Source organism: Mustelus asterias, chromosome 15, assembly GCF_964213995.1.
Source record: "Mustelus asterias chromosome 15, sMusAst1.hap1.1, whole genome shotgun sequence".
NCBI classification, from domain to species: Eukaryota; Metazoa; Chordata; class Chondrichthyes; order Carcharhiniformes; family Triakidae; genus Mustelus; species Mustelus asterias.
The window spans coordinates 5,986,416-6,274,773 of record NC_135815.1 but is presented as its reverse complement, the minus strand read 5'-3'; the positions used below and the strand labels follow the sequence as shown (position 1 = coordinate 6,274,773).

The following is a 288,358-nucleotide window of genomic DNA, read 5'->3' as shown; positions in this document are numbered from 1 at the left end:
GGGGCTTTCATTTATTATTCGCTGTCATTTAAAGATGAAAATTATTCTGTAATGGGGTTAAAAATGTTGCTCACTTTCTGACAGTGCGGAATTCGGGGTTTCTGATGCAGCAGCTGCTGCTATTTATCTTTTCAAAAAATAGGCTGACCTTGTGCAGCAGACAAGTTTCTCACCAAGAGAGAATTTCAAAGGCTTTAAGTTATATCAATTGTAGACAAAAAAACATAGAAACTAGGAGCAGGAGGAGGCCATTCGGCCTTCGAGCCTGCTCCACCATTCATTATGATCATGGCTGATCGTCCAACTCAATAACCTAGTTCCTGTCTCCTCCCCCATATTCATTGATCTCCTTTGCCTCAAGTGCTATACTCTGAGCAGCACGGTGGCACAATGGTTGGCATGACTGCCTCACAGGCACCCGGGTTCAATTCCCGGCTTGGTTCACTGTCTGTGTGGAGTTTGCACATTCTCCCCGTGTCTGCGTGGGTTTCCTCCGGGTGCTTCCGGTTTCCTCCCACAGTCCAAAGTTGCGCGGGTTAGGTTGATTGGCCATGATGAATTGTCCCGTAATGTCAGGGGGGATTAGGAGGGTAAATGTGTGGGATTGTGGGGATAGGAGCTGGTTGGGATTGTTGTCGGTGCGGGCTCGATGCGCCAAAAATCATGTTGGTTAGGTGCATTGGCCGTGCTAAATTCTCCCTCAATGTACCTGAACAGGCGCCGAAGTGCAGCGACTAGGGGATTTTCACAGTAACTTCATTGCAGCGTTAATGTAAGCCCATTTGTGACACTAATAAATAAATTTTAAACTGGCCTCCTTCTGCACTGTAGGGATTCTGTGATCTAACTGCTTCTTGAAAACATACAAGGTATGTAGCACCTTTCACAATCTTAGGACATCCTAGAGTACTATACAATCAACAAAACCCTTCCAAAGTGTTTCTGTTGTTATAACACAGGAAAATGTGGCAGCCAATTTGTACACAGCAAGATCCCACAAACAGCACTGTGATAATGACTGTTTCGGTGATGCTGGTTGAGGAATCAATATTGCCCTGGGAAAAATTTTCTTCCAAAGTGGGACAGATACATACAACATTGTGATGAAAGAGAGCGGGTGGGATTTTATGGCCATTCCCAAAGGTGACCCCCCGCGATGGGTTCTCCGGTGGTTGGACGGGTAAGCCACGCAAAACACTGTGGACGTTGGCGGGACTGAAAGACCCTGCCGGCGGCAAATACCTCACCACTTCCAGCGGCAAGGGGAGGTCGCCGAAAATCCCACCCAGCATCCCTGACAGTGCAGGGTGCCCTCACTGCTGCATCGCAGTGTCAGGCTGGGGTTTTACTGCTCAACTCTCTGGAACCCATTGATATGAGATAGAAGTGCTCTCCACTGAGAAACGGGAATTCGCAACTGAAATGTGGTCGGTGAATTATTCAGATAGGAGCAACAAGAAAATCTTTGTCCCAATCAATCATAAGCTTCTGGTTTGGTCTTTGCATGCTTCTGGTGCCACCTAGTGGACTGATGAGCAGGAACTTTCTATTGGGGAATTGCTCAGTGATACAAACTGCTGCTGTTGGTCGGACATCGTCAGGCCAGGAGATTGGTGTCGCAAAATGTTGCCTCATCAAAGATAAATCCAATAGGAGGCAAGACTGCAATAGGTGGGTGGGGGCCCTCAGCGAGGAGTTTGGGATGGGAGGCGGGGGTTTGGGGAGGGAGGTAGGGGGAGTGGGGGTAGGGGGAGTGGGGGTAGGGGGAGTGGGGGTGAGGGGAGAGACAAAGCAACCTCAAGGGATTTTCTGAGTTACATAGATCCCTACAGTGCTGAAGGAGGCCATTCAGCCCATCGAGTCTGCACCGACCATAATCCCACCCAGGCCCTATTCCCATAACCTCACACATTTACCCTCCTAATCCCTGAACACCAGGGTTAATTTAGCATCACCAAACAACCTAACCCGCACAGCTTTGGATTGTGGGAGGAAACTGGAAAACCCGGAGGAAACCCACGCAGGCACGGGGAGAATGTGCAAACTCCACACAGACAGTAACACGAGGCCGGAATTGGACCCAGACCCCTGACGCTGTGAGGCAGCAGTGCTAACCACTGTGCCACCGTGCCACCCATCAGTGTTTGAGATGGGATGGGACAGGCGGATGTCGGATTGAGGAGCTGGAGGGTCACGCTGATGAGGACAGTTTGCCAACAATTCAGAGATTGAACATTAGCTCCAGCATGCGTCTGGGAAAAGTCAGAGAGCCTTTCAAAGTAATTTTCAGCTGTTTTCTCTTGGACGCCTGTTCATTGGTCACACGAAAAACAATTTGGCGACGGAAGTATCATCCAACTGAGAGTTTCCGCTTTCCAATTGGCTGGGGGACGTGTTGGGCGTCCAGTGGCGGGAATGTGGGGGCAGCTGGTCAGATGATGGCTGCTCCAGGGATACTGAGAGGCTCGATCTATCAGCAATGATTGAACACGCTGGGGATCTCTTCTCTACAGGGCCATGGGCCGGGTGCAGAAAGGTGGGGTTAGAAATGGCACTTGGGTATCCTTGGGCTGGCATGAGCAAGAAGAGCCGAATGGCCTGCTCTGTTGGAACTTTTCTGTGGTTAAAAGAGGAGGCTGAGTTGGGGATTAGGGATGGGAGGGTGAAGGGGGAGGAAGTGGGTGGTGGAGGAAGTGGGGGGAGGGGGAGCGCTCCGGTTTCCTCCCACAGTCCAAAGATATGCGGGCCAGGTGGATTGGCCATGCCAAATTGACACTTAGGGCGGGATTTTACAGCCTCGCTCGGGCGAGACCTGAAATTCCCGCCCAAGGTCAACGGAGGTTCCCATTGTCAGATCCTCGCCCACGTCAATTCCATGGTGGGTGAGGTGGCAGAGTTCCGGCCCTAGTGCCAGGGCAATTGGCAGGGTAAATAGTGGGGTTGCAGGCATAGGGGCGAGGTGGGATTGTTGTCAGTGCAGGCTCAATGGGCCAAATGGCCTCCTTCTGCACTATAGGGATTCTATGTTTCTATGTTTGTATGGAGGATCTTGCAGGGTCAACAAGGCTGGGTTTGCTGTTGTCTTTTCCGGTGCCAAGTCAAGGCCGGGTGATCCGCCCCGTTTCATTGCTTATTGACTTTCTACTGGTTTGATATAACTGAGTGTCTCACTTGGCCATTTCAGAAGGCAGTTAAGATCCATTGCTGTGGATCTGGAGTCACATTTAGGCCAGACCGGGTAATGACAATTGACACCGATTGCATGGTCATCATTAGAATTTTAATTGCAGACTTTTAATTGAATTCAAATTTCACCATCTGCCTTGGTGGGATTCGAACCCAGGTCCCCAGTGCATTATCCTGGGTCTCTGGATTCCAGCAGCAATACCATTACGCCACCGCCTGCACAAATCCACCACTTACTTATCAACAAAAAAAGCAACTCTTTCAATAACCTAATTATATCAATTTCTTTTACCTCCATCGACCATCTTGTCTCACTCAAGATATCTTCATTCTCCCATGTAACTGGGGATTGGGAATGTGCCGGGTAACTATGTATCATTGTATTGATTTCATTTTGATTTGATTTATTATTGTCACATGTGTTAACATACAGTGAAAAGTATTGTTTCTTGCGCACTATCCAGACAAAGCATACTATTCATAGAGAAGGAAAGGAGAGAGTGCAGAATGTAATGTTACAGTCATAGCTAGGGTGTCGAGAAAGATCAACTTAATGCTCGGTAGGTCCATTTAAAAGTCTGATGGCAGCAGGGAAGAAGCTGTTCTTGAGTCGGTTGGTAAGTGACCTCAGACTTTTGTATCTTTTTCCCGACGGAAGAAGGTGGAAGGAGAATGTCCGGGGTGCGTGGGGTCCTTAATTATGCCGAGGCAGCGGGAAATGTAGACAGAGTCAATGGATGGGAGGCTGGTTTGCGTGATGGATTGGGCTTCGTTCGCAACCCTTTGTAATTTTCTGCGGTCTTGGGCAGAGCAGGAGCCATACCAAGCTGTGATACAATGAGAAAGAATGGTTTCTATGATGCATCTGAAAAAGTTGATGAGAGTCGTAGCAGACATGCCAAATTTCCTTAGTGTATGAGGGCGTGGACCTTTTGTGGAAGACAGTTCTCTTCGATCCCATGTGGATTACCTTTCTTTCAGATGGATTTACACAGCACTGAAGCAGGCCATTCAGCCCAACTGGTCCATGCCAGCATTAAGGCTTCACAGTAGCTTGCTCCTGTATATTCCTTATACTTGGATTTGGAGCAGTTCAGAGAAGGTTGACCGGACTGATTCCTGGAATGAGGGGGGTTGTCTTTTTGAGGAAAGATTGAGGAGGTTGGGTCTTTACTCATGGAGTTCAGAAGACATGGACTTCACTGAAACATATCAGATCCTGAGGGGAGGGAGGTTTGACAGGATAGAGGCTGAGAGGATATTTCCCCTTGTGAGAGAATCGAGAAGGGGAGGCACAGATTCAAACTAAGAGCTCTTCCATTTAAGAGGAAAACATTTCTTCTCTCAAAGGCTTGCTAAGTGTTTGGAATTCTCTCCCCGCAGAGGGCATTGGAGGCTGCATCATTGAATATATTCAAGGCAGAGTTAGATATTTGATCTACAAGAGAGTCTGGGGGACGGTCAGAAAGTTGGAGTTAAAGCCACAATCAGATCAGGTATGACTCGATGGGCTGAATGGCCTGTCCTGCTTCTATTTCTTATGCTTTATGATTTTGATTTGATTTATTATTGTCACGTGTATTAATATACAGTGAAAAATATTGTTTCTTGCACGCTGTACAGACAAAGCATACCGTTCATAGAGAAGGAAAGGAGAGAGTGCGGAATGTAGTGTTATAGTCATAGCTAGGGTGTAGAGAAAGATCAACTTAATGCAAGGTAGGTCCATTCAAACGTCTGATGGCAGCAGTGAAGAAGCTGTTCTTGAGTTGGTCGGTACGCGACCTCAGAATTTTGTATCTTTTTCCCGAAGGAAGAAGGTGGAAGAGAAAATGTCCGGGGTGCGTGAGGTCCTTAATTATGCTGGCTGCTTTGCCGAGGCAGCAGGAAGTGTAGACAGAGCCAATGGGTGGGAGGCTGGTTTGAGTGAGGGACTTCATCTCAGCCTATTAGCATGAAAGCGTTCTCCTTTTCCCCCCTCATTTGTTTTTTTTCACCTTTCACCTCGACTACATCTTTTTGGGTGGGATTTTCCAACTCTTCCCACCTGCAGGATCCTCCGGTCCCACCCCCACAGCAGGTTCCTTGGCCGGGAGGGGACGAACGAGCCATGCAGACGCCCGCGGAGTGAAGGATCCCGCTCGCGGCCAATGACTCATTGCTTCATCCATGGGAATACCTGCTGTGGGAAGCTGGAAATTCTCAACCTTTCTCAGCAGGTTTCATGTTCTCACCACACTCTGAGTACAAACTTTTCTCCCAGATTCCCTGTGGGGTTTATTAACGACTCTCTTACATTTGTGGACCCTCGATTTTCTTTAAGATCTCCCATGCTAAGGGATTGGAACATCAAGCGCTGTACCTAGAGTTGCCAACTCTGGTTAGATGTTTTCCCCCCAAAATTGGCTCACAGGAACTCTCAATTCCAAATTACTCATACGAATCATGGAGTTTGACACAAAAACAGAAAGTGCTGGAAAATCTCAGCAGGTCCGACAGCATCTGTGGAGAGAGAATAGAGAACGTTTCGAGTCTGGATGACCCTTCATCAGAGCTGAAGAAAAAGAAAATGAGATGATATTTATACTGCAAGGGTTAACTACAAATATGTCACAGATAAAAGGATAAGGGGAATGTAAATGGTGGTGGTAAAGGGTGAGAATGGTGCTAATAGCGTCCAATAAGAGATGGAATGCATAAAAGGCAGAACAAAGGTGCAGAGTGTCAAAGGACAACCTGAGGCAAGTGACAATGATCCTAGTGGGGTAGGAGGAGGGGAGGGAAACAAGATGGGAAGAGTTGAGTCGAGTATTACAGCCGAGACTGAGATCCTTCGGCCCATCGTGTTCGCGCTGGCCATCGAGCACCTATCTATTCTAATCCCATTTCCAGCATTTGGTCTGTAGCCTAATATGCTGGGGTGTTTCAAGTGCTCCTCTAAATGCTTCTTTAATGTCTTGAGGGTTCCCGTCTCTCCCACCCTTTCAAGCAGTGAGTTCCAGATTCCCACCACCCTCTGGGTAAAAACATTTCTTCTCAAACACCCTCTAACTCCCCTGCCCCTTACCCTAAATAAGCTCTCTCCAAATCTTCACACAGTTTTATAATTGGTAAACAAATACCTTCAGATAAAATGGGGGCAAGAAACACACCAGCCAGGATGCCAGGCGGCCCCTCCTACCCTGCAGGATAAGACCATAAGATATTAGATGTCGGAGCAGAATTAGGCCATTCGGCCCATCGAGTCTGCTCCATATGGTCCCACTGAAGTAATTTAAAGGCAATTTAAATGGCTCACCACATGTGTCAATGGGAGACATGTCGGGGCAGGGGCTGTAAAGTCCTGGCCACTCCCACTGTTGTAATTCCCTTACACTCCTCTGGGGTTTTTGATTGCGAATGTTCTGGAGATAAATTTATGGTCCCTGCATACTCCAGGGTAATCCTGGAAGGTTGGCAAGCCCTCATCGTATCTTGGGAGCCACTTATTTGCCCTGGAGAAGCCTCCATTATTTCTAAATACCAATTTGAAACATGTGCACTCAGGCAATTGTCCATTCAACCCCGCCTGGGTGTGGAGGATCATTGGTCAACAGGGACCAGGGCAAATCTTCACTGGGAAAGTATCAGTAATGTAGCATTAAAGGGTTTCAATAGCGTGGTGGTTGCCTTTTTGTGATGATACTGTGCTATTGTGATATATTCCATGTCTAAGATGGGGCTGCTTTAAGCAACAGTGTTTTGTGCAAGAGTCAGTTTGTATGGAAAACTGGACATTTACTTATTTTAGCCACATAAGTGTTTATTTAGCAGAAGGCTTAATGGGGTGTTTTTTATTAAGACCATAAGACATAGGAGCAGAATTAGGCCACTCGGCCCATCGAGTCTGCTCCGCCATTCAATCATGGTTGATATTTTTCTCATCCCCATTCTCCTGCCTTTTTCCCATAACCCCTGACCCCCTTATTAATTAAGAACCTATCTATCTCTGTCTTAAAGACACTCAATGACCCGGCCTCCACAGCCTTCTGCGGCCAAACGTTCCACGGATTCACCACTCTCTGGCTGAAGAAATTCCTCCTCATCTCTGTTTTAAAGAGCTGTCCCTTTAGCCTGAGGTTGTGCCCTCTGGTTCTAGTCTTTCCTACTTGTGGAAACAACCTCTCCACGTCCACTCTATCTAGGCATTGCAGTATCCTCTAAGTTTCAATAAGATCCCCCTCATCCTTCTAAGTTCCAACGAGTAAAGACCTAGAGTCCTCAACCGTTCCTCATACAACAAGCTCTTCATTCCAGGGATCATTCTTGTGAACCTCCTCTAGACCCTTTCCAAGACCAGCACATCCTTCCTTAGATGTGGGGCCCACAACTGCTCACAATACTCCAAATGGGGTCTGAAACGCATATTAAAGTAAATATGCGTGTTTTTGATCAGGTTGATTAACAGGGACAGAGACAAGTGATACTAGAAATGGGAGAGGCTAGATTCTTAGGCAAAAACAGTTTCATTTTCATTTTAAAATAAAGAGCAGTTGCTGCCTGGAGCTGGTAGAAGAAAGAAGTGTCTCTCTGCCTCTCTCTCTCTCCTGAGACTTTCTGAAAGCACCAAGACTATTAATCTAAGTTAAAACAAGTAAGCCAGGGCTTTGCTAACTAACTTTTAAAAGGGGTTTGAGTCTATAAAAGAAGTATCGCTTTTTTGGAACTGATAGTGATAGGTCAGCAATTAACAATTGTATCTTGTCATGTTTAAGTATTGTTCAATGAGCTAACTCATTTGTTATAGTTAAACTATGTTGTTAAATAGTTTGTTTTGATAAAAGCTCCCTGGTTTGTCAGTTGTGTCACTCCGGGCGCGAGATTCTACTGACCTAACACTTTAAGGGCAACACAGCAGAGTGGCATTTTGGGAGCTGGCTCCAGCCTTGTGGTTGCTGTACAACTCTTATTGATAAATACCTTGTGTGTTCACTAATAAAGTCTGTGAAATTGAATCTTTACAGATTGACTAGATGGGGAGAAGTTGTTTCCATTGGCAGAAAGGTCAATAACGAAAGGGTCGGGTGTTTCATGTGAATTGGTGAAAGAGCGAGAGGAGAGTTTGTTTTCTAACTGCAGCGAGTTGGACTACGCTGCCTGATAGGGCGATGGATGCAGGTTCGGTTGTGGCTTTCAGAATGGAAGAAAGAAAGAACGAAACTTGCATTTCAACGGCACCTTTCACAACATCCCAAAACACTTCACTGCTGATTCGGTACTTTGTAAGTGCACCCACTGTTGTAATGTAGGAAACACAGCAATTCTTGCACAGCAAGATCCCACAAACAGCAATGTAACAATGGGGGGTTGGGTAATCTGTCATTTGTGATTTTGACTGAGGCTCAGTCCCAGGGAAATGCAAGTTTCGTTCTTTCTTTCTTCCGTTTTGAAAGCCACAACCGAATCTGCATCCATCGCCCTATCAGGCAGCGTAGTCCAACTCGCTGCAGTTAGAAAACAAACTCTCCTCTCGCTCTTTCACCAATTCACATGAAACCCCGACCCTTTCATTATTAACCTGCCTGTTCTTCTACTCATTGTGTTATGGGTTCTTTCATCTTGAGAAACACATCAGGGCCTTGGCTTAATATCTCATCCTAAGGACAGCATCTCCAACAGTGTAGCACTCCCTCAGCATTACCCTGCAGTGCCAGCCCAGGGAATTGGAAACATAACCCCTGCCTGTGGCTTTGGAGAGGGTACAGAAAAGGTTTACCAGGATGTTGCCTGGTATGGAGGGCATTAGCTATGAGGAGAGATTGAAAAAACTGGGATTGTTCTCCCTGGAAAGACGGAGGCTGGGGTGCGACCTGATAGAAATTGATAAAATTATGAAGTTAAAGTTTATTTATTAGTCACAAGTAGGCTTACATTAACACTGTAATGAAGTTACTGTGAAATTCCCCCAGTCGCCACACTCCAGCGCCTGTTCGGGTCAATGCACCTAAGCAGCACGGCTTTCAGAATGTGGGAGGAAACTGGAGCACCCGGAGGAAACCCATGCAGACACGGGGAGAACATGCAAACTCCACACAGACAGTGACCCAAGCCGAGAATCGAACCTGGGTCCCTGGCACTGTGAGATAGCAATGCTAACCACTGTGCCATTGTGCCGCCCAATTATGATGGGTATAAATGAGGTGAACAGTTGGAAGTTTTTTCCCATTAATTACAAGGGGGCACAAGTTCAAGGTAAAGGGGGGAAAGGTTCAGTGGAGATGTGCGGGGGAAGTTTTTTACACAGAGGGTGATGGGGGCCTGGAATGCACTGCCAAGTGAGGTGGTTGAGGCAGATACGTTAGCGACATTTGAGGCTTATCAGGATAGACACATGAACAGGCGGGGAATAGAGGGATACAGGTGGTTGGTCTAAATAGGACGGCATGATCGGTGCAGGTTTGGTGGGCCGAAGGGCCTGTTCCAGTGCTGTACTGCTCTTTGTTCTTTGTCAGTGAATCAATCGCTTGAAAAGGAGAAATTTACAGGATTACAGGGAAGGGGATGGTGGGAGAGTGGTACTAATTGGGTAGCTCTTTCCGGGAGCCAGCACGGACACAGTGGGCAGAATGGTCTTCTCCAGTGTTGTTTGAGGCCAAACCTTCAACCAAAGCAGCCGTGAAATGCTGGTGCGTGGACAGCAGGTGGTGCTGCAGCTAATAAAATGCCTCTTTCTTATGGCCAAATGTCCCAGACTCCAGATGTTCGTGCGGCTCCAGATGTGATACCTGCTTCATCCATTGTACACTCTGGAGGTGAGAATGAGATGCAGGAAACACTCACAAGTTAAAAGAAAAGGAACTGTGCCGTTATTATTGGTCCCATATTTAATTGTGCCGTGAGTGACAAGTTGACCGTATAAAGTTGTAACGCGATGGACAGAATTTAGTGGATGTGTGAAATTATTTTATTGTTTTGATTTCACGCATCTCCATTTTCCCCACTGGGGGACCCTGGGATAGGTCTTCACCTTCAACACGAAGACTTGTACTTCCCAAATCACCCGAAAAAGCAAAACGGGCCCGGATATGTGGAAAGAGAAGGAAGTGCCACTAACTGGACTGCTCCTTGAAAGGGCTAGTGCAGTCTTGATGGGCCGAATGGCCTTCTTCAGCGCTGTAATATTCTCTGATTCTGGGATTCTTTCATGACTTCAAAGTGCTTTACAGTAATGGAATAGATCAAGCCTTCCTCACGGCGCCAAGGAAAAGGGTTCCATTCCAGCCTTGGGTGACTGCCTGTGTGGTGTTTGCATGTTCCCATCATTTCTGCGTGAGTTTTCTCCGAGTACTCCAGTTTTCTCTCCAAAGATGTGCAGGCTGGGTGGATTGGCCATGAGTGTCCAAAGATGTGTAGGTTTGATGGATTGGCCATGTTAAATCACCCATTAGTGCCCCACGATGCATAGTCAGATGGATTAGCCATGGTACAAAATGTGTGGGGTTACAGGGATAGGGTGCGGGAGAGGGCCTGGGTAAGATACTCTATCAGAGAATCGGTGAAGAATCAATGGACTGAATGGCCTCCATCTGTGCTGTAGGGATTCTATGATTCTATGACATAGATTTTACAACACAGGAATAAAGAATTCAGAGCAACCCATCTACACCAACCTTCTCCCACTCTCCCTCACCTCACCCTTCACCCTAGAGCAGATTGGTGGCACAGTGGTTAGCACTGCTGTCTCACAGTGCCAAAGACCTGGGTTCGATTCCCAGCTTGGGTCACTGTCTGTGCGGAGTCTGCATATTCTCCCTGTGTGGGTTTCCTCCCACAGTCTGAAAGGCGTGCTGGTCAGGTGCATTGGCCGTGCTAAATTCTCCCTCAGTGTACCCGAACAGGCACTGGAGTGTGGCGACGAGGGGATTTTCACAGTAACTTCATTGCAATGTTAATGTAAGCCTACTTGTGACACTTAATAAATATACTTTAAAAAACTTCCATTCATTTCTTGCTCAACGACCTTGAAGTGTTGCCAATGTTGTAAAGTAGGAACCACAGCAGCCAAATCGTGCACAGCAGGCTCCCACAAACCGCGAGGTGCCTAAGGACCAGATGATCCATTTTTTCTGACGTTTGTTGAGGGATGAATGTTAGCCAAGGGAAAATCTCCCCGCTTCTCCGTGAAATATTGTCATGGGAACTGCCACAGTAGAATTGAGGGATCAGATGAGCCTCAGTTTAACATCTTACCCAAAAGGTGGCATCTCTGACAGCCTAGTGCACCCCCAACGCCCAATCAATACATCTAATTTCCTGCTTTCCATTTTAATTAGCAATTCACTGCAGATGGCAAGAAAACTCTTAGCAAAATGTAACAAGAAGACAAATAAAATAGTCAAGTGTCCAGGATTAATACTTATTGGATCTTGAAAGAGTTGTTTGGGACAGTAACACCTCTGACACAAAGTATGCACAACTGTGGATAAAATCAAGCTCATAAATGCTTCCACTGACATGTCTGATTTTGATACTGAGAATCGTAGAATCAGAATCCTACAGTGCAGAAGGAGGCCATTTGGCCCATCGAGTCTGCACCGACCACAATTCCACCCAGGCCCCATCCCCATAACCCCATGCATTTACCCTAGCTAGTCTCCCTGACACTAGGGTCAATTTAGCTTGGCCAATCAACCTAACCGGCACATCTTTGGAGTGTGGGAGGAAACCGGAGCACCTGAAGGAAACCCATGCAGGCACGGGGAGAATGTGCAAACTCCACACAGACAGTGACCCAAGGTCAGAATCGAACCCGGGTCCTGGGCACTGTGAGGCAGCAGTGCTAACCACTGTGCCACTGGGCCGTCCCAAACTGATTAGCATTAGTTATGTGGAGAATTATAGAATCCCGACAGTGCAGAAAGAGGCCATTCGGCCCATCGAGTCTGCACCGACTCTCCGACGAAGCATCCCACCAAGGCTCTTTAGTCATAACCCCACATATTTAAAATTTAAAGTTTATTTATTCGTGTCACAAGTAACAGTGTAATGAAGGTACTGTGAAAATCCCCGAGTCACCACACTCCTGTTCGGGTACACTGAGGGAGAATTTTAGCATTGGATAAAAGCAAATTACTGCAGATGCTGGAATCTGAAACCAAAAGAGGAAATGCTAGAAAATCTCAGCAGGTCTGGCAACATCTGTAAGCCATGATGTGGAGATGCCGGCATTGGACTGGGGTAAACACAGTAAGGAGTCTAACAACACCAGGTTAAAGTCCAACCGGTTTATTTGGTAGCACAAGCCACTGTGCTACCAAATAAACCTGTTGGACTTTAACCTGGTGTTGTGAGACTTCTTACAGCATTTGTGAGGACAGAAAAGAGCTGACGTTTCGAGTCCAGATGACCCTTTGACAAAGCTAAAAGGCATAGAAAGTGGGAGATATTTATACTGCAGGGGGAGGGAATGAAAGATGAGTCATAGCCACAGAAACCAGGGGAAAGGCTGCTCATGGCAGTCCACAGAGAGAATAAAGGGTATGAATGACCAAATGGCAGAGAAGCTGAAATCAGAGGGTAAACTGTGACAGATGAAGATGTGGGGGTAAGGGGGAGATGGGTGGAAGAGATGTAAAATTGAGAAAAAGGGGGAAAAGGGAAGCAATTTTAGCATGGCCAATGCATTTAACCAGCTCATCTTTCAGACTGTGGGAGGAAACTGGAGCACCCAGAGGAAACCCGCACAGACACGGGGAGAACGTGCAAATTCCACACAGACAGTGACCCAAGGCCAGAATCAAACCTGGTGCTGTGAGGCAGCAGTGCTAACCACTGTGCCACCGTGCATACAGGGACTTTTCTCCAGAGAGCAGGCCTGGTTGAGGGGTGAAAATATTGAGGCACTCCAATTCACCAGCAGATAGGGAGGAACTGTGCCAACAAGATGGTGATCCACCAGAGGACACAGATTTAAGATCATTTACAAAAACGCTAGGAGGGAGGGAATTTTTTTTTATCTCAGAGAGTGGTAATGATCTGAAATGCGCTGTCCAGAAGGCCAATGGAATCAGACTCAACAGTAACTTCCAAAAGTCAATAAAATATTTACTTAAAATGGAAAAAAACATGTGAGGCTCTGGGCAAAGAACAGAGGAGTGTTCCACTGCCTAACTGGATAGCACGATCAATAGGTACATAAGAACATAAGAACTAGGAGCAGGAGGAGGCCATCTGGCCCCTTGAGCCTGCTCTGCCATTCAATAAGACCACGGCTGATCTTTTCATGGACTCAGCTCCACTTACCCACCCGCTCACCACAACCCTTAATTCCTTTACTGTTCAAAAATTTATCTATCCTTGCCTTAAAAACATTCAATGAGGTAGCCTCAACTGGGCAGGGAATTCCACAGATTCACAACCCTTTGTGTGAAGAAGTTCCTCCTCAACTCAGTCCTAAGTCTGTTCTCCCTTATTTTGAGGCCATGCCCTCTAATGGCTCAACTGGCCTTCTTTTGCACTGTATCATTCTATGATAAATATTAGTTGAGCTATGTAAACCAGTTGTTAATCCCCAAAAGGGATTACAGCAATGAATGGGTTGTCAGAAATGACAAACACAAGGGGTCACAAGTTCAAGGTAAGGGGGGCAAGGTTCAATACAGATATGTGGGGGACGTATTTTACACAGAGGGTGGTGGGGGCCTGGAATGCACTACCAAGCAAGGTGGTTGAGGCAGACACGCTAGGATCATTTAAGACTTATCTAGATAGCCACATGAACAGACTGGGAATAGAGGGATACAAACGGATGGTCTAGTTAGGAACGCATGATCGGTGCAGGCTTGGAGGGCCGAAGGGCCTGTTCCTGTGCTGTATTGTTCTTTGTTCTTTGTGAACCACTGATCATCAATGTGTGCAGGAATAGATAGTATTTGGAAATTATCTCTGGTGTTCTCATTCCTCATCAGGTTACAGGCTACAGAGGAGGCGATGGCCTAGTGGTATTATCGCTAGACTATTAACCCAGAAACTCCGCTAATGCTCTGAGGGGCCCGGGTTCAAGTCCCGCCATGGCAGATGGTGGAATTTGAATTCAATAAAAAATACCTGGAGTTAAGAATCTACTGATGACCATAAAACCATTGTCGGAAAAACCCATCTGGTTCACTAATGTCCTTTAGGGAAGGAAATCTGTCGTCCTTACTTGGTCTGGCCTACTCCAGAGCATCTCCACATCATGACTACTCCAGAGCGACAGTAATGTGGTTGACTCTCAACTGTCCTTGGGCTACTGGGGTTGGGCAATAAATGCTGGCCAGCCAATGACGCCCACGTCCCACGAATGAATTAAAAAATAATAATTGCATTGAACAAGACATTAAAATAGTGCGATCCCAGCAAAATGGTTTGGTCTATCTGAATTAAGCTTCTTCTCTCTTACACTTCTGTCTCAATGGTATCCCACCCAATATGTTTTGTACTTAAAGGGAAGGCATAGTTCCTCTTTGCAGTTGATCAGGATTGTGTGACTAATTGTCTGATTAAGGTGTGCATTGTAATGTTCAGGATGAATCAGTTGAGCTGGTAACAAAGGTACGGTAGCCCCACTTGAACTCTCATGCTTACAGTGGAGAGCGCAGTCACAGGCACATCTGCCTCAAGACAGTTTCTATCTTCCCAAAAACCTTTGCATCTGGTTCCACTTTATGACTCATTCTTCCCATGCAGCCCATATGTGCCTTGCCGAGGCAGTCTAACTTTGTTTGGTTAAATACCAAGCTGTGTACCTGGCTTGAGGCCAAGGGAAGGTAATAAACAGGCTCCCTACAAAAACAAAGGTGAATTCCCCGCACATTTAACACTTCATTAGAAGGCCTACCACTCACAAGGGATGGGGGAGATTCTTTATGTTAGTACTGCACAGGGAGAATGGTGAGATTTAAGGCTGGATTGGGAGCAAGGGGTCATTAATTAGCCAGTGGCTCAAACATTACTCAATCAAACATTGGTCCAGCTTGCTCAGTACGATCATGTTTTAATACTTTGCACCTTTTCTGAATTACCGAGGAGCTTTGGGAGTTCATAGTTCCCCATTGTTATCTCCATGGCAATGCATGTTCCAACCAGGGTTGACTTGCCAACGTTTTTCTCCTGCATTATAACTTGTCGTGAGCCTTTGAAATTTAGCATTCTTGTATTTGTCCCAATAAGAGCAAGACGTGAGGTTTTGGCAATATGTCTCTATTTTCAATTATATTCAAATCTTAATACTTCTTTTGATTTGATTTATTATTGTCCCATGTATTGGGATACAGTGAAAAGTATTGTTTCTAGCGCGCTATACAGACAGAGTGAAGGATAGGAGATGTGCAGAATGTAATATTAGAGTCATAGCTAAGGTAAAGTAAAGTTTATTTATGAGTGTTACAAGAAGGCTTTCATTAACACTGCAGTGAAGTTACTGTGAAAATCCCCTAGTTGCCATTGCCGGGGTCTGTTCGGGGCAATGCACCTAGCCAGCATATCTTTCAGAATGTAAATCCACAGGGTTATAGGGATAGGGTAGGGGAGAGGGCCTGGGTAAGATGCTCTGTTGGAGAGTCAGTGCAGACTCAATGGGCCCAATGGCCTCTTCTGCACTGTAGGGAGCATACTGGTTTAGGAGAAGCTTTTTAAAAGTGGAAGACGGTGGGATTTAGGGAAGGAATTCTCAAGGGATTAGGGATGAGAGAACTGAAGACGTTATTGACACTCATCTTGGGAAAGAGGGAATGGGGAGGGGTATTGCAGTGGAAGGGAGGTAAATGGCTGGAAAATGTTGAAGGGGGAACAATGGAAAGGATGGACAAAAGCACAGACAGGTTTGAATGTGAGAATATTACATTTATTGCATTGAGGTGCTTGACACAAATGTAGGTGAATGGAGGGCAATGTGTGAGGAAGAATCAATGTTAGACAAGATACAGGATGCTTTTGGATAACAGTAAACTGAGAACTCATCTACCCTCTTAGGTGGATATGTAAGATCTCATAGCAGTGTTTGGAAAAAGAGCAGCAAAATATTCCCAGTGTCTTGAGAAATACTTAACCTTCAACGAATAGCACAGGTTACTGGGCCCTGCGGGAGCTAGGTGTCTACATACAGGCTGCTGTGTGTTTGCAATGACTTTAATCAGGCAATTGAGATGGGCCTGTTAGAATATGAACTCCCGGATTAAGGGCCAAATTGATGGGCCAATCAGGGAGCCTCTTGCTTTGTACTTAATCAGGCGTGTCAGTTCCTCTGGGACTCCGAGTGTAGACTGCGAACTGAAAGCTCTCTGGATGCTGTTGTCAGACTTGTAAATAAAGGGAATTTGGTGAAGGGACTTCAGCCTCTGAGGACTTATTACAGTGTTGCACATTTTATATCTCTCAGAAATATGCAAAGATGACACTGGTTTCTATGTGAGCAGCAAGTTGTATTCACAATTATTCAAAATGTCTGTTCCATGCTTCGAGCTCTGGTTTCCAGCTCTCTCTACAGGCTTGTTTGCTTTTCTCTGAGTCCCACGCCCAGGCTTAACCAGTCATGCATAGTGAGCATCAATAGTAAACAGGCTCACATAGTCAAACACAGGACAATTGAACGCTAAATTGTATCTCCTACATTATAAATAGGAATGGTGATCGCTGGTCATATTTCCACATCCCGTAGTTCTGCCCTTTCCTCTTCAGTTGCTCTGAAGAGCTTCCCACTCTCAACCCCAGTGTGGAAAGAGCAACATGACGAGGGAAAAGGTGGTTTCTTGTTGTCTTCCTCGTACCTGCTTGAAGGAAATGCAAGTCTTCTTTCTGTACTGCCCGCTATCTGTGAGCAGCGTTTGCTCCTCCAGATTCTACTAAAACTTCATTGGCTTTGATGTTGGTTGTGGCTTGCAACCCTGAATGGCACGGTGGCACAGTGGTTAGCACTGCTGCCTCACAGCGCCAGGGACCCGGGTTTGATTCCCGGCTTGGGTCGCTGTCTGTGCGGAGTCTGTACGTTCTCCCTGGGTGAAATTTTCTGGCCGCACTCGCCCCAAAACCGGAAACTCCCACCCCGAGGTCAACAGACTTTTGCATGGTCCACCCCCAGCTTGCTATGATTCCCTATAGCGGGCGGGATGGGAAAATTTCCCCCACCGTGTCTGCGTGGGTTTCCTCCGGGTGCTCCGGTTTTCTCCCACACTCCAAAAGACATGTGGGTTAGGTAGATTGGCTGTGCTAAATTGCCCCTTAGTGTCAGGGGGATTAGCAGGGTAAATACATGGGGATACGGGGATAGGGCCTGGGTGGGGTGCAGATTTGATGGGCCAAATGGCCTCCTTCTGCACTGTAGGGATTCTATTCTAACTTCACTCTTTACACGCTCTGGATGAGATTTGCCGCAAATGACAAGAAATCTTTCTCTGTACCCTGGAAGATTAGTCCAATTTTAGTATGAAGATGATGTCAAGCTGTTTGACATACACTCTGAAGGTTCTTGCTTCTTCTTCAATTATAAGCTTATCCAGCCCTGCTGCAGCACTCGGTTTATCTGCGTTAGACTATGTGGAGCCCTCTAATTGAAATTACAGGCTTTAGTCTGGCTGCCTCACTTATTACCTGTTTAATCTTTAATGTATTGTTCTGCACAATAATTCAATCAAAATCATCCTTTGATCCTTGTTTCCTCGGCTGCAAGATCTGTGAACGGATGGAGCACACAATGAAAACATAATGAGCGGCGCTTATTTATTCCATTTCTTTTCTTTCTCTTTCTGTCACTCATACTCTCACATTCACCACCGCACCTCAGGAAAGATATACAGCGCAAGTTTCTTTATTCATCTTTATTGGGTGAGAACATCGCTGGCTGGGCCAGCATTTATTGCCCGTCCCTAACTGAGGGTCAACCACATTGCTGTGGCTCTGCAGTCACATGTAGACCAGGCCGGGTAAGGACGGCAGATTTCCTTCCCTCAAGGACATCGGTGAACAAGATGGGTTTTTCTGACAATCGACAATGGCTCCATGGTCATCAGTAGATTCTTAATTCCAGATAGTTACTGAATTCAAATTTCACCATCGGCCGTGGCGGGATTTGAACCCAGGTCCCCAGATCTTGCGCTGGTTCTCTGGATTACTAGTCCAGTGACAATGCCACAATGCCCTATAGGTTCATCAGCGTGAGGACATGTTGCATAAGCGTGGTTTGTATTCAGTTTGGTACAGAGGGTTAAGGAGTGCTGTAATCGAGGAGTTTAAGGTGATTAGAGGGTTTGATTGGGCAAATGGAAAGTGTTTCCTCTCAGGAGTGAGTCCATCACTTGGTGGTACAACCTCACAATCAGAGCTAACCTTTCAGGAGAGTCATCATTGCAGATCCAACGGTCACACGAGGATGTGGCCACAAAAGAGGTCAGGTGACAGGAGTGCGGGAGCTATCCCCGAGAGTGCGGGAGCTATCACTGGGAGCGAGGGAGTTGTCCCCAAGAATGTGGCAGTTATCCCTGGGAGCGCGGGAGTTATTCCCGGGAATGTGAGAGTTAACCCCGGGAGTGTGGGAGATATCCCCGGGAGTGTGGGTGTTATTCCTGGAAATGCGGGAGTTATCCCCAAGAGTGCGGGAGTTATTCCTGGGAGTGTGGGAGTTATTCCCGGGAGTGCGGGAGTTATCCCCAAGTGTGCGGGAGTTATTCCCGGGAATGTGGGAGTTATCCCCAGGAGTGTGGGAGTTATCCCCGGGAATGTGTGAGCTATCCCCGGGAGTGTGGGAGTTTTTCCCGGGAGTGTGAGAGTTATCCCAGGGAATGTGGGAGTTTTTCCCGGGAGTGTGGGAGTTATCCATGGGAGTGTGGGAGTTATCCCTGGGAATTAAGGTGAGAGGGGAGAGATACAAAAGTGTCCAGAGGGGCAATTTTTTCACACAGAGGGAGGTGAGTGTCTGGAACGAGCTGCCAGAGGTAGTAGTCGAGGCGGGTACAATTTTATCTTTTAAAAAGCATTTAGATAGTTACATGGGTACGATGGGTATAGAGAGATATGGGCCAAATGCGGGCAATTGGGATTAGTTTAGGTGTTTAAAAAAAAAGGGCGGCATGGACAAGTTGGGCCGAAGGGCCTGTTTCCATGCTGTAAACCTCTATGACTCTATGGCTCTATGCCGGAGTTATCATCGGGAGCGTGGGAGTTATCCCCAGGAGTGCAGGAGTTATCCTTGGGGGCACGGGGTAATTCCCAGGAATGCATTTCAACGGCATCTTTCACAACATCCCAAAACACTTCACTCCTGATTAGGTACTTTGGAAATGTACCCACTGTTGTAATGTAGGAAACACAGCAATTCTTGCACAGCAAGATCCCACAAACAGCGATGTGATAATTGTTGGGTAACCTGTCATTTGTGATGTTGACTGAGGCTCAATCCCAGGGGATAAACCTGTCTCCTCTTCTACTCATTGTGCTACGGCTTCCTTTATCCTGAGAAACAGGTCAGGACCTTGGTTTAACATCTCACCCTCAGGACAGCATCTCGGGTTATTAGGGGACAGGAATCAAAGGTGAATCAATGGATCTGAGGTAAACATCAGTCCTGGTCTAATTCACTGGTGGAGCAGGCCCGAGGGGCTAAAGGCCTCCTCCTGTTCCTGTATTCCTTTGCTTTCACATTCATTCTTGACCTCATTTACATGTTGATGCAGACCCGATGGGCTGAAGGGCCTCTGCTGCACTGTGTGATTCTTGTTCCAGTACACAAGGAGGCCATTTGTCCCATCGTATCTATGCAAGCTCACTGTTTCTACAGCGACACTTTGCTTCTGCCTGTTTGAGGGCTCCTTCCTGCTGCGAGTGGAAATATATAGAAGCGATTCCTTCCAGGAACAACAAAGCAATAAAAGTCCCACTGAACCATCTGTGAGAGCCATCAATATCTTTACATTGTTTCCTTTGAATGAATTCTCCAGATATTCTTCCAGCTCTTTAGCTTGCAATTCCCGTTTTTATTAACCTGAACAAAGACCTTGATGTCCTCCGAGATTGCTGTTCCTCCTGTTCTGGCCTCTTGAGCATCCCCTGTTCTGGCCCCTTGAGCCTCTTGAGGATCCCATGGCTTCAGCTGCCAAGGTCTTAAGCACTGGAATTCCCTGCCTGAACCTCTCCACCTCATCGCCTCTGCCTCCCCATTTAATACACTCCTCATGCCGTCACTCCTCCCATCCAAGTCATTGATGTACATCGTAAAATGTTGAAAGCTCAGCACATACCCCAGCAGGACTCCACTTGCCTCATTCTGCCAATCAGAAAAAAAAATGCATACTCTCTGCTTTCTGCCAGCTAGCCTGCTATCCATGTTATTGTGTTACCCACTAAACCATGAACTTTTACTTTCCATAGATACCTTTGATGTGGCACCTTGTCAAATGCCTTCTGGAAATCCAGATACAGTACATCTACAGGCTCTCCTTTATCCACAGCACGTGTTACTCCATCAAAGAACTCCCAGAAATTGATTAAACATGATTTTCCTTTCACTAAACCATGTTGACTTTTCCTGGTTACCTTGAGTTTCTCTAAGAGGCCAACTATAACTGTGACACAAAGAACCTGACAAATATTTATCACCCAAAAAATAGCACTGAAACTAATTTTCAAGTCGAAGCCACAATGCTGCCTGTGATTTAATTTGATTAATTATTGTCACGTGTATTGGGATATAGTGAAAAGTATTGTTTCTTGCGCGTTATACAGACAAAGCATACCGTTCACAGAGAAGGAAAGGAGAGGCTGCAGAATATAGTGTTACAGTCACAGCTAGGGTGCAGAGAAAGATCAGCTTGGGAGTGGGGGAGTTTTCTGTGGGAACTTGGCTTCCGCATTTCCTACATCACACCCGTGACTATCCTTCAAATGCCACTCATTGGCTGTAAAGCGCTTTGAGATATCCTGGGAAAGGAGTTGTACATCTAATCTCTCTCTCTGCCTTCTTTCCATCTTCTCCTGTGGGTCTCAGTGGAGGGACAAACATAGAAAAACATAGAAACATAGAAGATAGGAGCAGGAGGAGGCCATTTGGCCCTTCGAGCCTGTTCCGCCATTCATTACAATCATGGCTGATCATCCAACTCAGTAGCCTAATCCTGTTTTCTCTCCATAACCTTTGATCCCATTCACCCCAAGTGCTATATCCAGCCACCTCTTGAATACATTCAATGTTTTGGCGTGGTAATGAATTCCACAGGCTCACCGCTCTCTGGATGAAGAAATGTCTCCTCATCTCCATTCTAAATGGTCTACCCCGAATCCTCAGACTGTGACCATGGACTCCCCACCATCAGGAACATCCTCCCTGCATCTACCCAGTCTAGTCCTGTTAGAATTTTATAAGTCTCAATGAGATCTGCCCCTCATTCGTCTGAACTCCAGCAAAAACAATCCTAACCTAGTCAATCTCTCCTCATACATCAGTCCCACCATCCCCAGAATCAGCCTGTTAAACCTCAACAAGGATCGGATCAGCGACGATGCACACCCGGGTCAAATAGCTGACTTTCTGGGCACACCTATGAAAAGTGGGTGCTTCATTGGGGTGAACTGGCATGCATGGGAATGTACCCAACAGGAGTCAGCACCTTCTGTGTGGAGTGCAAGTGAAGTAGTGAAAAGCGGCGGCCCATAGGGCAGCACAGGTGGCACAGTGGTTAGCACTGCTGCTTCACAGCGCCAGGGACCCAGGTTCGATTCCCGGCTCGGGTCAGTGTCTGTGTGGAGTTTGCACGTTCTCCCCGTGTCTGCGTGGGTTTCCTTCGGGTGCTCCGGTTTCCTCCCACAGTCCAAAGATGTGCGGGTTCGCTTGATTGGCCATGCTAAATTGACCCTAGTGTCAGGGGGTTAGTAGGGTGAACAAGTAGGCTTATGGGGATAGGTGGGATTGCGGTCGGTGCAGGCTCGATGGGCCAAATGGCCTCCGTCTGCACTGTAGGGATTGTATGATTCTGTGGGGATCCTATTGCAATCAGACAGCAGCAGTCCAAGGTTAAGCATGTGGTTGTCGGAGTGTGTGCAGCTGTTGGAGAATCTCTGAACACAAACAAGACATGGAAACTTTGTGAAGGCTCAGTACCTGACAAATTGACTTTGGATTCACTGGCGGTTTGGCCATCTGACCCACTTTCTGATTTTCCATTGAATTCCTCCCCAAGTTCTTGTAAAACGCTCCGACATAATTTATGCCCCAGAGCATGAATTAATTAGCCCTAAATGTCCATTAAATACTGCAGACATTAGATCTTTTCTGTTTTTATAATCGACGTTCGAGGCATTTGTTTTAAAACATTCCTCACAGCTGCACTGAGCAGAAATCGACACTAACTCGGGTGTTACTAATAGCGTGTCATCGCAAAACATAACACTGTCTGGGAGCTGAAAGGAAAATCAACGCTGCGCTAATTTTTTTAAAATGGAGATTATTTATTTTTACGGTTTGAACACTCTATGTTTCCATGACGTCGCCACACATGTGTTGCTGATTGTGAAAACAGACATGTTGTAAATGTCTTTGGCACGAGACATGGGAGTAATCGCTTGCAGGTTTTAAGTTTGAGTTTATTTATTGGTGTCACAAGTAGGCTTACATTCACACTGCAATGAAGTTACTGTGAAAATCCCCCAGTCGCCGCACTCCGGCGCCTGTTCGGGTACACTGAGGGAGAATTTAGCATGGCCAATGTACCGAACCATTACGTCTTTCGGACTGTGGGAGGAAACCGGAGCAGCACGGTAGCACAGTGGTTAGCACTGCTGCTTCACAGCTCCAGGGACCTGGGTTCGATTCCCGGCTTGGGTCACTGTCTGTGTGGAGTTTGCACATTCTCCTCGTGTCTGTGTGGGTTTCCTCCGGGTGCTCCGGTTTCCTCCCACGGTCCAAAGATGTGCGGGTTAGGTTGATTGGCCATACTAAATTGCCCCTTAATGTCCTGAGATGCGTAGATTAGAGGGATTAGCAGGTAAAATATGTAGGGATATGAGTATAGGGCTTGGGTGGGATTGTGGTCGGTGCAGACTCGATGGGTCAAATGGCCTCTTTCTGCACTGTAGGGTTTCTAACTCGGAGGAAACCCACTCAGACACAGGAAGAACGTGTAGACTCTGCACAGACAGTGACCCAAGGCCAGAATTGATGTGTGGATTAGGTTGATTGGCCATGCTAAATTGCTCCTTAGTGTTAGGGGGATTAGCAGGGTAAATACATGGGGTTGTGGGGAAAAGGCCTGGGTGGGATTGTGGTCGGTGCAGACTCGATGGGCTGAATGGCCTCTTTCAGCACTGTCAGGATTCCAAGTCTGCCCACATGTGACTCCAGACCCACAGTAATGTGGCTGCCTCTTACATGCCTTCCAAAATGTCCAGTTCAAGGGCAATTGGCAAGGGGTACAAATGTGACACCCACATCCCATGATAGAATTTTTACAAAACTCTCCCTTATGTCCTGGACAATATTTATCCCTGAAATAACAGTCCACAAAACAAATCAATAATCTGACTGTAATCATGTTGTGGTCTGTGGGATCTTGCTGTGCGCAAATTGGCTGCTGGGCTTCCGAGTGACTGGACTTCAAAAAGTAATTAACTGGCTGTATTTTGGGGTGTCCCGCAGATATGGAAGTTGCTATGTAAATGTAAAGCTTTGTTTCTGCATTTGGAGGCTGCGATTATATGCAAACTAGACCTTCAGTTTAAACAATGGGAAAAGGACATTTTCTCCTGCAGGGGAACTGTGAACAGTTCCCTGTCAGATAACGATGTTCCCAGCCTGCTTGCAGGTTGTTGGTGTTGTTGTTGCTTTGTTCTAAGAAGCAAAACGAGACAGATTTGAGGAGCTCTGTGCTCCGAACCGGGAGAAAGAACATGTTGCAGTCAAAGGATATTAAAATCCAGAAGACATTTAATCAGCATATCGGAGAGGGAGAGAGGAGAGAGGGAGAGAGAGAAAAATCTAATTATATGAGAGGAAGAGAGGAGAGTTTAACTGTTTTTTAAAAAAGTTTATCGATTAGTGTCACAAGTAGGCTTACATTAACACTGCAATGAAGTTACTGTCAAAATCCCCGAGTCACCTCACTGCTGTTCGGGTACATTGAGGGTTAATTTAGCATGGCTAATGCACCTAACCAGCACGTCTTTTGGACTGTGGGAGGAAACCGGAGCACCGGAGGAAACCCACGCAGACACGGGGAGAAGGTGCAGACTGCACAGACAGTGACCCAAGCCGGGAATTGAACCCGGGTCCCTGGCGCTGTGAGGCAGCAGTGCTAACCACTGTGCCACTGTGCTGCCGAGAGAAAGCGAGAAAATAGATATATAAAGAACAAACAAAGAACAAAGAACAATACAGCACAGGAACAGGCCCTTCGGCCCTCCAAGCCCGCGCCGCTCCCCAGTCCAGGATTGAATCCTGAATCCAGGATCCCCGCCCAATTTTCCAGCCTATCTACATCCTAATATCCTATCCATCGAGCTGTCCCTCACAGCTACGATTCTTTGTTCATCACAACATGATGAAAGGGAGAGCGAGAGAGAGAGAGAATAGATGGAGAGATATATATATGTACATATATGAGAGGGGGAGAGAGAGAGCGGATGGAGAGTATATGTAATGTATATATATATATATATGAGGGAGGGAGGAGAGAGAGAGAGTGGGAGAGAGAGGAGGAAGAGAAAGAGAGATAATTTATCAGAGGAAGGAGAGAGAGAAGAGTTTAGTGATCTTTCCTCTGAAATGAAGTCCTGGTTCTGTTGGTGCCACTAGTTTCCAACCAGCCAGTATTGGCAGACAGCCCTGGTATCTTCATCTGTTAACATACTTTTGCTCGCAAACTCACCGAGTGATGGTGCCCGGCTGTTTCTGAGCAAAGGGAAAGAGAGAGAAAGAAATGTAGTTTGGGTCGTGCAGATAGAGCGGTGAAAAGCAGAGCCAGTGCTGGGAGCCAGTCCATTCACTCTCAACACAACCAACTCACAGAGGCTGCAGCAACTGGCCAAATCAGCCTCGATGTGGAGATACCGGCGTTGGACTGGGGTTAACACAGTAAGAAGTCTCACAACACCAGGTTAAGGTCCAACAAGTTTATTTGGTAGCAAAAGCCACTAGCTTTCGGAGCGCTGCTCCTTTATCAGGTGAGTGGGAGTTGTGTTCACAAACAGGGCATATAAAGACACAAACTCAATTTACAAAATAATGGTTTGAATGCGAGTCTTTACAGGTAATCAAGTCTTAAAGGTACAGACAATGTGGCCCGATTTTACCAAAATTTCACGCCCGTAAATCGTGGTAAAGTTGGGCGTCGGGCCTAAAACGCGGTCCAGACCCGACCCAAGGCCAATCGCGCCTTTACCAACGGCCGATCCGGGCGCCGATCCGGTGCGCGCTCGAATCGGCCAGTGGGCCGATTTAAATGCATTTGCATGCATTTAAATCGACTTAATGAAGCGCGCGCCCAACTTTACCATCAATTCCCCCTTTACCAGCGTTCGGCCCAATTCACGTCCGCGCCTTTACCGACCTGATAAATAAAAGTCCAACTTGTACTTTTATTCGGCAGGGGAATCGCCGAGGCCCACCCTTCGCGGACACCCCCTCTAACCACCCCGGCAGACCCCCCCCCCCCCACCCCGGGATTGGACCCCTCTGGGAGGCTGATGCCCCCCCCACCCCCCCCCGGGATCGGACCCCTCTGGGAGGTAGCCCGCCCCCCCCCGGGATCAGACCCCTCTGGGAGGTAGCCCGCCCCCCCGGGATCAGACCCCTCTGGGAGGTAGCCCGCCCCCCCGGGATCAGACCCCTCTGGGAGGTAGCCCGCCCCCCCGGGATCAGACCCCTCTGGGAGGTAGCCCGCCCCCCCGGGATCGGACCCCTCTGGGAGGCAGGCCCCCCCGGCAGAGCACACCCCTAACCTACCTCGATCGTGGTCTTCCTCCGCCATCCTTCCCGCTCACCTTCAGTCCTTCGACAGCCTGCAGCACGTTCCTGGACACTGACCTCGAGCCACGGCTGAAGGGACCGGGATTCACACAGGTCCGCTGGCGTCTGCCGGAGGAGGGGGGGGTGGGGGCGGGCCCAGATGGAACTCTGGTGGGGGGGGGGGGGGGGATGAGGAGAGGGGGTGGGCCCACATCGCCCTCTTTGGGGGGGGGGGGGGCTGGGAGGGGAGGGGGTGTGACTTATCATCCCCTGGGCGAGGGAGGGGGTGTGACGGATCATCCCCGGGGAGGGGTGGGAGGGGAGGGGGTATGACGGATCATTCACTGGGGGGAGATGTAGAGGGGGTGTGACGGATCATTCACCGGGGGGAGAGGGGGGTGTGACAGATCATTCACTGGGGGGAGGGGGGGTGTGATGGATCATTTACTGGGGGGAAGGGGGGGTGACGGCTCATTCACTGGGGGGAGGGGGGGGGTGTGACAGATCATTCACCGGGGGGAGAGGGGGGTGTGACAGATCATTCACTGGGGGGAGCGGGGGTGTGATGGATCATTTACTGGGGGGAGGGGGGGGTGACGGCTCATTCACTGGGGGGAGGGGGGGGTGTGACAGATCATTCACTGGGGGGAGGGGGGGGTGTGACGGATCATTCACTGGTACAACTACCAGCCACAGCCATCTCCCCCGCTCTCTCACACCTGCAGGGAAGAGTAATCCCGCCCACTAGACCTGCGCCGAAAAAAGGCATATGGGGGCGCTGGAGCGTGGCTGCCGGGCGCGGGTCTGATTTACGGCCGCACCCGGCACTTAGAGCCAATTTGGTAAAATCGACCCCTGTGAGTGGAGAGAGGGATAAGCACAGGTTAAAGAGATGTGTATTGTCTCCAGCCAGGACAGTTAGTGAGATTTTGCAAGCCCAGGCAAGTCGTGGGGGTTACGGATAATGTGACATGAACCCAAGATCCCAGTTGAGGCCGTCTTCATGTGTGCGGAACTTGGCTATCAGTCTCTGCTCAGCGACTCTGCGCTGTCGTGTGTCGTGAAGGCCGCCTTGGAGAATGCTTACCCGAAGATCAGAGGCCGAATGCCAGTGACCGCTGAAGTGTTCCCCCACAGGAAGAGAACACTCTTGCCTGGTGATTGTCGAGCGGTGTTCTTTCATCCGTTGTCGCAGCGTCTGCATAGTTTCCCCAATGTACCATGCCTCGGGACATCCTTTCCTGCAGCGTATCAGGTAGACAACGTTGGCCGAGTTGCAAGTGTATGTACCGTGTACCTGGTGGATGGTGTTCTCACGTGAGATGATGGCATCCGTGTCGATGATGCGGCACGTCTTGCAGAGGTTGCTGTGGCAGGGGTGTGTGGTGTCGTGGTCACTGTTCCCCTGAAGGCTGGGTAGTTTGCTACAGAGAATGGTCTGCTTGAGGTTGTGCGGTTGTTTGAAGGCAAGAAGTGGGGGCGTGTGTATGGCCTTGGTGAGGTGTCTGTTGCAATTCACCAAATTCATCAGCCTCACTCACAAGATAGCCCCGAACATCACCCAAGCACAACGCAACGCCATCCGCACTCTCAAGACCAACCGCAACATTGTCATCAAACCAGCAGACAAAGGAGGGGCCATCGTCATACTGAACAGAACGGATTACTGCAAAGAAGTTTGTCGACAACTGAATAACGAGGAACACTACAGATAGTTACCCGCAGATCCGAACAAAGAACACACCCGTCAACTCAACAGACTGATCAAGACCTTTGATCCGGACCTTCAGAGCACCCTCCGCGCTCTCATCCCACGTACTCCCCGCATTGGACATCTCTACTGCCTCCCGAAGATACACCAGGCCAACACACCCGGCTATCCCATCGAATCGGGCAATGGGACCCTGTGCGAAAACCTCTCCGGCTACATCAAGGGCGTCCTGAAACCCATTGTACAAAGAACCCTCAGCTTTTGTCGCGACACTATGGACTTCCTACAGAAACTCAGCACACATGGAGCAGTTGAACCAGGAGCACTCCTCGTCACAATGGATGTCTCAGCACTCTACACCAGCATCCCACACGATGATGGCATTGCTGCAACTGCCTCAGTACTCAACGCCGACAACTGCCAGTCTCCAGATGCAATTTTACAACTCATCCGCTTCATCCTGGACCACAATGTCTTCACCTTCAACAACCAGTTCTTCATCCAGACACACAGAACAGCCATGGGGACCAAATTCGCACCTCAATATGCCAACATCTTCACGCACAGGTTCGAACAAGACCTTTTCACCACACAGGACCTTCAACCGATGCTATACACTAGATATGTCGATGATATTTTCTTCCTTTGGACTCATGGTGAACAATCACTGAAACAACTATATGATGACATCAACAAGTTCCATCCCACCATCAGACTCACCATGGACTACTCTCCCGAATCGGTTGCATTCTTGAACACACCCATCTCCATCAAGGACGGTCACCTCAGCACTTCACTGTACCGCAAGCCCACGGATAACCTCACGATGCTCCACTTCTCCAGCTTCTACCCTAAACACGTTAAAGAAGCCATCCCCTACGGACAAGCCCTCCGTATACACAGGATCTGCTCGGATGAGGAGGATCGCAACAGACACCTCCAGACGCTGAAAGATGCCCTCATAAGAACAAGATATGGCGCTTGACTCATCGATCGATTGTTCCGACGCGCCACAGCGAAAAACCGCACCGACCTCCTCAGAAGACGAACACGGGACACGGCGGACAGAGTACCCTTCGTCGTCCAGTACTTCCCCGGAGCGGAGAAGTTATGACATCTTCTCCAGAGCCTTCAACATGTCATTGATGAAGACGAACATCTCGTCAAGGCCATCCCCACACCCCCACTTCTTGCCTTCAAACAACCGCACAACCTCAAACAGACCATTGTCCGTAGCAAACTACCCAGCCTTCAGGAGAACAGTGACCACGACACCACACAACCCTGCCACAGCAACCTGTGCAAGACGTGCCGGATCATCGACACGGATGCCATCATCTCACGTGAGAACACCATCCACCAGGTACACAGTACATACTCTTGCAATTCGGCCAATGTTGTCTACCTGATACACTGCAGGAAAGGATGTCCCGAGGCATGGTACATTGGGGAGACCATGCAGGCGCTACGACAACGGATGAATGAACACCGCTCGACAATCGCCAGGCAAAAGTATTCTCTTCCTGTTGGGGAACACTTCAGCAGTCACGGGCATTTGGCCTCTGATCTTCGGGTAAGCGTTCTCCAAGGCGGCCTTCACGACACACGACAGCGCAGAGTCGCTCAGCAGAAACTGATAGCCAAGTTCCGCACACATGAGGACGGCCTCAACCGGGATCTTGGGTTCCTGTCACACTATCTATAACTCCCTCAGCACAGACCCTCTGACAGTGCAGTACTCCGTCAGTACTGACCCTCTGACAAAGAAAGGCTAGGTCAACCCGGTGGGCACATTGCAACTGAGCCAGACCACTCTTCATTACCTGATACAAGAGTGGGTGCCATTACACGCATTTTCTTTTTAAAAAAACTTTTCAAAAATAACTGTAATGCCAAGGTGATGTTTTGGTGGGCAGATTAATAAGAAACAGTGGGTGACTCTCACATGACAGGGCTGGTCCTGCAGGTCCAGCCGCCCTTTCACCAGGCACAGCTAAAGAGTCTTTATTGACCTCTCCATAGCCGAGTGGTACTGAGACCAACAATCTCCCATTCCACTGCCCAGCTACGACACACAAAGTTATCCAACAGCAAGTATTTGACAGGACGGGTGGCACGGTGGCACAATGGTTAGCACAGCTGCCTCACAGCGCCAGGGACCCGGGTTCGATTCCCAATGTTGGTCACTGTGCGGAGTCTGCACATTCGCCCCGTGTGTGCATGGATTTCCTCCGGGTGTTCCAGTTTCCTCCCACACTCCAAAGATGTGCGGGTTAGGTGGAATGGCCACAGTAAATTGCCGCTTTGTGTCAGGGGGAATTAGCAGGGTAAACACGTAGGGTTAAGGAGATGGGCCTGGGTGGGATTGTTGTCAGTGCAGGCTCGATGGGCCTAATGGCCTCCTTCTGCACTGTAGAGATTCTAGTCTATGATCAAGAATAACAAATGTCTGGCTATCAGTTGAAGATTAATTTGGCCGTAGGGTTTTATTTACACTCAGAAAATGAACTGAATGGTATGACTGAGTTTTAATACCTGTAGTTAGGCACTGCCAGTTATCTATTACACGTATATTCTGTGCACAGTGCTTCGAGTTCACCACACTGAGGGAAATATTCAAGCCAGTGGTTTATAATGTACTATTTATCTAAATATTGGATGTAGGTGGTGGTTCAGTGGTCAGGTATTGGAACGAGTCATTCAGAGAGTTGAGCTAATAATCCAGCACTTTGTGAGTTCAAACTAACTCCATGGATAGGCTGAGAGGATAAATTCAGTTTTATAAAGCTGGTTTCAGTCAAGGTTGACTGCGGCACCATTGAGAAGTCATCGTAAATAGCCAACTCAATGGGAGATGGGAATCTGTGACATGGAGTCCCACACAAATCTGAATTGTAAATAAAAAGTGCTGGGAATACACAACAGGTCTTCCAGCATCTGTGCAATGACTTCAATCAGGCCTTTGAGGTTGGCCAATTGGAATATGAACTGCTTGGTTCAAGATCCAATTAATGGGCCAATCAGGGAGTCTTAGCCTTGCACTAAACCAGGAGTGTCAGTTCCTCTGGCACTCCCCAAGGTAGACTGCTGACTGATAGCACTCTGTGTACTGCTGTTGGAGTTGTAAATAAAGGGATTTTGGTGAAGGGACTTCTGCCTCCGCAGACTGTAAGAGAGAGAGGAAGACAAAAGTTGATGGGTTGGATTTTCCAGCCGTTCACTGGGATTCTCCAGTCCCGCTGCAGTGAATGAAGGTTTGGCTGAGCGCCAAATTCTCCATCCTCACTCGTAGTGAATGGCCAGAACATTCCGGCTGATGTTCCGTTCCGGAATTTGACTCCTCTTCAGAACTGAAGGAAAAATGTCAGCTCAGAAGTCAAAACATTCACTTTGAATGAATTTTCCAGACCTTACCACCAGCAGGATTTTCCAGTTTCGCCCATGGTGAAACCCACCCCCTCACCCCCCACAGATGGGGTGAGCCGAGCCACACAAAACGCCACGGACATCAGTGGGACCAGGAGATGCCACCAGTGGCCAATGGTGACTGCTGTAGCACCCTAAGAGAAAGTACTGCCACCAACATCTCAGGACACGTAAGCAATGGCCAATACTGACCTTGTCCGTCACTTCAGCATACAGCTGACAAGAGAAACTGGAGCCATTCTCTTTTCAAAGAAAGATGGTTAAGGGGGAGATTCAGTAGAGGTGTTGATGGGTTTTGTACAGTAAATGAAGTGAAGGAATTTTTGCCACCAAGGAGGTTGGTAGCCAGAGGAGACAGATTTAAGATAATTGGCAAAAATCACAGAGGGACGGCACGGTGGCACAGTGGTTAGCACTGCTGCTCCACAGTGCCAGGGACCCGGGTTCAATTCCCGGCTTCTCCAGTTTTCTCTCACAGTCCAAAGATGTGCGGGTTCGGGGGATTGCCCATGCTAAATTGCCCTTTCGTGTCCAAAGATGTATAGGTTAGGTCAATTAGACATGGCAAGTGTTGGGGTTACAGGAATAGGGTGGCAGGGAGGGCCTGGGTAAGGTGCTGTTTTGGAGAGTTGGTGCAGGCGCAATGGGCCAAATGGCCTCTGTCTGCACTGTAGGGATTCTGCAGTTCATAGACATCACAGAAACCCTACAGTGCAGAAGGAGGCCATTCGGCCCATCGAGTCTGCACCGACCACAATCCCACCCAGGCCCTACCCCCACATATTTTACCCGCTAATCCCTCTAACCTACGCATCCCAGGACTCTAAGGGGCAATTTGTTTAACCTGGCCAATCAACCTAACCCGCACATCTTTGAACTGTGGGAGGAAACCGGAGCACCCGGAGGAAACCCACGCAGACACGAGGAGAATGTGCAAACTCCACACAGACAGTGAGCCGAGCCGGGAATCGAACCCGGAACCCTGGAGCTGTGAAGCAGCAGTGCTAACCACTGTGCTACCGTGCCGCCCTACTGGGTGGTGAGGGGAATTATTTTGCACAGCGAGTTGTTGGGATTTGGAATGCACATTCTGAAAGGACAGGGGCAAGCAGGTTCAAGAGTAACTTTTGAAAGGGAAATGGGGAAGAAACTAGAAAAGGGATGTAGATAGTCTTGGGAAGTGGGGTGGGGTGAGTCTAATTGATTTCAGTGACTCAGCTTGAATGGCCCTCTCCTGAGCTGTGCGATTCTATGATCCCTTTCACAAAGACTCCAACCCTTCCAGCTTCAGTGTATTTAATCCTCAGCGTGGAATCAGACTGCATGTTGAGCAGTGATGCAAAGCTGTTTTAGCTTCACACCAATACTAAACACTCACACACACGTATACACGCATGCACACACGCACACGGATACACACGCTCTCACATGCACACACACACATGCACAGACGGATGCACACACATACACATGCTCACACACACAGACATGCACACACACAGACATGCAGACATGCATGCACACACATGCTCTCACACACACATACATGCACACACACGCACGCGCTCACATGCATGCACTCACACACACACATGCACACAGACACACATGTTCACATGCATGTGTACACACACACATGTATGCACACACACACGAATGCACACACACAAGCACACACATATAAGCACGCACGCTCACACGCATACACACACAGCACCCATGTCTCTGAATCAGAAGGACATTTGTACACATTTTCCATGTGTATACTTTTGGCAAGCTGACACTTGGTTGGAGGCACCGTCCCTGACACCCTGGCTTGTTTCAGCCCTCATATACTAAGCAACTGGCTGCTTGGAGGCCCGTTCATTTCTACTGCTCTGGGAGGAAGCTGTGTGAATCCAAAGATGTGCGGGTTAGGTTGATTGGCCATGCTAAATTGCCCCTTAGTGTCAGGGGGATTAGCAGGGGAAATACGTGAGGTTGCGGGGATAGTGACTAGGTGGGATTGTGGTCAGTGCAGACTCGATGGGCCAAATGGCCTCCTTCTGCACTGTAGGGATTCTATGATTCTATGAATGCTGCCAATCTTTTACAGAGGTGGTGGGGGGTGGAGGGGGGGAGGAGGGTCACCTTATCTAAACCAGGAAGGAAATAAAAATACTTGTATTGAAATGGAATCCCAAAGCTCTGCAGTCAACACAGTCACCCTTGTAACACAGCAGCAAATTTGACCACATTGTGCAAGCGCCCACAAACAGCAGTGTAGGATAAATTTTGATGTGGAGATGCCAGTGTTGGACTGGGATTGCCACAGTGAGAAGTCCCACAACACCAGGTTAAAGTCCAACATGTTTATTTGGAATCACGAGCTTTCGGAGCGCTGCTCCATCATCAGGTGAGCCTCTCATCTGATGAAGGAGCAGTGCTCCGAAAGCTCATGCTCCCAAATAAACCTGTTGGACTTTAACCTGGGGGGAGAGACATTTCTCCCCCTTTTCTAAGTTTTACCTCTGTCCCATCTTTTACCCCCCTCCCCCAACATCTTCATCTGTCACAGTTTACAGCTTCTCTGCCATTTGGGCATTCACACCCTTTATTCTCTCTGTGGACAGCCATTAGGAGCCTTTTCCCCTGGTTTCTGTGGCTATGACTCATCTTTCATCCCCTCACCCTGCAGTATAAATATCTCCCACTTTCTCTGCCTTTTAGCTTTGACAAAGGGTCATCTGGACTCGAAACGTCAGTTCTTTTCTCTCCTTACAGAGGCTGCCAGACCTGCTGAGATTTTCCAGTGTTTTCTCTTTTGGACTTTAACCTGGTTTTGTGAGACGCCTTATGGGTGAATTTTGAACAGGGATCCGATGGAAAGTCTTCTTCTCTCCCCCAAAGTGGTACCGATCCTTCACATCCACCTGAAATGGACACATCATTTTAACAGCTCATGTGGAGGATAGCACCTTCTACAACACTCCCTCCATCCTGCAACAAAGCATCAGCCTGGGCCCAGGTACTTGAGTCTCGAGGGGGGGAGAAGGAGAGGGGGAGGAGGAGTAGGGGGGATGATTTTTATTAATGACTTCGAGGAGGGGGCTAAAGGGTGGATCAGCAAATTTGCTGATGACACCAAGATTGGTGGAGTAGTGGATGAGGTGGAGGGCTGTTGTAGGCTGCAAAGAGACATAGATAGGATGCAAAGCTGGGCTGAAAAATGGCAGATGGAGTTTAACCCTGATAAATGTGAGGTGATTCGTTTTGGTAGGACAAATTTAAATGTGGATTACAGGGTCAAAGGTAGGGTTCTGAAGACTGTGGAGGAACAGAGAGATCTTGGCGTCCATATCCACAGATCTCTAAAGGTTGCCACTCAAGTGGATAGAGCTGTGAAGAAGGCATATAGTGTGTTAGCTTTTATTAACAGGGGGTTGGAGTTTAAAAGCCGTGGAGTTATGCTGCAACTGTACAGGACCTTGGTGAGACCACATTTGGAATATTGTGTGCAGTTCTGGTCACCTCACTATAAGAAGGATGTGGAAGCACTGGAAAGAGTGCAGAGGAGATTTACCAGGATGCTGCCTGGTTTGGAGGGTAGGTCTTACAAGGAAAGGTTGAGGGAGCTAGGGCTGTTCTCTCTGGAGCGGAGGAGGTTGAGGGGAGACTTAGTAGATGTTTATAAAATGATGAATGGGATAGATAGAGTGAACGTTCAAAGACTATTTTCTCAGGTGGATGGAGCTATTACAAGGGGGCATAACTATAGGGTTCATGGTGGGAGATATAGGAAGGATGTCCGAGGTAGGTTCTTTACTCAGAGAGTGGGTGGGGTGTGGAATGGACTGCCTGCAGTGATAGTGGAGTCAGACACTTTAGGAACATTTAAGCGGTTATTGGATAGGCACATGGAGCACACCAGGATGATAGGGAGTGGGATAGCTTGATCTTGGTTTCAGATAAAGCTCGGCACAACATCGTGGGCCGAAGGGCCTGTTCTGTGCTGTACTGTTCTATGTTCTATCTAATGGGCCTTGAACTTACACCCTGCTCAGCAACAAGAACACTGCCACTGAGCTGGAGCTGATAGGGTCTTAAAGAACCATCTGCATATTTATATATCCAAATGTAACCACAACAAAGACACTCAGTCAGTTAATGATATAAAATTGAAAACAAACCCATAACATCTTGGCAGATGGTGTCATTCATCTTACAGCATTATACAGCACGGAGATTTTAGCACATCTGTGATCATCAGTTTACATTTGCTGGCATTTTTCCGCTCGCTTCCTTGGGAACTCCCAGTGGCTTCTCTTCCCAACCTCTTCCACAGAATCCAGAAGCAGGAGGAGGCCATTCGGCCCTTTGAGCCTGCTCCACCATTCATTATGATCATGGCTGATCATCGAATTTAATATCCTGATCCCCCCCCCTCCCTCCCCCACATCTCATGATCCCTTCAGCCCCAAGAGCGATATCTAATTTCTTCTTGAAATCAAACAACGTTTTGGCCTCAACTACTTTCTGTGGTCGTGAATTCCACACATTCACCACCCTCTGGGTGAAGAAATTTCTCCTCGCCTCAGTTCTAAAACGTTTACCCCTTTTCCTCAAACTGTGACCCCTAGTTCTGGGAACATTCTTTCTGGATCTACCCTGTCGTTCTGGGAACATTCTTTCTGAATCTACCCTGTTCTAACCCTGTTAGAATTTTATAAGTTTCTATGAGATCCCCTCTCACTCTTCTAAACTCCAGTGAATATAATCCTAACCAATTTAGTCTCTCCTCATGTGACAACCTACCATCCCAGGAATCAGCCTGGTAAACCTTCTCTGTACTCCCTCTGTAGCAAGGACATCCTTCCTCAGATAAGGACACCAAAACTGTACGCAATACTCCAGGTGTGGCCTCACTAACGCCCTGTACAATTGCAGCAAAACATCCCTATCCCTGTACGCAAATCCTCTCGCTGTGAAGGCCAACATATCATTTGCCTTCTTTACTGCCCGCTGTACCTGCGCGCTTACTTTCAGTGACAGATGCACAAGGATTCCAAGGTCTCGCTGAGTATTCACCTCTCTCAATTTACATCCATTCAAGTAATAATCTGTCTTCCTATTATTGTTACCAAAGTGGATGTGGAAAGGCAGCAAGGACCGGAGGAGTGTTCTTTCCTCAGTATTCCAGTTACTGGCTGCAAAAAAATTCAGGTCAAGTCTAGAAAAGAAAAAAAACTCCAGTCCACATCTGAGGAGAATGCGAGTGAGCAGATTAATGGCACAACAATCAGATTGGCAACAATGGAGCCAGTTGTTCCTCCCATGATCTCAGTACCGAATCCACAGCTGAGGTCATGATTCTCTCATCTCATCTCCAGGATTCCTATATCCACGGGATCTTACCCAAGAGAGTTTGGCTAAACAGCAGATTTGCTGCTGTGTTAACCAGTGGATTTTCATAATACACGTTTAAATTCACTTCACTCAAAAACCTCACCATGCAACAGAATCTTCCAGACCTGTGACCTCCACCATCTAGAAGGACAAGGGCAGCAGATACCCGGAAACAGCCACACCTTCAAATTCCCCTCCAAGCCACTCACCATCCTGACTTGGAACCATATCATTGTTCCTTCACTGTCGCTGGGTCAAAATCTTGGACCTCCCTCCCTCACAGCGCTGTGGGTGTACCTACACCACATGGACTGTAGCAATTCAAGAAGGTGGCTCATCACCATCTTCTCAAGTGCAATTAGGGATGGGCAATAAATGTTGGCCAGGTCAGCAACGCCCACATCCCATGAAATAATTCATAAAAAGAGAGCAGGTCTCAGCCAAATCTTCTTTCTTATTCATTCCTGAGATGTGAGAATCACTGGGATTTCTTGTCTCTGCTCCAGTTACGTGGAAGTGCTTTGATACGAATGAACATTTCAGAGGGAAATCTGAGATTCTACAACAATGGTGTGGGCGTTTAAAACAGCAATCATTCTGAGGATAGGAGTGTCCCTGGCACGGCCAGCAATTAATGCCCATCTCTAGGTGGCTGTGCGAAGGTTTTAGAGGCTGATTTTCGGGAACATCTCCAGCCGGTATGGTGAGGGTCCTCGCGATGTGTTGTTGGACAGAGAGTGCGTGGACTTTAATCCAGCGGTGATGAAGGATCAGCAACTGCTGAAGGATATCTGGGAATAGAAACTAGAAGCAGGAGGAGGCCATTCGGCCCTTCGAGCCTGCTCCACCATTCATTTTGATCATGGCTGATCATCAAATTCAATATCCTGATCCCCCCTTCCCCCCATATCCCTTGAGCCCTTTAATCCCTCGAGCTATATCTAATTTCTTCTTGAAATCACACACCATTTTGGCCTCAACTACTTTCTGTGGTGGTGAATTTCATACATTCACCACCCTCTGGGTGAAGAAATTTCTCCTCACCTCAGTTCTAAAAGGTTTACCCCTTATCCTCCAACTGTGACCCCCTAGTTCTGGAATCCCCCCACCATTGGGCACATTCTTTCTGAATCAACCCAGTCTAACCCTGTTAGAATTTTATAAGTTTCTATGAGATCCCCTCTCACTCTTCTAAACTCCAATGAATACAATCCTAACCGACTTAGTCTCTCCTCATATGACAGACCTGCTATCGCTGCACTCCCTCTATAGCAAGGACATCCTTCCTTAGATAAGGACACCAGAACTGCACTCAATATTCCAGGTGTGGCCTCACCAACGCCCTATACAATTTCAGCAAAACATCCCAATCCCTATACTCAAATCCTCTCGCTATGAAGGCCAACATGCCATTTGCCTTCTTTATTGCCTGTTGGACTGGCTGGTATACATCTGAGCAGAAGGATTTGGCGTACTAGAAGATGATGGCATTCCCATTCACCTATTGCCCCTATCCGCTGAATGATAGAGACTGTTGCCGGAATTTTACCGCCTCACCAGCCCGAGGCTCGTAGAATCCTGCCCGAGGCCAACAGAGAATGCCATTCTTCGAGCCTCGCCCGCCTCGGGCATTCTCTGTTGGCCTCGGGCAGGATTCTACGAGCCTCAGGCGGGCAAGGCAGTAAAATGCCGGCCTGTGGATTTGGAATTAATTCTCTAAACTGGAAAAGAACAGCAAGTTTCCTCCCCAATGGCCATGACTGAACCAATCTGACAGATTAATGGTCACGTTTACTGATATTAATTTTTTAAAATTTCTGAGTGGTATTTTAAACTGAAGTTGAATTCCGGAAGTGCCTTGTAATCACGGTGACTGGAAAGATGTGAAGAGTTTTATTACTGTCTGGACTTCACTTTGCAAGAACGGTTAAGCTCTCAGTGCTGATTTTGGTTGATTCTGACTGGCCCAAGTTTCCTTAGGGATTCTCAATTTTCCACCAGTCTGCTAGTGACTATTGAACCATGTTTGCATCAGTGTCGATCACATGGTCATCAGGCCAAGAGGCCAATGTCCTCCCTAACTCTCTGACTGAAGGTGGGCAGACACTTTCATAGAATCATTGAATCCTTACAGTGCAGAAGGAGGCCACTTGGTGATGGTGTCTCTCAGATTGTGGTGGCTTGAATCTTCCCAGGGTCGAAGGTCACTCACTTTGTCCAAATTTGCGGATGCAGAAAACGCCAGGAGTGGTTCCAGGGATATTCCCAAACACCCCAAAACAGTGGCCCTGAGTGCCTCACACTCTGCCACCCAGCTGCTTTGTGTTGGTGATGTCAGTGATAGAGTGCAGAGATTCATATATCCAATACATTGTCAATTAGTGTATGTTTCTGATTGGTCAGTGTGGTGGGATTCTGATTGGTCAGTGTGGTGGGATTCTGATTGGTCAGTGTGGTGGGATTCTGATTGGTCAGTGTAGCAGGTTTCTGATTGGTCAGTGTGGTGAGCTTCTGATTGGTCAGTGTGGTGAGATTCTGATTGGTCAATGTGGTAGGTTTCTGATTGGTCAGTGTGGTGGGATTTTGATTGGTCAGTGTGGTGAGATTCTGATTGGTCAATGTGGTAGGTTTCTGATTGGTCAGTGTGGTAGGTTTCTGATTGGTCAGTGTGGTGGGATTCCTCACAAGATGGTCCATTTTTTTGGCTCATAGTATACACTGAACGGGAATCACGTCCAATCATGTGGCGGGGGGAGCTGGGATTTGTCTGCCCGGCGGTGTCCTCATAGGGCTCCATATTCAAACCGAACCCGCAAACATCATTCACTCTGTGCAGCCCAGGACTGATCCTGATGGGCTGAATGGTCAGCTGCCCACTGCCCTCATGGGGGTGGGGTGCGCGGATGGGGGGGTGAGGGCTGTGTGTGATTCTGCTCAGCTGCCTCTTGAATGAATATTCATGACATTCAAATTGATGTAAATACAGTTCCTGACATGAGGTGGCGGGCTACCCGACTCAGCAGGAATATCAGGAACTGCGTGCGATCTATTCTTACCTCGGTGGGAAGTTGACTTTTGGCCATTCTCCACGCTGCCCCATTCCGCCCGCTATACTGCCCACCAGGACTGGAAAATACTGCCTGATTATTTGGCTGATCTTAAATCTGTATTCTCTGGTTACTATCCTTGTTGCCCCGGAAACGGTTTCCCTCTGTCACCTCGATCAAAGCCTCTTGTGATTTTGAACACCTCTGTTGAACCGTCCCTTAATCATTGAATCCTACTGTGCAGAAGGAGGCCATTCGGCCCATCGTGTCTGCACCGACCACATCCCATCCAGGTCCTATCCCCGTAACCCAGGCAATTGCCCGAGCTATTCCCCTTGATACTAAGGGGCAATTTAGCATGGCCAATCCATCTAACCCACACATCTTTGGACTGTGGGAGGAAACCGGAGCACCCGGAGGAAACCCACGCAGACACGGGGAGAACGTGCAGGCTCCACACAGACAGTGACCCGAGGCCGGGAATTGAACCTGGGTACCTGGCGCTGTGAGGCAGCAGTGCTAACCACTGCGCCATCCTGCCGCCCCTAATTGTCTCTGCTTCATAGGGAACAGTCGCAACTTCTCCAGTCTCTCCACGTAACTGAACCCCCTCACCCCCTGATACCATTCCAGTTTATCTCCTCTGCACCTTCCCCAAGGCCTTGGCAACCTTCCGAAATTGTGGGGCCCAGAACACTCCGGAACTGTACCCTTCATTTTATATCACGTTCTTCCGACTAAAAATGCATCATCACACACTTCCCTGCAATGATCTACATCTACGAAAGTAAAGTTTATTTATTAGTCACAAATAGGGCTTGCAACACTGCAACAAAGTTACTGTGAAATTCTCCTAGTCGCCACAGTCCGCCTGTTCCGGTCAATGCATCTAACCAGTATGTCTTTCAGAATGTGGGAGGAAACTGGAGCACCCGGAGGAAACCCACGCAGACATGGGGAGAATGTACAAACTCCACACAGAAAGTGACCCAAGCCGGGAGTCGAACCTGGTTCCCTGGCGCTATGAAGCAGCAGTGTTAACCACTGTGCCACCATACTGCCCCCTCTGCCACTTTGTCTGCACATTCCCCCCAGCCCAGCTATTTACTACAACTCAGAACTACCTGCTGTGATCAGCAAATATTAAAATTTGCCCTCCACACACACCCAGGACAATGATATACAGGTCCAGTATCCTTAATCGGAAACCTTCAGTCCAATCGTGTTTCGAAGTTCAGCTAACTTTGATTTTTGGACACTGCATACAGGCTTCGGCCTACTTACATTTACAATGGCTGAAGCCTAGGCAAGCTATATTCTAAAGTAAATAGGTGATGGCCCAGTCGTATTATCGTTAGACAATTAATCCAGAAACTCCCCTGGTCGCCACACTCAGGTACCTGTTCGGGGACACTGAGGGAGAATTCAACATGGCCAGTGCACCTAACCAGCACGTCTTTCAGACTGTGGGAGGAAACCGGAGCACCCGGAGGAAACCCATGCAGATACGAGACGAGTACGCAAACTCCACACAGACAGTGACCCCAACCAGGAATTGAACCCGGGTCCCTGGCACTGTGAGGCAGCAGTGCTAACCACCGTGCCACCCCACAGTGTCACCAGAGCTAGAGCAACATTGTCGTCTCTTAACTGCCCTCTGAAATGGCCGAGTGAGGCACTCAGTTCGGGAGAAACTCGGGACGGGCAGTAAACGCTGGCTCAGCGAACGACGCCCATGGACCACAAATGAATTTTTAAAATGGCCAGAAAAGTAGGAAGCATTATTGAATAATGAATATTTGATCTCATGCCTGCATTTCCATCCTTGGCCTGCTGCAATGTTCCAGTGAAGCCTGACACAAGCTGGAGTGGCGGCATCTCATCTTCCGATTGGGCATCTTACAGACCTTGGGACTCAATGTTGAGTTTGGCAGCTTTAATTGTGACCTTTCTCCTCCACCTTAACCCCCCCCCTTTTCTTTAATATCCCATTCAGATACCAGCCTTAATGCCAACCTGTCCCCACCTCCTCGCACACCAGGCCATCTGTCCTTTGTTCGTTAAGTTGGTGCCTTTTGGTGCAATCTCTCACAGCTACAATTTAATACCTAACGCACTCTCCCTGCCTTCAGCTCCGATGAAGAGCCTGTGGGGTGAGGTAGCCAAATGGATACAAAATTGGTTTGATGACAGAATGTGGAGATGCCGGCGTTGGACTGGGGTAAACACCGTAAGAAGTTTAACAACACCAGGTTAAAGTCCAACAGGTTTATTTGGTAGCAAAAGCCACACAAGCTTTCGGAGCTCCAAGCCCCTTCTTCAGGTGAGGAAGGGGCTTGGAGCTCCGAAAACTTGTGTGGCTGTACCAAATAAACCTGTTGGACTTTAACCTGGTGTTGATGACAGAAGCCAGAGGGTGGTTGTTGAGGGTTGTTTTTCAAACTGTGACCAGCGGTGTGCCTCAGAGATCAGTGCTGGGTCCACTGTTATTTGTCATTTATATTAATGATTTGGATGAGAATATAGGAGGCATGGTTAGTAAGTTTGCAGATGACACCAAGATTGGTGGCATAGTGGACAGTGAAGAAGGTTATCTAGGATTGCAATGGGATCTTGATCAATTGGACCAGTGGGCTGACGAACGGCAGATGGAGTTTAATTTAGATAAATGTGAGGTGATGCATTTTGATAGATTGAACCAGGGCAGGACTTACTCAGTTAATGGCAGGGTGTGGGGGAGAGTTGTAGAACAAAGAGATCGAGAGGTACAGGTTCATAGCTCCTTGACAGAGTGGTGAAGAAGACATTCGGCATGCTTGATTTCATTGGTCAGAACATTGAATACAGCAGTTGGGATGTCTTGTTGAAGTTGTACAAGACATTAGTAAGGCCACACTTGGAATACTGTGTGTAGTTCTGGTCACCCTATTATAGAAAGGATATTATTAAACTAGAAAGAGTGCAGAAAAGATTTACGAGGATATTACCAGGACTTGATGGTTTGAGTTATAAGGAGAGGCTTATTAGACTGGGACTTTTTCTCCCCGAGCGTAGGAGACTTAGGGGTGATCTTATGGAGGTCTATAAAATAATGAGGGGCACAGATCAGCTAGATAGTCAATATCTTTTCCCAAAGGTAGGGGAGTCTAAAACTAGAGCGAATAGGTTTAAGGTGAGAGGGGAAAGATAGAAGTGTCCAGAGGGGCAAATTTTTCACACAGAGAGTGGTGAGTGTCTGGAACAAGCTGCCAGAGGTAGTAGTAGAGGCAGGTACAATTTTATCTTTTAAAAAGCGTTTAGACAGTTACATGGGTAAGATGGGTATAGAGGGATATGGGCCAAATGTGGGCAATTGGGACTTGCTTAGGGGTTTAAAAAAAAAAGGGTGGCATGGACAAGTTGAGCCGAAGGGCCTGTTTCCATGTTGGAAATCTCTATGACTCCATGGGCTCGAAATGTTAAATCCGTACCCCTCCTGATAGATGCTGTCAGACCTGCTGAGTGTTTCCAGCTTCCCCAGTTCCTGTTTCAGATTCCAACATCCGCAGTATTGCGCTTGTTTTAATAAATACAGCATACCTGGCGTAAATTCCCACCCCTGGCACCATCTGTGACTGGGCTTGTCGGAGTGAGTTTGGCCTGTGGATATGCAGGCAAACAAACAGACCTCCCACTTTAAAAAATCACACGTGGTCGGTTAGTTCGCGTCAGTTCGGTTTCTGCGCTGGAGATCGATGAGGTTCCAAAAAAAAACCTCATACTTTTGGATGCGTCGGGTTTTCGGATTCACGGATAAAGGATACACGACGTGATTGGACAGAGACACGGTGGCGCAGTGATTAGATTGGCCAGCAGCAGGGTGGCACAGTGGTTAGCTCTGCTGCCTCACAGCGCAAGGGACTCGGGTTCGATTCTGGCTTCGGGTCACTGTCCGTGCGGAGTCTGCACATTCTCCCCGTGTCTGCGTGGGTTTTCTCCGGGTGCTTCGGTTTCCTCCCACCTGGGGCGGCACGGTAGCACAGTGGTTAGCACTGCTGTTTCACAGCTCCAGGGACCTGGGTTCGATTCCCGGCTTCGGGTCACTGTCTGTGTGGAGTTTGCACATTCTCCCCGTGTCTGCGTGGGTTTCCTCCGGGTGCTCCGGTTTCCTCCCACAGTCCAAAGATGTGCGGGTTAAGTTGATTGGCCATGCTAAAAAAAAATTGCCCTTAGTGTCCTGAGATGCATAGGTTCGAGGGATTAGCGGGTAAATATGTAGGGATATGGGGGTAGGGCCTGGGTGGGATTGTGGTCGGTGCAGACTCGATGGGCCGAATGGCCTCTTTCTGTACTGTAGGGTTTCTATGATTTTTATGATTTCTAAGTTATGGGGACAGGGTCAGAGGGAAAGGGCCTGGGTAAGAGAAAGTTGGCACAAACTCAATGGGCCGAATGGCCTCCTTCTGCACTGTCAGTATTCGATGATTTGTACCACTGGGCCAAACTGATTGGAACAAGTGGCTCACACCTTCCCCCTCACCCTCATTACCCCACGCTGCACAAAGCAACATTAAAGCAACACAGTGGGTAATATCACTGCACATTTTATTTGCACTAAACGTCACATACACACATTTTCCAAAGGGGTTCACAGCCCCTTGCCCCGCCCTACCCCTTATATATATATTTCTTTAAAACGACAGGTCTGTGCTTTTATCACGCTTGTTGTTCAAGTCTTTGCTGTACAGTTAAGTGTGATCACATGAAATGTGGTGACACAAGTAATTACTCAAAAAATTACACAGATAATTCACTTGAAATATACAATATGTACAGGCTTCTGGAATGTACGTTCCGATTTTGCTATTATATCAAGCACGACACACAAAAAAAATATTCACATATAAGTTTAAAATATCTTTTAAAGTGATTTTTTTTTTCTGTTTTAAACCTTCTCGAAGGCATAAAGGATGTACACCGGGCAGGTACAATTCAGTTAATGCTAAACAGTACTATAATTAAAAGTCACCAAGTAAGCACTTCATTTATAATGAATACAGCAACAGTCGGAATTAAAAATTTCATTCAAATTACTCCATCATATCCATTCTTCAGTTTTTAACCTTTTCTCTTTTTAAGTGCATAATCACAATACGTCTTTTTTTTTTTAAAAAAAATTATATATATATATATATAAAAAAAGGAGAGGGCATTACCATCTGACACACCCCGATTTTTCACAATTAAAAATGCTCCGGATAAAATGACCCTTCTTAAAAAATAAACACGTGTCATTTCCTTTTCGTTTCGTTCTGCGCCGGGGACATGAGTCGGGATTTTCCAGCCGTTCTCGCCGGTGGAATCTTCCGGACCCGTCGATGGCGAACCGCGGCCCCCCCCCCCAACCCCCACCCCCGAGTGGGGGGAGTGGAGGGGAGGGGAGGGGATGCATAGAACGGGAAACCCCTGTTGAGGGTGGCGGGACGAGAAGATCCGGCCTCCGGCCAATGCCATTGCCACCATGAGGCGGTGGGGGGGGGGGAAGCGGTGGGTGTGGAAATTCCCACCCGGGGGGGAACCACTGTTGGAATTCAGCAAGCGGGGGGGAGGGGGGGGCGGGGAACAGAGTGGGGGGAGGGGGGGGTTAAACAGCAAAGGGATCAGGTGTGCTGTGGGACGTGTGGAGAGATGGGGTTCGATTAATGCTCTGACATTCACCAGCTTAAATAACCCGACCTTCAACAACCAGAGACACTGGGGCACCAATGTTCAGGGAGTGGAGGGGCGGGATGGGGGTGGGTTGGGGATGGGGATGCAGGGGAGGTGGGTGGGAGCGAGGGGGTGGTTTAGGTCAGGTTCCAGGAGGCCTAATGCCTCGGCTCCCGTCCCGGGTTATTCTTCCAAGTTGCCTTTCTCGGCCTTGCTGCCGAGCGGGGGGGGGGGGCCTCGGAGAGGGATCCAGAGAGGGAATGGAAAGTGAGTTTTGATTTGGGATTGTCTGACGGAGAGCAGTGGACACACAGCAGCAACTGAAGGCAGCTTTGTGAATAGACCTTCCATCAATCCTTTGGGCACAGTTGATGCTTCACTGAGGCACCGGAGATGAAAAGAAGGAAGAAGGAGGGAGAGAGAGAGAGGGAGGGAGAGAGAGCTGGGAAAGGAGGAAAGAAATCACTAAGATGGTACTCATTCAATTCTTTTTTTGCAGGGAGTGGCCCAACTTCCCCACTCAACATCCACAATGTCCTCAGCACTCGCTGCTCAAACAGGAACCAAAGCGTGTTAAGGACAGTTCATACGATGGTTGGAGCTTTTGACAATACGGGGACTGGTTGCGTTGGCAGTGCCCACCCCTTGAAATCTCAGCAGCAAGAAATTTACAGCATACAAATCTTTATCCTAATGTCCTCAAAACAAACCCCATGCTGCATGTAAGAGGTGTCTATAATGAGAGGGAGACACAAAAAAAACCTCTACAAGTTATAAAACAAAACGTAATAAATATTAGTATCACAGAATTCATTACTGTACACAAGAGTAGTTCAACTGTATAAAAATACATTTTTAGTGCAACCTCACATATATAATGATATTCCGCCCCCTGCACCTCACCCATAAAAATAAACCGTTCCAATTAATTCACATCATTCAACACAAGCTCCCGTCCCACCCCCAAAATAAACCCAACAAGTGCTCTGAGGAGAAAAAAAACGGGACAAGTATTAAGCAGGTACATGAGTTCTAAAATTTGTACAAATCCTCTTCTTTTCCCGTGACGCGTACAAGAGTCCGAGCAAAAAAAACAAAAAGGCACAAAATATCTGCGACGTTTCGAAAAATGAAATAAAGTACTTGAACGGGACGACAAAGGTAAAGTCTGCGAGTTGATTTTGGTCAGGGTTTATTATTCTTATTATTTTCAAAGTTACAAATAGAAAATATCTCCATATATTTTGTATTTTAAGTCTTGACCACGATAGACGAAGGTTGCAGCAGCCGGCATGCCCCTTACCCGCCCCCCTCATTCTCTCCTACCAACCCCCCCCCCCCCCCACCAACCCCCCCCCCCCCCCCCCCCCCCCACCCCTTACCCAAACCCTTGCCTTCACTGGGAACCCAGCTGCAAGGGCATTTTGTAGTCTGTCTTATTGCCCAGGTGGTTTAGCTCATTCAACCTCTCCGTGTTGGTATCTAGGCTTCTTGCCCGGTCATCTGCCCAGTGCGGGCACCGGTCGTTACCCCTGGTGGCCGAAGCCAGGCAGCCGATGTTCCTCTGGGCGGGTGGGTTGCGGCCCGCTGAAATGCTCCGCGCCCGGCAGCTCGGGGCCACTCTGCCCGCCCGCGGTGCTGTCCGGGCGTCGCCCGCAATCGAAGGTCTTCATCGTCTCGTCCAGTCGGGACTGGGCGATCACCGCCCTGGCGGGCGCCGGGCCTGTCTCGGGGCGGGACTGCAGCGTCCGGTGTTCCTGCTGCCCCTCAAAGACCCGGGCGTACCCCTCCCCTCCCGCTGTCCGACTCCCCTCGGCTCTGGGGGCGGCCATCCCGAAAGGATCTATGGGGCTGGTTGACCGCGGAGGAGACACGGCCATTGGGGACGCCATTTGTGCGTCTTCAGACTTGGAAAAGATGTCCATCTCCTTGATGCTCTCGATGACGCAGTGTGTGGCTTCGTCAATAATGCTCTTCTCCCTTTGCCTCACTTGCAGAGGGAGCTGAGAAGCTGGGAGCAGCCCCGGGAACGCTGCTGCCCCTGAATGGACCATTTGAATTCCTCCGATTGGTATCATTTGGTACGGGGCCCGCACCTGTTGCTGCGAGTGCAAAGGAAGGTGGCTGAAGAGACAACCTTGCTGCCCCTCGGAAAGACTTGGCCGGCCTTGTTCTCCTGGGTCATTCTCACAAGCAGCATACGCTGGCCAGGGCACCATTCTGCTGTTATCGTATGAATTCAGCTGAGATTGTCTCTGTACACAAAAAAAAACAAAAATATCATTGAAATGCAATTTAAAGAGTCAGAGCCTCGTTTATTCATTTCGTACAACTTCCTGTTTCACTTTGCATCTGTTTTTCACCCATAACCCAGGAAATCATTCTCATCCCTGCATTGCGAGGTGAGTAATTCCCCTAACGAGTTATGCTTCAACTCAATAATAAATCAATCAACTTTGATCGAGTGAGATAAAGTAGGCGAGGGAGGAGGTTTGTGTGGAGCCAGGGAGATGGTGGACTATCTATCCAGGGGCCAAAGCTAATGTTCTGGGTTCAAAACACGGCAGCTGGGGAAATCTAAATTCCATTCATAAATCTAGAATTGTAAAGTTTGGTTCTTAGCGTCACAAGCAGACTTACATTAACACTGCAATGAAGTTACTGTGAAAATCCCCAAGTTGCCACGCTCCGGCACCTGTTCAGGTACACTGAGGGAGAAATTAGTCCCCTTTTTGGACTGTGGGAGGAAACCGGAGCACCCGGAGGAAACCCACGCAGACACGGGGAGAACATGCAGACTCCACACAGACAGTGACCCAAGCCGGGAATCGAACCCGGGTCCCTCCCGCTGTGAGGCAGTAATGCTAACCATTGTGCCACCGTGCCGCCGTGAAAGCTTGTCTGAGTGACGGCGACAATTAGAACCATTGTCGATTATCGTAAAAACCCATCTGATTCACTAATGTCCTTTAGGGAAGGAAATCTGACGTCCTTACCCTGTCTGACCTACATGTGACTCCAGAGCCACAGCGATGCAGTTAACTCTCAACTGCCCTCTGAAAATGGCCGAGTGAGACAGTCAGTTCAAAGAGCTATTAGGAATGGGCAACAAATGCTGGCCCCTCGCCAGTGATGCCCACATCTTATGAAAGAACAAAATAACTTGCAGACGACTTGGGCTGAATGGCCTGTTTGTGATATCCCTCAGCACACGGTGATGAGAACCGCTCAGCGGGAGGAGTCAGAGTGTGGAACGCCTGACTATTCTGGGGAGGTCAAGGCCAATGATATTGGCCATTTCAAGGGGAACTAGTTGAGCACATGGGGAAAGGAGTAAATGGCTGTGGCGATTGGGTGAGATAAAGTTGGTTGGGCGGAGGCCTGAGGGATGGGCACCAGCATTGACCAGTTGGGTCAAACGGATCTATTTAGAAACAGGGATGCAAATTTATTTACAATATTTCTTTTGTTATTGGGAAGCATGACAATCTTGTTGAGCCACCACTTATCTCAAATCATGATGTGGAGATGCCGGTGTTGGACTGGGGTGAACACAGTAAGAAGTCTGACAACACCAGGTTAAAGTCCAACAGGTTTATTTGGAGTCATGAGCTTTCGAAGGGGCAGCGCTCTGAAAGCTCGTGATTCCAAATAAACATGTTGGACTTTAATCTGGTGTTGTGAGACTTGTTACTATCTCAAACTAGGCAGAAACAGCAGATGTTGCCCATCCCTAGTTGCCCTTGAACTCAATGGCATGCTGGGCCACTGTTAAAGGCGCTTTCTGAATGCCCAGATGTGCTGTAGATCATTGCAAAGTACAATTTGCAATGTACTCTGTATGTCTCTCCCACCTTGAAAGTATGAATTTTTTTTTCCGAATTCTTCACGCCAGTATATGTACTCACCAAACTCATGTCCGTATGCTGCATGTACTGGCCCGTCATATAGCCGCTTTGGAATGACCCCCTCCTGGGTGAGGTTGCTCTCATTAATGGCATGTGCCTCCTCTCTCTGTAGTCCCTTCTCGGAGACAGTTCCCTCCTCGGGGAGAGGTCTTTCACAGGGGACAGCTGCCGTGGCGACGATATCTCTCCCCTCGGAAGGAAGTGCCTCCGGGGCGACGCGTCCCTCCTCGGAGACATCTCGCTCAGGTAGGTTTCCCTCTTTGGCGACCGGTGCCGTATCGGTGAAATCTCCCTTCGAGGAGACAGGTGTCTTCTGGGTGAAAGGTCCCTCCTTGGAGACAAGTACCTCTGTGAGGTGGGTGACGCGTCTCTCCCCGGGGAACTGTCATAGCCGGGTGACGGTTGAGTGCTCGAACCTGTGTCTCCTGAAGGGGACATTTCTCTGGAGCTGTCGTCCCTGGAAGATGCGTCGTCAGTTCGTGGTAGCCACACGTTCGTTGAAGTCGGGATGTCCAGTCTATCCTTGTACTCGACTGATTCTGCCATCCTATTCCGCACATTCCTCTGATAGTCTGTGAGCGGAGTCCCTGCGTGAGAATAACTGGGCGGCACCAACTGGGTTACTTGAATTCTGGGTAGTGTCACCAAGTAACTAATGAGGGAAGACTGATTATTTGAGTGTGAAACATCAAAGGCGGAGGGCGAGGCGATGCTAAAGGTAACGGAAGATGGTTTGGAGCTGTGTGGTAGTGGGCTGGTACTTCGCGATCTTGTGGTTGGAGTGCTATCGCCTTGTCGGTCTTCATCATCATCATCCTCATCATCATCATCTTCATCTCCCTCCTCCTCCACTCCATCTGATTCTTCAGGATCTGAGAACTGGTGCCGGACTGGGACTTCGTTCAACGCATCCTTCTCAATGTCATCAGTAATTCCTGAAAGAGAAGTGTAATGCTGAAATTAGTGCACGGGTAATGGACTCTCAGCAGGTCAGTCCTTGCGTAACGAGGGCTTCGGCATGAGGTCCCCAGCTAACCCCAACATTAATTATTGGATTCTCACACACTCTCCCAACTTTACGGATTCAGCCCAGAGTTTGTTATAAGTGTTCGAAGTGTCTCATCACGATCCCTAAACGGATAGAAGTGCTGCACTTTGTCCAGCTAAGGGAAAAGCTGGAGGAGGCCATTCATTCCCTCAAACCTATCCACTCTTCAATCAGACGATAGTTGATCAGTATCATCATCCCCCCACCTTGGTCCCATTATTCTTACACAAGCCCATCTGTATCAATACTTTTGAAATGTTCAATTGACCCCCACTCCCAGTTTTCCACAACTCTTCAGCTGGGATTTTCCGCCTCCCCTGGCAGGATTTCCCGCAGTGGGTTTGGCGAGCCATTGGCCACTGGCTGGATCTTCTGGTCCTGCCAATGTCTATGGGCTTTTGCATGGATCGCCATGGAGCCCATCCAGTAGGGATCTCTCCACCAGGGAACACTCAACCAGGGAACACGCCTGGCAATCAGAGGGCACAGATCATCCGTAAAGCAACCGGAAGTGGAAGGGGGATACAAGGAGTTGTGTGAACATAAGAACTAGGAGCAGGAGTAGGCCATCCGGCCCCTCGAGCCTGCTCCACCATTCAATAAAATCATGGCTGATCCTTTCATGGACTCAGCTCCACTTACCCACCCGCTCACCATAACCCTTAATTCCTTTACTGTTCAAAAATCTATCTATCCTTGCCTTAAAAAATTCAATGAGGTAGCCCCAACTGCTTCACTGGGCAGGGAATTCCACAGATTCACAACCCTTTGTGTGAAGAAGTTCCTCCTCAACTCAGATCTAAATCTTTGTCCCCTCATTCTGAGGCCACGCTCCCTAGTTCTAGTTTCACCCGCCAGTGGAAACAACCTCCCTGCTTCTATCTTATCTATTTCCTTCATAATCTTATATGTTTCAATATTCAAGAGACAGCAGAATATAGCACTTGGGGCGAACGGGATCAAAGGAAGAAATCAGGATTAGGCTATTGAGTTGGACGATCAGCCATGATCGTGATGAATGACGGGGCAGGCTCGAAGGGCCAAATGGCCTCCTCCTGTTCCTATCTTGTACGCTTCTGTAAGATCTCTCCTCATTCTTCTGAATTCCAATGAGTATAGCCCCAGTCTACAAAGTCATTCTCACAAGCCAACGCCTCTCAACTCCGGAATCAACCCAGTGAATCTCCTGTGACCTGGAATATGCTGAATGAAAGGGTGGTGGCTGCAGATTCAATAGTGACTATCAAAAGCAGGAGCTGTGGGGATAGGGCTGGGGCCTGTGGGCCTAATTAGCTAGCTCCCTTAAAGAGCTAGCACTGGCACGATGGGCCAAAGGGCCTCCTTATGAAGAGATGATGAAATGAGGGAGAGCTTTCTAACTTGCCTGCTTCCTCCGTGTCCGTGTTATATGTGCAGGTCACCGCAATGCCCAGCTCCAGGCATTTCTTGGTGTGAGCCTTTGACTTCATATGTTTTGTCAGGTTTCCTGGAATGAAGAGACAAAATGGCATAGGTAAGCGTCCCGAGATAATTAGCCTGCAAAAGCAGCCAAGGTCAACAATGTCTCTATTTATTCCATCCAACAGGCACACAGCATCCTACACTTCACCCTGCAACTGGCAGAGTGAATCACCCAGCTCCCGCCTCACCACAGTGAGGAACAGGAGCCTAGCAAATTAATTCTTGTTTTAAAAGACTGCCAATGTATCCATTAATTTACTAGAAGCCTGTTAATTCGGCACGGTGGCACAGTGGTTAGCACCGCTGCCTCACAGCGCCACAGACCCGGATTCAATTCCCGGCTTGGGTCACTGTCTGTGTGGAGTTTGCACGTTCTCCCCGTGTCTGTGTGGGTTTCCTCGGATGCTCCGGTTTCCTCCCACAGTCCGAAAGACGTGCTGGTTAGGGTGCATTGACCCGAACAGGCGCCGGAGTGTGGCGACTGGGGGAATTTCACAGTAACTTCATTGCAGCGTTAATGTAAGCCTTACTTGTGAAACTAATAAATAAACTTTAATCTTAACTTTAATTCACCGCAATGCAGTAATTATACTCTCATGCTTGGACCTGCTGTTGTTGGGAGTGATCTGATCAGTTTGCACAATTGAACCGCATTGAGATTGTTCAATGGGGTGGCACGGTGGCACATTGGTTAGCCCCACTGCCTCACAGCGCCAGGGACCCCGGGATGATTCCTGGCCTCGGGTCACTGTCTGTGTGGAGTTTGCACATTCTCCCCGTGTCTGCGTGGGCTTCCTCCCACGCTCCAAAGATGTGCGGGTTAGGTGGATTGGCCATGATAAATTGCCTCTCAGTGTCAGGGACACTAGCTAGGGTAAATGCATGGGGTTATGGGAATAGGGCCTGGGTGGGATTGTGACCAGTGTAGACTCGATGGGCCGAATGGCCTCCTTCTGTCCTGTAAGGACTTTATGAAACATGTCCATGGAGCGGTTATGTAAAGTAACTGACTCTGGAGAAGCTGCCACTGTCCTCGCTGTTACTGAGCAGACAATAAATAAAGCACACAGCCATTTGGCAGACAGTTTAATCCCACAAACAGTCGCTGAAGGCATGATGAGTTGACTGGCTTGTTTCTTCTTGTCCCTCTCTCGACTGTAATCCTTCGCAGCAGTAATCCTGGCCAGGCCAGTGGAAAAAAAACATTCTGCTACGGAATCTTTAATAACCATTGCAATCACCCGCGTCATGCAGTTTTTTAAATTCATTCATGGGACATGGGCGTCACTGGTTGGCCAGCATTTATTGCCCATCCCTAGTTGCCCGAGGCAGTTGAGAGTCAACCACATTGCTGTGGCTCTGGAGTCACATGTAGGCCAGACCGGGTAAGGACGGCAGATTTCCTTCCTTAAAGGACATTAGTGAACCAGATGGGTTTTTCCAACAATCGACAATGGTTTCATGGTCATCAGCAGATTCTTAATCCTAGATATTTTTTTATCGAATTCAAATTCTACCATCTGCCGTGGCGGGATTCGAACCCGGTGCCCCAGAACATTAGCTGAGTTTCTGGATTAATAGTCTAGCAATAATACCACCAGGCCATTGGAGCCTTGCTAAAAATGAGATGTTATCTCCAAAGCATTACAGAGGATATATGGCACAGAAACAGACCATTGGGCCCAGCCAATCCATGCTGATGCTTACCCTCCACACCCAGTCATCTAAACCTATCAGCCATCCTCCCTTTCCTTCTCCCTCATTAGGAGTGGTTTTGATTGGATGCTGAGGGTGTATTCCCTCTTTTGGGAAGAGCGTAACTGGATACACTCTCAGATATCAGTGTAACACAAGAAATCCGATCGGGAATTCAGCAGAACCCTCTGTACTTGGAGAGTGGTGAGATTGTGGAACTTGCCACCACGGGGAGTGGTTGAGGTGAATCACGTCGATGCTTCTAAGGAGAAGCTGGAGAGAGCAGTACGGTGGCACAGTGGTTAGCAGTGCTGCCTCACAGCGCCAGGGACCCGGGTTCGATTCCCGACCTTGGGTCAGTGTGTGTGGAGTTTGCACATTCTCCCCATGTCTACGCGGGTTTCCTCCGGGTGCTCCGGTTTCCTCTCACACTCCAAAGATGTGCCGGTTAGGTGGATCGGCCATGCTAAATTGCTCCTTAGTGTCAGGGGGACGAGCTAGTGTAAATACGTGGTGTTATGGGGATAGGGCCTGGGTGGGATTGTGGTCGGTGCAGACTCGATTGGCCGAATGGCCTCCTTCTGCACCATAGGGATCCTACAATTCTAGGTGGATGAGGGAGAAGTCAATAGAGGGTTACCATGGGAGATTTCAATGAGGGAAGATGGCAGGAGGCTGGAGTGGAGTGTGGAGGGGCCGGTTGTGTGATGTAGAATCTGCTGTACAATCTCCTCTGAGGGACGGCAGTGCATGCCTCTGCCTAAATATTAACCGGCAGAGCAATTCTCAAACAGAACTTTGATGGCGGAACTCCCTCCATCAAAAGGCTGTGACTGTGGAAGCTTAGGGGCATTCGGTGTTATGGAACCAAAGCAGGTAGATGGACTTCCAGATCAACCGTGATAATAACATAAGAAGCGGGGGCGAAAGGAGGCCATTCAAGCCTGTTCTGAACGATGCACCATATGATGCTAGCAGCCCAAAGAGCTGAATGGCCTCCTGCTATTCCGATATTTCCATTGAACTTTCCATAGAAACCCTCCGGTGCAGAAGGAGGCCATTCAGCTCATCGAGTCTACACAGAACACAATCCCACTCAGGCCCTATCCCCGTAATCCCACATATTTACCCTGCTAGTCCCCCTAATCTACGCATCCCAGGACACTAAGGGGCAATTTCACATGGTCAATGCACCTAACCCGCCCATCTTTGGACTGTGGGAGGAAACCGGAGCACCCGGAGGAAACCCACGCAGACACGGGGAGAACGCGCAAACTCCACACAGACAGTGACCCAAGCCGGGAATCGAACCGGGGTCCCTGGAACTGTGAGGCAGCAGTGCTAACCACTGTGCCACCGTGATCTTGGAAATGATACAGGTGTGACGCCTCTTTACACCACTAGCCCGATCGATGAAGCAGTTTTGAAGCGTGGGTGTCCCAGTCACTCCGTCCTGTTTGTTTGTGAGCCCTCAATTCAAGATGGGGTGTTTTTTTTGATTCTGAAAAGTGGACGGCCAACAGACTGCTTGCTTCTGTGAGTGAGAACTGAGCAACAGCCCACCCCCTACCCCCCGCTCACCCCCCCCTCCCCCCACCCCTCCCAAACCGGGCTCCGCTACAGAGGCAAAGCTTACCTTTTGTTTTAAAAGCAAAATTGCAGAACTTGCACATGAAGGGTCGAAGGTCAGTGTGCGTCCGGATATGTTTCTTCAGCATGCTGGGCTTTTTACAGCGAATTCCACATTCCTCACAAATATACTTTCCTCTACCCCGTCCCCTCACATATACATACTCCTCGTTTGATTTATACCTATAAAAGCAAAGGAAGACTTTCAATAAAGAAATCTGGTGCGGCAAAAAACAGTTTGGTCAAGGCAATATATTTTTCTTTATTCATTCCTGGGACATGGGCATCACGGGCTGGCCAGCATTTATTGCCCATCCCTCGATGCCCTTGTTCAGAGGGCAGTTGAGAGTCAACCACATTGTTGTGGCTCTGGAGTCATACGTAGGCCAGACCGGATAAGGACGGCAGATTTCCTTCCCGAAAGGAACCAGATGCATTTTTTCCAACAATGGTTGCATGCTCATCAGTAGATTCTTAATTCTGGATGTTCAATTTAATTATTTAATATTTTATTTCAGATACTCCTTATTGAACATCCTACTGCAGAGGTAGAGAAAGTCAGGAAAGGAGGCAGGTTGACCTCCTCACGTTCATCCGGGCTAATTAATTCTTAAATCCAGATATTTTTTATTGAATTCAAATTCCACCATCTGCCGTGGCGGGATTCGAACCTGGGTCCCCAGAACATTAGCTGAGTTTAATAGTCGAGCAATAATACCACTAGGCCATCATCACCCCTATATAATACTGTAACATGTATATATGGCTTAACTGCTCCAGAATCCTAACCGATCAGACTGGAGGCTCTCTTGACACACTGGGCTATCTTTTCAATTTGTGCCTTTTCCTGCCTGTGATCAGGTACCCAAAGCAGGATCCAACCCCTCCATCTTAAGGGTTGGGGAACCTCGTGGACACGCAACCCTCCCCCCCCCCCCCCCCCCCCGCCCCCTCACCCCTGTGCTGCTTCGGACGGCTGATGTGGAGAGAGAGGGAGTCAAATTCAGGGCCGAGTTCCATTCATTCTCACAGCTGGGCAGCCGAAATAAACCTTCAAGTCCTGGGCGCAGGCATTGGGTTCTGGGTGTGTTTCCCCATGGAGTTTATTCCACTTCTGTCAAAGAATCAGGTCAATTCTGAAAGGGGGCTGAACTGCCTGGCTGCGGGGAAAAGGGTTGAAGAAGTGAGAGTGATTGCATAGCTCTTTCAAGGTGCCAGCATGGGCAGATGGACTGAATGGCCTCTTCCTTTGCCACATGATTCCATCCTGGCTGCATTCTGGCAGCGGCTATCCAGATGGGAAAGGGGATCAGGCTTGAGACAGGTTTTGCCGATGGGAATCAGTACAGGAATGTCACCTCAAAATGCCACACTATGGTACTCGGGCCTAGTCACCTGCTGACAAGTTGCAAGCCCTTGCTAAATTTGTCCAGCATTCTCATTCCTCCCAAGAATTCACCAAAGGCACAGCAGACTGCAATGAAACAGCCAGTTAACTTTTCTTGTTCTTGTTTGGAAAGTGAGATAAGCTGAAAGCGTCAGATTTGTTCAATGAAAGAATTTGGTCAGACAAGATAAACGCCAATGCATTGTGAAAGCGATCCGCTTCCCATGGCAACCTGAGCTATTCCGTAACCCATAGCAACCGGAGCCATTCACTCTATACCCATGGCAACCGGAGATATTTGCTACCCTTGGCAACTGGAGCCGCTCACTATCCACATTAACCAGAAACATGTGCGCTCCCCCCCCGCCCCCCGCACCCCCCAACCCCCCTCCCCCATCGCAACCAGATTCTGAAAGACAGTAAATTTTAAGGGAAACGGTGAGAGGGTGGCGTGGAATTAATTTAGATATGTCGAAGGTGCTACATGAAGATGAGTTTGTTGTTGTAGTTGTGGTTTCCGTGCTTTGGCGCAGTGTTGGAGCAAATTGTGTCGGCAAATCCAACAGCTACTTGTAGAAAGGCCCAAGATGGGAGTGAGTAATGTTGGGGGTTAGGAGGTGAGCAGTTGGGTGGATGGCTCAGGCCTTCGCTGGCCCCACACACCACCAGAGACACACAGGCAGTTGAGTTGAGTTTTACATAACTGCATTGCGCTTGTTGACAAAGGAGGTATTCACAGATAAACATCCACAGAATCCCAGCTGTGCAGAAAGAGGCCAATTGGCCTATTGACTCTGTGCCAACTTTCCGACAAAGACTCTCACCCAGGCCCTATCCCCGTAGCCCCGCACATTTACCCCGCTAATCCCCCTAACCTACATATCTTTGGACACTAAGGGACAATTTAGCACGGCCAATCCACCTAACCTGCACATCTTTGGACTGTGGGAGGAAACCGGAGCACCCGGAGGAAACCCACGCAGACACGGGGAGAACGTGCAGACTCCACACAGACAGTGACCCGAGCTGGGAATTGAACCCGGGTCCCTCGCGCTGTGAGGCAGCAGTGCTAACCACTGTGCCACCGTGCACCGTGGGGGGCTGGAGAAACAGGCCATTCAACATGTCTACCGCGATGGTTATACTCCACTTGAACCTCCGCCAATCCTTCTTCCCCACAGCAGACTCTTCTATTCTTTTCTGCCTCACCCAGGCTCCCCAGACATGAACTTACATTCACCCCTTTCACATTCTCAGCACTCCCTGTGTTAAAGACGTTTCTGCTAGAATTTCCTGTTGGGTTCATTAGCGACCATCTTGTGTTCATAGCTTTTAATGTTGTTTTCTTCTATTGACTCGAGATTGGCCAATGTACTTGGGCCTTGAACCTTGAACTCTCCACCAAAAATTAAACCGGTAATCGATTGGCGATGGAAAAACAGAATGCAGCCCACCCCGACAACCGAGCGGTTATCGGAGAAATGCACCATCGTTTTTATTAATTCTTTCATGGGATGTGGAACTGAGAATTGAGAATCAAGATGAGGAGGATTTTCTTCAGTCAGAGGGAGGTAAATCTATGAAATTCATTGCCACAGAAGACTGTGGAGGCCGGGTCATTGACTGCATTTAAGACAGAGATAGATAGGTTCTTGATTCGTAAGGGGATCAACGGGAGAATGGGGTTGAGGAAATTATCAGCCATGGCGGAGCAGGCTCGATGGGCCGAATGGCCTACTTCTGCTCCTATATCTTATAGAGTCATAGACGTTTACAGCATGGAAATAGGTCCTTCGGCCCAACTTGTCCATGCCGCCCAGTTTTTACCACAAAGCGAGTCCCGATTGCCCGTGTTTGGCCCATATCTCTCTGTACCCATCTTATCCATGTAACTGTCTAAATGGTTTTTAAAAGAGAAAATTGTACCCGCCTCTACGACTACCTCTGGCAGCTTGTTCCAGACACTCACCACCCTCTGAGTGAAACAAATTGCCCCTCTGGATCCTTTTGTATCTCTCCCCTCTCACTTTAAACATATACCCTCTAGTTTTAGACTCCCTTGCCTTTGGGAAAAGATATTGACTATCTAGCTGATCTATGCCCCTCATTATTTTATAGATCTCTATAAGATCACCCCTAAGTCTCCGACGCTCTGGAGAAAAATGTCCCAGTCTATCCAACCTCTCCTTATAACTCAAACCATCAAGTCCCCGTCGCACTGTGCCTGTACTCTTTCTAGTTTAATAATATCCTTTCTAATAGGGTGACCAGAACTGTACACAGTATTCCAAGTGTGGCCTTACCAATGTCTTATGGTGGGCATCACTGGCAAGACCAATATTTGTTGCCCATTCCTAATTGCCCGCGCACTGCGTGTTTTGCACGGGCCATTTTCAGAGAGCCACCATCTTAGATCAGGGTGGCTTGCACTCAGCCAATCACTGCAGAGATACAAGTCGCAGACGTCTTAGAGAGAGGAAAAAAATTCCCTTGTCAGCCAGTGGGAGAGTCTGGAATTTGGCTAGTCAGGATGGGCCAAGGTAGGAGTTGCCAACTCTTTTTTTGATTTTCGATTTGTTTTATTATTGTCTCATGTATTAGCATACAATGAAAAGTATTGTTTCTTGCGCGCTATACAGACAAAGCATACCGTTCATAGAGAAGGAAACGAGAGAGTGCAGAATATAGTGTTACAGTCATAGCTAGGGCGTAGAGAAAGATCAACTTAATGCAAGGTAGGTCCATTCAAAAGTCTGATGGCAGCAGGGAAGAAGCTGTTCGTGAATCGGTTGGTATGTGACCTCAGGCTTTTGTATCTCTTTCCCCAATGGAAGAAGGTGGAAGAGAGAATGTCCAGGGTGTGTGAGGTCCTTGATTATGCTGGCTGCTTTTCTGAGGCAGCGGGAAGGGTAGACAGAGTCAGTGGATGGGAGGCTGGTTTGGGTGATGGACTGGGCTTCATTAACGACCCTTTGTAGTTTCTTGCAGTCTTGGGCAGAGCAGAAGCCGCACCAAGCTGTGATACAACCAGAAAGACTACCCTAGGGGGTCTTCAGAGTTGATGGTGGGTGGCCAGAGAGAAACTGCAGGGGGCATTAAATGACGTTGTTTTTTAATTTGTTCTTGGGATGAGGGCGTCGCTGGCGAGGCCAGCACTTATCTTGCATCCCTAATTGCCCTTGAACTGAGCGTCTCACTTGGCCATTTCAGAGGGCAGCTGGGAGTCAACCACATTGCTGCGGGTCTGGAGTCACATGTAGGCCAGACCAGATAAAGACAGCAGATTTCCTTCCCTAAAGGATCTTCGTGAACCAGGTGGGTTTTTGGAACAGATATCTCATGAATATAAATCATTATTGGGGCGGGGGGAAAGCTGCTGTGGATTTTGGCGGGGCGGGGGGGGGGTGGGGGGGGGGCGGGTTGGTGGAAGTCGCCTTTGCTGCATGGCCAGTTGGTTTTAGTTTCTCAGGTGGGGGCCTGGTTCCTCACGTCGGGAAGGATTTCTATCCATCCTCAGAAAAACATCCTGCTTCAGAGAGCTGCCGGCCAACTGAGGAGGGCCGAACCGTCGGGATGTGTGTCGGGTGCAGACCCCTCCCATCGCCTGGTAGAACAGAGCGTTGGGGTGGGATGAGACCCTTAGGTGGGAGCTAGTCCTCACTTGTGGGCGGCACGGTGACATAGTGGTTAGCACCGCTGCCTCACAGCGCCAGGGACCCGGGTTCGATTCCTGGCTTGGGTCTGTGTGGAGTTTGCACGTTCTCCCCGCATCTGTGTGTGTTTCCTCCGGGTGCTCCGGTTTCCTCCCACAGTCTGAAAGACGTGCTGGTTAGGTACATTGATTAGTCCAAAGATGTGCGGGTTAGGTTGATTGGCCAGGTTAAAATTGCCCCTGAGATGCGTAGGTTAGAGGGATTAGCGGGTAAAATATGTGGGGGTAGGGCCTGGGTGGGATTGTGGTCGGTGCAGACTCGATGGGCCGAATGGCCTCCTTCTGCACTGTAGGGTTTCTATGATTTCTATGATTTCTATGATTGGCCATGCTAAATTCTCCCTCAGTGTACCCGAACAGGCGCCAGAGTGTGGCAACAAGGGGATTTTCACAGTGACTTCATTGCAGTGTTAATGTAAGCCTACTTGTGACACTAATAAATAAACTTAAACTTTAAAACAGCTGGGCTGTGTGCGTGCGGCCCACCCGAAATCTCCCCGTCGCCTGTTAACTCAGGGCAGGAGTGGGTGAGCCGCTGGTGGGTAATGCCGATGACACCAGCGTATGTTCCAGACCCTAGGCTGAGGACAGGGGTGGGTGTAAACATAAGATTTGAGCAGCACCTTTCCGGGAGATGTTAAGAAAGCACCTCGGTCATGCAAAGCTTGGTAGAAAAAATACACTCGGAAAAAGCAGCTGGCATAATTAAGGACCCCACGCACCCCGGACATTCTCTCTTCCATCTTCTTCTGCCGGGAAAAAGATACCAAAGTCTGAGGTCACGTACCGACCGACTCAAGAACAGCTTCTTCCCTGCTGCTGTCAGACTTTTGAATGGACCTGCCTCGCATTAAGTTGATCTTTCTCTACACCCTAGCTATGACTGTAACACTACATTCTCCACTCTCTTCTTTCCTTCTCTATGAACGGTATGCTTTGTCTGCATAGCGCGCAAGAAACAACACTTTTCACTGTATGTTAATACATGTGACAATGATAAATCAAATCAGAAAATGGAAATCTCACGGTAAATCCTGGGGATAAATGTGTAACGTCAGCCCTCATTTCTAAAGAAGGATATGAAGATAAAGCCAAAGCGGGTGAATGGAGTTAAGATGGAAATCAGCCGTGATCTCAGAGGTTGAACAGGCTCAAGGTGCCGAATGGCCTCCTCCTGTTCCCACACACCGCTGGGATTGGTGTCGGAAGCTCGGCAAGACTGTTGGACTCCCGGGGTTCCAACAATCTGCTGTAACTGAGGGTGTGAATCTCAGAAGGGAAAGGGTCACATGGGAGGGAGGGTTGGCGCACAGAATTGAACACTTCGGGATTAAATTTAATGAACACTGAACTTGTCATCTCGACATGAAGCTGTTCACGCAACAGCCATTCCCGATCCTGAGACTCCCCCGGCCTGCGGCACTGTTTCACTGGATATTGGCATCGCTGGCTAGGCCAGCATTTTAATGCCCTCATTGCCCTTGAGAAGGTGGTGGTGAGCTGCCTTCTTGAACCGCTGCAGCCCATGTGGTGTAGGTACACCCACAGCGCTGTTAGGAAGGGAGTTCCAGGATTTTGACCCAGCGACAGTGAAGGAACGGCTGATATATTTCCAAGTCAGGATGGTGAGTGACTCGGAGGGTTACTTGCAGGTGGCGTTGTTCCCATGTGTCTACTGCCCTCATCCTTCTAGATGGTAGGGGCTGTGGGTTTGGAAGGTGTTGTTGAAGGAGCCTTGGTGAGTTGCTGCACTGCATTTCATAAATTACACACACTGTGCCCCATTTAACTTTGACCTGCAAGTTGTTTAATCAAACTGCGGGTGTTTGCTGCTGCCCCCCATCACTCGCTTTCTGTGTTATCTTACTTCCTGTGCAGTGACTGATACCATAGAACAGTTGCAGATGCCACGTCTGTGTGTGTGCACGTGTGTGTGTGTGCGTGCACGTGTGTGTGAAGGCAAGCATGCACATGCCTGTGTCTGTGTGTGTGTGCATGTGGGTGTGTGTGCGTCTATGTGTGAAGGCGAGCATGCATGTGCTTATGCGTGAATGTGTGTGTGTGTGCAAGGCACATGTGTGGGTGTGTGTATGTGTGTGTGTACATGTGTGCATGTTTGTATATGCATGTGTGTATGGGTGCATGTGAGTGTGTGCATGTGTCAGTGTGCGTGTGTGTGTGGGTGCATGTGTGTGTGTGTGTGTGAGTGCGTGTGCGTGTGTGTGTGTGAGTGTGTGTGAGTGCGTGTGTGTGCGTGTGTGTGTGTGAGTGTGTGTGAGTGTGGGTGCGTGTGGGTGTGTGTGGGTACATGTGAGAGTGTGTGTGTGTGAGAGTGTGTGTGTGCATGTGTGTGTGTGCGTGTGGGTGCATGTGTGTGTGTGTGTGTGTGTGTGCGTGTGAGTGTGTGTGGGTGTATGCGTGTGTGTGGGCACGTGTGAGTGTGTGTGTGTGCATGTGAGAGAGTGTGTGTGTGAGTGTGTGTGCGTGTGTGAGAGTGTGTGTGTGGGTGCATGTGTGTGCGTGTGTATGTGTGTGTGTGGGTGCGTGTGTGGGTGCGTGTGCGTGTGTTTATGTGTGAAAGTGTGTGGGTGTGGGTGTATGTGTGAAAGTATGTGTGTGTGTGTGTGTGGGTGCGTGTGCGTGTGTGTATGTGTGAAAGTATGTGTGTGTGTGGGTGCGTGTGCGTGTGTGTATGTGTGAAAGTATGTGTGTGTGTGTGTGTGTGTGGGTGCGTGTGCGTGTGTGTATGTGTGAAAGTATGTGTGTGTGTGTGTGTGGGTGCGTGTGCGTGTGTGTATGTGTGAAAGTATGTGTGTGTGTGTGTGTGGGTGCGTGTGCGTGTGTGTATGTGTGAAAGTATGTGTGTGTGTGGGTGCGTGTGCGTGTGTGTATGTGTGAAAGTGTGTGTGTGTGTGTGGGTGCGTGTGCGCTGTACGGACTCACACACACACACACACACACACAGCGAATTGAATCTCACCTCAATCACACGATATGAAAAGTGATGAGTCTGCCTCACATTGTGAGGGTCTCTATAAATAGCAACACATGTGGGCAGATAAAATATCCTGACACAACACTTCACACACATCAACTGCCAGGCTCCATGACATCATGAAGACATTTAACGGCATTCACTCGTTATTCTTCCTGCCTCAGTGCAGGGTGCTGTGCCAATCGGTAAAACACACCCCCATCGAACAGAAAACTCGACCCTGCCCCCCCCCGCACCCCCCAGCCGACACTGGACACGCGCTGCCAGACCACAGCAACTCAAACCCTGAGCAACAAACAAACACAGATCGAGGGGCAGAGAGAACTCTGCTGCCCTACTCTCAACAGCAAAAAGTGGAGGGTGTGATAGTGAGGGAGGGTCAGAGTGAGGGAGGGTCAGAGTGAGGGAGGGTCAGAGTGAGGGAGTGTCAGAGTGAGGGAGTGTCTCAGTGAGGGAGGGTCAGAGTGAGGGAGGGTCTCAGTGAGGGAGGGTCAGAGTGAGGGAGTGTCTCAGTGAGGGAGAGTCAGAGTGAGGGAGGGTCTCAGTGAGAGAGGGTCAGAGTGAGGGAGTGTCTCAGTGAGGGTGGGTCAGAATGAGGGAGTGTCTCAGTGAGGGAGGGTCAGAGTGAGGGAGGGTCAGAGTGAGGGAGTGTCAGAGTGAGGGAGTGTCTCAGTGAGGGAGGGTCAGAGTGAGGGAGGGTCAGAGTGAGGGAGTGTCAGAGTGAGGGAGGGTCAGAGTGAGGGAGGGTCAGAGTGAGGGAGGGTCAGAGTGAGGGAGTGTCAGAGTGAGGGAGTGTCAGAGTGAGGGAGTGTCAGAGTGAGGGAGTGTCAGAGTGAGGGAGTGTCAGAGTGAGGAAGGGTCAGAGTGAGGGAGTGTCAGAGTGAGGGAGTGTCAGAGTGAGGGAGTGTCTCAATGAGGGAGTGTCTCAGTGAGGGAGTGTCAGAGTGAGGGAGTGTCTCAGTGAGGGAGTGTCAGAGTGAGGGAGGGTCGGAGCGAGGGAGGGTAGGAGTGAGGGAGTGTCAGAGTGAGGGAGGGTCAGAGTGAGGGAGTGTCTCAGTGAGGGGGGAACTTTCCCGTCCTGCCCGCCACGGGAATCGTAGCGGTGGTGGGGGGGCCGGGGCCGGGGCCGGGGCCGGGCGGGGGTGTGTGGGGGGGGGGGGGGGGGGGGGGGGGTTGGCTTTAGGGGGGGGGGGGGCAGGAACCATGCAAATGTCCGCTGACCTCGGGCGGAATTTTCCGGTTTTGGGGCGAGCGCGGCTGGAAAATCCCATCCTTCGTTCCAAAAAAAGTACTTGGGATACAGAATGAATAAAAATCTTACAAATGATAATCCGATCGAGATTAGAGTTTACATTTAATGTCCTGGGACATTTACCCTCCATCGAAGATTTTGATTCTGGTGGGTTCCACTTGCTTGCTGGGATGCTCTTTGTTAACACTCGTCTCCATCCTCTCCCTCTCCTTGTCAAAGCTTCCTGCTGTTTTCCTTCCAGTTCCATCGCTATCACACTGCGAAGATTCATACCATTTAATCTGGAAAAGGCAGATGGCGTTACATTTGTTTTCTTATCGCTCTTGTCCGAGCACTGACACAAGCTTTTAACTCTTTACAGCTTCCTGATTTTTTTGTTGTTGCAGCGTCTAAGGAACAGGAGGGACGGAAAGGTCACCTTAGCGAAGATGCTGACAGGGTGGATGCTGAGCGGATGTTTCCCCTGGCGGGGGGAAACCGAGATACGGTGCGAAAATAACGGGTCTCTCCTGTCAGACGGAGAGAAGGAGGGGATGTCTTCCCTCAGAGGGAAGTTTGGAATTCTCTTCCTCAGAGAGCAGTGGAGGCTGGGTCACCGAGTTAGACTGATTTTTGATCGACAAGGGGGTTGAGGGTTATGGCAGGGGTGGGGGTGAGGGGGGTGGGGGGATGGGCAGGGGAGTGGGGTTGAGTCCACAATCGGGTGAGACAAGATCTTACCGAACGGCGGAGCAGGCTCAAAGGGCCGAATGGCCTCCTCCTGCTCCGAATTTTTATGCTTCTATTTCTTACGACCTCCGGTTAAGAAGTGTACCTCACAGAAGGCAACTATTAGGTTCACTGTGACCCGTGCCGGCAACTTGACAGAAGAATTTGACTAATCCTGTTCCACTTCTCTTCCCGCGTGGCTCCGTAAATTATTGCCCTCAAAGCAGTGAAAGCAATCTCTTTTCCGAAACGTTACCTGATTCCACCACCCAGTCAGATTCCAGATCACAAATGGTGCTTAATAAATTCCCCCAGCATCACCACCCTCCCACCCCCCATCACCTTCCGCCATCAGAAATAGCCTCTCCTTATTGAATGCACCAAAACTGTCCAAGACTTTGAAGAGGGCCCCCAGTCCAACGCCGGCATCCCCACATCAAGACTTTGAACCCCTTTGCTACATTGCCCCATAACCTCCTCTCCCCTCAGCGGAATAGCCCAGCTTCTGCAGCCTGTCTACGTGAGCATTCTGATGAATCTAGAGTCCAGGGGTGGGATCTTCTGGCCACGCTTGCCCCAAAACTGGAAAACCCCTGCCTGAGGTCAGCAGACCTTTGCACAATCCACCTCCTACCCACCCCCTGCCCCACGCCCGCTACGATTCCCGTGGCAGGTGGGACAAAAAACTCCCCCCACCAGATCTCGTCCCATAGAACCACAGAATCCCTCCAGTGCAGGAAGAGCCCACTCGGCCCATCAAGTCTGCAATGACTCTCCAGAAAATGCATCCCACCCAGGTCCTCCCTGTAACCTCGTTTATTTATCATGGCCAAAGACCTGAACCTACACATCGCTGGGCGCTTTCAGTAAATTGTGGCTAATCTCTTCTGCACCCTCTCTCACGCCTTGACATCCTTCCTAAAGTCTGGTGCCCCAGAACTGGACACTACTATAGCTGGGTATTGTTCAGAGGCCCAGGAGAACTTTCCTCCATTTGTATTCTGTGCCTATAGTTCGACAGCTTTCATTAATTTGTTCACAGAATCGCTGGCAAAACCACTGCCCAAGTGACTTGATAGATCACGTCACAGTGAGGGTCTGGAGTTACATAGAATAGAATCCCGACAGTACAGAACAAGGCCATTTGGCCCATCAAGGCTGCACCGAACACAATCCCACCAAGACCCTATCCCCGTAACCCCACATATCTCATAGAAATCATAGAAACCCTACAGTGCAGAAGGAGGCCATTCGGCCCATCGAGTCTGCACCGACCACAATCCCACCCAGGCCCTACCCCCACATATTTTACCCACTAATCCCTCTAACCTACACATCCCAGGACACTAAGGGGCAATTTTTTAACCTGGCCAATCAACCTAACCCGCACATCTTTGGACTGTGGGAGGAAACCAGAGCACCCGGAGGAAACCCACACAGACACGAGGAGAATGTGCAAACTCCACACAGACAGTGACCCGAGCCGGGAATCGAACCCGGGACCCTGGAGCTGTGAAGCAGCAGTGCTAACCACTGTGCTACCGTGCTATCCTGCTAATTCCCCTGATACTAAGGGGCAATCTAGCATGGCCAATGCACTTAACCTGCACATCTTTAGACTGTGGGAGGAAACCGGAGCACCCAGAGGAAACCCACGCAGACATGGGGGGAATGCGCAAGCTCCACACACAGTCACCCAAAGCCGGATTTGAACAGAGGTCCCTGGCGCTGTGAGGCAGCAGTGCAGCTCCGAGGCATGGAGGCCTAAGGATGGCAGATTTCCTTCCCTAAAGAGCATTACATTTTGACCACTCTGATTACTGAGGCCAATTTCCAATTCCGGGTGCACTTAAATCTGAACAGCTGCAGTGGGATTTGAACCCGTAACCCCAGGGCATTAGCGTGGGCCTTTGGCTCAATGACATTAGCTCCACTCACCGTCTCCCCTCAGCTTAGTAACCTCGTCATGCAGCCACTGTGTGATTTTACAGCCATCAGCGATTTGTGTACATCCTCCCTGGTTCTGACTGCCCTTTAGAACGGGAAAGTGTAAATACTTGTGGGTTATCCTTACCCGAGCTAATCTTTGCTTCCAACTGCTGGAGGCCACCAGCTTCCCGGAACTGGGCCAGTTGACGGTGGACATGATGTATATCTCTTTGCTTGCCTTCTGCTTGGATCTCAGGAGTGCCAGGGCCATTTTGGTGGCAGTGCCAGGCGGGTTGGGGTTGTAGGAGCTGATGCACCAGGTGGCGTACATGGAGAGTTTGGGAGCGGTGTGCTGGGCGTGGTTGGGTTTGGTGTAGTTCAAGAAGCACCAGCTGACGCTGGTGGAGGTGCGAAGGCTGGGGAACTGGAGGAACTGCTGGAGGTCTGCCACGTCGGACAGGAGAATGGTGCCCCCCACCACCGTGCCGCCCTGGCTGGCGGGCACCTGGACCAGCATGCTGATGGGAAACTTCTGAATCTGCTGGGTCTGAGAGTCTGAGGTGGCCTCGCTGGGCGAGGGGGGAGCTCGCGGGGGGCTGTCAGCGTCAACACTCTCCAATGACTCCATGTCGCTGCACTGGCTCGGGAAGAGGCGTTCCTCGGAGGGGATGGACTCCAGGGTCTGGAGGCTGTATCGCTGCGACGAGGAAGAGGAGGATAATGGGGAGGACCGCCCCTCTTTCAGTTCGGTGGTACAGGACTGCCGCACCAGTTGCGGTTTGGCCGGCTTGGCCGCATTCTGCGCCATCGCGGCCGTCGAGACGTTTGACTCGTGGAGGCTCAGCTTCTCCAGCATCTGGCCACAAATCTTCTCCTCCTTGATCCGTTTCTGTTGCTTGGTCTCCATGAAGAGCTCCAAGCTGCTGGCGGGAGACAGCATTCGCTTACTCCCTCCGATGGAAGAGGAGTTATCCGTACTCCCCAGGCTCAGACTCAGCGGCACCGAGACCTCGATCTTGCCCGCCATTGAGGGGGGCAGCTTCCATTGCGGGTACTGCAGCAGTCCTCGCCGCTGGGCTGCCAACACGTGTGCCAGCTCCTGGCCCATGCCCTGCACGGCCGTGGTGCTCACCAGTGTGCCCTTGGGCAGGTAGTCCTCCACCTTGCAGATGACGATGGCATTGTTGCCACTGGGCGGGCGGGAGCCCAGGACGTGCGAGACGCTGGTGTACATGACGCTGCCGTAGGTGGGCACGTTGGCCTGAATCCTAACTGGCACCAGCAGCGAGGGCGAGGGCCGCATGGCCCCTGAACCCGGAGCGACGATGACCTCGGGGACGCGCGGTCCGGCCACGTTTGCCAATCCCCCGCCGCGGTCTTGCTGGAACTTGGCCCGACGGTTCGGGGAGTGCTGAGGGGAGGCGCGGGGTGAGGAGGGTGGGTGATCCTTGTCCCTCGAACCTGCTCGGCTCTGGAGTCGTCTCTCGGCTGGCGGGCCTGGCTGATGGGCTGGGAAAGCTTCGCTCGAATTTGACGGGTGTAACGGGATGCCCGGTGGTACCTGCGGGTAGGGAGGCGGAATAACTGCCCGCTGCGAGGCGTAAAGGTCAGAGGGCGCTGGTTCCGTGCCGCCGGGAGGGATCAGGTGCCCCGGCCCCGGGACTGAAATCTCACTCGGAGGTTGGGCGAGGAAGTAGGGGATGGGTTGTTGGTGGTGATGGAACAGGTGCCACGGCTGATGCAGGTCAGGTTGAGGGTCACCGGGCAGCTGGCAAATTGGAGATCCGCACACCACCTTGCGGCCATCGTCCAGCGGTACCGGAGACAGTGAGTGGTGGCGAGGGCCCCGGGCACCGATTGGGCACACTTGGCCAATCTGCATTGGCTCTGCTGCTTCCTGGGCATGCTCCAGTTGGGGATTCTCGGAATACTGGCTGAGGGAGGCCTGGCGCACCAGGAAGCATTTCCTCCTTTCTTTGACGACGGGCGAGGAGGCGCGTAAGGGGGGGGCCGCGCACGGGCCCCCGGACAGGTTGCCGTAGTCGAAGGATTTGCTGCGTATCTCGGCCATCTCCATGTAGGGCTGGCACGGGGCTTGCTCCGAGGCCGAGCGTCTCATCTCCTTCTGCTGCTGGTGGAGCAGATCCAGGGAGCTGATCCCGTACGGCACCGTCAGGTATTCCGCGGCCTTGCTGAAGTCCTCCATCTTGGCGGCGGCCGCAGGCTTCAGAGTCTCCTCTCTCTCCAGTGAGAGGGAGAAGCTGGAGCTGTGAGACCAGTTGCTGTCCTGGCTGGGACTCCGGGACAGAGTGCCGGACTCCAGGCTGGATTCCCCGGATGAGTATTCCAGGTCCGCCAGCCGCAGCCTCTTTTTCTTGGGTGGGAGCTTCTCTGCGGGCAGCTGGGACAGCGTCTCGCTCCTCTGAGGCCACTGGAACTCCTCGGCCATTTTCTCCGGCTCCTTGGCGGGAGCCTCCTGCTCCTTCTCCGGCTTGTCCGGCTCCTCCGTCACGCGGATCTCGGGCACCTGGATGTTGTGCTGACGCACCAGTTTGGGTTGCAGCTGAGGCTGAGGGGGCAGCGAGCCGGCCTGGTGCTCGCCGGCCTCAGACTTCCCCAGCGCCGGCTCCCCGCCAGCCGCCGGAACGTCACCCGTCCCGGCATGCTGGGCCGGGATCAGCTCCATGGACTCCGTGCGCTCGAAGGAGCTGGGCCGGCTCAGGGAGTTGGTGTGCTGGATGACGGAGATTTCGTTTCCCGTCGCCCTGCGGCTGGCATCCGCCACCGGCTTGCCCTGCGGCGAGTTAGGCCAGGCCTCGGCGGAACCCTGGGCCTCCTCCAGTGCATGAGGCTCCCCCACCTCCACCTTCCTGCGGAATTCCAGCAGGCTGCCCCCCGAGTCCTTGGAGGAGCCGTGGAAACTGGAAGCGGTCATGGTGGAAACGGAAACAGTCCTGGAGACGGGCTCCTGATCGAGGGGCGCGCACTCCACTTTACAATCACCCATCGAGGCCAGCGATGTGGTGGAGCCACTGTACTGGCTGCTGTAACCACTGGGAAGGTCTTCCTCATCTCCCACACTCTTTTCTTTCCTCCTTTTCCTGAAGGGTAAGTTCTCCAGTCCTTGGCCGGTCTTGTAGTGCACGGTCTGCGAGTGTGGCCTATATTCTGGGCAGCCCTCACCGGCCAGCCTGGGGATTGTCGTGTTCACCCGGGGCCCGTGCAGCTGGGAGCAATAGAACTTCCGGTGGGCCTCAAAGTTGTCCCAGATTTGGTATTTGATTCCACATATTTCGCACTCGTACACTGAGCCCTTGCCCGGTTGACTTTTCCTCACCAGGAGCGAGAGATCCCCATCGCCAGCCTCGCCCTCCTCCAGCTTGGCAGCCACCATGTGAGGGTTCTTGAGGAGGCCGTGGCCCTGATCTGCCTCGTCGGACATCCCGCCCGGGGGTGGGTGTCCCTCCAGCCCTGAGAACAGCTCGATGGCGGTTTGCCGCTTTAACATGCGCTGGTGCGACAGCCCGACTGAGCCAGAGTGAAAGACATCATCGGAGCCGGTCATCCTCTCGTCAAAGGAGTGGCTTCCTCTCAGCACCTGAGGGATACTCAGTCCGTTTCCTGAAGATATTGGCATTGAGTTGCTTCTGATTAGTGGTGTGCTGTCAGCCATATCTGTAGGGATGCCCAAAAGTTCCTTTTCCGCGGCTATTAAGGACTCACCGACATTGCCATGGAGGGAGCCTCCACAGTAGGCCTTTACCTCACTCCCAGGGTGTCCCATTAACACTTGTTGCTTCTGCAGCTCGGTGCTGTCTCCCCGATACAGCGAGAACTTCCTGGGCTTGACAGTGTTCAGCTGGCTGGGGTCAACCAGGACCTCGTTGTGTGTGATCAGCTGGATGATGTGTTCCTCGATGAATTTCTCAATGTCGGGTTTGGTGTTGGAGATGGTTACCGAGCTGCCCTTCTCCTTGAAGCCCATCAGCGGTGGTTCCTGAGTCACCATGCTCGCCGCCAGAGACCTCGGGGCAAGCCGGGCAAACTTGCCGAAGATGATTTCGGCATAAGACTTGGCGTTGGTGTTGGGGGGGCTGATCTGCTGCTCTGCGCTTTCGGAGCGGGAGAAGTAGCCCGAGTCCGTGCTGCCCTTACTGTGGGGACTTAACAGGTTGAGGGACTGATCACTATCCTGACCTCTCTTCTCACTCAACCTTAGTGCAAGCCTTTGTTTAATAGTGTGCGGACCGCCGTATTTCCAAACCACACCCGGACTCTGGGAGGGCTCTGTTTTGATGTACTGTGGGCTTTCGGTCGGAGTTTTAGTCCCTCCTTTTGGGACGATCAAAATGGGCACTTTTATTGGCCCTGCTGATGGCTCCTCACTGAACACATCAGAGTCGGAGCTGTACTTCTGCCCGATCTGCCCCAGCATCCCCCGCTCGGCTTTGGGAGAGTAGCACGGAATGATCTTCCCATCTTCGGGAATCTCGGACTCTGGCGCCACTCGCAACGACAGCCTCTTGTTGATGCCGATCTCCTCATCCGTGTCCGTGCTCTCGTCACCCTCGGAGTGAAGCTCGGCCTCCTCCCCAATCGCCGCCGGATCCGTGTCCGAACGGCACGCAGCCTCGGCCTCTGCCACCGAGACCAGGCCGGCTTTGATGGCGTGGGCGTGCGACTTGCGGTGCTTGTACAGGTTGCTCTTGGTCTTGAAGGAGAAGCCGCAGGGGGCGCAGGGGTAAGGCCGCTCGCCCGTGTGCGAGCGGATGTGCTTCTTTAGCACGCTGGGCTTGGCGCACGCCCGCCCACAGTACTGGCAAATGTGCTTGCCCGGCTTCTTGGGCCTCTTCTCTCTCCGCAAGGCCTCATCCCGCGATCCGAGCAGTGCCTGGGAATAGTGCCGGTAACCGGGCGGGAGAGGGCCCCCGGTTTTCTTGCTTAGCCCCATGCCGACGTGATGCTGGTGGTGGTGGTGGTGCGGTCGGTGCTGAAGAGGGTGGTAGGCCTCAGGCCGGCCAGCCTCCAATTGCCCTGCCAAGGACTGCCAGGCACGGCCCTCTGAACCCGGCTCTGCGGCGGATGTGGGCGGGTAGCCCGGGTGCCCGGCTTGGTGGGGGAAGTGGGGGAACGAGTGGGCGTAGTGGTGGTAGGGGTTACCCAGCAGATGGCGGTGCTGCTGTGTGTGCTGTGGGGCCTCGGCAGGGAGCTGAATCTTGGATGGATAGTAAGGCTGCCTTGGCCCCGTGCTGCCAACCTGGCCAGAATCTGGTGCCAGCCTTTGCCCCACCTGTTCGGAGAAAGTGCCCGGTTGCATAGAGGACAGATCCTGACTGCCGTGACCTGCAGGGCCTGTGTCTTCAGCTGTGCTCAACATAGCGCGTTTCGACTCCATCTTTATCAGGACGGTTGTAAGTGCCAGATTGCCAAGGCTGTGGAGAGGCACATCAACTGCATCTACAGCTGGGCCTGGTGACGTCCTGAGGCTGCCATTTGCCAGGAGTAGGTATCATGGACACAAACTATTGCTGGATCTGAAGAGAGTGCTTATCTGAACATCAAACAGAAGTGTGCAATCACAGAGTTCCCTTCATTCCACGCCCTGTTGCTTTCCTCTGTGAGTTACCAAAGTGCGGGGCAGGTTCCTGCAGACAAATTCAAGCTATTTTCCTGGCTGCACCCGAGGCAGACAGCTGGAAACCTTTTGCTTTCAATCGCTTTGTCTTTTCCATTATAAAGCGGCGTCCTTTTCAACAGGCGCGGGGAGACGCAAACGCCGCCGCCTCTCGCCTCCGTCCCTGCAGCATCGCCAGACCCTGGGAGGCACAGAAATCCGGAAAGGCCCCACTCTTGTCCTGACAATCGCCTCGGTGTCCTGCTGAACACGTGGACGGGATTGGAAACTTTTGGGATCTCAGGAGGGTTTTAACGGCTTCCTAAAGAAGGAAAACAAAAAAGAAAAATGTTAAGCAACAATTCCCAGTGAACGTTTTGATACTTAGAAGTGTGGGAATGGGGTCTACAGATTCAATTAGCCATCATAAGACCATAAGACATAGGGGCAGAATTAGGCCACTCGGCCCATCGAGTCTGCTCCGCCATTCAATCATGGCTGATATTTTTCTCATCCCCATTCTCCTGCCTTTTCCCCATAACCCCTGATCCCCTTATTAATCAAGAACCTATCTATCTCTGTCTTAAAGACACTCAATGACCCGGCCCCCACAGCCTTCTGCGGCAAAGAGTTCCACGGATTCAGCTGGATTTCACTGACAGCATGCGCACTTCTGATTAAGAAGGGCCCATGGCTACAAATCCCACCTCAGGAGACTTGAACATAACCTTTGAACCCCGAGCAAGAGTAGGCCATTCAAGCCTGGCCCCCCTGTTCAATGAGGACATGACCCAACACTTCTGGGTCTTAACTACATCATCTGCCCAAAACCCTTCACTCCATCCTGGTTCAGAAATTGGCCTAATTTGGCCCTCAGTGGCCCAGCCTGCACAGCTCTCTGAGGAACTCCACTGGGAACGCCTCTACTTTCTCAGGAGACTAAGGAAATTTGGCATGTCAGCTATGAATCTCATCGACCTTTACATATGCACCATAGAAAGCAAACTTTCTGGTTGTATCACAGCTTGGTATGACTTGGTACAGTGCCACCGCGCCGCCCATTGCATAATATGTTCAAGACTCTGATAGACAGATTGTTAATCAGTAAGGGAATCAAGGATTATGGGAATAAGGCGGGAAAGTGGAGATGAGGATTATCACATTAGGGTGGCACAGTGGTTAGCACTACTGCCTCACAGCGCCAGGGACCCGGGTTCGACTCTGGTCTCGGGTCACTGTCTGTGAGGAGTTTGCACATTCTTCCCGTGTCCCCGTGTCTACGTGGGTTTCCTCTGGGTGCTCCGGTTTCCTCTCACACGTGGACTGGCCATGCTAATTGCCTCAGTGTCCAAAGATGTGTATGTTAAGTGGGTTAGCCATAGTAAACGGAAATAGGGTGGGGGAGAGGGTCCGGGTAAGATACTCTGTCAGAGCGCTGGTGCAGACTCGATGGGCCGAATGGCCTCTTCTGCACCATGGAGATTCTATAATTCTATGATTTATCTGTAATGATCTGGTTGAATAGCAGGGCAGGCTTGATGTGTTGAATGGCCTACTTCTGCTCCTGTGTCCCATAGTCTAAGATTCACATTTTGTGTGATAGAAGATGCTGTACTGAGATTAGGGGGGTCGGTTCAGCTCAATTGGCTGGACAGCTGGTTAGTGAGGCTAACAGCATGGGTTCAGTGCCCCTATCGGCTGAGGTTATTCATGAAGGTCCCAGTTTGTCAACCTTGCCTAAGGTGAGGTGACCCTCAGGTTAAATCACCACCAGTCAGCTCTCCCCCTCAAAGGGGAGCCCAGTCTATGCCCATCTGGGACCATGACGACTTTACTTTTACGTCACTGAGGTTAGAGCTGGATTGTGACAATGCAAGGGATTTCATCCCACATCTAAGCATGATGCCCTCAATTATAAATCATAGAACCTCGACAGTACAGAAGGAGGCCATTCGGCCCTCAAGTCTGTGCCGACCACAATCCCACCCAGGCCCTATTCTTGTAACTCCATACATTTATCCTGCTAATCCCCCTGTCAGGAGGGTCAGTTTAGCACCTAACCCGTACATCTTTGGTGTGTGGGAGGAGACCGGAGCTCCTGGAGGAAACCCACACAGACACGGGGAGAACATGCAAATTCCACACAGACAGTGACCTGAGGCTGGAATTGAACCGGGTCCCTGGCGCTGTGAGGCAGCAGTGCTAACCACCGTGCTGTGCCACTGTGCTGACCACATGTTCCAATTCTTAACGTTAACATCTCTCATCTTGATAAATCTGTAAGTCACAAACGAATGCCACATTTTGGCAATCCTTTATCTATTTATTGGTGAAATTCTGCTTCTGTACGCTAAACCCCATCCTTCATCGCGATGGTGGAGGGTTCCCTGGCAAGGGTTAAACACCGTGCTTGTCAGAGCATGCTTTACAATTGTGGCCGGTTTTCTGAGACTGAACACAATCAGTTAGACAGGCAGGCACCTATGTTCTTGTCGGGTGGTGAATAATTAAACCACAGATTCTCAGATAAATAAATGCTGACCGAAATCTCACACACACAAATTCCCAAATAAAATTCCTTTTCAAAATAACCTGCCTTGTTGGAAGTACGTCCGGTAAGACAACGTATAATGTACAAAACACACACAGAGCAGCTGATTACAAAGGTTGGGGGCCGGGGCGGGGGTGGGGGGGGGGGGCATGCAAGGTGGGGGGAGAGTGGGAATGGGGGGGTTCAGGCTGAGGGCGGGGGAGGGAGGGGGTGGAATTCTACAGCTCAGGACCGAGGCTGCTGAAGGCGCACCCCTCAATGGTGATGTGACGGATACTGGAAGTCAGGACCGGAGGGGGTGCTGAGTTCTCGGAGTGCTGTAGGGCTGCAAGTGGTTACAGAGATGGTGTTCAATGTTTCTCTCTCCTACTGCGACTGGATATCATAGAGTCATAGAGGTTTGCAGCATGGAAACAGGCCCTTCGGCCCAATTCGTCCATGCCGTCCAGTTTTTACCACTAAGCTAGTCCCAATTGCCCGCGTTTGGCCCATATCCCTCTATACCCATCTTACCCATGTAACAGTCTAAATGCTTTTTAAAAGACAAAATTGTACCCGCCTCTACTACTACCTCTGGCAGCTTGTTCCAGACCCTCACTACCCTCAGTGAAAAAATGCCCCCCTGGACCGTTTTGTATCTCACCACCCACACCTTAAACCTATGCCCTCTCGTTTTAGACTCTCCTATCTTTGGGAAAAGATGTTGACTATCTCGCTGATCTATGCCCCTCATTATTTTATAGACCACGATAAGTGGATACTGATTTGAGAGTGGTTTGAGAGCATATATCCACTTCATCTGACGAAGGAGCAGCGCTCCGAAAGCTAATGGCACTTGCTACCAAATAAACCTGTTGGACTTTAACCTGGTGTTGTTAAAACTCTTACTGTGTGAACTCCACACAGACAGTGACCCGAGCTGGGAATCGAACCTGGGTCCCTGGTGCTGTGAGAAGTTAAATTAGGGCCATCTCAAAGTCTGTAAAGAATGGAGGATAAGTGCCCAGACTGATAGTCTGTCTCTCCCCTGTACAAGGGCTGAAAGACCTGCTGTATGTCCTGAGCATTTGTGGCTTCCGTGTTTGCAACATTTAACATATATAACCCAGGGAGGGGAAATGATCCCAGATAAAACAGCAGATTTCAAGGAATTCCACAACAAAGGAAGTGCTTAACAGGTCCCTTTGTTGGAATGTGAGGATCTAGAACAAAGGAAGCATTTGAGTGAGGTCGAAGATAAACACAGAAACCCTTCAGGCAACAGCTCAACATGTCTGGATGTGGGTTACACCTACTGTACCAAAACAAGTCATAGAGACCGTGATTGTTTCATCTCCAACTCTCATTATCTCCCCACCTCCCAAATGCAGTCCTGTCTTTGGAAAGACAAGGAGGTAGCTGTATAAAAATCTTTCAGTAAAGATAAAGGCAAAATACTGCAAATGTGGGAATTTGAAGCAAAAGCTGGGAAATCCCAGCAGGTCTGACAGCATCTGTGGAGAGAGAATAGAGTCAAACGTTTCGAGTCTGGGTGACACATCGTCAGAGCTCTCACAGGTCTCTTACTTATCTTTCATTCTCAGTTTAGAAATGTTTAATTGATGCCCAGTCTCAACAGCTTTTGGGGGAAGAGTCCAATTAAGATTTCCATCATCCTTTTGGTTTGTTGTCCCTCCTGAACACCTATCCTCCACCGGAGAAAGTAAATTTCTCTCTATACAACCGATCATGTCCTTAAATTATTTTAAATACCTCAGTGAGACCGCTCCTTAATTATCTCTAGTCCAGAGAATGCAAGCTATGTCCACACAGCCTGCCGTCATAATTTAACCCTTTAAGCCCTGGAATCCGCAGGGTCTCAGAAGAGATGCATGCCTGCAGAGATAGGGATCAGTATCTCGCTGTGGGTCAGGGTCAAGGCGCACGTCATTGTTTCTGTTATACACACACACACACTCACGCGAAAGGCTGTGCTCTGAATGAACAAGGAAATGATATTCAGTGAGATAATGGTGGGACAGCCCACTGTTGTCATTCCACCAAGCCAGACCAAACCAGCAGCCCGGAACCACAGTCGCATTTATTTTTCATGCGTGCCAGCTGGGGCACTTTCACCTCTGACTCACCAAGGTTCAGGGTTCAAATCGCACTGCTGACCTTCTGCACAGAAATCAAGGCTGACAATCTGGACCAGCGCTTCCCTCAGCTGCTCTCCATGTCCACACATCAGTCTGAATTAAAGTAACTTTTTTTTAAGTTTAAGTTTATTTATTCAATAGTGTCACAAGCAGGCTGACATTAACACTGCAATGAAGCTACTGTGAAAATCCCCTAATCGCCACACTCCGGCGCCTGTTCAGGTACACAGTGGCACAGTGTACGTATTGTGCCACTGCGCCACGGGCAGCACAGTGGTTAGTGCCGCTGCCTCACAGCGCCAGGGACCCGGGTCCGATTCCCGGCTTGGGTCACTGTCTATGTGGAGTTTGCACATTCTCCCCGTGTCTGCGTGGGTTTCCTCCGGGTGCTCCAGTTTCCTCCCACAGTCTGAAAGACGTGCTGGTTAGGGTGCATTGACCCGAACAGGCGCTGGAATGTGGCAACTAGGGGAATTTCGCAGTAACTTCATTGCAGCGTTAATGTAAGCCTTGCTTGTGACTAATAAATAAGCTTTACTTTACTTACACTGAGGGAGAGTTTAGCATGGCCAATTCACCTAACTAGCACATCTCGTGCTGTGGGAGGAAATCTGAGCACCTGGAGGAACCCAGGCGGACACGGGGAGAATGTGCAGACTCTGCACAGCCACCCGAACCGGGAACTGAACCCAGGTGCCAGGCACAGTGAGGCAGCAATGCTAACCGCTGTGCCATGCCACCCGAAATCCACAGCAAAATAAATCCACAATTCAATTATTGCTTCCCAAATTAGCTTAGTAGGGATACATTAATAGACCAGTCATAGTACAGGACGAGTAAGTTAGAGGCTTCAATTGATAATCTCAGAGAGTCATAGAGGTTTACAGCATGGAAACAGGCCCTTTGATCAACTTGTCCATGTCGCCCCTTTTTTTTAACCCCTAAGCTAGTCCCAATTGCCCGCATTTGGCCCATATCCCTCGATACCCATCTTACCCATGTAACTGCATAAACGCTTTTTAAAAGACAAAATTGTACCTGCCTCTGCTACTACCTCTAGCAGCTTGTTCCAGACATTCACCACCCTCTGTGTCAAAAAATTGCCCTTTTGGACCCTTTTGTATCTCTCCCCTCTCAACTTAAACCTATACCCTCTAGTTTTAGACTCCCCTACCTTTGGGAAAAGATGTTGATTATCTAACTGATCTATGCCCCTCATTATTTTATAGACCTCTATAAGATCACCCCTCAGCCTCCTACGCTTCAGAGAAAAAAGTCCCAGTCTATCCAGCCTCTCCTTATAACTCAAACCATCAAGTCCCGGTAGCATCCTAGTAAATCTTTTCTGCACTCCTTCCAGTTTAATAATATCCTTTCTATAACAGGGTGACCAGAACTGTACACAGTATTCCAGGTGTGGCCTTACCAATGTCTTGTACAACTTCAACAAGACATCCCAACTCCTGTATTCAGTGTTCTGACCAATGAAACCAAGCATGCCGAATGCCTTCTTCACCACTGTGTCCACCTGTGACTCCACATTCAAGGTGCTATGAACCTGTACCCCTAGATCTCTTTGTTCCATAAGTCTCTCCAATGTTCGACCATTAACTGAGTAAGTCCTGCCCTGGATCGATCTCTCAAAATGCATCACCTCGCATTTATCTAAATCATCTCCACCTGCCATTCGTTAGCCCACTGGCCCAATTGATCAAGATCCCGTTGCAATCCGAGATAACCTTCTTCACTGTCCACTATGACACTCTTGGTGTCATCTGCAAACTTACTAACCATGCCTCATAAATTCTCATCCAAATCATTAATATTTAGTGACAAATAACAGTGGACCCAGCATTGATCCCTGAGGCACACCTCTGGTCACAGGCCTCCAGTTTAAAAAACAACCCTCTACAACCACATCTGTCTTCTGTCATCAAGCCAATTTTGTATCCATTTAGATACCTCACCCTGGATCCCATAAGATTTAACCTGATGCAACAACCTACTATGCGGAGCTTTGTCAAAGGTCTTGCTAAAGTCCATGTAGACAACATCAACTGTACTGCCCTCATCGAGCTTCTTGGTTACCCCTTCAAAAAACTCAATCAAATTTGTGAGACATGATTTTCCACTCAGAAAACCATGCTAACTGTCCCTAATCAGTCCTTGCGTCTCTAAATGCCTGTAAATCCTGTCTCTCAAAATACCTTCCAACAATTTACCCACTACAGATGTGAGGTTCACTGGTCTGTAGTTCCCAGACTTTTCCCTGCAACCTTTTTTAAACAAAGGCACAACATTTGCCACCCTCCAATCTTCAGACACCTCACCCGTGACAATCGATGATTCAAATATTTCTGCTAGGGGACCCGCAATTTCCTCCCTAGCCTCCCACAGCGTCCTGGGATACACTTCATCAGGTCCTGGGGATTTATCTACCTTGATGCGCTTTAAGACTTCCAGCACCTTCTTCTCTGTAATATGTACACTCCTCAAGACATCACTATTTATTTCCCCAAGTTCCCTAACATCCATGCTTTTCTCAACAGTGAATACTGATGAGAAATATTCATTTAGGATCTCATCCATCTCTTGTGGATCTGCACATAGATGACCTTGTTGATCCTTCAGAGACTCTACTCTCTCCCTTGTTACTCTTTTGCCCTTTATGTATTTGTAGAAGCTCTCTGGATCTTCCTTTGCCTTATCTGCCAAAACAATCTTGTGTCCCCTTTTTGCCCTCCTGATTTCTCTCTTAACTCTACTCCTACACCCTCTGTACTCTTCAAGGGATCCACTTGATCCCAGCTGCCTATGCATGTCATGTGCCTCCTTCTTCTTCTTGACCATGGCCTCAATATCCCGAGTCATCCAGGGTACCCTACTTCTGCCAGCCTTGCCCTTCACTCTAAGAGGAATGTGCTGACCCTGAACCCTGGTTAACACACTTTTGAAAGCCTCCCACTTACCAGACATCCCTTTTCCTTCCCACAGACTCCCCCATTTAACTGTTGAAAGTTCCTGCCTGATACCATCAAAATTGGCCTTGCCCCAATTTAGAATTTAAACTTTTGGGCCAGACCTATCATTCTCCATATTTATCTTAAAACTAATGGAATTATGGTCACTGGTCCCAAAGTGATCCCTCACTAACACTTCTGTCACCTGCCCTTCCTTATTTCCCAAGAGGAGGTCAAGTTTTGCCCCCTCTCTAGTCAGGTCATTCACATACTGAATGAGAAATTCCTCCTGCATACACTCAACAAATTTCTCTCCATCCAAGCCTCTAATACTATGGCTGTCCCAGTCAATGTTGGGAAAGTTAAAATCCCCTGCTATTACCTCCCTATTTTTTGTTGGAGCTTTCTGTAATCTCCTTACGTATTTGCTCCTCAATTTCCCGCCAACTATTTGGGGGCCTATAGCACAACCCTATCAAAATGATTTCCCCCTTCTTATTTCTCTGAAGACATAAATTCAAATTCCTCTACAGGAATCAAAAGCTGAACTCAATTAATCGTGTCCCTGTTGTAAGGTTGCAGGTTTGTGTAGAAATGTTGACAAAAGACTACAACTTAGATGGTTTACAATGGCCAAGGTCTCAACAACTCCTGCACACCATGCCTGTAGCCACACTAAAATGGTCGAAAGCTTCAAGTTTTTAGGTGTCTGGATCACCAACAACCTGTCCTGGTCCCCCCATGCTGACACCATAGTTAAGAAAGCCCACCAAGGCTTCTACTTTCTCAGAAGTCAAAGGAAATTTGGCATGTCAGCTACGATTCTCACCAACATTTACAGATGCACCATAGAAAGCATTCTTTCTGGTTGTATCACAGCTTGGTATGGCTCCTGCTCTGCCCAAGACCACAAGGAACTACAAAAGGTCATGAATGTAGCCCAATCCATCACGCAAACCAGCCTCCCATCCATTGACTCTGTCTACACTTCCCACTGCCTCGGCAAAGCAGCCAGCATAATTCAGGACCCCATGCACCCCGGACATTCTCTCTTCTACCTTTTTCTGTCGGAAAAAAGATACAAAGGTCTGAGGTCACGTACCAACCGACTCAAGAACAGCTTCTTCCCTGCTGCCATCAGAATTTTGAATGGACCTACCTCGCATTAAGTTGATCTTTCTCTACACCCTAGCTATGACTGTAATACTACATTCTGCACTCTCTCCTTTCCTTCTCTATGAACGGTATGCTTCACTGTATACTAATGCATGTGACAATAATAAATCAAATCAAAATCAAATCAAATCAAATCAAATCACACTGGTGAGAACTCCTGTGTTACCAACACGTCACTTCCTATGTACAGGTCATGATAATATACACATGCATTCTGTTATTTAGGGGATAGTGTGAGAAGGTTGAGTTGAAGTGGAAGATCAGCCCTTACAGAATTGAATGTTGCAAGAGGATTGAGGGGCTGAATGGCCTTTTGCCACATTCCTAAAAATAATTCCATTTCAAGATGGCCAAGTGCTGACCGAAGGCAAGTGTTTTTCTCTCATTAACCGTCCGTATTTGGAAAGGATGCACATTCCAGTGAGTTGAAGGAGGAAGAGAGACAGTACGAAAGAAACACAGCGAAATCTGAAGTTTGACTTAAACCTACACAAAGTTTAGCTGAAGATAGCTGCAGTTGTGGTTAGCTGTGTGAAATGGCCAGTGCATTCTTCCGCTCTTACGCATGAAGCAGCTGAATTCTTCAAAGAACCAATTTGGAGGGAATATGGAAGAAATTAGAAATGGACTCATCCCGGCAGACTGAATCAAAATATAACAATGGACTAATTGGGGATTCACGCAATCTGCTTCTTAAAGCTGTCGTGTATCCTGACGTTCCTTATTAGGGACTTCTAACTGGAAATTATCCATCGGAATACAGGAGCAGGTGACAATAGGATAATTCAAGATGTGGAGTTGCCGGCATTGGACTGGGGTGGGAACAGTAAAAAGTCTCACAACACCAGCTTTAAGTCCAACAGGTTTATTTGGAATCACTAGCTTTTGGAGCGCTGCCCCTTCATCAGGTGATAAGCCATGGTACGGAATGCCATTCAGTGCCCCCAGCACTTACCATCTTAAATCAAACATCCAGAAACATCCTGGTTTGAAATTAATTTTATAGAATGTGGGCATCGCTGGCTATGCCAGTATTTATTGCCCATCTCTAGTCGCACTAGAAAAGGTGGTGGTGAGTTGCCATCTTGAACTGCAGCAGTCCCTGTGTAGTAGAAACACCCACAGTGCTGTGAGGGAGGGAATTCCAGGATTTTGACCCATCAAGGAATGGCAACATATTTCCAAGTCAGGATGGTGTGTGATTTGGACCCCGCTAATCCCCCTAATCTACCCATCTTTGGACATGAAGGGGCAATTTAGCCTGGCCATCCACCTTACCTAATCTTTGGACACCAAGAGGCAATTTAACATGGCCAGTCCACCTAACCTATACATCTTTGGATAGTAAGGGGCAATTTAGCATGGCTAATCCACCTAACCCACACATTTTTGGACATTAAGGGGCAATTTAGCATGGCCAATCCACCTAACCTACACATCTTTGGACACTAAGAGGCAATTTAGCATGGCCAATACACCTAACCCCTACACGTCTTTGCGCTTGTTACATCTTCAAAGAACTCTATCAAATTAGTCAAACATGATTTACCCTTCATAAATCTATGCTGACTCTGATAGATTACGTTTTGACTTTCCAAATATCCTGTTATTACTTCCTTAATAATGGATTCTAACAATTTCCCAAACTAACTGGGCTGTAGTTTCCTTTTTTAAAGTTTAAGTTTATTTATTAGCGTCACAAGTAGGCTTACATTAACACTGCAATGAGGTTACTGTGAAAATCCCCTGGTCGCTACACCCCGGCGCCTGTTCGGTTACACTGAGGGAGAATTTAGCATGGCCAATCCACCTAACCAGCACATCTTTCAGACTGTGGGAGGAAATCAGAGCATCCGGAGGAAACCCATGCAGACACGGGGAGAACGTGCAGACTCCGCACAGACAGCGACCCAAGCCGGGAATCGAACCCTTGCGCTGTGGAGCAGCAGTGCTAATCACTGTGCTACCATGTCGCCCTTTTTGAAGAGTGGCGTCATGTTCGCATTTTCTCATTGGAACCTTTCCTGAATCCAGGGAATTTTGGAATATTATAACCAATGGACAGACTGGCATGGAGGATATGAGGAGCTGGCTGGCGGAACAGAGGTTGACATGGAGGGTATTTGAGGCTATTGGAGATGAATAGGTTGGCAAGGAAGGCATGGGTAAGAGCTTTAGAACTTACCGTTCAAATGATTCCCTCATTCAGACTGTGATTCATGACCCCTCGGAGGGAATGTGGACCATATGTCCTTGGAAAGCTGACCCTGTCTCCAGGAAAATTGCGAGGGGCTCAGAGGTGCCTATCCCTGCAATGGAGCCGGCGAGGTTGGGAGTGCAAGGTATGGACTGGCGACCTGCACCAGCTCTCATTCTCATCCCACACTGACGGACACACTCAGCCCCTTACTATAGTCCTTACACACCTATGACTGTATGATCAAATTTCCCTCCAACTCGATTTTCAAGTTTGTTGATGACACCACTGTAGTGGGTCGGATCTCAAACAATGACGGGGCAGAGTACAGGAATGAGATAGAGAATCTGGCAAACTGGTGCGGCAATAATAATCTCTCCCTCAATGTCAACAAAATGAAAGAGATAGTCATCGACTGCAGGAAGCGTAAAGGAGAACATGCCCCTGTCTACATCAATGGGGACGAAGTAAAGATGGTCGAGAGTTTCAAGTTTTTAGGTGTCCAGATCACCAACAACCTGTCCTGGTCCCCCCATGCCGACACTATAGTTAAGAAAGCCCACCAACGCCTCTACTTTCTCAGAACAGAAGACTAATGAAATTTGGCATGTCAGCTACGACTCTCACCAACTTTTACAGATGCCCCATAGAAAGCATTCTTTCTGGTTGTATCACAGCTTGGTTTGGCTCCTGCTCTGTCCAAGACCACAAGAAACTACAAAGGGTCATAAATGAAGCCCAATCCATCACGCAAACCAGCCTCCCATCCATTGACTCTATCTATACTTCCCACTGCCTCGGAAAAATAGCCAGCTTAATCAAGGACCCCATGCATGCCGGACATACTTCCACCTTCTTCCGTCGGGAAAAAGATACAAAAGTCTGAGGTCACGTATCAACCGACTCAAGAACAGCTTCTTCCCTGCTGCCATTAGACTTTTGAATGGATCTACCTCACACTCGGTTGATCTTTCTCTGCACCCTAGCTGTGACTGTAACACTGCATTCTGTACTCTCTCATTTCCTTCTCTATGAATGTCTGTATAGTGCGCAAGAAACAATGCTTTTCACTGTATGTTAATACATGCGACAATAATAAATCAAATCAAATCAAACTGCTCCACTCTTTCCATATCAGCCTGCAATTTCTTTTCTCCTTCAAGTATTCATCCAATCTCCTTCTGAAAGTTACCATCGGTCAGTTTCCACCTCTGTCTCAGGCAGTACATTTCACACAGCTCAACTGGCCACAGAAGTAAATACTTTCACACATCACCACTGGTTCTTTTGCCAATTAAATCTGTCTGGTGACTGAACCCTCTGGAAACATTTTCCTCCTCCTTCACTCGACTGAAACCCTTTCTGATTCCAAACACTCTGCCAGATCTCCCATTAAACTTTGCCACTCTGAGGGGAGGCGATGGCCTCGTGGTATTATCGCTAGACTATTAATCCAGTAAACCCAGCTAACACTTTGGGGAACCGGGTTCGAATCCCACCACGGCAGCTGGTATAATTTGTATTCAACAAAAAATCTGGAATTAAGAATCTACTGATGACCATGAAACCCATTGTCAATTTTCGGAAAAACCCATTTGGTCCTTTAGGGAAGGAAACCTGCCATCCTTACCCGCTCTGGCCTACATGTGACTCCAGAGCCACAGCACTGCCCTCTGAAATGGCCAAGCAAGGCATTTAGTTCAAGGCCAACGAGGGATGGGCAATAAATGCTGGCCAGCCAGTGACACCCATGCCCCACAAATGAACTGAAGACCTGACTTTTCGAGTAAATCTTTTTTGTTCCCTCTCTGAAGATGGGCTGCTCAAAACAGAGCACAAAGCGCCGGCTGAGGTCTGGTGATTTGTAATGTCGCTGATTATAACTAGTTCTGCCTGTTTAATGGTACCGGTTAACACTATAACCAGACCAGTCTGGACTGATGTACAAACTCTCGGTGCAATGTGAAACTATGCCTTATTGCAAATGTAGGTTTTAGCCTGTTAATGATTGATAATTATTTTCTAATTTCACTAATATTTCCTGCTGTGTCCCATCTGCTTCTGTGTTACTTCATTCACAGAGCATCACACAAGTGTGAAACTTTCTATTCAAATCCAAAAATAAAAATGAGAATTAACACTTCAGAGCAGAACTTGGGTTCGTGTCGAACGAAGCCCAGTTTCACTCAAATCACAGAAAGTAAATTTCAAAAGACCCAAGGTTAAAGTTTCCCTGTGAGGTCCTGAGCTGAAGATAAACGCAAAACATTGCAATTAAGACGACCAATGTTGTGAGATAATTTAAACTTAGTTAATGTTCCATCTGTGTCAGTCTCTGCTATCGTTCTTGCTACTGGGAATGAAGGTCGCATTTCAAGCATTGTGCACAAATTCTACACTAATGCTTCTCATTTCAGGAGTAAAAGGGCACCTTAACTGTGTGGGGTGTGGGGGAAGACGCAGTCTTTCAGACAAGACATTGACCAAGACCCCGTCTGCCTTTTCAGATGGATGCACAAGACCCCATGGCTTTCGGTCAAAGATCTGGGGGTTATTTCTGGTGTCCTGGATAATATGCCTTCCTGAATGAATGCTGGACAGCACGGTGGCACAATGGTTAGCACTGCTGCCTCACAGCGCCAGGGACCCAGGTTCGATTCTCGGCTTGACTCACTGTCCTATTTTTTGATTTGATTTATTATTGTCACACGTATTAGTACACAGTGAAAAGTATTGTTTCTTCCGCGCTATACAGACAAAATATACCATTCATAAAGAAGGAAACAAGAGAGTGCAGAATGTAGTGTTACAGTCATAGCTAGGGTGTAGAGAAAAATCAACTTAATGCAAGGTAGGTCCATTCCCTGACAGCAGCAGGGAAGAAGCTGTTCTTGAGTCGGCTGGTACGTGATCTCAGACTTTTGTATCTTTTTCCCGACAGAAGAAGGTGGAAGACAGAATGTCCGGGGTACGTGGGGTCCTTAATTATGCTGGCTGCTTTGCCGAGGCAGCAGGAAGTGTAGACAGAGTCAATGGATGGAGGCTGGTCTGTGCGGAGTTTGCACATTCTCCCCATGTCTGCGTGGGTTTCCTCCGGGTGCTCCGGATTCCTCCCACAGTCCAAAAGATGTGAAAATTAGGTGCACTGGCCATGATAAATTCTCCCACAATGTACCTGAACAAGCACCGGAGTGTGGCGACTAGGGGATTTTCACTTCATTGCAGTGTTAATGTAAGCCTACTTGTGACACAAACAAATAAACTTAAATTTAAACACAGGCTAACTGGTTGTTAACACATTACTGTTTGTGGGAATGTGCTTATCACAAATTGGCTGCTATCGATTCTTACATGACAAAGAGATGTTGAGGTCACCTGTTACCAGCCTGGTAATTCAATGATAAAACACTAAAGGAATGGTTGACTAATCATAGAAACCAATCTCTGTCAATGAGTGTACGACCCAGACAGGAAGTGAGGTAAAGCCCCCATGAGGAAGAGTTTTAGGAACCACAGGTTCAAAATCACTAGTTCCTCTCAAACTCCATTCATCACATCATTGTCTTTTATTACTCACACCATGTGTCACACGATATTGAGAGAGATCTATTTAATTCGGATTTGAAAGAATCGTATACTGACTGTCCCCGTCATTTCCCCAGAGAGTCCGTTCCGCACATTGGCCGCCCACTCACTGAAGAATCGTTCCCGCAGTTTAATTCCAATTTACCCCTTTTCAGCCTCTGGCCAAGGTGACAGTGAAGGGAAAAATGAAGAGTCAGAAGGGGAATAAAAACACAAACCAGCCTGGTTTATAAACTGGGAAGTGACACGGGAGGGAAGCTGCCGGGGGGAACTATCCCATCCCACCCGCTACGGGAATCATAGCCGGGGAGGGGAGGGGGCGGACCAGGCAAAGGTTCGTTGACCTCAGGCGGGATTTTCTGGTTTTGGGGTGAGCATGGCTGGAAAACCCCACCCTCTGTGTGGGAGCAAAGAGCATTTGGAGAAGATTAGTTAAAAACATACGGGATTATTAACTTTCAAAGGGCGGATGATACTCTTCCGATTAACTCCCAGTACAAAGATAACAAAAGCAAAAGACCGTAGATGCTGAAAACCTGAAATTAAAACAAAAAGTCCTGGAAATACTCAACAGGTGAGGCAGCAACTGTGGAGAGGGAAACAGACTTCTCAGGTTGAGATCGAGGGCGGGAGTTTACGGCCTCGTTCATCCCAAAACCATAAAATTCCGCCCAAGGTCAACGGACCTTCCCATTGTCCGCCCCTCGCCTGCTCAGATTCCTGTGGCGGGCAGGGCGGTAAAATTCCAGCACGACAGTTCTGAAGAAAGGTCATCTCGAACTGAAACATGAACTCCATTCCCTCTCCATGGCTGCTGCTTGACCTGCCGTGACTTTCCAGCATTTTCTGTTTTCGATTCAAACTTCATCACATTCCTGCAATTACTTCATGATTTGCGCAACTATCTTGAGTGGAAGATCTGAAACAAACACATTTAAAATCCCGATTGTGGTCAAACAAGGCTGTATGGTAACCCTCATACAATTTACAATCTACCTGACAGTGGCTATACAGCTCATAAAAGATCAACTGCCTCCTGGTGTGAGTATTAAATGGTTGAGATAGAAACTCTTTAACCTCAGTTGCCTCCATGCCAAAACTAAACTGCCCACCGTAGACATAGATGATCTGCTGATGACTGCAGTGTCATTGCCCAATCTGCACCAGATTTTCAAGGCACTCTATCTTTTCAATTCTGCGTACAAAAACTCAGCCTGTCCTTGAATGTTGGCAAATTAAAACTCTTTTCGACACAGACCGGGTCACCTCCCATTTATGTTGAAAACGGGAGGGTGGGGTGGGGACTCTGGAATATGTGAAGCATTTTCCAGGCCTTGACAACCACCTCTCTCAAAAGGCCACCAATGGCAAAGAGATCCAACATCGTATTAGCTGCACCAGCTCAGCCTTCTACAAAGTATGGGGTGAGTGTTTAGACCATAAAACCATAAGACATAGGAGCAGAATTAGGCCACTCGGCCCATCGAATCTGCTCCGCCATTCAATCATGGCTTATCTTTTTCTCATCCCCATTCTCCTGCCTTTTCCCCATAACCTCTGATCCCCTTATTAATCAAGAACCTATTTATCTCTGCCTTAAAGACACTCAATGACCTGGCCTTCACAGCCTTCTGCGGCAAAGAGTTCCACAGATTCACCACTCTCTGGCTGAAGAAATTCCTCCTCATCTCTGTTTTAAAGGATCGTCCCTTCAGCCTGAGGTTGTGCCCTCTGGTTCTAGTTTTTCCTACTAGCGGAAATATCCTCTCCATGTCCACTCTACCCAGGCCTCGCAGTATCCTGTAAGTTTCAATAAGATCCCCCCTCATCCTTTAACAACAAACATCTCCACAAGTCCACAGACATCGTGTACACTGCAGTTTCATCATCACATTCCTGTATTATAGTGAGATCTGGACTGTATATCATAGAATCATAGAATCCCTGCAGTACACAAGGAAGCCATTTGGCCCATCGAGTCTGCAGTGATCCCAGGCCTCTTTACTGCCCTCTGAAATGGCCCTAGCAAGACGTTCAGTTCAAGCGCAGTTAGGGAATGGGCAACCAATGTTGGCCTTGCCAACATGACCCATAGTGCTGTGGATCAATTGGATCATTTAATCAAAGAATCATGAGAAACTGAGTGCCTTCCTTCTCTGCCACACCAGCCAATGAGGGGGTATAAACAGGGATAAGGTGTTGGCCTCATCAGCTGAGAAAGGCTACGACCGATCAGGTGTACAAAAAAAAACATGTTTTAAGAAAGCTTTTACACATTTATTTTGAAAAAAAATTAGAAATGGCATGAATAAACGAAACATCTGCGTTCATTAAACTTTGACGCTGTGGGTAAATGTAACGTAATTTATTAAGGGAAATACACAATATGTCTTTGGAAAGGAAGAATCCAATTAGACTCTCTTGGCATGATGCCAAGTGCGGTAATCAAATTCTTCCTTTCAACAAAAATAATTGAATTGGTTGTTCCTTGGCACGGTGCCTGAAGTGGCAAATCAAATTCTATATTTCCTGCTGCAGTACAATGTATTAAATCCAGAGCACTCAGTCATACTGTCCACTTTCCCAGCTCTCGAGAAGCATTATACGAAAGGGAAGATGGAGGGGTTCGAGGACTTAACTCAGACACTAACTGTTGCAAGTAAAAAACAGTTGAGCTTGGCCAATAACTTGCCATTATACCTGCCACTGAGTGAGACAGAATACTTTCAATTTCAATAATTATAGAATCCCTACAGTGCAGAAGGAGGCCATTCGGCCTATCGAGTTTGTACTGACTCTTCGACGGAGCATCTTGCCCAGGCCCTATTCTTGTAACCTCACATATTTACCCCACTAATATCTGACTTACACATCTTGGCACACTGAGGGGCAATTTAGCATGGCCAATCCACCTAACCCCGCACTGGGCGGCACAGTGGCACAGTGGTTAGCACTGCTGCCTCACAGCGTCAGGATTCAATTCCGGCCTCGGGTCACTGTCTATGTGGAGTTTGCACTTTTTCCCCGTGTCTGCGTGAGTTTCCCCCGGGTGCTCTGGTTTCCTCCCAGAGTTCAAAGATGTGCGGGTTAGGTGGATTGGCCATGTTAAATTGCCCCTTCGTGTCAGGGGGACTAGCTAGGGTGAATGCATGGGGTTATAGGGACAGATGGTGTTTGTGGCTTGGAGATGTTCCCATGCACCTGTTGCCCTGTCTTCCAAGTGGTGGCGGTCATGGGTTCGGGAAGCATTTGAGGTTATTAAAAGTTGTAATCGGGAAGAGGTAGAGGAGATGTTTCCACTTGTAGTGAGGCTAACACTGGGGGCCATGAATTTTAGATAGTCACTAATAAATCAAATAGGGAATTCAGGAGAAAGTTCTTTAGCCAGAGATGGTTAGAACATGGAAATGCTGCCACAGTCAGTAGATGAGGTAACCAGCGTCTCGAATGGACCTACCTCGCATTAAGTTGATCTTTCTCTACACCCTAGCTATGACTGTAACACTACATTCTGCACTCTCGCCTTTCCTTCCCTATAAACGGTATGTTTTGTCTGTATAGCGCGCAAGAAACAATACTTTTCACTGTATACTAATACATGTGACAATAATAAATCAAATTAACGGGAAGCTGAATAAAAACACGAAGGAGAAATGAGCAGAAAGAAATGCTGATCATAGAATCCCGACAGTGCAGAAGGAGGCCATTCGGCCCATCAAGTCTGCACTGACCACAATCCCACCCAGACCCTATGGCATTAGCCCCACATATCTACTGTGCTATTCCCCCTGATACTAAGGGACAATTTAGCATGGCCTATCAACCTAACCCGCGCACCTTTGGACTGTGGAGGAAACCAGAGCACCCGGAGGAAACCTACGCAGACACGGGGAGAACATGCAAACTCCACACAGACAGTGACCCGAGGCTGGAATCGAACCCGGGTTCCTGGCACTGCTAACCACCGTGCCACCATGGAAGGTGGCTCATGTGGAAGGTAAACACACCATTGTTTTTTTGGGCCGAATGGCCTGTTTTGTGCTGTAAGTTCTGTTTATTACAGTGAACCTTTGCCCTGGAGGCGAAGAACTCACTCAAACAACCTGCATTTACATAGCGCCTTTAATGTAGGAGAACATCCCAAAGTGTTCCCATGGGGCATAATCAGATAGCGAGCTCATTAAGGAGGCATAAGGTCAGCTGATTGAAAGCTAGGCCAAGGAGGTGGATGTGGAGGATTGTATTCGAGCTGGAGGGGGAGATAGAGAGGTTGAGGGAGGGGATTGCAGAGCATTAGGCCCCAGCAGCTGAATGCATGGCCCTTGGATTTACAAGAGGTCAAGATTGGAGAAGAATTTAGTCAACCCCAATAAAAACCAAAGACCAGAAGGGACCAGCACAAAAGAAGCCAACTTGTATTGTTTCAGAAGAAAAGACTTCCTTAATTTGTGTCGGAAAGTGGCAGTTATACTAGATGATAGTTTGTTATACTAGATGATTCAGGACAATTTCTAGCTGCACTGAACAGTTTGGTGTGGCTGGGGTTAATGGGTTACAGCGTGTAGGTTCCATTGATGTAAATAGGGGTGGGGAATCCTTCCCTGGTCGATGCTGACTCATTATCTGAAAGAATGGTTCATTGTGGTCAGACTGGTTATTCTCGGCTAATAGGTCAGCCCCTTCAGGCACACTTACCCTGGGCCTACACTGTGGCATCATGGTCATGTCACTGGGCTAGTCAATCAGAGGCCCCAGGGTGGGTTCGAATCTCACCCTGGAAAATCCACAATTGAACATTGATTAGTGATGGTAACCACAGCAACTACCATTGATTGTTAACTCACTGATGCCCTTTTGAGAAGGAAATCTGCTGTCCTTATCTGGTCTGGTCCTACACGTGACTCCAGATCCAACGTGACCCATTTGATCCTTCACTGGTCTCTGAAGCCGCCTTGCAAGCCACTCAGTTCAAGGGCAATGAGGGATGGGCAAGGATTAGAATCATAGAATCCCTACAGTGCAGAAGGAGGCCATTCGGCCCATCGAGTCTGCACCGACCACAATCCCAACCAGGCCCTATTCCCATAACTCCACACATTTACCCTGCTAATCCCCCTGATACTAAGGGTCAATTTAGCATGGCCAATCAACCTAACCTGCACATCTTTGGTCTGTGGGAGGAAACCGGAGCACCCGGAAGAAACCCACGCAGACACGGGGAGAATGTGCAAACTCCACACAGACAGTGACCCAAGGTCGGAATTGAACCTGGGTCCCTGGCGCTGTGAGGCAGCAGTGCTAACCACTGTGCCACCATGCCACCAGTGCTGCCCATATCACAAGAAATGATACAGGAAATGAAACAGTCCCAAGGGGGCAAGTTAAGTCCAGTAATATGCCCAGGTTGATAGTGTCATGCACTTCAAACATTCGAATTTGGTTTTTAAAAATTGCGATGAGCGACGTCAGACTGGCATCGGTAAAAATGCCGTTGAGGGAAGGGACCCTGCCATCTTTGTTCAGTCAGGCCAACCATTGAGAAGTGGGTGGAATGGTTCAGTTGGTGGCACACTCTCATCTCTGGCTCAAGGAGTTGTGGTTCCAAACCCACTCCAGAGTCTTTTTGTGATATAACACCACATGGCCATGAGCCAAGTGCTGGTAGATGGGATTAGGTGGGAGTTCAGCTGTTTCTCGTATGTCAATTCAGACTCGATGGGCTGAAGGGCCTCTTCTGTACTGTTTGATTCTACGAAGCTATGATTCCAACTTCAACGCATTACTGAGGGAGTGCGACACTGCTGATGGCGTCGCATTTCCAATGAGATGTCAAATCCTGCCTGGCCTCCAACGCCACTTCGTTGGAAAATGGACAATCACATGGCACGCTCTCTGCGAGGAGCAGGGGGCGCTATCCCCCAGTTCCTTGGCCCAACACTCATCCCTCCATCAACATCACTGAGACGGGGTGATCCCGACCGGATTTGCGGGATCTTTCTGTGCTCAAACTGCATTTCCCACCTTGTCTGGCCACGGCGCCAGAAGTGTTTTGCTTGGTGGAGAGCGGTTCGGACGGCTGGGGAAAGGTGCTATAGCAATGCAAACCCTTCCTCAGCAATGGCACAGGAAACCAGAGCGATCCGCGGAATAAGTACAGACAGAATCATGAGGCTTTCCAGAGCACACAGTGCTCGAGAAGGGCTGGGCTGGAAGGGAAGCAGGCGGCAGTTATGTGAGCTTTCAAACAAAAACAAAGAACAAAGAAAATTATAGCACAGGAACAGGCCCTTCGGCCCTCCAAGCCTGCACCGACCATGCTGCCTGACTGAACTAAAAACCCCGAGCCTTCCGGGGACCATATCCCTCCATTCCCATCCTATCCATGTATTTGTCAAGGTGCCCCTTAAAAGCTACTATCGTGTCTGCCTCCACTACCTCCCCCGGCAGCGAGTTCCAGGCACCCACCACCCTCTATGTAAAAAACTTGCTGTGGAGATGCCGGCGTTGGACTGGGGAAAACACAGTAAGATTTTTAACAACACCAGGTTAAAGTCCGACAGGTTTATTTGGTAGCAAATGCCATTAGCTTTCGGAGGAGCGCTCCGAAAGCTAATGGCATTTGCTGCCAAATAAACCTGTTGGACTTTAACCTGGTGTTGTTAAAACTTTTACTGTAAAAAACTTGCCTCATACATTTCCTTTAAACCTTGCCTCTCGCACCTTAAACCTGTGCCCCCTAGTAATTGACTCTTCCACCCTGGGAAAAAGCTTCTGACTATCCACTCTGTCCATGCCTCTCATAATCTTGTAGACTTCTATCAGGAAGTCCCGTTTCCTCTCGTTCCATGAGCGAGCAAGCTGCTTGAGAGGGCTGCTAATTTGAGGTCGGCGGGGGAGGGGGAAGGAGTGGGGGTGCGGGGTGGGGGTGGCTGCCTTTTTGATTGTCGCCCTGACCCTTGCTGTAAAGCGTGTTGGTATTTACAGACTGCGAGAGGAAGAACGAAGTACAGAATGCCGGAAAGATCACGAGCCTTTCAGCACCTGCAGATGACTTTCCGCCGACACTTCATTTACATATTTCCACAGGCATGACGTCACACGTGACGCAGCAACATACGCCAGCTGCAACCAATGAGGTTTGCCCAGGTACAATGTAACTGTCATGCCCCATGTGCCAAGAAGGTTAGTGCTGAACAGGGGCAGCTGTCAACGCGGACACACCCGTGGGGCAAGCCAGGGAAGACAGTGACATTAACGTTACGGGACTCAGTAAAGCTGAGGCCAGATCAGCGCTCCGCTGACACAGGTTCAAATCCCACCGTGGCAGCTTGTGTGGAATTTAAAATCCAATCCGTCAGATCTGGAATTGAGCGCTGGTCTTGGTAACAGTGGCCGCAAAACTATCGGCAAAAGCAAATTACTGCGGAATCTGAAACCAAAACAGAAAATGTTGGGAAATCTCAGCTGGTGTGCGGAGAGAGATTTATTTGGTCGCAAAAGCCACACAAGCTTTCGGAGCTCCAAGCCCCTTCTTCCCACTCACCTGAAGAAGGGGCTTGGAGCTCCGAAAGCTTGTGTGGCTTTTGCTACCAAATAAACCTGTTGGACTTTAACCTGGTGTTGTGAGACTTCTTACTGTGTTTACCCCAGTCCAACGCCGGCATCTCCACATCGTGCGGAGAGAGAAACAGAGTTAACATTTCGAGTCTGGATGACTCTCTGTTAATTCTATCGAAGAGTCATCCAGGCATGAAACTATCGTTGGTTGTTGTAAAAACCCACCTTTAGTGAAGGAAATCTGCCGTCCTCACCCAGTCTGGCCTACACGTGACTCCAGACGCACAGCAATGCAGCTCTTAGTTGTCCCTCTGAAACAGCTGAGCAATCCACTCAGTTCAAGGGCAATTAGGGATGGGGAACGAATACTGACCCAGCCAGCGACACACACATCCCATGCAAGGAATAAAAAAATAAAAATTTGACCCAACACTGCCCAGTGGGAAAGTGTAGGGCTTGGAAGACAACCAGTTGGGTTTCTATGAGACTTCCAAAGAAAAATACATTTCTATAGTGCCTTCCGCAACTTCAGGATGAGCCAAAGCTCTTTCCATTCAACGACGTCCTTTTGACACCTGGTCAGTGGTCGAGGGGACGGAGCCCTCAATCTGCATTCTGGTGCTTTTTATTTCTGGATTTTCCTAACCAAACTCACGGCGAGATTTCAACTCACATTTCTTAGATTATTAGCCCAGGTCAGTGCAGTTTCCTAATTCGTTGATACAACCACTGCGCTAACATACACATGCAGTCATAGCTAAAAGTGTCCAGCTATCAGGCGATCTGTAAACCACATCCTGACATCCCCAAACTATCAGCGAGAGGCAAACCACAAAGGAACAATCCAAATGGCCTGAAATGTAACCGGAAGAGCTGAGAGGCAGAATCAGGGAAACATGCAGCACAGAAACAGGCCATTTGGCCCATCATGCCTGGGCTGGACCTTTAAAAGAGCGCTCCAATTTAGCCCTTTCGTGCCTGACTGGAAAATCCCACCGCTTGTATACCTGGAGTAGTGTGTGCAGTTTTGGTGTCCTTATCTGAGGAAAGATGGATTGGCCAGGCTAAATTGCCCCTTAGTGTCAGGGGGACTCGCTAATCTAAATGCATGGTGTTATGGGGATAGGGCCTGGGTGGAATTGTGGTCGGTGCAGGCTCGATGGGCTGAATGGCCTCCTTCTGCATTGTAGGATTCTATTCTATGATTCCACAGAGGTAATACAGCAAAGGTTTATCAGGTTGATTGCGGGGATGGCAGGTCTGTCATATGAGGGGAGAGTAAGTCAGTGAGTGAGAGGGGATCTCATAGAAACTTATAAAATTCTAACAGGGTAAACACTCCATTGGGTGTAATGTGCTTTGGGGAAATGCTGAATGGCGCTACACCAATGCAAACTTTAATTCTATATTTTGGGAGTATCGCAAAATAGGAAGGGTGTGCAGAGGAGATTCACCAGGATCCTGCCTCAGTGGAACATTTAAGTTATGAAGAGAGGTTGGATAGGCTTGGGTTGTTTCCGTTGGAGCAGAGAAGGCTGAGGGGCGACCTGATCGAGGTCTACAAGATTATGAGGGACATGGACAGAGTGGATATGGAGCAGCTGTTCCCCTTAGTTGAAGGGTCAGTCACGAGAGGACATCGGTTCAAAGTGAGGGGCAGGAGGTGATGTAAGGGGGGATGTGAGGAAAAACATTTTTACCCAGAGGGTGGTGACGGTCTGGAATGCGCTGCCTGGGAGGGTGGTAGAGGTGGGATGTCTCACATCCTTTAAAAAGTATCTGGATGAGCACTTGGCACATCATAACATTCAGGGCTATGGGTCAAGTGCTGGCAAAATACTGCGGATGCTGGAATCTGAAACAAAAACAGAAAATGCTGGAAAATCTCAGCAGCTCTGACAGCATCTGTGGGGAGAGAATAGAGCCAATGTTTCGAGTCTGGGTGACCTTCCGTTCAGGAAGAGATGGGTATTGGCTGAGTGGACTGAGGGAGGGTGTGAGGGAAGCAGGGGGGTGAGTGTAGGTGGACGGGGAGGAGGGTGCGAGGGAGGCAGGGGGGTGAGGGTGGGTGGACAGGGGGGGAGGGTGCGAGTGAGGCAGAGAGGGGGTGAAGAGGGTAGACTGGGGGAGCGTACTGTGAGGTGGGGAGTGAGGGTGGGTGGAATGAAGAGCTTGTTCTATGAGGAACGGTTGAGGACTCTGGGTCTGTACTCGTTGGAGTTTAGAACGATGAGGGGGGGTCTTATTGAAACTTACAGGATACTGCGAGGCCTGGATAGCGTGGATGTGGAGAGGATGTTTCCACCAGTGGGAAAAACTAGAACCAGGGGGCACAACCTCAGGCTAAAGGGACAATCCTTTAAAACAGAGATGAGGAGGAATTTCTTCAGCCAGAGAGTGGTGAATCTGTGGAACACTTTGCCTCAGAAGGCTGTGGAGGCCAGGTCATTGAGTGTGTTTAAGACAGAGATAGGTAGGTTCTTGATTAATAAGGGGATCAGGGGTTATGGGGAAAAGGCAGGGGTATGGGGATGAGAAAAATATCAGACATGATTGAAGGGTAGAGCAGACTCGATGGGCCGAGTGGCCTAATTCTGCTCCTATGTCTTATGGTCTTCTGGTCTTATGGACAGGGGGGAGGATGCGAGGGAGGCAGAGTGGGGGTGAGTGTGGGTGGACTGAAGGAGGGTGCGAGCGAGGCAGAGGGGGTATGAGGGTGGATTGCACTGACCCATCATCAGTAACATTTTCTCTTTCAGGTGCAGACCGACCTCCTTGCAAATTTACAGCATTTTTCTCCCTCTCTCTCCTTCTCCCTCTCCTTCTCTCTCTTGCTCTCTCTCTCTCCTCCCTCTCTCCCTCTCTCTCTCTCACACACACATTAAAACAAATGTGTTTTGCACTTCATGCAATCCAACAAAACTATCAGCTCCAATCAATCTGCCAGCGTGAACACTCTACCTTTCGCACACACGCTCTTTCCAGGACACAGCATCAAGCCAGGAGGATTGCTGCAAAGTTTGGATATAACACAACCTGCTGAATCGCACAACGTTCCCAGATTCACCCCAAAAAAATAAAATCAGTTTCTTTTTTCAATGTTACATGACTATACAAATGCCACCCTCGGAGCGGGGCGGGGGGGGGGGGGGGGGAGGGGGGAATTAAAGTGCCACCTTAACCTGGACTGCTATTAATGCTGAATAATAATGCTGCTTCCCCTTTCAGCGGCACTTTCCCCTCAGCCAGTCCCTCACAGACTGGAGTCAGAGCCTGCTCCGGCTCCCAGCTCAGCCCCAGTGACAACGGTCTTGACCATGTCAGCGGTCGGGAGTTGCTTTATTTTCCTGCTGTGATTTGATCGCCGTGTCGGGGCTGTTACTGAATTCACTGTTGCAGCTCATAAGGAGGTGGCGAGGGGAGGAGGGCCAGTGCAAAGCTTTCATTTTCTCTCTCAAAAATAGCATGTGCAAATGAAGCTTTCAAGTAACACGTCATCCGGGCAGATGAGCGTGGGTGGGCAGATAAGGCACTGCTAACTGCAAAAGGGCAAACCATGAAAATTAGAGAGAATATCTCGCCTCTCCAAAGGCTGGCCAGGAACCATCCATTTTCCAGTGTGCGGCACATGACACTTGACAAGATTTATCATTGCTGTAATTGCATGTTTTGCAAACCCTCGGCTAACAAGGAGGTAATGAGAGATGTCGGAGCCTGAGCCCCAGGGCTGACGTTTTCAGCAAATAAAATGGGACATTTAAAAAAAGCACACAAATGCACGCTGATGAATCTCCTGTGACTTTGCCGATATGACGTCTGTTTTATAAGATCGGGAGTCTATAGAATCATAGAATCCTTACGGTGCAGAAGGAGGCCATTTGGCCCATCGAGTCCGCACCGACCACAATCCCACCCAGGCCCTATCCCAGAAACCCCACGTATTTACTCTGCTAATCCCCCTGAGACTAAGGGGCAATTTACCATGGTCAATTAACCTAACCCGCACATCTTTGGACTGTGGGAGGAAACCAGAGCACCCAGTGGAAACCCATGCAGACACGGGGAGAATGTGCAAACTCCACACAGACAGTGACCCAAGGCCGGAATTGAACCCGGGTCCCTGGCGCTGTGAGGCAGCAGTGCTAACCACTGTGCCACCGTGCCGCCCCATACTAAAGAGGAGCAGTGGGGAGCTCCCTCCAGTATCCTGATCATTATTTATCCCTTCACCAGCACTACTAAAAGAAATAAACAGATTGTGTTGCTGTTGGTGAGATCTTGCTGTGCAAAATGGCTGCCGTGCTACCCAACATTACAACAGTGACTGCCGTTGAAATCTACCTGATTGGCTGTGAAGTGCTCTTGGGAGGCCTGGTGGGGTTGGCTTAGCTCACTGGTGTGGCGAGGGGGCAGGGTTGGCAATCAGGCCTGGCCGATGTTCCTGTCAACTGGGCCCGATTTGCTGATTTTATGCCCTAAAGTGGGCTGTGGGAAACGGTAGCTCAGGCTGCTGTCCCCAGCACACGGGGAATACTCCAGGAGTCTCACTTGGTGAAAGTGGGGGAGTGGATATAGCAAATAAGAACATAAGACCATAAGACACAGGGGCAGATTTAGGCCATTCGGCCCATTGAGTCTGCTCCGTCATTCAATCATGGCTGATATCTTTCTCATCCCCACTCTCCTGCCTTTTCCCCATAACCCCTGATTCCCTTCTCAAGCAAGAACCTATCTATCTCTGTCTTAAAGACACTCAATGACCCGGCCTCCACAGCCTTCTGCGGCAAAGAGTTCCACAGATTCACCACTCTCTGGCTGAAGAAATTCCTCCTCATCTCTGTTTTAAAGGATTGTCCCTTTAGCCTGAGGTTGTGCTCTCTGGTTCTAGTTTTTCCTACTAGTGGAAACATCCTCTCCACGTCCACTCTATCCAGGCCTCGCAGTATCCTGTAAGTTTCAAAAAGATCCCCCCTCATCCTTCTAAACTCCAACGAGCACAGACCCAGAGTCCTCAACCATTACTCATACGACAAGCTCTTCATTCCAGGGATCATTCTTGTGAACCTCCTCTGGACCCTTTCCAAGGCCAGCACATCTCTCCTTAGATATGGGGCCCAAAACTGCTCACAATACTCCAAATGGGGTCTGACCAGAGCCTTATACAGTCCCAGAAGTACATCCCTGCTCTTGTATTCTAGCCCTCTCGACATGAATGCTAACATTGAATTTGCCTTCCTAGCACCCAGCTTTGTCTTGTAGAGGCCAAATTGCATCACTAACAATTTGGACCCATGTCGGACTCTTGATATCATAAAATGACCCAAGGCATTTCCCACAACCGGTCCTCAAAAAGAACCTAATACAGAGACACACCAATAGGATCATAGAGCCACAGAGAAATACAGCACGGAAACAGGCCCTTCAGCCCAACTTGTCCATGCCGATTAGGCTTCCGAAACTGGGCTAGTCCCATTTGTCTGCGTCTGGCCCATATCCCTCTAAACGTTTCCTTATCCATGTACCTGTCCAAATGTCTTTTAAACATTGTAATTGTATCCGCCTCTACCATCTCCTCTGGCAACTCATTCCATACACGCACCACCCTCTGTGTGAACGCCACGGTGGCACATTGATTAGCACTGCTGCCTCAGAGCACCAGAGTCCCCTGGGTTCAATTCCCAGCTCGGATCACTGTGTGTGTGGAGTTTGCACGTTCTCCCTGGGTCTGCGTGGGTTTCCTCCGGGTGCTCTGGTTTCTTCCCGTGGTTAGGTGGATTGGCCATGCTAAATTGCCCATGATGTCCCGGGGCGTGTAGCTTAGAGGGATTAGCAGTGTAAATGTGTGGGGTTGCGGGGATAGGTCCTGGGGTGGGATTGTTGTTGGTGCAAGCTCAATGGGCCGAATGGCCTCCTGCTGTACTGTAGGATTTTATGATTGCTGTTTGCGGGATCTTGCTGTGTGTAAATTGGCTGTTTCCAACAGTGACTGCACTTCAAAAATGTTGTAGTTGACTCTAAAATGCTTTGGGATGTCCTGAGGTTGAGAAGGCTCGTGACATAAGGGCGAGGTTTTCTTTTACTCAATATGAATCTTCCCATTGGGCTTCTCATTTGTGAGAATTTGATCTGTTTCCCTTCCCTCCTGAAAAATGCAAATTGCTACAGATAAAGGACCATTCCTGAAACTGAAACCTGATGCAAATGAACAGGTTAAAGCTTCGCGGCCGAGCACTGTGCTGCTTATTTCCGGTTGTGTGTCCGTGCATGCCTTTGCCAACCGCATGGATCAGCCACCCGAAAGACTGGCGCTCGGTGCCAACCTTGGGAACAGCTAAAGGGTGTCGACAAAACAAGCTCGCGGAGAGAGCTCAGCTTCCTTCACAATCGACCGAGCTGATGGGGCAGCTGTGAGGACGGGAGGGGTTCTGCGGACAGAGAGCAGAGAGGCTTTGGCCACCAAGTGATGTACCCTGGGATTGACAGAGAGAAAGAAGGCCAGGGACAGCTGGTCAATGGCTAACAAAACCACAGAACAGCGTTGGCCCTGGTGCAAGTGGCTTAATCTCCTCGAACCCCACCCCCCCTCCCGGTACCTGACTGACGTCTGTGCTATTTCTGTGCCACAATCAGTCTAGTTGCAGTAGCGTTGTGTGTGATTTCTCTCCTTGCTAGTTTTTCCACCCTCTCTGCCTGTCCCCTGAAGGTGTCCGCCCCCACTGTTAGGCTTTGGTATCACAGGAAGCAACTGCCATTCTCCACAACCTTGTTGATGCAAAGTGTTTTTTTGGGCTTAAGCGTTTTGGAAGCCAAGGTTAGAGAGGCGGCACGGTGGCACAGTGATTAGCACTGCTGCCTGACAGCGCCAGGGACCCAGGTTCGATTCCTGGCTTGGGCCTCTGTGTGGGGTTTGCACGTTCTCTCCGTGTCTGCGTGGGTTTCCTCCGTGTCTGCGTGGGTTTCCTCCCACACTACCAAAGATGTGTGGGTTAGGTTGACTGGTCATGCTAAATTGCCCCTTAGTGTCAGAGGGACTAGCTGGGGAAATGCGTGGGGTTATGGGGATAGGGGCTGGGTGGGATTGTGGTCTGTGCAGACTCGATGGGCCAAATGGTCTCCTTCTGCGCTGTAGGATTATATGATTCTACAGCACATGTTGTGTCAAGTTGAGGGAGGGTATTGCGGTTGTTTCCACCGCAGTGCACCTGGCTAATGGACATAACTCTTCTTTGCTAGTGTTTATACTCCACATGAACCAATGTTTCGCTGAGGTATCATCCCAGGTTTTGCACCCAGGTTCCTGCAAGGAAGGTGTGAATCTTCAGCCTTCTGACTCAGAGCTGACAATGTAACTGGGTGGATATGAAGGGGAGAGAGTGAGGGAGACAAAGATCTGAATGCCTTACGTTTGTGGCCAATACCCTTAAATACCCCACATTTGATTGTGGTCCAGCGAGCGGATTTTGCAAATCATGGTGAAGGAGGCGGGTTGTGGTCTGCTTTACACTCGAGCTCACTGAATGGTTGCGCTGTCTGCCAGGTTACGACTGCCAACAGATGCTCCTCTCAACATGATCCCCAACACCTGACAGCAACAGAATCCAGGAGGTCATGTCGAGAGCATCTGCTCCGAGATAAATACTCAGTAAATAACGGTAGTACGCATCTCCGTGGAGAGGCAGAGAGGGAGAGAAGGAGAGAGCGAGGGAGAAGGGGGGAGGCAGTGAAGGAGGGAGTAAGAGTGTGAAAGCGAGAGTGAGTGAGGGAGAACGAGATAGAGGGGAGAGAGGAGAGTGAGGGAGGGGGTAGAAGAGAAGGAGGAAAAAGAGGGAGAGGCAGAATGAGGCAGAGAGAAGAAGGGCATGATGGAGAATTCGAACAGGACTAGAGTAGATGCAGGAAACATGTTCTGATGGCGGTGGAGTCCAGAACTCGGGGTAAACCTTTTGGACTGGGATGAGAAGAAATATCTTTACCCAGAAAATGGTGAGCCTGTGGGACTTGCTACCACAGAAAGCAGTTGAAGCCAAAACATTGAGGACAGGATTTTCTGGTCTGCACCCACCCTGCCCCACCCCCAAACCCCCCCACCACACCCCCCGTCCCACCCCACCCCGGCCACTACGATTCCTGTGGCAGACAGGATGGGAAAACTCCCCCCCGTATGTTTTCAAGGAGGGGATGGAGACAGCTCTTGGGGCAAAGGGAATCAAAGGATATGGGGAGAAGGCGGGATCAGGATGTTGGATGATTAGCCATGATCGTAATGAACGGCAGAGCAGGCTCGTAGGGCCGAATGGCCTCCTCCTGCTCCTATTCTCGATGTCTCTATGTAAAGAGTGGGGAGAATAAGGGAGAGCGAGGGAGAAAGAGAGAGAGGTGGACACTGAGGGAGACAACTGGAGAAACGACAGCAGGGAGAGGGGAGAGAAGCAGAGAGAAAGAAAAAGAGTGGGAGATAAAAGGAAGAAAAGTGGAAAGGACAAGGGAAAGAAAGAGAGAAAAAGCAAGAAAAGGATATGGAGACACAGAAAGAGCGGTGCGTCCGGTCTTGTCATAGACACAAAAAAAAGAGAATGTATCTTAGAAATTCACATCGATTCCAATCCGGGGACTGCAACATGGAAGAGTGAGTGAGTGAAAGATATCCAAACCCATTTGGAAAGATGTGATTGTCAGTTTTGAGATGCTGATTGGCCCTCTCTTGCTGATGAACAGATGCAGCCTCAGCCTGCCTTCCAAACATTGTGAAAAAACCCTCCCAAAACTGAGGCGATGAAGCCCACAGAGATTACAGTTTCAGCTCTTTCTCCGAGGCAGCTAAGAAGGGGCACTTTAATACTGGCACCAGATCGAGCCCCGGGCCCTCAGGGAGTGTGCAGCCTCGGAGCTCAGCTCTCCATTTTTACATTGAACTGTTCGCATGGAGGCTTGCACCGCGATCTCTATGCTGCCGATGGAAGTAAAGTGAGGTCCCAGTCGAGTGCGGCTCTGTTACACCCTAGCCCAGTATCAATGGCCCATTGTGTTCTCTGCACAGTGTCAATATAGACACCTGGCATTGGGATGGGGCATCATCTCAGCGCACCCACACAGCCTGCCAATCACAGAAAAGAGAAGCTAAGGGCCCTTCATTCAAACCCGTTTCCAGAGCTTCTCAATGACAGCAACCGATTCGATTCATTCACATTTTCATTCCACACGGTTCCCGGATTTGATCCGGGGACACAGGATTTCAGGCTCCATATTATGCCCGCTGTACCCTCCGTCTGCAGCACCCTCATCTCCAAGTGCCAGTCCAGGAGGTAGAGCAGGTGGTTAGCACTGCTGCCTCACAGCGCCAGGGACCCGGGTTCAATGCCCAGCCTCAGGTCACTGTCTGTGCGGAGTCTGCACGTTCTCCGCGTGTCTGCGTGGGTTTCCTCCGGGTGCTCTGGTTTCCTCCCACACACCAAAAGATGTGCTAGATAGGTGGATTGGCCATGCTAAATTGCCCCTTAGTGTCACGGGGACTAGCTAGGGTAAATGCATGGGGTTATGGAAATAGGACCTGGGTGGGATTGTGGTTGGTGCAGACTCGAGGGGCCAAATGGCCTCCTTCTGCACTGTAGGGATTCTATGGCTCTATGAAGACTGATAAATCTAGTTGGGCAAGAATAGCGAGTGACATGGTGGGTGGATGCAGCTGAAGAACACATCTGCCATGGTCAAAATGAAGGAAGACTCTTGAATCTGAATGTCCTCTCTTTCTTTTATTCATTCGTGGGACATGGGCGTTGCTGGCTGGCCAGCATTTATTGCCCATCCCTAGTTGCCCTTGAGAAGGTGGTGGTGAGCTGCTTTCTGGAATCACTGCACTGCACGTGGTGTAGATACACCCAGGGCGGAACACTCCAGCCGCGCTGGTCTAAAAGCCGGAAATTCCCGCTCGACCGTCAATGGGGTTTCACATTGATGGAACCCGCCTGCTAAAATTCCAATGGCGCGATGGGAGAATTCCGGCCCCACAATGCCGTTAAGGGAGGGAATTCCAGGATTTTGACTCAGAAACTGTGAAGGAATGGCTGATATATTTCCAAGTCAGGGTGGTGAGTGGCTTGGAGGGGAACTTGCAGGTGGTGGCGTTCCCAGGTATCTGCTGCCCTTGTCCTTCTAATGTTCAATCCTAATGCTGCTATGGTGTTAATAATATTAACCTAATGAGCAAGGGGGAGGGGTGTCGGGCTGGGAAGTTGGTGAGTGGGAGAGATTGAGGGAGGTTATCAAATCATTTATTTTTTATCTGAGTGTGTGTGTGTGTTAATCGTTGATTTGCACTGGCTCCTAGTTAAGCAACCCCTTGATTTTTTAAATTTTTATCCTTTTTGGCAAATCCCTCCAGGGTTGTGTTGATCATGCCCCCTGCAAAGGGCCTTGAAATGTGTTATTGGGTTAAAGGTGCTACAGAAATGTGGCTTTATTCAGAGCAAGGTCATGGTATAAAGCTACTTCTTACAGTTGTGTTGAATGTCCTGGGATGTAGTGATTTTGGGTCTGATTCTTTTATTTATTTATTAATAACAAGTAGGCTTACATTCACACTGCAGTGAGGTTACTGTGAAAATTCTCTAGTCGCCACACTCCGGCACCTGTTCGGGTACACTGAGGGAGAATTTAGCATGGCCAATGCACCTAACCAGCATGTCTTTCGGACTGTAGGAGGGAACCGGAGCACCCGGAGGAAACCCATGCAGACACAGGGAGTTCGTGCAGATAGTGACCCGAGGCCGGAATCGAACCCGGGTCCCTGGCGCTGCCAGGCAGCAGTGCCACCGTGCTGCCCTACTTGGAGCTTCTCTTGGAGGTTCTGAGATATTGGACAATATCTTGTTTCTGCAGCAACAGAAAAATGTTCCTGAACTCATGAGAAGCTGAGGACATGATCAAGATGGGGTTCGAGAGCAAGCCATTTGCTAGAAGGGTTGGGGGTGACGCAATAACTGCCAATCTGTCAGAGATTATTACTTTCCTTGTCAATAAATAAAAATAAAACTGATAGCAGAAGGAAACAATGAGCGGAAAGTGCCACGTCCCACCCCTCTGACAAGCACCTGTTCCTAGTCAGCCCACGATGCACTTCAGACATTCTCTGCATTAAAACCTTGCAACACTCATTTCCTCATTTTTACCTTTCAGAGTAGCTTGGCAGCCAGTGGCATGAGCTAACATAAATTGACACTATTCATGTTATAGACAGGAAACAAATTCAAAAGGTGCCTGAAAGTTTGTCTGCTCTGGAATTCAGGATAGAGATTTGAAGCCTAATGAGTAATTAACACCAACAGCTTATCTTTCTGTCACACCTTTCATTTAATAAAACTTTCCGTGACTCTTACTTCACAGGATCACAAATTAGGACACTGAGCCACATAAGGAGATGTTAGATCAAATAACCAAAGTCTTGGTCAAACCAACTGGTTTGAAAGAGTGTCTTAAAGAAGGAAAGTGAGCGAGAGAGTTGGAGAGGTTTATGGAGAGCATTGCAGAGTTCAGTAAGGGTCCAGGTAATTGAAGGTTTCGCTATCAATGGGGGAGAGATTCAAATACAGAGGCTAGAATTGGAGGAGCACAGATATCGCGGAGGGTTGTAGAGTCATAGAGATCTACAGCACAGAAAAAGGCCCTTCAGCCCATCATGTCTGTGCCAGCCAAAGACAAACCATCCAACTATTCTAATCCAAGTTTCGAGCACTTGGTCTATAGCCTTGCGTGCCTTGGCATTGCAAGTGCACATCTAAATACTTCTTAGATGATATGAGGGTCTCTGCCTCCACTATCCTTTCAGACATTGAGTTCCAGACTCCCATCACCCCCTGGGTGAAAAGGTTTTTCCTCACATCCCCTCTAAACCTCCTTCCCCATTAACTTAAATCTATGCCCCCTGGTCATTGATCATTCACTAAGGGGAAAAGCTTCTTCCTGTCCAAGCCCCTCATAATTTTATACATCTCAATCATGTCCCCCCTCAATCTGCTCTGCTCCAAGGAAAACAACCCCACTCTATCCAATCTCTCTTTATTACTAAAACTATCCGGCCCAGGCAACATCTTGGTAAATCTCCTCTGCCCATGTTCCAGCGCTCCCACGTCCCTCCTGTCATGTGGATTCCGGAACTGCTCACAATACTTTAGCTGGAGCCAACTGATCTCACTCTGTGCTGCTCCCTCAAAAAAAGAATTAAACTCTGCCCGACCATCTACGCTGCATAGCTCTCTCATCAAACATCTGAATTCTGACTAACCTAAAACTCTCAGTACAACACTTTTGCCCTCATAAAGAATATACTATTTGACCTGCCATGGAGCGTGGAGGGAGACCACATACCACACTGCGATGTGTCATTCACATTGATAAAAAAAAGCAAAAACTTGTATTCATATCACACCTTTCACTACCACTGGACGCCCAGAAGTGTTTTACAGCCATTTAATTCCTTTTTTTGAAAAGGAGTTGCTGTTGTGATGTAAGAAACGAGACAGCCATTTTATGCACAGCAAACTCCCAAAAACAGCAATGACCAGATAATGTTTCGACAGCACCTTCCAAACCCATGATCATGACCACCTACATGGGAGCACCACTGCCCGCAACTTTGCCTCCAAATCACGCACCATCAGCCATGATCAAAATGAATGGTGGAGCAGGCTCGAAGGGCCAAATGGCCTCCTTCTGCTTCTAGTTTCGATGTTTCATCCTGACATTGATTTGATTGGTTTCCCTTCACCGTCACTGGGTCAAAATCCTGGAACTAACAGCACTGTGGGTGTACCTACACCACATGGATTAGCTGCTAGTATCGTAGAATCCTTACAGTGCAGAAGGAGGCCATTCGGCCCATCGAGAGCCTGCACCGACAACAATTCCAACCAGACCTTATCCCCGTAGCCTCTTGTATTTACCCTGCTAATCCCCCGGACACTAAGGGGCAATTTAGCATGGCCAATCGACCTAACCCGCACATCTTTGGACAGTGAGAGGAAACCGGAGCACCCGGAGGAAACCCACGCAGACACAGGGAGAATGTGCAAACACCACCCAAACAGTGACCCGAGGCCGGAATTGAACCCGGATCCCTGGCGCTGTGAGGCAGCAGTGCTAACCATTGTGCCACTGTGCTGAACCTTCTCAATCAGCAATCAGGGTGGGCAATAAGATAAAAGCAAAATACTGCAGATGCTGGAATGTGAAGCAAAAACAGAAAATGCTGGAAAATCTCAGCAGGTCTGACAGCATCTGTGGAGAGAGAATAGGGTAACAGTTTTAACAACACCAGGTTAAAGTCCAACAGGTTTATTTGGTAGCAAATGCCATTAGCTTTCGGAGCACTGCTCCTTCGTCAGATGGCAGAGGCAGATTTCCACTCCATCTGACGAAGGAGCAGCGCTCCGAAAGCTAATGGCATTTGCTACCAAATAAACCTGTTGGACATTAACCGGGTGTTGTTAAAACTCTTACTGTGTTTACCCCAGTCCAATGCTGGCATCTCCACATCATGAGAGAGAATAGGGACAATGTCACCCTGACTCGAAATGTTGGTTCTCTTCTCTCTCCACAGATGCTGTCAGACCTGCCAAGTTTCTCCTACATTATCTGGTTTATGGGCAATAAGTGCTGGCCTTGCCAGCGACGCCCATTTCGCCCACACAAATTAAAACTATCGGACAGTGCAGCACTTGTTCCATGGCGAGGGGCTGGGAGAGCTCTCCCGGTGCATCCAACCTCCGGACTGAGAAGGGCGAGAGCTGTCAGATTTTCTCGTTTGCTGGTCATTTGGGAACCGTTTGTGGGATCTTTCTGTGTTGGAAATCAGCCATTGCGCTTCCGATTTCAGAAGTGCCTCATCAGCGGAGAAGCCTTTCGGGATGCCCTGAGGTACGGCACGGATGCAATTTTCCCATTGAAGAGTGATGCAAAATGTGTCAGCGAGCAGACTTGCACGTGTTCTCACACACCAGGCCAGGAGGGGAGGGGGGGTTCGTGAGGGATTGGCCGGGGCCGGGAGGGGGGGGGGGGGGAGGGGGGGGGGCGGGATGGTGGTGGGGGGGGCGGGGGGGGAGTGGGGAGAAGGCGTTTGTCCCTTCAATTACCCACTCAGAAATCTTGATTCACTGCTTCCTGTGTCACACTGGGCACGCTACCACTTCCCCCGAAGATGCAACTTGAAGCACTCGCTGACTTGGGCCGATGGAACAAACAGTCACATTTTCCATTGTTCAGTCTTGAAACCATTACTCGAGCCGAGCCTTCGCTGAGATTTTCCACAACATTTTGTTTCTGAAAAAACTGTAGAGAACTTGCAGCGGAACCCAGCTGCACAAAACGCTGATCAAGTGATGTGGGGAGTGACCCAGGCGAGTTCCGGCTGATTATATAGATCGGCCTTTTGTTTTCATACAGTCAACGGGGCAATTTAAATGCTTGATGTTCTTTTCCCCCCTCCTCTTGTAGTCTAGAAATGATTAGTTGCTGTTCCTATCTCTGCATCCTCTCCATTAAAGCAGAACAGTGGCTCCGAGTTGTCAACGGGACGTTACACCCGTGGGTTTCCCTTCAATCCAGCCATGCAGACTGTATCTCTTCCCAAACTCCACGTTCATAGGTTATCATAGAATCCCTACAGTGCAGAAGGAGGCCATTTGGTCCATCGAGTCTGCACCAACCACAATGCCACCAAGGCCCGATTAGTAACCCCAGATATTTACCCTGATAATTCCCCTGACACTAAGGGACAATTTAGCATGGCCAATCCGCCTAACCCGTACATCTTTGGACTGTGGGAGGAAACCGGAGCACCCGGAGGAAACCCACGCAGACGCGGGGAGAATGTGCTAACTCCACACAGACAGTGATCCGAGCTGGGAATCGAACCCAGGTCCCTGGTGCTGTGAGGCAGCAGTGCTAACCACTGTGCCACCGTGCCAGCCTGATGTGATAATCCTCACCTCTACTTTCCCGCCTTATCCCCCATCACCCTTGATTCCCTTACTGATTAACAATCTGCCTATCTCAGCCTTCGACATGTTATGCAATGGGCGGCACGGTGGCACAATGGTTAGCACTGCTGCCTCACAGCGCCAGGGACCTGGGTTCAATTCCCGGTTTGGGTCACTGTCTGCGCAAACTCTGCTCGTTCTCCCCGTGTCTGCGTGGGTTTCCTCTGGGTGTTCCGGTTTCCTCCCACATTCTGAAAGAATTGATCATGCTAAATTCTCCCTCAGTGTACCCGAGCAGGTGTCGGAGTGTGGCGACTAGGGGATTTTCACACTAACTTCATTGCAGTGTTAATGTAAGCCTACTTGTGACACTCATAAAATAAACTTTATCTGAAAGACAGCACCCCCGGCAGTGTGGTGCTCCTTCAGTGCTGGACCTTTGTGCTCAGGTTCTGCAGTGGGACTTGAACACTGAACCTGTTGACTGAGAGAGAGGGAAAGCTGCCAACTGACATAGCTATTTGTCAATACGGGTTTATAAATTGAACTAATTATTAATTGAACATGTAAAATATTTATGTGCCGTGTTCACCAACCACACAGATACGAGGGTGAGATTGCCAAAATCGAGTTAATTGGAAGAAAAATACTAGCAATTTCAAACTTTCGAAACTTATTTCACAATTGTGCCTAACACAGCGTGAGGTTGGGGCACGATCTAATCTGGAAGTGGAGGGTTTCACTCGAACACTTCACAAATCAATCCCCAGTCAGTCTATCTCACAAAAGAAAAACTTTTTTGACCTGACTTCGCCAGAACTGACATTTTGTAATCAGGTTTTGCAAACAAAATTACTCTGGGTGTGAACAGAACCACGACAAGCAAGGTTTCAATTAATGGGAATTAGTCATAGTCATAGAGGTTTACAGCATTGAAACAGGCCCTTTGGCCCAACTTGTCCATGCCGCCTTTTTTTTATGATGTGGAGTTGCCAGCGTTGGACTGGGGTAAGCACAGTAAGCAGTCTCACAACACCAGGTTAAAGTCCAACAGGTTTATTTGGTAGCACGAGCTTTCGGAGTGCTGCTCCTTCATGCGCACTCACCTGATGAAGGAGCAGCGCTCCAAAAGCTTGTGCTACCAAATAAAATCTTTTTTAACCACTAAGCTAGTCCCAATTGCCCCCATGTGGCACATATCCCTCCATATCCATCTTACCCATGTAACTGTAAATGAGGTGGAGGAAATCCAGATTTCAAGAATACATTAATGTAAATCTTTCTTTCCATCGGAAATCAGACAATGTTGAAGATACAGAGACTTTTAATAAAGTTGTAGCTTCACCTGACAGGTTATTCTCATCAGGAGCAGACTGGAGGCTCTTTCATCATAGAAATCATAGAAACCCTACAGTACAGAAAGAGGCCATTCGGCCCATCGAGTCTGCACTGACCACAATCCCACCCAGGCCCTACCCCTACATATTTTACCTGCTAATCCCTCTAATCTACGCATCCCAGGACACTAAGGGGCAATTTTAGCATGGCCAATCAACCTAACCCGCACATCTTTGGACTGTGGGAGGAAACCGGAGCACCCGGAGGAAACCCACGCAGACACGAGGAGAATGTGCAAACTCCACACAGACAGTGACCCAAGCCGGGAATCGAACCCAGGTCCCTGGAGCTGTGAAGCAGCAGCGCTAACCACTGTGCTACCATGCCGCCCAAGAGGGATGACCCAACCCATGGAGATGTGTAAGAATATTAGAGGGTTTGATAGGGAGGATGCGAAGAAGATGTCTCCATTTATGAGCAAGGCCAGAACCAGGGGGCCATCAATTTAAGATCGTCACAAATAAATCCAGTCAGAACCCTCTTCAAACAAGAGAGATGGGAATGTGCAACTTGATACCACAGGGAATAGTTGAGACAATTAACATCGATACATTTATGGGAAAAGCACGAAAGGCTAAAAGGAATCAGAGGATAAACTGATCAGGTTTAGATGTCCAGAAATAGGAACTGGCTCAAGTGGAGCACGCACACCAGCATGAACCAGTTGGGCCGAATGGCCTGCTTCTGTGCTGTACATTCTAAGCAATTCCACCTCAGTGTTGAAACTAAACAGTTTTTCACTAAAGGAGCAACAATCACACCTTGCTCACTATTAAAAATGAGCTGTAAGTTACCAACACAGTGAAGAGAGGTTTCAGGTTCCAGCATCCACAGTAATTTGCTTTCATCCAGTGAAAAGAGACATTAACACTGTTCCTTGTTTGCCAAGAGAGAAGGTTTGGATACAAAGATGGAAATAGAAGTGCCCGGACTCTGTGGTGAGTATTCCGTACAGCCACGGCAAGGCTACTCTTCAGTCTGACCCCTCACACCCTCCCTCAGGAGATCTGCAGGCAGCGTTGATTTAATGCTGGATGATAACGCGTGAATGACCAGGTTTCACAGCACTTTGCTGCCTTTGATGTGGCTGCTTCCCTAAGTTGTTAGTCTTGGTTATATTGATCGGCGCAGGGAATAGAAACCAGATGCCTCCCTCACTGAGTATCTCGCTCGGCCATTGTTGAAAGAAACAAAACCCAAGGGTGGAATTTTCCCGTCCCACCTGCCATGGGAATCATAACGGGCAGGACTGAAAATTCGGCAGACCACGCAAAGGTTCATTGACCTCGGGCAGGAAATTCCGGTCTTGGGGGTGAGCATGACCAGAAAATCCATTCCGAAGACTTGGTGTTTATACAGGGTCTTTCACAGCCGGCAGACATCGCAAAGCGCTTTACAGCCAACGAAGTTCTTCAGAAGTGTAGCCACTGTCGTATTGTGTCGGGTTAGCAACTAACATCCGCACAGATGTCGACCTATTCTTCGTTTTTAATGTTCCTTTTTAGTTTGTGAGTTTTCATAGAATTGTAGAATCCCCACAGTGCAGAAGGAGGCCATTCGGCCCATCGAGCCTGCACCGACAATGATCCCACCCAGGCCCCATCCCTGTAATCCCACACATTTACCCGAGCTAATCCCCCTGACACTAGCAGACAATTTAGCATGGCCAATCAACCTAACGCGCACATCTTTGGAGTGTGGGAGGAAACCGGAGCACCCGGAGGAAACCCACCCAGACACGGGGGAAGAACATGCAGACTCCGCACAGGCAGTGACCCAAGCCAGGAATCGAACCCGGGTCCCTGGCACTGTGAGGCGGCAGTGCTAACCATTAACCATTTATGAGTGTAATGGCCACCTGTAATTGCCCTCAATTACTTTGCCATCTGATTCAGTTATTCTTTAATCTTGAAGACTGGCTGAAATATTCGAACACTGTTGCTGCTTCCAGTGAATAAACAATGGCCGTAACTTATCTGCATTGGTTGGAGTGCACAGAAGAGGACATAAATAGCACAGAGACCTTTTGACTATTTGTTGTAAGCAAGACTCAATTTGTTTGACCTTTAATAACTGTCAATTTTTTTTAGCATTTGGCGTCTAAACAAAATAAATGAACTCATAATCATTGGCTATAATTTGATTGGCTTTGCGAAAAGACAAGTGCTTAGCAACGATGTTACAGCTTAATTTCAGGAGACAGAACAATTGGCGATTTAAGTGAAACCGAGATTCGGTAATAACTTCAGAAAACTAGAACATCACCCACACACCCGTCCGCTTCTCAAAGCGATTCGAGGAGTTGACAGGGTAGAGAGAGAGGAACTATATCCTCAGGTGTAGGAAGGTTTGAGCCATTCTAGGGTGTTGTTGGGCAACACTTCTTCCCACAAGAGGTAATGGAAATATGCAATCCTCTTCGCCGGAAAAGCTGTTGAGGCTAAGGGTTAACTGGGGCCTTCAAAGTTGAGATTGGCAGACTTTTGATGAAATGTTTGCCTCTCTGTGTCCACAGATGTGGCTGAGGTGGATAGATTCATGGCAGGCAAAGTGAGTGATAGGTTATTGGAGGGGTAGACAGGATGCAGATTTGAGATTACTGCCTGAGCAGCCGTGATCATGTTAAATGGCAGAGCAGGCTCAAGGGGCTGAATGGCCTACTCCTGCTCCTTGCTGGTTAGTTTATATCCTCCCAGATCTGCTGAGTATTTATTTTCTTACTTCAGAATTCCAACATCTGCAGTACTTTGCTTTCGTGTTGATAAATTGAGAACCAAAGAAACAAGGCAAGTGAATAGAGTTATGGTGTAGATTTAAGTGAATGACGGGACAGATTCAAGGGGGCTGAATGGCCTACTCCTGTTTCTATGTTATTGCCTCCCAAATCCGTGCCCACAATTCCAGGTTCGAATCTCTCCAGTCAGGTTTTGGACCCGGCCACTGCGCTGGTCAAAGTCCCAAACGGGCGCCCATTCTTACTCGGATTGTGTAAGCTTTACCCCTCTCCTCATCTTTCCCGACCCCTCTCAACAAAACAATGTGTAAAATGGAATGTGCTGCTGCCAGATTGGCTGCATCACAGGATGCCAGTAGCACCCTGACTGCAGAGAAGAAAGTTATACAACTGCGACAGTGGGGGAATTACTTGTTGGATGTGGTTTAGAGAAATCGCTCTGATTTCCGGTTTCGGCAAGGGAAATGGGTGGGGAGGGGGGCAAGCGATGAGAAAGAAGAAGACTTAAAGATGCATATCTTCAGCGGAGGTAACATCAGTCATCCATTTGACACAATGCTACATATTAGAGTTATGAAGGGCTGCATCACCCCGCGAGGATGTAATGACTCGCTGAGCACACGACACTACCGCTGTGCTGCTAATTCTATCCGATGTATTTTGATATTAATCTTGACGACACAAATCCCAGCAAGATAAAAAGCCTCCATGGCAGAAACTGCAAGGGTAGCAGTATGCACTCACTACAGAACCTGAATGGATCTGTCCCCAGTTAAAGTCTGCCCAAAAAAACTCTTCAGAATTAGACCAAAGATCAAGATCTGAAACAGAGTCTTGCCTGAGGAACCACTCGCAGAATCACTCCAATTCAAGTCAAGTGAGCGGCAGGGACTTTATTCACAATTCCTTCATGGCGACTATGTCATTATAAACGTGAGGCAACAGATCCCAACCTGGTGTAACACTCACCCCAGTGAAATCAGTCACAGGAAATGGATAGGAAGATAGAATTATATAATCCCCACAGTACAGAAGGACGCCATTCGGCCCATCAAGTCTACACCCCAACCACCATCCCACCCAGGGCCTATTCCTGTAACCCCACATGTTTACCCTGCTAATCCCTCTGACATTAAGGGTCAATTTAGCATGGCCAATCAACCTATCCCACACATCTTTCGGACTGTGGGAGGAAACCGGAGCACCTGGAGGGAACCCACGCAGACACGGGGAGAATGTGCAAGCTCCACACAGACACCTGAGGCTGGAATTGAACCCGGGTCCCTGGCGCTGTGAGGCAGCAGTGCTAACCACTGTGACACCGTGCCGCCCATGCCAGTGTGCCACCAGATAGGAACAGGAGTAGACCAGTTCGGCCTTCAAGCCTGTTTTATTCCTTAAGTTTGTTCATAAGATGTGGGCGTCGCTGGCTAGGCCACCATTTATTGTCCACTCTGATTGTTCTTGAGAAGGTGGTGGAGAGCTGCCTTCCCGAACCGCTGCAGTCCATGTGGTGTAGGTACACCCACTGAGGTGTAAGGGAGGGCATTCTGGAATTAGGATCCAGTGGCCGAGAAGGAATGGCAATATTTTTCCAAGATGTGTAGATGCCGGCGTTGGATTGGGGTAAACACAGTAAGGAGTCTAACAACACCAGGTTAAAGTCCAACAGGTTTATTTGGTAGCAAACGCCACGAGCTTTCGGAGCGCTGCTCCTTCATCAGGTGAGTTGGAGATCTGCTCATAAACAGCAAACAGGGCATATAAAGACACAAACTCAATTTACAGAATGATGAATAATGATTGGAATGCGAGTCTTTACAGGTAATCAAGTCTTAAAGGTACAGACAATGTGAGTGGAGAGAGCATTAGCACAGGTTAAAGATATATGTATTGTCCTGTCTGGAGACAATACACATCTCTTTAACCTGTGCTAATGCTCTCTCCACTCACATCGTCTGTACCTTTAAGACTTGATTAGCAGTAAAGACTCGCATTCCAATCATTATTCATTATTCTGTAAATTGAGTTTGTGTCTTTATATGCCCTGTTTGCTGTTTATGAGCAGATCTCCCACTCACCTGATGAAGGAGCAGCGCTCCGAAAGCTTGTGGCGTTTGCTACCAAATAAACCTGTTGGACTTTAACCTGGTGTTGTTAGACTCCTTACAATATTTTTCCAAGACAGGGTGATGCCTAATTCTCCACTGGCCTGGATGAGTGCCACCCCAACAACAGTCAGGAAGCACAACACTATCCAGGACAAAGCAGCCTGCCCATTATCTTCAACATTCACTCCCTCCACCACTGACACACAGTGGCAGCTGTATGTACCATCTACAAGATGCACTGCAGGAACACACCATGGCTGCTTCGACAGCACCATCCAAACCCATGACCTCTACCATCTAGAAGGACAAGGGTAGCAGACACATGGGAACCCCATCACCTGCAAGCTTCACTCCAAGGCGCACACCATCCTGACTTGGAAACATATCGCCGTTCCTTTACTGTCACTGGGTCAAAATCCTAACACTCCCTCCCTAACAGCACTGTGGGTGTACCTACACCTCATGGACTGCAGTGGTTCAAAAAGGCAGCTCAATGCCACCTTCTCAAGGGCAACTAGGGATGGGTGACAACTGCTGGCTTAACCAGCAATGTCCACATCCCAGGATGGCCAGCTGTGGAAAGGGAAGAACAGTGCGAATTGCTCTCAGGCTTTGGGAGCACCATTGCTTTAACCAGGATACAGTCAGACAGTTTCCCTTTCTGGTGTATGTTGTACCAGGGGTCGTAATCTCAGGTTAAGGGGGGAGCCATTTATGACACAAGGAATTTTCGGCATGCAAGGGTTGTGAAAGGGCATGAGTGAAGCAGGTGGGTTTCTATAACAATCGACAATGGTTTCACGGTCATCACTGGACTCCTAATTCCAGATTTCAGTGGATTCCAATTTCACCATCTGCCGTGGTGGGATTCGAACCCGGGTCCCCAGAACATTGCCCTGCATTTCTGGATTTCCCCTCCAGTGACAATGCCACTACACCACCACCTGCACGTGTACCTGTGTGAGAGCGGAGAACAGCAATTTGTTCTTAAAAAGAAGCAGCAAAAGAATGAGGATTTGGAAAAAGAAAAAGCAGAAAATGCTGAAACCACATAGGAAGTCATTCAATATTTCCGCAGGGAGCAGGAAGCTTCCTGGCGGAAGACCCCTCTGATCTGCCCAGCTGCCCCAGCGCTTCTTGTTTCTGCTGAGGAGCCAGTGAGAATTGTCCTGATTCAGAAAGCAATCTGTGTCTACAATCTGTTTGGGGACTAAATTTAGATCCCACTCAAAGTCTGGCCACAAATATTGTCAAAACCTTGTTTGTACAAATCTGCTTTCAGGTAAAGATTTCCAGAACCAACACTCATTGGTCAAAATACAAATGTCCAAAATGAGTTCATCACCTTAATGCCTCCCCCTTTCTACACCACCCTCGACCTTCTCCACAAATACAAACAAGCCCAACTTCCCCTCGGACTCTTCAGGAGGCACCTGTGATGTCTTCTCTCCAAGAACTAAATGTGACCGGAACTAAACTCAAGCTCAACAGCCCTGGATTTCCCTCACAGAACATAGAAACTAGAAGCATGAGGAGGCCATTCGGCCCTTCGAGCCTGCTCCGCCATTCATCATGATCATGGCTGATCATCAAATTCAATATCCTGATCCTGCCTTCCCCCCTCCCCCACATAGCCCATATGTTGGTGGGCTTTCTTAACTATAGCATCGGCATAGGGGGATCAGGACAGGTTGTTGGTGATCTGTTCACCTAAAAACCTGAAGCTCTCGACCATTTCTACTTCATCCCCATTGATGTAGACAGGAGCATATTCTCCACTACGTTCCTGAAGATGATGACAATCTCCTTCATTTTGTTGACATTGAGGGAGAGATTATTGTTGCCACACCAGTTCGCCAGATTCTCTATCTCATTCCTGTCTCGTCATTGTTTGAGATCGACCCATAACGGTGGTGTCATCAGCAAACTTGAAAATCAAATTGGAGGGGAATTTGGCCACACAGTCATAGGTGTATAAGGAGTATAGTAGGGGGCTGAGGACACAGCCTTGTGAGACACTGGTGTTGAGGATATTCGTGGAGGAGCTGTTGTTGCCTATCCTTGCTGATTGCTGGTCTGTGGGTTTAGGAAGTTCAGGATCCAGTCACAGAGGGAGGTGCCGAGGCCCAGGCCATGGAGTTTGGAGCTGAGTTTCGTGGGAATAATAGTGTTGAAGACTGAGCTGTAGTCAATAAATAGGAGTCTGACATAGGTGTCCTTGTTATCTAGGTGTTCCAGGTTGAGTGCAGGGCCAGGGAGATGGCATCTGCTGTGGACCTGTTGCAGCGATGGACAAATTGTAGTGGATCCAGGCAATCTGGGAGGCCAGAATTGATTCATGTCATGACGAACCTTTCAAAGAACTTCATAATGAGGGATATCAGAGCCAACTGGCAATAGTCATTAAGGCACGCTGTCTGGCTTTTCTTTGAAGCAAATAGGGACATCAGATTGTTGTAAAGAGGGCTTGAAGATGTCTGCGAATACCCCCACCAGCTGGTCCTTGCAGGATCTGAGTGCTCGTCTGGGTACCCCATCCGGGCCAGTCGCTTTCTATGGGTTGATTTTCGAGAAAGCTGCTCTGACATCTGCGAGGTGACCTCAGATCCAGGTTCGTCTGAGGTTCACAGGGTGGAGGGCGTGATCTCGCTGACCTCTTGCTCAAAACGGGCATAGAATGCATTGAGCTCATCAGGGAGGGGTGCATTGGAGCCGGCGATTTTACATTGCCTTATGAAGTGATGGGAAAGTGCTATGTTGGCGAATGATAAATGAGAGCATTGCTTCCTCCCACAATAATTCTCTCCTTGAAATCTCCTGACTGTCAACCCACATCAATTCGAAAATCAGATATGCTTGCATATCTATAAGACTCACAAACCCCTGGACAGGATGGAAGGAAAATCTTCCAACTCTCATTCTGCACAAGCGGACCCATCTCCCCCCCTCCCCCGCCGCCGCCGCCTCTGCCCCCGATCCTCTCGTCCAGACTTCATCAACTTAAAGCATCAATTTGATCAGACTGAGCTTTGCTCCTGCGAAAGGGCAGCTTGTTTGATATTTAACAGAAGCGTAAGTTGCTGCTGACACAGGGAATGGTGGAAATAAAACCCAAACAACACATTGGTATTTTCACATCTGTATGTGTAATGTTTCCATAGCGACTGTGCTGTGTATCAAGTTATAAAACACTACCAGTGCAGCCCATTGGGATCAGAAAACCATTAAGAATGACTGAATGTTTCCTTCTGCATTTGTGCCAATGGAAAAATCCAACATTTCTGCAGAGATAGGAGACTGCGCTTGCATTAAGCAGCCCAGTGCAGGGTGAAGCTCATACATTTAGAGTGTGGCTTCACTCCAAATCTTTGACAAATAAATATTGACACCGCCCCCCCCTCCCCTGCCCGAAACACTCATGTGTCTTTCTCGGGCCGCCGCTACCTTATGAAGATGGGCAGGAAGGATCACTCTGGAATGTGTCTACAGTCCTTTTCCTTTCAGTTAAAGATCTTTACTGGAACCAACAGCTGTCTCCTCGGCATGAGCAATGGAAAACTCACTCGACAATTTGAGCCCCAGTCTGCCTCGCCATCACATCCCGGTGTTGCACACTGGCGTCCCACATCGGCATTCCAGCTTTCCCGTCCTCCTTAACTGAACTATCTGGCAGGATGTTAATTTTAGACCACAGCCTCGAGACATAATCAACCAAGGAATTGTAGAATAGAATCAGAGAATGGTCGCAGCACAGACGGAGGCTGTTCGGCCCATTGTGCCCATGCTGGCTCTCTCTCTCAGAGCAACTCAGCTATTCCCAATTCCTCACCTTCTTCCCCGGAGCCCTGCAAATATTTTCTCTTCAGATAATTATCCAATTCCTTTTTGAATGCTTTGAGTGACTCTGTCTCCACCACACTCTCAGACAGTGCATTCCAGATCCTAATCACTCACTGTATGAATCTGTCTCCACCACACTCTCAGACAGTGCATTCCAGATCCCAATCACTCACGGTATGAATCTGTCTCCACCACACTCTCAGACAGTGCATTCCAGATCCTAACCACTCGCTGTGTGAATCTGTCTCCACCACACTCTCAGACAGTGCATTCCAGATCCTAACCACTCGCTGTGTGAATCTGTCTCCACCACACTCTCAGACAGTGCATTCCAGATCCTAATCACTCGCTGTCTCCTCTGGTTCTTTTGCCACATAACTCAGGGTCTTCTGGTTAATGACTCTCACACCAATGGAAACACTGTGGTCTCCCATACCACCCACCACCACCACCCCCTTCCAAAAAGAAAGAAAAAAACACCTCAGTCGCTGGAGGGAACCTCTGGTTTAGTGAGGATGTGAAGTATTCAAACCCTGCCCTTGGCAATCGCAGTGAGCAGAGACCAGAGCTTGGGCTCAGGATTCTGTGCTGCTCGCACAGTGACACAGTGCTTAGTATTGCTGCCTCACAGCGCCAGGGAGCCAGGTTCAATTCCCGGCTTGGGTCACTGTCTGTGCGGAGTCTGCACGTTCTCCCCGTGTCTGCGTGGGTTTCCTCCGGGTGTTCCGGTTTCCTCCCACAGTCCCAAAGAGGTGCTGGTTAGGTGCATTGGCCATGCTAAATTCTCCCTCAGTGTACCCTGAGTGTGGCAACTGGGGGATTTTCACAGTAACTTGATTGCAATGCGAATGTAAGCCTACTTGTGACACTAATAAAGAAACTATAAGAGGCAGACAGAACTGGAAAGAGAGAGAAAAGAGAAGCGGAGAAAGGGAAAGGGAGGGGGAGGCGAGAAGGCAGTGAGAGTGGGAGAGAGATTGCAAGGAGAAAAAATAAATTTGAAAGACTCTGAGCATGACCAAAGGATGACAATGTCATTTAAAAACAGACATTCCACCTGTAGGTTCAATGATTCTCCGGTAACCAATGACAGAAATGCAGCAGTTATCCAACAATTTCTCCCCCTTCACTGCTGACATCTCTTATTTAACTCGGGAATGTTCACACATGGATAACTGATCAAAAATACAAACACTCAGGCTTGATGGACACTTAGGAAGAATCGAGGGCCACTCAACGTCATCCAGAGAGGACAACAAAAACTGTTGCATCCGAATATCAAGTGTTTGTGAAGTGTCATCGAAGCTGCCACAGATTGAGGTTATAAAGTCTCAAAATGATTCAGGTCTTTTGTAGCTAATAATACAGGGAGTGGGGAACCACTGGGGAGTCTGGCCTCCCTCTGCCCAATGAGTGGTGCGAGCCCTGCTGAAGGATGAATGATTAATGATTGTGACGTAGTCACTGTCACTCTCTTGAGTTATAACCTGCAGATGGGAGAGCAGCAAAAGTCTGCGCCACATAACACCCGTCTGCATCTGTTACATAATCTGCATTCTTAGCACAGAAAAGCTGTCGGAAAAAAAGAGACAGGGAGCAAGAGGTGGGGAGAGAGAGAGGTGGAGAGAGAGAGGGGTAGGGAGAGAGGGGGAGAGAGAGGGGTGGGGAGAGAGAGAGGTGGGGAAGAGAGAGAGGGGTGGGGAGAGAGAGAGGGGTGGGGAGAGAGAGAGGTGGGGAAGAGAGAGAGGGGTGGGGAGAGAGAGGGGTGGGGAGAGAGAGGGGTGGGGAGAGAGAGAGAGAGAGATGGGGAGATAGAGTTGGGGAGAGAGAGGTGGGGAAGAGAGAGGTGTTGGGAGAGAAAGAGTGAGGCAGAGAGAGAGAGTAAGGTAGAGAGAGAGAGAGAGGTGGGGTGAGTGTTGGTGAGAGAGGTGGGAAGAGAGAGGTGTTGGGAGAGAGAGAGAGGTGGAGAGAGAGAGAGAGGGGAGAGAGAGAGATGGGGAGAGAGAGAGAGGTGGGGAGAGAGAGAGTTGGGGAGAGAGTGATGGGGAGAGAGAGGCGGGGAGAGAGAGAGGTGGGGAGAGAGAGAGATGGGGAGAGAGAGAGATGGGGAGAGAGAGAGATGGGGAGAGAGAGTTGGGGAGAGAGAGAGGTGGGGAGAGAGAGATGGGGAGACAGAGATGGGGAGAGAGCGAGGTGGGGAGAGAGGTGGGGAGAGAGAGGTGGAGAGAGAGAGGTGGAGAGAGAGAAGTGGAGAGAGAGAGAGATGGAGAGAGAGATGGGGAGATAGAGGTGGGGAAGAGCGAGGTGGGGAAGAGAGAGGTGTTGGGAGAGAAAGAGTGAGGCAGAGAGAGAGTAAGGTAGAGAGAGAGAGAGAAGTGGGGTGAGTGTTGGTGAGAGAGGTGGGAAGAGAGAGCTGGAGAGAGAGGTGGAGAGAGAGAGAGAGGTGGAGAGAGAGAGAGAGGTGGGGAGAGAGAGAGGGGGGAGAGAGAGATTTGGGGAGAGAGAGAGGTGGGGAGAGAGAGAGGTGGAGAGAGAGAGAGGTGGAGAGAGAGAGGTGGAGAGAGAGAGAGAGGTGGGGAGAGAGAGATTTGGGGAGAGAGAGAGGTGGGGAGAGAGAGAGGTGGAGAGAGAGAGAGGTGGAGAGAGAGCGAGGTGGGGAGAAAGAGAGGTGGGGAGAGAGAGAGGGGGGAGAGAGAGATTTGGGGAGAGAGAGAGGTGGAGAGAGAGAGATGTGGGGAGAGAGAGAGGTGGAGAGAGAGAGGTGGGGAGAGAGAGAGGTGGAGAGAGAGAGAGAGTTGGGGAGACAGAGTTGGGGAGAGGCGAACGAAGGAAAGATTTTCATTTATATAGCGACCCCATGACGTTCCAAAACAGTTTTCAGCCAATGACATACTTTTGAAGTGTAGTTGCTGTTGTAGTGTAGGAAGGGGAAAGAGAGGAAGAGAGAGGGACAGAACAAGGACAAGAAAGCAAAAAAGGAAAAAAAATGAAGTCAGTAAAATAAATGATAAATGAAAAGATTTTCTTTTTATCACAGGATGAGCTGATTTCCCAAGTGAGTGAGTTGAGAGCTGGAGCAGGGAGGTGTGTGCCTCTGTTAGCATACAGTCCGCGAGGTCAGTGCACACTCTCGCTAATAAACCCTGTGGCTGATAATCACACTAAACAACAGCAGGGGGAGGAGAAAGCAGAAAAGCAATTTATTTGTTGAAGTGAGAAGTGGAGAGCGGCTGGGGGACAGCCTACACTGTGCCTGACTCCACAGTGCAGAGACACAGATTTACTGAGCCACTAGTGTAAGTTGTATTTGTAGCACTGGGAGAGAGCAGCCGGAACATTCCATGTCGAGTGGATGCCCGCTTGGCTGCATGCGCCATTTTCCAAATCATCTCTCGGGCAAATGAGGTGAGAAAAAAGCCAGTGGTATTCAAGGAAATGTTTCCAGAACACTTCCCCATTACCGCTATTAGTGAATTCTTTCCTCAGAGTAACTACCAGCAACTCCCCCTTTGGCAATTAGCCCATCCTCAAAACAGTCGCATCCAAGAGTCAAAGCACTGTGAACCATCGCTGAGAAACTGGAGCCTCAAACTGGCAGATAACTTCGGCAGATGTATCTATTGATGTTGAATTCATAAAGTTAACAGCACAGGAAAAGGCCATTGGACCCATCATTCTTGTGGACGTTTCTGCTCTGAATGAACCTCCTTTTCTGTACTTCATCAAGTCAACAGAACCTTCTATTCCTTTCTCCTTCATTTATTTATCTAACTTCCCCTTCAGAGTATCTACACTATTCACGTCAGTAACACTCATGCCACACAAGTGCCAGGAAATTACTACCATCCAACTACAGAGAATCTAACCATCGTCCCTTGGCATTCAATGGTATGACCATCCATTGACTCTGTCTACACTTCCTGCTGCCTCGGAAAAGGAGCCAGCGTAATCAAGGACCCCCGGACATTCTCTCTTCCACCTTCTTCTGTCGGAAAAAAGATACAAAATCTGAGATCACGTACCAACCGACTCAAGAACAGCTTCTTCCCTGCTGCTGTCAGACTTTTGAATGGACTCACCTTGCATTAAGTTGATCTTTCTCTACACCCTAGCTATGACTGTAACACTACACTGTGCACTCTCTCGCTTGCTTCTCTATGAACGGTATGCTTTGTATAGCGCACAAGAAACAATACTTTTCACTGCATACTAATACATGTGACAATAATAAAGCAAATCAAATCAAATCACCGCTGAATCCCCCACTATCAACATCCTGGGGGTGACTACCATTGAGCAGAAACTGAACTGGACGGCCACAGCAATATGACAGATACAAAGGCTGGTCAGAAGCTTGGAATCCTGCGGCGAGTAACTCACCTCCTGACTCCCTAAAATATGTCTACCACTGACAAGGCCCAGGTCAGGAATGTGATGGAATACTCTCCAGTTGCCTGGATGAGCGCACACTCAAGGGATTTATTCAGGACAAAGCAATCCATTTGATGGACACTCGATCCACCACCCTAAACATTCACTCCCTCCACCATCAATGCACAGTAGCAGCAGTGTGCACTATCTACAAGATGCCCAGCAGCAATTCATCAGAGCTCCTTCAACAGCACCTTCCAAATCCATGACCCCTACCAACTAGAAGGACAAGGGCAGCAGATACATGGGAACGCCACCACCTACAAGTTCCTCTCTAAGTCAATTGCCATCCTGACTTGGAAATATATCGCCATTCCTTCACTGTCGCTGGGTCAAAATTCTGGAACTCCCTCCCGAACAGCACTGTGGGTGTACCTACACCACATGGACTGTAGCGGTTAAAGAAAGTGGCTCACCATCACCTTCTCAAGGGTCAGTGAGGGATGGGCAATAAATGCTGGCCTAGCCAGCGACACTCACACTATATGACCGATTATGTTACAAAAAGTCATCTCAGCCACTCCCTGTGATAGCAAGTTCCACATTCTAACCAGTCTCTGGGCGGCACAGTGGCACAATGGTTAGCACTGCTACCTCACAGTGCCAGGGACCCAAGTTCGATTCTTGGCTTGGGTCACTGTCTGTGTGGAGTTTGCAATTCTCCCCGTGTCTGCGTGGGTTTCCTCCGGGTGCTCCGGTTTCCTCCCAAAGTCCAAAGATGTGCTGGATAGGCGGATTGGCCATACTAAATTGCCCTTGAGTGTCAGCGGGGCTAGTAGGGTACATATGTGGGATTATGGAGATAGGGCCTGGGTGGGATTCTTGTCAGTGCAGACTTGATGGGCGAATGGCTTCCTTCTGCACTGTAGGATTCTATGATAAAATAATTTCTTCTGCATTCCTTACTGGGTTTATGCATGCCTATCTTGTATTTAAGACCCTCCGTTTTGGATTTTCCCACAAGTGGAAGGAAATTTTTTGAGGAGGTAACTAGGTGTGTTGATGAAGGTAGGGCGGTTGATGTCATATACATGGATTTTAGTAAGGCGTTTGATAAGGTCCCCCATGGTCGGCTTATGATGAAAGTAAGGAGGTGTGGGATAGAGGGAAAGTTGGCCGATTGGAATAGGTAACTGGCTATCTGATCGAAGACAGAGGGTGGTGGTGGATGGAAAATTTTCGGACTGGAGGCAGGTTGCTAGCGGAGAGCCGCAGGGATCGGTGCTTGGTCCTCTGCTCTTTGTGATTTTTATTAATGACTTAGAGGAGGGGGCTGAAGGGTGGATCAGTAAATTTGCTGATGACACCAAGATTGGTGGAGTAGTGGATGAGGTGGAGGGGTGTTGTAGGCTGCAAAGAGACATAGATAGGATGCAAAGCTGGGCTGAAAAATGGCAAATGGAGTTTAACCCTGATAAATGTGAGGTGATTCATTTTGGTCGGACAAATTTAAATGTGGATTACAGGGTCAAAGGTAGGGTTCTGAAGACTGTGGAGGAACAGAGAGATCTTGGGGTCCATATCCACAGATCTCTAAAGGTTGCCACTCAAGTGGATAGAGCTGTGAAGAAGGCATATAGTGTGTTAGCTTTTATTAACAGGGGGTTGGAGTTTAAGAGCCGTGGGGTTATGCTGCAACTGTACAGGACCTTGGTGAGACCGCATTTGGAATATTGCGTGCAGTTCTGGTCACCTCACTATAAGAAGGATGTGGAAGCGCTGGAGAGAGTGCAGAGGAGATTTACCAGGATGCTGCCTGGTTTGGAGTGTCGGTCTTATGAGGAAAGGTTGAGGGAGCTGGGGCTGTTCTCTCTGGAGCGGAGGAGATTGAGGGGAGACTTAATAGAGGTTTATAAAATGATGAAGGGGATAGATCGAGTGAACGTTCAAAGACTATTTCCTCGGGTGGATGGAGCTATTACAAGGGGGCATAACTATAGGGTTCATGGTGGGAGATATAGGAAGGATATCAGAGGTAGGTTCTTCACGCAGAGAGTGGTTGGGGTGTGGAATGGACTGCCTGCAGTGATAGTGGAGTCAGACACTTTAAGAACATTTAAGCGGTTATTGGATAGGCACATGGAGCACACCAGGATGGTAGGGAGTGGGATAGCTTGATCTTGGTTTCAGATGAAGGTCGGCACAACATCGTGGGCCGAAGGGCCTGTTCTGTGCTGTACTGTTCTATGTTCTAAATCCACCCTATCGAATCCCTTCATAACTTTAAAGACCTTTAGTGGGTCACACCCTGGAGAAGGGGTTTAGCCTGTTTGGCATTTCCCGACAGCTAAATAACTTCTTGACTCTGCACTCCTCCTGGTAAAGTTCTTTTTTAACCTACACCCATGCCTTTCAGTGAATGCAGGGAGGACAGAGAGGGGCTGCAGTCACGGTGTAACAGGGTGTGTGCTCTGTGTCAGGAAGGTGAGGTGCCTCGGAGCGCTGGGCCTGGCCCGTCAGGAGCTCTGAGGAGCTCTCCAGCTGAGGGTTTCCTGCCTCCAGGGCTTTTCCACATCACCGCCCGGGTGCTGACGCATCGCCAGCCTTGAGCAGCAGATGTGAAAGATCACGGCAAACACTTGAAAAACAAGTTGCGGGGGGAGCTCCCAGCTTCCAGAAGCTGTTGACGCAGTTATGGAGGAAAATGCACAATTTTATTCCCAAAGGAAATTGCATCGATTTTCCCAATGTCAGCAAAACACTGAAACATCGGGACAGCGGCTAAAAATAAAGTTTCAGCTCCCAGTTTTTCCTGCACTGCAAATACATTTCTGGTGTGGAGCCTGGGGCTAAGTAAGGATCATTAACCCTTCCGATGTTGCAGGAATTTTCGCTGGAAATAACCCTTGTGATTGGAGAATGTATTTGTTTGGATAATTAATGCCAGTAAATATGAATCCAATTCTTGGCAAATGACATTAGTCTTTGAGATGAGTGATGCCAGGACTGAGCCAACTACCCACTTTGTTTAAGTTTAAGTTTATTTATTAGTGTCACAAGTAGGCTTACATTAACACTGCAATGAAGTTACTGTGAAAATCCCCGAGTCGCCACACTCCAGCGCCTGTTCGAGTACACTGAGGGAGAATTTAGCATGGCCAACGCACCTAACCATCATATCTTTTGGACTGTGGGAGGAAACCGGAGCACCCGGAGGAAACCCACGCAGACACGGGGAGAACGTGCAGTCTCCACACAGACAAGTCGGGAATCGAACCTGGGTCCTTGGAGATGTGAGGCAGCAGTGCTAACCACTGTGCCACCTCACAGTGGGCCAGGGTCACAGTATATCATGCCACAGTTTGAGGCCTGGGATACACACAGATAACAGGCAGTAGCTGGTATTACTGAGGGACACCCCAGATTTTCTTTTTGCCCTCAAACCTCGATCTCAATTCTCTTCCTTTGAGCGAAGCTCCGTAAATCCCACCTCTCTGAGTTTCTGTTCTGAAGATCAGCAATAAATGTTGACCTTGCCAGCAATGACCCCATCTCAAAACCGAACACATAAAGAAATCCTGAAGTAGCTCACAGAACCACAGAATCCAGTGCAATGCAGGAGGAGGCCATTTGGCCCATCGAGTCTGTATCAACTCTCTGACAGAGCATCTTAGCCAGGCCATAGAACATAGAAAGTCACAGCACAAACAGGCCCTTCGGCCCACAAGTTGCGCCGATCACATCCCCACCTCTAGGCCTATCTATAGCCCTCAATCCCATTAAATCCCATGTACTCATCCAGAAGTCTCTTAAAAGACCCCAACGAGTTTGCCTCCACCACCACCGACGTCAGCCGATTCCACTCACCCACCACCCTCTGAGTGAAAAACTTACCCCTGACATCCCCCCTGTACCTACCCCCCAGCACCTTAAACCTGTGTCCTCTCGTAGCAACCATTTCAGCCCTTGGAAATAGCCTCTGAGAGTCCACCCTATCCAGACCCCTCAACATCTTGTAAACCTCTATCAGGTCACCTCTCATCCTTCGTCTCTCCAGGGAGAAGAGACCAAGCTCCCTCAACCTATCCTCATAAGGCATGCCCCCCAATCCAGGCAACATCCTTGTAAATCTCCTCTGCACCCTTTCAATGGCTTCAACATCTTTCCTGTAATGAGGTGACCAGAACTGCGCGCAGTACTCCAAGTGGGGTCTAACCAGGGTCCTATAAAGCTGCAGCATTATCTCCCGACTCCTAAACTCAATCCCTCGATTAATGAAGGCTAGTACGCCATACGCCTTCTTGACCGCATCCTCCACCTGCGAGGCCGATTTAAGAGTCCTATGGACCCGGACCCCAAGGTCCTTCTGATCCTCTACACTGCTAAGAATGGTACCCTTCATTTTATACTGCTGCTCCATCCCATTGGATCTGCCAAAATGGATCACCACACACTTATCCGGGTTGAAGTCCATCTGCCACTTCTCCGCCCAGTCTTGCATTCTATCTATGTCTCGCTGCAACTTCTGACATCCCTCCAAACTATCCACAACACCACCTACCTTGGTGTCGTCAGCAAACTTACCAACCCATCCCTCCACTTCCTCATCCAGGTCATTTATGAAAATGACAAACAGCAAGGGTCCCAGAACAGATCCCTGGGGCACTCCACTGGTCACTGACCTCCATGCAGAGAAAGACCCCTCCACAGCCACTCTCTGCCTTCTGCAGGCAAGCCAGTTCTGGATCCACAAGGCAACAGCCCCTTGGATCCCATGCCCTCTCACTTTCTCAAGAAGTCTTGCATGGGGGACCTTATCGAACGCTTTGCTGAAGTCCATATAGACCACATCCACCGCTCTTCCTTCGTCAATGTGCTTGGTCACATTTTCAAAGAACTCAACCAGGCTCGTAAGGCACGACCTGCCCCTGACAAAGCCGTGCTGACTACTTTTGATCATACTAAACTTCTCTAGATGATCATAAATCCTGTCTCTCAGGATCCTCTCCATCAACTTACCAACCACTGAGGTTAGACTCACCGGTCGGTAATTTCCCGGGCTGTCCCTGTTCCCTTTCTTGAATATAGGGACCACATCCGCAATCCTCCAATCCTCCGGAACCTCTCCCGTCTCCATCGACGATGCAAAGATCATCGCCAAAGGCTCCGCAATCTCCTCCCTCGCCTCCCACAGTAACCTGGGGTACATCCCATCCGGTCCCGGCGACTTACCAACCTTGATGCCATTCAATAGTTCCAACACATCCTCTTTCTTTATGTCCACATGCTCGATCCTTTCTGTCCTCCGCAATCCAGCAGTACAACCACCCAGATCCCTTTCCACCGTGAATACCGAGGTAAAGTATTCATTAAGCACCTCCGCCATTTCTAACGGTTCCGCACAAACTTTTCCCCCTTCACCTTTTAAGGGTCCTATGCCTTCACATCTCATCCTTTTACTCTTGACATATTTGTAGAAAGCCTTGGGATTCTCCTTAATCTTACCCGCCAAGGTCTTCTCATGACCCCTTCTCGCTCTCCTAATTTCCTTCTTAAGCTCCTTCCTACATCGCGTATACTCCTCTAAATCCTTAACACCTCCTAGCTCTCTGAACCTTCTGTACGCCTCTCTTTTCTTATTTACCAGGTTCATCACAACCTTCGTGCACCACGGTTCCCGTACCCTACCAACACCCCCCTGTCTCATCGGAACGTTGTCATGCAGAGCTCCAGACAAACATTCCTTGAAAATCCTCCACTTTCCTTCGGTACTTTTCCCCAAGAATGCCTCCTTCCAATTTACCCGTCTAATTTCCTCCCTGATGACACTGTATTTCCCTTTACTCCAGAGAAACACTTTCCTAGCCTGCCTGACCCTATCTCTTTCCAATGCTATCGTGAAGGAGATAGAATTATGATCGCTATCCCCAAGATGTTCACCCACCGAGAGATCCTCCACCTGTCCAGGTTCATTAGCCAGCACCAGATCAAGAACAGCCTCTCCTCTAGTAGGCTTATCCACATACTGTGTCAGGAAACTCTCCTGGACACACCTAACAAACTCCTCTCCATCCAAACCCCTAGCCCTAGGGATATTCCAATCTATGTTTGGGAAATTAAAATCTCCCATCACGACAACTCTGTTATTCCTACATCTCTCCAGGATCTGTTTCCCCATCTGCTCCTCAACATCTCTGTTACTATTGGGCGGCCTATAGAAAACACCCAGCAAAGTTACCGACCCCTTCCTATTCCTAACCTCCACCCACAGAGATTCCGTAGTCAGTCCCTCCACGGCGTCCACCTTCTCTACAGCCGTGACACTATCCCTGATCAACAGTGCCACTCCCCCCCCTCTCTTGCCTCCCTCCCTGTCCTTCCTGAAACATCTAAAACCTGGCACCTGAAGCACCCAGTCCTGTCCCTGAGACATCCAAGTCTCCGTAATGGCCACCACATCACAATTCGAAGCAGCAATCCACGCTCCAAGCTCATCCACTTTATTCACTACACTCCTGGCATTAAAATAGACACATCTCAGACCTTCAGCCTGAGCACTTCCCTTCTCCCTCACTCGTCTAACCTCCCTCTTACCCTGTCTACATTCCTTATCTATTTGCGAGCTAACCTCCTCGCTCTCAGTCCCCTCATTTCGATTCCCTCCCCCCAACCTTTCTAGTTTAAAGTCTCTCCAGTAGCCTTAGCCAACCTTCCCGCCAGGATATTGGTCCCCCTGGGATTCAAGTGCCACCCGTCTTTTTTAAACAGGTCACACCTGCCCCTAAAGAGGTCCCAATGATCCAAGTACCCAAATCCTTGTCCCTTGCTCCAGTCCCTCAGCCACGCATTAATTCTCCACCGATTCCTGTTCTCACTCTCCCGCGGCACAGGCAGCAATCCCGAGATTACTACCTTTGCATTCCTCTTTCTCAGCTGTCTACCCAACTCCCTATATTCTCTTTTCATGACCCCTTCCCTCTTCCTACCGATGTCAGCAGTACCTATATGCATCACGACCTTGGGCTCCTCTCCCTCCCCCTTCAGGATTTCTGGGACTCGACCAGAGACATCCCGGACCCCTGCACCAGGGAGGCAAACCACCATCCGAGAGTCCCGTCTGTGTCCGCAAAAACGCCTATCTGACCCTCTCACCGTAGAGTCCCCAATTAGCACTACCCTCCTTTCCTTACCCCTTTGCACTACTGGGCCAGGCTCAGCTCCAGAGACACTGCCACCGCTGCTTCCCCCAGGTGGGCTGTCCACCCCAGTAGTACTCAGACAGGAGTACTTATTATTAAGGGGCACATCCACCGGGGTGCTCACCATCACCCGAGCTTTCTCCTTCCTCACTGTTACCCAGTTACCCTCCTCCCGTGGTCCCGGTGTGACCACCTGCCGATAGCTCCTGTCAATGACCTCCTCACTATCCCTAACCCGGCGAAGGTCCTCGAGCTGCAATTCCAGTTCCCTAACATGGTCCCTTAGGAACCGCAGCTCAACACACCCAGCACAGATATGGTCGTCCGGGAGGCTAGGAGCCTCCAGGACCTCCCACATCCTACATTGGGAACAACATACTGGCCTGACAGTCATAATTGCCCTTTTAAACACAGGGAAAAAAGTGAATGAAGATTATTCCTCTCTGTTCCAAATTATTTCTACCAAGGTACCCGGAGAAAAGTAACTTATAAATAAAATTTTTTAAAAATAAGAAACTCACCCCTGCTCGCCCTTTCTGCCTAAGCCCGATGAGCCAAAGCCCCTCAGTTCTCACTCAGCTCCGTCTCAATCCGCTGCCCGCTCCCAACGCTGCCCGCTAGACAGTGGGACCTGCCTTTTAAACCTCCTGTGCACTAAAAAAAAACTCAAGAGACCCTTCCCAGTAAACCCCGCGGCCACTGCCGGTTGCGCGCCAAAATTTAAAACTAAATTAAATAAATAAATAACACCCGCGGAAAAGTACTTAAAACTAATTCTTACCCCAAAAATCCTGTCACCAGTCACAGCTCTGCCTTTCTCCACAGCAACAAGAGGACTAACCTCCCAACTAACTGACTTATATAGAACTTTTGACCCTTCCCAGTAAACCCCGCGGCCACTGCCGGTTGTGCCATATCCCCGTAACTCCATCATATTTACCCCACTAATCTTAACATCTCTGGAAACTAAGGGCCAATGCAGCATGGCTAATCCTCCGAACCTGCACATCTTCAGACTGTGGGAGGAAACCGGAGCACCCAGAGGAAACCCACGCAGGCACGGGGAGAATGTGCAAACTCCACACTCAGTCTCAGATTTTTGGTTGTTGCCCCTTCAGAGCACTTAAAATGAAGAAAGACTTTCATTTAAATAGTGCTTTCTAAAGCCAATATCTGTCTCAAAGCACACTGTGGCCAATGAAGAGCTTTGGAAAGATACTCCCTCACTGTTGAAATGTAGGAAAGATGCTACATAAATGCAAGTTGTTGTTACATACCACGGAAAGACTCCAAATACTCGTAATCCACATATGATCATGAATGAAGCAACATTCTTTAACCGTGTCAAAGTCTGGTTTCACTCGGTGTGAATGCTTCTCAGTTCCCAGAAGAATAGGAGCAGAGTCAGAGACACTAGCACATCGAACAAAGAACAAAGAACAGTACAGCACAGGAACAGGCCCTTCGGCCCTCCAAGCCTGTGCTGATCACGTTGTCCCATCGAGACCAACTTCTGATATCCCTCTGTTCCCCATTTGTTCATGTGCCTATCAAGATAAGTCTTAAATGTCGCTAACGTAACTGCCTCAACCACCTCACTTGGCAGTGCATTCCAGGCCCCCACCACCCTCTGTGTAAAAAAACTCCCCCCGCACATCTCCACTGAACCTTTCCCCCTTACCTTGAACTTGTGCCCCCCTTGTAATTGTCATTTCTGCCCTGGGAAAAAGCTTCCAACTGTTCACCCTATCCATACTCCTCATAATTTTATAAACTTCTGTCAGGTCGCCCCTCAGCTTCCGTCTTTCCAAGGAGAACAATCCCAGTTTATTCAATCTCTCCTCATAGCTAATACCCTCCATACCAGGCAACATCCTGGTAAACCTTTTTTGTATTCCCTCCAAAGCCTCCACATCCTTCTGGCAGTGTGGTGACCAGAATTGGACACAGTATTCTAAATGTGGCCTAACCAATGTTTTATATCGAGTTGAGAACCAGCTTCCCAGTCTAGTGCTGCTGCTTCTGTGAGGTGATTCTGGTGCTGAATCACAATTTGGCAACTAATCACGCTTCCGAGTACTGTCCATCTCCCTCTGAAAACAGGATTCCTCCCGGGACCTGGGCAGTGCAGGAGCCCCCACCCCTCTGCTCGCTGGCTTACACTGGCCCCCAATCTAGCAACGCTTCAATTTCTAAATTCTCATTCTTGATTTCAAAAATCCCTTCATGGCTTTGCCATCGGCTCCGCCCCACTCGATCTCTGAAATCTCCTCCAGCCTCACAACCTTCCGAGGTACCTCCAATTCTGGTCAGGCACATTCCTGAGTTTAACCCCTCCATCTCTGGCTGTTGTACCTTCACGTCAGCTCTGGAATTCCCTCACTAAATCTCTCTGCACCCTCCCTCCTCCGCCTTTCTACCTCACCTGAGCAGACACTTTGCAGCTGTCCAGAAGCTCCTTTGTGTGGCTCAGTTTGACATGCCCTTTGGTAAGGCCTCTGTGAAGGGCCTGCTTGTACTCCGATAAATAGCACATGATTGCAAGTTGTTGCTCCGTGGAGTTGACCCACAGGAATCATTTGATAGAAAAGAGATCTTGCTTTTGTGTTCATGTAATTATTATTTCAAGAGAGTTTCTCCAGAAGGAGAATGTTCCTAAATTGTGGGCGGGGACGTGGGGGTAATTTTTCCCCCTCCCGCTAAATGTCAGATCCAGCTGGCTTGTTTCATCTTGGCGGCACGGTGGCACAGTGGTTAGCACTGCTGCTTCACAGCTCCAGAGACCTGGGTTCGATTCCCGGCTTGGGTCACTGTCTGTGTGGAGTTTGCACATTCTCCTCGTGTCTGCGTGGGTTTCCTCCGGGTGCTCCGGTTTCCTCCCACAGTCCAAAGATGTGTGGGTTAGGTTGATTGGCCAGGCTAAAATTGCCCCTTAGTGTCCTGGGATGTGTCGATTAGAGGGATTAGCGGGTAAAATATGTAGGGATATGGGGGTAGGGTCTGGGTGGGATTGCGGTCGGTGCAGACTCGATGGGCCGAATGGCCTCTTTCTGTACTATAGGGTTTCTATGTCCTGGGATGCGTAGATTAGAGGGATTAGCATGTAGAATATGTAGGGATATGGGGTAGGGCCTGGGTGGGAATGTGGTCGGTGCAGACTCGATGAGCCGAATGGCCTCTTTCTGTACTGGAGGGTTTCTATGATTGGCCATCTTTCAAATATTTTTATTTGTTCCGCGTTCAATGGGCAGCACGATAGCACAGTGGTTAGCACTGCTGCCTCACAGCGCCAGGGACCCGAGTTTGATTCCCGGCTGGGGTCACTGTCTGTGCGGAGTCTGCACATTCTCCCCGTGTCTGCGTGGGTTCCCTCCAGGTGTTCCGGTTTTCTCCCGAAAGATGTGCGGATTAGGTTAATTGGTCATGCTAAATTGCCCATTAATGTCAGGGAGATTAGTGAGGTAAATACGTGGGTTACGGGGATAGGGTCTGGGTGGGATTGTTGTCGGTGCAGGTTCAATGGGCCAAATGGTCTCCTTCTGCACTGTAGGGATTCTATGTTCCGCTCGAGAGACCCGAGCACAAAATACAAGCCGACACTCCCAGTGCAATACTGTGGGAGTGCTGCAGTACCCCGTCAATGAGATAAATCAACTGGGAGGATGTAAAAGATCCCTTGGCACGATCAAGGGAATTAAACCTCGTGTCCTGGCAAATATTTATGACTCATTAAGACCCTAAACATGTATGAGTAGGGCATTATCACATTGCTGATAGTAGGAGCTTGCGGAACACAGACGCATGCTTCCAGTAAGGCAGTGAATACGCTGCCAAAGTATTTCATTGCTTGTGAAAGAAAAGCTGGGAGGTGACCGGAGAAGGTGCTGTACGAGGTCTTTCCTTTTTTGTTAATGTAAGGGCCTCTCTAACACGCAGGAGAGTCCGCCTGAGCTCACAGGCGGGTGGGGTCCAGGCAGCTGCTGCTTTATCATTCGGGGCCACGTTTTTAAAGCATCCCCCTGCCACAGCAGCTGTGGTCAGGAGGTCAAGAGCGAGGGAGGCCCTTCCCCAGCTGAACAGATCAGTTTGCTGGTGGCTGCAAAGATCTTCAGCCTGCTCTGCTTTCCCTTAAAGGGGATTAGAATCAGCCTTGCAGTGAGATTGAAGAAAATTTGTGGGCGGCACGGTGGCACAGTGGGTTAGCACTGCTGCCTCACAGCGCCAGGGACACGGGTTCAATTCTCGGCTTGGGTCACTGTCTGTGCGGAGTTTGCACGTTCTCCCCGTGTCTGTGTGGGTTTCCTTCGGGTGCTCCGCTTAGGTTGGTTAGGTTAGGTTGATTGGCCATGCTAAATTGCCCCTTAGTGTTCGGGTGATGCCAGGGGGATTAGTAGGGTAAATATGTGGGATTGCAGGGCCTGGGTGGGATTGTTGTCGATGCAGTCTTGATGGGCCGAATGGCCTCCTTCAGCACTGTAGGGATTCTATTCAATTCTATTCTAAAAGAACTTGCATCTCTGGATCGCACCTTCCAGCATGATATCCCAAAGGCCTTTACAGCCAATGTGGTCCTTGGAAGTGTCCTCACAGTAGGCAGCTAATTAGCACACAGCACGATCCCACAAACAGCAACATGACAATGGCCAGAATATCTGTTTTATCCATGTTGGGATAAACTTCATCGGGGAGAACGTCCCCCGTTCTTCTTTGACGTAATGCCATGGGATCAATCCTATCCCCCTCAGTTGGAGTTGGGGTCTTCGTTTGGCGTCTTACCCGAGGGGTGGCACTTCAGCCAGCTCAGCACTCCCACAGGCGACATTCACAATCCATTACACAATGATGCCAGGCCAGGGAAGACGGAAGGCTCCCTTCACTGAACAGTTTTAGAGGCCTGGGGGAAGTTCATTGAGATAAAAGCTGCTTTCAGGGTCATTTATTTCTTGATGCTAGCCTGTAAATTGCGAGATTTATTAAGTTCAATCTCAGTGAAGGAATCCCCGCTTGTCTCGGTTGTAAATGTCTATCGACCTCTTATTCTGAGACAGGTTCTAGATGGCAGAGCCAAGATATTGTGTTTTTCCAGCATCTACCCTGACAAGTCCTTTGAGGATCTGATATGTTTCAACGACATCCCCTTCCATTCTTCCAAACTCCAGGGAATTCAGGCCCAGTCAATCGCCACATATCGGAGACGACGGGCATTGGTGGGCAAGTACCCAGCACCAAACAGCATGTTCAGGGAGGAGAACCAGACGAGGGCAGAAAAGAGAGGAAGAAGACGCAAAGAGTTGGGCATGCCAACACATTCATACTGAACCCAGCCAGAATTGGAGTCTTTATCCTGCAAATCACAAGCCATTCTCCTCATTTCTTTGCTCATGATTCATGGCTTCACATTTATCGCACTGGCCTTTATTAGACAGTCTGGGCTCTGAAGCTCTCTTCAAATACCATTTCATTTAAGAATCATCAACATCCTTTAGATCAGAAGCTGAACTGGACCAGCAACACCAATACTGTGGTGACCAGGGCAAGTCAGTGGCTTGCACACTATAGTTAAGAAAGCCCACCAACACCTCTACTTTCTCAAAAGACGAAGAAAATTTGGCCTGTCAGCTACAACTCTCACCAACTTTTACAGATGCGCCATAGAAAGCACTCTTTCTGGTTGTATCACAGCTTGGTGTGGCTCCTGCTCTGCCCACGACCGTGAGAAACAACAAAGGGTCGTGAACTAAGCCCAATCCATCACTCAAACCAGCCTCCCATCCATTGACTCTGTCTACACTTCCCACTGCCTCAGAAAAGCAGCCAGCATAGTCAAGGACTCCACGCGCCCCGGAAATTCTCTCTTCCACCTTCTTCCTTCGGGAAAAAAATACAAAAGTCTGAGGTCACGTACCAATCGACTCAAGAACAGCTTCTTCCCTGCTGCCATCAGACTTTTGAATGGACTTACCTCGCATTAAGTTGATCTTTCTCTACACCCTAGCTATGACTGTAACACTACATTCTGCACTCTCTCCTTTCCTTCTCTATGAACGATATGCTTTGTTGCATAGTGCGCAAGAAACAATACTTTTCACTGTACACCAATACATGTGACAATAATAAGAAATCAAATCAAATCAAATCAAAGGAATCCTGTTGCAAGTAACTCACTTCGTGACTCCCGAAACTCTGCCTACTATCGACAAGGCACAAGTCAGGAGTGTGATGGAATACTCTCCACTTGCCTGGATGGGTGCAGCTCCAACAACACTCAAGAAGCTCGACACCATCCAGGACAAAGCAGCCCGTTTGACTGGCTGCCCATCCACATCTACAAAAATTAATTCCCCCTACCACTGATGCACAGTGGTAGCTGTGTGTATCATCCACAAGATTCTCAATTAATGGTAGGGCGTTGGGGAGAGTTACAGAACAAAGAGATCTCGGGGTACATGTTCATAGCTCCTTGAAAGTGGAGTCACAGGTGGATAGAGTGGTGAAGAAGACATTCGGCATGCTTGGTTTCAACGGTCAGAACATTGAATACAGGAGTTGGGACATCTTGTTGAAGTTGTACAAGACATTGGTAAGGTCACACTTGGAATGCTGTGTGCAGTTCTGGTCACCCTATTATAGAAAGGATATTATTAAACTAGAAAGAGTGCAGAAAAGATTTACTAGGATGCTACCGGGACTTGATGGTTTGGGTTATAAGGAGAGGCTGGTTAGACTGGGACTTTTTTCTCTGCAGCGTAGGAGGCTGAGGGGTGATCTTATAGAGGTCTATAAAATAATGAAGGGCACAGATCAGCTAGTCAATATCTTTTCCCAAAAGTAGGGGAGTCTAAAACTAGAGGGCATAGGTTTAAGGTGAGAGGGGAGAGATACAAAAGTGTCCAAAGGGGCAATTATTTCACACAGAGGGTGGTGAGCGTCTGGAACAAGCTGCCAGAGGTAGTAGTAGAGGTGGGTACAATGTTGTCTTTTAAAAAGCATTTAGATAGTTACATGGGTAAGATGGGTATCGAGGGATATGGGCCAAATGCAGGCAATTGGGATTAGCTCCGGGGTTTAAAAAAAGGGCGGCATGGACAAGTTGGGCCGAAGGGCCTGTTTCCATGCTGTAAACCTCTATGACTCTATGACTCACTGCAGCAATTCACCAAAAGCTCCTTCAACAGCACCATCTAGAAGGACAAGGGCAGGAGACACATGGGAATACCACCGCCTGCAGGTTCACCAGGTAACTGGAACATGCTGCCTGTGAGGGCAGTGGAAGCAGGAGATCGACGATTGGAAAAAGGAAATTGCATCGAGGAAAATGAAATCTCAGGACTACAGGAGACAGTGCGGGGAAATGGTTAGATTGCTCTGCAGAAAGCTGGCATGTTCTTGATGGGCGGAATGGCTTCCTCCCATTGACTCTTTGACGAGTTTTGTGGTCCCGCCTACCACAGGAATCGTCGTGGGAGGGATGGAATATTTGACAGACCAGCATTGACTTTGGGTGGGAATTCACAGTCCCACGGCAGACCAGACTGGAAAGTCTCATCCCGTACCGGGTAGAAGGAGGCCATTTGGCCCATCGACTCTGCACTCGATCTGACACGGGCTATAATTTGTCAGTCAGGTTTAATGAAGGTTTTTCTTCACTCATTCATAGGATGTGAGCATTGCTGGCAAGGCCAACAGTTATTGCCCATCTTCAATTGGCTCCGAGGAGGTGTTAATGAGCTGCCTTCATGAACTGCCGCAGTCCTTAGTCATTGGGTCACATGGCGGGATTTTCCGTGCAGCCCACTGCATGATTCACCAGTGGTGGAGACAGCCATTGGCTGATGGCGGAATCTTCTGGTCTCGCCGTTGCCAACCAGAGTTTCCCGCTGAATGCATCCCCTGTCGCTGGGAAACCCCCAGCGGGGGGTGCGCCCTCAGTAGGATTGGAAGATCCCGCTGGCATGAACAGACGGAAAGTTCCGTCCATGGAATCTTACAACACAGAAAGAGACCCTGCAGCCCACCATGTCTGCACTGGCCGTCAAACACCAACCTATTCTAATCCCATTTTCCAGCACTTGGTCTGGAGCCAATGCAATGCTGTTCCTGCGGCAAAGGTATTCCCACAATCATTGCAGCTGCTTGATACATTGTTAGATCATTTCAGATCGACTCCATTGCTGTGCCTCTGGAGTCACCTGTGAGACAGATCAGGTGAGCTTGACTGATTTCCTTCCCAAAAGGACATTAATGAGTCAGATGCGGTTTTCTAACAGTGTGGTACACACTGATCGGAGCTTGTTTTATTCCGAAATAACTTTTTATTTAATTAACAGTATTTAAATTCCCCAGGTGCCAAGGTGCGATTTGAGCTCTTGTCTCTGGGATATCAGTCCAGGATGTTAGTAGTCCAGTAATATACGATGCTTCCACATCCCCTTATAAAAAATGCCGCAATAAACTCGCAGTATATTTAATGAATTTATATTTAATTTTCAGCTTTTTAAATCACAAAGCGCGTAAAGTTTACGAACTCTCCCATCCCGGAACTTCCTCCAGTATCCGTTGGCACAGTGGTAGGGGCAGCAAGGAGGCTCAGTAGTTAGCAGATGGTAGCTTCCTCATAGTGCCAGGGATCTGGGTTCGATTCCCGGCTTGGGTCACTGTCTGTGCGGAGTCAGCATGTCCTTGAAAGTACAGGTCGTGAACAAAGCCCAATCCATCACGCAAACCTGAATCCCATCCATTGACTCTGTCTACACTTCCTGCCGCCTCGGGGAAAAGCAGCCAGCATAATTATGGACCCCACGCACCCCGGACATTCTCTCTTCCACCTTCTTCCATCGGGAAAAAGGCACAAAAGTCTGAGCTCACGGACCAACCGACTCAAGAACAGCTTCTTCCCTGCTGCCATCAGACTTTTGAATGGACCTACCTCGCACTAAGTTGATCTGTTTCTACACCGTAACTACGACCGTAACACTACATTACGCACTCTCTCCTTTTCTCCATTCTGAATGGTATGCTTTGTCTGTATAGCGGACAAGAAACAATACTTTTCATTGTATGTTAATACATGTGACAATAATAAATCAAATCAAAATCTCCCCGTATCTGTGTGTGTTTCCTCCGGGTGCTCCGGTTTCCTCCCACAGTCTGAAAGACGTACTGGTTAGGTGCATTGACCATGCTAAATTCTCCCTCAGTGTACCCGAATAGGCGTCGGAGTGTGGCGACTAGGGGATTATCACAGTAACTTCATTGCAGTGTTAATGCCAGCCTACGTATGACACTGATAAATAAACTTTAAACTTTACAGTACAATGTTGACATGAGACTGAATCAGCCCCCGTAGACACTTGCATTGTTCGGGTACGCAGCTCACAGATGGCATAATACATTGTTCAGACTGGGTGCAGAGGTGGGAACTTCCCCCACCCTCCCCCCCAGAGCCAACACCTGGGACGGCCCCCGGCCACAAGAAACTGCAAGTCATCTCTTACGAAAGCTCTGTGGGCAGCACGCTCACCTTGTCGCCAGCGAGTTTACTCACACCCCGGTTGACTCAAGCAGATGCACCACTTGGCACTCCAGTGCCAGTGCTGAGGGAGTGCTGCGCTGTCGGAATTGCCGCCTTTCAGACGCGATATAGAATCACTACAGTGCAGAAGGAGGCCATTCGGCCCATCAAGTCAGCACCGAAAACAATCCCACCTGGGCCCATTCCCCGTAACCCCACATATTTACCCCACTAATCCCTCTAACCAACGCATCCCAGGACACTAAGGGGCAAATTTACCATTGACAATGCACCTAACCAGCGCGCCTTTGGACTGTGGAAGGAGACCGGAGCAAACAAAGAACAAAGAACAATACAGCACAGGAACAGGCCCTTCGGCCCTCCAAGCCTGCGCCGCTCATGTGCCCAACTAGACCATTCGTTTGTATCCCTCTATTTCCAGTCTGTTCATGTGGTTATCTAGATAAGTCTTAAACGATCCCAGCATGTCCGCCTCAATCACCTTGCTTGGCAGTGCATTCCAGGCCCCCACCACCCTCTGTGTAAAATACGTCCCCCTGACATCTGTGTTGAACCTTGCCCCCCTCACCTTGAACCCGTGACCCCCTGTGTTCGTCACCTCCGACCTGGGAAAAAGCTTCCCACTGTTCACCCTATCTATGCCCTTCATAATTTTATACACCTCTATTTGGTCGCCCCTCATCCTCCATCTTTCCAGGGAGAACAACCCCAGTTTACCCAATCTCTTCTCATAGCTAAGACCCTCCATACCAGGCAACATCCTGGTAAACCTCCTCTGCACTCTCTCCAAAGCCTCCACGTCCTTCTGGTAGCGTGGCGACCAGAACTGGACGCAGTATTCCAAATGTGGCCTAACCAACATTCTATACAGCTGCAACATCATATGCCAACTTTTATATTCTATGCCCCGTCCAATAAAGGCAAGCATGCCATATGCCTTCTTGACCACCCTCTCCACCTGTGCTGCCACCTTTAAAGATCTGTGGACTTGTACACCCAGGTCCCTCTGTGTGTCTATACTCCTGATGGTTCTGCCATTTATTGAATAGCTCCCCCTTACATTAGATCTACCGAAATGCATCACTTCGCATTTATCTGGATTAAATTCCATCTGCCATTTCTCCGCCCAATGTTCCAGCCTATCTATATCCTGCTGTATTCTCTGACAATGTTCATCACTATCCGCAATTCCAGCAATCTTTGTGTCGTCCGCAAACTTACTAATCACACTAGCTACATCTTCCTCCAAATAATTTATATATATCACAAACAGCCGAGGTCCCAGTACAACCTTTCACCCCCTCGCATATCAAGAATCGACTAACTCTAATTAACTGTATTTAAGTTTCCCAGAAGGTGCGATTTGAGCTCTTTTCCCTGGGATATTAGCCCAGGAATTTATTAGTCCAGTAATATACAAAGCTACCACCTACCCTTGTAAAGAATGCTGCAATTAACTAGCAGTCCACAACAGATGTAATGAATTTATAAAAGTTAATTTGCAGCTTTTCAAATCACAAAGCACTAAAGGATGGTAAATTTGAATAGCTCTCCGAAGCCTGAACATCCTCTAGTATCCGTACAGTACAATGTGGACATAAGATTGAATCTGCCCCCATAGACACTTGCATTGTTCAGACTGGGTGCAGAGGTGGGAACTCTCCCCACCTCCAGAGCCTACACCTGGGACTGTCCCCTCCCTTACAAATAGTCAAAGACTGCCTCCACCGCCTTCTGAGGAACAGCGTTCCAAAGACTCACGACCCTCTGGGAGAAAGAATTCCCTCTCTGTTTTAAATGGGTGAGTCCTTATTTCGAAACCGTGGCTCCCAGTTGCCGAAGCAGGTGTAGGCCATTCGGCCCATCAGGCCGGCTCCACCATTCAATAAGATCATGGCTGATGCGATTGTGGCCCTAACTCTACTTTTCTGCCTGTTCACCATCACCACCGACTTCCTTGTCGATCAAACATCTGTCTACCTCAGCCTTGAATATATTCAATGACCCGGCCTCCACTGCTTCCTGTGGAAGAGAATTCCAAAGACTGATGACCTTCTGAGAGAAGAAATTCCTAATCATCTCTGTCTTAAATGGTAGACACCTATTGTACCGCCTAGGTGTAGATTTCCCAAAGGTGAGAGGGGGGGGCTTCCTCTCAGCATCTCCCCTGTCAATTCTCCCTCAGAATCCTTTACATGTCAATAATATACAAGTGCATAACCACAGAAATAACATGACGGGGGATCTGGTAGTGTAGTAGTATTGTCACTGGGCGACCAATCCTGAGACCCAAGGGAATGCTCTGGAGACATTGGCTCAAATCCCACCATGGCAGATAGTGAAATGTGAGCTTAATTAAAAATTACAAGATTATTATTGATTGTTGTATAACCTCATCCGGGAAAGGAAATCATCCTTATCTGCTCAGCCCTACATGTGACTCCAGATCCACAGCAATGTGGTTGGCCCCACACGGCCATCTGTCACTTGTGTTTCTCAGTTTTGTTTTGACAGAGCGCTGACCCTTGTTCTGCTATTAACACATTTTACTTTTATGCCATTATTAGTACCTTCTTTAAATTTATTTATTAGTGCCACAAGTAGGCTTACATTAAACACTGCAATGAAGTTACTACAAAAATTCCTCAGTCACCACACTCCGATGCCTGTTTGGGTACACTGAGGGAGGATTTAGCATGGTCAATCCACCTAACCAGCATGCCTTTTGGACTGTGGGAGGAAACCAGAGCAACCGGAGGAAACCTACGCAGACACGGGGAGAACGGGCAGACTCCGCACAGACAGTTACCCAAGCCGGGAATCGAACCCGGGTCCCCTGGCACTGTGAGGCAGCAGTGTTAGCCACTGTGCCACCGTGCCACCCTTAATGCTGCCATTAACACTCCCTTTGTCACGTGTTCATGACATCTTTGTCAATCTCTTCTTAGCTCTGACCTCAGTGTCATAGAGTCGTAGAGTTTTACAGCACAAAAAGAGACCCTTCGGCCCATCGTGTCTGTGCTGGCTATCAAGCACCTATCTATTCCAATCCCATTCCCAGCACTTGGTCCGTAGCCTTGTATGCTATGGTATTCCAAGTGTTCACCTAAATGCTTGTTAAATGTTGTGAGGGTTCCCACCTCGACCACCCTTTCGGACAGTGAGTTCCAGATTCCCACCACCCTCTGGGGGAAAATATTTTCCTCAAACCCCTCTAAACCTCCTGCCGCTGACCCTATTCCAGACATTCTACTCTGCCCCATGTCCTCAACCAACTGGAAAATTCCTCCTCTATAACTACATCATTCATTATATTTCCATCCCTCTACAGTTCTGTGGAAGAGTCACGCAGACTCGAGACGTCATCTGTTTCTCTCTCCACAGATGCTGCCAGAGCTGCCGAGTTCATCCAACATTTTGGTTGACGTTATATATTTAGCTGGTTGCGTGATTGCTTTAAGAGCTGGTCACATGATTTGATGGTGATGTCATTTGGATACGTTGTCTTAGTTTCAGTCTCTGTTCTGTGCAGAGAACATCTCTTTCAATAAACCTGTTGTGCGTTACTTTGAGTCTACGTGTGCAAACCACGTCTTTTTTCTTGTTGTTAAAACATACAACCCCTAACATAGTTCGGGCATTACAGTTGACTTTTAAGTGCCCTCTGAAATGATGGGTAATAAATGCTGGCCCGGCCAGTAACGCCTACTTCTTTTATTAATGAATAAAAGAAAAGAAAATGGAAAAGCAAAGGAAAGGGTGGATATTTTGCCTTTCTGCATTGCTGCTCGGTGATATCACATTACTGAAAGCAAGAATTACACTGCATTATTTTATTCTAAATTACTGAAGCGAATACGGCTTATAGCGCAGGGTTTGCAAAGAGCAAAAGAAAATATGAGGGGATCTTGATCTGTTGATCTTGAGTTTGAAAGCCTTCGAAGTGTGGGAGGAAAGGCCATGTGAGTGAGGCAAGGAGTTGAGTTTCTTTTTTTTTATTCATTAGTGGTACATGGATGTCGCTGGCTGACCAGCATTTATTACCCATCCTTAGCTGCCCTTGACTAGGCCACTTGAGAGTCAATAACATTGTTGAGGCTCTGCCAGACCAGGTCAGGATGGCAGATTTCCTTCCCTAAAGGACATTAGTGAACCACAGATGGGTTTTCCCAACAAGCGACAATGGTTTTATGGTCATCAGTAGATTCTTAATTCCAGATAAGTTTTTTTATTGATTTCAAATTCTACCATCTGCCATAGCGGGATTTGAACCCAGGTCACCAGAACATTCGTTGAGTTTCTGGATTAATAGTCTAGGGGCCATTGCCTCCCCCAAAGTCCCAGAAAAGAATGAGTTGTGTCAATTCCAAACTAAAAGATGATCTTAGACATTCTTACTAAATATAAAGTCCCCCTGAAATTACTTACCTGTCAAGGAGCAAATTTCCTCATCAGTTACTAAAACTATCTGGTCTAAACTTGCCTCTAATATGTGAATTCCCTCCCTATATATTCCCTCTCTCAAGTGAGACCACAGGGTATCATATTTCCAGTTGCTCTCTTGTTTTTAAAACAAATCTAAATTTGGGAGCTCTATAAATAACCAAATATTCAGTCAATAACCAGACCCTTTGGAAGTCTCGAATTCCTTACGTCCTGGTCAATCGTCTTCAAACTTAGTTTGTGTGCGTGGAATGCATTCACAACCTCTCCTAACACTAACCTCACTGATAAGATGGGTGCCGATGCATGGACTCAGAGCATAGCCTCTCTGGGTCGAATCATGCACAAACCCCAGCAAGAAGCTCAAACTGAAGACCCATGACTTTTATTCTTTGATTTCTTGTTGCAGAACACACTTGGACAAATTAGAAATTAAGATACTTGTTGTACTTTGTGACCCCAAGACCCTCGACAATCACAGGATACAACAGGTTTTCCATCTGTCTACTTACAATGTTCCTCCATTCATGAAAGCGTCTCGATGGGTAGACCTTGCTGCCTCAAGAGTCAATAAAATTGTGGGTTCAAGTCCCACCTCTGCACAAATTCTGGGATGACATTATTGTGGAGGTGTGCTGCACTGTCAGAGGTGCCAACTTTTGGCGTTAAACTGAAGCCATGTCTGCCTCAGACATAAAAGATCTCAATAAACTATATCGACAAGAGGCGAGTCCTTTCTGTCCTGGCCAATCTTTATCCCTCAACCAACCAAAGCAGAACACTGGTTACATTGTTGTTTGTGGGAGCTTGCTGTGCACTAATTGGCTACTGCATTTCCATGCCGACACCATAATTAAGAAAGCCCACCAATGCCTCGACTTTCTCAGAAGACTAAGGAAATTTGGTATGTTCACTATGACTCTCACCAACTTTTACAGATGTACCTTAGAAAGCATTCTTTCTAGTTGTATCACAGCTTGGTATGGGCTCCTGCTCTGCCCATGACCGCAAGAACTCCAAAAGGGTCGTGAACGAAGCCCAGTCCATCACACAAACCAGCCTCCCATCCATTGACTCTGTCTACACTTCCCGCTGCCTTGGAAAAGCAGCCAGCATAATTAAGGACCCCACGCATCCCGGGCATTCTCTCTTCCACCTTCTTCCGTCAGGAAAAAGATACAAAAGTCTGAGGGCACGTACCAACCGACACAAGAACAGCTTCTTCCCTGCTGCCATCAGATTTTTGAATGGAGCTGCCTTGCATTAAGTTGATCTTTCTCTACATCCTACCTATGACTGTATCACTACATTCTGCACTCTCTCCTTTCCTTCTCTATGAATGGTATGCTTTGCCAGAATAATATTCAAGAAACAATACTTTTCACTGTATACCAATACGTGTGGCAATAATAAATCAAATCAAATCAAATCAAAGACTGCACTTCAAAAGTATTTCTTTAGCTGTACAGAGCTCTCAGATGTCTGGAGGCCAGGATGAACAGTGCAGAAATGCAAGTTCCTTTGTTAGTATGCACTTGTTTCTCAGACTCCCATACATTTCAAAGCTAGTTATTATTATTGAGGTATGGCCCAATGGAACAGCTTCTCAAGTGGTCATTGTACAAGTGTGAGTTTAGACAGAGAGTGTCTCCGGGATTGTTGAGTACTACTATTATCCAGCTCGATTTGCCTTCAACCCATATCCAAAAGGTGGTGGGTGGGTGAAAGCCTGCAACTATTTAGGGCGACACTGTGGCACAATGGTTAGCACTGCGGCCTCACAGCACCAGGGACCCTGGTTCGATTCTGGCCTCGGGTCACTGTCTATATGGAGTTTGTACATTCTCCCCAAGTCTGCGTGGGTTTCCTCCGGGTGCTCCGGTTTCCTCCCACAGTCCAAAGATGTGCGGGTTAGGTGGATTGGCCATGCTAAATTGTCCCTTTGTTCCCCAAGATGTGTCGGTTGGGGGAATTAGAGGGGTAAATACATGGGGCTATGTGGATAGGGCCTGGGTGGGTTGCTCTGTTGGAGAGTTGGTGAGGTCTCGATGGGCCGAATGACCTCTTCTGCACTGTAGGGATTCTATACTCCTGGCTCCACAACTGGGATCATCGATCAAGTCAGCGGAATATCCAATGTCTCATGAAATCAACTGAAGAATTATTGGTCTATAAATAGAAATGTGTGTGGATAAGAATTTTCAACATGGTTCAGGTTTTTGACTGAATAATGCTGTCAGACAAACACAGCTTACAAATGTATAGTGCCTTTCAAACAACGGAAATTCCGAAGGTGCTTCACTGGAATAAGGTGCTAAAACATGCAAGACAATGATTGGGCAACGGCCAAAAACTTGGTCAAGAGCATCTTAAAGGAGGAAAAGGGGAAGAGGGGTATATACCGGAATTCTACTGCCCTGCTCGCCACGGGAATCGGAGTGGGCGAGGGGCAGACAATAGGAAGATGCATTGTGCGCGGGATTTTCCAGTCTCAGGTCGAGCGAGGCCGTAACATCTCGCCCATTGAGACAGAGTTCCAGAACAAATTATTCTGAATAAGCATTATATTATACAATGGAAAGAAAACAATGCAAATATAAGGCAAAATAGGGATAGGAAAGTCGTTGCTGTTTATTTACGAACATCTGACATAAGCTTATGGTATAAAGATGGTTTCTGGAGGTGGCAAATTGCATTTATATAGCACCCTGTAAGGTAGTAATCCATCCCAAGGTGCTTCACAGCAACATCAACAACGACAAATTTCACACCAAGCCATATAAGGAGATATCAGGACGGGGGAGCAAAAAGCTTGATCAAAGAGGTAGCTTTTGAGACGTGCCTTCAAGGGGGAGAGAGATGTTAGGGGGTCGGGAGGTTTAGTGGGGGAATTGCAGCTTAGGGCTCGGGCTAGCTGAAGGCACGGTTGCCAACAGTCAAACCGCTAAAATCTGGGATTCCGAAGAGACCAGCGTGAGAGGAGCACAGACACCTTGGAGGATTGTGGAGCTGGAGGAGACGGGGAGGGTTCGAGGCCTTGGGGGGGATTTGAAAGGAAGGAGGAGAAAGTTAACATCAAGGTGTTGGGTGACCACGATCCGATGTGGGCCAGTGAGCGCGGGAGGGGAAGGGGTGAATGGTGCGTGTAAGGGCACAGATGGCAGAGTTTTGCACAACCTCAGAAGTTAATAAAGGGGATTTTTTTTTTTAAATGACAGACTGTTGTTACTCAGCCTTGCTGTCACTGTCTGAAATGGGATAGGAGGCGAGTTGAATAAGGGGATTGGTTCCTGTAAGTTTTGTGTTGCCAAATGCAAACGTCCAGTCCCAATGAGCCACTCTTCAAGGCTATATGAAGCACTGAGGAGACAGATGCACACTCCCCCACCGCCCCTCCCCCCTCCCCACCCCCAATCTTTGCAAGGTGGGGACTTTTTCTTTCAAGGTTGTGCGTTTCCCTATCACCAGGAACAGGTGGGTCGAGGGGGAACCCCCTTCCCATCCAGCCAACATTACCGCTGGATTACCAGGAAACTGTTTGCACAGCAGAATTACAAACAGACAAGAGTGCGGTGGCAGGAAGCAAAATCTGCACAATGTGCTCTCAGGAGATAAGTGAAGTCACACAGTTCGACCCAGACGTTTTAGCATCGGTGTGAAAAATAGCCTCATCTCAGTGGCAGAATATGACATCTCCAGCTCTGACATAGTGAACAAAGAATGAAGAACATAACAGCACAGGAACAGGCCCTTCGGCCCCCAAGCCTGTGCTGTCACAGATGCCTCTCTAATCTGATATTTTCTTGCCTCTACGTGGTCCATCTCCCTCTAATTCCTCTGACACTCGGGCGCATTCCAGGCTTTCGCCACCCTCTGTGTGAAAAACCCACCCCTTACATCTCTTTTAAACTTTCCCCTTCTCACTCTCAACCTGTGCTGCTGAGTAATTGACCTCTTTGGCCCTGGAGGAGAAGACTCTGTCTACCCACTCTATCCAAGCCTGTCATAATCTTGTAAACCTCCATCAGGTCCCTCTTTGTGAAGTTTGCACGTTCTCCCCGTGTCTGCGTGGGTTTCCTCCGGGTGCCCCGGTTTCCTCCCACAGTCCAAAGATGTGCGGGTTAGGTGGATTGGCCATGGAAAATTGACCCTAGTGTCAGGGGGATTAGCTGGGTAATATGTGAGGTTACGGGGATAGGGTGGGATTGTTGTCAGTGCAGACTCAATGGGCCAAATGGCCTTCTTCTGCACTGTAGGGATTCCATTCCCTGCCTATTCATGTATCTATCCAGCGTCTCTTGAACATTCCACCACCTCCTCCGGCAGCGTGTTCCAGGCATTCACCACCCTCTGCGTGAAAAGCTTGCCCCTAACATCATTTTTAAACTTTCCCCTCTCACTCTCTACCTATGCCCCCTTCGACCCTGGAAAAAAGACTCTGACAATCCACTCTATCCAAGCCTTGTAAACCTCTACCAGGTTCCCCCTTCATCCTCCGACGCTCTGATGAAAACAATCCAAGTTTGTCCAACCTTTCTTCATAGCCCACATCCTCCAAACCATACACATAGTGTACATTGTGATACTTACTGGAGTTTTTGTGGAGCTGGAACTCCCCTGCTCCCCACACCTGCCACCCCATCGTCAAGTCCATCATTTCTGACTGGCCTTACCTCCCTCCAGTTCATCTCAGCCCTCAGGCCCTTCTCTCCTCAGACACACATTCCACATTCTGCTCAAATCCATTTACAGTCCTTTCTGGAAGCTCTACCCTGCCCGAGAGCTCATTCCACAAGTCAATACTACGTAATTGCAAAAAATGCGCTCGACTTCCAGCCCTGGCCTTGTTGCTTTCTTCCTGCAAGTGCCCCCAGTGGTATTTGAATCCTCTGACAACAGGGAATAATTTGTCTGGATCAACCCTGCCAGTCTCCTTCGAGATTCTGAAAAACAGCACCGCGGCCAAAGCAAATCAGTTCCCTTCCAAAGAAAGCAACAAAAACAGCGTGTGCCTTTCCTCGTAATATAAACTCCTTATACCTTCAGTTATCCCAGTTTTCCCTCCCCACCTTTGTCACTCCACAGAAAGTGGATGACTTCCTTCCTGTGATTGGGCAATCAGGGAGATGCACGCGGTGCTTCTGACCGAGTTTGGGTAACTCACGTGGAACATTTCCCAACCGCAATTATCCAGTCGCTTTCAGCTTGGCTCCCTCCACTTGATGCTATTTGTCTTTAGAATGGAATACTTTCGCGATGCCAAATGCATCACAGAGTGAGAGGCCGTACAATCAGACATCACAAAAGGTCATCTGACCCACCGTGTCTGTGCCAACTCTGTGAAAGAGCCAGCCAACTGTCCCAGATATTCCTTGCAATCCGGCAAGATTCTTCCCTTTTCCGAGTATTCATCTAATTCCTTTTTGAGAGTTGATACTGAATCTGTTTCCAGCGCTCTTTCAGCAGCATTCCATCTCTCTGTGCAGACAGAATCCTCCCTCTGCTTCGTCTCCCAGTTATCTGTTCCCTGGTTACTGACCCTCTCCTGAGCGGAAACAGCTTCTCCCCATTCACTCCATCGAAACCCCCTCACTATTTTGAAAAGCTCCAGAAAATCTCCCCTTAACCTTCTCTGCTCCGGAGAACAATCCAAGCTTAGAACCGTTGTACCACACAATCCCTACAGTGCAGAAGGAGGCCATTCAGCCCATCGAGTCTGCACCAACTCTCTGAACTAGCATCCCACCCTGATCCTCCCCTCTGCCCTAACCCCATAATCCCACGCATTTAAAATGGCTAATCCCCCTAACCTACACATCTTGGGACATGAAGGGGCAATTTAACATGGCAAATCTCCCTAACCTGCACATCTTTGGACATGACGGGGCAGTTTAGCATGGCCAATCCTCCTAACCAGTGCATCTTTGGACCGTGGTAGGAAACCAAAGCACCTGGAGGAAACTCAGGAAGTCAGCTTCTCTGATCTCTCCACACAACTTTCGAGTAAATCTCCTCTGCACCTTGTCAAGTGTTTGGCATCCTTCCCAAAGTGCCCAGAGTCCAGCTGGGGCCTAACCAATGCTGTATAAAGGATTATGTCCATTAGAAATGTCTTCTGGCCTCCTGCAATAGATTGCCACCTTGATGTGCTGGAGAGGCTTGTACATTCTGGAACACCCATCCGAAGCTCCTTGTGGTGGTGAGGGTGAGGAGGAGAGAGAGAGGGGGGTGCAGGAAAAGCCAGACAAAGTGTGCTCCAAAAGGTGCTCCACAGTGGAACAGGTAAAGGAATAGGTGGAGGAATATTCCTTCACCTATTCCTTTACCTGTTCCACAGGGTGGCACAGTGGTTAGCACCGCTGCCTCACAGTGCCAGGGGACTGGGTTCGATTCGCAGCTTGGGTCACTCTCTGTGTGGAGTTTGCACATTCTCCCCGTGTCTGCATGGGTTTCCTCCGGGTGATCCAGTTTCCTCCCACACTCCAAAGATGTGTGGGCGAGGTGGATTGGCCATACTAAATTGCCCCTTAGTGTCAGGGGGACAAGCTAGGGTAAATGCCTGGGGTTATGGGGATAGGGCCTCGGTGGGATTGTGCTCGGTGCAGACCCAATGGGCTGAATGGCCTCCTTCTGCACTGTAGAATTCTATGATTCTATGAATGCATTATGTCTCACCAGCTGTCTATGCAGAAGAAGGCTGCAGTTGCCAGGAGATCCCGGTCATTGTGCTTTGATATGTCAACGGAATCTGACCATCAGGATCATGTGGACAATGATGGCACCTCAAACAAAATCATGCACAGACTTCTACCGGGGTCCATCTTCAGTCGCGTGAAGATCCACGGTGGAAACCTGTGACCTTGAGTAAATGCCAAACTCAAACAGAGAGGCAGCTGCCAATGAACGCAGGAATTTGAAGAACAAAATGGCAGACCCTTCTGGGCAGCTGCTGATACCAAGGCTGTGTGGTTAATATGAGCAAAAGATTACTGGGTTCCAGAAGGGCTTCAAACTAGTTCAATGCCACATGGGCCTTACTGACAGCAGCTCAGATCATTTTAAAAGTAAAAGTAAAGTTTATTTATTCGTGTCACAAGTAGGCTTACATTAACACTGCAATGAAGTTACTGTGAAAATTCCCTAGTCGCCACACTCCAGCGCCTGTTCGGGTACACTGAGGGAGAATTTAGCATGGCCAATGCACCTAACCAGCACGTCTTTCAGGCTGTGGGAGGAAACCGGAGCACCTTAGCTATGAGGAGAGATTGGGTAAACTGGGGTTGTTCTCCCTGGAAAGACGGAGAATGAGGGGAGATCTAATAGAGGTGTACAAGATTATGAAGGGGATAGATAGGGTGAACGGTGGGAAGCTTTTTCCCAGATCAGAAGTGACGTTCACGAGGGGTCATGGGCTCAAGGTGAGAGGGGCGAAGTATAACTCAGATATTAGAGGGATGTTTTTTACACAGAGGGTGGTGGGGGCCTGGAATGCGCTGTCAAGTAGGGTGGTGGAGGCAGGCACGCTGACATCGTTTAAGACTTACCTGGATAGTCACATGAGCAGCCTGGGAATGGAGGGATACAAACGATTGGTCTAGTTGGATCAAGGAGCGGCACAGGCTTAGAGGGCCGAAGGGCCTGTTTCCTGTGCTGTACTGTTCTTTGTTCTTTGTTCACCTGGAGGAAACCCACACAGACACAGGGAGAATGTGCAGACTCCACACAGACAGTGACCCAAGCCGGGAATCGAATCCTGGCACTGTGCGGCAGCAGTGCTAAGCCCTGTGCCACACTGCCGCCCATGAGTCCAACGTACAATGTGTTTCCGTGCTGAATGCCTGGAGCAACAGAATTACCGTTCCTTCAAAATTTGGATTGCAAATTTAGTGAAAACATAATGCACCTGTACAGGGCATTGGTGAGGCCGCAGCTGGAATACTGTGTGCAGTATTGGTCCCCTTATATGAGGAAGGATATATTGGCATTGGAGGGAGTGCAGAGAAGGTTCACCAGGTTGATACCGGAGATGAGGGGTTTGGATTATGAGGAGAGGCTGAGGAGATTGGGTTTGTACTCGTTGGAGTTTAGAAGGATGAGGGGGGATCTTATGGAGACTTATAAGATAATGCGGGGGCTGGATAGGGTGGAGGCGGAGAGATTCTTTCCACTTAGTAAGGAAGTTAAAACTAGAGGACACAGCCTCAAAATAAAGGGGGGTCGGTTTAAGACAGAGTTGAGGAGGAACTTCTTCTCCCAGAGGGTGGTGAATCTCTGGAATTCTCTGCCCACTGAGGTGGTGGAGGCTACCTCGCTGAATATGTTTAAAGCGCGGATGGATGGATTCCTGATCGGTAAGGGAATTAAGGGTTATGGGGATCAGGCGGGTAAGTGGTACTGATCCACGTCAGATCAGCCATGATCTTATTGAATGGCGGGGCAGGCTCGAGGGGCTAGATGGCCTACTCCTGCTCCTATTTCTTATGTTCTTATAATAACCCGGCCAGTAAACCCAACAAAGTCAGATGGGAATGGAGTATAAAAGTAGGGAAGTCTTGCTGCAACTGTACGGGGTTAGTTAGGGATGGGCAACAAATGCTGGCCTTGCCAGCGATGCCCTTGTCCCAGGAAATAAAATGGAGGATCACAGCGGATGACCCGAGCCGTGCCCTGACCAAGCTGAAGGGAAACAGGAGGCCCGGCCCCTGTCAGAGGACATCAAAATGAATTGCAGCCACCAAGGTCATCTCACTGAGAGGGGCTTCTTATCCTTCAATGTCACTCACCACAGGGAAGCTTTACCACTATTCCAGACACAGATGGAGGAAAATGAGATTCGAAATTTAATCTCCTGCTTGGAACTTAGTAATGGCAGATGGGGGAATGTTGGCCCAGGCAGGCCACATCTTCTGCACCGGTTATTTTTAGGGAATGATTTTACATTAACCCACTGCAGGGTTTGAAGGCAAGTGGGCTCGTAATGCATTAACCTCCCACCACCTACCCACCGGCCCCCGGCCTGTATGAAATTTTATGGCACAACTGCAGAGGCGTTGGACAGCCCACTCATCCCCGGGCTTATTAAGGGTCAAGTTAATGGCCGCTTGAAGGACTCAGCCTAGCCCATGCCACTATCTTACCTGTAGTAAGGGGGGGTGGGGGAGGGGGCCCCACAGCTTACGGGGAAGCAACAGATGAGATTTTCTGCCCACCCGCAGAGTGCTTTGCGATGGCTCACTATTGGCCAGCAATGGGCTCTACCGGTCCCGCCACCATCAACAGGTTTCCCACCATTCGCACCCTTCGCCATCAGGGAACCCACGGCAGGTGGGTGGCTGGTCGCTGGGTGGGACCAGAATATTGTGCTGGTGGGAACGGCCAGAAAATCCCACCCAATCTGTCGGCATCTCACTGCTTCAGCTCCCTCAGCATCTCCGCTGTGTCAATGAGTTCATCTCTCACTCTGCTAAACTCCCGAAGGGACCACTCCACTCAATCTCTTGGCTGAGGGCAATCTGACCCAAATGCCAGCAATCATTGAGATTAACATTTGCCACACCATCTCCAGAGCAAGTATCTCCCCCTTTATCAAAAAGGAGAACAAATGAAAGTGCCCCATCTATCGATATTCTGTCCAATGACCAATCCAAACCAACAACTCAGGAGTCCATGGTGTTCTCCAGACTTTGGCTCCCCTTTGGCAGAGGTGGCAGTGCCTGTCATTCAAACAACCTTCCCTCTAGATGGCGGTCCAGATAGCTGGCTGGCTTCTGATAAAAATTCAGAGATCCCTCAGTGAGTGAAAGGCAGAGGCAGCAGTTAAGAGCCAGACCTGTCAGGGAACAGAGGCCACAGACAGGTTAGCGCTGGATCAACTCCACCTCATCGTTTGGGTGGCATGTGTGAGAGTGAGAGGGCATTGCCCACGGCCAAGAGGGTAAAACAAGCTGAGAAACTATGATATTCTTATTTGACGGCAACATAACTGGCCGGAGGGAAAGCCACCAGCTGAGACTTTACTGGCACACCCATCCCAGAATCAGGGCAGGTGAGGCTCACAGAGCGGCCCTTGGCCTCAGGCAGGATCTTACGAGCCTTGGGCGGACGGGGTGGTAAAATTCCAGCACCCACTATCCATTGCAGCTTTACATCCGGGAAAGGCTGACTCTCCCTTCATTACAATGGAGACTATCACTGGACGAGATGAAACATCACCATCCCACCCAATTCTGTCAGTCTGCTGAAGGCCAGGCTGGGGTAACACTGCCCCACGGTCTCCGTGAATATGCATTTGACGAACATTATTTGCAAACACAACACACTGACTGCCGTGGGAAACACTGACAAACCTCTATCACGAACCATCAGTGATGGGAAATTGGACAAAATATTCAGTAAAACAGATCGTATCCCTTCAACAGCACAGTGAGAACTGCAGCCCCCGCTTGCAGGAGTGGAGGGCAATTCTACATCTCAGTGCCTGCAGTCAAAGTCTAGTAACTCCCTAATTAACTCCCTGCCAGGTTAACACAACAGCTCAAAAAGTCAAGAGAATACCTTTGACTCAACAGTTAGTATTTAGTTTGTAATGTTTCAAGAAAGAAGGAATGAATTGGATGGGAGTCATAAAATCCTAGAATCCCAACAGTGCAGGAATGGGCCATTTGGCCCATCGAGGCTGCACCGAATCACTCTAACAGAGTACCTTACCCAGGCCCTAGCCCTGTAACCTCACATATTTACTCCGCTAATCCCCCTTAACCTACACATCCTGGGACACTAAAGGGCAATTTAGCATGGCCAATCCACCTAACCCTGCACATCTTTCGCGGTGGGAGGAAACTGGGGCGCCCAGAGGAAACCCACGCAGACATGGGGAGAACGTGCAAACTATACATAGACAGTGACCCAAGCTGGGAATTGAACCCGGATCCCTGGCGCTGTGAGTCAGCAGTGCTAACCACTGTGCCACCGAGGGGAAAGGTTTTCAGTGCAACAATCCCTGCAGCATTGAGATACCTCCTTCCAGTTTAGTAATAGCTTTGTTACACATGTGTCACCTCCCCCTCCGCCACCCCCCCCCCCCCCCCCTCCACCCCCGCAACCTTTGAGTATCCACCATATCAGCTTGCATTTATGTTACGCCTTCAATGTAGGAAAGCATTTCAAGCATTCACTTTGAAACTGATCTGATGACAAGACTTGCGAGTTGTCACTGAGCAGTTTGAGGTCAGTGACCTATCTCCTTCCAGCCACGCGGTGGCCTGATTGGAAATATATCGGCCATTCTTTTACTGTCACTGGGTCAAAATCCTGGAACTCCCTCCCTGACAGCACTGTGGGTGTACCTACCACACCTGGAGAGCAGCGGGTCAATGAGGCGGCTCACCACCACCTTCTGAAGGATAGTTAGGGATGGGCAATAAACACCGGCCCGGCTAACTACACTCGCATCCCAAGAACGACCAGCTCCATTTTCTGGTAGGGTTGGGAGACAGAGGATTGGAGAAGGTTGTTATTCTACACTGAATAATATTATACACACAATCTTTCCGAACTCAGATACTGCCAGACCTGCCTGCCATCGAGTCAGGCAGGCATGAGGTTAGTTGTCATCTGATAGCAATTAATACCTGGGCATCAACACCCATCGAGTCCAACGAGGCTCCGAGTGACAGTCAGTTGCTGTCAACACACAGCTGCCAGGTTGGAGTGTCTGAGTAGATACTGATTAATCATATAAGGTTGGGAAGCACCAGTGGCAGGTTCGTGGCATTGTTCCAGTGAGACCTTAGCCCCAGGTCTTCCGGTGAACTTCAATTCCTGCTCTCGTTGCAAGACAGAAGTCATCAAATTGGGTAACCTGCAGGCTGCCACCAAGGCCTCCTTGCTTAAGTACGACAGCATGACATGAAGAATAGCGATGGGCACCCAGGTGTCCTGGCCAACAGTCTCCCCTCTGCTAACAGCACGAAGGAAAGAAATGGCTCAGTCTCATCACTTGTTCATCTTTTGCTTCTGGGGCCTAGTTGTGAGGAAATTTGATTTGGTTTAAAACCAGACACAATGGTTGACTTCATCAAATGTGCTCATTCGTACAACAGTGCCAGATAAAGTGACCATGATATCTGCCAGCGTGCTACAAAAACACAACTGCCTCACTTGTTACCATCCCCATGGAGGAAACCGCAAACCAAAATAACCAAATTTACCAAACCCCTCGCGAATGAAGAGATTACCAACAAGATTCCACTTTTATTTTAACATAAATCAAAATCCAAGTAAACTAAGCATGAATTAACAAGCAAATTATAGTCAGCACAAATCAGAAGTTACACATTGAATAGCAGATACATTAAAGACTATCTGACAAGTTTATCAGGATTTGTATCACTCCCTGCACAACTGTGTCACCAAGTGCAGCCTCGCACTCTTTCCAACCAGGCCTCTGGAATGTGGGATCTCTCTGTTCTCTCACTCACCAGATCTTGGTCCTGGAATTACCTGCACCCATCTCAGTCCCCCAGAGACAATTGTCACCTGGATGGCACACTCCTCCAGAACATCCTTATGGCATCCTCATGGCAGACCTGATGGCACAGATTCCCCAGAGACACCTTTGTCGAACTCCTTTATGAAACTTCAGTAAATGGTCTGGCCGGCTCTGACAAAACTGAAGCTTAGCTGTAGGATTGTTCAATTCACAATCTCTGCTCTAACCCTGGTCTTTGGTTTTCTGTCCTGTTTATGGGTATTACACACGTGCAGCTCCTTGCAAATGTGCCTTCTTTGTTCTCCCCTCTGCTGCAGCTCTCCTTTGCCCGTAGCTCTGCTTTGTATCTTTTGTATGTTAATTTCCTTCCTATTGGTACTGCTTCCAGGTCAAAGAGTTGCCTGATCACATGGACCAGCATTTCTTATTATCCAAGAAAATTATAATTGATCCATTTACAATTGATGCAAACTCTTAAAAACCACCTTCAAACATCCCGAAAACCAATTCCACATTCCATAGGGTTTTAAAGAAATTACAAAGTGCCTTCGCTGTACTATTTTCTGGTAAATTGTCATCACACACTGATACCTACATATGACTCTATTTCCCCAATTTGTAGTGGTTTCCAAACTTCCTCTGGACAACTAGGACTTTTGTTTTATTCATTCATGGGTGTCACTGGTGGCCAGTATTTATTGCCCATCCCTAGTTGCCCTTGAAAGGCAATTGAGAGTCAACCACATTGCTGTGGCTCTGGAGTCCCATGTAGGCCAGACCAGGTAAGATGGCAGATTTCCTTCGCTAAAGGACATTAGTGAACCAGATGGGTTTTTCAGACAATCGTTTCATTGTCATCATTAGATTCCTAACTCCAGATATTTTTTTATTGAATTCAAATTCCACCCTCTAGCGTGGCGGGATTCGAACCCAGGTCCCCAGAACATTTGCTGAGTTTCTGGATTAATAGTCTAGCGAAAATACCACCAGGCCATTGCCTCTCCGACTGCAGTGGTTCAAGAAGGAGACTCACCGCCACCTTCTCAAGAGCAAATAGGATGGGCAATAAATGCTGGCCTTGCCAGCGATGCTCGCATCCCAGGAATAAATGAAATAAAAGCTATTTATTGATTGATTGGGTCTCCTACACTTTTTAATCTTGGCGTTGTCATACACGATGGACATCAAGGTTTCAACACGCTTCCTCAGCTTCAATCAGAGCACCCAGCAGAATAAAATTTCCAATCAATAGAAACAACCACTGCAGAATTTATCATTGAGAAATGTAATGTAACACATACTGATTGTTAAAACATTGAACAGCAAAGTGCTGGAAGAACAAGTTAGAACATATAGAACAGTACAGCACAGAACAGGCCCTTCGGCCCACGATGTTGTGCCGACCTTCATCTGAAACCAAGATCAAGCTATCCCACTCCCTACCATCCTGGTGTGCTCCATGTGCCTATCCAATAACCGCTTAAATGTTCCTAAAGTGTCTGACTCCACTATCACTGCAGGCAGTCCATTCCACACCCCAACCACTCTCTGCGTGAAGAACCTACCTCTGATATCCTTCCTATATCTCCCACCATGAACCCTATAGTTATGCCCCCTTGTAATAGCTCCATCCACCCGAGGAAATAGTCTTTGAACGTTCACTCGATCTATCCCCTTCATCATTTTATAAACCTCTATTAAGTCTCCCCTCAATCTCCTCCGCTCCAGAGAGAACAGCCCCAGCTCCCTCAACCTTTCCTCATAAGACCGACACTCCAAACCAGGCAGCATCCTGGTAAATCTCCTCTGCACTCTTTCCAGCGCTTCCACATCCTTCTTATAGTGAGGTGACCAGAACTGCACGCAATATTCCAAATGCGGTCTCACCAAGGTCCTGTACAGTTGCAGCATAACCCCACGGCTCTTAAACTCCAACCCCCTGTTAATAAAAGCTAACACACTATAGGCCTTCTTCACAGCTCTATCCACTTGAGTGGCAACCTTTAGAGATCTGTGGATATGGACCCCAAGATCTCTCTGTTCCTCCACAGTCTTCAGAACCCTACCTTTGACCCTGTAATCCACATTTAAATTTGTCCTACCAAAATGAATCACCTCACATTTATCAGGGTTAAACTCCATTTGCCATTTTTCAGCCCAGCTTTGCATCCTATCTATGTCTCTTTGCAGCCTACAACACCCCTCCACCTCATCCACTACTCCACCAATCTTGGTGTCATCAGCAAATTTACTGATCCACCCTTCAGCCCCCCCCTCTAAGTCATTAATAAAAATCACAAAGAGCAGAGGACCAAGCACCGATCCCTGCGGCACTCCGCTAGCAACCTGCCTCCAGTCCGAAAATTTTCCATCCACCACCACCCTCTGTCTTCGATCAGACAGCCAGTTACCTATCCAATCGGCCAACTTTCCCTCTATCCCACACCTCCTTACTTTCATCATAAGCCGACCATGGGGGACCTTATCAAACGCCTTACTAAAATCCATGTATATGACATCAACCGCCCTACCTTCATCAACACAGTTGTTGAAAAAAACTAACCAGCATTGACCGATTAAACTGTGAAAGTAACACTCCAGTAAAGGCTAAAGGCAAAATACTGCGGATGCTGGAATCTGAAACAAAAACAGAAAATGCTGGAAAATCTCAGCAGGCCTGACAGCGTCTGTGGGGAGAGAAATAGAGGCAACGTTTATGTGAGTTTAGATGACTCTTCATCAGAGCTGAGGAGTAGAGTCAACATTTCGACTCTCGATCACCCTTTGTCAGAGCCTACCTAACCGTGAAATGTTGCCTCTACTCTCTCCCCACAGATGCTGTCAGGCCTGCTGAGATTTTCCAGCATTTTCTGCTTTTACAACAGCAAAGGACATCCGTTCCAAACACTACCAACATATGGAACTATAGTATGTCATCCTGCCTCGATTGCTAAAAATTGTGGATTAACTAGGCTGGCGCTACTGGAAAGCAAGAACTTAACAGCGTAAGAAAGGAGCCGGAGTAGATCCAAAGCCCTCGAGCATGCTTTCCGTTCAGTACAATCATGGCCAATCTTCCACCTCAATCCCACTTTCCGACCCAGTCACCCGACTGATTCCCTTTTTAGCCAAAAATCCATCAATCTCATTCTTGAACACATGCAAGGACCAAGTGAGGGGGAGAACTGGATTGACAACACCCTGACTGAAGCAATGCCTGCTCACTGCAACCCTTCACCCTGAGACTGTGACCCCATGTTCCAGTCAGGAGGAGAGAGCCTCCCAGCATCTACTCTGTCAAATCTCCCAAAAATGCTATATCCCTCAGTGAGATTACCCTTCATTCTGTTAAACTTCAGAGAGGATAAGCCCACGCTGCTTAACCATTCAGGACCTGTTTATGCCAGTGACTGTTTTGCGACCCAACGATACCACTTGGACAAGCAGTCAATCTCCCCAATGTTACTCTGCTGCTAACAGAAATCCAACCCAACTCATCGTTCAGTTGTGACCCTTTGTGACCCTTTTCTCAATGCCTCGACTTTCTCAGAAGACTAAGGAAATTTGGCATGTCAGCTATGACTCTCATCAACCTTTACAGATGCACCATAGAAAGCATTCTTTCTGGTTGTATCACAGCTTGGTATGGGCTCCTGCTCTGCCCAAGACAGGAAGAAACTGCAGGGTCATGAATGAAGCCCAGTCCATCACTCAAACCAGCCTCCCATCCATTGACACTGTCTACACTTCCAGCTCCCTCAGAAAAACAGCAGGGAAAAAGATACAAAGGTCTGAGGACACGTACCAATTGACTCAAGAACAGTTTCTTCCCTGCTGAATGGACCTACCTCGTATTAAGTTGATCTGTCTCTGCACCCTAGCTATGACTGTAACACTACATTCTGCACTCTCTCATTTCCTTCTCTATGAACGGTGTGCTTTGTCTGTATAATGCACAAGAAACAATACTTTTCACTGGATGCTAATATATGCGACAATAATAAATCAAATCAAATCAAAAATGTCTGGTGTATCTTTCTAGAAATTGAGTCACTGCTTTGAAAGGAAGTAACATTAACATCAGTGCTGCTAAACACCAAAGTGCACCAATTAAGCTGCATGCCTGATAAGACAGAAGGTAGACCATCAATTCTGTCGTGGTTGGTCTTAACTACATCAACCTGACTTAGCTCCATCACCCTTAATTCTCTTAACTAATAAAAAAGCTATCAAACCCTCAGCTTGAACATTTGGTTGACCCGCCCCAGTTTCAGCAGCCTTTCATTCAGAAAGCGAGAGAGAATCTTTGATGTGAAGGGGAGGCAATGGTGTAATGGTATTATCACTGGACTAGCAATCCAAAAACTCAGAGCAATGCTCTTGGGACCCAGGTTCAAATCCCACCATGGCAGGTGGTGAAATTTTAATTCAATAAAATATTTGGAATTAAATAATTAATGATGAGCCATGAAACCATTGCCGATTGTGAGAAAAACCCCATTTGATTCACTAATGTCCTTTAGGGAAGGAAATCTGCCGTCCTTACCCGGTCTGGCCTACATGTGACTCCAGACCCACAGCAACGTGGCTGGCTCTCAAATGCCCTCTAAAATGGAGGGCAGGTAGGCATGGGCAATAAATGCTGGCTCGGCCAGTGACACCCACATGCCATAAAAATGAATTTTATAAAGTACCCTTCTTGTAAAGAAGTGCTTTCTAACATCACCTCTGAACAGCCTAGCTCCAATTTTAAGGTTATGCCCCCTTATTTCAGACTTGCGACATCAGAGGAAACAGATACTTTCCATCTGCCCTCTGGAATCTTTAAAGATCTTAAACGCCACCATCCTGTTTCTGCGTTAGAACTTCAATGTAATACACAATTCCATGAAATACCAGGTGATGTTTTAATATGAAAAGACGATAAACATAAGAAATTCTTTTGAAATCGATATTGGAATGCAAATCTTTAGTGTTGGCAGTGGAGATGGTGGCATTGATAGGGAAAGCAATGCAGACTAAAAGCCCAGTCAGGGATTGTAAAGATAAAACACAAAGCCAGGCCATCTATAAACTGGCCCCGAAAACAACTCCCACTTGTATTTATATTGCTTCATTTGCTTTAACGTTATTTCAGGGAGATGGTGGCTTAGTGATAATGTCACTGGACTACTGATCGAGAGGGCCAGGATAATGCTCTGGGGACACAGGTTCGAATCCCACCTCTGGTTTGATATAAACTCAATTAATAAATGTGGAATTTAAAGCTAGTCTTAGCAATAGTGACCATGACAACTGTCATCGATGAACGATCGCCAGAAAAGCCCATCCGGTTCACTAATGTCTTTAGGGAAGGAAATCTGCCCTCCTTACCCGGTCTGACCCACATGTGACTCCAGAGCCACAGCAATGTGGTTGACTCTCAACTGTCCTCTGAAATGGCCGAGCAAGCCACTCAGTTCAAGGGCAACTGGGGATGGGCAATAAATGCTGGCCCAGCCAGCGATGCCCATGTCCCATGAAAGAATAAAGAAAACATCATAAAGTAGAAGATCAGGAGGTGTTCCATAGCATATGATCAAACGCCAAGCTGCTTAAGAAGATATTTGGGGCAGGTGGCCAACTGGTTAAAGAGCTAAGTGTTAAGGGGGGGAAAGAGAGAATATGGTGGTGCGATTAAATGGGAATACACAAGAGGCCATGATTAGAGGAGCGCAGAGCTGTTGTGGGGTTTGTAGAGAAAGGAAGGAGAGAGACAAAGTAGGGATTGAAAACTGTGAAGGGAGTTATTAAAGTGAGACAAGAGAACAGTGTCGATCAGTGAGCGCAGAGCTGGCAGGTCACAGCAAGGCAGAGTGTACCACCAAGAGCTGTCTGGATAGTATGATGGACTGATGCTACTCTGGCCTTGGGGATAATCTTACAGAAACCACCAGAGGCTGAATGGACCCACTGCTAGGATCTCAGCTCCCATTTCATTTGGAGGATTTTAAAGGGAATTGGAGGCAGTCCAGATTCAGGAGAGCCTGGTGCGGTGTTGCTCAATTAGGAAAAGGGAAGAGACAGTAAAAAAGGAATGGAATTGGGGTTGGGTGGCAGAACAAGCAGGAGAGTTCAAATAGCTTTTTCACACTCCCTGAACTCTCACATTTTACCTGAATTACAAAGAAGAAAAACTTAGGCCTTCAATGGCCTCAGGACATCATAAAGAACTTTCAAAGTCCAATCACTGTTGTAGAAAATGCCACAGCTAATCTATGCAAAGCAAGCTCCCACAAACAGCAAAGGCCAAATAATCTTGTTGTTTTTTAAGGTACTGATAACAGGTAAGCATTCGCGTACAGGTACCTGTGATCAGTGTCCCCTGCCACTATTATAAGATGCGACGTGAAAATACTTGCAACAGAAGTAGTTCCAAGCAACGAGAGCTTGGAATTCGGCCTGAAGTTACAATGTTGTGGGTTTAAGCCTGACTCCAGCACCTAAGCTAGACTGCACTCCCCCACCCATTCCCCCCCAACCACCTCTCCCCCCCCACCCCCCGCACTGCAGCACCACTTAGCACTGACTTGTGGGATCTTACTGTGCACCACCAAATCCGAGTGATAAGCCATTGCAAAGTGCTTGAAATATGTTGTTAAGGTGCTACGTAAATGAAAGTCAGTCAAACTGACTGAACTTGTCCAAACACCATCATTACCATGAGCACATGTCCCCATCACTGAAAAAAACAGAGAGGCTTGTGGGACAGTAAAGTCAATCCCACTGATTAACACTGTTCATTAAAAGAATCAAACATGTGGCCTAATTTTTTTATCCATTCATTCATGGGACATGGGTGTCGCTGACTGGCCAGCATTTATTGCTCATCCCTAGTTGCCCTTGAACTGAATGGCTTGCTAGGCCATTTCAGAGGGCAGTTGAGAGTCAACCACATTGCTGTGAGTCACATGTAGTAAGAAGTCCCACAACACCAGGTTAAAGTCCAACAGGTTTATTTGGTAGCAAACGCCACTAGCTTTCGGAGCGCTGCTCCTTCGTCAGGTGAGTGGGAGATCTGCTCATACACAGCAAACAGGGCATATAAAGACACAAACTCAATTTACAGAATAATGAATAATGATTGGAGTGCGAGTCTTTACAGCTAATCAAGTCTTAAAGGTACAGACAATGTGAGTGGAGGGAGCATTAGGCACAGGTTAAAGAGATGTGTATTGTCTCCAGACAGGACAGCCAGTGAGACTTTGCAAGTCCAGGCAAGTTGTGGGAGTTACAGATAGTGTGACATGAACCCAAGATCCCGGTTGAAGCTGTCACACTATCTCTAACTCCCACAACTTGCCTGGACTTGCAAAGTCTCACTGGCTGTCCTGTCTGGAGACAATACACATCTCTTTAACCTGTGCCTATTGCTCCCTCCACTCACATTGTCTGTACCTTTAAGACTTGATTAGCTGTAAAGACTCGCATTCCAATCATCATTCATTATTCTGTAAATTGAGTTTGTGTCTTTATATGCCCTGTTTGCTGTGTATGAGCAGATCTCCCACTCACCTGACGAAGGAGCAGCGCTCCGAAAGCTCGTGGCGTTTGCTACCAAATAAACCTGTTGGACTTTAACCTGGTGTTGTTAGACTCCTTACTGTGTTTATCCCAGTCCAACGCCGGCATCTCCACATCATGAGTCTCATGTAGGCCAGACAAGGTAAGGACAGCAGATTCCCTTCCCTAAAGGACTTCGTGAACCAGATGGGTTTTTCCGACAATCGACAATGGTTTCATGGTCATCAGTAGATTCTTCATTCCAGATATTTTTTATTGAATTCCACCATCTGCCCTGGCGGGATTCGAACCCGGGTCCCTAGAAAATTAGCTGAGTTTCTGGATAGTCTCGTAATAATACCATTAAGGCCATCTCATAGTTACCATAATAAACTATTTACTATAATGCCGAATAAACTTTGCCAGCTCAGTAAGAACTTAGCATAGTAAAAAAACGAAAAAAACCTTCCCCTGTGCTAACAAAAAACCCTTAAATCTTTCATTCAGGATGCAGACCACGTTTACATCTTGTAAACCCAAGAATTTACTCGTGTTTACATCGATTCAGTTAGAGAGTTAAATCCACATACAATCTGGTTAAGGACAGGCTGATGCAAACATCATGGTCTTAATCTTAATAATCTGATCAGGGGTTCCTCTTACTGACTTCAGTACTCACTCCACGTGACATGTTGCTATGACGTCTCGGTTCTATATTCCCATCCCTTTATTTTCTGTATTAATTTTGGGTGAGTGATGCTGGCAAGACCAGCATTTATTCACCCTGACTACCCTGGTAGGTCATCTCAGTGGGCAGCTTGCGAAGGACTGGAGTCACACTCAGGCCGAGTCCAGATAAAGACAACAAATTGCCTTCCCTGAAGGGAATCATGAGGGGCATAGATAGGATGAACACATACAGGGCAAGATTGTCCGGCCTTGCTCATCCCGAAACCGTAAAATCTAGAGGGCATAGGTTTAAGGTGAGAGGGGAAAGATTTAAAAGAGCCCCGAGGGGCAACTACTTCATGCAGAGGGTGGTGCATGTGTGGAATGGGCTGCCAGAGAAAGTCGTGGAGGCAGGTACATGTAGTAAGTCTGCGGAAGCCAAAGTCCCTTCACCAAAATCCCTTTATTTACAACTCTATTAGCAGTACACAGAGTGCTATCAGTCAGCAGTCTACCTCCAGGGTGTCAGAGGAACTGACACTCCTGGTTTAGTGCAAGGCTGGCCCATCCCTGATTGGCCCATCAATTAGATCCTTAATCAAGGAGTTCATACTTCGATAGGCCTGATTGAAGTCATTACAGTACAATAGCAACATTTAAAAATCATTTGGATAAGTATATGGAAGTGAAAGGATTAGGGATATGGGCCAAATGCGGGCAATTGGGACTAGTTGGGAGGGCACCATGGTTGCCATGGACCGGTTGGGCCAAAGGGCCTGTTTCAATGCTGTATTGCTCTGACTCTATGACTGATAAGAGTTAAAAATCAAACCTTTGGGAGTGAACCCAAGCCAAGCTGTTAAGCAATTTTTGTTTTCTAAATTGACAAGTGGTTGAGAAGAGGCAGAGTACCCGGGGATTGTATTGATAGCAGAGTGTCACTGAGAAGCTGTTTAAACCACATGGGCAAAACACAAGCAGCCTTGAAAAGAGAATCTACAACTTCCTGAGTTAACCTCAGCTGTACCGGGTCCACCTACTTCAGGAAGAGGCAAAGTAGCTTGTTGGTGACAAACAAAACAACCTAGATTTACTTCCTTTTATTATTTGGTGCTCCCTCTGCAAGCTTGCCAGCAAGCCAGACAAGCCCTCTTTTGGGATTGGATAATGATCGGAGGAGGAGTAGGTCGAAATGTCGGGGCCCGTGTGAGGCAATCATTTCAATCTAGTGAAGAGACACGGGAAATAATTTGAAAGGCAAATGGAATGTTCACTATCATAGGGGCGGCACGGTGGCACAGTGGTTAGCGTTGCTGCCTCACAGCTCCAGGGACCCAGGTTCAATTCTAGCCTCGGGTCACTGTCTGTGTGGAGTCTGCATGTTTCCCCCCCCGTGTCTACGTGGGTTTCCTCCGGGTGCTCTGGTTTCCTCGCACAGTCCGAAAGATGTGCTTGTTAGGTGGATTGGCCATGCTAAACTTGACCCTAGTGTCAGGGGGAGTAGCAAGGTAAATATGTGGGGTTACAAGGATAGGGCCGGGGTGAGATTGTGGTCGGTGCAGGCTCGATAGGCTGAATGGCCTCCTTCTTGTAGGGGTTCTATGATTCTATGATCTCAAAGGGGTTGGATTGGAGCAGGTGGAAACTACACTACAAATATCAGAGATCATATCTGGCAACGGTCCTCAGGAAGAATACACTGGCTTCGGAGAGGGTGTAGCGTAGATTGTCAATAAGAGATATAATTGAGATCTTTAAGATGATTAAAGGGCGCGATCGGGTAGATAGAGAGAAACTATTTCCTCTGGGTGGAGGGGGTAATGTCAGAAGAAGGGGTATAATCTTCAAATTAGAGTTTGGGTAAGGCAAGGAAAAACTTCTTCACCCAAAAGTTAACGGAAATCTGGGGGCTGTCTGCCCCCAAAGAGCTGTGACATTCGTGTTTTCAGTTGTGTCTGCACCCCACGTATATCTGAAATATTAACCCCCAGACCTGTTCTTATAATACAAATCCAAGTTCTTTCTTTCTCACCTGGTGAATTGTTGATCTCCACCAGATGCTATGGGCGTCTGGCAGAAATGTATAATTGTATAAATGATGTGTCAGAATGCCTGTTTTATAGCTTGAATTACATGTTGACCCTCCAATGCCTTCCTCCATATTTTGAACAATTTTCGTTCTATTCTTTAAATAAACTGGCTATGCTTGGAACAAACCCTCGTCAGACCCCACTTGGAGTACTGTGCTCAGTTCTGGTCGCCTCACTATAGGGAGGATGTGGAAAAGATTGAAAGGGTGCAGAGGAGATTTACAAGGATGTTGCCTGGATTGAGTGGCATGCCTTATGAGGATAGGCTGAGGGAGCTCGGTCTTTTCTCCTTGGAGAGACGAAGGATGAGGGGAGACCTAATAGAGGTGCATAAGATGTTGAGAGGCATAGATCGGGTGGACTCTCAGAGGCTTTTTCCCAGGGTGGAAATGTCTGCTACGAGAGGACACAGGTTTAGGGTGCTGGGGGGTAGGTACAGGGGAGATGTTAGGGGTAAGTTTTTCACACAGAGGGTGGTGGGCGAGTGGAATCGGCTGACGTCAGTGGTGGTGGAGGCGAACTCAATAGGGTCTTTTAAGAGACTCCTGGATGAGTACATGGAATGTAATAGGATGGAGGGTTATAGGTAGGTCTAGAAGGTAGGGATGTGTTCGGCACAACTTGTGGGCCGAAGGGCCTGTTTGTGCTGTAGTTTTTCTATGTTTCTATGTTAAACTGTGGGCAGAATTCTCCCCACCAGCCCACAGCAGGTGGGTGCAGTGCATCTGTCAAAATGTAGGAAACCCATCGGCGTAAAATCCCATTGCAATTCTCCCAATACAACTCAGACCCACATCCCATGAACGACTCGATAAAAAGCACCACCATGCTCTGATCCTTTAGTTAGAATCATACAATCATAGAATCCTACGGGGCAGAAGGAGGCCATTCAGCCCATCGAGTCTGCATTGGCCACAAACCCACCCAGGCTCTATCCCCATAGCCACATACATTTGCCCAAGCTAATCCCCCTGACACTAAGGCGCAATTTAGTGTGGCCAATCCACCTAACCTGCACACCTTTGGACTGTGGGAAGAAACCGGAGCATCCGGAGGAAACCCACGCAGACACAGGGAGAACGTGCATACAGTGACCCAAGTCGGGAATGGAACCCATGTCCCTGGCGCTGTGAGGCAGCAGTGCTGACCACTGTGCCACCGTGCCGCCCCAAGTTATTGCTCCAAAGGGTGACAGGCATCTCTCTCCATTAGGGAAAGACATTTTGGCTACTCGTAGCTGGAGGGGCATCACTCTGCAAGCATGGGGCAAGTCGAGAAGGCAAGGTCTCCATGAATTACCATAGAGATTGAACCCGGGTCATCGGCAGACATGCTTTACATTCTATGAAAGGTTATCTTCCTAGTGTCCACCATGGCTCAGTCAGTAACACTTTCACCTGAGACAAGACTTGGCCACATCATCTAGGCTGACACCTCAGTGTCATACTGAAGGAGAGGATCAATGTCCACTGGATTAAACATTAAACCAAGAGCCCCATCTTCCCTCTCAGTTAGAGAATTTTGTATTGAAAATCCCTTGCCATTATATGAAGCAGAACAAGAAAGTCATTCCTGGGTGAATATCTATCTCCTAACCAGCACCAGCAAGAAACAGATTCCCTGTTCGTCCACATTCAGGCAGAGTCTGCTGTTTGAAACTCAACTTCCATGTTTCCGACAAAATAACAACAACACCATCTCAAAAGTAACTCATTAGCTGTGAGGCACTTTGGGACATTATTTTTTTATTCATTCGTGGGACATGGATGTCGCTGGCTGGGCCAGTATTTGTTGCCCATCCCTAATTACCCTTGAAATGGTTGGCTAGGCCATTCGAGAGAGCAGTTAAGAGTCAATCACATTGCTGTGGATCTGCCAATCTGGAGTTACATTTAGGCCAGGCCAGATAAGGACAGCCGATTTCCATCCCTGAAGGACATTAGTGAACCAGATGGGTTTTTATGACAATCGACAATGGTTTCATGGTCATCATTAGATTTTTAATTCCAGATTTTCTTTTGATTGAATTCAAATTTCACCATCTGCTGTGGTGGGATTCGAACCTGGTCCCCAGAGCATTATCCAGGCTCTCTGGTTCAGTGACAATACTACTACACCTCCTCTTAACAGAGGAATATGGAAGGCATTGTCAAAAGTTAACCTCTTCCTTGGTGTTAAATCAAACCTTCCCTTACATCGTTCCAATGTCGGAAAAACAACTGTTTCTGCTAATCCAGCAAGTCAAGCCCAGCTCCTGAATAAAGGAATGTCCTGTAATCCACCTTATTTATAATGCAGAACTGGAGCCCTCCATTCCCTTGTCCAGCATATAACCCTGTGCTATCTGAAAGCATTACTCCAACTTTACTGTCACTGTCCTATCTAAATATCTGATTCACTTCCATAAAGTAAGATGCCCTTTTGAAGGTCTACAGGAAGGAAGGAAGAAGTTGTTCTTGAGTCGGTTGGTACGTGACCTCAGGCTTTTGTATCTTTTTCCCGACGGAAGAAGGTGGAAGAGAGAATGTACAGGGTGCGTGGGATCCTTGATTATGCTGGCTGCTTTTCCGAGGCAGCGGGAAGTGTAGACACAGCCAATGGATGGGAGGTTGGTTTGAGTGATGGACTGGGCTTCGTTCATGACTCTTTGTAGTTTTTTGCGGCCTTGGGCAGAGCAGGAGCCATCCCAAGCTCTGATACAAGCAGGAAAAATGCCTTCTATGGTGCATTTGTAAAAGTTGATGAGAGTCGTAGCGGACATGCCAAATTTCCTTAGCTTCTGGGTGGTGGGGGATTTACAAAATTCAATCCTGGAACACTCTTGTGAAACTCCTTGTTGCCTGTTTCAGAGTAACGGTAACTGGGTCAAACAGTTGTTCTTGAAGATCCAAACATTGAGGAGCAGGGGGTTCTGCAAGACACGGTCGTGGAGGTTGCTAACTGATTTCTGGATTCCAATGTTCCTTCACCCACCCCCCCTCCCCCCTCCTTCGCACAGCTCCAAACTCACCCCAACTAATAAAAAAAGTAACAATTTGATGCAGATGGCTCATGAAGCTAAATATTCAGTCTTAAACTCCCCTTTAGAATCTGGTATTATTTATACTGCACTCACTTACATCACCCAGTGTTTATTCCTGACAACCGCAAGGGGATTTTTCTTCGATTCTATCATAACAGGTGTTTTATCTTTTTTTTGGAAACCACCCATTTCCAACATGAACGCTGATCACAATAGTTCAGAATGTTCATGTTCAAATCAAAACCATTGCCCATTCACGATGTTTCCATCTTAATCCAGGCTGGCGTTCCTACGATGCCAGTACTAAGGGAGTGCAGCCCTTCCAGAGGTGCCCACTCATGTGGATGTCAAAGATGCCATGGTGCTATTTCATAAAGTCCTCCCTGCCATCCCGGCCAATGTTTATCCTGCAACCGCCATGTAAAACGGAGGGTTTGGTCGTTCTCAGGTTGAGGGCAGTGCTGGTGAAGCCGCCATTTAATCTCCATCCTAATTGCCAATGAACTGCAATAGGAATTGCAAGATGAGAAGAATTCGGCCATTTGTCCCCTCAAGCCTACTCAGCCATTCAATAAGATCTGATTGTACCCTAACTCTACCTCCTGGCCTGCTCCCCATGTTGGTCAAAAGTCTAAATCCTTCGAAATGTAACTAAGTGGTTTGCCACGCCATTTCAGAGTCAGCATCACTGCGATGGGTCTGGAGTCAAATGTAGAACAGACAAAAGGCCAGAATTTTCTGGTCATTCATGCCCTGCGACTGTTGCAAGCGAGGACAGAGAAATTGGCATCCAGTCAAATCTCCGTCCCACTGGCATGAACGCCGGAAAATTCCGCCCAAGGTTAATGGATTTCATTCCGCTTGGTCACAATTACTGCTACTTACTTCCTCACTCCAGATTTATTTTAACAATTCAAATTTAAGTTTCCCAGCTGCCAGGGTGGAATTTGATCTCATGTCTGGGGACCAATAACTCAGGATCCCTGGATTCTTAGTCCAGGATCATAACGGTGGGGGTGGCGGCACAGTGGTTAGCACTGCTGCCTCGCAGTACCAGGGACCCGGGTTCGATTCCCAACCTGGGTGACTTTGTGTGTGGAGTCTGCACATTCTCCCCGTGTCTGCATGGGTTTCCTCCGGGTGCTCCGGTTTCCTCCCACCATCTGAAAGACATGCTGGTTAGGTGCATTGGCCATGCTAAATTCGCTCTCAGTGTACCCGAACAGGCACCGGAGTGTGGCGGCTAGGGGATTTCCACAGTAACTTCATTGCAGTGTCAATGTCAGCCTGCTTGTGACAATAATAAATAAACTATAAATCCAACGACCGTGCTACCATATCCACACGCCGTACAGAGGCTGCCCTACCCGCTGGGCATTTCTGGAATCTTCTGTCTGCGTTTCAGATTTACAGCATCCACGGTATTTTGCCTTCGCATTTCTTTCACTGTTGTTGGTGGGATCTTGCTCTGCACAAGTGAGCTGTGGTATTTCCTACCTTACAACAGTGGCACTTCAAGAAGTACTTGCCACCTGAGAAGTGCTTTAGATTGTCCTGTAGTTGGGGAAGAAGGGGGCCTTCTGGTGCAGAAGGGTTTGAGTCCTGCCCCAGGACTTGATGGCCAAGGAAGACATGTTGATAAGCTGGCCAAACAGGTTGGGTGCCAACCTGTAAATGCTTCCCATATGCTAATGGCAGGTGGTAAGAGTGGGGGTAACCTATTCCAGGAGACACTGGTCAAAGAAGCACTTGATTTGCCTGCCTCATGTGTCATTGGACATGGAAAAGCCTCCAAGTCTAAGAAGTCATGAAAAGGAGATATATAAATGCAAGTTCCTTCTTTACTTCCCTTTCCTGTGAACATGCCTAATGTTTTTAAAGTTTTAAAGTTTATTAGCGTCACAGTCCAAAGATGCGCAGGATAGGTGGATTGGCGATGCTAAATTGCCCCTTAGTGTCAGGGGGACTAGCTGGGGTAAATACATGGGGTTACAGGAATTGGGCCTGGGTGGGATTGTGTTCAGTGCAGACTCGATGGGCCAAATGGCTTCCTTCTTCACTGTCGGATTCTAGGATTCTAAGTAGGCTTACATTAACGTTGCAATGCAGTTACTGGGAAAATATAACATTCTAGTAGACTTCCCTACTCCAAAGTTTAGCCAAAATCAGTGGAATTTACGGCATCGGAAGCTGATCTCCTCTTGCTGCAGGTAAGTCAAGAGGTCTTAGTCAGCCAACACCAAGTGTGGGTTTGAGAAGTCCATAAAAAGGAAGGAAAGAAGGACTGACGGAGCGAGTCAGGAGTCCCGCAGTCTTGAGGCTCTGAGTAATGAGAGGATGAATGACAGTCAATGTGCTGAGTTTTAATTTCAGCACATCGGGGACATGGGGGGGTTGGGGGGGAGAGGAGTATGTCAACTGACTAAACTGGAGCTTAGGAACATCCTGAACCGGAGTTACTGAAGCAAGCGAAAGGCGCTAAGAACAAGTGCCATCTGAAAATACTGACAATTGGCAAATGGGACAAGTTTTGATTTTGATAGATATTGAGCATACTGACCTCTGTCTGTCAGATTACTGAATACAGTGATGTGTTAAAAGAGGAAAGAGATACACAGAGAGAAACAGACGCCAGTGCACAAATGGTGGAAAGTGGATCTGATTTGCATTGCACTGACAATGATGAGCAAAGTCTGATGCATATCTGAGTCATCTAAAGGCTGAGAACAGCAGGTTTCCTTCCCTAAAGGGCTTAAGTGAACCAATTGGGTCTTTACAACAACACGGCAGTTTCACGCTTACTTTCACCAATCTCAGCTGTTTATTTTCACATTTCCTTCGAAAACTGAATTCAAATTCTCAAACTTCCCCTGGGGCTATTCGAACTCAGTGGATCATTCGTCCAGGCCCCTGCAATGTTCATCAAGTACCACCATCACTGCACGCCTGCATTCTATCCCCAAACCAATTACTTACATTTAATTGTAAGAATTCTCGCAACACCAGGTTAAAGTCCAACAGGTTGATTTGGAATCATGAGCGCAGCTCACCTGATGAAGGAGCAGCGCTCTGAAAGCTCGTGATTCCAAATAAATTCTTGGACTTTAACTTGGTGTTGTGAGACTTCTTACTGTGCCCACCCCAGTCCAACACCGGCATCTCCACATCATTAAACTTAATTGATTACTCATCTTTTTTTTTTTTAATGGCCATGTAGGACGGTTGTGAGACTTCTTACCATGTAGGATGGCACAGTGGCAAGCATTGCTGCCTCACAGCACCAGGGACCCGGGTTCAATTCTGGCCTCGGGTGACTGTGCGCAGCTGTACGTTTTCCCCGTGTCCGCATGGGTCTCTTCCAGATGCTCCGGTTTCCTCCCACACTCACAAAGATGCTAAATTGCCTCTTAGCATTCAAAGATGTGTGGGTTAGGTGGATTAGCCACGGGAAATGGCAGGGGTAGGCTTGGAGAGTTGTGCAGACTTGAGAGGCCGAACTGCATTTAGTCCCCATCCCTAATTGCCCTCGAAGGGGCCGCTAAGAGTCAACCACTGGATCTGGAGTCGTGTGTAAGCCAGACTGGGTAAGAGATTTCCTTCCCTAAAGGACATTAGTGAACGAGGTGGATTTCTTTGACAATCGACTCATAAAGGCAAAGTACTGCGGATGCTGGAATCTGAAACAAAAACAGAAAAATGCTGGAAAATCTCAGCAGGTCTGACAGCGTCTCTCTCTACATGGATGCTGACAGACTTGCTGAGATTTTCCAGCATTTTCCAGACCTTAAATTCCAGACGTTTTTGATTGAGTTCAAATTTCATCATCTGCCCTGGCAGGATTTGAACCCAGGCCCCTTCCTGGGTCTCTGGATTACTAGTCCAGTGACAATCCTTCTATGTCACCGTCCCCCCTTAGAAATCATAGAGTCATAGAATCATAGAATCCCTACAGTGCAGAAAGAGGCCATTTAGCCCATCGATCCTGCACCAACCACAATCCCACCTAGCCCGTTCCCCCATAACCCCACTTATTTCCCCTGCTAACCCCCTGACACTAAGGGGCAATTTAGCATAACCAATCAACCTAACCCGCGCATCTTCGGACTGTGGGAGGAAACCGGAGCACCCGGAGGAAACCCGCACAGACACGGGGAGAACGTGCAAACTCCACACAGACAGTGACCCAAGCCGGGAATCGAATCGAATCAAATTCTTGCGATCTTAGATAGCTTAACTTATTAATGTATTTTTTTGACAACTGAATACATCATTCAACAATTGAAAAGAATCCCAGATTTAACAATTACACTGGCACTAATTTTATAAACACTGCTTAGGTTCGAATTGGCAGCAAGGTTAAAGTCTACATATTGAGCTAACCATAAACTGAGGCAACAAGAGACTGACTGTGTGTAGAGAGGGGAGGACTGAGAGAATTCTCTTCATCTTGCATCTGCTCTGGACTTGATAATGGGAGCTGACAATAAAACCGTGATGGTCACCTTATTTTAGAAAGGATATTATTAAACTAGAAAGAGTGCAGAAAAGCTTTACTAGGATGCTACCGGGACTTGATGGTTTGAGTTATAAGGAGAGGCTGGATAGACTGGGACTTTTTTCTCTGGAGCGTAGGAGGCTGAGGGTGATCTTATAGAAGTCTATAAAATAACGAGGGGCACAGATCAGCTAGATAGTCAATATATTTTCCCAAAGGTAGGGGAGTCTAAAACCAGAGGGCATAGGTTTAAGGTGAGAGGGGAGAGTTACAAAAGTGTCCAGAGGGGCAATTTTTTCACACAGAGGGTGGTGAGTGTCTGGAACAAGCTGCCAGCGGTAGTAGTAGAGGCCGGTACAATTTTGTCTTTTGAAAAGAGTTCAGACAGTTACATGGGTAAGATGGGTATAGAGGGATATGGGCCAAATGCGGGCAATTGGGACTAGCTTAGTGGTTCAAAAAAAAAAGGGCGGCATGGACAAGTAGGGCCGAAGGGCCTATTTCCATGCTGTAAACCTCTATGACTCTGTATTCTTTCCCCTCGGTCTCTCCCCCTCTCCCTCTCAGCTGCGATTCAGGGCAGGCAGGCAACTCGGAAGGTTTGACAGAAAGGTGGAGCCACGATCCGAACATTTCCACAGCTTCTGCCAATCTTGTCGTGTGGCCAACTGGCAGAGATAGTCCAGTGAAATCCCCAAGTGAAAACTCTCACCATCTTCCTTCTCTTCACTAGTTTGACTCTAGCTTAGCCTGGAAGTGGGTGACGGGGGGTGAGGGGGGGTGAATATCTTGCTGGCATATCATCAGCAGAGAGTTGAGAAGACAGATGCTTTCTGAATGCCCCATCCCATCGCACTATCTAGAAGTTGCTGACAGCACCTCCTCAGCGCCTGCGTCAATCAGCCCAGACTCATCCAAGCACAGAAAATGGTTCCCCGTCACCGCCCTGAGGTTAAAGTGTCCTTTTCTTTTTGCGATGGCCTAATGGTGTTTTCACTAGACTATTAATTCAGAAACTCAGCTAATGTTCTGGGGACCCGGGTTTGAATCCCGCCACGGCAGATGGTGGAATTTGGTTTCAATAAAAAATATCTGGAATTAAGATTCTGCTGATGACCATGAAACCATTGTCGATTGTCGGAAAAACCCATCTGGTTCACTAATGTCCTTTAGGGAAGGAAATCTGCCGTCCTTACCCAGTCTGGCTTACATGTGCCTCCAGAGCCAGAGCAATGTGGTTGACTCTCAAGTGCCCTCTAACGGCAACTAGGGATGGGCAATAAATGCTGGCCAGCCAGTGACACCCCTGTCCCACGAATGAATTTTTAAAAACTCGGCTCCTGATCCCATTACAGCCTTGGTTCATGGATAAAAGAGCTGAATGCCAGAAGTGAGGGTGAGAGTGGCTGTCCTTGACATCAAGACCGAGGGTCGGGCACCATCCAAAAGGGGCAAGCGGGTGCCAGAGGGGGGACCAGCCAAGTGGGCCCCAGTAATTGAGAAGGTGGGGGAGGGGCATTGCCGTGGCCTCAGTCACTGCCACCAGGGCCCTTCAGTCAGAAGGCCCACCGCCCATCTCAGCCCACCATGTGAGCGAATCATAGAGTCGTAGAAGTTTACAGCATGGAAACAGGCCATTCGGCCCAACTTGTCCATTCCACCTTTCTTTTTAACCACCAACCTAGTCCCAATTGCCCGCATTTGGCCATATCTCTCTATACCCATCTTACCCATGTAACTGTCGAAATGCTTTTTACTACTACTACCTCAGGCAGCTTGTTCCAGACACTCACCACCCTCTATGTGAAAAAAATGCCCCTCTGGACACTTTTGTATCTCTCCCTCTCACCTTAAATCTATGCCATCTAGTTTTAGATACCTCTATCTTTGGGGAAAGATATTGACTAGCTGATCTGTGCCCCTCATTATTTCATAGACCTCTATAAGATCACCCCTAAGTCTCCTACGTTCCAGGGAAAAAAGTCCCAGTCTGTCCAGCCTCTCCTTATAGCTCAAACCATCAAGTCCCGGTAGCATCCTAGTAAATCTTTTCTGCACTCTTTCTAGTTTAATAATATCCTTTCTATAATAGGGTGACCAGAACTGCACATAGTATTCAGTGGCTTCAAAGTCAATGGCTTTGGAGGAAGATGGGAGGGGGAGCCAGTTGGCAGACAAAGACAGTGAGGATTTTTAAAACATAAAGCATAAATGGTTCCACATTTGCATTATATTATAGGCATCCCTGCGAGAAGTGATTGGCTAACCCATCAGACACATGCATTCTCACTCAATCCAATAAGCAACGCACTTGGTGGAATCGAATCAAGAATTGCAGAAAGTCAGTAAGCATGTAATAAAAAAGGCAAATGGGATGTTGGCATTTACTGCAAAGGGACTGGAGTGTAAAAGTAGAGAAGTGTTGTTGCAATTGTATCGGGTGTTGGTGAGACCACATCTGGAGTATTGTGTCCAGTTTTGGTCTCCTATTGAGGAAGGATGTGGTGGCATTGACGACAGTTCAGAGGAGGTTCACCAGATTGATTCCGGGGATGAAAGGGTTAACGCACGAGGAGAGGTTAAACAGTTTGGGCTTATACTCACTGGAGTTTAGAAGGATGAGAGGGGATTTGATGGAGGTATATAAAAATTTAAAACCAAATGTTTCCTCTTATGGGGCAATCTAGAAGAAGAGGTCACGGGTACAGGTTGCGATGCGGTAGATCGAAAACTGAGATGAGGAGGAACTATTTCTGACAGAGGGTGGTGAATTTGTGGAACTCGCTGCCCCATCGCGCAGTGGAGTCTGAATCATTGAATGGTTCCAAGAAGGAGATAGATATATTTCTAATAAAAACAGGTTAAAGGGATATGGGGGACAGGTAGGGAGGTGGATTTGAGACCAGGGAGAGATCAGCCATGATCTGATTGAATGGCGGAGCAGGCTTGAAGGGCTGAATTTGCTGACTTCTGCTCCTAATACCTATGTTCCTGTGAAGTATGAAGACAACCAGTCAAGCGTGGTAGATGTACCGAGTGCCTCTTACTGGCAAGCCCTATGAGAAAGAAAATGTGATGTTTGTGCAGCAACTTTCACAAGCACAGGACGTCACAGAATGCTGTACTGCCAATGAATCATAGAATCCATACAGTACAGAAGGAGGCCATTCAGCCCATCGAGTCTGTACCGAACACAATCCCACCCAGGCCCTATCCCCGTAACCACACATATTTAGCCTGCTAATACCACTGACACTAGGGTCAATTTAGCATGGCCAATCAACCTAACTCGCACCTCTTTGGAGTGTGGGAGGAAACCCACGCAGATACGGAGAAAATGTCCAAACTCCACACTGGCAGTGACCCGAGGCCGGAATTGAACCTGGGACCCTAGCGCTGTGAGGCAGCAGTGCTAACCACTGTGCCACCGTGCCACCCGTGAAGTACATCTGTGGTCACTGTTGTGACTTAGGGAGCACGGCCGCCCATTTGCGCACAGTAAGATCCCAGCACTACGACAACAACCAGACAATCGCGGGTTTAAGGAGCTGCTGGTTAAGGGATTCAAAAAGGCAGATATATCAACCCCCGAAACTAGACCTTCCCCCGGTGTGCTCACGTGCTGAATAGTGGCTGACAACACGGCCAAACCACCGACTGGAATAACTGCGAGTAATTAACCAGATGGGGGATTAGCATCACTCCCACCACAAGAGTGTTTCTAGACCATGGAATTTGTTGTGTTCTGCACTTGCTGGAAAACAAATCTATTCCACATGCTGCTAATAGTTTCCAGCACTGACATTAGAAGCGGTACATTGTGTGGAAAGAACAATTCTTTGCATTAAAATCTGAACAGAAAGGTTTTTGAGGTCACGGGGTAAGGTTTGGCCAGTTTAATGATGCCAAACCGTGAGGGAGAAGGAGAGACAGAGACAGGGAGCCTACACTGGGTCGGGGATGCCAAGGACCACACTCCAAAGGCACAGCAAGGGGTTGCAAAGTCAAGCAGCCAAGCCACAGGGACCTGGGAGACTCCTATTTAGAACATAGAACATAGAACATAGAACATTACAGCGCAGAACAGGCCCTTCGGCCCACGATGTTGCACCGACCAGTTAAAAAAAAACTGTGACCCTCCAACCTAAACCAATTTCTTTTCGTCCATGAACCTATCTACGGATCTCTTAAACGCCCCCAAACTAGGCGCATTTACTACTGATGCTGGCAGGGCATTCCAATCCCTCACCACCCTCTGGGTAAAGAACCTACCCCTGACATCGGTTCTATAACTACCCCCCCTCAATTTAAAGCCATGCCCCCTCGTGCTGGATTTCTCCATCAGAGGAAAAAGGCTATCACTATCCACCCTATCTAAACCTCTAATCATCTTATATGTTTCAATAAGATCCCCTCTTAGCCGCCGCCTTTCCAGCGAAAACAATCCCAAATCCCTCAGCCTCTCCTCATAGGATCTCCCCTCCATACCAGGCAACATCCTGGTAAACCTCCTCTGCACCCTCTCCAAAGCCTCCACATCCTTCCTGTAATGTGGGGACCAGAACTGCACACAGTACTCCAAGTGCGGCCGCACCAGAGTTGTGTACAGTTGCAACATAACGCTACGACTCCTAAATTCAATCCCCCTACCAATAAACGCCAAGACACCATATGCCTTCTTAACAACCTTATCTACTTGATTCCCAACTTTCAGGGATCTATGCACACATACACCTAGATCCCTCTGCTCCTCCACACTATTCAAAGTCCTCCCGTTAGCCCTATACTCAACACATCTGTTATTCCTACCAAAGTGAATTACCTCACACTTCTCCGCATTAAACTCCATCCGCCACCTCTCGGCCCAACTTTGCAACCTGTCTAAGTCTTCCTGCAAACTACGACACCCTTCCTCACTGTCTACCACACCACCGACTTTGGTGTCATCAGCAAATTTGCTAATCCACCCAACTATACCCTCATCCAGATCATTAATAAATATTACAAACAGCAGTGGCCCCAAAACAGATCCCTGAGGTACACCACTTGTAACCGCACTCCATGATGAATATTTACTATCAACCACCACCCTCTGTTTCCTATCCGCTAGCCAATTCCTGATCCAATTTCCTAGATCACCCCCAATCCCATACATCTGCATTTTCTGCAGAAGCCTACCATGGTGAACCTTATCAAACGCCTTACTAAAATCCATATATACCACGTCCACTGCCTTGCCCCCATCCACCTCCTTGGTCACTTTCTCAAAAAACTCAATAAGGTTAGTAAGGCACGACCTACCTGCCACAAAACCATGCTGACTATCACCTATCAATTCATTACTCTCCAAATAACTATAAATCCTATCCCTGATAATTTTTTCCAACATCTTGCCGACAACAGAAGTGAGACTCACCGGTCTATAATTCCCGGGGAAGTCTCTGTTCCCCTTCTTAAACAATGGGACAACATTCGCTAACCTCCAATCTTCTGGTACTATACCAGAGGCCAACGACGACCTGAAGATCAGAGCCAGAGGCTCTGCAATCACTTCTCTTGCCTCCCAGAGAATCCTTGGATAAATCCCATCCGGACCAGGGGATTTATCTATTTTCAGACCCTCCAGAATATCCTGCACATCCTCCTTATCAACTGTAATACTGTCTATTCTACTCCCTTGCAACCCAGTGTCCTCCTCAGCTATATTCATGTCCCCTTGCGTGAACACCGAAGAGAAATATTGGTTCAATGCTTCACCAATCTCCTCCGGTTCCACACATAACTTCCCTCTGCCATCTATAACTGGCCCTAAACTTGCCCTAACCAACCTTCTGTTCTTGACATACCTATAGAACGCCTTAGGATTCTCTTTAACCCTATCCGCCAAAGTCTTCTCATGTCCCCTTTTAGCCCTTCTAAGCTCGCTCTTCAACTCCTTCTTAGCCAATCTAAAGCTTTCTAGTGCACTACCCGAGTGCTCACGTCTCATCCGAACATAAGCTTCCTTTTTCTTTTTAACCAACAAAGAAACTTTTTTGGTGCACCACGGTTCCCTAGCCCTACCAATTCCTCCTTGCCTGACAGGGACATACCTATCACAGACTCGCAGTAGCTGCTCCTTGAAAAAACTCCACATGTCGGACGTTCCCAGTCCCTGTAATCTCCTAGTCCAACCTATGTTTCCTAATTCTCTCCTAATAGCCTCATAATTACCCTTCCCCCAGCTAAAACCACTGGCCCGAGGTTCATGCCTATCCCTTTCCATCACTAAGGTGAACGTAACCGAATTGTGGTCACTATCACCAAAATGCACACCAACTTCCAAGTCTAGCACCTGGTCTGGCTCATTTCCCAGCACCAGATCCAATATAGCCTCACCTCTAGTTGGCCTGTCTACATACTGAGTCAAAAAACCTTCCTGCACGCTTTGAACAAAAACTGACCCCTCTAACGAGCTAGAGCTATAACAATTCCAGTCAATATTAGTCAAGTTAAAATCCCCCATAACAATTGCCCTATTACTTTCACTCCTAAGCAGGATTGACTCCGCAATCCTTTCCTCAACCTCTCTAGAACTTTTAGGAGGTCTATAAAAGACTCCCAACAGGGTGACCTCTCCTCTCCTATTTCTAATCTCCGCCCATACTACCTCAACAGATAAGTCCTCATCAAACCTCCTCTCTGACACTGTGATACAATCTCTGACCAATAATGCTACCCCTCCCCCTCTTCTACCTCCTTCCCTACTTCGACTAAAACATTTGAACCCCGGGACCTGCAGCATCCATTCCTGCCCCTTTGACCTGTGCCGAGTAAGCTAATTAAACTGTTGACCTGTGCTGATTTAGCCAATGGCAACCAGGAGAGGGTTATCCCAGAGTACCATGCTTGTTGGTGGGGACAGCAGCTCAGGGCACGGCTGGGTTCCGCTGGCACGGTGACCACAACAATGATTATACATCACTGCCCGCGGTCGCTTTCTTAATTTGATTGGATTTATTATTGTCACATGTATTAACATACAGTGAAAAGTATTGTGACTTGCGCACTATACAGACAAAGCATACCGTTCATAGAGAAGGAAATGAGAGAGTGCAGAATACAGTGTTACAGTCATAGCTAGGGTGTAGAGAAAGGTCAACTTAATGCAAGCTAAGTCCATTCAAAAGTCTGACGGCAGCAGGGAAGAAGCTGTTCTTGAGTCGGTTGGTACGTGATCTCAGGCTTTTGTATCTTTTTCCCGGCGGAAGAAGGTGGAAGAGAGAATGTCCAGGGTGCGTGGGGTCGCTAACTATGCTGGCTGCTTTGCTGAAGCAGTGGGAAGTGTAGCCAGAATCAATGAATGGGAGGCTGGTTTGCGTGATGGACTGGGCTTCGTTCACGACCCTTCGTAGTTTCTTGCGGTCGGAACACTCCAACCGTTATGTTTAAAAGCCTGTCGTAAATGTTTGTCGAAGGTGATGTGCTCCGTGATGCTGCCCCCAGGGTTGGTGAGCCGGAGGATGGCTTATCTCAACGTGAACAGCTGGCAGTGTTAAAGATGAATTATGTAATCAGATAACACCACAAGTGATAAGAGAACGAGAGAGAAAAAGCATTTTGCCACGCTTGGCAATCTGAAATTAAAATGAGGAAGGGTCAGGATTTTGTACAGAACATTCCAAGCGGAGGGTTGGGGAGGCGTAATCTGTTCAGGCGCAAAAGGAAATTTGTGCGTTTTGATATTTATCTATTTTTATTCCACAAGTGATGGCAGTTTGCTGAGGAAATGGAACCAAAACTCCTGACTGACAGCAGCATCACCTCACCAGGCCAGAATCAGGACCTGTCAGCCTGCACGTGCTCTGCTGCATCTCCCACTCACCCCACGTGAACTTTGAACTTAAAGCATGACACTCAACTCAAACTTCTATAAATAGCACCAACACATTTTGTCAAATGTTGGACAGCTCAGACACAGATTGCACAATAACCCACCCCCCCCCCCCCCCCCCATCCCGCTCTCCCTCAACTGACTCACTGCATTATCTGACGTTTGGACTGAGGAAGCTTCCCGTGTCTTGTGAGATGAAGCACGTCCTTGCGTCTGTTTCTGGAGCTCGTGTCCCCTGGAATATGTTGACAGTCTAATGCCAGCGGCTGGAACTTGGAGGGGGGCCACACTGCACCAAGCATGGCTGACTCTGCTACTGCCTACATTTAGCACATATTGGTCGGATTTGCGGACCGATAATTGACCTGTTTGGCCATGTTATGAGCACACCTTCCATGGTCGTCAAGTCCGACAGTGGAACCCGAATCCAGAGTAGAAGCCGGACATTATCCATTACACCCACAAAATCTCCCTAATCTAGTTTGCCAATACTCTTTGCACACATGCCAGGAGAGTTCATCACATGACTTCTCTCCTCCAATCACCACAGCCTTCATCACAAGATTTCCAATCACCATAGCCTCCATCATAAGACTCATATCACAGAATCATAGAATCCTACAGTGCAGAAAGAGGCCATTCGGCCCATCGAGTCTGCACCGACCACAATCCCACCTGTGTCCTATCCCCATAACCCCATGCATTTTACCCTAGCTAGTCCCCCTGACACGAGGGTCAATTTAGCATGGCCAACCAGCTGAACCCACACATCTTTGGAGTGTGGGAGGAAACCAGAGCACCCGGAGGAAACCCACAACTCCTCTTCTCCAATCACCATGCTCTTTATCGCAGAACCTCTTTCCTCCAATCACCATGTTTTTAAAATCACACAACCTTTCTCCTCCAATCACCATGACCTTCATCACAAGACCTCTCATCGACAATCCCCATTACTCCACGACCTCCCAATGGTCACTCAGTAGGTTCATTCTTACGGTGCACTGCCCTTCTCACCAATTATTAAGCAAGCTGAACCTTGGTTATCAGATTGGATTACGTTCAACCGTCATACAGAATGTTTTATAAATAATGAACGATATGTGATCAGAGAACAGGAACATTTGACACAGAACAGGAATGGGACTGACTGAATTACTCTCAGAGAGTTGGCATGGACTCAATGAGTCAAATGGCCTCCTTCAGTGCATTATTGACGCTACGGCACTATGACAATGGGCGGGATTCTCTGGTCTTGTAGCGCCTGCCATCACTGCCAGCGAGAACAGAAAACTTGGCACTCAGCCAAAACTCCATTCACTGCAAAGACACCGGAGAATCCCAGCTGCGGGCAAGGTCGGTGAATTCCGGCCAATATCTTCTGAACGCCCTTGTGACTCTTCCCCCCCGCCCCAGTTTACCAGCAGCAGTGACCAGGAGATTAATCATTAATTCCTGGAAACTCCGGGGCAATCCTAGATGTTTCGTCACCCTGACTGTAATCATCGTCTGTCAATACGTTGCCATAGATAAATTCCATTTCCTGTTACGATAGAGCCATACACCAGAGGGAGAAAAGCCTGTTGGAGATGTTCACTACTGCCATCGAGTCTTACAGCACAGAATCAGGCCATTCAGCCCATCTCTGAAACTGCTTTCCGCTTCCCCCTGTTCCTTCCCCTTGCATTTATTCTCTATTTCAGATACATATCCAATTTCCTTTTGAAAATTAATATTGAATCTGCTTCCACCTTCCTTACAGGCAGTTTGCGGAATGATACCCATTGTCACAAAATAAATGTCTAATGTCTAAAACTAGCGGGTATAGGTTTAAGGTGAGAGGGGAGAGATACAAAAGGGTCCAGAGGGGTAACTTTTTCACACAGAGGGTGGTGAGTGTCTGGAACAAGCTGCCAGAGGTAGTAGTAGAGGCGGGTACAATTTTGTCTTTTAAAAAGCGTTTAGACAGTAACATGGGTAAGATTGGTACAGAGGGATATGGGCCAAATGCGGGCAATTGGGACTAGCTTAGGGGTTTAAAAAAAGCGTGGCATGGACAAGTTGGACTGAAGGGCCTGTTTCCATGTTGGAAATCTCTATGACTCTAATCTTTGACTCTTTTATCTGTACCATTAAATCTGTACCCTCTGGTTACTGGTCTATCTGTCAGTGTAAACAGTTTCCCCTTACTTACTCTATCAAATTTTTAAGCTCGATTACATCTCTCCTTAATCTGCATTGTGGCACGGTGGCACAGTGGTTAGCACTGCTGCCTCACAGCACCAGCGATCCGGGTTCGATTCCCGGCTTGAGTCGCTATCTGTGTGGAGCCTATACGTTCTCCCAGTATCTGTGTGGGTTTCCTCCGGGTGCTCCGGTTTCCTCCCACAGTCTGAAGGACGTGCTGGTTAGGTGCATTGGCCATGGTAAATTCTCCCTCAGTGTACCCGAACAGGCGCCAGAGTGTGGTGACTGGGGGATTTTCACAGTAACTTCATTGCAGTGTTAATGTAAGCCGACTTGTGACAATAATAGGTAAACTTTAAACTTGCCCATAATTCCAACAAATCTCCAGTGCACCCTCTCCAAGGTATTGGCAACACTAAAACCATACTGAGCCAAGACAAATTAACCTATTGTCAACTTTCGCATTAAATCCACGCTTAGACATTGGGTTTTCAGTATTTGCCAGTTGCATGCTGCGTATTACAAATGATTTGATTCACTCAGTAAACTCTTGGTCTCATGTGGTATTATCATGAATTCCGTGCTCCGGGCAAGGTTAATTCAGTTAACAGATTATCGCAAGTGGGGAACCATCATTAACCCCTCATACCAACACCTTGACGGTCAACAACAAAAAAACAGGCTCCGTTTCTGGATTACGTTGCACATAGTTAGGTGCATTGGCCATGATAAATTCTCTCTCAAACAGGCGCTGGAGTGTGACAACTAGGGGATTTTCACAGGAACTTCATTGCAGTGTTAATGTAAAACTACTTGCGTAATTAATAAATAAACATCAAACTTTAAATCTAATCAGGTGATGAGGAGTCCGTTCACTATCCAATTGGCTGCAGAAAGAGAGAGTGTCGTGAAAATGGACATATAAGGTGACCAATAGTGAGGGGGGATGGGGCAGGCCAGTTGGACCCAAATAATCATCGGATGAAATCTCCAGGGTTCACCATGGGGTGGCACAGTGGTTAGCTCTGCTGCCTCACAGTGCCAGGGACCCTGGTTCAATTCCCGGCTTGGGTCACTGTCTGTGCGGAGTCTGCATGTTCTCCCTGTGTCTGCGTAGGTTTCCTCCGGGTGCTCCAGTTTCCTCCCACAGTCCAAAAAGTGTGCTGGTTAGGTGCATTGGCCATGCTAAATTCTCCCTCAGTGAACCCAACAGGCACTGGAGTGTGGCAACTAGGGGATTTTCACAATAACTTCATTGCAGTGTAAATGTAAGCCTACTCGTGACACTAATAAATAAACTTTTCTTTACATGGTGCTTACAGGAATGACTACCCAACAGATTCACGAATTGAGTGAGTTTAATGGAAAAATGGTGGCATTGTAGAGCTCACCCTTCCCTCAATCAGTGCGTGTGGTTCAGAGCTTAGTTAGAATCTTAGAATCTCTACAGTGCAGAAGAAGCTATTCAGTCCATTGAGTCTGCACCGACTCTCCGAAACAGCATCTTACCAAGACCATCTGCCCCATCCTGCTCCTGTAACCCCGCATGTTTACCATTGCTAACCCACCTAACCTACACATCTTGGGATACTAATGTGCAATTTAGCATGGCCGATCCCCCTAACCCACACATCTTTGGACTGTGGGAGGAAGCCAGAGCACCCGGAGGAAACCCACACAGACATGGAGAGAACATGCAAACTCCGCACAGACAGTGACCCGAGGCCGGAATTGAACCCGGGTTCCTGGCGCTGTGAGGCAGCAGTGCTAACCACTGTGCCACCACGTGGTCAGATGCACAAAAAGTAAATTTCCAAGAGTGTCTTCGAGGAGGAAAGTGAGGTAGAGAGTCGGAGAGGTTCAGGGAGGGGACTCCAGAACTTGGGACCCAGGCAGCTAAAGGCATGGCTACCAATGATGAATGCTGATCATAATAGGGAGTGTATAAGAGGCCAGATTTAGGGGGAGCATAGATTTTTCCAAGGATAATGGGTTTGGAGGAGATTACATAGATAGAGAGGGGTGAGGCTAGGGAAGGATTTGCAAACCAGGGTGAACCATAGAATCCCTACGGTGCAGAAGGAGGCCATTTGGCCCATCGAGTCTGCACCGACCACAATCCCACCCACGCTCTTTCCCCATAACACCATGCATTTACCCTAGTTAGTCCACCTGAGACTAAGGGGCAATTTTAACTCGGCCAAACCACCTAAACCGCACATCTTTGGACTGTGGGAGGAAACCGGAGCACTCGGAGGAACCCCACAGACACGGGGAGAATGTGCAGACTCCACGCAGACAGTGACCCAAGCCGGGAATTGAACCCGATCCCTGGCGCTGTGAGGCAGCAGTGCTAACCACTGTGCCACCGTGCCACTCCAGAGTGTTGTTTGACTGGGGGCCAATGTAGATCAGTGAGCTCAGGGGTGATTGGGGGAAACGGGACCTGCTGACGTTAAGACAGGGACTGCAGAGTTTCGAATGCTTTCAAGTTTACGGAGGGTCAAATGTGAGGGTCCAGCCAGGAGTGCATTAGTCATGGAATGGTGAAATCCAGGGGTAATGATGGGGGCTGGATGAGCTGAGACTGGAGCAAGCCATGTCACAGAGGTAGAACTAAACAGTCTTAGTGATCGTACCGTTTGAGGTCGAAAAGAGAGACATGAATTTATATAGCCGTTTTCTCAAACTCAGGGCCAACTTACAGCCAATGAAGGACTTCTTGAAGTGTAATCACTCTTGTAATGTTGGAAATGTGGCAGTCAATTTGTGCACAGCAAGATCCCACAAATAGCAATATGATAACCACCAGGCAAATGTGTTTTTAGTGATGTTGATTGAGGGAAACATATTGGCTAGGGCACTGGGGAAAACCCTTCTGCTTTTCTTCAGAAAAGTGCTGTGGGATCTTTTACATCCCCCCGACAGATAGACAAGGCCTTTGCTTCACATCTCAACTGAAAGACAACACCTCTAACAATGCAGCACCCCCCTCAGTACTGCAATGAGGTGTCATCTCAGACTTTATGGTTATTGGAAACAGTTCAGAGAAGGTTTGCTTGGCTTATTCTTGGGATGAAGGGTTGGCTTGTGAGAAAACGTTGGGCCTTAGAGTCACTGGAGTTCAGGATGAGAGATGGTCTTAATGAAAGATATAAGATTCTGAGGGAGCTGGACCAGGTAGATGCTGAGGGGGTGTCACCCCTTGTGGGGGAGTCAGGAACTGGAGGAAATTGAAAGGTAAGGGACAGAATCCCATTCACGCCGGCGGGATTTTCCCACAATGCCACAGTGAACGGAGATTTGGCTGGCTGCCAAATTCTCCGACCTCACTGCAGCAGGAGCGTGGCGTGAAGGGCTGGTAAGATGGCACCCATTTAAGATGGAGATGAGGAGGAATTTCTTCTCTCGGGGGGTTGATAGTGTTTCGAATTCACTGCAATCATGGACAGTAGAGGCCAGGCCATTGAATACATCCAAGTGTGAATTCGATAGATTTATGATTGTCCAGGGAGTCAAAGGTTATGAGGAAAAGGCAGGGAAATGGAATTAAGGCCACGTTCAAACCAGCCGTGATCTTATTAAAGTAAAGTTACGGTTTATTTATTAGTCACAAGTAAGGCTTACATTACCACTGATGTGAAGATGCCGGCGTTGGACTGGGGTGGGCACAGTAAGTAGTCTCACAACACCAGGTTAAAGTCCAACAGGTTTATTTGGTAGCACGAGCTTTCGGAGCTTTGCCCCTTCAGGGCCCTTTGCCCCTGGGCAAAGCTCCGAAAGCTCGTGCTACCAAAAAACCTGTTGAACTTTAACCTGGTGTTGTGAGACTACTTACTGCACATTAACACTGCAATGAAGTTACTGTGAAATTCCCCGAGTCACCACACTTCGGCACCTGTTCGCGTCAATGCACCCGAACCAGCACGTCTTTCAGAATGTGGGAGGAAACCGGAGCACCCGGAGGAAACCCACGCAGACACGGGGAGAACGTGCAAACTCCACACAGACAGTGACCCAAGCAGGGAATCGAACCCGGGTCCCTGGCGCTGTGAAGCAGCAGTGCTAACCACTGTGCTACCGTGTCGCCCCCAATTGAATGACGAAGCAAGTTTGATGGGCTAAATGGCCCTATTTTTTTAATGATCTTATGTCTCTGAAATGAGCCTGTGACTCAAGAGGTGAGTGTGCTGCCAAGGGAGTTACAGCTGACAATGCAAACAGGGTTTGCACTGACACGGTCCCTTTCAGACTGAGCAAAGTGCTTTTCAAAGTAACGCAGCAAATCCATCAATGAATCTGAAAGAGAATCATTCACGCAAATTAAAATCACTTCTCTTTAGCTAAGATTAGCACGAAAAGAAAGGCACTGACACGAAACACGGCGTAAAATCAGGACAATAAAGTTTTGGAGGAAAGTTCATCGCCTCTGTGCTTGTGCATTGCAATAATCATCTGTACGAACGATGTGCGACACTTCAAACCTATTCTGCCGTCAGCAGGCTCATCTCTGTAAACAAAGCTGCCAAATATACAGCATCGAGGGATTTGCTCAGAGAACGATGCCTTCAAAGAACAATACAGCACAGGAACAGGCCCTTCGGCCCCCCAAGCCCGCGCCGCTCCCCGGTCCAGGATTGAATCCTGAATCCAGGATCCCCGCCCAATTTTCCAGCCTATCTACATACCAATATCCTATCCACCGAGCTGTCCCTCACAGCTACGATGCTTTGTTCATTACAACCTATTAACTTACCCCCACCCCCCCATTCCAGACCATGTGATCTCCAGGGAGAGGCGAAAACCCAGAGTGAAAAACCCCAGGGCCAATATGGGGAAAAAAAATCTGGGAAATTCCTCTCCGACCCCCTGAGGCGATCGAAACGAGTCCAGGAGATCACAATGGCCCCGATCGGAAAATGCTTCCCAACCCTAGTCATTTCCACTTCCACGAACACCATATGAATTCCCTGCCCCCGAGACAGGTTCCCAACTATCCGCAGTCTCGCTCTGTACTGGCACCAGCAAGATGATCATAGAATGAAGCCTTGAAACGAGAAACCAGGAACAATTAGCCCGCGCCGCTCCCTGGTCCAAACTAGACCACTCTTTTGTATCCCTCCATTCCCACTCCGTTCATATAGCTGTCTAGATAAGTCTTAAACGTTCCCAGTGTGTCCGCCTCCACCACCTTGCCCGGCAACACATTCCAGGCCCCCACGACCCTCTGTGTGAAATATGTCCTTCTGATATCTGTGTTAAACCTCCCCCCCTTCACCTTGAACCTATGACCCCTCGTGAACGTCACCACCGACCCGGGGAAAAGCTTCCCACCGTTCACCCTATCTATGCCTTTCATAATTTTATACACCTCTATTAAGTCTCCCCTCATCCTCCGTCTTTCCAAGGAGAACAACCCCAGTTTCCCCAATCTCTCCTCATAACCAAGCCCCTCCATACCAGGCAACATCCTGGTAAACCTCCTCTGTACTCTCTCCAAAGCCTCCACGTCCTTCTGGTAGTGTGGTGACCAGAACTGGACGCAGTATTCCAAATGCGGCCGAACCAACGTTCTATACATCTGCAACATCAGACCCCAACTTTTATACTCTATGCCCCGTCCTATAAAGGCAAGCATGCCATATGCCTTCTTCACCACCTTCTCCACCTGTGACGTCACCTTCAAAGATCTGTGGACTTGCACACCCAGGTCCCTCTGCGTCTCTACACCCTTTATGGTTCTTCCATTTATCGTGTAGCTCCTCCCTACATTATTCCCACCAAAATGCATCACTTCGCATTTATCAGGATTGAACTCCATCTGCCATTTCCTTGCCCAAATTTCCAGCCTATCGATATCCTTCTGTAGCCTCTGACAATGTTCCTCACTATCTGCAAGTCCTGCCAGTTTTGTGTCGTCCGCAAACTTACTGATCACCCCAGTTACTCCTTCTTCCAGATCATTTATATAAATCACAAACAGCAGAGGTCCCAATACAGAGCCCTGCGGTACACCACTAGTCACAGGCCTCCAGCCGGAAAAAGACCCTTCCACTACCACCCTCTGTCTTCTATGACCAAGCCAGTTCTCCACCCATCTAGCCACCTCCCGCTTTATCTCATGGGATCCAACGTTTTTCACTAGCCTACCATGAGGGACTTTGTCAAATGCTTTACTAAAGTCCATATAGACAACATCCACGGCCCTTCCTTCGTCAACCATTTTGGTCACTTCTTCAAAAAACACCACCAGGTTCGTGAGGCATGACCTCCCTCTCACAAAACCATGTTGACTATCGTTAATGAGTTTATTCCTTTCTAAATGCGCATACATCCTATCTTTAAGAATCTTCTCCAACAACTTCCCCACCACGGACGTCAAGCTCACCGGCCTATAATTACCCGGGTTATCCTTCCTACCCTTCTTAAATAACGGGACCACATTGGCTATCCTCCAATCCTCTGGGACCTCACCTGTGTCCAGTGACGAGACAAAGATTTGCGTCAGAGGCCCAACGATTTCACCTCTCGTCTCCCTGAGCAGCCTTGGATAGATTCCATCAGGCCCTGGGGATTTGTCAGTCTTTATATTCTCTAACAAACCTAACACTTCCTCCTTTGTAATGGAGATTTTCTCCAACGGTTCAACACTCCCCTCCGAGACACTCCCAGTCAACACATCCCTCTCCTTAGTGAATACCGACGCAAAGTATTCATTTAGGATCTCCCCTAACTCTTTGGGCTCCAAGCATAAGTCCCCACTTTTGTCCCTGAGAGGTCCGATTTTTTCCCTAACAACCCTTTTGTTCCTAACGTATGAATAAAATGCCTTGGGATTCTCCTTAATCCTGTCTGCCAAGAACATTTCGTGACCCCTTTTTGCTCTTCTAATTCCCCGTTTGTGTATTTTCCTACTTTCATTATACTCCTCCAGAGCTCCCTCCGTTTTTAGCTGCTTGGACCTAACATACGCCTCTCTTTTCCTTTTGACCAGTCCCTCAATTTCCCTGGTTATCCACGGTTCTCTAATCCTACCCTTCCTATCCTTCTTTTTTACAGGCACATGCTTGTCCTGTAGCCCTAACAACCGTTCCTTAAAAGACTGCCACATACCAGATGTGGATTTACCCTCAAACAGCCTCTCCCAATCAAGAGCTGCCAATTTCTGCCTGATCCCAATAAAGTTAGCCTTCCCCCAATCCAACACCTTACCCTTGGGACACCACTCATCCTTTTCCATCACTATCCTAAAGCTAACAGAATTGTGGTCACTATTTGCCACATGTTCCCCAACCAAAACTTTGAAGACCTGACCGGGCTCATTCCCCAGCACCAGGTCCAGTATAGCCCCCTCTCTAGTTGGGCTGTCCACATATTGTTCCAACGAACCCTCCTGTACACATTTTACAAATGCCTCACCATCCAGAGTCCCTGCCCTCAGCGATTTCCAGTCTATACCAGGGAAATTGAAGTCTCCCACTACAACAACCCTATATTTCCTGCACCTATCCAGTATCTCCTGACATATCCATTCTTCCACTTCCCTTGGGCTGTTGGGGGGCCTGTAGTACACCCCCAACATAGTGACTGCGCCTTTCCTGTTTCTAAGCTCCACCCAGAGTGACTCGCTACACGACTCCTCCGAATTGTCCTCCCTCTGCACCGCTGTAATATGCTCTCCAACCAATACCGCTACTCCCCCACCTCTTTTGGCCCCTCCTCTGTCTCGCCTAAAACACTTGTACCCTGGAATATTCAGCTGCCAGTCCTGTCCCTCTTTCAACCAAGTCTCTGTCACCGCAACCACATCCAAATTCCTCGTGCGCATTAAGGCCCCAAGTTCGTCTGTTTTACCTGCTACGCTCCTTGCATTGAAGTATAAGCACTCCAGACCCCCAGGCTCAGTGAGGTCGTCCTCCCCCAGAGTGCTCTTCTTCTTTGCCAGCCTTGTCCCAGCCCCAAGCTCGTCCCCAGCCACCACACTTATAGACCTAATAGTTTGATCCCCACCCCCCTGCCATACTAGTTTAAACCCCCCCGAACTGCATTAGCAAAGCTCCCAGCCAGGATATTTGTGCCCTTCCAACTTAGTTGTGACCCCTCCCTCTTGTACAGGTGCCATCCTCTCCTGAAAACCTCCCATTGGTCTATGAAAATAAAGCCCTCCCTCCTGGACCAGTCCTTTAGCCAGGCATTCATTTGAACCAACTCCCTATTCTTATCCTCACTGGCACGAGGCATTGGGAGCAGCCCAGAGATGGCCACCCTAGTGACCCTACTTTTTAACCTATTTCCCAACTCCCTGAATTGCTCTCTTAGGACCCCCCTACTCTTCCTATCTACGTCATTTCCACCAATGTGTATAATGACATCCGTTTCTTTATCTTCCCCTTTTAAAATGCCTCCTATCCGCTCGGAGACATCCGTGACCCCAGCACCAGGTAGGCAGACTACCATCCTGGAGTCCCGTTCGCCCCCACAGAATCGCCTGTCTGTCCCTCTAACTGACGCATCCCCCACCACTATCGCTCTCCTAACCCCTCTCTTCCCTTTCCGGGCCACAGAGCCTGACTGTGTGCCAGTGACCTGGTCACTGTGTCTTACCCCTGGAGAGGCACACTCCTCCACACTATCTAAAACACACTATCAGTCACACCCTTGGAGTCAGAATGAGTCTCAACTTGTCCCATCCATCATGTGTTGACGCATTTGTTCGGGGGCGCTCAGCCAGTCGGGATTCCAGTCTTTGCCTCGTCTAAATGGATGACACTTCCTCATATTCCTGGGAGAGGGGGTGGGGTGGGTGTGATGAGGCAGGAATACAGGAACTGATCCTGCTTGATGTACTTCAGACATCTATACGTCACTGCGCATTGTGGTAATTCACGCTGCATGTTCCATTGGGAAGTTCCACTGCAAAAACAGGCTCCAGGGAGCGAGCAATCATTGGTACTACATTGAATTTTCTCTGTGCTTCCTCTGAGGACACAGGTTTGTGCTTGGGGGAGGGGTCTTTGGGTGCCAGGGTCACCTCTGGTAACTCAACCACTCATCTATACTCAGTCATAGAATCATAGAATCCCTACAGTGCAGAAGGAGGCCATTTGGCCCATCAAGCCTGCACTGAGTCATAGTCATAGAGTCATAGAGGTTTGCAGCATGGAAACAGGCCCGTCGGCCCAACTTGTCCATGCCGCCCTTATTTTTTTTAAATCGCTAAACTAATCCTAATTGCCCGCATTTGGCCCATATCCCTCTATACCCATCGGACCCATGAAACTGTCTAAATGCTTTTTAAAAGATAATTTGAACCCGCCTCTACTACTACCTCTGGCAGCTTGTTCCAGACACTCAGCACCCTCTGTGTGAAAAAATTGCCCCTCTGGACACTTTGTATCTCTCCCCTCTCACCTTAAACCTATGCCCCCTAGTTTTATACTCCCCTACCTTTGGGAAAAGATATTGACTATCTACCTTGGCTATGCCCCTCATTATTTTATAGACCTCTATCAGGTCACCTCTCAGCCTCCTACACTCCAGAGAAAAAAGTCCCAGTCTATTCAGCCTCTCCTTATAACTCAATCCATCAAGTCCCGGTAGCATCCGAGTAAATCTTTTCTGCACTCTTTCTAGTTTAATAATATCCTTTCTATAATAGGGTGACCAGAATTGCACACAGTATTCCAAGTGTGTCCTTACCTATGTCTTGTACAACTTTAACAAGACGTCCCAACTCCTGTATTCAATGTTCTGACCGATGAAACCAAGCATGCTGAATGCTTTCTTCACCACTCTGTCCACCTGTGACTCCACTTTCAAGGAGCTATGAACATGTACCCCTAGATCTCTCTGTTCTATAACTCTCCCCAATGCCCTACCATTAACTGAGTAAGTCCTGCCCTGGTTCAATCTACCAAAATGCATCACCTCGCATTTGTCTAAATTAAACTCCATCTGCCATTCGTCAGCCCACTGGCCCAATTGATCAAGATACCGTTGCAATTGGAGATAACTTTCTTCACTGTCCACTATGCCACCAATCTTGGTGTCATCTGCAAACTTACATTCTCATCCAAATCATTAATATAAATGACAAATAACAGTGGGCCCAGCACTGATCCCTGAGGCACACCGCTGGTCACAGGCCTCCAGTTTGAAAAACAACTCTCTACAACCGCCCTCTGGCTTCTGTCAAGAAGCCAATTTTGTATCCATTTAGATACCTCACCCTGGATCCCGTGAGATTTAACTTTATGCAACAACATACCATGCGGTACCTTGAAAACAATCCCACCCAGGACCTATCCCCGTAACCCTCCATGTTTACCCCGCTAATCCCCTGACACTAAGGAGCAATTTAGCATGGCCAATCAACCTAACTCGCACATCTTTGGACAGTGGGAGGAAACCGGAGCACCCGGAGGAAACCCCAGACAGACACGGGGAGAACGTGCAAACTCCACATAGACAGTCACCCAAGCCAAGGAATCGAACCGAGGTCCCTGGTGCTATGAGGCAGCAGTGCTAACCACTGTGCCATCGTGCCACCTCACAGAATCTCACAGAATCACAGAACAGAATCACAGAATCCCTACAGTGCAAAAGGAGGCCATTTGGCCCATTGAGTCTGTATCGACCACAATTCTACCCAGGCCCTAGCCCCATAACACCTTGCATTTACCCTAGCTAGTCCCCCTGACCCTTAGGGGCAATTTAGCACGGCCAATCCACCTATCCAGCACATCTTTGGATTATGGGAGGAAACCGGAGCACCCGGAGGAAACTCACGTAGACACGGGGAGAACGTGCAAACTGCACACAGACAGTGACCCAAGCCAGGAATCGAACCCAGGTCCCTTGCGCTGTGAGGCAGCAGTGCTAACCACTGTGCCACTAAGGGGAAATGTTTTCAGTGCAACAATCCCTGCAGCATTGAGATACCTCCTTCCAGTTTAGTAATAGCTTTGTTACACATGTGTCACCTCCCCCTCCCCGCCCCCCCCCCCCCACCAGTGCAAAAGGAGGCCATTCAGCCCATCGAGTCTACACCAACAACAATCCCACCCAGGCCCTATTCCCGTAACCCCACGTATTAACCTACCAAGCTCCCTGACACGAAGGGGCAATTCAGCATGGCCAATCAGCCTAACCCGCACATCTTTGGACTCAATCCTATCTTGACTTGACACCCATATCTATGCACACTCAATTGAACACATAATCCTTACATTTAGAACGTAAGAAGTGGGGGCACGTGTAGACAATTCAGCCTTGGTTCAGCGCAATCATGGTTAATCCTCAGTTTCAACTCCGTTCCCCCCACCCCCACCCCGCAACTCTCAAAAGCAGGCAGGAAACAGCATCAATTGGCACGGTAGTAAAGGTGGCCTAATTTTCTGCACCTCCTAATCCATGCACACAGGGCCCCACTTGCCCCCTATCACAGCCCCCAAAGAGATCTGCCAACTTTGGTCAAAGGTTTTGAACGCAGGACTCTTAAGATTGTGTACCATTTTGGCCACCACCTTACAGGGAGGATGGAATTGCTCTGGAGAGAGAGAGAGTGCAGAGGAGGTTTACCAGAATGTTGCCAGGGCTGGAAACGTGAGGCTGTGAGGAGAAATTGGAAAGGTTGGGGTTATTTTCTCTGGAGAATTGAAGGCTGAGGGGTGATTTAATAGAGGTGTACAAAATGATGAGGGGAAGAGATAGAGCAGACAGGATACAATTGTCTCCCTTTGTGGAGAATTCTAGAACCAGAGGACAAAGATCCACGCTAAGTGGCAGTCGATGTAGACGGGACTCGGGGAAGAGGTTTTTTACGCAGACGGTGCTGGGTGTCTGGAATTCGCTGCCTGAGTTGGTGGTGGAGACAGAGACTCTGAACTCTTTTAAAAAGTACCTGGATCAGCACCTTGAGTGCTGTAAGCTACAGAGCTCTGGGCCAGGGTGCAGGAAGGTGGGATTAGAAAGGGCACCTGGGTGTCTTTGGGCTGGCACGGACAAGATGGGCCGAATGGCCTCCTTCTGTGCTGCATCTTTTCTCTGGTTCTATGTGGCTGACATTGGGTAGCAAATTGTGTCACCAGGCAAGTCCTGTCAGCCAATTAAAAAGAAGATATCAAGATGTTACCAACTCTTTCAACCAATCAGGAAAGCGCTACCTTCAAGCCTGTATACAAAGCAACAACTTCACTCGGAAACTGCGGATACTCAAAACCCAAAATAAAATCAGAAAATGCTGGAAAAACTCAGCAGGCCCAGTAGCTTCTGTAGACAGATAAACCAAGTTAATGTTTCAGATCAATGACCAATCAGATTAAATGGGCGGCACGGTGGCACAGTGGTTAGCATTGCTGCCTCACAGCGCCAGGGACCCAGATTCAATTCCGGCCTCGGGTCACTGGCTGTGTGGAGTTTGCACGTTCTCCCCGTGTCTGCGTGGGGTTCCTCCGGGTGCTCCGGTTTCCTCCCACACTCCAAAGGTGTGCAGGTGAGGTTGATTGGCCATGCTAAATTGTTCCTTAGTGTCAGGGAGATTAGCAGTGTAAATATGTGGGGTTACGGGGATTGGACCTGGGTGGGAGTGTTGTTGGTGCAGACTCAATGGGCCAAATGGCCTCCTTCTGCACTGTAGATTCTACGGTTCTGTAAAATCTCTGCCCGATTGACTTGCTAACATTTTCCAATTCCAGCGGGGGTTCATAGCCCTGAAACATTGACTCTGCTTCTCTCTTCAGAGTGGCAGTCAGATTTGCTGAGCATCCCCAACATCCTGTTTCTATTCCCACTCATGGGGAAACTTTGCTTTACAGGAGAATCTCCACTGTCACTGCCGAAACAACGATTACTGAGTGGCAGCGCGGTTAGGAAGCAGCGGCAGGATGGTAATTTTATTTGGCATGCCAATGAACGGGATTAGCCACAAGCACAATTGATTAATGGACGTCATTTATAGACCTAGAGACTCACTCCACAGTGTAAAGCTCAGTAGTCTCAATGCTAACAATGCTAACTCGGGGTTAAGAGTTCAAAGCCTCACAAGGCACTTGGGCACAGACATGTCAGTCAATCGAGGGCTGCAGGGATTGAAGGGACAACCCTCCAGATGAGATCTTGAAGCTTAATTCCCGTCTGCACTTTTAAATTTGGCTAAACTATCCCATGGTGCTGTTATGAGGAAACAGCGAGGTAATTTTTCTCCCCCCGGTGTCTAAATCAGCTAACCAACATCGCCAAGAACCAGGCTAACTGGTTGCTCATTCATTTAATGTTACTTGGGATCTTGCTGTGCTGCCAGATTGGTGTCGGGTTTTTAGGTGGCCACTGAAGGTGCTTTCATAATGTGGCTCAACAGTGGTTAGGGGGTGGTACGTTGGCACAATGGTACGTCAGCACTGCTGCCTCACAGCGCCAGGGACCCAGGTTCAATTCCGGCCTCGGATCACTGTGTGTGTAGAGTCTGCACATTCTCCCCGTGTCTGCGTGGGTTTCCTCCGGGTGCTCTGTTCCCTCCCACACTCCAAAGATGTGCGTGTTAGGTGGATTGACCATGCTGAATTGCCCCTTAGTGTCGGAAGATGTGTAAGTTAGGGGGTTCAGCCATGGGAAACACATGATGTTCCAATCCAATGGAAATCCATGGTTGCCAACCTGAAGGAGCAGGAGGACTAGGGGGACAAGGTCAAAGGTTGGAGCTAGACCTATCAGGAATGAAAGTTGGAAGCCTTTCATAGAAATCATAGAAACCCTACAGTGCAGAAAGAGGCCATTTGGCCCATCGAGTCTGAACCAACCACAATCCCACCCAGGCCCTACCCCCATATCCCTACACATTTACCCGTTAATTCCTCTAACCTACACATCTCAGGACACTAAGGGGCAATTTTAGCAGGGCCAATCAACCTAACCCGCACATCTTTGGACTTTCCTCACCCAACGTGTGGCCATAAGACCATGAGGTATTGGAGCAGAATTAGGCCATTCAGCCCATCGAGTCTGCTCTGCCATTCAATCGTGGCAGAAGTTTGGAACGCTCATTCACAAAAGGCAATTGATTCTCGATCAATGGCAAGTTTAAAATGGAGACTGATAGATTTTTATGAGCCAAAATGGGGATATGGGGCAAAGGCAGATCTTTAAATGCCATGAGGTCACAGATCAGCCATGATCTTATCAGCTGGTGGAACTGGAACCAGGAGTGATATGGACTATTTCTGGTCCCACATTCCTCGGCTTCCACATGAGATTAATTGAAGATTTGTGAACAGTTGTTGCTATTTCATCAAATCAAGGATGCAAGTTGCATGAGTGACAGGAGGATAGATTTCTCCAGGCAGAGCGTGAGGAATCAAAAAATATGTTGCAACACGGAGATCAAAGGATGTCTGTCAATGAAATGGGGATGTGCAAACCAAATCTGCCTCTGCATCCATACCCGGCTTCCAACCCGCATTGCTGGCAATACCGAGTTCCGAACCGGCATCGCCGGCTGTACCCCCGCGAACCCAGCTCTTGCCGACTTTGGAATGCACGACCCGAGTTGAAAGGTAGACATTGAGGCCACCTTATTGGTTTCGTTACGACGGTCATTGACACTCAACACCATCCCGTTTCCTGCCGGGACCAATAGTTACGAAAGAGTTTCAAGTCTCAAGGCTGGAGCTGATTTTCTTTAGACCCCGCCCTGCATCTACCACCTCCCTGCACCTGCCTCCTCCCCCCCACCCACCCCCTTCCTTATCCTGCAATCTAGTCCAGTTCACATCTTGGCAACAGGTCACAATGCTCAGTCAACGCAGGACGTAGTGAGAAGGCAATGCCTAAACACAGCCCAGCACTCTCATTCGCTGTGACCAGCCGCTGCTTATTGTTCGATGCATTTAAATAATTCTTCTGTGAATATCAATTTAAACAAACCCAGTCAGAGTGCAGATTGAGGCAACGTGCAGCCTTTCACCAGCCTGCCAATCCGCACACTCGCTCTGACACACAGTTAAAAGGCACAGGATCCAGGGTTCACACTGGAAGCAGCTAAGCGTTCATTATAATAGGCAAGCTTCATCATTTACGCTGCACAAAAATAGCTCCATCGTGACAGAAGACAGTAGTTAGAATCCAGTTCTGACAGGTGCGCTGATTTCACCGTCTCCACATGCATTGTACAAGTCCCAAAGAAATGAAAGATGTATTTATACAGCACCTTTCATACCCTCAGGCCATGTCCAAGCGCTGCACAACCAAAGGAGTGCTTCTGAGGTGTTAGCACTGGTGGAATACAGGAAAAGAGGCGGACAATCTGTGCACGGCAAGCTCCCACAAACAAGAATGTGATGAATTACCAAATTACCCCTGTCTTTAATGATATTGGTTGAGGGGTGTTGTAATGACTCAGGAGGCATGACTGGAAAGGAACATGGTTTCTTACAGAATGCAACGTAAATCCACTACCATGGTGTACACACACTAATCCCTGCCTGGGACTATAGTTCAGCAGGCCCAGTCCTGGGCCTGCCTTGTAAAAGGCTGAGGAAATGTGTTCCAGCTGGGCAGACCACGACCTGTTGCCAGAGGAGCTCACACTCAGCGAGGCCCGCAGGGCGATCAATCAGTGATTCCCTCATGGGGGTTATCACATGCCTCCCCCCCTTCCCCCTGCCCCACAATCCCCTCAGCCTGAGGGTTTCCCCTCATTCCCATGATGATGTGGCCATCTTCATTTCTATGCCCAGGGTCTAACTCTATTGTTTGTAGCGTCTGGTCAGCGGGGAATGTAATGGCTAGGTGAACGCTTCTTCAGTGAGGAGTGCCGAAGATCCACTACAGGGGGCTGATCCTCTGCAGCGACCTCTGACTGGGTGTCTGCCCCCTCTGTCTCCACGTCTGGGCCAGAATCTTCATCGTCCAGATGACTGGCTCTTGAGTTTTTAAGAGGGTGGAGTTTCCCGTAATACTGCTTCTATCCCATAGGGGGAGGTGTCACAGATTACAATGAGTGGTCTCGGAGGACCATAATGGGCTGGTATCTTTGTGAACAGCAATTGTTGTTTGATGTTTGCAAAGGCTTTCTCTTGTGGCATTTGTGTGGAGGGAAGCCAATGGACTCGCCAAGTTCGACATGAATTTTCCAGTAAAGACTTCAACTCCATTGTGTTCCTTGGATTCGGAGCCCCTTTTCTGGCCTTCACCGTCTCTTCGACAGGGTGAAATCCATCCTCGTCGGCTCAGTATCTGTGATACGTTACCTCATCAACCTGGAACACACATTCTTCCCTTTTTAATCAGACCCCAGCATCAGTCAGAAGCCGTAAGACTTCCTCCAAACGTTCCTTTGCAGTGTCTCCTGATATAAAAACATCATCCAGATAGACTGCCCCTCCGGACACCCCTTGAGGGGACGTTCTCTATCACCCTTTGAAAAATGGCGCAAGGCGAAGACACCCCAAAGGGTAAGCGGGTATACTCGTACAGTCCATTGTCAGTATTTATGGTGACATACTTCCCGGGTGACACCACAAGCTCCAGTTGGAGGTAGGCGTGGTTCATGTCTAATTTGGAAAATATGTGACACCCAGCCAGTTACGCATGCAGGTTTTCTGCGCACGGTATTGAGTACCTGCCTAAGCGGGAGACCGTCAATTTATAATCCCCACAGAGACAGACCCAATTGTTAGGCTTTAAAACTGGAACTACTGGCGTGGCCCATTCAGCAAATTATATTGAGTGTATAATGCCAAGTTCCTCCGATTCAGCCTCTATTTTGGCACATAGGGCATCGGGGACCAGTCATGCCTTGAAGTATTTAGGTCGGTCCACGTAGACCTTGGCCCTCTAATCATCCCAAGGCCTTCTTGGAACACTTTGTATAAATTGCCAGTACCCATTTTAACGATCTGTTGCCGGTCCAGGTGGATTTTCTGTAGCCAGTCCCTTCCCAGAAGGATGGGTTCTGCTCCTTGCCCAGGAAGAATAGTTGCTGTCTTCAACCGGTAGTGTTGCAATATAAAAGACAGTTTAGGCTCATAGTGGTCTGAAACCAGATCTGCCAATTCACCGAAAGGTTTAGAGTCTGGGGTTGATGGGTTGGTTAAGCTTTCTATAATGGTGGAAGTCAGAGCCCCAAGAGTGGTCCAGAGGATGATGAGGGCCTAAACTCTCAAATTCCCTTCCTAAACCTCCCCATCCCTCCCTCTCTCAAGACATCCCTTAAAACCTCTCTCTTTGACTGAGCCCTGTTCTATTATCTCTTTGCGCCAGCCGGTGTTAAATATCATCTGATATTGCTCCTGAGGAGCACACTGGGATATTTTGCCATGTTAAGGGTGCTATACAAATGTAAGCTATTGTTGAGCAAAGCTCTCGGCTACTTGGCAGCGAGGCTCAGGACGGCAGGGTGACACGTGGGGAAGTGGGCGGGAGAGAGAGAATGGTAATAGCTGGCAGCCATTGGCCATCACAGCCCATGACACTCCAACCACATGACACATTGTCCAATCCAACCTGTCAAGCAGCTACCAAGAACACAGTTTGACTGCACCGCTCCGTACAGGAGTGCATCGCTGCCAGATCCATCGCAAACACAAGCTGCTATCACCGACCCTCCCACAGAAAAAAACAAACTGTGCAACAATTACTCATGCAATTTGAGAATAAAAGAAACAAAGCGAATGAAGTAAAAATATCAGTGCCCCGACAAAGACAGCGATAGATCAAAAATCTGCTCCACAATGAACCAATCATTTCTTCCTTCCCGAGACTGTAATTCAAAATATCCAATAATTACATTTTTGAGCACTAATCTTCCAGTTCGCAGTGTCATTAATATTGCTTAATTCAAATGATTAGGTCATTCAATTTTAATCATCTTCAAGCAAGCGGGAAAGGATGGCATCGGGAGGAGGTATAACAGGTTACGGAGGGACTGCAACCCAAACCCCCCCCCCCCCCGCCCCCAATCACAGAGACTGACCCCTGGGGGGTGCTGGACATGGACTGACCCCTGGGGGCTGCTGGACACAGACTGACCCCTGGGGGCTGCTGGACACGGACTGGCCCCTGGGGGCTGCTGGACACGGACTGACCCCTGTGGGGGCTGCTGGACACGGACTGACCCCTGGGGGCTGCTGGACACGGACTGACCCCTGTGGGGGCTGCTGGACACGGACTGACCCCTGTGGGGGCTGCTGGACACGGACTGCCCCCTGGGGGCTGCTGGACACAGACTGACCCCTGGGTGTCTAATGGATGGAGACTGACCCTGGGGGCTGCTGGACACAGACTGCCACCTGGATGGCTGCTGGACATGGACTGATCCCTGGGGGCTGCTGGACACAGACTGCCGCCTGGATGGCTGCTGGACATGGACTGATCCCTGGGGGCTGCTGGACACAGACTGACTCCTGGGGGTTGCTGGACACAGACTGAACTCAGGGGGCTGCTGGACACAGACTGACCCTTGGGGATCTAATGGATAGAGAGTGACCCCTGGGGATCTAATGGATGGAGACTGACCCCTGGGGGCTGCTGGACACAGACTGACCCCTGGGGATCTAATGGATAGAGGCTGACCCCTGGGGAGCTAATGGATAGAGACTGACCCCTGGGGGCTACTGAACAGACCGACCCCTGGGGATCTAATGGACAGAAACTGACCCCTGGGGACTGTAGGACACGGACTGACCCCCGGGGGGCTGCTGGACACAGACTGATGCCTTGGGGGCTGCTGGGCACATTCTGACTCACCCTGGAGATATTATGGAGGTTCAGCCACCCTGGGGGATGTTATGGGCTCTGGGAAGAGCGAGGAGAACACAGGAGTGAGAGAGAGAGAGAGAGAGAGAGACTGCAATGTTAGCGATCAAATTGTGGATTTCCCAGCGAGAGATTGGTATCCGTGCTCCTGACCGTTCCCAGAGCAGAGAGGTTCAGAGTGTCGGGAACAGAGTGCCAGAGGCAGAAGGTGCAACATGTCAAATCTGCTCCAGACAAATCTAGTAGCTTTCTCTCTCTCCCTCTCCTGTGAAAGTTCTCAAACCGATAACTGTTGCAGAATCTCAACACCCCGCAGAAAAGAAGACATATCGACAAACATTTTCAACAACGCTTAGTGCAGTTAACCAGATCACAGGAAACTGGACACATGCATATCCTCACTTCTCACAGCCCACTGGGGCGGAAAACAACATGCATTTGCAGGATAAGAAAGAAAGCATCAGACAGCAGGTTCAACACAGCCTGGTAAAGAATACAAAACACATGCCATGACATTTCAAAAACCGGAATAAGAACTCCGCTTCTACCTCTTAGTTTGTCAAAAGTTGGGCAAAAAAAAATAACACATTCGCTCAAATGACACCGGTTACAATTCTGCATTTTAAACCGAAACCAATCTTCTTATTGCTTCTACACAGCAAGGCTTCGCTCAAACATCCATGTAAAAGAAAGCGAAAATAAATATGCTTAATTACCTTTGAGGTTCCATTAAAAGCCGGCTCGTAAAAGCCCAGTGAAATGAGTCCCCCTTATCATAAAACCCAAGGGTAGGACTGGAGCGAGATAATATGGCAATCTCTGTTTACAGCCACAGCAACCTCTTTAATCTTTAATCATTTAATCCTGGAAATTCCTCTTGTCCAACCTCTGAGGTCACCAGTGTGAACTGCACAGGAGCTCCAGGGGGCTGCTATCAATCATAAGGCAAAAGGCTGACTGGATCGTGAGAGTGTGTGTGTGTGTGTCTGAGACGATACTGATGTCAGCTCCAACACCAGAGAAAATACCCAGAGCTGATGTACATCCACGTACAGAAATAGCTATAGGGCCCTTCGTGGGGTTGGCTGAGAAGCGACCAGCCCCTGGCACTGACTCACAGGCAGGGCTGCTGGAGCAGAAATACAAAAAATACATCAGCGCCTGACAGGTAAAAGCAGGCTGGCGTCTGAGGGGAGATTTTGTCTTTTTCGACCTGACATGTTTACAGTGAGGTTGGTCGGCGGTGACACACACAGCTGGGGTGTGCACACTGACGGAACCCCAACTAAAGGGCACCATTCACCCAGTGTGGAAAAGAAAGTATTCACTTTGCTCATAAAATGTGTATATTTCATGAATGAAATAGTGTGTTGAGGGTATTCAGAGCAGGAGTGTATGAAGGTACAGATATGGGCAGGATTCTCCTTCTCTCTGCCTTTCTCTCCCTCTCTCCCTCTTTCACCCCTTTCCCTCTGTCATTGCTTCTCTCTCTCTCTCTCTCTCCACTTTCCCACTCTTTTCCCTTTCCCCTTCTCTCTCCCTCTCTCTTTTCCTTCAATCTTTCCCCCCTCTCCCTTTCCACACTCTCTCCCTATCCCTGGGTGTCTGTTCCTTTCCCACTCCCACTCTCCCCCTCTTTCTTTCCCCCTCCCCTTTGCCTCTCTCTACCTCTCTCTCCCCCCCCCTCTCTTTCCCTCACCCTTACTTACCCCTCTCCCTCCGTCTCTCTTTCTCTCACTCTCTCTCTTTCTCTCTCCACGCATCCTTTCTGTTTCTGTCTCTGCCCACCTCCCTTTCTCCCCTCTCCCTCTTTCTCTCCCCCCTTACCCTCTCTCTCCCCCTGTCTCTCATTTTCACTATCTCTCCACTTTCACTTTCTGCTCACCCCTCTCTTTTCACTCTTTCTGTCTTTCTCCCACCTTCTCCCTCTTCCTCTCTCTCCCACCTTCCCCCTCTCTCTCCCCTTTCCCTCTGCTTCTCTCTCTCCCTTTCCTCTCTTCCTTTCTCCCCTTGCCCCCACAGTCTTTGTCTCTCTCTCTCTCTTCCCTTTCCACTCTCTTTATCTCCCCATTATCTTTCTCCCTCAATCTCTATCTCTCTCCTTCCCCCTCTCATTAACCTCTTGTAGCCCTGAGACATCCTTTCTCATTCTGCTTGTTCTGTCCCTTTGCAACCACTACCACCCTACACAAGATGACAGCTGAACAGGTGAATGCTGACCAGGGGGCCTCTGTATGATCAGGGAGTGAGTGTGGTGACTGAGCAGGCTGGGGGAGCCACCCCACCCAGTAAAAGGGACTGCAAATTGGGGTTATCAAATCTGTTTTTCAGTCTGTGCACTGCAGAGGCGGATACCATCGAGGTGACGTATAATCTTGTTCCCATTAATTTAAATATGACTCAGGTTCCTGACATTACAGCATGACTGATTTACGACTCAACCATCCGTTCAATTACAACTCAAAACATTTTTCCACCTTATTGTGCTTCACCGGCTGTAACACCCTTTGGGATGTCCTGAGGGCATGAAAGGTGCTATGTAGATGCAGATTCTTTCTTTCGAAGAGCAGCCATCAAGGGTGCAGCAAGACTCGGAAAGAGGGTGAGCCGCAAGGAAGGTGTGTGTCTGAGGTGCTGGGGGATTTGTGGAGGGGGGATTCTTGCTCAGAATGTAACAATCACAAACACCACATCCTGCAGTAAGTCAACACTCCCAAAGCAGAAGCAGACACACCGAGGCCTTCATGATGGAGCCTCAAGCTTAGAATCATAGAAATCATAGAAACCCTACAGTGCAGAAGGAGGCCATTCGGCCCATCGAGTCTGCACCGACCACAATCCCACCCAGGCCCTACCCCCACATATTTACCCACTAATCCCTCTAACCTACGCATCCCAGGACTCTAAGGGGCAATTTTTAACCTGGCCAATCAACCTAACCCGCACATCTTTGGACTGTGGGAGGAAACCGGAGCACCCGGAGGAAACCCACGCAGACACGAGGAGAATGTGCAAACTCCACACAGACAGTGACCTGAGCCGGGAATCGAACTTGGGACCCTGGAGCTGTGAAGCAGCAGTGCTAACCACTGTGCTACCGTGCCGCCCAAGCTTAAACCCATTTTCCCCATAAGACCATAAGATATAGGAGCAGAATTAGGCCATTCAGCCCATCGAGTCTACTCCGCCATTCAATCGTGGCTGATATGATTCTCATCTCCATTCTCCTGCCTTCTCCCCATAACCCTTGATCCCCTTATTGATTAAGAACCTATCTACCTCAATATTAAAGACACTCAATGGCCTGGCCTCCACAGCCTTCTGCGGCAAAGAGTTCCACAGATTCACCACCCTCCAGCTGAAGAAATTCCTCCTCGTCTCAGTTTTAAAGAAGTGTCCCTTCACTCTGAGGTTGTGCCCTCGAGTTCTAGTCTCTCCCACTAGTGGAAACATCCTCTCTGCGTCCACTCTGTCCAGGCATCTCAGTATTCTGTAAGTTTCAATTAGTTCCCTCCTCATCCTTCCAAATTCCATGGAGTATAGAGCCAGACTCCTCAACCGCTCCTCATATGACAAACTCTTCATTCCTGGGATCATTCTTGTGAACCTCCTCTGGACCCCCTCTAACGCAGCACATCCTTCCTTAGGTATGGGGCCCAAAACTGCTCACAATATTCCAAATGGGGTCTGACCAGACCCTTATACAGCCTCAGCAGTACATCCCTGCTCTTGTATTCTAGCCCTCTAGAAAGGAATGCTAACATTGAATTTGCCTTCCTAACTGCTGACTGCCAACCATTCCCTCATTCACTGGAGATAATGGCGAAGCACAGACATTCGGGTTCCATTTCCAATCCAATGTTCAGACAGGGTGACACAAGTGATCCCACATCTGCCCCATATTTATGTGGTGTCTTTAAGATAACAAATTGTCCCAGGGTGTTTCACAGAAATGTCATGTGTGACACCAAGAAGGAGACATTGGGGCAGCTCGCAAGATCATAGAAACCCTACAGTGCAGAAGGAGGCCATTCGGCCCATCGAGTCTGCACCGACCACAATCCCACCCAGGCCCTACCCCCACATATTTACCCACTAATCCCTCTAACCTACGCATCCCAAGACTCTAAGGGGCAATTTTTAACCTGGCCAATCAACCTAACCCGCACATCTTTGGACTGTGGGAGGAAACCAGAGCACCCGGAGGAAACTCACGCAGACACAAGGAGAATGTGCAAACTCCACACAGACAGTGACCCGAGCCAGGAATCGAACCCGGGACCCTGGAGCTGTGAAGCAGCAGTGCTAACCACTGTGCTACCGTGCCGCCCATAAGATCTTGGTCAAAGAGCTTCTTAAGGGGTGTCTCACAGGAAGAAAACATGGTAGCGAGACGCAGAGGTTCAGGGAGGGAATTCCTGAGCTTAGCAACTGACACCACGTGAAATGTGGCCCCATGTCGTCTTGTCCCCCATTCCCCAATTCACCGGAGATAATGGTGAAGCATGGCCAATAGGGTTCCATTTTCAACCCCATGTTCAGCCAAGGTGACACAAGTGTCTGCCTACCTTCCTAATTTCATCCATTACTGAGAGAAGTTTTGGTGTCCTTATTGAAGCAAAGATGTTATTTAATTGGAGGCAGTTCAGAGAAGGTTCACTGGGGTGATCCTCGGTATGGAGGGATTGTCTTATGGGGAAAGATTAAACAGGTTGGGACTCATTGGAATTTAGAAGAATGAGAGGTGATCTCATTGAAACATATTGGGTTCTTAAGGGGCTTGACAGGGTAAATGCTGAGAGGATGTTTCCCCTCATGGGAGAGTCGCGGACCAGGGGGCAGAGTCTCAGAATAAAGGGGCGGCCAACTTAAAACTGAGATGAGGAATTTCTTCTCTCAGAGGGTTTGAGTATTTGGAACTCCTTGCCGCAGAGAACAATGGGGGCAGAGTCCTTGGCCGGAATTTTACCGCCACGCCCGCCCCGGTTCCAGAGCGGGCGAGTCTCGCAGAATGGCATTCTCTCCTAGCCTCGGGTGGGATCTTACGAGCCTTGGGTGGGCGAGGCGGTAAGATTCCAGCACTTGTGTCTATTTAAGGCTGAGATAGATAGATTTTTGATCAGTAAGGGAGTCAAGGGTTATGGGTAAAGGGCTGGAAGGGGTCATGAGGAATGTCGGACCAGCCATGATCCTAGCGGAGCAGGCTCGAATGGCCTACTCCTGTTCCTATTTCTTATGCTCTTTTGTTAATCTGTGATTCCCACAGGATAGCATGTGGATGTGAAGTGGGGCAGTGTCCAGCTCCACGATAATGACGCACAGACTCAGCACTCACATATGAAGAATGGCCTCTGTGGAGAAATATGAAGGAACAGATGGTGCCTCTAACACTGCATCCTCAACCAGGGCATGTTGGGTGCTAAGGAGAAGAGAGGAGCAAAATCCGAGATGGATGGGGGGAAGAAATTCCATTCCATTTTATCCAATTACCACCGCAGCATATTAATCATCGGTAGAACTGAATAAACTTCACACGTGTTATAATTAACAAATTGTCATTGAGCGCATGAATTAAGGCAACAGTTGTCTCAGAATTCGATTCTAGCGCAAACACTGATGAATCTTTCAGCACTTATTCAAAATTATCCAGCAAAATCCACACAAAAATCAGGGTGGCATCTGGTGCCAACAAAATCCGCTCTTCTTAAAAGAGCTCTGATAGAATCACAGAATGCCTACAATGCAGAAGGAGGCCATTTGGCCCATCATATCCAAGCCATCTCTCTGCAAGGACAATCCAGCTACCCCACTCCCCTGTCCTTTACTCAGCCATGTCTTCCCAACACCACAACCCTACCCCATCCCAAACCAAGAGCGATTCAGCAATAGAATGGACATCACAACCCATTCTCCATATGTGCTCACACACAGACACACATACATACATGCACATATAGGTACACACACAGGCACCCACATATATGTAATGCAAATGCCGTCGCATGAACACACATTGGCGTACATGCATGCACACAGGTGGCACAGTGGTTAGCACTGCTGCCTCACAGCGCCAGGGATCCAGGTTTGATTCCCGGCTTGGGTCACTGGCGGAGTTTGCACATTCTCCCCATATCTGTGTGGGCTTCCTCCGGGTGCTCCGGTTTCCTCCCACAGTCTGAAAGACATAGTGGTTAGGGTGCATTGAGCTGAACAGGCGCCGGAGTGTGGCGACTAGGAGAATTTCACAGAAACTTCATTGCAGTGTTAATGTCAGCCTTACTTGTGACTAATAAATAAACTTTACTTTACTTAGTGTCAGGGGGACTAGCTAAGGTAAATGCATGGGGTTATGAGGATAGAGCTTGGATGGGTTGTGGCCGGTGCAGACTCGATGGGCCGAATGGCACTGTAAGATTCAATGATTCTATGATGTGCAAACTTGGCTGTGCATACATGTAACACATGCATTTGCAGGCTTGCACACATACACACCTGTGCGCACGCACACACATACACATCTGAGGGCTTGCACATATGCACATGCGTACACACAGGTACGCACACACACATACACGTGCACACACACATATATGGGGGCTTGTACACACAGAGCAGGAAGCTCCTGGTTGGTGCTCAGAAGTAGGGGCACTGATTGAGATTACCCCTCCCCATTCCCGGGATTTAACAACACCAAAACTCTGCACCTTGAGCAATGTGAAATGATTCACCCCTGACTCTTATACAAAGGGGTGAGAAGAACCTGTCTCCCAACAGCCTTCTCACTTTGTGATTCAGGGAAATTAAACACAGGGTTAAGCATGTTGTGTAACAAGCATGAGGAGAAACCTTACTCAGCCAAGGGGTTTTGATAGAGCAACGAGGAAGGGAGAAATTCCACTGCCAGGTGGGTTGGTGAGCAGTCACCACAGATTTAAGATCATTGATAAAAGAAGCAAAGGGGAGATGAGGAGAATTATTTTGTACAATGGGTTGTTGTGATCTGCAATGCATCGACCTGGGAGGGGATGGAATCAGATACAACAGTGACGTTCAAAAGGGTGTTGACTAAATATTTGAAAAAGAAACAAATTGCGGGGCTATGAGTAAGATCAGGGGAAGTGAGACTAATTGGATAGTTCTTTCAAAGAACTGACACAAGAAAGATGGGCTGAATGGCCTCCTTTCATACTGAATGACCCTATGATTCTATGAATAGGATGAAACACTAATCTTTACCAAAGGTAACCTTTACCTAACGTGGAAACAAAATGTGTCTCAACATCGAGGGAGGTAATTTTTGTAATAATAAAAGACTTGCATTTATATAGCGCCTTTTACAAACACACAGCCTTACATGTAGTACAATTAAATATTCTGACAATTCACGACGTTTGAAATGTAATCACTCTTGTAACTTAGGAAATGCAGCAGCCACTTTACACACAGCAAGATCCCCGACACAGCAATGTGAGAATGGTTGGATGTTGATTGAGAGATAAATACTGGACAGGATATCAGGGAGAGGAGAATGCCCACTTTTTCTTTGAAATAGTGAGAGGGCAAACAGAGTCTCAGGTTAATATCTCATCCAAAAGACAGCACTTCCAAAAGTGCAGCACTTTCTCAGTACTGATCCTTTGACAGTGCGGCACTCTCTCAGTACTGACCCTCTGACAGTGCGGCACTCCCTCAGTACTGATCCTTTGACAGTGCGGCACTCTCTCAGTACTGATCCTTTGACAGTGCGGCATTCTCTCAGTACTGACCCTCTGACAGTGCGGCACTCCCTCAGTACTGACCCTCTGACAGTGAGGCACTCTCTCAGTACTGACCCTCTGACAGTGCGGCACTCCCTCAGCACTGACCCTCCGACAGTGCGGCACTCCCTCAGTACTGACCCTCTGACAGTGCGGCACACTCTCAGTACTGACCCTCCGACAGTGCGGCACTCCCTCAGTACTGACCCTCTGGCAGTGCAGCACTCCCTCAGTACTGATCCTCTAACAGTGTAGTGCTCCCTCAGTACTGACCCTCCAACAGTGCGGCACTCCCTCAGTACTGACCCTCTGGCAGTGCAGCACTCCCTCAGTACTGATCCTCTAACAGTGTAGTGCTCCCTCAGTACTGACCCTCTGACAGTGTAGTGCTCCCTCAGTACTGACCCTCCAACAGTGCGGCACTCCCTCAGTACTGACCCTCTGGCAGTGCAGCACTCCCTCAGTACTGATCCTCTAACAGTGTAGTGCTCCCTCAGTACTGACCCTCTGGCAGTGCAGCACTCCCTCAGTACTGATCCTCTAACAGTGTAGTGCTCCCTCAGTACTGACCCTCTGACAGTGTAGTGCTCCCTCAGTACTGACCCTCTAACAGTGTAGTGCTCCCTCAGTACTGACCCTCTAACAGTGTAGTGCTCCCTCAGTACTGACCCTCTAACAGTGTAGTGCTCCCTCAGTACTGACCCTCTAACAGTGTAGTGCTCCCTCAGTACTGACCCTCTGACAGTGTAGCGCTCCCTCATTACTGACCCTCTAACAGTGTAGTGCTCCCTCAGTACTGACCCTCTGACAGTGTAGCGCTCCCTCAGTACTGACCCTCTAACAGTGTAGTGCTCCCTCAGTACTGCACTGGATTGCACAAAAAGGGATGAAAGGACACACAAAGTGAAGGAATTGAATCCCATGAGTCCATTGCACAGTCTGCTGCGTTTCAATATAGCACCGTGTGTGTGAATAGTGCATTAATCCACTGCATATGAAACAGGATCTAAAACTGTGAACTGTAAATGAGATTCAGTGCATTCAATCCTCTAATGTGACTAACGAAACCAGGTAGTCATCACCAGACGGAGTTAGCACATTGTTGCAAAGAGATTGCAGAAAAAATAAATCTCTCAGACCAGTCTTGTTCTGCACAGTGAATTTCCTGGATGTTGCTGTCAATTGTGTGTTAAGTAGCAATGGTTCCCAGGAGCTTCCATGGTCCATCCTTGAAGCCACCAGGTCTCCCCAATGATTCAAGCTTCAAAAGGTGGTGGCAACAAACTTCTCTTGCTACCAGTGGGAAACGAGCTTGAATTAGTCATCACAAGCTGGTTCACACAACTCGTGACAGAACCTGCCATCACCACCCATCGCTTCACCTCAGTACCGACTATGCAAAAATGCTCTCACCCACACATCTGGAGGGACAGGAACTACACTTATACATCACTGGCTGCAGCTACGGCTGAGAAGAGTAAGGAAGTTCTTGCTGCAATTATATAGGGTGCAGGTGAGACCACATCTGGAGTGCAGTGTGCAGTTTTGATCACCTTATCTAAGGAAGGATACACTTGTCTGTCTATTTTATTTATTAATGCCACAAGTAGACATACATTAACACTGCAATGAAGTTACTGTGAAAATCCCCTAGTCGCCACACTCCGGCGTCTGTTCGGGAACACCGTGGGAGAATTCACCACGGCCAATGCACCTAACCAGCACGTCTTTCGGACTGTGGGAGGAAACCGGAGCACCCGGAGGAAATCCACGCAGACACGTGGAGAACGTGCAGACTCCACACAGACAGTGACCTGAGCCGGGATTCGAACTCGTGTCCCTGGCGCTGTGAGGCAGCAGTGCTAACCACTGTGCCACCGTGCATGAGGTGCAACATAGGTTCACTAAGTTGATTCCTGGGATGAGAGTTGGCCAATACGGAAGGATTGAGTTGAAAGGGCCCATTATCTTTGGAAATATTCTTTGAAGTGTGTTGAAAGGATGCAGACATGAAATGTTAACTCTGTTCCTCTCTCCACAGATGCTACCAGACCTGCAGAATATTTCCAGCACTTTCTGTTTCTATCCAATGTTCTTTGAACTTAGAAGAATGAGAGGTGATCTCATTGAAACGTATAAAAACCTGAAGAGGGCTTGACTTGGTGGGTGAGGAGTGACTGTTCTTCCTGGCTGGAGAGCGGAGAACTAGGAGGGTCATAGACTCAGGGGCTGACATTTCAGACTGGGATGAAGAGAAATGTCTTCACTCAGAGGGTGGTAAATCTCTGGAATCCTCTAACTCGCTGAGGGGGTATTCAATTGTCGAGGACTGAGATCGGTAGTGTTTTAGATGCCAAGGGGAATAAATGATACAGAGATAGATTGAAACAGAAGCCCAGCCATGGTCGTACTGAGTGGCAAAGCATGAGTGGCTCAGAGATCTGGCAAAATCCAGATCCTATTTTTTACCTTCTTATGCTCTTAAATGGGAATAGCAAAACTATCTTCACACAACCACTGTTCTTTTCCTGACACGCTTGCCGGAATTTTACCACCTTGCCCACCCGAGGCTCACAGGATCTCGCTTGAGGCCAATGGAGAATGCCGCTCCCTGAGCCGGTAAAATTCCGGCCTCTGTTTTTCCGATGAAACAGGAGGCTGAAACTCCATTTGCCCAGTCAGGCGTATAAAGCAGATTTCTCCGGCACTATTCAAAGGGCAGAGGCACTTGCCCCCGACTAACATAACCACAGCACATTATCGGTTGATGTTCGTGGGATGATGCTTTGCACAGATTGGCTGCGTACATTTGTCAACAACAGAGTCTATGCTCCCAAGGAAAAGCTTGCCCTGATATAGCGTCCTTCAACCGAGGGACGTCCCAAAGCACTTTACACCCAACGCAGTACTTTTGACGTGTAATCACTTTTCCAGTGTCGGAAACATGGCAGCTAATATGGACACAGCAAGATCCCGCAGACGCACTGAGATAATGACCAGACAATCCGATATAGCGACATTAGGTTTTTTTTTTATTCATCCGTGGGGCATGGGCGTTGCTGGCTAGGCCAGCATTTATTGTCCTTGAAACTGAAGGCTTGCTCAGCCATTTCAAAGGGTTGTTAAGAGTCAACCACATTGTTGTGGCTCTGGAGTCACATGTAGGCCACACCGGGTAACAATGGCAGATTTCCTTCTCTAAAGGACATAAGTGAACCAGATTGGTTTTTCTGACAATCGACAATGGTTTCATGGTCATCAGTAGATTCTTAATTCCAGATACTTTTTATTGGATTCAAATTCCACCATCTGCTGTGGCAGAATTCGAACCCGGGTCCCCAAAACATTAGCTGAGTTTCTGTATGAACAGTCTAGCCATAATACCACTAGGCCATCGCCTCCCCTAAATTAGTTGAGGGATGAATATCGGTCAATGTCCTGGGAGGAAGGCACCTTCTTCAGAAGGGTGCTGTTAAGATATATGTTACTTTTAGATGAGATAATGACCCTTCATTTAATTCAGCTGTGAAGTGGTGAACTTTGGATTGGAAAAACTCTACAGAAATTCACGCTCATTCTTTCCTTTCTGGGACAGAATCACAGCGTGCATTGAAATGAGATAAAGATACAGATAAGGAAGCAGAGGCCAGCAAACTTGGATTGCTTGCTGTCAATTCTAGTCTTGCTTAATGAATACCAATGAGTGGAGTTTACGGCGTAATAATGAACTATTGATCTCTTGATCTCATCTTTATTGGAAACGAAGCAGCCTCTGAGATGGAAGGTGACATCTGGGACAGGGACAAGTTAGCCACAGAAAGCGTTAGAAATAAGAGCCAGGAGTAGGCCATTCAGCCCCTTGAGCTAGCCCTGCCATTCATAACTGACTGACCTCAATGCCAATTTCCTGCACAATCTCCATATCTCCTGATGTCTTTAATATCTAATAATCGATCCATCGCCATCTTGAACATGCTCAATGACTGAACTTCCACAGGCTGTGAAATAGAGAATACCAAAGATTCACCAGCCTTTGAGTGAAGAAACCCCTCCTTATCTCAGTCCCAAATGGCCCACCCTTTATTCTGAGACTGTGTCCTCTGTTTCCAGACACTCCCCCAGCCAGGGGAAACATCCTTCCTGCATCTACCCTGTTGAGCCCCAATAAGAATTTTGTATATCTCTCATTCATCAGAACTTGAGGGAATAGCGACCCAGTCTCCTCAATCTCCCCTCGTGGTACAATCCCACCACCCCAGGAATCTATGTGGTGAACCTTCGCTGCACTCCCTCTATGGCCAACACATTCTTCCTTAGATGAGGGCGGCACGGCGGAACAGTGGCTAGCACTGTTGCCTCACAGTGCTCAAATCCTTTTGCAATGAAGGCCAACATATCACTTGTCTTCCTAATTACTGAGTCAGATGCTTCACCAGTGAATGCCTTAACGTATAACCCAATCAAACAACCTTTTCAACCTGCTCAAATAAAGGAAATCCCCAACCCCTCCAACCAATAACATAGTAGAGAACATGCCCCTGTCCACATCAATGGGGACGAAGTAGAAATGGTCAGAACTTCAAGTTTTTAGGTGTCCAGATCACCAACAACCTGTCGTGGTCCCCACAATGCCGACACTATAATTAAGAAAGCCCACCAACGCCTCTACTTTCTCAGAAGACTAAGGAAATTTGGCATGTCAGCTATGACTCTCACCAACATGCATCATAGAAAGCATTCTTTCTGCTTGTATCACAGCTTGGTATGGCTCCTGCTCTGCCCAAGACCGCAAGAAACTACAAAGGGTCGTGAACGTAGCCCAGTCCATCACTCAAACCAGCCTCCCATCCAGTGACTCTGTCTACATTTCCTGCTGCCTCGGAAAAGCAGCCAGCATAATTAAGGACCCCACTCACCCCGGACATACTCTCTTCCACCTTCTTCCGTCGGGAAAAAGATACAAGAGTCTGAGGTCACGTACCAACCGACTCAAGAACAGCTTCTTCTCTGCTGCTGTCAGACTTTTGAATGGACCTACCTTGCACTAAGTTGATCTTTCTCTACACCCTAGCTATGACTGTAACACTACATTCTGCACTCTCTCATTTCCTTCTCTATGAACAGTATGCTTTGTCTGTATAGCGCGCAAGAAACAATACTTTTCACTGTATACCAATACATGTGACAATAATAAATCAAATCAAATCAAAATCTGAAAAATATAAAAGTTCAAAATACCTCAACTCAGCGAAACAAAAGACAGAACTGATTTCACTTTGAATTGAAATGTCGGTTTCGTTACGTTTGATTTATGTCCATTTCAGAGGCTTTATTTGGGAGGGTGTGAATTTGATCACAGAGCACTGAGTGATGTCAATATCTTCGAACATTACTCAGAGGCAGGAGTTGATGTCCGAACACGCCTGCCTCTTCTGTGCAGGCTTCACACTTCATTGTGACGGGGAAACTTTAAAGGGGATATCCTTGTTCTGTCAACTGCGCATCATCCATTGAGCTCCAACTATTTAGACTTAAAAAGTTCCATGCAAAAGAACCTTGTTTCTTCAGAGTGGTGAGGCATGTGGAGGCAGGGGGTGGGGGGGGGGGGGGAATTGAATTTTTGGAAACAAGTGAGGGGTCACAGCCGAGAACACAGAAGGCGGAATTTTCTAGTCCCGCCTCCCATTAGAATCGTAGCAGGCGGGACACGTACCACACAAAGGTCTGTTGACCTCGGGCGGGATTTTCCAGTCTTGGGGTGAGCGTGACTGGAAAACCCCACCCTGAGTGTCACCAAAGCTAAACAGAGCAAGGGAGAAGTTAAACAAAAAACAGAAAAATGCTGGAAAATCTCAGCAAGCCTGACAGCATCTGTGTAGAGAGAATAGAGCCAACGTTTTGAGTCTGGATGATCCATCGTCAGGACCTCAGCCTATTACCCTCTGCGATCACTACACTCCTCCAATTCTGGCTTTTTGTACAGAAGGAGAAGGAGGCAATTTAGCCCATTGAATCTGCACCACAATCCCACCCAGGCCCTATTCCCATTACTCCACCTATTTACCCTGCTCGTCCCCCTGACACTAAGGGGCAATCTAGCATGGCCAATCAACCTAGCCCAGCACATCTTTGGACTGTGGGAGGAAACCGGAGCACCCGGAGGGAAACCCATGCAGAAACGGGAAGACCGTGCAAACTCGGCACAGACAGTGGCCCAAGGCCAGGATTGAACCCGGGTCGCTGGCACTGTGAGGCAGCAGTGTCAACCCTTGTGCCACCGTGCCGCCCACAATTTGATTTTAATCACTGCGGACACCAACCGGCCTGGCGCAGTTGAAGAATGAGGCCTGGGCTGAGGGTGGACAGTGAATGCCGGCCTCACCAGCAGTGCCCAAATTCTGAAGACAGAGTTTTCAAAATTGCAATGCCCCACCCGTTTCCACACTCGAGATTGATTAGCTCAGCGCAGATGTGAGTTTTAAAACTATTTTAAGTTGTAAAGCAGCGTCCTGTGTAAAGCTCAGCATGCAAATGTTATTCCTAGAAAAGCATTAAAATGGGAACAAGTCTGGATTTGTACCCTCACTGGATGAGATTTCCGCGTCAGCTCAGGGCAGCCTGATACTTGCTGCTTTGTGAGTGAACACAGTTGCTGAAACACCTGCATGTTACAACTCAGGAAAGTATGAGGAGTCCATTCAGCAAGCAGAGGGACAGCACGGTGGGCGGCACGGTGGCACAGTGGTTAGCACTGCTGTCGCACAGCGCCAGGGACCCAGTTTCAATTCCAGCCTCGGATGATTGTCTGTGTGGAGTTTGCACGTTCTCCCCATGTCTGCGTGGGTTTCCTCCGGGCACTCCGGTTTCCTCCCATACTCTAAAGGTATGTGGGTTAGGTTGATTGGCCATGCTAAATTGACCCTAGTGTCAGGAGGATTAGCAGGATAAATATGTGGAGTTACGGGAATAGGACCTAGGTGAGATTGCAGACTCGATGGGCCAAATGGCCTCCTTCTGCACTGTAGGGATTCTATGGATTCTATGATGTGTGGGTTAGGTGGATTGTCAAGATATGTAGGTCAGGGGGATTAGCCATGGGAAATGTGTCGGATTACAGGGATAGGACAAGAGGGCATGGATCAGGTAATCTGTCAGAGAGTTGGTGCTGACTCGATGGGCTGAATGGCCTCTTCTCCACTGTTGGGATTCTATGGAGGGCGGGGGGGGGGACGGCGGAACAAAGCCATAGACGAGGGTTTCAGCAGCATGTTTGGAACAGGATTGCAAAAAAACTGGGACAAAAATCTCTAAAAACCATGTTGAAATCCAACAAAATCATCTTTTTTATTTCAAAAGTTTCATTGCCAGCTTCTGATACAACTGGTCCACAGAACAAACTCACTTTGAGTTTCCCCAAGCAGCTCATGGCTTCAGAGCTCAGGAATGGTATCATTACAGCTACTATATTTTTTTAAACTTGCTTGCACACAATTCCTGGTTACAAACCCTGACTGTTTTCATATTTGCATCAACTTTCCCATTGTATGTTCCTATTTGAAAAGAAGCAAAAATGCTCGTGCTGTGGTGAGATCCTCCGACCACTGGTGGCACTGTATGTAGCACCACAGTGTGACATCTCCCAGTGCCTCAAGTTGTCCTGCAGGGAAGCCCAATATTTCAACTATCTCTCCTTTCTTTACAGTTGCCATTTGACCTTAAATAATATTAAATCAACTTGAAAAATAAATAAGGACAGACTGCGTAGCTTTAAGGGGTTGAATTACATACACCTGTGTAACGACTTTAATCAGGCAATTGAGGTGGGCCGGTTAGAATATGAACTCCCTGATTAAGAGCCACATTGATGGGCCAATCAGGGAGCCTCTTGCTTTGTACTTAACCAGGTGTGTCAGTTCCTCTGGGACTCCGAGTGTAGACTGTGAACTGAAAGCTCTCTGCATGCTGCTGTCAGACTTGGAAATAAAGGGATTTTGGTGAAGGGACTTCTGCCTCCGAGGACTTATTACAACACACATTCATTCCTCTCCTGTCTGCATTCAGGCTCATGTACAGAAGCCATGAGAGACCAACATGAAGAAAAATTGTATTTGATCTAATTCATTATCTGAAAGTCAATGGCCACATTAATATCTTCCATGGCTTAAAAATAGATTGCCCTCAGAACACAAACCCACCTTCCAAACCCACGACCACTTACATCTCAAAGGACAAGGGCAGCAGATACATGGGAACACCACCACCTGCAAGTTCCCCTCCAAGCCACTCACCATCCTGACTTGGAAATATATCGCCGTTCCTTCGCAGTCGCTGGATCAAAATCCCGGAATTCCCTCCCTTAACGGCATTGTGGGTCAACCCACAGAACATGGACTGCAGCGATTCCAGAAGGCAGCTCACCACCACCTTCTCAAGGGCAATTAGGGATGGGCAATAAATGCTGGCCTAGCCAGCGACACCCATGTCCCACGAATGGAATTTAAAAATAAAACATGTTTGGAAAGGTAGATCTAAAGGTGTGGCAGGACGTTATCCATTGTGCAGACTGACGCTTCACACATCTTCCGACATGAAAAGAAGACTTTGAATGGACTTACCTTGCATTAATTTGATCTTTCTCTACACCCTAGCTATGACTGTAACACTACATTCTGCACTCTCTCCTTTCCTTCTCTATGAACGATATGCTTTGTATAGCGCGCAAGAAACAATGCTTTTCACTGTACATTAATATATGTGACAATAATAAATCAAATCAAACTTGCGTTTATATAGCACTTCTCATGACTTCTAAATGTCCCGCTTTACAGCCAAGGAAGTATTTTTGAAGTACTGCCATGACACAAGAGACAGGGCGAAGACAGCAAACTGACAAAATTGCAATGAGATGAAATGATCATTGATCATTTTTAGCATGATGTAGTTTGAAGCGATAAATTATTGACTCGGGTCTTCTTAAAAATAGTGGCCGTGAGCTGCTTTCGCGTCCCGCTGTGAGGGAAGGTGGCCCGATAGCTCATCGGGAAGACAGGTATTTCATTCCAATGTCTTGGTAATTATGGTGGGGGGGGTTTTATCCCCGGGCACATGGAGACTTTTCTGGTGTTTCTCTCTCTCTCTCTGCTGCTGACAAGATCTACTCTACAAATAGAAGGTCCATAATCGACACACAATAACAAACTTACTGAGCCCTTACACATGAAAACAATGAGGCTAAGGAGGGGGGTGGGGGGAGCGTGGGTGTGGGAGAGACACGCACAAACAATCAGCATGAGTTTCCACTTCTGCTTCTCATCCAGTAAGTGCAGCTGAAAAACAAGCATATGTGGACGAGGTGGAAGAACAGGATTAGCTTCGCGGTGACACCACTGTCAAAACAAACCTGCTGTGGTTACCGTTGTTATGTCACTGGCCTGGCATTCCCGACAACATGGGGCTGGACTTTCCTGAGTTCAACCCCCCCCCCCCCCCCCCCGCCCCCCCCCGCCACCCCCCACCCTCCACGTTTGGCAATGTGAGGCTTTCCATTCAACTCTGGAAACAAACTCTGTGAATTAAAAAGCTGGTGTCAGGAGGCAGGCCTCACACCTGTCGGCTGTGGCCCCCTGAGCCTCACTAATCCCGCTGAGTCAGAAGGCTGCGGGTTCAAGTCCCACTCTCGGAGTTGAGTGCACAATCTAGGCTAACACCCCAGCGCCGTGCTCTGCACGCACTTAAAGTGAGAGGGGGAAGGTTCAAAGGAGATGTGAGGGGCAAGTTTTTTTAACACAGAGAGTGGTAGGTGTCTGAAACGCGCTGCAAGGGGTGGAGGAGGCAGATATGATAGGGGCCTTTTAAGGTTTTTAAAGTTTTAAAGTTTATTTATTCGTGTCACCAAGTAGGCTTACATTAACACTGTAATGAATTCATATGATTATCTAAAAGCCCCACTGGTTAGCACTGCCACCTCACAGTGCCAGGGACCCGGGTTTGATTCCCGGCTTGGGTCACTGTCTGTGTGGAGTCTGCACGTTCTCCCCATGTCTGCGTGGGTTTCCTCCGGGTGCTCCACTTTCCTCCTACAGTCTGAAAGACATGCTGGTTAGGAGCATTGGCCATGCTAAATTCTCCCTCGTTAATGTCAAAGATTTACTGGGAAAATCCTCTAATCGCCACACTCCGGTGCCTGTTCGGGTACACCAAGGGAGAGTTTAGCATGGCCAATGTACCTAACCAGCACGTCTTTCAGACTGTGGGAGGAAACCGGAACACCCGGAGGAAACCCACACAGACACAGGGAAAACGTGCAGACTCCGCACAGACAGTGACCCAAGCCGGGAATTGAACCCGGGTCCCTAGCACTGTGAGGGAGCAATGCTAACCATTGTGCCACCGTGCTGCCCTTGGGGCTTTTAGATAAACACATGAAAATGCAAGGAATAGGGGGATAGGGACCAAGGGCAAGCAGGAGAGATTAGTTCAATTTGGCATCATGTTCGGGACAATATCGTGGGCTGAAGGGCCTATTCCTATGTGGTACTGTTCTATGTCCTATTGTTGGAATTGCTGTCTTTTGCACGCGAGGCCTTGTCTTCCCTCTTAGGCAGACATAAAGGATCCCAGGGCACTCAGAGAAGAGCAAGAAAGTTATCCCCAGCTTCCTGGGCATTATTCATCCCTCAGCTAACAGCACAAAGAAAAAGATTATCGGATCATTATCAGGTTACTGCTATGGGAGCTTGCTGTGCAGAAGTTGGCTGCCCTGTTTTTACAACAGTGATGACACTACAAAGCTTTATTTTTACAAAGTCCTGAGTCAATAATTTATCGCTCAAACATCACGCTAAAAAAGATTATTTATCATTCATCTCATTGCTGCTTTGTCAGATTTGCTGTGTTCTCCTGCGTTATGACAGCACTTCACAAATACTTCATTGGCTGTAAAGTGGGACATTCTGAAATCATGAAAGGTGCTACATAAAGTCATTGTCTGCAGGCCACTTTGGGACGTATGATGGTCGTGAATGATAAAAAATAAATGCGATTCTTTCTTCCTGAATGGAAAGAAGAAGGAATCCATCCCGAGATGGTCTAGATCAGCGACCCTAGCTGGGCCGAGGTGTCAATGCCAGGCCTAACCTAGTCCCACAGCAGCACAGATGACCCTCTAAAGTTGTCTCAGTTCTAACCAAGGGAACCATGTGACTGGAAATAAACTCTGGCCTTGCCAGTGCTGCCCACATCCCAAGAAAGAATGACTCGAAACAGCCTTGTGACAGTCACCAGGGATGCCACTCTGGGCGTTTGCCATGACGACCATCTGTACACGACAGCGAGCGTCAGATTCACCAAATGAGGAGGGATGTGGACCCGGCGAAACAGTTGGACTCAGAGGAAGGTAACTTCTTCCCAAAAAACATAAAGCTACAGTCTAGCTAAAATGAAACAATCCAAAGTCGAGCAGTCACTTAGTAAAACCGATGTGAGGAACTGAACAAAAACAAACCAGGGATAATTTGTGTTGGCACTTTCCAATTCTTAACGTGGCTATCTGAAAATGGCAGTGACAACATCTTAAACCCAAATGCAAGCCATTAATTGTGATTATGGTGACATGCTGGTAATATTGGTTTAGTAATCCAGAGACCCAGGCTAATGTCCCTAGGATATAAATCCCACCGTGGCAGCTGAGGGAATTTAAATTCAACAAAATCATACAATCATAGAGTCCTACAGTGCAGAAGGAGGCCACTCGGCCCATCGAGTCTGCACTGATCACAATCCCATCAAGGCCCTATTCCCATAATCCCACGCATTTACCCTGCTAATCCCCCTGACACTAGGGTTAGTGTAGCATGGCTAATCCACCTAACCCGCATATCTTTGGACTGCGGGAGGAAACCGGAGCACCCGGAGGAAAACCAAGCAGACATGGGGAGAACGTGCAGACTCCACACAGTCACCCAAGGCCGGAATTGAACCCGGGTCCCTGGCACTGTGAGGCAGCAGTGCTAACCGCTGTGCCACCGCGCCACCCAAAAATGTAAGAAAAATAATAATTTCCATAAAAGGTACTGCCAAGAAAAAAGCAAGATTGCAAAGTCGAATTCTTATTCCATTTCAAAACAGCAAGTGGAACAACAAATGAAATGCCTCAGAATAGAATAAGTTTAAAGGTTCTCTTCTGTAAACCTGCCTTTTATCTTCCACATCTGTACTCTATGCAGTGATTAGCAACCAGCAGTACTTTATAGATTCCTTCAGCTTAATTGTTTCATTTAAAAACCAACCAAAAAAACCCCGATATGAGTAAAAAGCAAATTGAGCAACTTTCATCTCCCTCTGCTGATTAATGGCCTGGGAGTTTGGAAGCCGTGTTCTATATTATTTATGCTTTATTTGCTGTTCCACGAGTGCCTCATGGAACAACTGCAGATTTTGCCTCCAGCTCCTGCAGCTCCATTTCTTGTCAAGGGCCAATCCAACTCCCACCTCATCCAACTGATGTATGGCTGAGGATTTTGCCAAGTGGGAACAGGCCATTCAGCCCCACTCGTCTGGCGCCAGCATTTACACGACACACCAGTCTCCCCTCACTCTTACTTCACTCTGTCAGCAGACTCTAGTCCTTTCTCCCTTTCAACCCGCCTAAGTCAGGAGATTCAGGGTGGGATCTTGAGACCACTCTCGCCGTCCGCACGGTTTCTAGTGGGGACTCAAGATGCGGCGAAACCCAGGAATCGTGGATCTCGCCGGCGAGATCACGACTTCCGATTTTCACTGCCCCCCCCCCCACCCCCACCGGTGGCATAATTCATTTCATGCCCATAATGGGCGTGAACCCGATTTACATTTATTTTAACAGATTTGCATGTCATTAACGCCTCCATCATTGTATTTGACCGCTTGCTGTATCTGCAATGCGCAGATGAGAACCTGTCGTGGAGATCCCCCCCTAGGGGAATAAAGTTGAATTAGCCCCCACGGGAGAGGCCAGGCAGTGCCCCGACACTGCGCCCTGGCACAAGTTGTCACTGCCAGGTTGACATCATGCCCATATCCTGAAGTCCTCAATTGTAATAGATCAAATTTTCTACCAGTATGAGAAAGACTGGAAATGACTAGAAAATTGTGCCATTTCAGTAGAGGTTTTACTGATGTTTTCTCAAGGGCTATTATTTTGTCATTATGAATGCTTGGCTGAGTTTCAAAGCCTACAATTATCTCAGCAAGCATTCTGTGCTCACAATTTGATTTACAGCTTAAAGAAGCTATTAAAGGATTAGTTGTCTTTGATGTGATGTCTTAACAGAAGTTTGTTTTTACATGAATTTAACCACTTGAGGAGATTTTAAATTTTTGAATGGATTTTATGAAAGGGGAGATTTTCACCATCAAATTTGTCAGAGTGAGTTGTTTTAGATTATTAAAAGTTTTATTTTCATCTCCACATCACTCCTGAGATCTGCCCACGGTGAATATTGGGTGAGTGGCTATGAAAGTGGCATGAAGGATATGAGGGGTCATGGCGGGGGCAGGGGGGGCTGAGTAAGGGATGTGATGAATGAGGGATGCGGGGGGCAATAACTTCCAAAACAACAGGGACAAATTCCCAGAGAACAATGGTGGGCCTTCAAACCAACCCACCTCAGCACCTGACCGCCACCTGTGGCCGCCTAGGATCTGCCCCCAGAGTTGAAAATCCCTCACCACCCTCCCTCAGAGTGAACATGGCATGCTTTGAGGTATTTTTTAACCGAGGCGGCACGGTAGCACACGGGGCGGCACGGTAGCACAGTGGTTAGCACTGCTGCTTCACAGCTCCAGGGTCCCGGGTTCGATTCCCGGCTCGGGTCACTGTCTGTGTGGAGTTTGCACATTCTCCTCGTGTCTGCGTGGGTTTCCTCTGGGTGCTCCGGTTTCCTCCCACAGTCCAAAGATGTGTGGGTTAGGTTGATTGGCCAGGTTAAAAATTGCCCCTTTAGAGTCCTGAGATGTGTAGGTTAGCGGGATTAGCGGGTAAATATGTGGGGGTAGGGCCTGGGTGGGATTGTGGTTGGTGCAGACTCGATGGGCCGAATGGCCTCCTTCTGCACTGTAGGGTTTCTATGATTCTACGAGGCGGGTCCAGTGATGTTGGAAATTTCCCGACTGGAGCTACCTGCCTTGCTACCAATAATCCGGACTTCACTCCATTGTTAGGGGGAGCACTGCAGCAGCCAATCTGCATGCAGCAAATTTCCACATGTAGCAAATGAGATGTGAGATCAATTTCCTGCTTTTTTATAGTAACAAAGGCGAAGGGATAATTATTGGTCAGGCCACAAGCAAGGATCTCCCTTGATGTTCTTCCCTCACTACTGAATCAGTGTTGGCCTGGAACTTCCTGTTAGCTTCATTGCCGACCAGCACTGAACCGAGAGTCCATTCTGACAGAAAGAACTGGGATGGCACAGTAGCACAGTGGTTAGCACTGCTGCTTCGATTCCCGGCTTGGGTCACTGTCTGTGTGGAGTTTGCACGTTCTCCCCATGGGTTTCCTCCGGGCGCTCCGGTTTCCTCCCACATTCTGAAAGGCGTGCTGGTTCGGTGCATTGTCCCGAACAGGTGCCGGATTGTGGCGACTAAGCTAATTTCACAGTAACTTCATTGCAGTGTTAATGTAAGCCTTACTTGTGACTAATAAATAAACATTAACCTTTAAAAGAAGTTTATACCCATTGCTCTTTGTAAGTAAATAGGAATTCTCCAAAAACGATTCCAGATATTTTACATTGAGTTTAGTTTCATGAAGTTTGTCACTGATGAGCTCAAATCTTCTCTCTGTCCTTTTGACAGTGGGGGGGGGGGGGGTGTCATGTGAGAGATTAGCAGAACAAAGCATTGACTGAAGAATTAAAGCGAAGAATCTGACATGGCACAGTGGTTAGCACAGCTGCCTCACAGCGCCAGGGACCCAGGTTCGATTCCTGGCTCGGGTGACTGGGTGGAGTTTTCAAGTTCTCCCCGTGTCTGCATGGATTTCCTCCGGGTGCTCTGATTTCCTCACACAGTCCAAAGAATTGCAGGTTAGGTGGATTAGCCATGATAAATTGTCCCTTGGTGTTCCAAGGTATGTAGGTTAGATTGATTGGCCATGCTAAATCGCCCATTAATGTCCAAGGATATGTAGGTTAGGGGGATTAGTGGGATAAATAAATACTTGGGATGGGCAATACAAAAGGTTGCCAACCAGCGACACCCATGTCCCAAGAATGAATGAATAAAAGGTGGACCTGGGTAAGTTGCTCTGTTGGAGAGTCGGTGCAGAGGCAATGGGCCGAATGGCCTCCTTCTACACAGTAGTAGGCCATTCAGTTCATAGTTTCTGTGCTGGCTTTTCTGGAACTATCCAGACTGTTCCCTCCCTTGTTCTTTCCCCTTGGCCCTTGAGCTTTCTCCCGTTTAAGTGCAATTTCTTTTAAAAAGTTACTACTGAATCTGTTTCCACCAGCCTTTCAGATCCTAACAACAAACTGTGGTTAAAAACAAATGTTTCCCCCTGTCTGGTTCTTTTGCCAAGTATCTTAAATCTGTGTCTTGTGGATATGAACTCGCCTGGCAGCCAAGGAGGTTTCTCCCTATCTGCCCTATCAAGCCTCGCATGATTCTGAGTGCTATTAAAGCTCCTTCCGACCCTTCTCTATTCTCAGGAGAACAATCCCAAGCTTCTCTGCTCCCTGCACTGACCGACTGAGTGACTGAAGTTCATAGGTCGACAGTCATTGGCTAATTGCACTACTGCAGTGACATTGGACAGGTCTGCACACTGCAAACACGGCTCAGAGTGAAGCCTCTTATCCAAATGGATTGCTGGAGTGTTTTCTCCGACTGTATTTTCAGCAACGTAATTCACTCCATTAGAAATCTGTGTGGCCTCTTGGAGCAGCTGCTCCGGTGCCAATTCCAAAATGGCTGTCTTGGCAGAGACAAAGCTAGTGACCATAGAACTAAATACCAAAAATAGTGTTCAGGCAGTCTGTCGGCTCTGGAGTCATTGTCGATCGGGGGATTTCAACTATTGCGTTCAATCCTTTTTCCACAAAAGAGAACAAAAGTCCAAACTGACTGACAAGTGATCCTGCAAGCAGTTAATGGCTTATGACCTCAACACAACAAAATGTTGTTATGGACGTCCTTTGGCCAACTTCATGTGGTGAACCTTGCGTGGGTAACGGGTATTGAATGAGCAATATTATCCAACAAGAAATTCAGGGGCAGTTTAACTGTTTGTACCAAACATCAAGCCAGGAAGGGTTGGAATCTTAACGGGACAGTTTTCATTGTGATAAAGGGAAAATAGAAGGTTTCCTATTTTCCAGTTTCTTAAGTTCTTAAAACAACTGAAAAATATTTCTTCCCCATGCGGTACAATTTGGATAAATGTGAGGTTATTTACTTTGGAAGCAAAAACAAGGCGGCAGATTACTACCTGAATGGCTGTAAATTGGGAGAGGGGAGTGTGCAGCGGGACTGGGTATCCTTGTGCACCAGTCGCTGAAGGTAAGCATGCAGGTGCAGCAGGTGCGAAAAAAGGCAAATGGTATGTTGGCCTTCATTGCGAGAGGTTTCGAGTACAGGAGCAGGGATGAGTTGTTGCAATTATACAGGGCCTTGGTGAAGCCACGCCTAGAGTATTGTGTGCAGTTTTGGTCTCCTTTTCTGAGGAAGGATGTTCTTGCTCTCGAGGGAGTGCAGCGAAGGTTTACCAGGCTGATTCCGGGGATGGTGGGACTGATGTATGAGGAGAGATTGACTAGGTTATGATTATTTTCGCTGGAGTTCAGACCAATGAGGGGGGATCTCATGGAGACTAATAAAGTTCCAACAGGACTAGACAGGGTAAATGCAGGGAGGATGTTCCCAAGGGTGAGGGAGTCCAGAACCAGGGGTAACAGCCTAAGGATTCGGGGTAGACCATTTAGAATGGAGATGAGACATTTCTTCACCCAGAGAGTGGTGAGCCTGTGGAATTCATTACTACAGGAAGTAGTTGATGCCAAAACATTGAATGTATTCAAGAGGCGGATGGATATAGCACTTGGGGCGAATGGGATCAAAGGTTATGGGGAGAAAGCAGGATTAGGCTATTGAGTTGGACGATCAGCCATGATCGTGATGAATGGCGGAGCAGGCTCGAAGGGCCGAATGGCCTCCTCCTGCTCCTATCTTCTATGTTTCTATGCTTCTATGTAATCTATGTAATTTCACCTCTTGGAAAAAAGAACTGACAATAACAACAGCAACAACTTGGATTTATACCAAAACTTTAACAAAGGAAAACATTACAAGGTACAACCTGGGAAGCATCACCAAAAGAATCTGACATTCAGCCAGATCATGGGGAGTGAGAGCAGGTGACCCGAAGCTTGGTCAACAAAGTAGATTTTTGGGTGTGTCGAAAGGAGGAGATGAAGGCAGAGAGGTTGAGGCAAGAAATTCCAGGGACTGGGTGCCCAGGCAGCGAAAGGCAGAGCCACCAATGGAGACTAATAAAATCAGGAAGAGGCCAGAATTGAAGGAGCACAGAGATCTCGGAGGGTTGTAGGGCTGGAGGTGGTTACACAGAGAGTGGCGGAGGGAGGGGGGGGGGGAGGCTGTGGAGGGAATTAAAGACTTGGATGATCATTTGAAAATGGAGTTGTTGCTCGACTGGGAGGTCAGAGTAGGTCGGCGAGCACAGGGGTGATGGGTCAGCAATATCCAGTTAGGATACAGATGAGCTTTGGATGAGCCCAGAATATTACAGCAATCAAGCTTCGAGAGGCTGGGCATTGAGGGGAGGTGTGGGAGGGCAGGGATGGTGGGGCAGGTGCAGGGGAAGAGTGGTTGGAGGAGGTTTGGGGGATGGGCGATTAGTTGCTGGGGTGTGGGGAAGGTTTTGGGGATGGACAGTTAGTTGTGGGGGCATGGGGAAGGTTTTGGGGATGGGCTGTTAGTTGTGGGGGCATGGGGAAGGTGTGGGGGATGGGCAGTTAGTTGTGGGGGCATGGGGAAGGTGTGGGGGATGGGCAGTTAGTTGTGGGGACGTGGGGAAGGTGTGGGGGATGGGCAGTTAGTTGTGGGGACGTGGGGAAGGTGTGGGGGATGGGCAGTTAGTTGTGGGGGTGTGGGGAAGGTTTTGGGGATGGACAGTTAGTTGTGGGGGGTGGGGAAGGTGTGGGGAATGGGCGGTTAGTTGCTGGGGTGTGGGGAAGGTTTTAGGGATGGACAGTTAGTTGCGGGGTGGGAAAGGTTTTGGGGATGGACAGTTAGTTGTGGGGGCGTGGGGAAGGTGTGGGGGATGGGCAGATAGTTGTGGGGGCATAGGGAAGGTTTTGGGGATGGACAGTTAGTTGTGGGGGGTGGGGAAAGTGTGGGGGATGGACAGTTAGTTGTGGGGGCATGGGGAAGGTTTTGGGACAGTTAGTTGTGGGGGCATGGGGAAGGTTTTGGGGATGGACAGTTAGTTGTGGGGGGTGGGGAAGGTGTGGTGGATGGACAGTTAGTTGTGGGGGCAAGGGGAAGGTTTTGGGGCAGTTAGTTGTGGGGGCGTGGGGAAGGTTTTGGGGATGGACAGTTAGTTGTGGGGGGTGGGGAAGGTTTTGGGACAGTTAGTTGTGGGGGCATGGGGAAGGATTTGGGGATGGACAGTTAGTTGTGGGGGGTGGGGAAGGTTTTGGGACAGTTAGTTGTGGGGGCGTGGGGAAGGTTTTGGGGATGGACAGTTAGTTGTGGGGGGTGGGGAAGGTTTTGGGACAGTTAGTTGTGGGGGCATGGGGAAGGTTTTGGGGATGGACAGTTAGTTGTGGGGGGTGGGGTAGGGGTGGGGGGTAGTGTTTGGACAGGATGGAAGGCGAGGAGAGTTTGTTACACACTCAGCTGTTGTAGTCAGGAATGCCACTGCCTAAAGTGTGTTGGAAGCAGATCCAATCGAGAACGGGATAAAATCTTGAAAAGGATAAAAATTGCACAGCGAGTGGAAAAAAATCAGGGATAATTGGATAGTTCTTCCTGCAGCTGGCACGGGCACAATTGGCGGAGTGGCAAACTCTGCGCCCTATGATTCTACAATAAACATCATCCCAGATCAGGAAGACAAATAAGTGACCAGTTTACAAAGTTCATCCATTGTTCCTCTGTAAACTTGTTGCATTGGAGAGCCTGTGATTAATGAGAGGGGATTAGTTGTCTCGCTGCCTTCACATTGGCCTCCACTCTACAGAGCCGCAGGGTAGCAGCAGCGAGGCGAACAGGAATGCACCAAATGGGAAACTATTGACCCATTCCCTACAGCCAATCATTCCACCTCCAGTTAGTGTGAACACTATTTTAAACTTTATACACATATCGCTTTGGTCAGTGGCCAACTCTCTCACCCTTGAAGCTCCAAGCCTCACACAAGGTTTTCAGCACTTAATGTGGGGCCACACATTAGGGGAGACAGTAATATCAGTAATCCAGAGATCCAGGCTAATGTCCTTGGTTCGCAGGTTCAAAACCCACCATTGCAGCTGGTGGAATTCAAATTCAATCAACAAAATTTGTAGTAGTGATGGTAATTATTGTCGATTCTTGTATTCTAGTTAATTCTGGTTCACTAATGGCCTTTAGGGAAGGAAATCTGCCCCATGGGTGACAGGGTGGCACAGTGGTTAGCACTTGCTGCCTCACAGCACCAGGGACCCGGGTTCGATTCCTGGTTTGGGTCAGGGCCTGTGTGGAGTTTGCACCTTCTCCCCGTGTCTGCGTGGGTTTCCTCTGGGTGCTCCGGTTTCCTCTCACAGTCCAAAGATGTGCGGGTTAGGTGGATTGGTGATAAATTAACTCTTAGTGTCAGGGGAACTAGCGAGGGTAAATGTATGGGGATAGGGCCCGGGTGGGATTGTGGTTGGTGCAGACCCGATGGGTCAAATGGCCTCCTTCTGCACTGTATGATTCTATACTGTCCTTACCCAGTCTGGTCTACATGTGACTCCAGAGCCACAGCAATGTGGCTGTCTCTTAACTGCCCTCTGAAATGATGTGGCAAGACAGTCAGTTCAAGGGCAATTAGGGATGGAGAAAGATGCTGTGTCTTGCTAGCAACACCCATGTCCCACCAAAGATTAAATTTTTTAAAAGCACCAGTGCGCTGATAGAGGTACCACTGTGATGACAGGACATTGAACTGAGATTCTGCTTTCTTCTTTAAGAGAATGTTATCAAACCAAATGAGACTGGAAGGTTTAAAGGTCTTTATTCATCCAAACCCACCTCATAATCACTTGCCTCTTCAATTCAAAACATGTACAACTCTCACGGATAATCCAGCCGTAACTTTCTCTGAGAAATTATTCAGCTGAAGCCAGACATGTGTAAATAAAGCCTCTCCTCTCTCGAATTGTAAAGGAACTACAGGAAACAGGTCTCACAAGAACACAACAGTTAGGAGCAAGAGCAGATATTTTGGCCCTTCACAGCTGCTCCTGGCTGATCTGTCTGGGAGACCCTATTTTTCAAACGGCGCTGCCTAGTTCTAGTCTCCCCCACGAGAGAAAACACCCACTTGCCATCCACCCTGTCAAGACCTCTTAGGATCTTACAGTGAGTTCACCTCTCCCCATTCAGCCCAGATCCAGGTTGTCACAGTACAAGCTATTCAATCAATACTTGAAGACATTAAATCAGTCTCACTTGAAGGTCAACAGGATGGTTGATCATGGGCGGCACGGTGGCACAGTGGTTAGCACTGCTGCCTCATAGCACTAGGGACCCAGGTTCGATTCCCGGCTTGGGTCACTGTCTGTGCGGAGTCTGCACCTTCTCCTCGTGTCTGTGTGGGTTTCCTCAGGGTGCTCTGGTTTCCTCCCACAGTCTGAAAGACGTGCGGGTTAGGTGCATTGGCCGTGCTAAATTCTCCCTCAGTATACCCGAACAGGCGCCGGAGTGTGGCAACTAGGGGATTTTCACAGTAACTTCATTGCAGTGTTAATGTAAGCCTACTTGTGATACTAATAAATAAACTTAAGTGCACCAGTCGCACATTTTAGTCAGCAGTTTCTCCTGAGGTCCATCTCCAGATGTGTCATCTGGGCCTATGGCAACTCTACCTTTCACCTTTACCATGAGACATAGTAGAAGGTTCTTTACTCTGCATCAGCCTGTACCTTGCTGGATCTAGGAGTCCTCAACACGAACATTAAACACTCCAATCACCATTACTGATAACTCTCAGCTAAAAGTAAGCTCAAACAGCTCCTCTTAACCTGACAATAAGCAAATGTTCTCTTCCTCCTGGAAATTGAGTGCCTGACATCTATAGATTACACATGGACATCAATGCAATGAAATCTGCAGTCAAGAGAAGACTATTGTCTACGTCTCTTCTGTACCAGTCACGTGTGAGTTGATTTGATTTATTATTGTCACATGTATTAACATACAGTGAAAAGTATTGTTTCTTGCTCGCTATTCAGACAAAGCATACTGTTCACAGAGAAGGAAAGGAGAGAGTGCAGAATGTAGTGTTACAGTTATAGCTAGGGTGTAGAGAAAGATCAACTTAATACAAGGCAAGTCCACTCAAAAGTCTGACAGCAGCAGGGAAGAAACTGTTCTTGAGTTGGTTGGTACGTGACCTCAGACTTTTGTATCTTCTTCCTGACGAAGAAGGTGGAAGAGAGATATCTGGGGTGCGTGGGATCCTTAATTATGCTGGCTGCTTTTCCAAGGTAGCAGGAAGTGTAGACAGAGTCAATGGATGGGAGGCTGGTTTGCATGATGGATTAGGCTACATTCACGAACGTTTGTAGTTTCTTGCGGTCTTGGGCAGAGCAGGAGCCATACCAAAATGCATTATAACTTGGAACACAGGTACCAATGTTTCAGTGAGTGTAAATATTCTGCATATTCTGCAAAGCACGAGAGGGGTTTTTTTAGGTATGGTATGAAAGCAAAGTTAATGTCATAATGAATCTGTGCAATTCCAAATTCAAAAACCATAGAGGTAGCACCAAAGACTCATACCACGAACGCCTCTACTTTCTCAGAAGACTAAGGAAATTTGGCATGTCAGCTACGACTCTCACCAACTTTTACAAATGCACCATAGAGAACATTCTTTCTGGTTGTATCACAGCTTGGTATGGCTCCTGCTCTGCCCAAGACTGCAAGGAACGACAAAATGTCGTGAATGTAGCCCAATCCATCACGCAAACCAGCCTCCCATCCATTAACTCTGTCTACACTTCCCGCTGCCTCTGCAAAGCAGCCAGCATAATTAAGGACCCCACGCACCCCGGACATTCTCTCTTCCATTGGGAAAAAGATACAAAAGTCTGAGGTCACATACCAACCGACTCAAGGACAGCTTCTTCCCTGCTGCTGTCAGACTTTTGAATGGACTTACCTTGCATTAAGTTGATCTTTCTCTACACCCTAGCTATGACTGTAATACTACATTCTGCACTCTCTCGTTTCTTTTTCTATGAACAGTATGCTTTGTCTGCATAGCGCCCAAGAACTGATACTTTTCAATGTATGTTAATACATGTGACAATAATAAATCAAATCAAAAATCAAATCATAAACGTCTCAGTCGGTCTCTCAGAGCAGCTCACAAATAGTCAGCAAGAACTTAATAAAGTCACCAAAACAGTCATTATATCAGCACATACAGAAGCCAGGTACACTGCCAACAATGGCCTGCCTCTCTATAATGGGTAGTCATTGGTTGAGAGAGGCAGGTTTGCCAGGGGAACTACCTAACCCTTTCCAAAGTGGGGCGGCATTCCAAACAATGCGGCACTCCCACAGTGCTACATTGGAGTGTCAGCCCTGGCTGAGTGCTTAAAAGATTTGAAACCACAACCTGGTGACTCAGAGGCAGGAGTGCTACCAACTGAAACAGGTTGATGTTAAGAGTCACATTGGTCAGCGATTAGAGCCATTGATGAGTCAGATAGATACTGGCCCTCATACAAAGCACTGATAGAACCAGATCAGCACACGGAGTCACTGAGGGAAATAGCACAGGTGTATTGAAGGGGAAGCCACAAAAACACAATGACTGGAATTTTCCTGTCTCACCCGCCACGGGAATCGTAGTGGGGAGGGGCCAGACCATGCAAAGATCAGTTGACCTCGGGTGGGATTTCCTCATTTTGGGGCGAACGCAGCCAGAAAATCCCGCCCAAGAGGGAGATCGGAATAAAGGAATAGACCAAAAGGGTTAGTTGGTCAGAGCATCAACACCAGCACTGACCAGTTCCGGAGAAGAGTCACATTACAGTGGAAACCTTAACTCTGTTTCTCTCCACACAGATGCTGCCAGACCTGTTGAGTTTTTCCAGCACTCCCTGTCTTATTTCAGATTAAATAAGCCAAGTCGGTGTGGTAGAACCTGTTGACGGTCTTAGCTGTAGCCGCCAAGCAGGGAAAGTCAAATGTTATCCGAGAATCGCGATTGAGTAGCAAAGATATTCTAGGAATATATGGTGGGGCAGGGCAGGGCGAGAGAAATGAATGGGAGACAGCATCAAACAGCACAGCTGACACTCAGCAGAAAAACAGCAGCGTGGTAAATAACTCTCGAGAGGCATAAACATGGGCTTGTAGCACGTGGGTGCAAAAATCGCACTTGGAATCCCTACAGTGCAGAGGAGACCATCAAGTCTACACCGACCGCAAACCCACCCAGGCCCTATCCTCTTAATCCCTATTCACCCTAGCTAGTCCCCCTGATACTGAGGGTCAATTTAGCATGGCCAATTAACCTAACCAGCACATATTTGGATTGTGGGAGAAAGCCAGAGCACCCGGAGGAAACGCACGCAGACACGGGGAGAACATGCAAACTCCACACAGACAGTAACCCGAAGCCGGAATTGAACCCGGGTCCCTGGCGCTGTAAGGCAGCAGTGCTAACCACAGTGCCACCGTGCCACCCCCTGCACGTGTGTGCAGAAAGCCAGTAATCCCAGGGTGGTATGACAAGTACATTCAGTAAAGACAAATACATTCACTAGTCTCTGAAGAGCTTGATACACCATTCCTGGGAAACAGATTGCACTGAGAATTAGACACTTACACTTGTAAATATTCTATGTAGCATGTTGCAAATCCTCCCACTCCAAGCTGATACCTTCATAGAAAACTGACCCATTTTCTTTATTCTTCCATGGGATGTGGGTGTCACTGGCAATGAAAGCATTTGCTACCCGACCCTAATTGCCTTTGAACAGTGTGTCTCCCTCGGCCATTTCTGAGGGCAATTAAGATTCAACCACATTGCTGTGGCTCTGGAGTCACATGTAGGCCAGACCAGGTAAGGACGGTAGATTTCCTTCCCTAAAGGACATTAGTGAACCAGATAGTGTTGTTATAACAATCAATGATAGTTGTCAGGTCACCATTATTGAGACGAGCTTTCAATCCCAGATCTATTCACATAATATTAAATTCCGCCAGCTGCCATGTAGGATTTGAACCCGTGTCCCCCAGAGCATTGCCGAGGCTTGTGGATTACTAGCCCAGTGACATTAACACTACACCACCATCTCCCCCAGGGTACTGTCATTACAAAGAACATTAAGAACATAAGATCATAAGAAATAGGGAAGGAGTAGGCCATTCGGCCCTTTGAGCCTGCTTTGCCATTCAATATGACCATGTGATGTGATAATCTGATGTGGCTGAGCTTTGCTTTCCTGTCTATTCCCCATAACCCAACTCCGTCAAGTCAGAAATCTGTCCGGTTCAACCTCAAATGTATTCAATTAGCCAGCCCGCACTGCTGTCTAAGGGAGAGCTCTCCCCCTGTCACACCCACACCCAGACGCCCCCTCCCACACCCGCACACACACTTCCCCTCTCACGCCATCCACACTCACACACACCCACACAGAGACACACTCTCCTCCACACCACCCACACGCACATTCCCCCTCACATAACACCCACATGCACACCACCCCACACACGCACGCTCTCCCTCCTACACATACACTCCACCTGCCATCCAGATACACCCCACGCCCACACATGCACACACTCCCCTTCCCACTCCCACACCACCCACACAAACTCCTCCCACTCTACCCACACCCATACTCACCCACACATACACTCTATCCACCATCCACAAAAGACCCCACCCGCATATGCACACACACACCCACACCCAAACATGTGGGGAAGAGCGGTAGATGTGGTTATATGGATTTCAGTAAGGCGTTTGATAAGGTGCCCCATGCAAGGCTTATGGAGAAAGTGAAGGGGCATGGGACACAAGGGGATGTTGCTTTGTGGATTCAGAACTGGCTTGCCCACAGAAAGCAAAGAGTGGTTGTAGATGGGTCTTTTTTAGAGTGGAGGTCGGTCACCAGTGGGGTGCCCCAGGGATCTGTTCTGGGACCCTTGCTCTTTGTGATTTTTATAAATGACCTGGATGAGGAAGTGGAAGGATGGGTTGGCAAGTTTGCTGATGACATAAAGGTTGGTGGTGTTGTGGATAGTGTAGAGGGATGTCAGCAGTTGCAACGAGACATAGATAAGATGCAAGACTGGGCGGAGAAGTGGCAGATGGACTTCAACCCAGATAAGTGTGTGGTGGTTCATTTTGGCAGGTCGAATAGGATGAAAGAATATAATATTAAGGGTAAGACGCTTGGCAGTGTGGAAGATCAGAAGGATCTTGGGGTCCGGGTCATAGGATGCTCAAAGCGGCGTCGCAGGTGGAGGCTGTGGTTAAGAAGGCGTATGGAATACTGACCTTCATCAATAGAGGAATTGAGTTTAGAAATCGGGAGATAATGCTGCAGCTGTATAGGACCCTGGTCAGACCCCACCAGGAGTACTGTGCCCAGTTCTGGTCGCCTCATTACAGAAAGGATGTGGAAGCTATAGAACGGTTGCAGAGGAGATTTACGAGGATGTTGCCGGGATTAAGTGGTATGCCTTATGAAGATAGGTTGAGAGAGCTAGGTCTATTCTCCTTGGAGAGGCGAAGGATGAGAGGTGACCTGATAGAGGTATATAAGATGTTGAGAGGTATTGATAGAGTGGATTCTCAGAGGCTTGTACCCAGGGCTGAAATGGTTGTCACGAGAGGCCACAGGTTTAGGGTGTTGGGGAGTAGGTATAGAGGAGATGTTAGGGGTAAGTTTTTCACTCAGAGGGTGGTGGGTGCGTGGAATCGGCTGCCGGTAGTGGTGGTGGAAGCGGATTCGATTGAGTCTTTTAAGAGACTTTTGGATAGGTTCATGGAGGTTAGTAAGATAGAGGGTTATAGATGAGCCTAGAAGGTAAGGAAATTGGTCGGCGCAACTTGTGGGCCGAAGGACCTGTTTGTGCTGTAGCTTTTCGATGTTCTATGCACACACCCACCCACCCACACAAAAACGTACACACACACACCCACACACAAACGTACACACACACACCCACACACAAACATACACACACACACACACACACACACACAAACAAATCTTGGCTCTTGGAAAACCTGTTCTTTCGTTATCCCAAGTTTGGGCAAATACGCCATGTCCTTTCCTCACTCAACATCAAACAAACACTGCTTCTGGGCTCTTGGATTTTTTTTAAGCTCTCAAGCTAAGTGTCAGGTGTGTGCAAAACCCAAAGAACACAGAGGGAATCGTGAATTTACGTTCAGTCCCTGACTATAACAGTTTGTCTGCCGGTTACAAGAATAGCATTTTCACTCAATCTCTCAATGGCTGTGTACATACCAGCCTCTGAGCAGTGTGGACACTTAACACCAACAGCAGTGACGTAAAGAATAATCGCCCAATGAAGCTAAACCACGTAAAAAATGCCACACGCTTTAAGCCCTATTTTTAAATTCATCGAGGTTTAAAATGTTTGGCAGAAGGACCTGAAGCAACATGAAGTGTTTTTCTCAAGCAGCCAGTTGCTGTGATCTGGAATGCATTGCCAGCAAGGATGGAGGAAGGATATTCAATCCTCACTTTCCAAAGGGAATTGGATAAATATTTGAAGAGAAACATTTGCTGGGCTTTGGGGAAAGAGCACTGCACTGGGACGAATTAAATAGCTCTTTCAGAGGGCTGGCAAAGACGATGGGCTGAATGGTCTTCTCCTGCACTGTATCTATTTATGCGTCTGTAGGAGTTCGCAGATAATTCTTAAATTTGGATACAATTCAGGAGATTGGAATGGTGGCAAAGTGGCACAGTGGTTAGCACTGCTGCCTCACAGCACCAGAGAACCGGGTTCGATTCCCGGCTTGGGTGACTGCGTGGAGTTTGCACGTTCTCTCCATGTCTGCATGGGTTTCCTCCCACAGTCTGAAAAACATGCTGGTTAGGTGCATTAGCCATGCTAAATTCTCCCTCAGCGTACCCGAATAGGCGCCAGAGTGTGGCGGCTAAGGGATTTTCACAGTAACTCCATTGCAGTGTTAATGTAAGCCTGCTTGTGATGCTAAGAAATAAACTTTAAACTTAAACAGAGCCTTCAGCTGGAGTGAGTGCACTTGTGGGCTGCAATAGTTAGAACTGGACAGCCCTGCCATTCGTTGTGGTCTACCAAGGTGTTACAGAACACCACATGCCCTCGCTCCATTGCTATTCATACATTGGATAATTTACTGAACCGAGGACATTTCATCCATTTCTATTTGGTTTGACTGTGTGCGACGTGACTGGGCACGAGGGAAAACACACAACCTTCCAGCTGTTGATTTTCTGTCAGCTGGTTTTAAAATTGGATGGACGGGTCTCTCCTCGATTGAAAGATTTGTAGATTGTGACGTCAGTGGTGGTGAGCTGGCCATTTACTAAAAAAAAAAGCGGAAACCATTGGCAGGATGAACTAAACCCTCAGCAATGTTCCCCGGTCACAGTGCTGCACAGTGACTTTCAGAACAGCGCAACTGATGCCAATAAAGACTTGTATTTATTTTATTTCTTATTCATTCATGAGATGTAGGCATCGCTGGCTGGACCAGCATTTATTGCCCATCGCTAATTGCCCCTTGAGAAGGTGGCGGTGAACTGCCTTCCTGCACCGCTGCAGTCCCATGTAGTGTAGGTACACCCGCAGTGCTGTTAGGGAGGGAGTTCCAGGATTTTGACCCAGTGACGGTGAAAGGACGGCCCCTATATTTCCAATCGGGATGGTGAGTGTACCACTCCAGGAAGTCCCGTGGCTTTGCAGCCAATAAAGTACCTTTAAAATATCGGCACTTAGGGCGGAATTTTCCTGCCCTGCCTGCCACGGGAATCATAGCGGGCGGGTCACGGATCCGCGAAGGGTCATCCTGACTCGAAACATTGGCTCTATTCTTTCTCCACAGATGCTTTCAGGCCCGTTGAGATTTTCCAGCATTTTCTGCTTTTGTTTCAGATTCCAGCATCCGCGGTATTTTGCCTTTATCACGAAAACTGATTGTTTGTGGGATCCTACTGTGCACAAATTGGCTGGTGCGTTTCCTACATTCCAGCAGTGACTATGCCTCAAAAGATACTTCATTGGCTGTCAAGCACTTTGGGATATCCGGCCATTGTGAAAGGTGCTATATTAATGGCATTGTTTCCTTCCTGGATCTGTAAGGGCGGTTGGTCCAGGCAGAGGGAACCCATAGCTGTACTGTCTCTTTCACAATCACACCCAGCCCAACTTCCTCAGAAGACTAAGGAAATTTGGCATGTCTGCTATGACTCTCACCAACTTTTACAGATGCACCATAGAAAGCATCCTTTCTGGTTGTATCACAGCTTGGTATGGCTCCTGCTCTGCCCAAGACCGCAAGAAACTACAAAAGGTCGTGAATGAAGCCCAGTCCATCATGTAAACCAGCCTCCCATCCATTGAGTCTGTTTACACTTCCCGCTGTCTCGGGAAAAGCAGCCAGCATAATTAAGGACCCCATGCACCCCGGTCATTCTCTCTTCCACCTTCTTCCGTCGGGAAAAAGATACAAAAGTCTGAGGTCACGTGCCAACCGAGTCAAGAACAGCTTCTTCCCTGCTGCCATCAGACTTTTGAATGGACTTACCCTGCATTAAGTTGATCTTTCTCTACACCCTAGCTATGGCTGTAACACTACATTCTGCACTCTCTCCTTTCCTTCTCTATGAACGGTATGCTTTGTTTGTATAGCAAGCAAGAAACAATACTTTTCACTGTATGTTAATACATGTGACAATAATAAATCAAATCAAATCAAGCCATTCAACATAGACACACTGCTGTTAGTATAACTACAGGTTTGGGGAAACAACTGCACTTGTCATCACACAACTTCGAGTCATGCAACAACAATGCTTTTTATTTTGAAAATATCTCTGAACAGGAGGATTAGAATGACACAGCGCTCATAGAATGATGCAGCAGGGGCAGTGGCCATTTGGCCCATTGTGACTGTGCCCTCCTGCTGAAAGAGCTATCAAAATCCATCATGATTGATGAAAAAGCTAGCAAGCACACTTGGGTTTTTATAGCAGAAAGCCAATGGAGCAGTGAGTGCCGTGATATTTGATCTGTAGTTCATGGAAGGTCACTTGTGAACTGTATAGTTCTCACACATCCATGACTTTAATCACACCAGCATTATTGGCCCTGCCTTCAGCTGCCAGGCCTCTGAGCTCCGGAACTCCCTTCCCGAACCTCCCGGCTTCTCCTGCTTCACGACATTCCATAAAACCCTTCCCTCCTTGCCCAAGCTCTTTGTTGACCTGTTCCAATATCTCCTCAAGGGCCCTTTGCCAAATTTCATTTGGGTGTCACTGCTGGAAAGTGCCTTGTGATTTTTTTTATTTAACCGACCCATCAGTCAATTTGTTCCCATCCTGGTGGCTGAGGTATGGCTCGAGCACAGCCCTCCCTGGTTAATCACAAGTTTATAAGGGTCGGTCCGGTGCTGCTCCACACATTAACCTTGGAGTGGTAGCGGTTGGGGCAAAGAGACAGCACAGTACAGGAAGCACACCATTCATCATGCAGTGAATGTGGAGTTGGTGCACTCCATCACACTGCAGCACTCAGACGCGAGTGCACTTTCTGAAAGTACTCTGGTTTCGAATACATTTCTCTACGTTATCAACAATCAAGTTTCCTTAACGCTATTGTTGAACATCTAGAAGTGTTGCAGAGTCATCAAGTAACCCGGCTCACTCACGAGAAGCCCCGAATGTTGGCAACTGCAACAAATTGCTGTGCTATTAACCTCTGTCAACTGTTCAAAGTGTAATGGGGGCAAACCTTATGGGGGGGGTCATTCTACACTGCTTTGTTGGCCAATATTACGGGTGGCACGGTGGGACAGTGGTTAGCACTGCTGCCTCACAGCACCAGGGACCCGGGTTCGATCCCCAGCTTGGGTCACTGTCTGTGTGGAGTTTGCACGTTCCACCTGTGTCTGCGTGGGTTTCCTCCGGGTGCTCTGATTTCCTCCCACAGTCCGAAAAGACATGCTGGTTAGGTGCATTGGCCATGCTAAATCTTCCCTCAGACTGGGGGATTTTCACAGTAACTTCATTGCAGTGTTAATGTAAGCCCATTTGTGACACCAATAAATAAACTTTAACTTTAACTTTAGCTGTTGCACCAACTATTTATAAAGAATAGAATGTTCAGGCTGTGGGTGAGGCTTCATTTACTGCCCACCCTTAGTTGGCCTGAGAAGGTGGTAATATAACTAGTGGTTCACTAAGGCTATTTTTGAGGGAAGCTATGAGTCAGTCACCTTGAATTACATCTGAATTACATTGCAACTTTTTTTACACAGAGGGTGGTGGGTGCCTGGAACTCACTGCCGGGGGAGGTAGTGGAAGCGGATACGGTAGTGACTTTTAAGGGCATCTTGACATATGAATAGGATGGGAATAGAGGGATATGGTCCCCAGAAGAGTAGGGAGTTTTAGTTCAATCGGGCAGCATGGTCGGTGCAGGCTTGGAGGGCTAAAGGGCCTGTTCCTGTGCTGGAATTTTCTTTGCTCTTTGATCTTGCTGGAGTCAGAGCAGGTAAAATTGAGAAATTCGCTCCCCCAACGGGGACATTAGTGAACCAGCTGAGTGTTTATTTCAATCTGACAGTTTGGTCATCGTTTATCCGGAATGGCCATAGTGAGATCTGAATTACATTGCCTGCATGTCTAGACCGGTAAGCATTTACACCAGAAGCGGCTGAGAGGGTTAAAACCATAGGCCAGAATAGGCTCAGCACCAAAAAACACAAATTGGTACAAATTAAACGTAAGAGCAAGTTTGCACTTGCCAAAAGCTGCAGTACCTAGAAAAGTCATGAGGACACATTCTCAAACAGGGGCGGTGCTTGGGGAAGATTGTAAATGTGGGATAAGTTCACAATGCCAGGAAGCAGTGAGGTGGAGCATGACCTCAATGCAGCACGCTTCTATCTACCAACATGCAGTGGTGGATGGATACAAAAATGGGGTGTTCCCTTTCAAGAAAAGCAGAGTTTGTTGGTTGTTTTTGGTTTTGGGTGGGAGAGGAACTGATGAGAACTTTTAACACTTGATCTGAGACTTCAGACGTCCAAACAGAGGAGACCAAACTGCTGGGTGTTATAACCTCGCACGGGGTAATAACAGAAGGGTTATTTTCAGTTGTTGCATTAAGATTCCTCCAGAGATATTTGCAGAATTACTCAGCCTGCTGTACCCCAGTAAGATACTGGGAAGGGAGCACTGAGGAGAAGAGAATTGCACACAAATCATGTTGTGCTGGATGTAACTCGTGACCTCGGGTTCATACTTCCGCCACCCACCCTGAGCTGCCACAAACAGCGATGTACCTGTAACCACTATCACATCAGATGACGCAGAAAAACTCTCGCCGAGACATACTCCAAGTTTCGAAGGATAAAAATCTACCACACCGTTAACGGATTTTTAAAAGAAAAACAAACCAGTCAAGTCAACAGAGTGCAAGATTCTGGCTTCCTGATAAATGGGCCAGCCACATAAACACTGTGGCAGCAGATCAGAGACTGGGTATCCTGCGGAGAGTGACTCACCTGCCTGCCACCCCAAAGACTTGCCGCCATGTCTACAAGTCAGGAGTGTGATGGAATCCTCTCCGCTTGCCTGGACGAGTGCGGCTCCAACAACACTCAAGAAGCTCGACACCATCCAGGGCAAAGCAGCCCACATGATTGGCACCTCATCCACCGCTATAGAACATACAATCCCTCCACTCCCAGTGCACAGTAGCAGCAGTGTGTACCATCTATCTATGAGCTGTACTGCAGCAACTCACCAAGGCTCCTTCGACAACATCAAAGAACAAAGAACAGTACAGTACAGGAACAGGCCCTGTGGCCCACCAAGCCTGCGCCGACACATGACACATTTCTAAACTTTTGCCTCTATTCCCTCCCTATTCATCTCAAGATGCCTTTTAAACGTTGCTATTGTATCTGCTTCTACCAATTACTCTGGCAGCGCATTCCAGACACTTACCACCCTCTGTGTAAAAAACTTGCCTCTCACATCTCCTTTAAATTTTCCCTCTTTTAGTACAAGAGTTGGGAAATCATGTTGCAGCTATATAAAACCTTCGTTAGGCCGCATTTGGAGTATTGCGTGCAGTTCTGGTCACCACACTACCAGAAGGACATGGAAGCTTTGGAGAGAGTGCAAGGAAGGTTCACCAGGATGTTGCCCAGTCTGGAGGGTGTTGGCTATGAGGAGAGGTTGAATAAACTAGCATTCTTTTCACTGGAAAGACAGAGGCTGAGGGGAGACCTAATAGAGGTCTACAAAATTATGAGAGGCATAGATAGGGTGGATAGTCAGAGGCTTTGTCCCAGGGTGGAAGTGTTACAAGGGGGCACAGGTTCAAGGTGAGAGGGGGAAAGTTTAAGGGAGATGTGCGGGGGAAATGTTTCACACAGAGAGTGGCGGGTGCCTGGAATGCGCTGCCAGAGGTGGACGCAGGCACATTAGCAACATTTAAGAGACATCTGTATGGGTACATGAATAGGGAGGGAATAGAGGGATACGGACCGAGTAAGGTCGACATGGGCTCGGAGGGCCGAAGGGCCTGTTCCTGCGCTGGACCTTTCTTTGTTCTTTTACCTTAAACCTATGTCCCCCCGAGTAACGGATTTTTCTACCCTGGGAAAAACACTCCGACGATCTTTTCTATCCGTGCCTCTCATAATTTTGTGAACTTCTCTCAGGTTGCCCCTCAGCCCCTGATGTTCAGGTATCATCCTCACATAATCTAAATACACAGAGTTTGGATGCCTGAAGAGGTTATTGTGGCACAGTGAGCATTGGCACAAGATGCCATTGACGATAATCGCAAGCTACTCTGACAATATAAAGCCTGCAGATTTGTCCCTTGGACCCTCCTCTCTGTCCATCTCTGCACTTCCAGAAAATTGTCATTGCAAAGAATCTGGGCATGGCCCAGTTTATATAAAATGTACCTGGAGCGAGAGAAAAGGAATCCTGGTATGTTGACGCACTGTCCCGTGGCACTGGATGGAATAGCAGAATTTGGTACGAACTATCCTGATTTGAGCTCGATAAATTGAGGCTGATACTCACAATACAAGACCGAGGGAGCACTAGCCTGGAGGAGGTACTGATGTTTGGATGAAATGTTAACCTGAGGTCCCATCTGCCCACTCAGATGGATGTCAATGATCCCGTGGCACTGTTCAAAGAAGGATGTCCTGGTCAGTATCTATCCTTCAATCAACATCTTAAAATAGACAGATCATCTGGTCATTACCACAGGGATAAACATAGGCAGATGTTAGTCTGTCGCTGGAGCAACCAAAGCAGAAACAGAGGAACTCGGTATCACCCTGGACAGGCACTGCGACTGGGGACACTGACAATATGGAGGCTGGCGGGGAGAGGGTTGGCAAGGGTATAGGGAAGAGGAGTCACTTCGAACTGCTATGAAAAAACAAGGGAGGAGAGCGTTTTGCACTATTACTTAAGTAGTAAAAAAATTGCAGCATGCTGCTGTGCAGAGGGATCTGGGTGTCCTTGTGCATGAATCATAAAAATTTGGTTTGCAGGTGCAGCAGGTAATTAAGAAGGCAAATGGAATTTTGTCCTTCATTGTTAGAGGGATGGAGTTTAAAAACAGCGAGATTATGTTGCAGCTGTATAAGGTGCTGGTGAGGCCACACCTGCAGTACTGTGTACAGTTTTGGTCTCCTTACTTGAGAAAGGATATACTGGCACTGGAGGGGGTGCAGAGGAGATTCACTAGGTTGAGTCCGGAGTTGAGAGGGTTAGCTTATGAGGAGAGACTGAGTCAACTGGGACTATACTCATTGGAATTCAGAAGAATGAGGTAGTGTCTTATAGAAACATATAAAATCATAAAGGGAATAGATAAGATAGAAGCAGGGAGGTTGTTTCCATTGACAGGTGAAACCAGAACTAGGGGGCATAGCCTCAAAATAAGGGGAAGCAGATTTAGGACTGAGCTGAGGAGGAACTTCTTCACACAAAGGGCTGTGAATCTGTGGAATTCCCTGCCCAGTGAAGCAGTTGGGGCTACCTCATTGAATGTTTTTAAGGCAAGGATAGATAGATTTTCGAACAGTAAAGGAATTAAGGGTTATGGTGAGCGGGCGGGTAAGTGGAGCTGAGTCCACAAAAAGATCAGCCATGATCTTATTGAATGGCGGAACAGGCTCGAAGGGCCAAATGGCCTACTCCTGCTCCTAATTCTTATGTTCTTATGTTAAAACACATAAGCCAGCATTTGTTGCCCATCCCTAATTGCCCTTGAACTATATCACTTGCTAGGCCATTTTAGAGTCACCCACATTGCTGTGGATCTGGAGTCACATGTAGGCCAGACCAGGTAAGGATGGCAGATTTCCTTCCCTGAAGGACATTAATGAATCAGATGGGCTTCTGTGACAATCCACAATGGTTTCATTAATTCCAGATTTTTACTGAATTAAAATTTCACCATCTGCTGTGGTGGGATTCGAACCCGGGTCCCCCAGATCATTACCATGGGACAATACCACTTCGCCATCACTTCCCCACGTAAAGAAAGTGACAACGCTGGCTAGGCCAGCATTTATTGTCAATCCCTAATTGCCACTGAGAAGGTCGTGGTGAGCTGCCTTCTTGAACCGCTGCAGTCCATGTGGTGTAGGTATACCCACAGTGCTGTTATTCATTTTGACCCAGCGACAGTGAAGGAACAGCAAAATATTTCCAAGTCCAAAGATATGCAGGTTAGGCGGATTCACCATGCTAAATTGTCCCTTGGTGTCCCAAGATGTGTCGGTTGGGGCGATTAGCCATGGTAAATGTGTGGGGTTATGGGGATAGGGCAGGGGGAGAGGGCCTGGGTAAAATATCCTGTGTCAGTGCAGACTCAATGGGCTGAATGGCCTCCATCTGCACTGCAGGGATTCTGTGAAGTCAGGATGTTGTGTGACTTGGGGGGAAATGTGAACATGGGGGTTTTTCAATGCACTTGCATCCTTAGGTGGTGAGGATCACGGCTTTGGAAGTTGCTGATGCATGGGTGAGTTTAAATTAAATTTAAAAACTGAGGAAAAATATGACTGGAAAAGACAATTCGAGGAAGATTTTTCTTCATTAATAGAAGAAAATCCAATCCTGAAAGGGTGAGCTCCTTCTAGCCAGAGAATACTGGGCTCACCTGTCAGAACACAGAATACCGGTACTCAGCACTAGCTCTGAGCCATGGACAATACCTGCTCCCGCTGATCATTTACAAGTACAGATGCTGCAAAACATCAGTGAGACAGTTTAGGAGGAGCCATGACTATGGCTGTGGTCAGGCCAATGCCATGCTTGCTCCTCAACTCTGCCAACGCATAGAAGAAATGCCTTGACATAAAGTAGAGGAGGCCAACTCTCGGCAAGGTACTCATCAGATCAGAGAATCATAGGATAGTTACAGCACAGAAGGAGGCCATTCAGCCCAGTGTGTCTGCGTCAGCTCTCTACAAGAGCAATTCACCCAGTGCCACACCGTAACTTTTCCCTCATAGCCCTGCAACATCTTTTGCTTTCAGGAAAATCAGGGATGGGCAATAAATGCCCACAAATCCTTCCAAGACGAACCGCCTCACGCTTTTCAACATTAAACGCCACTTTCTGTCCGTTCCACCAACCGGTGTCCTTCTGAGATTTAATGCCATCCTCACAATGTTTCCTAGCTTTGTGTCATCCGCAGATTTGATCGAACAATGGCAGATCAATGCCCACTCGCCCTGTTCAGCGACAACAGGTTCACATAAAATGGAGATTTCCACCTTAAGTTGTTCCCCTCTACGCTCCCTCTTTAGTGCGCAGTATGACACATGCAGAGAACGATTGCCTTAAAACCCATCCACAGCACTGTAGGTATTTAGCAGGCGTTTGATTTGATTTATTATTGTCACGTGTTAACATACAGTGAAAAGTACTGTTTCCTGCGCGCTATATAGACAAGGCATACCGTTCATAGAAAAGGAAAGGAGAGAGTGCAGAATGTAATGTTACAGTCATAGCTCGGGTGTAGGGAAAGATCAACTTATTGCAAGGTAAGTCCATTCAAAAGTCTGACGGCAGCAGGGAAGAAGCTGTTCTTGAGTCGGCTGGCACGTGACCTCAGACTTTTGTATCTTTTTCCCGATGGAAGAAGGTGGACGAGAGTATGTCCGGGGTGCGTGGGATCCTTAATTATGCTAGCTGCTTTGCTGAGGCAGCGGGAAGTGTAGACAGAGTCAATGGATGGGAGGCTGGTTTTCATGATGGACTGGGCTACATTCAAGACATTTTGTAGTTCCTTGCGGTCTTGGGCAGAGCAGGAGCCATCCCAAGCTGTGATACAACCAGAAAGAATGCTTTCTATGGTGCATCTGTAAAAGTTGGTGAGTGGCAAATTTGTGTTGCAGTCTCTCCCTCTCCTCATTCTCGAAGGTTTTGGATTCTAGACTAACAACGCGTCACTCAAGAGGAATCTGGATTCTACAAACAGAAAGTAGACTAGACCACCCTCTGTAAACGTTACAACTGGACTTGTTCTACACAACCAGTCACCGCTATTTAATGTTGAAGGTTATTTCGTCGCCGTTTGCCTGGCGTGTAAAAAAAACAGTAAACAGTTCCCAAGTTACACAGAGCACTGCCCTCAGTATGAAGACTGTGCTTTCCCTTTTATAGCCCTCGCACAGAAGTCTGGATGGAGAATGTTAACAGGATATTCATCTGTAGGGGAATCTGTCTGTATACACACACATATAGACAGCGACACTGTGTCACTGAGGAAACACGGTGTTTGCATTTAATAATCCCTTTAAAGATGGAATTAGACTGGACTGGAGTGGGTGGGAGACTTGGCAGTTGAGAGGAGAAAAGCCAGCCTGGGCTTCTGCTCCTAATAACTGCGACTGGATTGTCGGCCTTCATAGACATTCTCTGAGGGTTCTGCACTGGACCTGACTGGTGAGAGTCATAGCCAGAACATCTCTGAAGGTGACAGTGACTGCCCTTGACATCAAAGAAGCATTTGACCAAGTATGGCATCAAGAAGCCCTGAAAAAACTTGAGTCAATGGGAATTAGGGGAAAACCCTCCATTGATTTTAGTCATACCCGGCACAAAGGGATGGTTGTGGTTTTCAGACGTCAATTATCTCAGCCTCAGGATAGTCCTGCAGGAGTCCCTCAGGGGAGTTTCCGAGGCCCAACCACCTTCAGCTGCTTCATCAGTGACCTTCCCTCTGTCATAAGTTCAGAAGTGGGGATGTTCGCCGATGATTGCACAATGTTTAGTATCATTCACGACACTTCAGATACTGAAGCAGTCCATGTCCAAATGCAGCAAGACTTGGACAATATCCAAGCTTGGGCTGGCAAGTAGCAAATAACATCCACGCTAAACAAGTGTCAGGCAATGAGCATCTCCAACATGGCAAAATCTAACCATCGCCCCCTGACATTAACAGTATTACCATCACTGAATGCCCCACCATCCACATCCTGGGGATACAACTGACCAAAAACTGAACTGAACCAGCCACATCAATACTGTGACTACAAGAGCAGGTCAAAGGTGAGGATTCCTGCGGCGAACAATTCACCTCCTGACTCCCCAAAGCCTGTCCACCATCTAGAAGGCACGAGTCAGGAGTGTGATGGAATATTCCCCAGTTGCCTGGATGGGTGCAGCTCCAACAACACTCAAGAAGCTCAACACCATCCAGGACAAAGTAGCCCCACTTGATTGGCTCCCCATCCGCCACCATCAACATTTTCTTCCTTCATCACTGACTCAGTGTATACCATCCACAAAGGACATTCAGCAACTCAACAAGGCTCCTTCAAAGCCAACTTCCAAACCTGCAGCCCTTACCATCTAGAAGGACAAAAGCAACAGATGCATGAGGCTGGACTTAACAAGGTCCCAGCTAAAGTTTTGGTTGAGGAATCCACCTAGGGTAACAATGGCTGCCCTGTTGTCATTTAATGGCCAATGGAGGCTTGAAGATAGCTGTGTCTGAGGGACAGGAGGTCTGGCCTTGGAGAACTGCAGCCTATTGGCTGGTGGGCATCTCTGTGGTCCCAACAGGCCAGGAGTGGGCAATGGCCGTTGCTGGGATTTCAGGCAGTTTTCAATGGCAATCGGCACTGGGGCCAGAGAGCAAAATAATTGGGGGAGGGAGGTGGATTTCATCAGAGCCAGGGGCCGGACAAGGTGGGGTGTGACAGAGTGAGGGATGGTGTTTGAGAGGCCTGGTGGGACGAGAAAGGGGAAGTGTGTTCTTGACCCACAAAGGAAGAGCCCCGGCTTGCCCAGCAGCAGCCCACACAGCCAAAGCTGCCAGGCTTCCTCCACGGCCTGGAGGTCCCCTCCCACAGGGAAAATAGCGGCGGATGTGGAATGAGGTCCAGAAGTGGCCATTAATTAGCCATTTAAAAGCCCAAGGCTGGATAGGCCTCCCGACGCCTCCTCCTAAAATTGAATACAGGTCACGGGGAGCAGGCGGCAAGAAGGACAGCTCCTGGATTTTACAAGGCCCCACCCCCATTCAAACCTATCAGGAGTGTGATTGAAGGCTCTCCACTTGCCTGGAATACAGCTCCAACAACACTCAAGAATTGTGAGACCATCCAGGGCAAAGCAGCCCGCTTGATTGGCATCCCATCCACCACCAACATTCATGCCCTTCATCTCTTCCGCACAGCCGCAGCCGTGTGTACCATCCACAAGGTGCACTGCAGCAACTCGCCAAGGCTCCCTGACACCGACTCCAAACCTACGTCAAATTCCTCACATCTGCTGACAACACCCATCGCTACCTCACCACCCCTGCCTTTAACCCCTGCATTGCCAGGACATCGACATGCTGCATCGTCATTAATACTGAGTAACGTTGCTTATTACTGAGAGCATTGCAGGATGGCGGATATCGTAGGAATATGTAACTGGGTTGGATGATCAACTATGATCTTATTGAATGACGGAGTTGCTTCAAAGTATCACATGGCTCACACCAGCTCCGATTTCTTGTATCCAACATCAAGTGCTGGATGAGAAATATTCGCCAATTAAACATGGTGATGCTCAGAACTAACTGCCTTTGTCCCTTGTTGCACTCTCCGTTCCCTAACCATTGGATTCTCTCCCTCTCTCCGGCCACTGCCTGAGGATGAAGCAGACGTTTGCAACCTTGGTGTCTTCCTTGATGCTGAGCGAGTTTCCGCCCTCTCTACATTCAAGACATCCCAACTTCCACTCCTGTGTCATCTTCCAACTCTGCACCTGTCTCAACCCATCTGCTGCTGAAATCCGCATCCGTGTGTATGCTACCTCCAGCCTGGGCAGTTCCTGTCAGCCTCCCGTCTCCCACCCTCCATTAATCTCAGCCCCTGCTAAAGTCTGCTGCTGCTACAACCTGATGTCTCACTACATCAAAGACATGATCTAAATCAATGTTATTGTTTCGAATGATGCAACACACACACAAACACATGCACACTCACACACACACATAAACACATGCACACACACACACACACATAAACACATGCACACACACACACACACACACACACAAAAACATTCACACACACACACACATACACTCACACACACGCACACATAAACATTTACATAAACATTCATACACACTCATACACACACACACTCAGATTCACACACACACATACACACACACACACTCTCGCACACGCAGATGCACATAAACACACACACACGCACAGAACACACACACACACATAGACTACAGAAACACACACACAAGACATACACTCAGACACACAAACACATTAGATCCTCATCTCACAATTCTCACATTTAAAATTCTTAACCTTTTCTTCAAATCCCTCTATCACCTCCATAGACCCATAGCATCCTGCAGTGCAGAAGGAGGCCATTCGGCCCATCGAGTCTGCACTGACCACAATCCCACCCAGGCCCTCTCCCAATAGCCCCATGCATTTACCCTAGCTAATCTCCCTGACACTAGGAGCAATTTAGCACGGCTAATCCACCTAACACGCACATCTTTGCACTGCGGGAGGAAACTGGAGCACCCGAATGGAACCCACGCAGACACGGGGAGAATGTGCAAACTCCACACAGTCACTGGGAAGCCGGAATTGAACTCGGGTCCCTGGCTCTGTGAGGCAGCAGTGCTAACCACTGTGCCACCATGCCACCCAATCCTCATCAGACCTCATCCCGTAATCGCCACCAGCTCAACAGCAACCCCTGCAAGATATCTGCGCTCCTCCAATCCTGGCCTTAACACTCCATTCCTTCAGTTAAGCTCTGGAATTCCACCTCTCTCCCTCTCTCCCTTTCTCTATGCCCTCCTTTAAGACAATGCCTTAAAATCTACCTTAGTGACCAAACTTTTGGCCAACTAGCCTAATTTTGTTTTAAGTGACTCTGTGTCACATTTTGTTTGATGACATCTCTGTGACTTGGACATTTGAGGCATGATGCAAATAGAAGGTTCAGATAGCTATGGATGTCATCGCAGATACATACATGTTTCTGCATGCATACATTCATATTGATACATATAAATGTGTATGTGGATGTGTGTCTGTGCTTCAAACAATATATATTCACCCATAAACACAGACAAATCGTACATATGATACATATATAGACATGGTTATTGAAAATCCAGTATTCCCCATCCAGATACATGCTTGAAGAATGTCCACCTGAGGGAGGGTCTGTCAGTGCTGTTGCATGACCCCAGGATGAGTCAGCACCTTCAGAAGTGCCTGGGGCTGGGGCTGGGGCAGGCGTGGGAGTTTGGACAAGGAGGATTAGGGAGTGCGGGTGGTTTCAATTTTCTACACCAGCCCCTTATCAAACCCGCAGGAGTTACAAGTCCCTCTCACATCGAAAGCTGCCAAAACACTGCTGCAAGCAGAACTCACAGGAAAGGAAAAAAACAGCTTCTCCCTGCACCAAGCTCCTCACTGCCAGAGGACAGTTGTTTGTGTGGGTTCTGGCACATTAATAAAAAAAAGATGCAGAAATGTAAGGCTCTCCGAAACACTCCCTGGTGTTATAACTACCTGGGTTTCAAGTGTACTGGCTCCAACACCCCTCACCCAGACTGGTGTAATGACAGGAACCAAACCCTGACACAAGGTTAAACCATCTCTGTGGCACTGTGTACGTACAGCAGACAACCGAGAAGGGAAAAGGAGGTAAGTTTTCGCAGCACATTTACCGGGGTCGGGGGGGGGGAGTTAAATACCAGCGACAACATTCTGCCTTCAGATATTGGAACTTGCTGACAACCCACCTCTCTGCCTTTAATTACAGGTCTCCTCACTGCACCGGCTCCTTAGCAACCCGTGGCCACTGTAATCCACCATCGCCTTTTAAAATTACCTGTCTCCAAAAACAGAAGGGGGTGGGGGTGCGGGTAGGGGGGGCGTGGGGGGGGGGGGGGTACAGGAGGGGGGGTTAAAGGAAAGTCAACCAATTAAACTGATGGCTGCTTGGTTTGCGTGTGAGGGCTGGCTGAATGGCCAGGACGTTATACATCATTGCTTATTTTAAAAAAAATAAAATTAGCATTTAAACTCCAGAGGATTCCCTTCAACTCCAGGGTGGGTAACCTTCTAAACATTGGAAAATACAAATATAAATGAGCAATCCAACAGGAAGGCCTGGTGTTAGCAATGACAGGGTAAGCTGAACAGATCCATAACACACACACATAACACACACACATAACACACACATGCCTTTGCCCACCTGTCACAGCGTATTCCACACATAATGTAACTGATGGATTCTCCCTAGGGTGACTGGGCACCTTCCATCCTGGTTCTTTCAGGAGACTATGCATGCACGTACTCCGTCAAGTGTAGTCATTGCGACATAGAAACTGTATTCCCCCTCTGTCACTCCTTACAGAAGATCGGTATATTCTTACATCATCGACTTGGGAAGCACCATCTGCCCTTCCATTGGTTCCCTCTCGGAAGCAGACATGTCAATCAGGATGCTAGACCAGTGCTGGTAGAGTGCAGAGTGCAGACATGAAAGGTTCTCAGCTGGCTCCCGACAGAAAGAGGTGGTATGTTTTTTTTCTCTCTCTCAGAGCAGGAAGAGGGGAGGCCATGAGAGCGTTTCCTGTTGTACAGCTCAGATAACTAAGGACGTCACCGCTTTCCAACTCCCTCAGGGTGTCAGCAGATAGAGGGCAAAGTTCAGACCTTTCCACCAAACTGGAAGGAGCAGACAGCGAGAGAATGACTGCGAGAATGAGGGAGAGAGATGGGGAAGGCACAGAGAGAGAGAGAGAAATAGGAAATGACAGAGGGAGTCTTAGAGACAGTGAATAAGAGAGAGATATAGGGAGCAATAGGAGGGAGGCAGAGAGAGAGAGAGAGAGAGTGTGAAAGAGAAAATGACAGAGGGAGGGAGACTTAGAGAGAGTGAGAAAGAGATATCGGGGCAATAGGCAAAGGAGGGAGGCTGAGAGAGAGAGAAAAAGAGGAAATGACAGAGTGGGAGAGACAGTGAAAAAGATAAAGATATATAGGAAGCAATAGGAGGGAGGCAGAGAGGGACAGATAGACTGAAAGAGGAAGTGGCAGGAAGGGAGAGGGAGAGACAGTGAAAGAAGAAAGAGTGTAAAAGAGAGCTGGAGGGGTGATTAGGCAAGAGGGGAGAGAGAGAGAGAAAAGCTGTGGGAGAGACACCATCAAAGACAGCCCTTATCAGCTGCACTTTATGTTAGTAAACACGGATATCAGTCCAGCGACTCCAGGATGGGGAATCACTGTAACCAGTCAGGATTTTTTATTAAGTGGTATTTTCTCAGATGTGATTTGGAATTTTGTTCTGCCTTTCTGTTTAAAATCACTGCCAATTAGGAGTGTGATCGCAGAAATCAAAATGCAAAAACAAATACAAGGGGATTGAAGAAAAAGTTTTCAAATGGGTAAACTGAGATTTTGAATGGGTTCAGTTTTATCCATATTACTCCCACGCAAATCTCAGCCCTGTTGTGGACTCAAAAAAGCAAAACTGAAGTTGTGTGTGTGCGGGACAAGTGAAGCAGTGGTCACAAGCAAGTCCTTTACAATCCAAGCAAATTTATTTCCAGTCCAGAAATATTAACACATCCACAGTGGTTAGCACTGCTGTTTCACAGCTCCAGGGTCCCGGGTTCGATTCCCGGCTTGGGTCACTGTCTGTGTGGAGTTTGCACATTCTCCTCGTGTCTGCGTGGGTTTCCTCCGGGTGCTCCGGTTTCCTCCCACAGTCCAAAGATGTGCGGGTTAGGTTGATTGGCCAGGTTAAAAATTGCCCCTTAGAGTCTTGGGATGCGTAGGTTAGAGGGATTAGTGGGTAAATATGTGGGGGTAGGGCCTGGGTGGGATTGTGGTCGGTGCAGACTCGATGGGCCGAATGGCCTCCTTCTGCACTGTAGGGTTTCTATTCTATAACAATGTCAAAGCACAAGCTGTTATTTCAGAGAATCAGAGAATCCCCACAGTGCAGAAGGAGGCCATTCGGCCCATTGATCCTGCACTGACAACAATCCCACCCAAGCCCTACCCCCATGATACTAAAGGGCAATTTACCTTGGCCAATCCCCCTAACCTGCACATCTTTGGACCATGGGAGTAAACTGGAGCACCCGGAGGAAACTCACGCAGACACGGGGAGAACGTGCAGACTCTGCACAGACAGTGACCCAAGGCCGGAATCGAACCCAGGTCTCTGACGCTGTGAGGCAGCAATGCTGACCACTGTGCCATCGTGCCTTACCTATTTCTTACATCTGTTAAATAGAAGATTTCCACTTGCTGATATTTTTCAACCTGATGTGAAAGTTTAAAATGAACTCCCTCCGCTCACTGCAATTTTCTGGGCAATGTATTTTCTTTCCCGCACTAGTTGAGATATAGCCAGTGTGTGAATCCTAATATTTTCTTCTTGATCAAGGCATCCTATTTGACCCTGAGCTGAGCTTCCGACCCCACATCCAAAACCTACATCCACCCCCGTGATACCATTCATTTCCTTCAGCTGGCGGCCAGCCCTCCCTTCATCAGGTTTCCTGCTTCGGTCTTCAGTCCTGGCCACCCCTCTCTCTGTTCAAAGCTATGTCCCCCTGGTATTCACCAAAACCCCTTTCACTGCCATTAACATCACTCCCTTTCACTGCAGCAGAGAGCTACACACTTCAAAAGTACTTCACAGTCTGAGAAACACACAGGGACGTCCAAGGGTCATGAAAAGTGCTAATATAAATACAAATTCCACTCTTACTTTGAGCGATTTTCTCAGATCAGCTCTCTCTCCCTCACTTTCCCCCATCCACAATCTTGAAAACTGATCTTCCAAAGCCTCTCATTCTTTTCCAAAATAAACAAGTTCAACTTCCTCAACCATTCCTCAACACTTGGATTCCAAACATCTGGAATCACCTTCAGCGCCCGTGGCCTCTGGACCCTCACAGAGGGCAGCAGTGTCCTTTCTACCAGTCCAGCTGGCTGGCAGTGCTCGCTGGGGTCTCCGGGCGAGACGCTTACTCAGCGCTTTCTTTTAGGAATGCTTTCACTGAGGGAAAATCTAATGCCTCCCAAAGCTTGGCCCATACATCCTGTGAGTCACTGGGATTTGCTTGTGTGGGTCTAAATATAGAAGGTTGTGAAGTAGAGATCGGTGTTATTTGTCACTGCTGGTAAACCAAGCAATCCTGGGACAGGCCTCCGGTGATGATATTTGCCACATCCCAACTCTGCACTCACACTGACAAAACTCCCACAAAGAGAAGTTTCAAAGCAACCAAGAAGCACCGGAAACATTTGTCTGCGGGGGGGGGGGGGGGGGGTGGACGTTACAAGGATAGACCCTCTGTCAGAACTGGGAGTGGTCGCAGACAAATAGCACTTTCTTTTTAAAAAACAAAAAGATCATAACAAGAGTCACTGACCCGAAACGTAAACTCGGTTTCTCTCTCCACAGATGCTTCCTGGCCTGCTGTGTAGCCCCAGCATTTTCCGTTTCTAATAACAGAACCGTGGGAGCAGAGTGGGCAAGAACCCACACACACACACACACACACACACACACACACACACTCTCATACTCTCACACACACTCTCACACACGCATACACACACACGTTCACACACACACGCGCACACACACGCCGCACACGCACACACGCTCACACACACACTCACACACACGCATTCACACACACGCGCGCACACTCACACTCTCGCACACGCGCTCACACACACACAATCACACACACTCACACACACACACTCTCACACACACACTCTCACACTCACACACACACACACTCTCACGCACACACACAAGCGTGTAAGTGTGAAATGAGATGAAGCAGTCTGTAAAATGTTGAAGTGGAGGAAATAGCAAGGCAGCAGAATTTGAGGCTAAAACACTAACAACAACAACTTGTAGCTACGTGAGACGTTTAACAAAATAAAATGTCCTGTTGCTCTTCATTAGCAATGTTATTAAACCAGTTGCATTCGACATTGGTCCAGAAAAGGAAATATTAGAAGGAGGAAAGTTTTAAGGAGCATCTTAAAGAAAAAGAGACATTTTTGATCACCTGTCCTCAGGTCTTTTTAGGTAGCTGAGTGCGAAATTGTGTCTGATTTGCACTTTTTTTTATTCATTCGTGGGACATGGGCGTCGCTGGCTGGCCAGCATTTATTGCCCATCCCTAGTTGCCCTTGGAGAGCAGTTGAGAGTCAACCACATTGCTGTGGCTCTGGAGACACATGTAGGCCAGACCGGGTAAGGACGGCAGATTTCCTTCCCAAAAGGACATTAGAGAACCAGATGGGTTTTTCCGACAATCGGCAATGGTTTCATGGTCATCAGTAGATTCTTAATTCCAGATTTTTTTAATAGAATTCAAATTTCACCAACTGCCACGGCGGGATTCGAACCCGGATCCCAGAACGTTAGCTGAGTTTCCGGATTAATCGTCGAGCGATAATACCGCTAGGCCATCGCCTTCCCTAGGGATATGTTACTACAATAAAAAAGAGCGACAGAAATGCAAGCTGTTGTTGTCTGACAAAATAAATCAGCAGGCCAAAAAAACAGCCTTTAATTTATTGCCACCACTTGCAGCGCATCTGGAACAGCACCGATTTATCATAGAATCCCTACAGTACAGAAAGAGGCCATTCAGCCCATTGAGTCTGTACTGACCACAATCCCATCCAGGCTCCATCTCCGTAACGCCACACCTTTACCTTGCTAATCCCCCTGACACTGGTGTCAATTTAGCACGGCCAATCAACCTAACCCACACATCTTTGGACTGTGGGAGGAAACCGGAGCACCCGGAGGAAACCCACGAAGACACGGGGAGAACGTGCAAACTCCATACAGACAGTGACCCGACGCCAGAATTGAACGCGGGTCCCTGGCGTTGTGAGGCAGCAGTACTAACCACTGTGCCACCGTGCCTCGGGCCATCCTTTCCTGCAGCGTATCAGGTAGACAATGTTGGCCGAGTCTACCTTTCGTCAATGTTGTCGACCTGATATGCTGCAGGAAAGGATGGCCCGAGGCATGGTACATTGGTGAGACCATGCAGACGCTACGACAACGGATGAATGAACACCGCTCGACAATCACCAGGCAAGAGTGTTCTCTTCCTGTTGGGGAGCACTTCAGCGGTCACGGGCATTCGGCCTCTGATCTTCGGGTAAGCGTTCTCCAAGGCGGCCTTCACGACACATGACAGCGCAGAGTCGCTGAGCAGAGACTGATAGTCAAGTTCCGCACACATGAGGACGGCCTCAACCGGGATCTTGGGTTCATGTCACACTATCTGTAACTCCCACAGCTTGCCTGACTTGCAAAATCTCACTAACTGTCCTGGCTGGAGACAATTCACATCTCTTTAGCCTGTGCTTAACCCTCTCTCCACTCACACTGTCTGTACCTTTCACACTTGATTACCTGTAAAGACTCGCATTCCAATCATTATTTTGTAAATTGAGTTTGTGTCTTTATATGCCCTGTTTGTGAATCAGATATCCACTCCATCTGACGAAGGAGCAGCGCTCCGAAAGCTAATGGCAGTTGCTACCAAATAAACCTGTTGGACTTTAACCTGGTGTTGTTAAAACTCTTACTGTGTGAATAGAACTCCCACTCACCTGACGAAGGGGCAGCGCTCTGAAAGCTGGTGGCATTTGCTACCAAATAAACCTGTTGGACTTTAACCTGGTCTTGTGAGACTTCTTGTGATGTAACTGATCCCAAGGCATGATGTCAAAGAGGAACAGAAGGGTTATCCCTGATGTCCTAGGCAATATTTATCTCTCATTAAAAATCGTTGTCACGTTATTATTTTTTCATTGACTTTGCTGCCGGATGCAGATGCAGATCTTTATTCCCTTCACGCATAAAATACTACAGGTGCACTGTTCGCAATTCAATCACTGGCAAATTCTCATAAATGTATGCAGCAAGATCTGAAAGCCACACCTGTCAGGCCATGCTGGTAAACAGAGAAAGCAGCGTTCACTGTTCTCGAGTCTCACAGCAGTGGAACAATGATATGGGCGGTACGCTTTTGTAAATTTGGTACAGAGTTCTTGTATTACTCATTCACAATAGATACGCTGGGGCCAACTTCTGTATTAAATTTAACTCAAATAGTTATCACACCTTAGGTGCAAGACACTTTGTCACGAAGAGACCAAAAAAAGAAGTTCTGTCCCAGACGATGCCGGAGTTCGAAAAATAAATGAATTGAGGTGAGTAAATTTTCAATTTGGCCAATTTCTCGGTCAGTCCTATCTCCTTAGCTCCTAGCAGACTGCAGTATTTTGCCACTGGTTCACTGTTACAAAATAGCAACTGTAAGCTCTTAAACTTGTAAGACTTAAAGCCCTCCCCAAAAAGGACGGTACATTTGGACATTTTAGATTTGTCAGTTACTGGGTTTGGGTGGATGAGGCCACGTTTCTTGGCGTCGTTGTTAAAAAATGGTATGACCAGGTGTTCCGGGAGGAAGGGATTGAATAGGCCGACAGGTCTGGGCCCAACCTTGAGATTCTTTGGATTTACTGGAACAAATAAAGCCAGAAAGACTGAACAATGCAAATTTCAGGAGATAATAAAGAACAACAGGCATTTGTTGTACTTATTCCATCACCTTTGTTCTTCAGCATCACGATGGAATTCCCCTGGACTGCAGGGCACGGCAGCAAAGTGGTTATGTTAATGAACCAGTCATCCTGAGATGATGATTTAGAAACAACAGCAGCTAGAATGTTTAAACTTAGTTCGTAAATAAATCTGAGGTAAAAAAGCTAGCGTCAGTAATTGTGACTGTGAAACGATAATTGTTGGTAAAAACCCATCTGGTTCACTAATTCCCATAGGGGAAGGCAAACTTCTGACCTTACCCGTTGCGGCTTCAGAGAATCATAAAATCACTACAGTGCAGGAGGAGGCCATTCGACCCATCGAGTCTGTGCCGACCACAATCCCACCCAAGCCCTATCCCCCTAACCATGCATTTACCCTAGCGAGTCCCCCTGACACTAAAGGGGCAATTTAGCATGGCCAATTAGCCTTACCCGCACATCTTTCAGACTGTGGGAGGAAACCGGAGCACCCGGAGTAAATGCACGCGGACACGGGGAGAATGTGCAAACTTCACGCAGACAGTGACCCGTGGCCGGAATTGAACCCGGGTCCCTGGCGCTGTGAGGCAGCAGTGCGAACCACTGTGCCACCATGCCGTCCCTAGTGACACCACAGCAATCTGATTGACTCTCCATTGCTCTCTGAAATGCCCCAGGCAACTCAGCTGACAATAGTTAGTTAGGGAAGGGTAATAAATGCTGACCTTGCCAGCGATGTAGGACATAGGATTTAGGAGCAGGAGTAGGCCATTCGGCCCTTCACACCTATTCCACCATTCAATAAGATCACGGTTGATCTGGCTGTTGTCTCGGTCACATTTCCCTGTCTGCATCCCAAAACCCTTGACCCCCTTGGATATCCACATCCTTCCAATTAACTATTTTAAAAATTTAGCTTTTAAGTCCTGCTGACCTACTCAAAACTCAATCATTCCAAGAAATGTAAGGACACAGAAGCTGTTCCCCTGCTAAGGTTTCCCTTCTTACCACAGACTTTTAAAGCCTATGCATGGTGCCTGCTCTTCCCTGCTGCTTCCTTTGAAACTACAAAGGGTCGTGAACGAAGCCCAGTCCATCAGTCAAACCAGCCTCCCATCCACTGACTCTGTCTACACTTCCCGCTACCTCGGAAAAGCAGCCAGCATAATTAAGGACCCCACGCACCCCGGACATTCCCTCTTCCACCTTCTTCCGTTGGGAAAAAGATACAAAAGTCTGAGGTCACGTACCAACCGACTCAAGAACAGCTTCTTCCCTGCTGCCGTCAGACTTTTGAATGGACCTACCTTGCATTAAGTTGATCTTTCTCTACACCCTAGCTACGACTTTAACACTACATTCTGCACTCTCTCTGGTAATCCAGAGGCCCAGGCTAAAGTACTGGTGATGTGGGTCCAAATCCCACAGCAGAAAATTCAACTGGTAAATTTGGAATTGAAAACTGGTCTCAGTAATGGTGACTGTAATGACTCAGGATGCCTGACTGGAAAGGAAGGTAGTTAATTACAGAATGGTGTGCATGCACTAGTCCCTGCCTGGGACTACTGTTCAGCAGGCCCAGTCCTGGGCCTGCCTTATATAGGGCTCAGGTATTGAGTTGCAGCTGGACAGGCCACTGCCTGTCACATATTCAATGAGCCCCACTGGGAGATCAATCAATGATTCCCTCATGGACCTCGTGGGTCTTATCACAGTAACCATAAAACTATCACCAATAATTGTGAAAAAAACCCATCTGGTTCACTGATACTCTTCAGGGAAGGAAATCTGCCATCCTTACCCGGTCTGACCTATAGGTGGCTCCAGAGGCACAGCAGCAATATTAAAAGCCCTCTGAAATAGTGTGGCAGCCACTTGGTTCGAGGGCAATTAGGCATGGGTAATAAATGCTGGCCCTGCCGGTGACGCCCACAACTCATGAAAGGATACTTTGGCATGAAAAGAAACGTTGGCATGGCTTGGAGAATTGGTGCACACAACAAAACATCAAGAAAATTAAAGGTATGTTCGAAGAGATGGATTCAGGCAGATCACCTGAATACAATACTGTCGCAACTCAACATTGGGTATAGCGATATGAAGGCTGTGCAAGGCAGTCTGTGGCATTGCTGCACGTTCAACTCTGTAAAGCACTGGGTTCAAGTTAATAATCTCGCAACTTAGTTGCCAGGCGATAGTTGGACTCATCATTCATAGAGCTCCGTCTGAGGCATTGGTGGAGAAATAAAAGTGTCACGCTCACGGCTAACACATGATTCGCTTGATTATTCTGATACTGACAAATAAATAGGGCGGGATTCTCTGGCCTTGTCTGTGGCAGGATCTGTTGCAAGCCAGAATGGAAAATTTTGGAGTTCCAGCCAAAATTCCATTCACATTCCGCAGAAACTCCCAGCCGGGAATGAGGACGGGTGATTTCGGCCAATAAATGTCAATGTAAACGCATTTGGTATCTCTCTTTTTTAAAAAACTTTCAACACAGGGCAGGCTGGAAGAACAGCATGACGTCCTCACTTTCACTAAAGTAAACATCCTTGTCGAAAGAGATCATCAAAAACTGAGAACATACTTCACCTCATCCTGGGTTCAATGACCCGCCAGACCAATCACAAGTGGGAATGTACTTAAAACGGAAAATCGCTCTGAGGAAAGCAGGAATAAACTGGCTGGCTCAAAGAGCTAGTACAGTTATTATGGGTGGAATGGCCCCCTTCTGTGCTGGTTGATGCTCTGATTATGGAGAGACTGTTGAAGGATTCGCTGGCTCCATTGAATGTGCACCACAACCACCATATTTGCCATTTCCCAGTGCTGACATGTTTCGCTAAAGCAGGAGCTTTTACGCCAACAGTCATTAGATAAGTAGACAAGAGTGCTCGCAATCAGTCACTGTGGAGTGTTGCCAATGCTGTCTCAACCCTCACCACTCCTACAAGGGTTTACTTGTTAATTGGAGGTACGGTGCTGGCTCCTGCAGAAATTTCCCAGGGGTATGACTCTCATTACAGCAAGGCTGATTTATCTCCAGCACACCGCACGGGTTAGCTTTATTAAAGTAATGGTGCATTACAACATTGCTGCTATTAAGCTGCACTCACATATCATCAGCTGACATTTGTGTGATTCAGGATTATAAAGGCACATGTGTGCATTTTTCTCAACTGCCTTTTCATGAAAAAAAATATCTTTGCGCTCCTGACCAAGAGGATTTCCTGGTTCACGCCCATGCTGTTTAAGTTGGCTCGCCTCAGACAACATGGCAGTGGGCAGGGTGTCGCAACAGGCATCAATATCGAGGAAAGATTTGCATTTGTATAGCGCCTTTCATGATCCTAGGATGTTCCAACTTGCCAGTTAATACATAGAAACATACATCAAAAATAGAAGCAGGAGGAGGCCATTCGGCCCTTCGAGCCTGCTCCGCCATTCATTTTGATCACAGCTGATCATCAAATTCAATTTCCCACCTTCCCCCCTATTTCCTATAATTCCTTTAGCCCCAAGAGCTCTATCTAATTCCTTCTTGAAATCACACAATGTTTTGGCCTCAACTACATTCAGTGGTCGTCAATTTCACACATTCACCACTCTCTGAATGAAGAAATTTCTCCTCGCCTCAGTTTGAAAAGGTTTCACCCTTATCCTTAAACTGTGACCCCTAGTTCTGGACTCCCCCACCATTGGGAACATTCTTTCTAAATCTATCCTGTCTAACCCTGTTAGAATTTTAAACGTTCCTCTGAGATCCCCTCTCAATCTTCTAAATTCCGGTGAATATAATCCGAACTGATTTAGTCTCTCTTCATATGACAGACCTGCCATTCCAGGAATCAGCCTGGTAAATCTTCGCTGCACTCCCTCTATAGCAAAAACATCCTTCCTCAGATAAGAACACCAAAACTGCACACAATATTCCAGGTGTGGCCTCACCAACATCCCATACAATTGCAATAAAACATCCCTATCCTTATACACAAATCCTCACACTTTGGGGCATATTAAGGGGTGATTGGAGGTGAGGCAACATGGAATCCCTACAGTGCAGAAAGAGGCCATCCGGCCCATCGAGTCTGGACCAACAACAATCCTATCCAGGCCCTATCCCCGTAACCTCACATATTTACCCTGCTAATCCCTCTAACCTTAGCATTCTGGGACACTAAGGGGCAATTTAGCATAGCCAACGCACCTAGCACGCACATCTTTGGACTGTGAGAGGAAACCAGAGCACCCGGAGGAAACCCACGCAGACACGGGGAGAACGTGCAAACTCCACACAGGCAGTGACCCAAGCCAGGAATCAAATCCGTGTCCCTGGTGCTGTGAGGCAGCAGTGCTAACCACTGTGTCACCATGTTGCCCAACAGAGGGAAATCATTAAATTGCAGTAATAACAACCTACATTAACAAAGAGCCCGTTTTGCTAAATGTTCTTCCCAGGCACACAATCGAGAAATGGTTATGCCCATTGAGGGATCATTAAAGGAGAGATCATCAGCTGGACGGGTTTTAAGGGGGGTCTTAAGAGGGGATAAAGAAAGTGGGGTTTTAGACAGGTAAATTCCTTTTTTATCCAGTATCCTTTTTTCTGGTGAAAATTGTAAGTTACAGAATGTGATCCCAAAACACCAGAATATCATGCAATAAAAACTGGCTTCAACCCGTTGGATCACCATGAGCTAGTGGCCTTGACGGTCATCACTCCGGCTGCTGAGATGTTGAACCTAACCTTGGTTAACCCCAGGTTACAGACAGGGAATGCCAAGTGCACCAACAAGTGAAAAGAAATTGTCCAGTTGCATTTTTAGCATTTGGTACATTACGTAAAAAAGAACATCTGACGTACATTTGAAATGTCATGGAGGGGGATGGAGGTTGGGGGCGCTGTGTTGTGGAGGGGGTGGCTGTGGGAGAGAAGAGAACTTCCTTTCTCTGAGAGACCAACCGGGCTTGCCAATCTGACAATCAGCCAAGGAGTTGCAGGATGTGGTGGGAAGTGCTGGTGGCCTGGCTCGAGAGGGAGAGTGTTCAGGACATCAAGGGATGTTTTCAACATGAGACTGCGCCATGAATATTTTCTGCAGCTAGAAATCAGTCACGGCAGGCAAGGCAGCAGCCTTCCCTTGAGCCAGCTCACTCGGTATATAAATAAAAATGCATTCTATAAATAAAATGTGTCCAGTCTCAATAGTGAAGTTGTCTTTGAGAGACCCTGGAAGCATGTGTTGTCTGATAAACTGCTTTCCAGCAATCTTTCACACTCGCTTCACAGCAGATCAAGGAGATGTCCTCTGCTGTGTGGCCACAATGAGCTTTCACACACACTATCATATATTACGCTGATCTTTCTCTACACCCTATCTGTAACTGCAACATTCTGCAACCTCTCCTTTCCTTCTCCTCAATGAATGGTATGTTTTGTCTGCACAGTATGCAAGAAAAAATGGGTGGGATTTTCCATCTGCGCTCGCCCCGAAACTGGAAAATCCCGTCCAAGGATAACGGACCTTCCCATGGTCCGCCCCCCCCATCCGCTCCAATTCCCATGGCAGGCAGGACAGGAAAATTCGCCCCAATTCTTTTCATTGTATCCCAATGCACGTGACAATAATAAATCAAATCAAATATTGCACACACATGGTGTACATGATCTAATGTAACATGATCTAATATAGAAAAATACAGTGCAATAGCTTTTAGGTCAGGGAGACTCCTGATCGATTGAAAAGTTGACCCTTCAACCCTAGAGAAATCCCAGTGATAAAGACAGATCGACACACCCAGTACAATGTAGTCAGGGAGTCAGACAGTACAGAAGAGTGAAGTACACTATGAAGGGTGTGACACTGGGAAGTTCCGAAGAACAAAGGGACCTTGGCGTGTTTGTCCATAGACCTCTGGAGATGGAAAGGCAGGTTAATAGGGTGGTGAAAAAGGCATATGGCACACTCGCCTTTATCAATCGGGGTATAGATTACAAAAGCAGAGAGGTCATGTTGGAGTTGTATAGAACTTTGGTGAGGCCACAGCTGGAGCACTGTGTGCAGTTCTGGTCGCCACATTATAGGAAGGGCATGAAAGCACTGGAGGAGGTGCAGAGGAGATTCACCAGGATGTTGCCTGGGATGGAACATTAAATTTATAAAGAGAGGTTGGATAGGCTTGGCTTGTTTTCTCTGGAGCAGAGAAGATTGAGGGGCAGCCTGATTGAGGTGTTCAAGATTATGAGGGGCATGGACAGGGTGGATAGGGAGCAGCTTAGTTGAAGGGTCAGTTACGAGGGGACACAAGTTAAAAGTGAGGGGTGGGAGGTTTAGGGGGGATATGAGGAAAAACTTTTTTGCCCCAGAGGGTGGTGACAGTCTGGAATGCACTAGGGAGGGTGGTGGAGGTGGGATGCCTCACACCCTTTAAAAAGTACCTGGAGAAGCACTTGGCACATCATAACATTCAAGGCTATGGGCCAGGTACTGGCAAAGTGGGATTAGGTGGGCAGGTGAGGGCCTTTCATGCATCAGTGCAGACTCGATGGGCCGAAAAGCCTCTTCTGCACTGGAGTATTCCGTGATTCTGTGAAGAGGCCCTTTGGCCCATTAATAAAAGTATTTTGAACGTTCAAAGACTATTTCCTCGGGTGGATGGAGCTATTACAAGGGGGCATAACTATAGGGTTCGTGGTGGGAGATACAGGACGGATATCAGAGGTAGGTTCTTTACGCAGAGAGTGGTTGGGGTGTGGAATGGACTGCCTGCAGTGATAGTGGAGTCAGACACTTTAGAAACATTTAAGCGGTTATTGGATAGGCACATGGAGCACACCAGGATGATAGGGAGTGGGATAGCTTGATCTTGGTTTCAGATAAAGCTCGGCACAACATCGTGGGCCGAAGGGCCTGTTCTGTGCTGTACTGTTCTATGTTCTATGTTCTATGTACACTGATTCTGCACTAATCCCACTTTGCAGCATTGCCATTGCAATTGAGTTATTTTAACCTCGGAAAGTTCAACTGCTGTCTAAAAGTCTAAGCAAACCATCCAAACTAACTGCTATCTAAAAGTAAACCATCCAAACGTTCCTCTGCAGAGGCAGCCCTGACTTTCAGCTGGCAGCAACAGAGAGTGAAACTCTATCGCCCTCATGTATTTCCTTGTTGGGTAGAGAGCTCAGTAAATGTACAAATGTATGTGTGTGTGTGTGTGTCAGTGAAAGGGGACAGCAGCAGTGCCAGACTCAGAGAGGACATGTGCAGCTGCAAGAGTCTCTCCCCTCTCTCTGCATGTTAACAGCCTGGGTGAGATTCCCACTCACAGGCAGTCTGCAGAGGGGGAATCGCTGGGCTGACTTCCCTCCCCTCCAGTCTCCTTTCCTGACACGTCATGGAACATTCCAAATTCCACCCACCAACTCCCCCCCCCCCCTCCCCTTCAAACACTGGGAACCGGGCCAGGAACTTCGAATCAGGAGTGGGACTCAAGCCAGGAGTTCACCCCAGCACCAAGGGGTAGAATCAGATAGTGGGAGTAGGGAATGGGGAGTGGAGGGGGGGGGGGGACACACAGATCCAGGTCCCGGGTTAGAAACAGAGCAAGGATCAGGGGAAAGAAGCTCATCCAGGAACAGGACTGGGTCTGGGACAGCGGGAGTAACAAATATCACTCACTGGGAGTGAAATCCACTTTCCAAACCCAGTACATTTGACACACAAACTGCGGGCGGATACTTCAAGGTTAAAATGTAACAATCGCGGGACATACATTGCATGAGATTGTAAACAGCTGATAAAGAGGTCTCACAGTGTTGTCCCGGGGACTGAAGGGGGTATTCCCCCGTGTCCCCTCCCCCTGGGGACAGCCCAGGTTTCCTGTTCGAAGTAAACAAGAGAACTCCTCAAGTCACTTTTACCCAATCCCAGTCTGCAGACACAGAATCCAGAGCCCCTTGCAAAAAAAACCTCCCAACCTGACATCCCTCTTCAGAGACCATTAACTCCCCAGTTAAGAAATCGCCCCAAAACAAACATGTTTTGTTTTAGACAGAGAATCTTGTCGCATGGTGAGGAGGGGGGGGGGGGGGCGGGGAGACATTCCCATATCTCCCCTCCACAAATTATTAGATAATTAAGAAATCCCCCCCTCTCATCTATAAATTATTACAGATACTTAAGAAATCCCCTCTCCCCCAGCACACACACACACACACACACAAGAATGATTGTAAGGGTCTCACTGTTGGGGGCTCCGTTGGAACTGCACTCTGCTGGCTCTGTGTGTGTATGTCTGCCTGGTCTGGAGCGTTTAGTTGACTCGGATCAGCTCTCTGCTTGGAGTCGGTGCTTGCATTGCCCCTGTAGCCTTCTCTTTGACGCTTCAGTATGTGTGTGTGTGTGTGTGTGGTGTCGGCTGACGGGGTTATTCCTGGCACTAATTCCCAGAATAGCAATTGTTGAAAAAAAAATTGCTGTGACGTTGTTGGATCCCCCAATGAGTCCTTGTAGCCTTTTTGCCTTGCAGGCAATTCCATCCCCCCCCCCCCCCCCGCCTCCCCACCCCGAACACAATCACAGAGGTCATATTTCAAACGCACTTCAATCTTGATCAGATCAAAGCTTGGTTTCATTATTTAAGAGAGAAAAACACCTTATCAGGAAATGAATTGCACTGTTAGTGCTGTAAAATGCACTCTCCACCTGATTGGGGAGTTTGTTCTAGCCTGGGAGGGAGGGAGGGGGGTGTTGCTCTGGTTGTGTGTGTGTGTGTGTGTGGAAATACCTTCAGGGTTGCCTCGTTGCAAAATCACACACACACACATTCGACCTTCACTGGCTCCCCTGAGCCAGTTCCGAATGGCATTGTGACAGAGATACCGTCATCTGCAGCGGGGGAGCAGCACTGTATGTGCTCTCTCTCTCTCTCTCTCCCTCCTGGTCTTAACCCCTTGAGTGCTGGCAATCGACAAACCCAGCTGTTACACCACCGGAAGGATTTAGTCATTTTCCAACAAAAATAATCAGAGTCATTATGAAGCAACCCTGCAATTTTATACTTGGCTGCGTGCCAGACATTGAATAGTTCAGAACAATTAGATGAAGGGTTTCAATCTGTGAACTTCCTCCTAAATGCAAGGATTATTCCACTGTTGGCCTTATCCTCATTCACCAGAGATCCTTGGACAGCACCTTCCAAACCCACGGCCACTTCCATCTTGAGGGACAAGGGGCAGCAGACACATGGGAACACCACCGCCTGCAAGTTCTCCTCCAAACCACTCACCATCCTGACTTGGGAATATATCGCCGTTCCTTCGAAGTCGCTGGGTCAAAATCCTGGAATTTCCTCCCTAACGGCATTGTGGGCCAACCCACAGCACACGGACTGCAGCGATTCCAGAAGGCAGCTCACCACCACCTTCTAATGAATCATTAAATGGTTTCAAGAATGAGATAAGATATATTTCTGATAAAAGAAAGGGGCTAAAGAGATAGAGGGAAGAGGTGGGGAGGTGGATTTGAGACCAGGGAGAGATCAGCCATGATCTGTTTGAATGGTGAAGTGGACTCAAAGGGCTGAATTACTTACTTTTTGATTTGATTTGATTTATTATTGTCACTGAATTAACATACAGTGAAAAGTATTGTTTCTTGCGCACTCTACAGACAAAGCATACCATTCATAGAGAAGGAAATGAGACAGTGCTGAATGTAGTGTTACAGCCATAGCTAGGATGTAGAGAAAGATCAACTTAATGCAAGGTAAGTCCATTTAAAAGTCTGACAACAGCAGGGAAGAAGCTGTCCTTGAGTCGGTTGGTACATGACCTCAGACTTTTGTATCTTCTTCCCGAAGGAAGAAGGTGGAAGAGAGAATGTCCGGGGTGCGTGGGGTCCTTAATTATGCTGGCTGCTTTGCTGGGGCAGCGGGAAGTGTAGACAGAGTCAGTGGATGGGAGGCTGGTTTGCGTGATGGATTGGGCTACATTCATGACCTTTTGTAGTTCCTTGCAGTCTTGGGCAGAGCAGGAGCCATACCAAGCTGTGATACAACCAGAAAGAATGCTTTCTATGGTGCATCTGTAAAAGTTGGTGAGAGTCGTAGCTGACATGCCAAATTTCCTTAGTCATCTGAGAAAGAAGCGGCGTTCTGCTCCTAATTCCTATGTTCCTATATTCTCAGGGGCAACAAGGGATGGGCAATAAATGCTGTAAGAAGTTTAACAACACCAGGTTAAAGTCCAACAGGTTTATTTGGTAGCAAAAGCCACACAAGCTTTCGGAGCTGCAAGCCCCTTCTTCAGGTGTTTAACCTGGTGTTGTTAAACTTCTTACTGTGTTTACCCCAGTCCAACGCCGGCATCTCCACATCATGACTGCAATAAATGCTGGCCAGCCAGCAACACCCATGTTCCATGAATGACTAAAACAAAATCATGAATCCCATTTAAAAAACACATTATGATGAAAGCGGATGGAATGGACAGCGAGCAAGGGGATTTGAGCACCCGATTCTAGTTTTGCACTGGACCTCTGCACCCTGCTTACCCATGGTAAACAGTCCCTCCATCATTTGAGTTTTAGTTTATTTATCAGTGTCACAAGGCTTACATTCACACTGCAATGAAGTTACTGTGAAAATCCCCTAGTCGCCACACTCTGGCGCCTGTTCGGGTACACCGAGGAAGAATTTAGCATGGCCAATGCACCTAACCAGCACGTCTTTTGGACTGTGGGAGGAAACTGGAGCATCCGGAGGAAACCTACACAGACATGGGGAGAACATGCAAACTCCTCACAGACAGTGACCCAAGCCGGGAATCAGACCCGGGTCCCTGGTGTTGTGAGGCAGCAGTGCCTGCCACTGTGCCGCCTATTCTGTGAAATGTATGTACCATTACCGCATTTGGACTTCGATGGGGATGATGCTGTGCAGATTTGAAGCAGTGAATTGTTTGTGTAATATAAATAGTAAATGCTGGAAAAGCTCAACAGGTCTAGAGGCATGGGTAGAGAGAGAAGCAGAGTTAACGTTTCAAGTGCAGAGTGGCTTCTTCAGAACACAACTGAATTATGATAGTTACTTTCCTGGATATCCACCCGTGCCCACAACAACTTCCACTTATAAAGTGTTTTTTTTTCATTTGTGGGACATGGGCATCGCTGGCTGGCCAGCATTTATTGCCCTTCCCTAGATGAGAATATAGGAACATAGGAATTGGGAAACTCAGCCCTTTGAGCCCACACTGCCATTCAATCAGATCATGGCTGATCTTTCTCCGGTCTCAAATCCACCTCCCCCCACCTTTAACCCCTTTTTGTTATCAGAAATATATCTTATCTCATTCTTGAAACCATTCAATGATTCATTAGAAGGTGACGGTGAGTGGGTCTGGAGTCACTTGTAGGCCAGACCGGGTAAGGACGTCAGATTTCCTTCCCTAAAGGACATTAGAGAACCAGATGGGTTTTTCTGACAATTGACAATGGTTTCATGGTCATCAGTAGATTCTTAATTCCAGATTTTTTTCTATTGAATTCAAATTCTACCATCTGACGTGGCGGGATTCAAACCCGGGTCCCCAGAACATTAACTGAGTTTCTGGATTAATAGTCTAACGATAATACCATGAGGCCGTCACCTTCCCTTTAGTGCTGTGAGTCATCCCAAGGCACTTCCACAGCAGTGTGTTCCCAAACATAATTTCACAATAGGTCAAAGAACTAATAGTTTGGTCAGAGAAATGAGGGGACATAGTGGGGGCGGGGGGGAGGGGGGGGCAGAGGTGGTGGTGGTGGGTGGGGAGGGTGCTTTAAAAGCATCTTAAAGGAGGTGGCAAGGGGCATGGGGGGGGGGGAAGATAATGAGGCAAAGAGATTTACAACAACAACTTGCATATATATGGTAACTTTAACACAGTAAAATATCCAAAGATAAAAACAAAATACTGCGGATGCTAGAATCGGAAACAGAAACAGAAAATGTTGGAGAAACCTCAGCAGATCTGACAGCATCTGTGGAGAGAGAATAGAGCCAACGTTTCGAAACTGGACTCAAAACATTGGCTCTATTCTCTCTCCAAAGATCCAAAGGTGCTTGATTGAGGGAAAGAATTCCAAAATTATGGTCAAGGCAACAGAAACCATAGCCACCAATGAAACCGAGAAGACCACTCGAGGGCACCTATCTCTATTTGGAGAGGCAAAGCTTGATCAGGGATAGTCAGCATGGCTTAGTCAGAGGGTCATACCTAACAAGTTTGATTGAATATTTTGAGGAGATGACCAGGTGTGTAGACGAGGATAGTGCAGTTGATGTAGTTTATATGGATTTCAGCAAAGCCTTTGACAAGGTCCCACATGGCAGACTTGTAAAGAAGGTAAATTCACATGGGATACAGGGTAATTTGATAAAGTAGATTCAAAATTGTCTCAGTTGTAGGAGACAGAGGGTGATGGCAGAAAGCTGCTTCAGTGACTGGAAGCCAGTGTCCAATGGCATACCATAGGGAGCTGTGTTGGGATCCCTATTATTTGTCATTTATATAAATACATTGATGACTTTATGGGGGTTAGGATCAGTAAGTTTGTGGATGACACAAAGATTGGATGGGTGGTTAACAGTGAGGCAGAGTGTTTTGGGATACAAGAAGATGTAGACGGAATGATGAAATGGGCAAAAAAGTGACAAATGGAATTTAACCCTGAAAAGTGAGAGATGATCCACTTTGGAAGGAGTAATTCGACAAGAAAGTATTCAATGAATGGTAGGACACGAGGAAGTTCTGTGGAACAAAGGGACCTTGGCGTGTTTGTCCACAGAACTCTGAAAGTGGAAGGGCATGTTAGTAGGGTGGTGAAAAAGGCATATGGGACACTTGCCTTTGTCAATCGAGGCATAGATTACAAAAGCAGGGAAGTCATGTTGGAGTTGTATGGAACTTTGGTGAGGCCACAGCTGGAGCACTGCGTGCAGTTCTGGTCGCCACATTATCGGAAGGATGTGATTGCACTGGAGGGGGCGCAGAGGAGATTCACCAGGATGCTGCCTGGGATGGAGCATTTAATTTACGAAGAGGGGTTGCGTAGACTTGGGTTGTTTTTCGTGGAGCAGAGAAGACTGAGGGGCGACCTGATCGAGGTGTACAAGATTATGAGGGACATGGACAGAGTGGATAAGGAGCAGCTGTTCCCCTTCGTTGAAGGGTCAGTCACGAGGGGACATTTGTTCAAGGTGAGGGGCAGGAGGGTTAGGATGAAAAGCATTTTTATCCAGAGGGTGGTGACAGTCTGGAATGCGCTGCCTGGGAGGGTGGTGAAGGCAGGATGCCTTACTTCCTTTAAAAAGTATCTGGATGAGCACTTGGCACATCGTAACATTCAGGGCTATGGGCCAAGTGCTGGCAGATGGGATTAGGTGGGAGTTCAGGTGTTTCCAATGTGTCGGTGCAGACTCGATGGGCCGAAGGGCCTCTTCTGCACTGTATGATTCTATGATTCTATGATTCATTCATCATGTCCGTTCTGCTATCCAAAAAAGCTATCCAGCCAAATCCTAATGTCCAGCTCTTCTTCAATAGCCCTGAGTCCCAGCACCTCAATTACGTAACCAAACATTGTTTTCTCTGAGAGAAGCATTTCGGCCTCGAATACCAGTGAGCTCCAAACCGTCACTCCAGTTTGGAAGAGGATAATGATTCTTCAACTCCCCTCTAACCAGTTACTCTAAATCCATATCTCCTGGCTTTTGACCTCTCTACAGATAGAAAATGTCCTATCCACTATATCGAGGCACCTCATAATTTGATACATCTCACACTGCTGAAGAGGCCATTCAGCCCATCGAATCTGCACTGACTCTCTGACAGCATATCTTACCCAGACCCTCTCTCCCACCTATCCCTGTAACCCCACACATTTGCCATGGCCAATCTCCCTAACGTATACATTCCGGGAAACAAAGGGCCAATTTAGCATGGCCAATCCGCCTAACCTGCAAATCTTTGGCATGTGGGAGGAAACCAGAGCACCGGGAGGAAACCCACACAGACACGGGGAAAACACGGACACCCAAGGCCGAAATGGAACCCGGGTCGCTGGTGCTGTGAAGCAGCAGTGCTAACCACTGTGCCACTTATTCAGTTTTATGTCAGAACATTTAAATTTCTGCAAAGCCATTGTTGCAATTTGGCTCCAAATGGTCATGAAAAATTATCTTAATGACTTCAAGGAGCTTGGTAGAGACACCAGTCTGCAAAGGTACTGGATCATACACACTAATAATATTTTTAATACTTTTCACTGTATCCTAAAACATGTGACAATGATAAATCAAATCAAATCTATAAAAGCTCCATATTTTCATCCACCCCTTGTTCAATTAGCTGACCTTAGGTGTGATGACAAATCCCTGTGCTGGAAAGGGGAAGGCAATGGGGAATCCCGTACCAGATAGTGTTCCAATGGCCTCTGCTAAAAAAATACCACACACGTTTGGATGCCGAATGAGGAAGGTTCAATTCCAAACCACCACAGTTGCTGCCCTGATTTGACAAACACATTTCACAGGGGAAGGTCCTGAGTTCAAGTTTCAGTCCCGAGATTTGACCACAAAGTCCATGCTGACATTCCCAGTGCAGCACAGAGAGATTGCTGCATTGTCAGCGATGCCACCTTTCGGATGACATGTTAAACCCAGGTCCCATCTCTCCTCTCGGATAAGCATAAAAGATTTCGTGGCACAACTTGAAAGAAGGGCAGAGGGCATTCTCCCTAATGCCCTGGCCAATACTTATCCCTCAACTAACATCACCGAAAGTAGATCATCTAGATGCCACATCCTTGGGTTTTGATTTGATTTGATTTAGTATTGTCACATGTATTGGTATAAGTGAAAAATATTGTTTCTTGCGCGCCATACAGACAAAGCATACTGTTCATAGAGAAGGAAATGAGAGAGTGCAGAATGTAGTGTTATAGTCATAGCTAGGGTGCAGAGAAAGATCAACTTAATGCAAGGTAAGTCCATTCAAAAGTCTGACAGCAGCAGGGAAGAAGCTGTTCTTGAGTCGGTTGGTACATGAGCTCGGACTTTTGTATTATTTTCCCGATGGAAGAAGGTGGAAGAAAAAATGTCCGGGGTGCGTTGGGGTCCTTAATTATGCTGGCTGCTTTGCCGAGGCAGCGGGAAGTGTAGACAGAGTCAATGGATGGGAGACTGGTTTGCGTGATGGATTGGGCCATATTCACAACCTTTTGTCGTTCCGTATTCGTATACAGTGAAAAGTATTGTTTCTTGTGCACTATACAGACAAAGCATACCATTTATAGAGTACATGAGAAGGAAAGGAGAGAGTGCAGAGTGTAGTGTTACAGTCATAGCTGGAGTGCAGAGAGAGATCAACGTAACATAAGGTAGGTTCATTCAAAAGTCTGACAGCAGCAGGGAAGAAGATGTTCTTGAGTCGGTTGGTACGTGAGCTCAGACTTCTGTATCTTTTTCCCAACAGAAGAAGGTGGAAGGGAGATTGTCCGAGGTGCGTGGGATCCTTAATTATGCTGGCTGCTTTTCCGAGGCAGCGGGAAGTGTAGACAGAGTCAATGGATGGGAGGTTGGTTTGCGTGATGGACTGGGCTTCATTCGACAGAACAGGAGTGGGTTCAGAGTAGCTCCCCACCTTTAGGGACCAAGCGGCCCAACCCCACTGGAGTGAAGGAGGGCCAATCGGGTATCCCAAGAGGGTCAGGTGGCAGGGGGGTGCCCCCTGGACATTGGCAGCCTGTGTCCCCTGGCAATGCCCAAGGGGACACTGATCTCGGCACTGATGGATCGGCACATGCGCAGTAGCCCTCTCAGCGCACTAATATCAGCCTCTCCAGCGGGAATCGGTCCCGCCCCCTGAAATTTAATGATATTCACACTGGTGACCTCTGCAGTGCACAGAGTGTGGGAGATTCTTCTCTGACTCCCACTGAAAAACCCAGCATGAATTACTCCAGCTTTCACGCGAATTCGACACTTAGAATTTTTTTGGGAGAATTCCACCCGCTGTCTTTGGAGCCAGTAAGATTAAGGGGCAGTGTAATAGAGGTGTTCAACATTATGAGGGGTTGAACACCTCTATGAGGGGCGGCACGGTGGCACAGTGGTTAGCACTGCTGCCTCACAGCGCTAGAGACCCGGGTTCGATTCCCGGCTTGGGTCACTGTCTGTGTGGAGTTTGTATGTTCTCCCCGTGTCTGTGTGGGTTTCCTCCGGGTGCTCCGGTTTCCTCCCACATTCTGAAAGACGTGTTGGTTAGGTGCATTGACCCAAACAGGCGCCGGAGTGCGGTGACTTGGGGAATTTCACAGTAACTTCATTGCAGTGTTAATGTAAACCTTGCTTGTGACTAATACATAAACTTTAAAAAAAACTTTACTTTACTTTTGAATAGGAAAAAAAAATCTGTTTCCATTGGCAGAAGAATCAGGAACTAAAGGAGAAAAATATTAGATAAATGATGGAAGGGACAGAAATGAGTTATTATGATCTGGAATGTGCTGCCTTAAAGCACAGTGGAAGCAGATTTAATCATAACTTTCAAAAAGGAATGTTTAAAAAAATAATTTTCTGGGATGTGGGCGTCGCTGGCGAGGAAGAAGGCGGAAGAGAGAATGTCCGGGGTGCGTGGGGTCCTTGATTATGCTGGCTGCTTTTCCCGAGGCAGCGGGAAGTGAAGAGTGGCGAGGCCAGCATTTATTGTCCATTGGATAAAGACTTGAAAAGGAAATGGTTGCAGAGTTATGGGGAAAAAGAAGGGCGATGGGACAAATTGGATAGCTCTCCCAATGAGCCAGCATAGACACTTTGGGCTGAATGGCCTCCGTCTGCATGGTATGATTTTAACTCTTCAGTGGGATTGAACGTAATGCTGGTTGTACACCCATATAGGTGTTGTGCAGGGTGGAAAACCGGTTCTCCACACACACCCGTGGGATCTCCACCTGGGGAGCTAAGTTAACATGATCCCCTACGATTCTATGATCTGGTCATGTGAACTCACTTCTGTTTGTGGGATCTTGCCATGCGCAAATTAGCTGTGAGGTCTGCAGCATTACCGACAAGCGACTACGCTTCAAAAAGTGCTTCAAAAAGGGGTGTGAAACATTACGAGTCAGGCTCAATATAAAATCCAAGTCCTTCTTCAAACAGTTATCTTTGGCTTTGGGCTGCTGCTCTATGGGTGAAACCACTCGTACTGTGACTGCGGTGATGCGTGAATATTCACTGCAAAACAGAAAGAGAAATTCACCAGAGGACCATCATGGGCTCCACAGCCACTCTGAGCTGGAACCCGGCCATTATAAATGCTCGGGCGATCCAACAGTGGAACAGCTAGCCTGGAAATCATGCTTCCGACATGCTTACAACACAGGATAGGGAAGGAGCAAAGTGACACATGTTTTTAATCAGAAGGGCAGCATGGTATATTGCCATTTCTTATGCTTGGACAGCAAAACAGTCCACTGCTCTTATTTCCCTTTCAGTGCCGGTAACTTAGGTTCTTGGAACTGATATTAGCTAAAGCATAACAGATACCATTAAGTACATTACCAGCTGCAACCCACTCAAGAGGTTCTGCTCAACAATGGCATTCCGAGAGTGATTAAAGCCTGTAATCCAATCAGATAGTTCATAAATGGACTGAGACACATTCTGGAATGTTACAAAAGAGAAAGAAATCAAAGGTTTGACAGTAACATCTGTATCATACATCAAATTTACTTTTATAAATCTCTGTTGTTTCATTTGTCTGCCCTCAGGGGTGGTGAATGACAATGAACTCCTGACTCCCATGATTATTATGTGAAACAGAAATAGTATTTGGCAGCAATATTAGGATTTGTTACATTTCACATTACACAAGCGCTTCACAGCTTGTCTACATCAACAGGTATTGAATAATGGATACCTGGGAGTGAGATACAGACTGGAATCGAATCGAGGAGTTCGGGATGGTTTATATATAGGATAATAGATACCCAGGAATGAGTTACAGACAGGAATCTAATCAGTGACTTGAATGGTTTGTATATAGAATAATGGATACCTAAGAGTGAATCAGATGTTGGAATCTAATTGAGGGCTTCATATGTTTTGTATAGAATAATAGATACCTGGGAGTGAGTTACAGACCAGAATCTATTCAAGTTGTTCTAGTGGTTTGTATACAGAACATGGAATCTAATTGAAGGGTTCCAATGGTTTGTACAGAATAACAGATACCCGGGAGTAAGTTACAGACTGGGATCTAATTGAGGAGTTCTGATGGTTTATTTACAGAATAATGGATACCTGGGGTGAGATACCGGGTCCTTGTGCATGAATCGCAAAAACTCAGCTTGCAGGTGCAGCAGGTGATCAAGAAGGCAAATGGAATGTTGGCCTTTATCGCGAAGGGGATGCAGTATAAAAGCAAGGAGGTCTTGCTGCAATTGTACAAGGTACTGGTGAGGCCGCAACTAGAGTACTGTGTACAATTTTGGTCCCCTTATTTGCGGAAGGATATATTGGCCTTGGAGGGAGTACAGAGAAGGTTCACCAGGTTGATACCGGAGATGAGGGGGTTAGCTGATGAGGAGAGATTGAGTGGATTGGACCTGTACTCGTTGGAGTTGAGAAGGCTGAGGGGAATCTTATAGAGACATATAAGATAATGAAGGGGCTAGACAGGGTAGAGGCAGAGAGATTCTTTCCACTTAGAAAGGAAACAAGAACTAGAGGACACAGCCTCAAAATAAGGGGGAGTCAGTTTAGAACAGAGTTGAGGAGGAACTTCTTCTCTCAGAGAGTAGTGAATCTCTGGAATTCTCTGCCCATTGAAGCAGTGGAGGCTACCTCGTTAAATATGTTTAAGTCACAGGCAGATAGATTTCTGATCAATAAGGAGATTAAGGGTTATGGGGAGCAGGCAGGTAAGTGGAACTAAACCACTATCAGATCAGCCATGATCTTATTGAATAGCGGGGCAGGCTCGAGGGGCTAGATGGCCTACTCCTGCTCCTATTTCTTATGTTCTTATGTTCTTATGATACAGACTGGAATCGAATCAAGGGTTCAGGTAGTTTGGAAAGAATAATGGATACCTAAGAGTGAATCAGATGCTGGAATCTAATCGAGGGCTTCACATGGTTTGTATAGAATAATGGATACATGGGAGTGAGTTTCAGACTGGATCTAATTGAGGGGTTTGAGTAGTTTATATATAGAATAATGGATAACTGGGAATGAGATATGGACTGGAATAGAATCAGGGGTTCGGATGGTTTGGAAAAAATAATGGATACCCGGGAGTAAGTCATAGATTGGAATCTAGTCAAGGGGTTTGGGGTGGTTGAGATATACAATAACAGATACCTGGGTGTGAGTTACAGGCTGGAATCTAATCAAGGGATTCATAGAAATCATAGAAACCCTACGTACAGAAAGAGGCCATTCGGCCCATCGAGTCTGCACCGACCACAATCCCACCCAGGCCCTACCCCCACATCCCTCTAACCTACGTATCTCAGGACACTAAGGGCAATTTTTAGCATGGCCAATCAACCTAACCCGCACATCTTTGGACTGTGGGAGGAAACTGGAGCACCCGGAGGAAACCCACGCAGACACGAGGAGAATGTGCAAACTCCACACAGACAGTGACCCAAGCCGGGAATCGAACCCAGGTCCCTGGAGCTGTGAAGCAGCAGTGCTAACCACTGTGCTACCATGTCGCCCATGTGGATTCATGTGGTTTATGGTTATATATGTGGGTGAGTAACACATCGAGTGTCTTTACATTCACACCCAACACTGGGTGTATGATGTCATTGGCTTTATGATGTCATTGGCTTTAAGACGTCATTGGCTTTTCTTGTCATATTGTGGCATATTATTCATGGTTCAAGGGGTATCTATAGGTGTATCTCTGCACCAAAAGGATGCTGATAGGTCAAGCAATTCAGAACTGGCCCTGCAACGTGGAACTGCTGCTGGGTTCAGAGCAACGCTAGAATGACTTGTGTGTTTGCTTACTTTACTTTGTGGAAGTGGATGCCCCCAGGAGAAAGGCTGGGATGGAGAATCAATGTAAAAATAGCCATGGTTGGCCAGCTGAGCTCTCTGCTTTAACTTCTGGCATTAATTCTTTGAATGTGAGCATAGTTGGCAAGGACAAAATTTATTTCCCTCCCCTAATTGCCTTGGGAAACTGCTGATTACAATGATGGACATTAAGAAATGGTGGGTACGGATTTGAGGCAACGGAGTAGCTCATGGGACATGGGCATCATTGGCTAGGCAGCATTTATTGCCCATCCCTAGTTGCCCTTAGCGGGCAGTTGAGAGTCAATCACATTGCTGTGGCTCTGGAGTCACATGTAGGCCAGACCAGGTAAGGACGGCAGATTTCCTTCCCCAAAGGACATCAGTGAATCAGATGGGTTTTTCCAACAATCAACAATGGTTTCATGGTCATCAGTAGATTCTTAATTCCAGACACTTTTTATTGAATGCAAATACCACCATCTGCTGTGGCAGGATTCGAACCTGGGTCCCCAGGACGTTAGCCGAGTTTCTAGATTAATAGTCTAGCAATAATGCCACTGGGCCATCGCTTCTCCTCCCTTCTGAGGGAAGTTAGGAGTCAGCGCGGGGTTGAACCACACCTCAGCCGGACCAGATAAGAATGTCAGCTTTCTTTCTCTGAAGTGGACTGCGCTTCAGCAATGCAATTCATTGGTTGTTAAGCGTTGGAACATCCCAATGTTTAAAGTTCACCACATTATTTTTTCCCAATGAGCCATGTCCCTGTTGAGTAAGTCATTTTCGTTCTGCCTCACCAGGGAAGTCTGGGGCATCATAAATCTATATTTACTGCTGTACTCTAACCAGGTTATTAAAAGATCGCTTTAACCATATACAAATACATTATCAACTGAACAATAAAATTGTAGATATTCCAGTTGAAGTTTGACACTGTGCCAATCGGGTACTATAAGCGGCTCATCAGAAGCCTTCAGCAACCAGCTATTTAACAAGCACTGTTTGTGTCCAGCAGTGAATTCGTACTGCAGTTACTGAGAGATCATCGTCCTGGGATCTTCCTTGTTCATTTGGCTCCATTGCTAAGCTCAGGAATGAGAAAGCGAGTTTCCCTGCAGGGCTGGATCAAACAGTCCAATATAACCTCAGGGCTCCCATAAAGCAGATAACAGCCTTTGTTCCACATGGTGCTGCACTGTTGTTATCTCTCAACAAGCATGAAATAAATAGCCGGACATCAAAGAACAGATGGCAATCGAGAATGTTGTCAAAGTGCATCTATTTTTGAGTGGAGCTCCTGAGATTGGTTCAAAAGCTGCCAAAGTCCCACCTTCATTCAGACTGAGGTTAGCAAAATGAGTCCCTTTGATCACACTAAACTATTTCCTCTGGTTGGGGGAACCCAGGACAAGGTGGTGCAATCTTAAAATTGCAGCCGTAACTTTAACAACCAGGCCATTTGGGGGATGATGGCTCGAAGCAACTCTTGGCACAAAGAGTATTGGAAATCTGGAACTCTCCCTCCCCAACTGAGACTGGGGAGGGTCAACTAAAACCTTCACAGCTGAGATTGATAGATTTTTGTTAGGCAATGGTACAAGTGATTAGGATGTGGAGATGCTGGCGTTGGACTGGGATACAGACTAACTGTGATCTAATGACAGAACAGTATTGAGGAGCCGAATGGCTGCTTCCTGTTCCTCTGTTTGTTTGTTGATTCCTAAAACTGCCCGCAAAAAGCTTCATTGGTGCCAAAACCTATGTCCCTTTTCCTCTCTTGTCCTCTTCGTAGCTATCCCTACCGTCACCCGCAACTGCTTATCTTACACCATCCTCACACATCCACTGTAGGTCGTCTACAACTACTCTGCGATGTCCACCATCCAACTCTGCCTAGACTGACCCCTCTCCCTGCTGTCCTCCGCTTTGGCCTCCAGGAGAGATCTCTGGAGCTTTTCACCTCTGATCAATTGGCTGAAATACCAACATTGACTGCTGGATGTCACTTTTTGCAGTCCTTTCTGCTCTTGTCATTTCAAGCACCTCTTCAGTGGTCTTATGCTCTGCAGGTTTTAAACATACACCAGCCTCCCATCCATTGACTCTGTCTACACTTCCCGCTGCCTCGGCAAAGCAGCCAGCATAATTAAGGACCCCACGCACCCCGGACATTCTCTCTTTCACCTTCGGAAAAAAGATACAAAAGTCTGAGGTTACGTACCAACTGACTCAAGAATAGCTTCTTCCCTGCTGCTGTCAGACTTTTGAATGGACCTACCTTGTATTAAGTTGATCTTTCTCTACACCCTAGCTATGACTGTAACACTACATTCTGCACTCTCCCATTTCCTTCTCTATGAACGGTATGTTTTGTCTGTACAACGTGCAAGAAACAATACTTTTCACTGTATGTTAATACATGTGACAATAATAAATCAAACCAAATCAAACATTTCAAAGAGCTTGATTTTTTTCTTCTTAACTGTCTACTGAGCCTAAACCTTTCCAAACTTAAAAATGTTTCTCGTGACTCATGAGACCCAGGTGCTGTCTTTTTCTCACTCCTGCACAGGCTGTGAGACATTGCCTGTCATCACCCAGTTAAAGCCACTCTCGCCTCGAAACCTCAGCCTCTAACTCTCTGTCGCAGCCACTCTTGTCCATTTCTATTTCATGGCACTGTTAGAATGAGTGTTCCTCCGACGTTTTCTGTCTTCCTCCTCCACCGCACAACGTTACCTCCTCCTGGGGACATCCCGGTTCAGTATCAAACAAGACAATTTCCTCCTCTGGCTCATCCTTTCCCAGGACCTTCTGACTCCCTTCCTCAGAAAACTTGTAAAGGCTTCTAACAACAACAACTTGTATTGATATAAGATGCTCAATCCGCCAGATTAATTACTCCACCATTGGAGCTGCGTTTTCCCCTGTCTGGTCCATAAGTGATGGAATTGTGCGCCACTCACCCAGACTGAAACTCTTTACTTCCCCACCCTGCTCTTCTTCATTCGTAAAGCCTCCTGCTTTCGCCAAATGTTTGGCCACCTCCCCTATCATCTCCTTATGTAACTTGCTTTGGCAGGCGGCATGGTGGCACAGTGGTTAGCACTGCTGCCTCACAGCGCCAGGGACCCGGGTTCGATTCCTGGCTTGGGTCACTGTCTGTGTGGAGTTTGCATGTTCTCCCCGTGTCTGCATGGGTTTCCTCCGGGTGCTCCGGTTCCCTCCCACAGTATGAAAGACGTGCTGGTTCGGTTCATTGGCTGTGCTAAATTCTCCCTCAGTGTACCCGAACAGGCGCCGGAGTGTGGCGACTAGAGAATTTTCACAGTAACTAAATTGCAGTGTTAATGTAAGCCTTACTTGTGACTAATAAATAAAGTTTAACTTTAACTGCTGTCAAGTGTTGCGTGATAATGCCCGAGTGAAGAGCCCGGGGTGGGAGTGGGGAGTGGTTTAGCTACAGTAAAGCACTTACATGAATGGACAATGCTGTTCTTTGTTATTCACACCTATACCCTTAATGGTAAGATGCCTATGCCTTTGACCAAGCTTTGGGTCACCTGCTCTAATCGTTCTTTCCGTGGTTCAATGTCATTTTTCCTTTGATAACATCCCCGTGGATTTCTCCGTTTAACTCCATTTAAGGTGTTAGATAGTTAGAAATCGTTGTTGAAGAGAAGAGGGAATGGCTGAAGAGAAATAAGGAGGAGTAAAAGGAAAGTGTCTCATTTCAATGGGCGGCACGGTGGCACAGTGGTTGGCACTGCTGCCTCACAGCACCAGGGGCTCAAATTCAATTTTGGCCTTGGGTGACTGTCTGTGCAGAGTCTGCACGTTCTCCTCGTGTCTGCGTGGGGGGTTTCCTCCGGGTACTCCGGTTTCCTCCCACACCCAAAAGATGTGTGGGTTAGGTTGATTGGCCACGCTAAATTGCCCCTTAGGACGGGATTTTCGGACCACTCTCGCCCCCATGGCCGGAAAATCCCACCCGAGCTCAACGGAACTTTCCCATAGTCCACGTCCCATGTCCCATTTCCCATGGGAATCATAGCGGGCGGGACCGGTTTTAGCATCGGGGGATTAGCAGGGTAAAAACGTGTGGTTACGGGGATAGGGTCTGGGTGGGATTGTTGTTGGTGCAGGCTCTCGATGGGCCGAATGGCCTCCTTCTGCACTGTGGGGATTCTGCGGTTCTAATCAAACACTTTGTAGCGATAAAGCTTAACATAAATACGGTCAGGTGCTGCCTTATTGACAGAGTTTACACGTGGTAACTGTGTGTTTGGAATATGTACCTAACCAAATGGTGTGGATTTACCCAGCAAATCTCCAGGAAATAAATACAAGGTACAAGGAAACAGGATTGCAACTTGATTTTCAAAGCTTTTTTTTCCCCCAGGAGGGTGGGGGACATAATAGCTTATTTTTCCAATGACAGAATCTCACTGAACAAACAAAGAACAAAGAACAATACAGCACAGGAACAGGCCCTTCGGCCCTCCAAGCCCGCGCCGCTCCCTGGTCCAAACTAGACCATTCTTTTGTATCCCTCCATTCCCACTCCGTTCATGTGGCTATCTAGATAAGTCTTAAACGTTCCCAGTGTGTCCGCCTCCACCACCTTGCCCGGCAGCGCATTCCAGGCCCCCACCACCCTCTGTAAAATACGTCCTTCCGATATCCGTGTTAAACCTCCCCCCCCTCACCTTGAACCTATGACCCCTTGTGAACGTCACCACCGACCTGGGAAAAAGCTTCCCACCGTTCACCCTATCTATGCCTTTCATAATTTTATACACCTCTATTAGGTCACCCCTCATCCTCCGTCTTTCCAGTGAGAACAACCCCAGTTTACCCAATCTCTCCTCATAACTAAGCCCTTCCATACCAGGCAACATCCTGGTAAACCTCCTCTGCACTCTCTCTAAAGCCTCCTCGTCCTTCTGACTTAGAAGAGTCACGCTGTGGGTTCAGTTTTTCTAACTGTGGTGGTAAGTTTTTCACTGCTGAAGGAATGAGCAAGGATACGTCTGTTATTACCCAATTACACCTGCGTTTCACTTTTTTTTCCCATGAATACCTGATTTTGATTTGATTTATTATTGTCACCTGTATTAGTATACAGTGAAAAGTATTGTTTCTTGCGCGCTGTGCAGAAAAAGCATACCGTTCATAGAGAAGGAAACACAGAGTGCAGAATGTAGTGTTACAGTCATAGCTAAGGTGCAGAGAAAGATCAACTTAGTGCGAGGTAGGTCCATTCAAAGGTCTGACAGCAGCAGGGAAGAAACTGTTCTTGTGTCGGTTGGTACGTGTCCTCAGACTTTTGTATCTTTTTCCTGACAGAAGAAGGTTCAAGAGAGAATGTCCGGGTTGTGTGAGGTCCTTAATTATGCCGGCTGCTTTGCTGAGGCAACGGGATCTGTAGACACCAGCTGTGCAAATTGAGAGAGGTGGATACTCAGCAAGACCTTGGAGCCCTCGTGCATCAGTCGCTGAAGGTAAGCGCGCAGGTACAGCAGGCAGTAAAGAAGGCAAATGGTATGTTGGCCTTCATAGCGAGAGGGTTTGAGTATCGGAATAGGGATATTTTGCTGCAGTTGAATAGGGTGTTGGTGAGGCCACACCTGGAGTATTGTGTGCAGTTTTGGTGTCCTTATCTGAGGAAGGATGGCCTTGCTACAGCGGGAGTACAGCGAAGGTTTACCAGGCTGATTCCTGGGATGGCAGGTCTGTCATATGAGGAGAGACTAAGTCGGTTAGGATTATATTCATTGGAGTTTAGAAGAGTGAGAGGGGATCTCATAGAAACTTATAAAATTCTCATAGGGTTAGACAGTGTAGATTCAGATAGAATGTTCCCGATGGTGGGAGAGTCCAGAATTAGGGGTCATAGTTTGAGGATAAGGGGTAAATCTTTTAGAACTGAGGTGAGGAGAAATTTCTTCATCCAGAGGGTGGTGAATGTGTTGAATTCACTGCCACAGAATGTAGTTGAGGCCGAAACGTTGTCTGATTTCAAAAATAAATTAGATATAGCTCTTAGGGCAAAGGGAATCAAGGGATGTCGGGGGAAGGGGGGGACCAGGATATTGAATTTGATGACCAGCCATGATCAAAATGAATGGTGGAGCAGGCTCAAAGGGCTGAATGGCCTACTCCTGCTTCTAGTTTCTTTCTTTCTATGTTTCCAGCTGCGTTGAGGTTTCAGCATACTCTTCCCCAGGTCCAGTCCACCCTTGAACATAAACCATATTTAAATGAACGTGGTTATGGGGGAGGGGGTCGGTTGAATCATGTGCTTAACATCCACTCACATAACATTCTTAACCTCGCCCATGCAACAATTCATTGAATTCCTCAGCTTCAGCAGCTGAGGACTACTCAGGTCTGCTCTCCCCCAAGATTAGCAACTCTTCCCAGTCCCAATCTGGATTAAATTAGTGGCGCTTTGCGGCCCAGGCAGTTGCGGTAATACAATAGGTCTTATTGCTCCCTCTAAATTTGAGAGTCAGCAGGGCCTAATATAGCATTGCTACCTCTGGGAGTTCTTGTGGGTTCACTGGGTAGCGCCCCTGCCTCTGATCCCAAAGCTCCGGATTCAAGTCCCACCCCAGGACTTGATGGCCAAAGATAACGCAGCCAAACAGATTCAGTGTCAACCTGCAAATCCTTCCAAACACGGCTGGTGGTAAGAGCAGGAGAGACCCCGGGACGGGATTTTCCAGCCGCGCTTACCCCAAAACTGGAAAATCCCGCCCGAGGTCAATGGACCTTTGCAATATCCGCCCCCCCCCACCCCCCACCTGCTACGATTCCCGTGGCTGGTAGGATGGAAAACCCCACCCCCCCCCCGGCACTCCGGTCAGCCACGCTTGATGTAGAGTTGGTGCCACTCCAGATATAAGTCTCTCATGACAGACTAGCGAGTTGAATCACTAGCAATGAAAACAGACAAATGTCTGCCCTGGTGCGCCATTAGGAGCCGGAAGAGAGTTGGAATGGATTGCTACCTCTGGTAGGACACACGCTCCCACTATTGGCCACCTGACACATCCATTGTCATGGCAACCGCCTTCCGAGAACCAATTGGAAAGTGAGCAAACTCTTCATTGTCCAATTGGATGGTTCTTTACTGTCATTCATTTCCCATCTCCTCCATTGATCATTAATAATGGGAAATGCACACAATTCATTCTAATGCCCCAATTAATTTCCCCAAAGACTTTTCTCCTGGGTTGCTCTCAACGTTCGCC

General features: G+C 48.1%; 1 protein-coding gene across 5 annotated transcripts; it reads right to left on the bottom strand.

The window, feature by feature from the left end:
* Nucleotides 1-46,560: 46,560 nt before the first annotated feature.
* Nucleotides 46,561-269,411, bottom strand: hivep2a (HIVEP zinc finger 2a). Of its 5 annotated transcripts, none has more exons than XM_078229395.1 (7): nucleotides 269,272-269,411; nucleotides 67,255-73,045; nucleotides 64,596-64,753; nucleotides 55,134-55,309; nucleotides 51,726-51,827; nucleotides 49,294-50,228; nucleotides 46,561-47,640 (listed from the first exon to the last, which is right to left on the bottom strand). In XM_078229395.1, exons 2-7 carry the CDS (start codon nucleotides 72,502-72,504, stop codon nucleotides 46,912-46,914), a joined length of 7,350 nt encoding a protein of 2,449 aa, XP_078085521.1. In that variant the 5' UTR covers nucleotides 72,505-73,045; nucleotides 269,272-269,411; the 3' UTR covers nucleotides 46,561-46,911. The 5 variants fall into 5 exon arrangements, with proteins under 5 accessions (XP_078085521.1, XP_078085522.1, XP_078085524.1 ...); XM_078229396.1 differs by lacking the exon at nucleotides 269,272-269,411 and adding an exon at nucleotides 254,620-254,754; XM_078229398.1 differs by lacking the exon at nucleotides 269,272-269,411 and adding an exon at nucleotides 254,162-254,179.
* Nucleotides 269,412-288,358: the final 18,947 nt, after the last annotated feature.

Coding starts and splice junctions, on each gene's coding strand:
- hivep2a (XM_078229395.1), bottom strand. CDS start 72,504: ATGGAGTCGAAACGCGCTATGTTGAGCACAGCTGAAGACACAGGCCCT. Junction 51,828..55,133: donor TTTTGCTTTTAAAACAAAAG/GTAAGCTTTGCC, acceptor TCTTCATTCCAG/GAAACCTGACAAAACATATG. Junction 50,229..51,725: donor CACGGACACGGAGGAAGCAG/GCAAGTTAGAAA, acceptor CTTCTCTTTCAG/GAATTACTGATGACATTGAG.